Raw genomic sequence first — 207,084 nt, 5'->3', positions numbered from 1 at the left:
GATAAACAATTTTACCCCGTGTCAGATGTGCTCTAAATGCTTTGGTTTTTGAGTAATAAGCCAAAAACTGCATTTTACCCCTATGTTCTATTTTTAGCCATGGCGGCCATCTTGGTTGGTTGGCCTGGTCACCGGACACATTTTTTTAACTAGATACCCAATGACGATTGTGGCCAAGTTTGCTTTAATTTGGCCCAGTAGTTTCAGAGGAGAAAATTTTGTAAAAGTTAACGACGCCGGACGACAGATGTCGGACGACTGACGCCGGACGCAAAGTGATGGGAAAAGCTCACTTGGCCCTTCGGGCCAGGTGAGCTAAAAATCAAAAAGGTATGATTAAAAAAAAAAAAACTATCCAAATAGAGTCAACTAACAATTGTGGTCATGTTAATTGACATATTTGTAGATCTTGTCTTGCTGATCATTTTTGCTATAAAAAGTTTATTTCTATCAATTATAATTTTCAAAATAATACTAGGCAAAAATGCAAAAGGTTGGGTAAGATCTCATTTCAGGGCAATGACTTCAAAAAGGGATAAACTGACAATTTCAATCAGGTTGACTTATTTGTAGATCTTAACTTAACCAATGCACAAAAAAAAGGACATCAAGGTCAGATGAACTCTACAATACAAAATGGACACCAATTAAGCAATCATTCCATACTCAGAATATAGTTGACTTATTGATTGTAGGATTTGAAAAACAAACATATATTACCATGAATTTCAACATTGACTAATGAACCATGATAATGAGGTAGATGAATCCTATGAGACAGACATGTTCATATAGCAATCATTCCATACACCAAATATATTTGCACTATTGCTTATAGTATCTGGTAAACCAACAACATCATGAAAACTAAATGAAAATATGATCAAGGTCAGATGAAAGTTTCCAGTCTGACCTACAATCAATCCACACACCAAATATATTTGACACATTGCTGATAGTATCTGAGATACAGACTTGATAATGAAACTTCAACGTTGATCACTGATCCATAAATGAGGTCCAGGTCAGGTGTTAATAAGAAGTTGTCAAACAGTTTTGATGTAAATGCACTGTAGGTAGATCTCTACAAAAGAAAAAGTTTTGCATCAATATTTTCTTGTTCTATTATTGTTTTCAAGATAAAAGACAACATATGCATTTATCTCTATGTTCTGTTTTTAGCCATCTCAGCCGTGTTGTTTGACAGGCAGGGTCATTGAACCAATTTTTTAAAACTGACTTCAGACATAATGTGGTCAGATTAAACATGTTAAGGGGTGCCCAACCCTTCTCTATCGTGGGACAGAGGTGTAACAGTACAAAATAAGAGCAAAGTATAAAAATAAGTTGATAAAGGCTTAACTCATCAGATGGATACAAATAGAAATACATCTAAACAAAAACACAGAATAGACGTGGATGGTTACTTTTTCATCCCAACAACAAAAAGACATTAAGTACATATCTAAGAGTTCTTGCAGTTACCGAAAACTAGTTTAAAGCCAAAATCAAACAAATTAAAAAAAATCATGTATATAAGACTAAATCATCAAACAGTTCACATCCAACATCCAATGAATTTAGTGTTAAGACATCATATACAGTCAGTAAAAACATGACATTGTGCAATGCCCAGATACAAGATACAATATAAGATGTGATCTTGTTCCACCCCTTTTTGCAAAGTTGTAACAATATTGGGAAGATATATTATGCATCTTAATGAGTAATAAAGGTGAATCAGAATAATATAGAGTACTGCTGAACATGGACTTTCCAAGTTTATCTGCTTTGTTATAATCTTTAAAATAATCAAATGGTTATCTCATTACAGGTGTCTAAGCTTTGATTTAAAAAGAGGCATTTCTGTCTTGTTGTTCTGCTGGACTAAAATCTGCTGACAAGTTAAGTCAAATGCTGGCAACTGCATCCATTTGGATTTAGGCACATGTGTTTTATTTCCATAATTTCCTAGATATCCACATTTTTGCAAATCTTAAATCTTGGGTTGCTACTGTCAAATGGACTTCTGACCTACTAATCAAAAAATAAATAGTAGTCTCTCTTTCAGGGATCATTTAATAGCCAAGTTTGATGTTTTTAACATATTATATGAAAAATTTCATCTGGCATTAAAAAAATGTATTTAAAATGTGTATACATGTATATATAGCTAGATGAAACTATAATTTATTGTCAATTCACATTTCTACTGACAAAAGTAAAAATGTGTAAGGGTGGAACCAAGTGTCTCGCCTACTTTTGCTGTTAATTGCAGGCTCAACAAAAATGAGGAAAAAAAATTAATAAAAAAAAAATCCTCTTGATACTATCTTTTGATTGCAAGAAGCTTCTGTCCAAGTTTGGTAAAAATCCAGGATAGTTAATGAATCTTATAAATGTTTTGAAAACTTTTAACTGCAGACTGTATGTAATGTTCAATGAAAGAAAAACTAAGTCCATTTTAATAAGTAAAATACAGATACACAGGTACAAAATTTTAACAATTTCCTTCTAGAAACTAGCTTTTGATCATAAACAAACTTGTCCAAGTTTGGTGCAAATTCAAAATAGTAAAAGAAAGTTATTAAAATTTTAAAAACTTCAACTACAGAGAGAATGTTTTGTTTCCTGGCAGAAAATCTTAGTCCATTTAAACAAAAAATACAGAAAAAATGGATTTATTTTTTTACAAAATTTACTTCTGGATACTATCTTATGATCATAAACAAGCTTCTGTTTAAGTTTGGTACAAACCCAGGATAGTTTAAGAAAGTTATTAAAATTTTAAAAACTTTAACCACAGAGTAAATGTGTTCGTTTCCTGGCAGAAAATCTAAGTCCATTTAAAAGTAAAATACGGAAAAAATGGATTTATTTTTTTACAAAATTTACTTCTGGATACTATCTTAAGATCATAAACAAGCTTCTGTCCAAGTTTGGTACAAACCCAGGATAGTTTAAGAAAGTTATTAAAATTTTAAAAACTTTAACCACAGAGTGAATGTTATGTTTTCCAGCAGAAAAACTAAGTCCATTTATAAGTAAAATATGGAAAAAATGGAATTTTATTTTTACAAAATTTACTTCTGGATACTATTTGATGATCATAAACAACCTTCTGTCTAAGTTTGGGAGAAATTCGGGGTAGTTTAGGAAAGTTATTCAAATTTCAAAAACTTTAACCACAGAGTGAATATTTGGGGACGCTGCTGCCAGTTGAATGTAGGATCGCTATGTCTCGCTTTTTCGACAAAAATACTTCGACCAAGAAGAGATAACTCTGTGGAAAAGCTTCATTTGGTCCACAGTAAATAGACATTATATCAAATTATTCATATTCCTCTTTTCAGATATATTTTCAATCAAAGAAGCCTAAGATCTTTTGAAAATAATTTATTCACTATCACAGATATTGTATACAAAGATGAAACATATATATTAATTTACAAAACAAAAGAAAAATACTAGTTCAACATTTGCTCTTCATGTTAAGTCTAAATATATAGTAGCAAAATTTAAGAGATGAAACAAAAATTGCTTAATGTAAAGGAACATAATACAGTAAAATTACTATTATAGCACTTTCTTGTGTATGTGAAAATTTGGACACTGTAAATTCAGTAAATAATGTGTGATTTTTTCATTGCAATTTTTTGAGATTTATAATTTTGGTCTTCAGAAAAAACTGCATAGAGATCAATGTATCAGGTATAAGAATTCAAGTAAAATGAAAGCATACTAAGTCTAACATCCTTATCAGATCTAAATTCCTGATTGGTCATTTCATTTGTTTATTGTCATAATAGTAAAGTCATAAATGAAGGTACAGAATTTCTTTTAGAATCAAGTAACTGTGATCTCACATTAGTGTCAGCTGTAAAAGATTCAACTAATAAATGCAAACTTTGGGTTGCTGTCTCATTAACCAACATCACCATTGTTCATAAACATTTAATTCTGAAAATACAATAAAATCATAAACACTAGGCTTTAAATTTTGGATGCAAAATTTGTGTTTCGTCTACAAAGACTCACCAGTTACTCTCAAATAAAATAAAAAAATCTTTCATTCCAGAATGCACAAAATTATAACATTTTCACAATTTGGACTAAAACAAAGTTTACTTTCAAACCTTTACCTTCACCCAACTAAGGTGCAATTGAATGTAAATGTTAAAACCAGTTTTAATTGATTCTCTGTTATCTTTACCAATGAAACTAATATAACTAAAAAAAAAACTCTGAACAGAGCTAACAAATAGTTCCTTTATATCCCCATTTGTGTAGATATGGCATAGTCCAATGTTTTTTTGGGAAACCCTAAAAATCATTTAAAATTTCAAATCAACAATAATAACTTGGTGCACAATGCAATTAGGCACTAAAAATTTTCAGAAAGCATCCTAAAAATCTATAAAATCAGATATAGGAAGAATTGAAGATATTGAAGTGAAATAGACATACTACGTACAATTATGTACACACTGGCTTCAATAAGTGATGATAATATTTCAAAACAAGAATGTGTCCACAGTACACGGATGCCCCACTCACACTATCATTTTCTATGTTTAAAGGACTGTGAAATTGGAATAAATTCTCTAATTTGGCATTAAAATTAGAATGATCTTATCAAAGGGAACATGTATACTAAGTTTCAAGTTGATTGGACTTCTACTTTATCAAAAACTACCTTGACCAAAAACTTTAACCTGAAATTTGCACTATCATTTTCTATGTTCAGTGAACCATAAAATTGGGGTCAAAACTCTAATTTGGCATTTAAATTAGAAAGATCATATCATAGGGCACATGTATACTAAGTTTCAAGTTGATTGGACTTCAACTTCATCAAAAACTACCTTGACCAAAAACTTTAACCTGAAATTTGCACTATCATTTTCTATGTTCAGTGAACCGTAAAATTGGGGTCAAAACTCTAATTTGGCATTTAAATTAGAAAGATCATATCATAGGGCACATGTATACTAAGTTTCAAGTTGATTGGACTTCAACTTCATCAAAAACTACCTTGACCAAAAACTTTAACCTGAAATTTGCACTATCATTTTCTATGTTCAGTGAACCGTAAAATTGGGGTCAAAACTCTAATTTGGCATTTAAATTAGAAAGATCATATCATAGGGCACATGTATACTAAGTTTCAAGTTGATTGGACTTCAACTTCATCAAAAACTACCTTGACCAAAAACTTTAACCTGAAGCCAAAAACTTTAACCTGAAATTTGCACTATCATTTTCTATGTTCAGTGAACCGTAAAATTGGGGTCAAAACTCTAATTTGGCATTTAAATTAGAAAGATCATATCATAGGGCACATGTATACTAAGTTTCAAGTTGATTGGACTTCAACTTCATCAAAAACTACCTTGACCAAAAACTTTAACCTGAAGCCAAAAACTTTAACCTGAAATTTGCACTATCATTTTCTATGTTCAGTGAACCGTAAAATTGGGGTCAAAACTCTAATTTGGCATTTAAATTAGAAAGATCATATCATAGGGCACATGTATACTAAGTTTCAAGTTGATTGGACTTCAACTTCATCAAAAACTACCTTGACCAAAAACTTTAACCTGAAGCCAAAAACTTTAACCTGAAATTTGCACTATCATTTTCTATCAGTGAACCGTAAAATTGGGGTCAAAACTCTAATTTGGCATTTAAATTAGAAAGATCATATCATAAGGAACATGTGTACTAAGTTTCAAGTTGATTGGACTTCAACTTCATCAAAAACTACCTTGACCAAAAACTTTAACCTGAAGCGGGACAGACGGACGAACGAACAGACGAACGAACGAACGAACAGACGGACGAACGGACGCACAGACCAGAAAACATAATGCCCCTCTACTATCGTAGGTGGGGCATAAAAAAGTTCTTGTTGTAACAATCAATATATCCTAAAAGTTACAAATAAAAATAACAAAGAAAACAGCTTTTTTTTCAAATTATAACTTTAAACAAGAAATTCCTATTGAACAATTATTGTCAGCTGACTGGTCCTGATTCACACTGTAGTTGTTACATATCACAGGTCTCAGTATTCCCCCCACATGTCGCTCATGTACAACAAATAATATGTCTTTAATGTTTGAAATCTCCATGATACTTCATTGGTTCAACTTTCGATATGTAAACTACACTACAACTAATGATTCACTAACTGGCATACTTATTACACCTGTTATAATGGGTATACTCTTTCCTTCTTTTAAAACAAACACCTGTAATAATAGGTAAATAATGTACAAGTTATAGTAAAATTGGTGTTTGGTTAATTGATGAAATTAAAAGCAATAATTAATGCAGTTGTTTTCTAAAAACTTTAGATGAAAAATTTTATGCTTAAGGACATACAATACAGTTTTGATCCCACAATGATTTTTTATGACAATTTGCTCACGCTTTTTATCAACTTTGTCAAATCAAATGTTATAAAAAATATTATTTTTTATCGCACCGCAGGTAAATTATCACGTTGTGATTGGTTTAAAGCCGTCATGTGGTGACCCCCTATGAGACCGTAGGGGGTTTGTAAATTTCATAGGGGTTCATGACGCGTTAATGGTGACATCATCTATTAATGTTGTTGTGTTTCATTGTTTATTTTTCAACAAAACGCAGCAGAAAAAGTCTAGCGTACGATAAATTCGTTATACGGTTAACTACTGACCCACTACGGATCCATAGAGGGTGAATAAAATCCATTGGGGACTCGGACTCCTGCCTCATCCCCTATGGATTTCATTCACCCTCTATGGATCCGTAGGGGGTCAGTAGCGAACCATATAACTCATAATAAGGTGCTTTGAGAGATAAAAAGGACTGAAATTTAAACATTTGCCAACCAGATGCAGTGGTCCAACCCTGAACAGTTGGGGCAAGTGTGGACACAACATTCAAGCTTGATATAGCTCTGAAATTGGATTGTGATTAAGTAGTTGACACATCATTGGTTTCTGACACAGAATGAATGTGGTCTAATGAACTTAAAAAAAAAAAATTTTGCTATTGAGCAATACAAATGAATTTTAATCCCCTAAAAAAAAAATTTGTAAAAAAATTCTTTTTAATTTCTGAAATCTGAAATGAGAAAAATTTTACATACCTACACCTACCCACGTTGTGATTGGTTTAACGCCGTCACGTGGTGACCCCCTATAAAAGCTTATGGGGTTAGTAGATTTCATAGGGGGTTCATGACACGTTAATGGTGACGTCATCTATCGATGTTGTTGTGTTTTATTTTTCAACATAACGCAGCAGAAAAAGTCCAGCGTGCGATAAATTCGTTATTCGGTTAACTACTGACCCCCTACGGACCATAGAGGGTGAATAAAATCCATATGAATTTTACTAACCCTCTATGGATTCGTACGAGGTCAGTAGCGAACCATATAACTTATATATATATATATATATATATATATATATATATATATATATATATATATATATATATATATATATATATAACAGTGTTCTTTAAATTTGAATTGGATTACCTCCCCTTTACTGTTTTTAAATTTTCTAAATTGTCCTTTAACCAGAAAAACCCTTGTTTTCCCCCTTTTTTGTCCCTAATTGCTTGATGATTTGAACCATAACCCCTCCCCCACCAGAGAAAACCCATAACCATCCCTTTGTAGTATGGAAACTTGTGGTATAATTTCAGAGAGATTTATACACTTGAACACAAGTTATTGACTAAAAACTAAAAAAAACAAAGTTTATTTTGGCCCCTAATTCCTACACATTTTAGATAATAACCCCCAAAATCAATCCAAACCTTCTACCTGTGGTATTAAACATTGATGGTACAATTTCAGAGCAATTAAAATGCTTATACACAAGTTGATATCCTGAAAGTAGAAAAATGCTTGTTTTGGGCCCCTTTTGGGCCCCTAATTCCAAAACGGTAGGGACCATATGCCCAACCCCTACCTTTCTTTTGAGGTATTGAACCTTTTTATAAAATTTCATAGAGATCCATTTACTTAAACTAAAGTTATTGTTCGGACACTAAATGAGTCTTCGGACGATGATGCAGACATTGACGCAGACGACGACATCATACCATTTTACGAATGCAAAAAATACAAATTTCTTTCCTTTGGACAGGCATTTTTGTTTCAAAAGATAAGATCAGATAAACACAAATAGATTTTGTAAAACCATTTCCTTTCTCAAATCTATCAGTGATTTTTTTTCTGGAAATTGCTACAACTAATTTTTATACATAACAAAGCTATATATTATTTTAAAAAGTGGGGTCCATGTACTGGATTTCAGACAAATGATTAAAATCAGTTGAAGAACACATCTTTTCATGATATGTCACAGTTTGATTTCGTGAACAATAACATTTTACATTAGCAACATCACTATCTCACCTGTAACTGGTCCGAGAACACAGTTATTTCATAGTGCATTTGTTTTAGACAATAAATTCAAATTAAAAAAATCGCACCTGCTCTTTCTCAAAAAGATTTTTACAGTGCCGTGTACTACTAGTGGAACAAATAATATCAAAATTATAGAAACTTTTACCAGCTCTAACTCAAAATATTGACAATTTTGTGATAAGGGGGTTTAAAATTCTGTTTGACAGCTTCAGACGTACTAAAATTTGACCTTTTTTAACTGAATCAAATCACTACTTAACATAAAGATTCAGCACCCAATTTTTTTTAACATGCAATTTTATCCCACTACTTAATATTTTATGCATTAAATAAAAAGAAATTAATTGAGAAAGTGTATCAAAAAAAAAATTGCAAGTTATACACTGTTCACACTAGGGACTATATTCGTAGACAACGAAAACCAAAGGATGATAACTGTGTCCTTGGACCAACTGTATCATATGCCCATAAAAGTCAATTTAAACAATTTATGAGTCATGTACGACAGTTCCTGGGAAATACGTTTTCACCATTATATAGGGTTCTAGTTTATCACAATATCTAATATTGATAAATCAGTTAAAGTAATGGTTGTGTGAATAATGAATCGGTTAAAAATAGGAAACAAACCTTAACATTATCAGATATTCCTTTATCACTCTGACATTCAACAAATGTGTCGAAGGCATAGTTCAATCCTGGTACTAGCATAGGAACCTACAGATATAAATAAATCTATTATACTTACATAATAACTAGTAACTAAAACCACTCACATGAACATTCAAAAGCATAAATTCACTTATAAATTCTAAGTTTGAGAGCATACTTCTTATACACAGATATATACAGCCATGCAGCTAGAAATAAAGTCTTTTTAATATTATCAGCATGATTTTCTACAGATTCTGTCTTTGAATTAAATATTAGATTTATGCATCCCATTAAATAATGCTGTAATCTTGTAAAATAAATTGTATACAATCACATCTCTATCACATATATATTTTTTACTCAAGAAAATTGAAAGTACAGTTGAGCAGACTACTTCAATTTCTAGGAGAATGTCAAACTGCTTCATATGTGATGTACACATTTTTGGAAAATCATAGTGTCAAATTGGAATGAAATATTCTATGGATATGTATAATCCAAATCTTCTTTTATTCATATATCTTTAATGAAACTATTGTCATATTAAATTTTTCAATGCTTAACTTATATTAACTTATATCATTTATAGGAAACTATTTAGATTACCTGTAGATATGCTTTCTTGAACACATATAACTTTTCATCGTACTGGAATGTGATGATTAGGTTTGATGATGCTTGATTTAATGAAGTATTCTGTAAGTTTACTGTCAGCTTAAATGTTGGACCAATTCCTTGCACCTGAAAAAAATGTCAAAAAAGGATGAAATTAAGCCCTTAAAAAAATATTATTCTTGAGATTCATAATGAATACAAACACATGTATTTAATTTTCATTCTATCCATTACATGTTTATCATGTGTTTTATCTGCAATAAAAAAATCATACATGATTCTTTTCAAATATTTGAACCATGAAAATCAGTTTTAGATCATTACTGACAACTAATAGACAGACAATTCAGATCCTACATACATACAATGCATCTCCAGATGAGGCCATAGTTGTTTTTTTATTTGTTTTGTGTCCGCGTGCGGGTAGGTTTTCGGCCATATTGTGTCAAAAACAAACACAAACTTTTTTTGTTCGTCAGTAGAAAATCCGTATTTTCCGGGTTTTTCCAGCCGTGTTTTTGTGTATTCTTATATTCAAATCTATTTTGCGCTTTAAATAACAAGTACGCTCCTTATTTAAAGCGTTTAAGCGATCTTGACTTCGATACATGTGACAGCAGAAATGGCCAGTATAAATGTGCCGGCGAGCGAGATCGTTTGTGTTTCACTTTTCAAAGATAAAAGGATCGTTCTGGCTCCATATGCCTTTCCGCTCGCCGGCACAGAAACTTTTTCTCAGATCCTAGAGAGCCTTTACGTAGCCAGCATAAGAGACACGTTAAATACAAGATTCAATGAACCTATCACCATAGGGGATAAAACTCTGATAAAATGTTATGTTTCATCTAGCTCTAACGGGGAAAAAATTGAAATGAATACATCATTGTTTTCAATTAATAAAACATTTGAATGTATCAGAGCTTTTATTTAATATTAAGATTCACTAAATTTTATATTGAAAAGATCAACCAATTTCACTGTAAATGGTTCTTCCTTGGTACAGGTCTTACAGTAGGCGTTCCTTACTTGCTTGAAGCAAGAGTTACCTCCCATTTGCACAGTTATCTTATTTTATAATTGAAATAAATTTTTATACTTTTTTAAATGAAAAATAGTAGTTTTTGCAAATATTTCTAATAAATTTCTTTAAATGATATCTACTGTCTGATAAGATAGGATAAATTAGTATGTACATTTTTAATTCCACAAGATATTAAGATATAAAACATAATTTCATTAGTTTATTTTCTGAAAAAAAAAGTATGCAGAACAAAATATTAATATATTGCCAAAAAGTTTACATAAAGTATTCCAATTATAGGAAGATAACTCTGCAAATGGGAGATAATTCATGCTTAAAGCATTATTGATTTGATACAGGGAATTATTGATTATACATAGGTTTTAATACAACATGACACATCTCAGATCAAAACATGTCTCTTCTCAAAGGCTTCAGTATAAATGGGAAATGTTTGAAATACCAAGGCCATTTCTCAGAATATAGTCATATCAAGTTTGTACATTGCTATATTTCCTGTTTGTCATGTTTGCTCTTTCACTTAGATATGACAGTATTGATATAAAGTCACTGTTAATCAGTCCAGAACTTAAGCAGACTCTTGTGTTATTTTCTTTGTGTGTGTTTTTTTTCCTTGCTGTCTGGTAGGTTTTCTCAGAATCAGTTGACGCAAAACAAAGAAAAAAACAGACACGGCCTGAGGGAATGTCTGGCTGTGTTAAAGACCCATTGGTGGCCTTTGGCTGTTTTATGTTCTTTGGTCGGGTTGTTGTCTCTTTTGACACATTCCCCATTTCCATTCTCAATTTTAAATTAAGAATTGATTTATGTTGATCCATGCAATTTCCATTTCTTTCAAAATTCTAATATATATTGTTCAAAGAATAGAAAATCTTACTGTAAGCTATTGCTCACTTACATTAGCCCTGCTTTGATTATTCTGTAAACATGAAGCTATAAAATGTGTTTGATTAATTTATAAATTATCTGTAACAGAATTTTAATAAGCAATGAATTTGAAACGGCATCACATGATAAAGCATGATGACATGAAGTTTGATTACAATTTTCACAAAGCTATAATAAGTAGTTCCTATGTTTAATAACTTACTGTGGCATTTAGTTTAAGTGGCTCCATAGGGTCAGATGATATAGGGTTCATGCTATTTTCTAATGACTTGGCATATTCTCTAGCTGTATTCAATCTTAATAAGTATAAATCTCTCTGAAATGTTCTGTGCATTGCTGCAAATAAATAATCTATAAATTGACAAATGATCAATCAAACTTGAAATTGAAAAAATGATAAGAAAGATAAGAAGTCAAATTTTGCTGAATTAGTTAGTAGACTTTTTATAGGTGTGATTGCCCTTAAAACAATTAAATTTGTAAAGAAAAATGTAGAGCTAGTATAAAGGCTTTATAACTTTAATTCTAAAGTACAAAAAGCACTTACACACTGCATTTTCCCTCTCTCTCATTGTCTGATCTACAAATAGTTTAGTTTTCTTTGGAACATTTAGCTTTGTATTCTGTGCTGCTGGAGGTCCTGCTGATATATCTTTTTCTTCAAACGTTGCATTCCTCTTCAGGATCTTTATTAGTAAGCCTCCTCCTATAATGTAGAAAAAATCTTGTTAGCAAGCTATTAAGATCTCTGATTTTTCTTTGTAAAAAATATTTGTACACTTGTTTGTTAAATGATTTTATTTATAAGTTTAAAATTAATGTTTTTTTCTTGACTAAACCTTTCAAATCATGCATGTTTATTTCAATTGTGTTTTTGTATGGTTATCTCCATCTTTAAAGAAGGTAAGCTGATTCAAATAAATCTTCTATATTTAGTAAATGGATATATCTTTTTAAAGCCTGACGTCTGCTGCAGATGATTCTCTAAGTGTCACCTTTGTGGACACCAATTTATTTGGATTTAGGAAAAATTTATTTTCTTTGATACTTGAGTTTGTGATTTTGTCAAATTCTGCAAGCAAACGTTTAAGAAATTTGTATTTTGTTACTCTTTAAATAAGTGGTTAACCTTAGCTATACCCCTGAAATCCACAAAACTAGAGGCTCTAAAGAGCCTGTGTCGCTCACCTTGGTCTATGTGCATATTAAACAAAGGACACAAATGGATTCATGACAAAATTGTATTTTGGTGATGGTGATGTGTTTGAAGTTCTTACTTTACTGAACGTTCTTGCTTCTTACAATTATATCTATAATGAACTTTGCCCATTAGTAACAGAGAAAAATATTTGGTAAAAATTTACATAAATTTACCAAATTAATGAAAATTGTTAAAAATTGACTATAAAGGGCAATAACTCCTTAAGGGGTCAATTGACCATTTAGGTCATGTTGACTTATTTGTAGATCTTACTTTGATGAACATTATCGCTGTTTACAGTTTATCGCTATCTATAATAGTATTCAAGATAATAACCAAAAACAGCAAAATTTCTTTAAAATTACCAATTGGAGGGCAGCAACCCAACAACCGGTTGTCCAATTCATGTGAATATTTCAGGGCAGATATATATTGACTTGATTAACAATTTAACTCCGTGTCAGATTTCCTCTAAATGATTTGGTTTCAGAGTTATAAGCAAAAAACTACATTTTACCCCTGTTCTATTTTTAGCCGTGGTGGCCATCTTGGTTGGATGGCCAGGTCATCGGACACATTTTTCAAACAAAGTACCTGAAAGATGATTGTGGCCAAGTTTGAATTAATTTGGCCAAATAGTTTCAGAGGAGAAGATTTTTGTAAAAGATAACTAAGATTTACGAAAAATGGTTAAAAATTGACTATAAAGGGCAATAACTCCTAAAGGGGTCAACTGACCATTTCGGTCATGCTGACTTATTTGTAAATTTTACTTTGATGAACATTATTGCTGTTTACAGTTTATCTCTATCTATAATAATATTCAAGATAATAACCAAAAACAGCAATATTTCCTCAAAATTACCAATTCAGGGGCAGCAACCCAACTACGGGTTGACCGATTCATCTGAAAATTTCAGGGCAGATAGACCTTGACCTGATAAACATTTTTACTTCCTGTCAGATTTCCTCTAAATGTTTTAGTTTTTGAGTTAAAAGCCAAAAACTGCATTTTACCCCTATGTTCTTTTTTTAGCCGTGGCGGCCATCTTGGTTGGTTGACCGGGTCACGCCACACATTTTTTAAACTAGATACCCCAAAGATGATTGTGGCCAAGTTTGGATTAATTTGGCCCCGTAGTTTCAGAGGAGAAGATTTTTGTAAAAGATTACTTAGATTTATGAAAAATGGTTAAAAATTGACTATAAAGGGCAATAACTCCTAAAGGGGTCAACTGACCATTTCGGTCTTGTTGACTTATTTGTTAATCTAACTTTGCCGAACATTATTGCTGTTTACAGTTTATCTCTATCTATAATAATATTCAAGATAATAACCAAAAACAGCAAAATTTCCTTAAAATTACCAATTCAGGGGCAGCAACCCAACAACAGGTTGTCCGATTCATCTGAAAATTTTAGGGCAGATAGATCTTGACCTGATAAACATTTTTACCCCATGTTAGATTTCCTCTAAATGCTTTGGTTTTTGAGTTATAAGCCAAAAACTGCATTTTACCCCTATGTTCTATTTTTAGCCGTGGCGGCCATCTTGGTTGGTTGACCGGGTCACGTCACACATTTTTTAAACTAAATACCCCAATGATGATTGTGGCCAAGTTTGGTTCAATTTGGCCTAGTAGTTTCAGAGCAGAAGATTTTTGTAAAAGTAAACGACGACGGACGACGATGACGCCGGACGACGGACGCCGGACGCCAAGTGATGAGAAAAGCTCACCTGGCCCAAAGGGCCAGGTGAGCTAAAAAAGGAATGAAGCAATCTTTGAGTATTCAAAATGTTGTGTAGAAGATAACTGTATAAGAGTATGAAGGTAATTTTCACTAAACTTATTCCAGGACTATATTATTCACATAGTCTATTACAAAATGTATAGTAATCATTCGTCTTTTCTTCTCATATTCTACTAATGCATCCTTTCATAAAATCTACCAATGTAAAATTTGGAACTCAAATCTTTCAACTTTTGCATTATTTTTTGGTTATTTCGGAAGTATACTATATATTTTGAAATGAACAATATAAAACATTTGCTGCAATGTATATGAAATAAATGAGAAATAATGAATGTTTCATAGAGATAGGAAGCCACTTAATTCTTTACTCCATAATGACGCCTTTTCACGCCACCCCCTATACTCCATAATTATGCCTTTTGATGCCACCCCCTTTTACTCCATAATGAAGCCTTTTGACGCCACCCCTTTTTACTCAATAATGATGCCTTTTGAGGCCACCCCTTTACTCTTTAATGCACCTGTTGATGCCTCAGTTGAAAGATCTTGCCTACGAAAATCTGTATCAGACTTAATAAAATTTGTATCTAATATAAATAGTTGACACAACAAAAGTTTCTGACACAGAATGAATGTGGTCTAATGAACTTAAAAAAAACTTTCTTTGCTTTTGAGCAATACACTATGCTGTGGAATATAAATCCCTAAAAATAAATATTTGAAATCTGAAATGAGAACATCTTTGCTTAATAATTTGATCCATTACTCCCTTTAACCATCCATTTGTAGTATGGAAACTTGTTGTATAATTTCAGAGAGATTTATACACTTAAACATAAGTTATTGACTGGAAACTACAAAAATGCTAATTTGGGCCTCTTTTTTGCCCCTCACCAATTGAAACCCCCCTTGAAGAAAGAACCCCAAAACTCAATTCCAGCCTTTCCTTTGTAGTAAGAAACCATGTAGTATAATTTCAGAGAGATCCATACACTTAAACACAAGTTATTGTCTGTAAACTAGAAAAATGCTTCTTTTTGGCTCTTTTTTGGACCCTTATTATGTTCAGGGACATTAACCCCAAACTGACACCAAGCCTTTCCTTCATTATATTGAACCTTGTGGTACAATGTCAGAAAGATCCATACACTTAAACATAAGTTGTTGTCCTGAAACTTCAAAAATGCTTGTTTTTGACTCCTTTTTGGGCCCTTAATTTCTAAACTGTTTGCTCCATAACCCTTAAAATAAATCCCAACCTTCTACTTAATGATATGAACATTGTAGTACAATTTCAGAGTAATTGAAATACTTATACACAACTTATTGTCCTGAAACTAGATAAATGTATGTTATGGGCCCCTTTGGGCCCCTTATTCCTAAACCAATAGGACCATAACCCCCCAAAATCAATCCCAACCTTCCTTTTAAGGTTATAAACATTGTGTTAAAATTTATTGATTTCTATTTACTTATACCAAAGTTATTATCTGGAAACCATCTGTCTTAGGACAACACTGACGACGACAACGTGATACCAATATACAACCTTTGCGGTTGTATAAAGGATATTTATTCATGAGAATATCTGACTGGAATTTCATTGATGAAATATTTGTTTTGGCAATGCATTAATACTTTAAACCTAATAATTTTGTTTTATTGAAAAAATCCTATGCAAAGTATATGAAAAAAATCCATAAAGGAAGGGGTTAAGTTAAAGGCACTTAAAACAATCAACATCTAGAACCAGCATTAAATAAAGTCTAAATCAGCCTCTGAGTTCCTACCTCTTGTGGTCATTACTAATGTAGCGTCTTCTCTCCCAAATCTACCAAACTTCAGACCAGTAACAATGTCCTCTGTACTAATAACATTCACCAAATACTTCTCCTTGTACAGATGGACCTGACAGTTATTAAGAGCTAGGATGACACCTTTAAATCCTTTAGATGGATAATCCATTGTTTCCATTGTAGTAATACTAGCTGGTAACTTTACAGTCCAAACCTTCTTACCCTGTGCATAGACATACAGTTTCAATCTTAAAACAGCTTATTTTAAACAAATAATGCAAAAATATAAATAACATCTGTATAATCAAATTGCTTTTGATTTCACATTTATGGATTTAATAAACAACTGTCTAGCAAATATGTACTTAAAAGTTAGTAACTATGAAAGCACAAGAAAGTAGAATATATCTACTATCATTTGTTTAATTGTTTAAGCTTCAATGCCACTGAACCATTATATCAGTGGTTGTAGAATAAACAATTTTAACCATTCATGTGTTAACCTTTTTTGCTGGCAAGGAGCCAAATTCAGATACTCTTCATCTGAAGAAAATTTTAGAAGTTGAAATCAAAATTCTTTCATTGAAGCAGTACCTTTACCACAGGTCTACTTACATTTAAAATTTTCCAGTTTAACAAAAATATTAACTGTAAAATTAAACTGTGATGAAACTAACTTTGAAAAAATTCTTGATCAATGTGCAGATGTGTGACAACCTTCTTCAAAAAGAAAAACAGAAGACTTGTCAATGTTGTTTAATATTTATTTGCATTTGAACTTTTCTTTCTTAGTATAGAGTATTTAACTTAGCCACATGCTTGCTAAAAGTATGTCATTATGTGGTAATAGTAAGTATTTGATTTTTTTCAGTGAGAACGTGCTACATGCACTTTTTAAAAAAACGCACCCCTCTATTTTCAAATCCTAGATGAAACACTGAGTAATAACTTAAAAAGTATTGAAAAAGAAAAAGACAGCATCAATTATAATCAATCCTACCTTAGATGTGAAACAATGCATGGTTTCATCCATAGTTCCTACATATATTGTTTTGTTTATTCTCTCTAAGCCAACTGGCTGTGAGTTCAGCTCTATACAATGTTTTAGGTAGTCGGAACTTCCCCTACAAATACATCACATAAATACATATTATTCAAATTACCTGTTATTAATAAAAAGCATCAAAAAATTGTTCTGATAAAATACTGGACCATCATGACATTACTATATCAAGACTTCTCCAATTTTATAAAGGAAGATATTGTCACCAGTTTTTAACTAGATATTTTACACAACTGAAGATGAAACGAATTATAATGGAGAAGTTGTGAGAAAATGTGAGTAGCCTTTTATAGATGTACAGGAGAAAAAGATAAAAGTTTATTTAAATATATTTGTGTTATCCTTTATATTTTTTTTTATCATAATTAAGACATACATTATTCACAAATACTGTCTTCATAAAGGATCTGATGCAATAATGACCTTATTTGAAAGAAATTGAAACTTGGAAGTTTTTATTTAAGTTTTATATTTGTGTCATTTTAAAATTTGGAGTAAAAGAAAACAAACAAGAATGTGTCCATAGTACATGGATGTCCCACTTGCAATATCATTTTCTTTGTTCAATGGACCGTGAAATTGTGGTCAAAAGTCTAATTTTGCATTTAAACCAGAAAGATCATATCATAGGGAACATGTGTACTAAGTTTAAAGTTGATTGGACTTCAACATCATCAAAAACTACCTTGACCAAAAACTTTAACCTGAATATTGCACTATTATTTTCTATGTTCAGTGGACCGTAAATCTGGGTCATAAATCTAATTTCAACTTCAACTTCATCAAAAACTACTTTGACAAAAAACTTTATCCTGAAACAGGACAGACAGACAGAAAGACAAACGAACGCACAGACCAGAAAACATAATGCCCCTCTACTATCGTAAGTGGGGCATAAAAATATGTTGTTTACAATCCCTGTACAACACATTAAAATGTCTTTTCCATGTCATGGAAAAGTTCCTTTTACACACATTCATGAAAAAAATCATCTTTTTTTGGTCAATTTTTTAATAGTTTTTATACATGCAAGTAAAAGGCACATACAAGAACCAACTAAATAATTTACCACAATGTTTGTCAATAGGAACAACACTCCTCATATTATAATCTTACTATTGGATGGTGGAAATCATTAGAATTTATTGTATTTAGGTATATGGCAAATACTCGTGGATAATATAGTCTAATGTAGAACTATTTAAACTGTTTTGAACAGTGACTCTTATTCAATAGTATTAATGATTTTTTAAGAGATACTTTATGATATATATATAGGACTGAAAAATATATTAACCCAATGATAGAAAAATTTAAAACAAAAGTCTATTTCAATTTATATTATTAAAACATTTATTAAACTCAAAACTTGGATGCACACCAATACCTACTGAAATGGACAGGTATCAAAGATACATATGAATGCTCAATTTTAAACTCCAATTTGTCTGAACAGCATGTACAAAGTTGATTGAAATGCATTTCCTGATCCAACCTGAATGGATAATATCATGGTACTTAAAACTGTAGCTAAGATTTTTCAATGAAATATGATGGCTGTAAGCTAAGTGAGCTAAGAGGTTAATGAAGCATTGACATAATTTACATACTTAGTAGTTTGATGGTATGTACCAGCCTCTCATAATCTCATTGGTATATTTTGAGAGAAAAAAGATCATTTAAGTAAGAGAAGATTATACATATATGTAGTTTCTCAAGACACACAGTATAACTATAAAGAAATAGTATGACCAGTACAAACATAAGTAAATGTATAAAGTTGAGAGAAACACACAAAACAGAAGTTTTATCTTTTTTATAGAAAATTAATCAAAGAACATCAACTAATAAGTATTTTATGTAAGACAAATGATATACTCTACAAGGTTTTTGTTAACAGAAGTTAACAGTGTTAAATCAATGTACTTTGTATGAAATTTACCTCTTCAAATTATAATCGCTACAAATAAATATTTATCATCAAAGCAAGGTTAAAGGGTTACAAATTATCACAGAAAAAACAAGACATACCAAGCTTCTGTATATATGATGGCAATAATAAAATGCAATATCATATGTTTTCTATTTATTCATATCTGTCAGTAAACTATCAACTATCAAAGATTATTAGTTGTCAACTTTTGTCAACTTTTGATATTTTGCTTAATTAATTCAAAATCACATAACTAGTTGATGGAAGGTGTTGCAATGGAATGAAAAAGGAGTCTGTGTCAAAAGATATTATTTCTAAGGAAGGTATTATGTACAGTGCAATGTTGATATTGGCAGGAAATAAAATTAACTTTCAACACAAATATTATTTTATAAAAAAAAAATAAACATATGCTTTACTGATGTATTGATTCATTACATTACATTTTTTGTTTTGTTTTTTTCTTTTAAATATGCCTTATCTTCTGTCTATCATATTACTTCAATAGCCATAAACCAGAAAGGCAAATTATCTATTTTTCCATTATTTTCAAAACACTTTCCAGAAGCAATTTTATTCATTTTAACAGTAACTGTCAACAAAATGGCTAAAATAGAAGGTTGAGATATCTTTTTCAAGCAATGAGATATAAAACATTTGGCTTACCTTTTGAGGGTGTATATACAACCATTTCTACAAGCTACAACAATTCTGTATTCTACATCATATAAACCAGTCACACTAAGGAACACAGGTACACTGGGTAGATCAATCTGTATTTATATATAAGTACTAGTAAATGTGATAATTTATCCCTGCATTAAGATGTAGGACAAGAAATAATATATTTTTCTGTACATCCTCTGGTAGTTTTGATAGAATTAAACCTTTTGTTTGTGTTACAGGTGTGTAGTCTACACCAACAATACAATACTAGCACCTATATAAAACGTACATATTCATGATTTATTTACATTAAAATAGTTTTAAAGTTTAAAGTTTGAGGCTTGCCAAGCTTTTTTAATAATTAAAATTTAACTGCTGAGTCTTGAGAATGGAGAAATATTGTAATTCATGAATTATAGTGGTGGAATCTGTTCCTCTAATGATTTTAATCCTTCCTCATCAAAGATTTGTAGAAAGTTGCATTCTTTATATATAAGGTCATCAGACATGGTTGCCTTTTTAACATGACGTCACAACAGAAAATTCAGAAGAATTCAAGAAAATTTAACATTGTAATTGAGTTTCAACCAATCATATGCTGAGAACAGATATTTCTCTAGTGATGAGAATTTTTTTTTCAGACCACTCAAGAAATGTGAAAATAGCACAAAAATTTGAGATTTTGTTTACTGTCTCAATATTATTTAAGGCTTACTGTAGTAAGGACTGTGAAAGCTTCAGGATCCAGTACATATATTGATTTACTTTCGGTACCTATAACTAAACAACTAATGGCATCTTCATCTGCTAAAGATTTCTTCATTGTAGCTAAACATGTAATAACTGTCTGGAAAACAAATTACAATAGATTGTATTTATACATTTCAGTAAGATAATGTAGTCTTCAAGAGTTTAAAAATCTTTTTTTTTGAAAGAAGACAGTAAACTAGCTGAATAGTGTTTGTTTTAAAATTGTAATACATATTTGAGCTGATTTTCTTAAGTAATTGAGACTCTCCTACAAAATTCTGATTTTCCAAATAATGGGGATGTGAGATGTGTATCAATGAGATAACAACCCCAAAAAACAAATACCCTAAATGATAAATAAACAAACAAAAAATGGTAAAGCAGTTGCTGTTCTCATTACAGAAACTCTGAACATATAGCTTAAGGATGTACTTAGGTGAGGTAAGTGAAAATGAATAAATCAAGAATTTAAAATTGATACCTTTTCGAGGTATTTGAGATTTAAAATATGGCAGGAAAAAGCTGACTCGGACTTTTACCTTATGTTTGCATTGGTATTATTGGGGTCCCAAAACAACAGAAAGAAAATTAAGAATCTTCTAGAATTTTGGTAAATGACCTTTCATGAGCTGTTTAGTCTTATATGAAAAAATAAATGGGTGTTATGGGGCAAAATAATTTACCTTGTTTTGTATTGAAAAACACCAAGGAGTCTGAAAATTTGACATGAATTCCAAAACCTAACCTAAGTACATCCTTAATACAAACCGATAAATAACGGAAATCTAATGAAATTTCATATTTAAATTTGCAATCAGTAAAATCTTGACAATAAAACATTTACATATATTTAAAGATCTCAAGAGTTAACTTACTTTTTTTTTAAATGATGGTATGTTTATTATCTAACCTGTGGTAGTTTTTATCTTCATTTGTTTGCAATAAGAACATAATGAGCTTCACAAACTGTGTGTTGGAGAACTCTTTTTTGTGTGTTGGTTTGCCATGGCACTGACATTTACTCTAAATCATCACATTTATACCTATAAACACTCTGTTGTTGAATGAGCAAAGTAAAAAAAATTTTGATCACCAGATAGGATTGAATCTTTTGACTTGATTTCTGTTAATATACTCTGATAATGCACAAAGCAAGACCAATAAAACTTTCATCAGCATTTTCCAAAACAGATATCAGATCAGTCATCAGTTGTTCGAACTTGGAAAATTTTGTATTATAACATAGAAAAACTTGACAAGTGTGATACCTGTCTTCTAAGAGGTGTATGTTTATACATGTTGGAAAAAGCTTCACAATCAGGAACATCTTGTAGCTGGAGAAATCGTAAGGATCTTACAGTCAAAACAGCACCTTCAGCTCTACAAAAAATTATGTTTATTTGAAACATAAAAAAATAAATATTTAAAATATGTAAACAAGTTTTCTTTATGTATTCAATGACTTTTTGAAAATAGAAAAAAAACATACTGGTCATACCCCTTTCTGCACAATCTTTTACACACTTATTTCGAAAAACAATACAATAAATGAAATCCATTTTTATTGATTACTTATGTTGCAGTCAATATATGAGCACCATGAGCACAATATTAACTATCTGAGAACATAAATTACCTCCCCTTTCCATTTTAACCATTGATTCATTTACCTTGTTTAATCAAAGAGCTGAATAGCTCTGAGGGGAAAGACGGCCCTTGTTTCTATCTAATTAATTTTTTTTTGGAAAAGGGGGGGGGGGGGGTATCTTTTGATAGTCTTCATATAAAGAATGATAAAAGAGAACAGCTAGAACATGCAGAAAGGTTGACAATATTGAAATCAATTGTTGTTTATGTAATTTCATTTCCGTAGTTTAGGATTCAATTTGGACCAATGGAAGAGATCTGCATCTTCTAAATCTAAACATTTGATTAAAGTTGATAGTTAATTATCTAAAATTCAACTGAATTCTGTCATTTCAAAACAACTACAATATTTTTTGAAATCTTGATTGTTTACCACTGAACTGCAGGCTAGGGCCATTTTCCATTTTTTGTGACAGTACTCTTGGATTTTTAATTTTTTTCTTAAGAAAGTGTGGACTGAAAAATCTATTCAGTTTTAAATTTCCATTGATTAAGTTCCCAGTTACAACTCTCATCACAGGGAAACAGGTACTAATAAAAAACAATATGATTGATGTAAACTGTGTGAAGCTTGTTTCCAAATCCTAAATTTGAAATATTTGTAAATTTCATGAATAAATAGGTTGGAACTACAAAATGCAACATTTTTTTTTTTTTTTTTTACCATTACAATGATTATGTTGGTACACAAAATATTAGTTTTAATGGAAGACTACATACAAATCCAATGAAATGTCACATTTTAAGTGTTTAAATACATTAACTTTTATTTTAGTGGATAATTACTCATCAGTTGAGGTGTTCCTGAATTGGAGGAAGATTCTCAAAACAGAATTTTTACAGAAAAAAATCGTTTCTCTCCCCTATCTCATGTAACCCCACGATCTTTGTTTATTTTGAAAGTTGCTGACCTACAAATTAAAGTATTGCATGTTAATGTTTGAATCATCTACAGCAAACAATATTATGTTTAGATTTAGCAAAAACCAATTTGTAATTAGTGCACGATCTCTGGGAATGATTTAAATAACCAGTGAAGGATATCCCTGCTTCTGGTGGCATTCCAAGAAAGACGTCACTATAAAATACAATGTAGGTTGGATCAAGGATCCGGAAATTTTTTCACCTAATTTCGGTCATTTTCATACAACTTAAAAGTTGATGCCCCTTTTCAAAAAATGATTGTCAAAATCACATTACTGCATGAGACTCATTATGAGTATGCTCATACTCGATCGTCATGTTCGTAGCATCAACAAACTTGTTTCACTGTTGCATCGCATTTACTTCATGATTTGTCCTACCATTTTCCAAAAATCGTTCAAGAGCAATTAAGGGAAGGCAACAGTTTATAAATAAAATGATTTTAATGACTCAAAACGATAATATTCTCAGTTATTGCTTACGTTTCCTTTGATTCTGAAGTCAAAATTCAAACCGGATGTACTGCGACAATACTAAAACGAACAATTCCGGACTCATTTCCGGGATTAGTTTTGTTTATCCAAATCACAAGAAATCATCGGCTTTTTAATATTTTACCTTTAATAGTGTAAGAATATTAATTAAAATAGTTGCACTAGCTTTATTTAGGATGAAATTATTTTATATTTACAATTAATTGTCTAAATCTGTGGAAGAGAATTTCAAACATGCGTATTACATAGTAAACAAAGCACGTGTGTTAGAAGTAAAAAAATTTTTTTTTCTATGAAATTAAACCAAGTTTTAATTTAATTTTAAATCATAATTGACAGTTGTCTGACCTGTTGAGTAATTAAATAATGAAGCCAGTTGGTATGGAATTTTTATTTCTTTATAATAATAGTTTGGAGCTTGTGATTAATTGCCAGGTGTGAATTAAAAACACAGGTAAAGAGATTAGCAATCATTAGCCAATAGCTCCCCGAGGCATTAATATAGTTATTAGGAGGGCCCTCAGGATTATAACACTTTAATGAAGTGGCAGTTTAATTACAGGAAGTCGATAACAGAACAAAAATATGTTCAAAATGGCGATTTTGAAAGTCGATCTCAACGAAATGACCGAAATTATTACAGTTGAAAAATAAAATTTGACCTAAATCCCAATTAAAAGTTTAGGACATTATAGTTTCAGTTTAGGACATGACTGGCAAATATGACCGTTTCCGGACCCTTGGGTTGGATATATTTAGAATATCTCGTCATACTGATTTTTCTGAATTGTAAAAGAAACGTAAATAGTGTAAAGGAGAGCTCATGATACAATAATTTCGTTAGAAACAGAAGGGAAATGTGTAAAAAAGTGTTTAAAGTCAAACTATTCATTTCTGGGTCTCCTTCTCTTCAATCTAAGTAAGATTTGTTGGGGGTTTTTCCACAATATAAAAACAAAATGAATGATGTGAGGGAATGTCACTCTGGTCAACCCCATAGGGGATTGACGGCTTGAAGCCGTCTTTCCCCAAAAACAATACCCAATATCTATGTTTGATATAATAATTCTGAATATGTCATGTGAATATATCACTAAGGACCTTCGCATCTCAACTAGATGAGTCCAGCACTTATATTATTTTTCACTTAATTTAATATAGATTATTAAATTGTTACACTTATTTCAATGTATCAACAAACTATACATTACCTCATGCCTTCTAACATTTCTCTAAGAACAAAAATATTTATCTTTTCCTGAAATGAAAAATCATAGTTTATGTAAAATATATCATGTAAGTATTTGTTTCTTATTCAGACTCATTTTAGTATTAATGTTTACCAAAATATTTTGACACCAGAAATACAATTCTTGTTAGATTACTTCCTGGGCAAGCGTTGTTCTTTTTTTTCTTATCATGTTTGAGTCAATTAGTCCTGAATGAAATAAAGGAGTAAGTTCGGTAAGTGCCATATTTGGCCCCAATTATAAAGTTCATGGTTACAAGACAATAATTGTTTTAAGTTGCCTTAAAGACATGTGAAAACGTTAAACAGAGCTGTTTTTGTCAAAGTTTAATTCTTACACAACGATTTTTACATTCCAAAACGGTCAAGATAAGGGATTTTGGTGAAATTTGACAAAATCAGCGGGATTTCAACCAAATAAAGGACCAGGAAACATAGAGTGCAGGCGTCGACAAGCTTAATATTCAAATAAGACATGTTTAATATCTTCACAAACACTATTTTAAAAGATCTTTGTTGTCGACGTATGCGCTCTATGTTTCCTGTCAAATAATCTTTGGAAATTTACCCATTTTCATTGAATTTTTCGTGAAAAATCAATATGAGTACAACTTGTGACGTCATAATGAAACGCAGAAACGTAAAATTTTAAACAAAATGGCTTATATCCTATCTAGTCAATGTATTAGCTATAATTTATCGTGATATTGGTCAATAAATCCGAATTTGAAATTTACGCTAAAAAAGTGGGCCATTTTAGGACCTTATCGAACATACTCCTTTCATATACATGATTTAAAATTTTAACACTGTGATCCCAAAATATGCATATTATATTTATTACCTGATGTCAAGCACCCTTTGATCAATCATTAATTTTGCAAAATTGAAAAACAAATTGAAATACAACTGTGACGTTAAATTGTGGATTCTTTAAATAAAATTTCCTTGATGATGTTGGAAGTTTTTAAAGACCTTTACTGGCTATACAGCCCTTGCACGGTCAGTAATACTACTTAATTAATTTCTTTTTGAAAGATTTTGTGCTTTTTACCTCTTTCACTTGGTTCCAGAGGTCTAATTCTACAGGATTGACATCTAGAGTTGGCAAGGTAAACTTGAAATATGGATGTAGATTCTTGTAAATATAAATGTAGGGTCCTGAGGCTACTGCTACAGCTGTAATATATATCAAGGGTCTTAAGTATATAACACAATGACAAAGTATATCAAGTCTAAACACTTAACATCTTTATATGTAAGCAATATTGAAATATTAAATTTCATAATGCCTGTTCCCTAGTACTGGTATATCTTTTCGTTTTATTTTTTGTTGCAAAAAATAATATGTTTAAGAAGGTTGTGTAATACTGTGGTACATTTTGTACTTCTGAATGAAAGAGATTAAAAACTAAACATTTTTCAATCTATGTGAATTTATCCTTTATCAACAGAGAGGTGAAAGATACCAAAGGAATATTTAAGTTGAAAACCAACTGACGAACCATGGTAAAATTTAATAAACAGCTGCGCCATGAGCGCATGATACGCCCGACGTCTTATGTGGAAGTCTTATGCAATAATCATAACTAGTTTATGAGAAAGTTTTAAGCAATAACCATATATTGTTTTAGAGACACGGCGGGACATGTGAAACCCCCCACCCTGTTTTTTTTACAAAAGCTAAATATTACCAAAATAAAATTTTGAATCAAAACCAAAAAGTATACAGATCTTTAGATTAATATATCAAAGAAGTGTGTAAAGTTTTAAGCAATAATCATAACTTATTTTTGAGATACGGCGCGACATGTAAAAAAACCTCCCCTGTTTTACAAAATACTCAACAACTATATTAAGTTTCATGAAATTTGGATAAGTCGTTCTCAAGTTAATTACGGTGCGACATGTTTACGCCGGACAGACGGACGGACAGACAGACGGACGGACACCGGACATTTGTAAACCATGATACGTCCCGTCAAAATTTTGACGGGCGTATAAAAACAATCAACGGTGCACAATATACAATATAGAAAAATAAAGATTGGCTTATTTTACATGAATATCAGCAGTGTCATGAGGTATTTTAATCTTTCGATGGACAATCTGTATTGTATTATGTACCTGGAGTTCTTGGTTCATTCACATCCATATAAAATGTCACAACACCAGTGGGTAAATCTATAATCGCATTTTCACTCATCACATTTGTGCCTGTAAATAAAAAAATACCAACTTTTATACAAAGGAGGTTTTATTCAGGTCAGAGCACAAGCCATGCTGTAATAATTTCTATTGGGTTTTTCTATTGATTTGTTTTTATGAATATTTTCTCCATTTCTTTATCTTATTGTTTTTGCATACACATGTATATTAGTGTTTGACTTAGTATTTCACTTGCACCACAAGATCCTCTCTTCCTGTACAGTTCTATTTGTGACATCACTTTATGCCGTCTTTATTATTTCTTACTGATCATATCTGTTACCATACATGTATTACTTTTCTCAGCTCTAAGCCCCTTTATAAATTTGCAGTTCACAGCTTTGAGGTGTCAAGTACATTGATCAGGTGACGACATAATCTACATATTAAATAGAAATATATCATCCACATTGTTACAATAACATTTCATACTCTAAATTATCCTATTCAAAGAATGGAATTTTCAAGAAAATATGAAGAACCTGTTACCTTTATAAACTTTCAATTTCATGTCATATGATCCAGTTCCCAAATCAGCAATAACAAGTTTCCAATCCCCATCAGCTTGTATATCTGATAATGCAACACATTGTGTTAAGGTATATAGAGATGCCACTGGATCATAGTAAGCATTCAACCACTTCTCACTTCCCTGACTAAAAGGAAAATATGAATGTAATTATAAGGAAATTCAAGTTTATCATTTTTTAATTATTAGAGAAAAGAAAACACATATCAAAGTAATTCAAAACTCTATAATACATGTAACAGATCATCATCTAACCATTCATCTGCAATATTGGTTGGCAATAATTTTAAATGCAGACACAGTACTGTAACGAAATGGTGGTCCCTTAGAATGGAACTTGTTGTCCCTAAAATTGTGTGATGACAGTTGATGTTGTTAAAACCTTACCATTAATTGACTGTTCCTATTATATATTTCTTGCGTAACAATGTTTGTTAACTTTTTATTATTCTTGTCTATGTTTTTACAATCGGAACAGCTGTGAATTGTTTACTTTCAATGACGTACAACACAATGACGTCATAACCTATTTTTGTTATGATGTCGGCTCTGGATTTGGTAATTTAGGTAAATGGTAAGCCAAAATGGTAAATGGTAAACCTTATTGGTAAATGGTAAACCTTATCGGTAAATGGTAAACCTTGCACTTTCACATTTTGACTGAACAATTTGTTCAATATTCTGACCAGTTGAACAATTTGATTTTATAAAACAAATTGCAATTTGGTCAAAATTTTGAATGAGTTGCAATTGGTGGATAGCAACACTAACAGTCAAGTCACTGTATTGATAATTAGAGACAGCATGGTTGACACTAACCAAATTATCAGATGGTCTAATCTTTCTGTATATCGTCTCGAAAGGACTATACATAAATTCATGACAAAACTTATTCTGTGCATTTTTAAATTACGATAATGATATATTTTTTTCACTAAAATTTCATTACAAAAAGTGCTTCTATCTACATTTTAATATGGGGACGAAATTTTCATTGTACTAATGAACTCAAAATCGTTCAATTTTTTTGAATTCCCGCATCTGCATAGAAATCTACAATGTTCTTCCTTTTTCCGGTCTCGTTTGTATGAAACTTTGAGTAAAATATATATTTATCAGTCTAGTCATACCTGCCAACTTTCAAGATTTAGGTGTGTACTACACGATTTTGACCCTGTCCCGATTACCAGGGTTCTCACTAAGGTGAGTCCATGAGTCCTGGACTGGTCAAAATCTGTCTGGACTCACCATTTTCAAAACTGATGAGTCCACAGATGCATCAAGATTGAAATATTGAATATAAACTGAACACAGTTAAACACAAGTATCATCATTTTATAGCAAAAGTTTAAAAGTGATCTGAATTTCATGTCATTTCATTGCTCTATTAGGATATGGAGACTATAATATTACATTATATTGCAATAAATCATTTTCTTCTAGCTGTTGGACTCATCATGGCCAAAAATGACAAGTCCCTGGACTCGCCACCAAAAATCCTTAGCGAGAACCCTGATTACACGATCGTGAAAATAGCCAAAAAACATGATTTTAGTAAAATTTACACGAAAAATATTTTTGTTCCCGATTTTGAACTTTTGAAAGTTTTCCCAAGGGAGACAAATCGTGTCTGACAAATTTCATCCAATCAAAATTTAGTGATCATGCATTCACCAGTTGATTAATGTCGGCATAGTAAACAATCAAAGAATCGAAATTTTGAGTTTTTTTTTTTTTAGCTTGGGTGTTAAATTTATAAAAATTGGAATCATGATGGGCGAGTTATCACTTGGAAAATAGTTCTGTCACCGCCTAAGAAAAAAAAGCGTGTTGCTTTGTGCAAATACATAAAATGTACTTAGAGAAATGGGAGAATGATGTCAAGTACAGGGGCTGGTTGTCTAAATCAACGTTAGGATTGTCACATACCTTTTGTAAAGTTTGCAACAGAGACTTCAAAGTTGACCACGGTGGCCTTAATGATGTCTCCAAACATTCTAGTACTGCTTGTGATATTGATCTATATAATATATGAGGGTTTGGATGGGGTTAAATGATTAAAGAATATAATGCCCTTAAAAAATGAAGATAAGGGAATAACGGGCCAAAAAAAATGAAAATTGGAGAAATGTGTGGTCAAATTTTTTGAAGATTAGAGAAAAAAGAGGTTAATTTTTTGAGGATTAGAGGGAAAAGGGGTGAAAATTAAATGTTTACAGAACAACAGACCCCCCCCCCCCCCCCATTCCAGACCCTCATATATTGTTGTTTTTTTTGTTATTAAATTATTAAAATTATTACTTTTTTTTTATTTCTTGACAATGTATCAGACAAACATGAAGTCATCTTACTGGTGTTTATCTCATTGACTCAACAAAAAGAATACAACAACCAAACAATTTAAAAAAAGATAGGTTATAATAGCATTTTCAACTATCACCCCCCAAGAAAGAAGTATGTCAGACACTTTTAGGAGCCAAATCATCACACAAAAAAATGCCGCGAAAAATTCTACCCTCAAAAATGCTGCAGCGCACAAAAACCCCCATGGCCATTTTCAAAAGTTGGCAGGTATGTCTAGTATAAAATAGGAAGGAACGCGCAATACCAATTTCATTTTTAATAATTCCTTGATATGAAAAAACGCTACCTGATGATACATTGCATACGACGTCATAACTTAAATCCCTAACAACAGAACCAAAATCGGAAACGTTACGGTATTTCCGTTTAATTTTTTTAACAAATATTTAAGTTACAAAAAAATTATTCATACAGACTTTGTCCTCATTTACAGGTAATGCCTGCCTCATATTAAAACAAATTAATCGCTAACCGACATAGGCTCTTAAGGCAAACTTTGCATTATTTTATTGTATACATGTTTGTATGTCATTTTGTGAAGTACATGTATGCTTTTCACAGTCATGGGACTTACTGAAATAAGTGATTTATAAATCACTTAATTAAGTAGCAAATTTGAAATTTTGTCATAAATTGTGTTTTGTAGTTTTACTAAAATTTTAAACACATAGGTTTAGATAATATCTTTTCATTAGTAAAATTGAAAAAAATGAACTTTTTGCTTCTTTTAAGTAGCAAGGTTTATGCCTTTGATGCTATCATTTAGCTGTAAATTCTATTTTATTGGAAAAAATGCTATAATAATGGCTTAACTTAAAGAACTGATACTTTCTTAACAGATTTTTCCCAGCAGTGGGAGTATTTTTCCTGTAAAGTTCAATGTTTCATCTCTCAGATTATGTAATAAAATTCTACTGTTCGCGATAAAAATTTCACTGTTTCGGGGGTGTTGAAATTAGTGGGGGTTATTAGAATAATGATACTTAAAGAAGTGATTTTTGGAAGGAAATTGAGGTATGATACTTAAACAAGTGATTTTTATGTCATGATCCTAGATTCAGTACAAGGTCATCACCTGAAATGACCTGGTCATCCTAGACAACACAGATGTTGGTTCTGATAAGTTTAGAAACATAATTAGTCCCTGGATCATTAGTATTCTATATTTAAAACTACAATAAAATTAAATCACTTAGTCTAGTGATAAATTTGTACTACTTAAATAGGTGATTATTAAAGAAAGACAAATCTTACTTTCAACCTTTATGAACATAATGTTACTTAAATCAGTGATTTAGAAAATCACTCATTTAAGTAAGTCCCCTGACTGTTTCAGTTGTTTTAGTTGCATCGTGTCAAAAAGCGTAAAAACACCATTTACTATCATCATCATTAAAAAATGTATCACTTGTAAACATGGTAAATGATAGTCCAAATAATTATGACGTCTGGCCAGACGTCATAATTATTTGGACTAGGTAAATGCAATATTTTTTCTGCCGTGCGATGATTTCATATTTTTAAAAATTAATTCACAAAAATGTGTTAAACCTTATTTGGTCTACTGTAGGAGGGTCCTGCTTTTCGTCAACAGTTGACATTCTGTAAGGCTTTACAAAAAATCAAAGGCAAGTTGTTGTTGTGAATGTAAACATTCTTGTGATTCCGGAAGTAGATCTAAAAGACTAGACCGCATATAATTTCAATTGAAAAAAAAAAAATTCTACAGTAATTAAATTGATAATGTTAATAGGAACGAAAACTTCAAGGATTTTTTTTTGATATGGTGAAATTATTGAAAAAAAATATACTCAAAAGAATCATTTGCTGCATTTTGGCGCCATTTTCAAAGATTCGCAGCCTTCAAGACTCCCATCTTCCATAAATATAAATCATTTTTACGAATTCCCATGTCACAACTTGTGGTAGGATACTCTGACTTGCAGAAAAAGACTGTATAAATATCTAGAATTTTAAAGGTACACCAACTGCTTAGTTTAGTGAATAGTGTGCAGAGACACCACGTACTTCGATATTTTTAACAGGTTTTGAAATCTCGTATTCATCAACAGGGTTTGGGAATCTGAATTGGTACGTGTAGGATCCGGTTAAGGCGTTTATATACAGTAGAGAAGCTTAAATATAAAAAAGAAGATGTGGTATGATTGCCAATGAGACAACTGTCCACAAGAGACTAAATCAACACAGACATTAACAACTATAGCTAGGTCACCGTACGGCCTTCAACAATGAACAAAGCCCATACTGCATAGTCAGCTATAAAAGGCCCAGATATGACAATGTAAAACAATTCAAACGAGAAAACTAACAGCCTTATTTGTATTAAAAATTACATGAACAAAAAACAAATATGTAACACATAAACAAACGACAACAACTGAATTACAGACTCCTGACTTGGGACAGGCACATACATAAATAATGTGGCGGGGTTAAACAAGCATGCTTTGGGGTGAGACATGTTTGTGAGAACTCAACCCCGCCTTCCTGAGACAGTGGTGTAATAGCATAAGAGCCAACTATAGAAATCAGTTCAAAAGGGCTTTAACAAACAAACTAGTTTTGAAACATTCTGTATTTGTCTTTTCCAAGCCAGAATGCTGTAAAAAACCTGGTTTTCGTTTGTTGCTCTGTGTCATATTTGTTTTTCATTCATTCTTAAAACCAAGTATATATATATATACATGATATATGTGTATATTTACTATACAAATCCTTGTTAAAACATGATAATCTAGGCTGTTAGCTTTCTCATTGGAATTGTTTTTCATTTGTCATTACTGGATCTTTTAAGGCTGACTGTGTGGTATGGTTTTTATAAGCCCGTCAAAATTTTGACGGGACGTATTATGGTATACAAATGTCCAGTGTCCGTCCGTCTGTCCGGCGTAAACATGTCGCACCGTAACTTGAGAACGACTTATCCAAATTTCATGAAACTTAATATAGTTGTTTCTTATGATGGTCAAATGATCTGTATACTTTTTGGTGAAAATAAGCTTTAAACTTTTTGAGTTACAGCACTTTATGACTAAAACAGGGGTGTGTTTTTTTCACATGTCGCACTGTATCTCAAAAACGATTCTTGATTATGACTTAAAACTTTAAACACTTCTTAGTAGTATATTTATCTTAATATCTGTATATTTTTTGGTGATGATTCAAAATTTCATTTTTGAGTTATTGAGTATTTTGTAAAAAAGGGGGAGGTTTTTTTTACATGTCGCGCCATATCTCAAAAACTATTTATGATTATTTCTTAAAACTTTACACACGTCTTTTTTATATTAATCTCAATATCTGTATACTTTTTGGTGATGATTCAAAATTTCATTTTTGAGTTATTAGTATTTTTTAAAAAAGGGGAGGGTTTTTATACGTCCGTCAAAATTTTGACGGGACGTATTATGGTATACAAATGTCCGGTGTCCGTCCGTCCGTCTGTCTGTCTGTCCGTCCGTCTGTCTGTCCGGCGTAAACATGTCGCACCGTAACTTGAGAACGACTTATCCAAATTTCATGAAACTTAAATAGTTGTTTCTTATGATGGTCAAATGATCTGTATACTTTTTGGTGAAAATAAGATTAAAACTTTTTGAGTTACGGCACTTTGTAACTAAAACAGGGGTGTGTTTTTATACGCCCGTCAAAATTTTGACGGGACCTATTATAGTATACAAATGTCCGGTGTCCGTCCGTCTGTCCGGCGTAAACATGTCGCACCGTAAATTGAGAACAACTTATCCAAATTTCATGAAACTTAATATAGTTGTTTCTTATGATGGTCAAATGATCTGTATACTTTTTGGTGAAAATAAGATTTAAACTTTTTGAGTTACCGCACTTTATAACTAAAACAGGGGTGTATTTTTTTCACATGTCGCACTGTATCTCAAAAACGATTCTTGATTATGACTAATAACTTTAAAGTCATAAGAAACGAGTGACCGGTGAAAAATATTGTTCTTCCAATTCTTAAACCAAAGCATACAAACATCATAAACTTAGTCTTCTGTGCTCGAATTTATCATTTTTTTCGTGTAAATATCGTATAATCGTCAATTTTTTTTTCAATCGGTCAGTGTTGTTGTGAAAATATGGCAGGTAATTAAAGTTCGTGTTTTAAAGCCGAAGTTTAACGATTGTCACCTGTTTGTCAACAATTGACGAAAAATAAACAAAAAAGCATGGAAATTGAGCACGTGTTTAACATGTAAATTCAGATAATAGTTTATTTTAAGGACATCCATGCGTATTGTGGTCACCGGATTTTTACGAGATGGGTCACACTGAGGTCATCTTGCATACGGAAAATATATCGGGGGAATAGCTTGCTGGAAGGAAGCAATTCAAATAAAGTAAACTTCTTCTAAATATGAATAAATTAAAGAATTTTCTTCAGAAAAAAGTATATGTACATAAGTTTTACAATGAAAACTATCCATTGAGTTATAAAAAACATATGCAATATTTTTTTGGGAATTGAGGTTTCTTATGACTTTAAACACTTCTTAGTTATATTAATATCAATATCTGTATACTTTTTGGTGATGATTGAAAATTTCATTTTTGAGTTATTGAGTATTTTGTAAAAAAGGGGGAGGATTTTTTTACATGTCGCACCATATCTCAAAAACTATTTATGATTATTGCTTAAAACTTTACAAATGTCTTTGTTATATTAATCTCAATATCTGTATACTTTTTGGTGATGATTCAAAATTTCATTTTTGAGTTATTAGTATTTTGTAAAAAAAGGGGGAGTTTTTTTTTTACATGTGCAAAATCTCAAAAACGATTTATGATTATTGCTTAAAACTTTACACACTTCTTTGTTCTATTAATCTAAAGATCTGTATACTTTTTGTTGATTATTCAAAATTTTATTTTTGAGTTATTGAGTATTTTGTAAAACAGGGGAGGGTTTTTTACATGTCGCGCCGTGTCTCTAAAACAATATATGGTTATTGCTTAAAACTTTCTCATAAACTATGTATGATTATTGCATAAGACTTCCACATAAGACGTCGGGCGTATCATGCGCTCATGGCGCAGCTGTTTATTGTTCATTGTTGCAGTTGGACTGCAAACGCCTGAATCTGACAGATAAAGGTCAACTTGTCGACACAAAAAGGACCCGTATGTAAAATGTTTACGCCCTCAAACAGCGCCACCTATATTTTTTTCTACGGCATCTTTGAGAACGATGTCCCGTTCTGTAGTAAATTAAAACATTAAATTAACTAAAACATAGAAAAGTAAGTGTAAAAAACCAATTGAAAGATATATTTGCAGATGACTGGTTATGCATGATACGCTGGCAATGTGCGCAATGTCCTTTAATCCAAGATTGAAAATTAGTTTGTTTCCTACGCCAAAATAGCGGATTTCAATGTTTACATTTTTTCCTCTATTTATAATCTGACACAATTTCGTATCCAATCATTTATTAGCAATTTTATTATTGATCTTTGAAGATCATCCAATCACATTTACCGTTAGAAAGTGGCTACACGTTACCAGCCATCGTTACAAAGTAGCCATGTGTTTTGTGGGGATACCTTTGGAATCAGGGCTCACGCTACCAGGCGACTTGGGCGAAGAAGTCGCCTTCCCGAACGTCACTTCGCTTTCCCCGACCCCCAAAAGCGAAAACAAGTCGCCCTGTTCTAGACGACAGTCGCTTTCAGTCGCTTCCGTCATCGGACATTTTCAATTTTTACCAAGTTGATGAAACATCAAATTTTTATTGATAATTAAAGAAATTCAGACATAAACTATTCATTATCTTTTGAAAAGAGGATGAAGCATTGTTTTCGCAGTGTGTAGCAGGTTATTTGATAAAAATACAACTTTTTATCACTTCGTGCATTTCCACAAGTACCGGTGCTTGTTACTCGAAAACGTACATCAACCTCAATTTCGGCGACAAAATAAGTTTGTTACTTCATTTAAACGTGATAAAAGTTGCCTCCAGTAAATTTTAATCCATTTATTGCATTAAAAACGTCATGTTCCTTTCCAAATAACTTGTCAAACATCGTTTATTTTTGTAAATTTTCTTGCATTTGTCCGCCATTGACCGATTTCTAATCTCCGGATCTGAACCGGACCAGCTATGACCGAAATCCGAAATCAGCTGACAGAAGAATATTGATCCCAAAGGGAAAAATTACGCATTCCACACGCATTAAGAGACTTTTGGTTACATCTAATTGATTGGTGTATATAATTCCTTATATTTTTTATGGATTGTTTCAAACTATTGATTAAAGTTGCTTAACTCTGAGACTATTATACTAATATCAATATATTATGGCCCAGCTTAATAACTTTTATATTTTTTTATGAGAAACACTGAATGTCATACACAAGATAATTTTTAATTAAATTGTAATTGATATATTATAATTTCTTTATATTTTTTAAAATATTTTTTATTTTTTTAGTGCTAGATATTTAGTTGGTAGTTTCTCACAAGCTTAAACAACTTTTAATTTCAAATGTTACTTTAATTGTAATTTTTTTACTCAGATATGAATTGAACAGTATAAAAAGAACATTATTTACATATGGCCCTTTATACTATTGTAAAATCCAAACATTGTATCGCACCGTGCGATGGAGCACTTCTCTTTCAAATCTCACCACTTCTCCCTATCAGTTTCAAAAAGAGAAGTCACTTCTCCCTATAATTCTGAAGTAGTGTGAGCCCTGGGAATGTTGTGTATTCAAAAGTTACGGTAAAAATCAATGGTTTCTTCATTAAATTTACCTGCAATTCACAAGTCATAACAGCAAATCCATTCTTAACAGACCTCATAAGGTAAACAGACATATTTAACTGTCTGCTTTAGCAAAAAACCGTGTAAATAAGCCTGATGGGTCGTTTTGAATATAAGCACAGCAGACAAACACGTGGTAGATTGTTTATGTTTGATAGTGTGTTTACCTTAATCTGTTAATTGCACGTTGATGTTACTATATACTTACAACCTTTATCGTGTTATACTTTCAATTGTTATATAATACATCTTGCCTAAGAAACACGTCTAGCTAGGTGCAATGACTTCCTTTACTAGGACTTTAAATAATGAGGGTGTAATGATGTTTACAAATTACCATATTTACATTACAGCAAAATTTTTTTTTTTGCATTTGATATATTTCATATATACATTTTATGTACACAAAGAACAATAGAGTAAATGAACATACATGGGTTTAATTTCCACCCTAGATATAAATTTTGATACTCATTATAGGTTGGAACAAATAGAGCAGATTGCAATTGACAATAATGTAATGTCTAAAATGCTGATTGATGGGGCCAAGTCCTCAACATCATTTTTTCTAAGTATACAGCAGCTCCTATAAGGATTAGTAAGGGAATACTTTACAAATAGTCCAGTGGCTTAGTCCTGTCTTTTTTGTCTCTGATATTTCCTTATTTATATTATCATTTCTATTATTCATGTAGTAAGACAAAAGCTATTGTTACTCTTATATTCCTCATTTGCCTGAAAACAATGGAATTTATTCATTGTTGATGTATGTAAAGTGACTTGTAATTTAACTGTCACTGCTAACAGACACTTGGACTCTGGTGATAAGTTTCTAGACTGTTAATATCTCATTGGCAATTATACCATATATTTAAATGTCAGTTTCCCCTTTATAACTTTTTAAGAAAAGAATTTAATGATAATACAATAATAAGTTGTAAAAATTTTGAAAAGTTAAGCACAAGTGCCAAATTTAATTGGCTTTTTATTCAAGAAAACCTAGAGGTATTAAAAAGTGTTGCAATTTAAATAAATTTTTTGAGCTCAGAAAACTATCAATAAACATTGATAAAGTGCAGATATTGTTTTAATTAAGACTTTGAGAATATTTGCCTGTTAGTGTTAATACATGTAGAATATATAATTGTTATGCCTTTTTTTTCTAATATAAGTGTGGCTCTGATCTGGCTGTGGTTTAATATCTAAGAATGGATTTGGTTAAATTCATATTTATCTGATTTATATCAACATTATTGTGTCAATTATAAAAATCATTGCAATACATTACTTTGCTCTTCATGGGCCCTTTAATTGGAATAACATATCTTATCTTATACCACATCTCTTTATTTTAGTACTGACAGGTTAACTTTTAAAAGCATTTAAAGTAAGTGAGATGTTGACAAGCTTAGTCAATGATCATGATGATTGTAAATCCAGATAATATCATGAGATTTTTTTTTATAAAAGTAAATAATGTGATTAAATTGATTATCTCAATTCTAAGAACTGACATTCTGATTTGATACTATGAGATTATTTCTGATATCAGAATAATAAATATCTCATTGTTGTCCTTTTAAAAAAAAATTCTGAACATACTGTATTTAAGTCAGTTTTGTTTTTGTCTGAGACTACTATAACATGGGAAGTGACAAATCTCTATGTTATACATTGTAGTAGTCTCAGGTTTTTGTTTTTGTAGTTCAATTGACTATGCATTTTAGGGCAGGAAAATATAAATTTGGATTAAATTTGAAGTTGATTCAGTATATTTTATGACATAATACCACTATTTTATTTTAACAAAGCATTTTCAAACTTTATTTACTGGTCAGCTTAGCTTATTATTCAATCAATAATTTAATTGAAAGGACTCAACAGTTGGTTAATTGCAGGATTTTGAATTCAAATGTAAGAAGGAAAAAAAATAAAGCAAAACTTGAAATAATACAAATAATAGGAATTATGAGATCTGCATGATCTCAGATTGCAATACAGCTTTTTTTCAGTTATCTTTGTGTTGATTATTATGTATTAAATCCCTTTCTGGTTCTTTGGGTGTTCAGATTTTTTTCTCTTGATTAATGCAAGCTATAGAACTTGTACATCTTATATAGTTTCTTATCTCAGGGTGAATCCAGACAATTTTAAACATGGGTGGTGGTATTCTCAACCAAGGATAAAAAGGAGGGTTCCAACTATATGATCCCATTCAAATGCATTAATATTCCATAAAAAGAGGAGGTTCCAATCTCCAGACCCCTGGGATCCACCACTGTATCTTAAAGCAGGTATGATAAAACAAAAATTGTTCATATACCTCTGTCCACTGCAAATTGATTTTATTTTCATTCAATGGTAATGTTCACAATTTTGAAGACCATATTTCCTTTTTTCCATATTTTTGTTTTAATGTTATTAAAAGTTCAATTCTATTGTAACACAGGTTCTGCTGACAAATGACTGATAAACCCTTCTTGTATCCTTCTATCTACTAAAAGGTGTTTGAGAATATACAATAAGTCCAAGTTTCAGAGAAAAGTCAGTTAAATGTATAATTTTCTTCTTTGGAAGTGTTCAATAACCTGTAAGTACTTGAACAAAATGTCATATTCAACCTTTCCATGACTATTTTAATGTTACAACAGTAGAGGAACATGGAATATTGAAAAGTTATTCAAGAAGTCGTCGAAATATATCAGCAATCATTAATTTTACTCGAATTTACTGTTGTGAACTTGCAATATCCAACGATGCGCGTACCGAGTTATCTCCCTTTGATCTCCGCTTCACCACGAATAAGCTGACACAATTGCGTATCCGGGGTTTTTGTGATCTGAAAGAGTTAATGGAGAACCAAAAAATGGTTTTACTTCATATTTTATACCCCTCAACACGTTACCAAACCTATTTAAGGAATTATTAAGGATTTTCCGTGGACCTACGCAAATTTTCAGAAAAAAAGTTTCACTTCACTCGTGAATTTATAACATTTTAACAACACATTTTAATAATTATTATATAAAATAAGGAAGCTAATTCAATCTAGAATTGACCACTTTGGTTTTTATTAATGTACGTGTACAAATAAGTCAATACGAGTCCAAAAACCACGAGGCATGCACACTTACCAAAAAATCGTAAACTCCGACCTTTTATCACGTGACCAATGTCTTGACCTTAGAAGCCATTAAAACGTTTGCCGTCCAACTGTGAATGCTGTATGGTGACCTATATTTTTTTTCAATTTTGTGTCATTTGGTCTTTTGTGGAGGATTGTGTCATGGACAATCATACATGTACCACATCTTTTTTTATATTTTTATAACTCATCAGATCAATACAAAGCAGAAAAACATCAAACAAAAACACTGACCAGATGTGTTATTCATCCCCCATCCCTAACAACAACAAAAAAGACAAGTACTGAAGTAGTACAGATCTGAATCATTTAAGAGTTCTTATGCAATTACTGACAGCTAGTAGAAAGCCAACAACAACTAATATTAAAAAAAATCATGTATTCATGCCTGAAATGCATGTTTCATATTATATATGTTAGAAGACTGCAGAGAGGATGGATATCAACATGTGAGATAGCAGATAAGTTACTGATGCAATTCTAAAAGATATTTTTTTTTTATTTTAGTTTAAGAAGATGGAGAGACACCCATTGTATGGTAAAAGGAAAAAGACCAAACCTGTTTGTCCAAATCCTTTATTTGCCTATTGGTTACAAGAATGGAAAGATGATGCTGCAGAAAAAGGAATTAAGACACAGTTTGTTTATGCTAAGGTTATATATATAGTTGGCAGTATATATTTTCACTTTAAATTTTTTAGACCTTATACATCATGTTCATGTATTATAGAAATGATTTTCCCGTGTCTATTATGGAATTTGTATGAAATAATGATCGATCAACTGTTCATGTGATTGTTTGTTAGGTATTGAAGACCACATTCTGTAAATCTAAATCATACAATTTCATGTTCCATTTTTATGGTTGGAGGATATGGAAATTTTTCTAGGAATAACTACCCTTATGAGGCAACTAAATTCCTAACTGTAATATTAGTCCAGTCCAGTAAATGCAGTGAACCTTTTACAATTCACTTGGTAACTCAACATATACCCTCACGACACTTACCAAAGAGGAAATCCTGGATAATCATAGGTCTGTTCTATGTTCCTTTGGAATTTCAACCAAAGATGAAGAACTGGATCTTCCATCACTGTATTGGATACCTAAACTACATAAGTGTCCTTACAAACAACGGTATATTGCTGGGTCTTCCAAGTGCTCCACGAAACCTCTTTCTAAATTATTAACATCTATTTTATCAGCAATCAAAGACGGGCTTCAAAGTTATTGTGAAACTGCCTATTCTAGAGGTGGCGTGAATCAGATGTGGATACTTAAAAATTCAAAAGATCTTTTAGAGTACATACAATCTAACTCTCTTTCATCTTGTAACAGTATTAAAACATTTGACTTTTCTACCCTGTACACAAGTATTCCACATTCCAAACTAAAAGACAAATTGAAAGAGTTGATATTACTTTGCTTCATAAAAAAGAATGGCCAACGTAGATACAAGTATCTTGTCTTAGGGAGGGATAAATCCTACTTTGTAAAGAATCACTCTGATTCAAACAAAAAATTCTCTGAAACTGATATTATCAAGATGCTTGATTTCTTGATTGACAACATATTTGTTACGTTTGGAGGACGTGTTTTTCAACAGACTGTCGGCATTCCAATGGGAACAAACTGTGCCCCTCTACTCGCCGACTTGTTTCTTTATTATTATGAGGCTGACTTCATCCAGGAACTTCTTAGGAAGAAAGATAAGAAGTTAGCAATATCCTTTAACTCTACTTTCCGCTATATAGATGATGTTCTTTCACTAAACAATTCAAAATTTGGTGACTATGTGGAACGCATCTATCCAATCGAACTAGAGATAAAGGATACTACAGATACAGTTAAGTCGGCTTCATATCTTGACTTACATCTAGAAATTGACAATGAGGGTCGGTTGAAAACAAAACTTTACGACAAAAGAGATGATTTCAGCTTTCCAATTGTGAACTTTCCATTTCTAAGTAGCAACATTCCAGCAGCACCTGCATACGGGGTATATATCTCCCAATTGATACGATATTCCCGTGCTTGCATTTCCTATCATGATTTTCTTGATAGAGGTTTGCTGCTCACAAGGAAGCTATTAAACCAAGAGTTCCAAATGGTGAAGTTGAAATCATCCCTTCGTAAATTTTACGGACGCCATCACGAGTTGGTTGACCGTTATGGAATAACCGTTTCACAAATGATATCGGATATGTTCCTTACGTCGTAACTACAATCCCCTTCCCTTTCATGAATATGACCTACCGAATTAGACTATTTACCGGATTTGTAATCACTTAAGCAACACGACGGGTGCCACATGTGGAGCAGGATCTGCTTACCCTTCCGGAGCACCTGAGATCACCCCTAGTTTTTGGTGGGGTTCGTGTTGTTTATTCTTTAGTTTTCTATGTTGTGTCGTGTGTACTATTGTTTTTCTGTTTGTCTTTTTTATTTTTAGCCATGGCGTTGTCAGTTTGTTTTAGATTTATGAGTTTGACTGTCCCTTTGGTATCTTTCGTCCCTCTTTTAAATACATGAGCTTGAATATAGCGGTGATAGGCTGAAGTGAACATCACAGATTGATAATAGATTGGCTGCTGACTCCCATGGTGGTGCAGTTTATAAACAAATGTGTGCATATATTGTATTCTTTCATAATACATTTTTGTACATATGAAAGAAAAGAAGAATTACCCAAAATATTGAACAGTACAACATTCAAGAAAATGGACATACAAACATAACATGATCTAGATAGGCTGACATGGTCCAATTTGCTTCTGTCTAAAATTTGTTCAATTTGGCACTATTAACTTGCTTGCTTAACTTTGCTGAACTTGTACAATTACAACGTCGCTGGGCTTCTAAAATGTCGTATATGACTTTTTTGGCTAAAAATACTTTTTGATACCAATGGTCTGGGCGGGAGGAAATCTTTGTTATCACAAAATAGCATACAGTTAGACCAATCAAAATGTGTGAAATAAGGCATATTACAAAATTACCAATGTCAGTTGTTTGTAAAGTTTGCTTCCAAAATGTTGTATGAAAACTTGAAAATCGTTGTAGAATGGCTTTGGGAAAAAAATAATTGTACATTTCTTTATTTCTGTGAAAATAATTTAAGGTCCTCGATAATCTAGAAATGTCAACGTTTTTATTTCACTGCTATTTACAAAAATGTTCAAGTTCACATACGACATTTTGGAAGCATGCATTTTGCCAAAATTTTCAAAGCCTGTTTGTGAGACATTTTTTTCTTGAAAAATTTGTAATTTACAACATTTTAGAAGCCCAGCGACGACAAATTAATTGCCTTTCATGATGAAAATGATAATGGAACAACTTGAATAAGTAGTTTATAATGAAAGATTTTTATGAGAGTTTACTTTTAAGAATAGTAGTATATATATGTGTAATATTCCCAAGATGAACATTACATTTGTTTACAGGCATTGAAATCATTAAGGAATTATCCATTACCAATAGCATCAGGAAAGGATTGTAAAATGTTGGAATATTTTGGTTTGTATTATCATGATTATTCTACAACACTTTAAATGATATTATTTTTTGTAAATGGTCATATAGTTTACTCCAAATGTCTGAGGGACAGTACATTAATTCTCAAAGACATTCAATTATTATTGTGTAATTCTAACTGAAAGAATTATTTAAATTTGACTAGATTAAGCCAAAGAAATGTTTTTTAGGAGTATTCATTAAGAGATAATTAGTTTAAGTCTAGTTTTAAAATAAACTCATAATATTTGGGAAAAGTGTGTTATAATTAATGGTTTATTAAAACCATTGTAATTATTTTAGGTTAATATTTGTAAAAAAAAAAAACTTTTCCAGGAGACAAAATATGCAAGATGTTGGATGTTAAACTGGCAAAACACATTGCTGAATATGGTAAGTGAATTTGGATTTTGTTCTTTCACCTTCACTCTTTCATGTCTTGTGATATGTTTTTTTTTCTAATGATAAAGACTTTATATTCAAAATATGAATGCAAATGATTCAGGTGGATAATTACTAGGCAAAATTTTGTACCACTGATCTTTGAAATTGTGTTGCATCCACATATATAATATCAAATTGAAAAATATCTTATTTGTGAACTCTGACACAGATGTTTTGATAACCACTGAGGGTTTAGTTTCTGCTATTGTACAGTTATAATGCTGTTCATAGATAAGACAGTAAGAAGAAAAGATGGAATAGAAGCAATACCCAGACAGATTAACACTTTTATACATGAAAAAGATGTGAGATTAAAACAATGTATACAATGTGGACAGTTATAACAGTGGGAAGGGGCACTGAGTTGGACAAATTTCTAGCTTGTCCACTCTGCCCACCCATAGAAGTGGATATGCAATTTCTTTTGTTGAATCAAAAGACTTGCAAGTACAATCAATTAAAAGTAGCAGATAAGCATTTGTAATTAATGGAAAATTTTACAAAAAAAAGACTACACTGTGGGCAGGTGGAAAAAGCAAAATCCACAAGGGCTGCTCTGTACTTGTGTAGAAAACTATGAGTATCGACTTAGATAGATCATCTGAAAGTATACAAATATTTAACTACAGGTTCTGCTGAAAATGCACCATTTTTAATGACTGACGATGAAGCACCAAAACAGAAAAACACTCAAAAGAAACCAAATGGAAAGACCAAACAAGATCATAGATTTTTCTCTGCAGAATCTGATAATGAAGATAAAGACCAGGCACCTGTTCCCAGGGTATTTGTGGTTTTAACTTTTTACATTCATTTATAATGAATGTGAAAATAAAGCAAGACATACATTTATGAACATATTTTATATTTTAAAGTAACCTATGTTAACACAAACCATTCAGAGTCCCTTAGGATAAGAGAATTGAAACAGGGAATTTGTCAAATAGACAACAACCCTCCTAGTCTCTTAGAGGATTTCTTACAACTTTTAAAAATTTAAACAAACAAACCCTAAAAACTATCTGTATCAACAATTTTGAAAAAAAATGTATGAGTTTTGACTAAAAAACATTCAATCTTGAAAAAACCCAATTCCTTTGTATAAATGGAAATGGGGAGTTAAGACATTAATAAGTCAACATGCAGTCCTAAACAGACATTCCTCTCAATATCATCCTCTAAATCTCCTTAAAAAAAAAGAAATTGGAAGAGACTTATAAAGTTCTGTTATTGGCATTAAATTCCTAAATACATGATTAAGTTTGTTTATGATGAATAACCGGAGCATGCCAATTAATATTATGGAGTGCTTTAATCTCATAAATTTCTATGCTCTCTTTAGTTATAGTGATGGTAACTAAAACTAGAGGCTCTTAAGAGCCTGTGTCGCTCACCTTGGTATATGTGCATATTAAACAAAGGACACGGATTTATTCATGACAAAATTGTGTCTTGGTGATGGTGATGTGTTTGTAGATCTCACTTTGCTGAACATTCTTGCTGCTTACAACTTTCTCTATCTATAATGAACTTGGCCATTAAGTTACAGAGGAAAATATTTTGTAAAAATTAATGAAAATTGTTAAAAAATGACTATAAAGGGCAATAACTCCTGAAGGGATCAACTAACCATATTCATTATGTTAACTTATTGGTAGATCTTACTTTGCTGAACATTATTGCTGTTTACAGTTTATCTCTATCTATAATAGTATTCAAAATAATAACCAAAAACGGCAAAATTTCCTTAAAAATTACCAATTCAGGGGCAGCAACCTAACAACCAGTTATTCAATTTATCTGAAAATTTCAGGGCAGATAGATATTGACTTGATAGACAATTTAATCCCTTGTCAGATTTGCTCTAAATGCTTTGGTTTCAGAGTTATAATCCAAAATCTACATTTTACACCTATATTCTATTTTTAGCCATGGTGGCCATCTTGGTTGATTGGGTGGGTCACTGCACACATTTTCTAAACTAGATACCCTAGTGATGATTGTGGCTAATTTTGGTTAAATTTGGCTGAGTAGTTTCAGAGGAGAAGATTTTTGTAAAAGTTAACGATGATGACGGACGACGACAAAAGACGACGGAAACCAAGTGATGAGAAAATCTCACTTGGCCCTTTGGGCCAGGTGATCAAATAAGTTATACTCCACTTTATATGCAATTTTTAAATTGTTTTCTTTTGAAGCAGTTTTTAATGGCTTTAAATGCGTTTACAGGAGGGTAGTAATGCCCTTTATCATCAGGCGTCAAACGGTCTTTTTCAGTTACTGCTAGCTTCAAATTGGTTAAAATTTTACCGTGATTCGTCAAGATATCCTTATTGTGATTTGTCAGATGTCTCTTATAATTATCGTTACCGTCTTTTGGGGAAAAATTAAGCATGATTTGTTAAAATCAGTAGATTTTCTTATGGTCTTTTATCATCATGCACCAAAAATTACTGTTAACATCATTTTGGCAAGACTTTTTACTGTTATTCATCATAAAAGTATTCAAATTACCACCCTTTTACAGAGGAATGTCAACTCCTACAAATATGCTACTGAATGGAAATTTATCAATGACCTTGCTGTTTTAACGTTGATGCAAAGAAGGCAAAACATTTCTTTTGTCTCAACAGTTATATTGTATTGTATTGTACTATTATAACAGTTTTATTTATTACATTTTAAAACAAGTCCATACATTTGTAATAAACTTTGATAAATAGGCTATACTTTTGTTTGATATTAAAGATTTAAGTAAATAATTCTTACATTTCCCTTAGAAGAGACAAAAATCTGGGAACCAAGGTGGAGGAGGAAGAGAGTATGTACCAGCATACAGATCAGGACCTTATGCTCTGTTGTTAACCCTGTACAAACATTCACAGGTAAATCAATGTTAAAATGTCATATTCACTGGTCATACTTTTAAAATGTTCACATAGAATACAGTTTGTTATACATATATGTCCAAAATTAAAAATTGTTGGAAGTCTGCTTTAGGATTTTAATCATATTTACCAAGTAAGTAATGCTTTTTATAAAATAAGATAGCTTATCTCTTGCATCCCTGATAAATGTCAATGTTTTTTTTTTGGCAAAAAATGTTTTGGTGTAAAATCAGTATAACTAATTTGTTTGTTTTCACTTTGCTGGATTTTGTATGCTAACATTTTTAGACATTAGACATTTGAAATCATTTCAAGTTACAAAAAAATACATTTTGACGGTAAATCTAAAAAAAATTTGTTTGATTTTACATTTAAGATGCAAGAAGGTCTTAAAGTTAAAAATATCAACTAAAATTAACATATATTGACGAAGTCAGTGATATGGGTGTTGTTTTTATTTCATCTATCATAGGATCAAGATAAGAAGTAAAATATAATCTAAAAAAGTTATCAATTTTTTGAAATTTTATTTAACTTTTTTTTTTTTACTAGTCAGATGCTGATAGACCATACATGTCAAAGACAGACCTAATTAGACAAGCACAGATTTTAGCTGACAAGTCATTCTCCATTGTAAGTCATAAATTAGTTTGATGTCTGTTAAATTTATATGTATAACGTAATGCTTTTTTGTTAAGTAACATAGTATATTTCTTCAGCATTCTCTTTAAATGCTCATGGGGTTTTTTTTTGACAAATTTTTGGGTGTTTAAAGTTAGAATAGCTAATCAGCAGTGATCTGTTTGTTTGTTTTTTTTATTGACAAATTTGTTATGCTCACATGCCCATAAAAATCTAAGATATTTTGTTTCTATACCAAACGATGTATTCAGGATTAATATTCTATATAAACGGGTCATAATCACAGGGTTGACACTACTAAATTGTCAAATTGTTACCTATTGTAGTATTTTAATCCGTAAGACTTTCTAAGATAACAATACGAATACTAAAAATCTGGACTAAAAATAAGTTTCAATTTGTTAGCGGGCATGACGTAAAACAGCGAATCAAAGAATTCAACTTTATTTATAACTAATATAGGACAATGCTGTTGATTAAAAAATACTCCATTCCAGGACCTTTTGTTTTCCAAATATTTAATATTACCAATAATTGATAAGTTCCAGTTCGACGGGTTCAAACAGAAAGATTTGAAAGCAGAGAAAATTGTGTATCTTATAATCGGCATGACTTTATCAGATGACAGTACTAATACTAAGATAAGGCTTGCGCATAGTTATATACTTTAATTCAGTCACGGACCCGCGATATCACGGGTGTGTTCTAGTATAGATATAAGAAGATGAAGTATGAGTACCAATGAGACAACTCTCCATCCAAGTCACGATTTATAAAAGTAAACCATTATAGGTCAAAGTAAGGTCATCAACACGGAGCCTTTGATCACACCTAACAGCAAGCTATTAAGGGTCCCAAAATTTACTAGTGTAAAACCATTCAAACAGGAAAACCAATGGTCTAATCTATATAAAAAACAAGAAACAAGAAACCCTTATGAACCACATCAACAAACAACAACTACTGAACATCAGATTCCTGACTTAGGACAGGTGCAAACATTTCCAGCGGGTTTAAACATTTTAATGGCATAATATGTATGTTACACAAAAGTATTAAAGAAACAAGACTATTTTTTTTTACAATAAATGTTCTTTTCCCATACAGCCAGATCCAAGTTGTAGGTACACAGCATGGTCATCAATGGGAAGCCTCATCAACAAAGGGCTTGTTGTAAAAGAAAGTAATCCAGCTAAGTAAGAAATTTGAAAAAAAGAAATCAATGAAACCTTTATAGCATTTCAGCATTCATTATCATTACAAATATTGTGAGCAGTATGATCAGATATCATTTCATTCGTATTTTAAAATATCTTTAAACTTGTTCTGAAAGGTAATTCAAATATAAATCATAGTTATTAAGATAGATATATGATAAATATCCTGCAACCATATGCATTTACAAGTTACTGTGGTTCTTTCAAAAAAGAGCTTGGACTCTGTAAAATGTAATAAGAAATTCATAAAAGAAAAATAATGTTCTTATTCAAAACAGTAGTTTAAAAAAAATACCAACAGGGATAATTCACCCCTCATTGTTAAACAATTTTCCTTAGTCTTTTCAATGATTTGAAAAGTTTGCACTTATGAAAAAGCACTAATGTTTATAGCATTTGTAATGTGTATTAAAGGTATAGTTTGACAGAAGCTGGATGTGGTATTGCTCATAAATTAGAAGCTGTAAAGGATGGTGTTGTTCCTTCTCCTGGAAACACAAGGGCAATAAGAACTGGAACCACTGATACACCACCAACACATGTAGCTCAAACTGTAACATCTAGTGATAATAATATGTAAGTCTTAATTAACAAACACAAGGGCAATAAGAACTGGAACCACTGATACACCACCAACAAATGTGGCTCAAACTATAACATCTAGTGATAATAATATGTAAGTCTTAATTAACAAACACAAGGGCAATAAGAACTGGAACCACTGATACACCACCAACACATGTGACTCAAACTGTAACATCTAGTGATAATAATATGTAAATCTTAATTAACAAACACAAGGGCGATAAGAACTGGAACCACTGATACACCACCAACAAATGTGGCTCAAACTGTAACATCTAGTGATAATAATCTGTAAGTCTTAAAAAAGATAACTTCATATGTCATGTTGAAAGGTAATTTGTTAGAAAAGTTATTCAGCAACTTCATTTTATTCTCCTACTGATGCATTCATCTGCCTATCACCTATCTGTCTTTCATGTGAAGAAGATGAAATATCAATATGAAAATGTGTTTAGGGAATGCATCAAGGTTTTTTTTTATCCATACTTAATTTCTTTAGAAGAATATTTATCTTCTTATACTGTTATTAGATGTTTTGTTGTTTAGTTGCTCAGTAATTGTTTCATGTTTTAAGAAATGGTTATTGAGGTCAAAGTTGTTAATCTTTGAAATAATGATAACTTAATAGTTTTTCTTCTTCAGAAATATAAACTTTAAGTACATTAGAGAGGATAATTCAGAAGTATTCACAAAAGATCAGGCTGCCGTTTCAATTGATGGTCAGTATTTAAAAATAACTGCATTTTTTTTTTTAAATTTTGAATTCTATTAAACATGACTGTAGTAAGGGAGAGATGAATTCAAAGATCTTTTTTATTCCTGTGCTTAGTGAGGCAGTATTATACAATGATTTTTGTCTCTTATGTATCTTTTTGTTTATTCATCCATTTAACAATAAGTAGATGATGCTTCATTGCTAATGAGACAACTTCCACCAGAGACCAAATGAAAGGGTGAAAACAACAATAGGTTTCTTCACTGTTTTCAACAATGAGCGAACCCCATACGCTATTATAAGCTTTGTTCTGATGTTTATCATGTTTTCATATATCATTTCCAACTTGCCATGTTTTCACAAAAATCTTATACAACAGAATAGAACACACACAAAAATGTTGGGATTTTATGTAATTCCATCTTATGTATTGATGCTGTCTTTTGATTGGTTGAGAGACAGGACTTTTCACTAATTTTCTATTTAATATTGAGATTTTTTTTTATCTACCAGTGAATTTAACCCAAACAAAATAACCCAATGAATTATTTCTATTCTTAAACAGGTCGGGACCACTACCTTATATGGAAATGCATAAATTAGCATACTTATTTTCTCGCACATGTAATTGTTTATTTACATGTGACGCAATTTATTTTTACCTAGGTTTTTGACCAATCCACTCAATGAGTAACAATGCATGATGGACTACTACGTGTTTACAATCAACCGAGAACACATGTTATTTACTGAAATACAACACATTTTTTCATGCAATGTGGGATTCACAATTTCGCTTAGTTTTTCATTTTGTGTATCCTCATTTATAGTTCGTGATACAAAGTATTCCTTCCATGCTCAGATTAACGAAGAGTTGTTTCTATGCGAAGAAAAAAGGGTTTGAATTACCCGATATATAGCCGTTAATATGTTTGATGATGGCACGGAGATTTCATGTATTCGTTCACCAGACAGAAATGAAACAACAGCGAAAAACACAATTACCCATGAGAAGTGTAAAGTAAGCCGTCGATAACAGCAGGTGTTAATATTCACAAGTACAGCAATTTCCGTATAGATAATTAAAGGCAAATGTGTGATCCTTGAATTTTGTGTTCGTAAAAAAGGCGAAGAAATATTTACATACATGGCAGTGTTAAAAAAATCTATAAGTACAAAATGTATTTATTTTTGTCACATTTTAGTATATGAGACTTCCAAACTGTTCCCTTTGTTTTGAAGGTAGTGAAGTCAGCAACTGTAGTTTCATTTTGTTTTCGTTTTTTAACGGGATCAGACATTTGCCAAACTGAATAAAATCATTACAGCTGATTTCCTAATGCTTGCAAAGTAAAACTTTGGTTGGCTTGCTTGCTTTGTGTGTATAGTTGTTTATTCAAGCTTTGAAAATAAGATTGACATCTTTAAACAATATATATAGGCATAGTTTAACTTGTATATTTTATATTTGAATTTAATTGGTTGTTATCCTAATATGATTGTACAATATACACACAAAGCAAGCAAGCTAACCAAAGTTTTGCTCTACAAGCAGTAGGAAATAAGCTGTAATGATGTTATCCATATGTATGTGCGACAAGGTTGAAAATTTGATATGTTTTGTGAAAATTGCATCGTTGGATCTAATATAAAAAAGAAGATGTGGTAAAATTGCCAATGGGACAACTGTCCACAAGAGACCAAAATGACACAGAAATTAACATAGGTCTCCGTACGGCCTTCAACAATGAGCAAAGCCCATAGTGCATAGTCAGCTATAAAAGGCCCCGATATGGCAATGTAAAATAATTCAAACGAGGAAACTAAATCTGTGACTGCTTACTTTACTAGATTATGTCTTTTTTTGAAAGATGTCTCATTTGGCACTCATACCTCATATCTTCTTATTTCTACATACAAAGCACGTTTTAGAATAAAAAATAATAGGTAATATGGCACCTACTGTGATCCAGAGGCTATAAATATTTGAGATATTTCACATACGTCAACATGACAGCAGCCTAACGATAAAAAACCTCTGAGGTATATTTTATGATAAAATTAGCAGGAAACGGACTTTATCGATGGATGAAGCTATACAAAATGTATTAAGCTATATACCGTACCCGCTCAGTGGGGGATCCAAGGGGGTGTTCCGGGGGTTGGACCCCCTTTTTTTGAACGATCAATGCATTTGAAAGGGGACATGTAGTTGGAATATTATGATGTTCTTACTTTCAGTTCAGGTACTGATAAAAATTTTACACATCCAGTACAGAAAAAAGTGTTTCAATGAAAGTTTTCATGTTTTTCTTGGCAGAAATGAGTTTGGAATGACATTATACAGGTTTAAAAGAGCTAAAAAAATTTCATAGTGGACAGTGGTCATTTCATCTGAAATTTCAATGTTTCAGGTCGTAAACTTATTGCACAGGTACAATGCATAACAATGGAAATAAACCGTTAAACAAGAGGAAAAAGAAAGTCGAATAGTGAAGCCCGTAAACAATACTTTTTTAATCTGAGCATGCAAATTAAAGATTATGTTATATATTTAACAATAATCACATTCGCTGAACAAAAACATATATTTTGAGAATCCCAGACACTATATTAGTTGACAGTTCTTCCACTAATTCCACATGTTTTCCGGTTGTAGTAAACTCGTAGTAGCCCACAATGCATTGTAGCTCATTGAGTCGATTGGTCAGTTTTTCAAGGCCGTATTGACCTTGTGTTTGGGAAATTACTATGCAAATATATTCTGACGTAAAGAAATCTAGAGTTCTCGACCAGTTAAAGAACAAATTTATGGTTATATTTTATATACTGCAACTCCTTCAACTGTTTCAAGTGTAAAATACTTAGATAAAAATTTGGAGTGAATGACGTAAAAATTCTGCAAACCTGTACTTGAAGTCATAAATGAAACTCAATGAAAATGCAATGTCAAAGTAGTAAATATAGAGATTTATTTACCGTCAGTACATAAAAATTATCAGAAATGATTATATGGCCAATGCAATTTGACTGCGCAAATAGGACAGCTGCCATGTGAACAATATTATACAGTCAAGTAGAAACTTCTACAATAAAATTTCTGAGGTCAAGATGGATGCTTAGAAAATTCTGTGGAATTAAAAAATTATACCATGCTTACAAGGGATATTTGCAAAAATACCGGATTCGACAGCTTTGGAAAAGATTGGCCAAATCGTATGTTCCAGCTCATCAAGCTTCAGCATACATATACTGCCTATTGATTCAAAACACATGATAACAATTTATTAAAGTATAATATGTTACCAGTATATGAATTTTTTTAACATTGGTATATTATTTGTTTGGAATATACATCTGTTTTTTACAGACACTTTGTTTAATATGCTAGATGAATTTTTTTTTAGATGATATTGGATTTGGATTTTTGATCAAGTGTAATTATCAAAGATTGTTGTCATCAGGCTTACTCTATAAATTAGATACCAGCAGGTACTTAGTTTGCATATGTATATACTGGTATATAGATGTTTTAATTGAAACCAGTTCAACACCAATGACACAAAGCCTTACATGTTGCCATATAATTGTAACAGAATATTAGTTCATATTATTCAGGGTTCTCACAAAGGCGAGTCCATGAGTCCTGGGCTTATGAAAATATGTCTGGACTCACCATTTTCAAAACTGGTGAGTCCAAAGATGCATCAAAATTGAAATATTTTATATAACCTCAACACACATCATTTTATAGCAAAAGTTTAAAAGTAATCTGTATTTAATCTCATTTCATTGCTCTATTAGGTCATGGAGACTAACATGATAAATAATATTGCAATAAAATATCTTCTTATAAGTACTCACCATGGCCAAAAATAATGAGTCCCTGGACTTGCCTTCAAAAATCCTTAGTGAGAACCCTGATTATTGTGTTGCCTGACAACAAAGCTGCAGAAACACATAGAGATCACATTGACCCTCTTACATTATCAATGTAGGTGTCTGCCAGTTCATACTTGGTAATCAGCAACTTCTTGAAAATGGCTTGACAGAATTCACCCAAACTTCCATATATATTCAAACAGGAAATGAAGTTGAGTGCTTTTTATACGACCGCCAAATATTTTTTTGGATTGTATAATGGTATGTTGTCGTCTGTGTCGTTGTTGTCTGAAGACACATTGGTTTCTGGATAATAACTTTAGGTGAAGTTATTGGAGCAAAATGAAATAAATAAGAAGGTTCAATACTTCAAAAAGGAAGGTTGGGACTAATTTTGGGGATGCTGGTCCCAATCGTTTAGAAATTAGGGGCCCAAAAGGGGCCCAAAACAAGCATTTTTCTAGTTTCAGGATTATAATTTATGTATAAGTATTTCAATTGCTCTGAAATTGTACCACAATTTTAATACCATAAGTAGAAGGTTAAGATTCATTATATGGGGTTAACAGTTGAGGAATTAGGGGCCAAAACAAGCATTTTTCTAATTTCCAGATAATAACTTGTGTGTAAGTGTATGGATCTCTCTGACATTATACCACAAGGTTCCATATAACAAAGGGAAAGCTAGAATACAAAAAAAGGCTGGGATTGAGTTTTGAGGATATAAGGGGGGTTTCAAAAAGTTGGGATTGGGGTCCAATTTTTGAAAAGTTTCAAGAAGAAATCTTCAATTGCACAGTATTGCCCAATAGATTTGTAAGAACTTTGATCACACCTATTTTGTGTCAGAAACATATATTATGTCAAAAATTTAATCACAATAAAAATTTATCATGTTTATACAGTATCAATCTTGTATATTGTGTCCAAATTTGTCCCAACTGTTAAGGGTTCTCTGCGGTCGTATCAGGCTGCACTCTACAAAGCATTTTATTATTTTTATTTTAGATTTGAGTTCTTATACTTAAATATGGGCTTAATCATTTTTGCAAATATCATTTGGAGATGGAATGCAACACATTTCTTCCATTGAAAAGACACCCATTTAATAAGCTATGTTACATGGATATAGATTTAATTGTCTATATTACAGAAACATTTATCTATGAATAAAAGCAAATGTTCTGATCTCTCAATAATGTAGGACACTTACAGCACAATACATCCAAATAGACATCTAGAGTTAAACATAAAATACTAAGATATAATCAAATGAAATCTTGAGAAAATTACCACCTATGAATTTTATTATGCTTTTTAGCTCTCCTGGCCTAAAAGGGCCAAGTAAGCTTTTTTCATCACTTGGCGTCCATTGTCTGTCGTCCGTCATTACCTTTTACAAAAATCTTCTCCTCTGAAACTACTGGGCCAAATCATACAAAACTTGGCCACAATCATCATTGGGGTATCTAGTTTAAAAAATGTGTCTGGTGATCCGGCCAACCAACCAAGATGGCTGCCATGGCTAAAAATAGAACATAGGGGTAGCATGTAGATTTTGGCTTATATCTCTGAAACCAAAGCATTTAGAGCAAATCTGACATGGGGTAAATTGTTTATTAGGTCAAGATCTATCTGCCCTGAAATTTTCAGATGAATCGGAGAACCCGTTCGTGGGTTGCTGCCCTTAAAATGGTAATTTTAGGGAAATTTTGCTGTTTTTGGTTATTATCTTGAATATTTTTATAGATAGAGATAAACTGTCAACAGTTTTAAAAATGTTAAGCAAAGTAAGATCTACAAATAAGTCAACATGACCAAAATGGTCAGTTGACCTCTTAAGGAGTAATTGCCCTTTATAGTTAATTTTTAACAATATTTGGTAAATTTTTGTTATCTTTTACAAAAATCTTCTCCTCTGAAACTACTAAGACAAATTTAACCAAACTTGTCCACAATCATCATTAGGGTATCTAGTTTAAAAAAGGTGTCCAATGACCCCGCCCGTGAAACAAGATGGCCGACAAGGCTAAAAATAGTACATAGGGTAAAATGCAGTTTTTGGCTCATATCTCTGAAACCAAAGCATTTAGAGAAAATCTGTTCATTAGGTCAAGATCTGTCTGCCTTAAAATTTTCAGATCAATAGGGCACTTTTTGTTGGGCTGCTGCCCCTGAATTGGTAATTTTAAGAAAATTTTGCAGCTTTTGGTTATTATCTTGAATATTATTATAGATAGAGATAAACTGTAAATAGCAATAATGTACAGCAAAGTAAGAACTACAAATAAGTCAACTTGACCAAAGTGGTCAATTGACCCCTTTAGGAGTTATTGTCCTTTATAGTCAATTTTAACAATTTTCATAAATTTTGTAAATTTTTGTAAATTTTTACTTAATATTTTCCACTGTCACTTCTGGGTTCATTTCATTATAGATAGAGCTAATAGTAAGCAGCAAGATTGTTCAATAAAGTAAGATCTATAAACACATTACCAACACCAAAACACAATTTTGTCATGAATCTATCTGTGTCCTTTGTTTAATATGCACATAGACCAAGGTGAGCGACACAGACTCTTTAGAGCCTCTTGTTTCTCTTGCATTCATAAAATTAAATGATATTCAAACGTTTATAAACATAATTGCTAAAAATGTACTTCTACATTTGATTTCTCAAAATTAATGACATCAATGACAAAGGTGCTTTATGGTTATGCGAACAAACTTTTTTATTTATATCATTTACAAAAAAAGTTTGAATACATTTTTTATTGATGTTTTTATAATTATTAAAACAGACCAATGACAGACCATGTTTACGCCTACATCAGAGACAATGATGCACCAGATGTAGCACCAGGTGTTCCACCTTTACCAACTCTAAATAACACACCAGATAATGAAGTTCATCATCCGATACCAAACATCACTGATCATATACCAGGTAAATTGTTTTGAACATGCATAGCCATTGCAAGAATGAAGCTATGACTTGAAATATCAATATAATCTACATATAAAACATTATTTTAAATCAACAAACTTAAAATTTATGCTGCCATAGATTTTTTCAAATGTATATGTTCATATTGTCTTTAAAACTATTATTTAAACTAAAAAAGTAACTAAGTCCTTGTAAATAAAATTGAGAAATAATCTCAAAATCAAGTAATAAAGAAGCAATTTAATATGATTTTAAATTAGTTAATTTGATTTGTTGTAAAACTATGATTACATTAAAAAAAATATGCCTTATAATAAACTTAACATGGTATACTATTTCAAAAAGTTTTCTAATATTACAGTTTTTTTTAGTTTTTTTTTTAAAGTCTATGATGACACAATCAAAAAAATAAGATAGATGTATTCTCATTTAGTTAAAAGTTATTTTATATTTTAGTTCAAGAAGCACAAAAATCTGTTAAGGAGAAGAAACCTAGACAAAAAAAGCAGAGTGCTATGGCAAATCCATCTGCAGAACTAAAATTACTTCCCTTGTTGGATGAGTTACCTCCCATTCCTTCTTTTTCAAAGTTTCAAGAAACCATAGATTTAGATTCTCAGAGTTCCCAGAGCTCTATAAAGAGCATCAGTTCAGTATCATCAACATACAGTTTACCAAGACCAGATTTTTCACTAAGACCAGGGCAGTTTGAAATAGTTTTGTGCATTGATAATAGAGAATTTTATGGAGGAGGGTAGGTGTTTTTTTCAATATTTAAAGGAAAACCTGCTAGACTCTTCTTTACTGCATCCAGCAACATGATATGCAGATTGTTTCTAGCTCAAATTATAGTTGCTTGTACTAGTTGCACTTTGCATTATAATCAATCTTATTTTTAGATATCTGTATTTTAATAAACACGAAAGTTGAACAAAAAATGTCTAAAATGAAAAATGGAAAGCTGTGTTTTGGAGGGAAAAAAATGAACAAAATTGAACTCAATAATTGTATTATGCACAATTTCGATTAATAAATTTGTCGACAACTTGTTGTGTCTATTACTCAACATGGGTTACATTTGAGATGAATAACCAATAAATACAAGCTTTGTTTTTATTGAAAATCAAATGCTTCAATTAGGGAATTAGTTTTTTGAACTATTATTTCAAAATTTAATGACGTGATAAGACACACTGCATTTGACAAGTACATTTATTGTTTTAATATCAACAATTACATGTATATATAGACAATCTTCATTTATATATTGTTTTTCAATAACAAAACAGAAAGAAAGGCAGTAAGAATTTGCTACCAGATCTCATGAAGAATGGTATAAACTGTGATTTAAGAGAATTGCAAGTTGGAGACTTATTGTGGCTTGCTAGAGAAAAACCAGAATACTCACAAAGTAAAACTCTTTATTATATTTGCTTGAAAAAATAGTTATTATTTATGAAATATGTTTTACTAAAAGGTGCATGTATAACATAAGTTTTCAGATTCAATGTTCAAAAGAGTGTTATGGAGTTTTACTTCTGCCTGTCCATTAGTCTAGTTGATCACACATTTATTTGGCATTTTCTGCAGCAACTTCAAGTCAGAGACTGCTTCTATTTAGTATGGGGCTTCATATTAATAAGCAAACCATGTGATACATTTTCAAATGGAAGAGCTTTTACTCATCCTCATTTTGGATCTTGCATTAATTCTTGTACCATAATATTCCTAAGAGCATGGATATAAATTAATGAGTAACAGCTCAGAGTACATTTCTATCTCCAAAGCTTGATAGAAATTTTAAAAAACATGGTTCTGCCTCATATATTGTTGGTTCATGTATACCTTTTTCCAATGTTTTCCTGAAATCAACAATGTCTTCAGCCTTTAACATGCATTTTTGAACACATAGATCAATTTTATTTTACAAATTCTTACTCCTTTAGTTTTCCTTACTATGACACCATTATAAATGCAATGAATGAGTTTATGTAATGAAATGAGTTTATGTATTCCAGATTTTATGCCAGATCATAAACCAAAAGAACTTGTTTTAGACTATATTGTGGAGAGAAAAAGAATGGATGATTTAGTACACAGTTGTACAGATGGTAGACTGAAAGATCAAAAGGTGAATTGTGTAATCTGTTTACTTTGAAAATTTGACTTTACAACTTTACACTTTCATGCTGAGTTCAAGTTCATCAGATTGTTAAAAAAAAAAAAAAAATTTTTTTAGAATTGTTTTTATTATCTTACCCTAGAAATATAAAACCTGCACAATTCAATCAGATTGAACAATGCCTTTAAAACAGTAAAATTTAGTTATTCACTAAAGCAACTGTAAAAAATGTATGTAGTAAAAATAATAGTTGAGTATATTTTATGATAATTTATTTTATTAGTTCAGATTGAAACACTGCGGTTTAAGATGTCCTATATTTTTGGTAGAAGATCATGGATCCATGCAACACTTCAGTATCCCAGAAAGCACTATCAAACAAACAATGACCAATCTTACAGTAAGATCTCATTTACAAATTTACTTCAGTATCCCAGAGAGCACAATTAAACAAACAATGACCAATCTTACAGCAAGATCTGAATTACATGTTACTTCAGTATTCCAGGGAGAACTATCAAACAAACAATGACCAATCTTACAGTAAGATCTCAATTAAAAATTTACTTCAGTATCCCAGAAAACACTATCAAACAAACAATGACCAATCTTACAGTAAGATCTGAATTACAAATTTACTTCAGTATTCCAGGGAGAGCTATCAAACAAACAATGACCAATCTTACAGTAAGATCTGAATTACAAATTTACTTCAGTATTCCAGGGAGAGCTATCAAACAAACAATGACCAATCTTACAGTAAGATCTCAATTACAAACTTAGTAAGATATGAATTACAAATTTACTTCAGTATTCCAGGGAGCGCTATCAAACAAACAATGACCAATCTTACAGTAAGATCTCAATTACAAACTTAATGATCTTCAAATAAAATAATGGTTACAAAATTAAACAAATCTTTCAATAAGAATTCAAAACAAATCATTACTTATGTTATCGAAAAATCTAGTTCAACAATCTGAGTAATATTGTGGTAATGATTTATTAAATAACTTTTGCATGGTGCAAATAATAGTTTTTAGACTGAATATTCTGTATTTGATATATAAAGGAGATTCAATGATTTGTAGGTTATAGATGGATTTCAATTGAAAAGAACAAAAGGCAGTAAAGAAACAGTGGCATATCTAACAGTTATGACAAGACATCTTCAACGATTATATAGGGTTTGTTGAAAATACCCTAAGACTTCTGATATCTTTTACCATCCCCAAGTTGTACACCCATGTTTCCAAGTACAACAAAGGAGTAGGTTCAGTAAGACCCCTTTTTGGCCCCAAAATATAGCAGTTTTAGAAAATTGTGAAAATGTAATCTTTAAGCTTTATTTTGGAATGTAAAATACTTCTGCTACATAAATATGAGCTGTTTTTGACTATACAAAGCACAAATATCGTGCTCTAGCATCATTAAGTCATGCTAAATTACTGAAATCTTCAAAATTTTAGCATTTTGGTTAATTTTTAGACGGTTTCCGTCTAAAATGAAAGTGGCCGCATTCGTGTTCATTCATAATATTGTAACGTAAGTTGTATTTGATGATAATACAAAACATATATAAAGATTGAGGATGAACACGGATGCGGCCACTTTCATTTTTGACAAAAACCATCTGAAAAGTGACGTTTTTTGGCACATTTGATAAATTTTCCATATTTAAGCTTGAATCAGAGCGTTTTAAATGACTAAATCAGTTAAAATATTTCACATAAACTAATCGAATAAATTGAAATAGACACTTAAGTGTTTAAAAAGGGTCCAAAAATTTTCGTTAGATGAACCTGAAATTTGAGGCCAAAATCGGCCCTTACCGGACCTACTTCTTTCTGTTTAATGCCAGTCTTCTGAAATTATTTGATCAATTTGAACATGCACTTTTGCTTAAGGTCAAGAAACTTAATAAAATAATGTCACCAAATTTGACTTGCTATATTTTAAACCAAAAATTAAGAAAAAAATGCAGCTATCCATGTTTTTATCTTTTTAAGCAACATGTTATGTCCTTTCTCCATCCCTCTGTCTCTTGTCAACTATTTTAGCTAATATTTCTTAGACTATATCAGTTGGAGAAAATCTAACATTGTGAAAATGGACAACGCAACAACTTCCATCTACCATGAAAATTTATACATCTGTCCATTTATTTTAGAGTTATTTTCCCTGAAATGTTGATTTTTAACTTTTAGGGGCATTTTCTTGCCATTGTTTCAAAAACTAGAAGCTAACTTAAAAGTGTAAATTGCAAAAATTATCTGACAGCATGACAAGATGCATCAAGCCTGAATAGGAGTTATTGCCCTGTGATATTAATAATATTTAGAAATTTAAAGATTTTGATTTAATAGTGGAGTTACTTTAGTGATTATGTTATGCTGAATTATACTTAATTATACCCCCACTTTGAAAAAGGGGTATACTATTTTACCTCTGTCTGTCAGTCTGTCAGTCCCATGAATATTTTCGTCGCATTTTTCTCAGGAACTACAATGCCAGGATTTCTGAAATTTGGTATCAAGGTTTATATAAGTTAGCTATACCGTGTGATGTGTTTTCAGATTTATCACTCGACAACTTCCTGTTTACTGAACACTTGTATTATTTTACACATGATGGCCAAGTCGAATATTTTCGTTGCATTTTTCTCAGGAACTACAATGCCAGGATTTCTGAAATTTGGTTTCAGGGTTTATATAAGTCAGCTATACCGTGTGATGCGTTTTCAGATTCATCACTCGACAACTTCCTGTTTATCGAACACTTGCATATTTTTACACTATTAACATTATCCACTTGCGGCGGGGGTATCATCAGTGAGCAGTAGCTCACAGTTTACACTTGTTTCCCCATAGTTTCCAATGTAGTAAGAAAACACTTATTGTAATCCAAATTATTATTTATTTACTGAAAATATCTGATAAAAGCCTGTTTTTTAAAATAAAAATGAATATTTTTTTTAATATTATGTGATCAGTATAAAAAGGTGATGAGACAAGATTATTCTCTATTTAAGACAAAAGAAAAATGTTAAAGTTTGATTTCTATTCAGATATTTGTACAACCTTGTTTTTTATTTTCAGAACAAAACATTACATGCCTGTAGTGTTGATGAAATTCAAGAATATAACAAAATTTTTGATATCAACGACAGTGAACAAAAGCTTATCACATTTGAACATTTCAATGTAGGATCAGTAAAGTCAAAGGTAAATAGAAAAGAACATTTAAAAGTAAATAAAACACAGACTTTTGTCTTACCTGGGACTTTTCATTACATTTGTGAGACATAAATATGTTCATCTCTAAATTGCATTATCTTCTTTTAAAAACCTGAAAATTTAGAAGGTAGAACTTGACAAAGCATATTTTGTTTATAGATAGCTTATGGTTTGACATATGTCATATGTCCTTGATCTCACTTCCATTGTTTGAGATTGAAATATTCAGTTTTTAGCTCACCTGGCCCAAAGGGCCAAGTGATCTTTTCCCATCACTTGGCGTCCGTCGTCGTCGTTAACTTTTACAAAAATTTTCTCCTCTGAAACTACTGGGCCAAATTTAACCAAACTTGGCCACAATCATCATTGGGGTATTTAGTTTAAAAAATGTGTGGCGTGACCCGCCAACCAACCAAGATGGCTGCCATGGCTAAAAATAAAACATAGGGGTAAAATGCAGTTTTTGGTTTATAACTCAAAAACCAAAGCATTTAGAGCAAATCTGACATGGGGTATAATTGTTTATCAGGTGAAGATCTCTCTGCCCTGAAACTTTCAGATGAATCGGACAACCGGTTGTTGGGTTGCTGCCCCTGAATTGGTAATTTTAAGGAAATTTTGCTGTTTTTGGTTATTATCTTGAATATTATTATAGATAGAGATAAACTGTAAACAGCAATAATGTTCAGCAAAATAAGATCTACAAATAAGTCAACAAGACCAAAATTGTCAATTGACCCCTTAAGGAGTTATTGCTCTTTATAGTCAATTGTTAACAATTTTCATAAATTTTTGTTAATTTTTGTAAATTTTTAGGAAATATTTTCCACTGTAATTACTGGGCCAAGTTCATTATAGATAGAGATAATTGTAGCAACAAGAATATTCAGTAAAGTAAGATCTACAAACACATCACCATCACCAAAACTCAATTTTGTCATGAATTTATCTGTGTTTATTGTTAATATGCACATAGACCAAGGTGAGCGACACAGGCTCTTGAGAGCCTCACAAGAGCCTCTAGTTCTGAATGCTAGTTTGTATATATGCTATGAGTAAAGGACATGTATAATTTTGTCTATATAATCTGTTGTTGTGTGCATGTCTTCTCTTAAGTGTTACTTCATCTCAAGCTTCTTTCATTGTTTAAAGGTTATTTAGTTTTGGTGCTTTGGTCATTTCCTAATTCTTATTAATAATATGCTTTTGGTAACTCCAGTTAGGTTTGTAGAATTATTGTAGTTGGATATGTTTCCTTATCAGAATTCACTTGATCATCTCTTATTTTCATGGTTCAATTGTTAATTTTAAGTTTTGTGCCTCTTTAATTAATCCATTACTTGTTTATAAAATAGAAGTGATTCACTTGACCTTTACATCATCTTTTCTATTCATTGTTCAACATTAAAATTTTGCCCCTAATTCATGTAGTACTTTTCATTTTATGTTGACTATATTCTGAAATACAGAGACAGACATATTCTGTTAAGGTATTCATATTTTTACTAGTTTTAAATCATGCAATATATCAATAGTTGTGTAAAGAAATGTTAATATATATTCCAGTGTGAATTCAAATCAATTTGTGCATAAACAAGATGCAAATTTATTTTTTCATAATTGCTTAAAAAAAATTGATAGCTAAAAAGTCATCATTTTGTATGAAGAATAAAATTTTATAGGCAATTTAGCTAGATGGGGTAAACTTGTGTATTTATAGATATTGACAGTACAAGAAATGTTTGGTAAACAGCTGATACAACTATACGGAATGTCTGCAGAGAAAGCTAAAGCTATCAGTGATAAATATAATACTCTGAAACAGTAAGTATTTTGTTACCTACTTTTATCAATTTATAGATGATTTATTCATGCTAATGATGTAATTGGGGTATCATATTTCTTAATTTCAAGATTTTGAATTCTGATTGCATTTTATGAAATTGCATTCTTTAATTCTGCATTTTATCTGCTGTTTATCAATCCCATGAATAAATATACACAATGAGTTTTGAATTAACAGTTATGGAATCAAACAGTTGATTTCTAAAGAAAAAAATTAAGGTGTCAAATTACTGAACAATTGTTTTAATTGTTCAGTAATTTGACACCTTAATTTTTTTCTTAGTCAAAGTTAGGTCAAAGTTAAACAATCTTTTGTCTCCATTTTTATGCACATGGTTCATGATTCTGTGTTGATTGGTAATCAAGGTCATGATGGGTAAACTTCTGCACTTAAACCTGAATGTTAATTATCAACCAAAGTTTTTGATAAATAAAATCGGAAAGTTTTTTTTTTTTTTCCACTACAAGTTCTGGATTGGTAAAAAATGACCAAAGAGGACATTAGTTTGTATATATGCATCCATTGGCTCAAATATCTTGAACATTATAATCCCCAGAAACTTGTTTGATATGACTCTTAAATTTTTTCAATACAGGTTGTTGTATTCATATAATGAATGCAGAACAGAGAAGGATAAAGAATTAATGCTTAGTGGAATAAAATGTGGCAAGGCAATGAGGTATGTAGAAATTGTCCAAATGTTACCTTAAGTTAAATTAGATTTTTGACGAGCCTGCAACTTTTGTTGCAGAAAGCTCGACATATGGGTAGTGACCCCTTGAAAAAAAAGTTCAGATTTTTTGTAATGTTGAATTCTCCCTTACTATACGTAATAGGATAATTATATTTGGTATGTGCGTACCTTGTAAGGTCCTCATGACCGTCAGACAGTTTTCACTTGACCTCTACCTCATTTCATGGATCAGTGAACAAGGTTAAATTTTGGTGGTCAAGTCCATATCTCAGATACAATAAGCAATAGGTCTAGTATATTCGGTGTATTGAAGGACTGTAAGGTGTACATGTTGTTATGTTACCATCGTGAGAGGCCAATTGAGTTAATCCATATAATTAATACATGTTTATTATAAGACTACATGATATAGAACTGCACATGTTATAAAACCCCAGTGTGTTATATATAGATAAAGTCAATGAACTTTAAGCACGTGTAACTGTTATAATGTCAATCAAGATAAGATAGGCGGAGTCTCTATAAACGTAAACATTGACCAGATGATATAGCAATATCATTACAACCCCCCTCTTGAGACAAGCAATTAATTTAACACAGTTCATTAAGTCACATTGAAAGTCTAGCCAGTTTGCGTTGAATGTTGAATCTAATTAACTACGATAAATATTTACAGACAGCATGCAATTTAACGATCATACGAAATTACTTAAGAAAATCACATGTTGATCAATAAAGAAAATAGAGAAAATGTTTTCTCACATAAGTAGTAAACGTATACTAAATTAAATAATTTTGATGGACAAATTTGAAGAAATTGTGATTATCTATTTAAATAATTTCATACAAACGTAAGGTCAGGATAGACTCTCCTGCCTTTTCCTACTCGATAAATCTGAGCAAGGGCATTATTCTGTCCCTTACGGCACTACTCAGATTTCCTTTAGAATTTAACACTCCTCTATTAGTCGAGTAGGTTTTTTGACAGATCTTTCACTTCTTCTAACAGATGATGGTTCTGTAGATTGTTCATCGGTTATATTGTCATTGTGATTGTTTTCATTTGCTTCTTCTAAAGATGTTTGTTCAATTTTGTCTTCTTTTGTTTTCATTAGATGTTTTCGGTTTCTTTTGAAAATTTGTCCTTCTGGTGTTTCAATCACATACGAGTTCGGAGTGTTATTATATTTCACAACAGTTCCTTGGTCCCATTTTCCTTTCGGTTTGTGCTGGAATCGAATAGTATCATTTGGCTGTAATTCAGGTAATGGTTTTGAACTTTTATCGTAATATTGTTTTTGATTTATTTTTTGTTGTTTCATTTTGATTTGCGTGTTCTTCAAATTCCCGCATTTTGGTTTCAAACGGTTCTTTATTGTCGGAATAGTTGTCCTCAGTCTTCTATTCATTAATAGTTGAGCTGGTGAGTCAAGATTTTCCAACGGTGTATTTCTGTATTTTAACATAGCAATATACGGATCTTTTCCGTCCTCTTTAGATTTGCTTAGCATTTTCTTGACGCTTTGAACGAATCTCTCGGCTAATCCATTGGACTGTTGATAGTGTGGACTAGACACTGTGTGTGTGAAGCCCCATGATTCTGCAAATTGTCGAAATTCAGCTGATACGTATTGAGATCCTGAATCACTTCGGACTTTTGTCGGTATGCCGTGTCTCGCAAAAACGGATTTCATGTGTGTTATAACGCATGACGCACGTATGTTCTCTAATTTCGCAATTTCAAAATATCTTGAGTAGTAATCTACAATGATTAGGTAATTGTTATTGTTCCAATAAAAAATATCGGTACCAACTGTCATCCACGGTAGATCTGGACATTCACTTTCGGACATTGGCTCTTTTGAATTTGATCTTCTGCTTTCTAAACACACACTGCATTTCGAAATAAAATCAGTAATCTGTGCATTAATTCCTGGCCAAAAAATAGAGTCTCTTGCTAATTTTCGGGTTTTTTCTATTCCCAAATGTCCTTCGTGTAGTTTGTTGAGAATATTCTTTCTCATACTCGCTGGTATAATTATCTTTTCTCCTTTCAGAATAATTCCATTTACGTTTGATAATTCATCCCGGAAATTCCAATATTCAAAAACCTCCTTGGGAACCTCATTTTTCTCATCTGGCCAGCCGTCTATTATTAGCCTGGTCAGTGTTTGTAAAGTACCATCCTTTGAAGTTTCTTCTGTTATTTGTTCAAGATTTCTATCAGACATTGATGTATTTCTTATGACCATGTTCACGAAACACTCTATATCATTTTCCACTTCATTATTTGTGTTGATCTTTATCGGCGCTCGCGATAACATGTCTGGAACTATTAAATCCTTCCCTGGTATGTACTTCAGTGAGAAATCATATTTTTGTAACCTCAGTAACATCCTCTGTAGTCGTGGCGGAGCACACCCTAGAGATTTTCTCACGATCATCTCTAACGGTTTGTGGTCAGATTCAACATTTATGTGTTTACCATACGTGTAATCATTAAATCTTTCCAATCCAAATAGCACACCAAGTAATTATCTTTCTATGTTGGCATATCTGCTTTCGGCATCTGTCAATGACCTTGATGCATATGCAACAGGTTTATTGTCCTGTATCAACATTGCCCCTAGACCGCATTGGGATGCATCACAACTTACAGTAACTGGTTTTGACACATCGTAGAAACTTAATACTGGATTCCTAGTTATAATGTCTTTTAGTTTCTCAAATGCTTGTTGCTGTTCATGTGTCCAAATGAATTCATTTTCTTCTTTTAACAGCTTTCTGATAGGCTCTGTAACTGCTGACATATTCGGAACAAACTTTGCTAAATAATTAATTGTCCCTAGTAGTCTTTGTATTCCTTTTTTGTCTGTTGGAGCCGGCATTTCTTTGATAGCCCGTATCTTTTCCTGATCGGGTCTAACTCCATCTGCGCTTAGAGTATGTCCAATGTACGTCACCTCTTTTACTCGAAACTTGCATTTTTCGGCATTTAACGTAAGTCCAACCTCTTGACATCTGTTAAGAACTGAGCGAAGTCTATCATCGTGTTCCTTTCGCGTTGTTCCCCACACTAGAATATCGTCGATATCAGTTTCAACTCCTTTCAAGTTTTCAAACAATTGTGACACTCGTTTTTGAAATACTTCTTGTGCCGATTTAATTCCAAAAGGCATTCGTAAGAAGCAATACCTCCCGAATGGAGAGTTAAACGTAGTAAGGAGCTGGCTCTCTTTATCCATGCGTAACTGCCAATATCCACTATTGCAGTCTAGTTTACTTAGATATTTAGCACCTGTCAGTCGTGTGGTTATGTCCTCTATTGTTGGTAGCGCAAAATGTTCTCGTTTTATCGCTTTATTCAAATTTCTTGGATCTAAACAAATCCTCAACTTTCCTGTTTTCGGCTTTTCCACAACAACCAACGAATTCACCCAGTCTGTCGGTTCGTCGACCTTTCGGATTACTTCTTTGTCTTCCATTTCTTTTAATGTACCTTTGAGCTTTTCTCGAAGCGCGGCGGGTATCTTTCTCGGCGGGTTTATTACAGGATTGACGCTTGAGTCTATTTTGATATGGTAAGGTTTTTCTAGACATCCTAAGCCTGTAAAGACTTTCGGAAACGATTTGACAGGATCGTCAACGTCTGCTTGTACCGTCATAATAACATGAATAAGACCTAACTCATTTGACGCCTTGAATCCTAATAGCGGAGATTGATTTGTGTCCGTCACAAAGAATTCACAGTTTTTGTCTTTTAAATACAACGAACATTTTCCTTTAACTTTGAGTTTATCTCCTGAATAGCTAGTAAGAGAAGTGGAAGTTTTGCTTAATTTCACGTTTGACAATTTCTTGTAAATTGAAAGCGGTAAGATGTTGACTTGAGCACCAGTCACTGTGCTTAAACGGCTGTGGGTAACTTAAGTTACCCACAGCCCAAGATGGCGGACTCTAAACTCGTTGATATTTAATTCATACAAAATGTACCTTTTGCGACGTTTTTCATGCAGAATGTAAATATTTATAGGATTATTGAATAAAGAAATGACTAACAATTACCATAAATTTGTTAATATAGAGTTCACTAAAGCGCAAGGTCAACTTTAAAAAATGCATAAGGTGTCCGTAACTTTTTGATTGAAACTAAGCAGACTGTCCGTAACTTTATTTTTAGATGTGGGTAACTTTTGATTTAAAATTTTAAGAATTATAATTTCAACAATTAGAAGACAATTAACATCATATTTGTAACCTTCGCGGCCGTTTATACTACTCATTCACCACCAAATGTGATTTTATTAACGCATCATACTTACACCACAGAAGTTTTATGTGGGGTTTGTGGTACTCCATCCTGGTTATGGTTTGAACTTTTATTTACTGATGTGCGTCTTATCGACGTATTTCGCTTGTCAGACCAAGGCTTTTCCATACTCTTTAATGTTTTGAGTTTAATTATATGTTTGCGGTTTACCTTCACCTCTGTTTCTTTCTATTTGTATTTTGACGAATACTCTTTGACGCGGCTCGGTATTTATACATCCCACCAGTTAGTTATAGTGTTATGATTTTTTGAATATGTTTCCTAGTATGTTTTTTTTTCTCTCTTTGTATGTTATCAGGGGTTGTTAGACTATTAAATTACCCTGTTGTCCTACGTAGTTATTTATATTTTTATATACTATGTCGAATTGTTACACTATATTGACTGCTCTTTTCCTTTTATTGTCACTGACTTTTACCTATTGTGTCTTTTAGTTTTATTTAGGTTAATGAGATTTAATGCAACTTGCATACAAATGAAATATGCAGCTAGCTGTAAAACTAGGTTTATTCATTTATACAAAATGTCCTTTTTTAAAGTTTTCCCATTTACTGTAAATCTTGGCCAGGGTGCCACAATATCACCGCGCGCAACGTCCCAGTGTGTCCCGAGATTGACACCCCTTCTATTTTACTGTCAATGCTGATGAGATTTGTTTTTGTGGGGATGAGAGAAAAGTGTTTTTGGCTTTTCCAAAAAGACGGGAAATGTTTGTGCACTTAAGTCTCGTATAGTCTATCCACTGCATGCCTGGGCAATTTGGGTTCCCCTCCAAAATCCCGGATTCGTACTACCCTTGTCGTTGCTGGCAGAAAATTAGTAAGTGTATACATGCTACATGTATGTGTAAGAAATGCTTGTGTAGTCTACTTGTTCAAAAATAAAAACGAACAATGATGTTTCAACAGTTTATCTGCTATGATCGGAAACAACCCTCCGAACTAGGCGATTCGGGTACCCCGACGTTATACAAAATGAGACCCGAGTTTTGGGGATTTATCGTGATTTTTTTCATATTTTTCCCAATTTTGTCTTCAATCGATACAATGAATTATATCATACTAGACATCTACTTCGTTTTGTGAATATGTATTCGATGCAATCTCTATCATCAGTTTAAACATTACATCCGCGTATGTCGATTCTTTGAAAGTTACGGACATCTCTATTGGTATGATGAAAAAAGTTACGGACAAGTTGTTTTGAAGTTACGGACAGCCTAAGTGTTTTTTAAAATCGTGCTGTGATCGTTTATTTTGTAGAATTTAATCACCTCTCCAGTTTAGGGGTTTCCCTAAACGATTAATACAACTTTTAAATTCAGTTGTTTAATTGATGCATTCGTGGTATTGTTATTCTATAGAAGAAAAGTATCTAACCGACGCAAGGCGGCTCCATCTTGGGCTGTGGGTAACTTAAGTTACCCACAGCCGTTTAAGCACAGTGACCAGTATCGATTTTAAATTGTACTGTCTTACCTTGCAATTTGAATGATGTAAAGCAAGCATTTTCCTTGATTTCCGTTTTTCTGCTTACTGCTCCTACGAAGTAATTTTCACCGTCCGATTCGCATGAAGAATATTCATCTAATCCGTGAACACTCTTCGAAAACTTTGATTTACAGAACTTCTGATAGTGATTCGGTTTTTTGCATTTATGGCAATTTTTACCGTATGCAGGACAGTTTCTTTTCTCGTGAGTTGTTCCGCACTTTCCACAACTGAAACTCGAATTCGACCCTCGCTTCTCGTGATCTCGTCTGCTCGGACCTATCTTTGCGTAGCCTTCATTTCGGTTATTTCTTTGGTGTTGTGTTTTCCTCCTCAAAGCGTGTACTTGTTCTTCGTCATTTAACGTCTTCATCTGTTTTCGAGATTCTTCGTCGGCGCGACAAATACCAACAGCTTTGTCCAGTGTCAACTCATCCTCTCTAAGTAAACGTTCTTTTACTCTGGAAGAGTTCGTACCACAAACTATTCTATCACGAATGAGTCCATCTTTTAAGTGTTCAAATTCGCAGTTTTTTGCAATTAACTTCAGGTCTGTTAAATATTGATCAATACTTTCACTTGAATTTTGAACGCGTGTATTAAAACGATGTCTAATTACCGTTACATTCTTCTTCGGGATGCAATAGTCCTCGAATTTTTTCAACAGTACTTGAAGTTTGTCAGCCTCACCTTCACCGAAATTGAAAGTATTATAAATTTCTCGGCCGTCTAACCCGATAACATATAAAACAGCTCTGCACTGTTCTTTTTCTGTTTTTTCACTCATAGCTACTTCTAGGTATAAGCTCACTGTTTGTTTCCACCTTTTCCATTTTTCGGATAGGTTATCTTCATGGGAAAAATCCATTTCTGGTGGTTGCTTGAAATGACCATCCATTCTTTCTTTTATCTTTTCCCCACCAAACAATAACGATAGCATTTGCTATTAACTATTTTAAAGTCGTTTTCACATCTGACACCATGTTATGTTACCATCGTGAGAGGCCAATTGAGTTAATCCATATAATTAATACATGTTTATTATAAGACTACATGATATAGAACTGCACATGTTATAAAACCCCAGTGTGTTATATATAGATAAAGTCAATGAACTTTAAGCACGTGTAACTGTTATAATGTCAATCAAGATAAGATAGGCGGAGTCTCTATAAACGTAAACATTGACCAGATGATATAGCAATATCATTACACATGTCCAACTGGTAGGTGTGATCTGACCTTGACCTCATTTTCCTGGTTCAGTGGTTATAGTTAAGTTTTTGTGTTTTGGTCTGTTTTTCTCATACTTTATGCAATAGGTCTACTATATTTGTAGTATGGAATGATTGTAAGGTGTACATGTCTAGCCGGAAGATGTCATGTGACCTTGACCTCATTTTCATGGTTCAGTGGTCAAAGTTAAGTTTTTGAGTTTTGGTCTTTTTATCTAATACTATATGCCATAAGTCAACTATATTTGGTGTATGTAAATATTTTATGATCTATATGTCAGTCGTGCAGGTTTTATTTGACCTTGACCTGGTTTTCAATGTTCATTGCTCAGTGTTAAGTTTTTGTGTTTTAGTCTATTTTCTTAAACTATAAGCAATAAGTCAACTATATTTGTTGTATGGAAGCATTGTTAGCTGTATATGTCTGCCTGGCATAGTTCATCTGACCTTGACCTCACTTTCATGGTTCATTGATCAATTTTTAGTTTTCTTGATTAATGTTAAGCTTATGTGACAGTCTTAATAAAGTTTTATATTTAGGAGTATCAACATAATATCAATGATTAGTAAAGAAGGCGAGACATTTCAGTGTGTGCACTCTTGTTAAACATTTCACTTCTTACTTGATAATTGGACAGAGGTAGTGAACATAAGAACTATTATCAAGGAACAGAAAAATACAAAAAAGCACAGAATTCCTGTAATGAACCATGCACTAGATAAATCATTAATAGCAACTAAGAAATGGATGTAATGTGACAATATATTTCCCATCTAATTGATTTGGTACTGAGGGCCCTGGATATAGGTTTTTATACGCCTGTCAAAATTTTGACGGGACGTATTATGGGATACAAATGTCCTGTGTCCGTCCGTCTGTCCATCTGTCTCACCGTAACTTGAGAACAACTTATCCAAATTTCATGAAACTTTAAATAGTTGTTTCTTATGATGGTCAAATGATCTGTATACTTTTTGGTGAAAATAAAACTTTTTGAGTTGCGGCACTTTGTAACTAAAACAGGGGTGGTTTTTTTTCACGTCACACTTTATCTCAAAAACGATTTATGATTATTGCTTAAAACTTTACACACTTCTTTATTATATTAATCTTAAGATCTGTATACTTTTTGGTGATGATTCAAAATTTTATTTTGGAGTTATTGAGTACCGGTATTTTGTAAAAAAGGGAGAGGTTTTTTTTTTTACATGTCGCGCCGTATCTCAAAAATGATTTAAACAATTTATGATTATTGCTTAAAACTTTACACACTTCTTTGTTATATAAATCTAAAGATCTGTATACTTTTTGGTTTTGATTCAAAATTTTATTTAAGAGATATTTAGTTTTTTTTTTTTTTTTTTTTTAAAAGCAGGAGGGGTTTCACATGTCCTGCCGTATCTCAAAAACAATATATGGTTATTGCTTAAAACTTTCTCAGAAACCATTTATGATTTTGCATAAAACTTTTTATACCCCCGCTTTGAAAAAAGTGGGGGTATACTGTTTTACCTCTGTCTGTCCTTCCGTCAGTCCGTCCGTCCCATGAATATTTTTCTAAGGAACTACAATATAAGGATTTTTGAAATTTGGTTTCAGGTTTTATATAAGTCTGCTACACTGTTTGATGCCTTTTCAGATTCATCACTCGACAACTTCCTGTTTACCGAACACTTGTATTATTTTACACATGATAACCAAGTTGAAAATTTCCGTCACATTTTTCTCAGGAACTACAATACAAGGATTTCTGAAATTTTGTTTCAAGGTTTATATAAGTCTGCTATACCGTGTGATGCGTTTTCAGATTCATTACTCAACAACTTCCTGTTTACCGAACACTTGTACTATTTTACATATGATAACCAAGTTGAAAATTGGCTATTGGTACTTTACGGAACGGAACGGAACGGAACGGAACGGAACGGAACGGAATTTCATTTAAGGTATCCAAAGGGGGCATTTATCAAAATTTCGAAAAATCTTTAAAACAAAACAAACTTTAAAATTTCTGTGTTTTACGGTTTTCCATATACAAATAACACAAATGTATACTCAATCTCATCTTCAAAGGTGAAATGTGTAATAATGTATAACATCGGGAAATATTCTGTAGATGAATATGTCGGAGTATCCTGATAAATTATCATGAAATTAACGCATTTGCAAGTCATGCATTATGATATCTAGACTGACCTCACGTCGTCCTTGATTAGAGACAGTGATCAAGTTGAATCTGATTTAAACTTTTTAATTTATTTTTCCGTTCCGTTCCGTTCCGCAAAGTACCAATTGCTCTGAGGAATTGGTATTTAACGGAAAAAACGGAAACAGACATCTTTAATGTAATTAAAGCAGTATGATAAAAAATATTGTCTGTCACCTCTTTTTGCATGAGTGGTATGTGTTTTAGATAGCATTTTCGACATGATCAATAATAAAAAATTTAACACAAAGGCAGGTTACACAAAAAGTCTTTCTCCTTCCATCGGTAATTATATTTTAAAAAAAGAGGCCTTCAACAGCCCGTTCCGACGATGATTAGAGACAGTGATCAAGTTGAATCTGATTTAAACTTTTTAATTTATTTTTCCGTTCCGTTCCGTTCCGCAAAGTACCAATTGCTCTGAGGAATTGGTATTTAACGGAAAAAACGGAAACAGACATCTTTAATGTAATTAAAGCAGTATGATAAAAAAAATTGTCTGACACCTCTTTTTGCATGAGTGGTATGTGTTTTAGATAGCATTTTCGACTTGATCAATAATAAAAAATTTAACACAAAGGCAGGTTACACAAAAAGTATTTCTCCTTCCATAGGTAATTATATTTTAAAAAAGAGGCCTTCAACAGCCCGTTCCGACGATGATTAGAGACAGTGATCAAGTTGAATCTGATTTAAACTTTTTATTTATTTTTCCGTTCCGTTCCGTTCCGCAAAGTACCAATTGCTCTGAGGAATTGGTATTTAACGGAAAAAACGGAAACAGACATCTTTAATGTAATTAAAACAGTATGATAAAAAAAATTGTCTGACACCTCTTTTTGCATGAGTGGTATGTGTTTTAGATAGCATTTTCGACTTGATCAATAATAAAAAATTTAACACAAAGGCAGGTTACACAAAAAGTCTTTCTCCTTCCATCGGTAATTATATTTTAAAAAAGAGGGCGTCAACAGCCCGTTCCGACGATTATTAGAGACAGTGATCAAGTTGAATCTGATTTAAACTTTTTAATTTATTTTTCCGTTCCGTTCCGTTCCGCAAAGTACCAATTGCTCTGAGGAATTGGTATTTAACGGAAAAAACGGAAACAGCCATCTTTAATGTAATTAAAGCAGTATGATAAAAAAAATTGTCTGACACCTCTTTTTGCATGAGTGGTATGTGTTTTAGATAGCATTTTTGACTTGATCAATAATAAAAAATTTAACACAAAGGCAGGTTACACAAAAAGGCTTTCTCCTTCCATCAGTAATTATATTTTAAAAAAGAGGCCTTCAACAGCCCGTTCCGACGATTATTAGAGACAGTGATCAAGTTGAATCTGATTTAAACTTTTTATTTATTTTTCCGTTCCGTTCCGTTCCGCAAAGTACCAATTGCTCTGAGGAATTGGTATTTAACGGAAAAAACGGAAACAGACATCTTTAATGTAATTAAAGCAGTATGATAAAAAAAATGTCTGACACCTCTTTTTGCATGAGTGGTATGTGTTTTAGATAGCATTTTCGACTTGATCAATAATAAAAAATTTAACACAAATGCAGGTTACACAAAAAGTCTTTCTCCTTCCATCGGTTATTATATTTTAAAAAAGAGGCCTTCAACAGCCCGTTCCGACGATGATTAGAGACAGTGATCAAGTTGAATCTGATTTAAACTTTTTAATTTATTTTTCCGTTCCGTTCCGTTCCGCAAAGTACCAATTGCTCTGAGGAATTGGTATTTAACGGAAAAAACGGAAACAGATATCTTTAATGTAATTAAAGCAGTATGATAAAAAAAATGGTCTGACACCTCTTTTTGCATGAGTGGTATGTGTTTTAGATAGCATTTTTGACTTGATCAATAATAAAAAATTTAACACAAAGGCAGGTTACACAAAAAGGCTTTCTCCTTCCATCGGTAATTATATTTTAAAAAAGAGGCCTTCAACAGCCCGTTCCGACGATTATTAGAGACAGTGATCAAGTTGAATCTGATTTAAACTTTTTATTTATTTTTCCGTTCCGTTCCGTTCCGCAAAGTACCAATTGCTCTGAGGAATTGGTATTTAACAGAAAAAACGGAAACAGACATCTTTACTGTAATTAAAGCAGTATGATAAAAACAAGTCAGACCCTTCTTTTTTGAATGAGTGGTAAGTGTTTTAGATAGCATTTCGACTTGATCAATATTTAAATAAACAGCTGCGCCATGAGCGCATGATACGCCCATCGTCTTGTGAAAAAACATAAATCTTTTTTGAATAACACAGGGTTGTACAGGATGTCATGCTTAGTATATCCTGACTCATTCCTTATTCCCGCTCAATAGGAAGATTGTACAAGATGTATTTGGAAACCCGACGCAACATTAGCCTGTTAAGTTTTAAGCAATAGAGATACAGCGCAACATGTGAATAAAAACCTCTTTTTTTACAAAAAACTCAATAACTCGAAATTATAAAAATGAATCATCACCAAAAAGTATACAGATCTTAAGATTAATATAACAAAGAAGTGTGTAAAGTTTTAAGCAATAATCATAAATTGTTTTTGAGATATGGTGCGACATGTAAACCCCCCCCCCTTTTTTTTTTTACAAAATACTCAATAACTCAAAAATGAAATTTTGAATCATCACCAAAAAGTATACAGATATTAAGATTAATATAACTAAGAAGTATTTAAAGTTTTATGCCATAATCAAGAATCGTTTTTGAGATACGGTGCGACATGTGAAAAAAACACACCCCTGTTTTAGTTACAAAGTGCCGTAACTCAAAAAGTTGTAATCTTATTTTCACAAAAAAGTATACAGATCATTTGACCATCATAAGAAACAACTATGTTAAGTTTCATGAAATTTGGATAAGTCGTTCTCAAGTTACGGTGCGACATGTTTACACCGGACAGACGGACGGACGGACGGACGGACGGACGGACACTGGACATTTGTATACCATAATACGTCCCGTCAAAATTGACAGACGTATAAAAAATAACACAAAGACAGGTTAGACAAAAGGTCTTTCTACTTCCATTGGTAATTATAAATTAAAAAAGGCGCCTTCCGAAGATGATTAGAAACAGTGATCAAGTTGAATCTGATTTCCGTTCCGTTCCGCAAAATACCAATTGCTCTGAGGAATTGGTATTTAACGGAATCGAACGGAAACAGGCATCTGTAATGTAATAAAAGCAGTCTTGATAATATCAGTGCAAAGTTTTTAAAAATTACTTCTCATCTTATTTCAGTTCCCTTATGTCAAATTTTTAATTCAAGCATTAAAAAATCAGTTTATCCATCATTATTCAAACTAGCTAAAGTCATACCAGTTTTTGAAAATAAATGTTAAAAAATGATGTATTTAATTACAGACCAATTGCATTTTTACAATTAGTATCTAAAATACTTGAGAGACACGTAAAAACTTATTTAATGAACTATACGGACACATATAATCTGTTGTATGTCCTGCAATCAGGTTTTCGTTTGAACCATTCCTGTCAAACTGCCATGACAACTTTGTTAGATAAATGGTTAAAAGCAATTGATGATGGCGAATTAGTAGGAGCAGTATTTCTGGATCTTTGTAAAGCTTCTGATGTTCTTCATCATAAACTTCTCCTCCAGAAATTACAAAAATACAGATTTTCTTATTCTTCACTGCACTGGCTTACTTCATATCTAACTGATAGACAGCAGGTTGTATACATTTCAAATACTTTTTCAGGTGTATTAAAAGTAAAAACAGGTGTACCTCAAGGGTTCGTTTAAGGTCCCATATTATTCTTATTATTCATTAATTTTTTGCCTTTGTGTAATCCAAATCATAACAGTGATCTTTTGGCTGATGATAGTACTATTTCTGTTACTGGTAAAAACAAAAGTTGTATAGCCAGACACTAGATACTGTGTTAGAAAATATTTCTCATTGGTGTGATGAAAACAAAATGTTAATCAATGTATCCAAAACAAAGAAAATGTGTTTATGTTCAAAACACAAACTTTCTGTCATGTGTAATGAACCTTTTAATATCTTCATTAATAATCAATATATTAATGAAAGTCAGCGTGAACAAGTCCTTGGTATTTTTGTGGACGCAACTCTGTCTTGGTCTGATCATATCAAATATGTTATTAAAAACTTTAAGGTAAATTCTTCCTTTAGCTCTTCTAAAAAGGATCAAGAAATATTTAAATCATAATGCAAGAATTTTATTTTATAATGCATACATTCTTCCAAATTTTGACTACTGTTGTTCAATATGGGGCAACTGTAACACATTTTTAATCGACAGTTTGCTTAAATTACAAAAAAGGGAAGCTAGAATTATTTTGAATGAACACGATTTTCAAAAACCATCTGTTGGACTTTTTAAAGAATCTGGAATAATTCCAGTAAATACATGTAATAGAATATTATACCACAAGTCCTTATTAATGTATGAATAAAACAATGGATTGGTACCCCAATACTTGTCAAATCTTATTGTAACTACAAATAGCAAACAGTCATACAGTACTCGACTCTCATTTTCAGATAATTTTATTGTTCCAAAATCAAATACAGAATTATACAAACCAAGCTTTTCTTTTAGTGGTCAAAAGGTGTGGAATTCACTATCCAAAGAAATCAAAAAATCAAAAAAATGTATCGTCATTCAAGTATACTTACAAATCATTATATATTTTAACAATAAAACTCAAAACACTATCATGTAATCCGTTTTGTTCATGTATTTGTTTATGTAATTTAATATTTATACTATTATTCATCATTGTGTATTGCTAGATTGATTTGGTTTATATCAACCGTGCAAGGGCTTTAGTCAAGGTCGTTAAAAAAAAACCCGTAGTAGTAGATTATGTTTATTCATGTTGTTAATATTGTGTCTATAGAGAGCCTTGTTGAAAATTGATTTAATCCAAATGAGTTACTCTCTTTAAATAAGATTTATTTATTTATTCTTATTTAATTATTTATTTATTTATTTATACGAATGACCCCGAGGTTAATGCAAGTTAAAGTTGACATGGATCGTAATTCCAATAAGGCCAATTATAACATAAAATGCATCCAATCTGCAAGTTATCATTATACACTTATAATTTCACGTCAAAAATCTTTAGGCGTGCTCAAACAAGTTGGAATATGTACTGTCTTAATGCAATTTTAAAAGTAAAAACACTGTATTCAGGCGCGTATTTGGAGGAGTCCTGCACTCCGTAATTAAAACAGGTTGCTATCTTTTAAAAAAAGATAAGCAATACGAGAGCCTTATTGGGGGTTTGGTTTGAAAGAAAAATAAATTCATTATTTCATCTCATTTTCATAAGAAATTTGAAAACTGACATAAATTCAATATCCCGGGACATATTACCTTATTGCGAAGGCCGAAAAATCGAATGACTGACCTTTTCGTCAGTTTGAATACAATCGGACTAAACTAAGGGACGGACCAATTAACTTGCAATTGGGGGGGGGGGGGGGGGGGGCATGTTTAATACACACTTTTAAAATTTGAAAGCTTAAATTTTTATTAGCTGATGTAAAAACTACTAATTTGAAAGTCATAATGAATTGCTATCTGCAAATAACCTAAAAAAATTAAATACAATATATCAATTGATGTTTTTAGAGTTCTAGGGATTCCAATGTCTGACCGTACATGTTAAATAAAAACAAGGTTTCCCTCTAAATTGGCGCGTGTAAAGATTTTCGTTATAGAGCGGTAAATATACAAATGTGCCACTAGTGCATGATATGCCAATCCAAAATAGAGACTTGAAAAAATGCTACCGTGGTTGCCATGTATAATTAAGTATATTTAATGAACACATTTATCATTGTTTGTCATGTTCCTAACTTGATAAAGGATCAGAGTCTACATATTCTGTATATATTGTTTCCATTTCATCTTTTCTGAACAAGTGAACTTTAAATTAAGTTTGGATACAGTATTTCAGTTGGCACAATAAAGTTCTTGACAAAGTATTTTTTTGGACACATGACGGGTGCTCTTTTCAGTCGCCTTTAACTCCTTGTCTGCCGAAAACTATAAGAGCTAGGCCAATTCGAATTGAAATGGTAGACAGCATTTTTACAAGGAATGTGACGGAAAAAAAACATCAAAATCGGATTATTTTTGGTCCTTTTTCGCCCCCTTTTATCTTGGAAACATTAGAACTGTTGAAACTACAAGACATGTTTATTTCTGAGGAATACAGAAACCCCATCTGAATTGGACTAAAAATTTAAAAAGTTTCCAATATGGGCGTGGGCCATTTAACCCATTTTAGTTTGGAACCGCAAGAGCTAAGTCAAATCTGACTGGAAGCGCAGGCAGGGTATTTTACAAACACTCTTATGCAAAACAACATCAACATTTAAGTGCGTTGGTGTTGCCCCTATTTTGTTCTCCTTTTATCTCGGAGACGATAAGAACGGGCTTAGACTGTTGTTATATAAGGAATACATATTAAAACAAGGTTAAATTCAGCTGAAAGATCAATTTTCCATGTGAATATAAGCAAAAAACACAATTTTTGTTTTCCCTTTGGGTCGCTTGTTTTAAAAAACGATTTGGTGCAAAATCCCCATTTTGAGGCCCAGTCCTCCTTTTGTTCAGCAAGGATGTTTAAAAAAGATCTAACAACTTAAACAAATCCTAACAGTCCAGAAACCATTCTGTAAACGGACGCCGACCCCGACGTCGATGAAAATAACGCCATAACATTATACGTCCGAAAAAGTACACGATCGTATACATCTGATAGCATTTTACATGTACAAGTATTCTACTGACTCCCTAACACATTCAAAGTTCTTAATGATTTAAGGCAATTTTGTGCACCCTCTTATCATAAACTTACTCATTCGGGTAACTCAAACACATCTTATTTGTTATGTCCTTTAGTAAGAACTCTTAGCATTTACAGAAGCGTTTAAGAGCACACTCTATTGATACACTCTTAAAAGGACCCTTAATGCATTCTTTGTGTAATCGTAAACTATGACTTACGAAGACTTTAAGAGAAGTTTCTTGTTACCGCGGGCCCCTGTATCATGAAAACCTATCTTAAGTTTCATTTAAGAGAAAACGCTTTACAAGAAGATTACGATGGTGATAAGAGAGTATCTGCAATCCCCTCGTGGGTTATCTTAACAATTTAACGGCTATCTTAGTATACACTTACGATAACTAGTTAAGATAGCCCTATTATCGACTTCGAAGTAACCGTCTTTGATTTCTAAGAGAATATTAGTATTTGCGGCAAAATCGGTATAAAAACTAAAGTCGTCTACTGTATGTGTTTAAAAGAATGCTAAAAATATACTATGATTCGTTTTTTGTTGCAGACTCTACATCGACTGTCAAGTAAAGCCCTGTTTAATGCTCCTTTCTGGCATAGATAATAAACGAATATTCAAGTTAATAAATTCTATTCTTCAAAAACACATCTACATGGAATGGTAACAATAAATCAAGAGAACAAATCAACTAACATATCATACCAATACGGAATGCAATCCGCAATACGAAAAACACCATAACTGGTTAAGGCGAGATAACTCTCTTAAAAGGATGTTATCTTTACCAAACGTCTTGACCATACCAAACTGACATATAACACCTGTTCATTGATAATTTGTATTATTCTATGTATTTTTTGTGATTTTGTCCCATGTACATTTTACTTCATAACTCTTTATTAACATACTGTTTGTAGATTTTTTTTACTGATATGTAATAATACGTATCAGTATTACCACCGTAGGTATAGTGTCCGGTTGAGATCGTGTTTTTTCGAGTGATTTGATCGGGTTTTTTCGAGTGATTTGATCGGGTTTTTTTCGAGAGCGTCCAGGTTTTTTCGAGAGATTATGACTAAAAGTGTAAACAAACAGACATGTTTTCCTTTAACACGTAAAATAAATGCTTAAACTAAATTTACAAGATCAAACAAGTTAAATAAGTATTTGTGATGAAAGGATGTTGCCAACCATACATACTTTGCAGTTAAAAAAGTTTGATTTGGCCTAATAATGCTTTTATGCCAAAATATAGAAAAAAGCAATTTCTATACACATACCAATGCAAATTTCAAAGAGCATGCACACATGATGTCTTTATATCCTTACATTTACATATGCTATAACAAAAGTTTTAGTTATTGTAATTAAAAGGCAATTTTAAGGGTATATTCATTTCCATCTGTCCAAGTTTTTTCGAGAGCAGTTCGGGTTTTTTTCGAGAACAGTTCAGGTTTTTTCGAGAGATAAACCAATTTTTTACGGTTTAAAATGTCCTATTTAAGTACATTTGAGTTTAAAAACGAATGAAAAGTCATCGGTTCTTTCAAAGTTTATAACTAATGCATTACAGCAGTTTGATAATGTTGCATAAGCACATACATTTCATAAAAAAAAACATAATTTATTTCTATATATTGTTGTTTTGCATTATGAATTGCATGGACACCGGTATGCTTTATACCTATATTATTTGTATTAATCAAATCTACCTATGTCTATAGAAAAAAATGTTCACATCATGCATGATCACTGTATTCAAAGGACACTGGTTAACGTATGGTTAGATCAATCAAACATATTGCCATCCATGTTATTGAAATGCAGAACTAAGCTAGCATGCTGATGTCCAGATAAACATATTGCATAGATCCAAATATACGTATATCGATATGGAATTTATGTGATTTAAAAAATCTGCATTTTAGAGTGCCATGGATTTTAAGCTGAAACTATTCGTAATTTGAACAATCGTTTTGTGGGCACGGTCAAATTTGATTGATATTTAAGTACGCATTGCTTTTGCGCCAATTCTTAAAAGTTGTAGTTTTTCATTTGCGCCAAAAAATAAATATTGCTTCTGCGCCATTGTGCAGGTAAACTAATTAAAAAGTGAAAATATAGAAAATTTAAACAATATCTACGGACACACCAGCTGTCGTCAGGAGATAGGAGAAAAAAAACAGATTAAATACGGAATGCACCTCTAGAACCGAAATTTCCCGCTGATATTATAGTAAGACCTTTGCCTATAGGTTTTGTAACAGAACAGACTTTTAGTTTTTATAAATACTTTGATTAACAGCAGTTATTATTGTGGTTTTATGACTTTTAAGGAGTTACCATTTTTTATAGTGCTTTGATAAATCCGAAAATGTTTTAACAATTTGCAAACACTTTTTTATTATAGTGTAAACCAGTGTTTAGTGCTCATATTTTTATGAAGATATATTTTAAACATATGTTTTAATATTTATGAGACCTTGTTTCTAATATAAAATTGAGAATGGAAATGGGGATCACTGTTTCTAATCATCTTCGCTTTTTTAATTTATAATTGGCAGTGTCTGCGCGTACCCGCATGTGGGTACGAATAGTCAAATTGCCGTTCTAGGCTGCGCGTACCCACATCTGGTTTTAAAATAAAATGCCGTCGGATCGGGAATGAAACGTGAAATATATACGGAATTTGTTGCAATTAGTGAATAAATTGATTAAAACTACTCAGAATTTTCATAAATATACACATTATATATTTCATACAATTGTATATAAGAATTTATGAAGCCGCACAGAAAAGAAAGAAGAACCGGGAGCACAAAAATTAAAGAAGATTTAAAGTACAACAGAATAAATTTTTCCTGCATTCAAGGTGGGAAGCAATTCCAAACAAATTCGACAAGAAAAAGGCCTAATACAAGGTATTTGTTTTAAATTGTAGTTTTTAATCGAATTTGCCACGCGTTTCATTTAAGTTTTTTTATAATGTCGATTACTTATAGTTTTTGTATTGTAAATTGTTTGTGATATTAAGGATATGTCTAATTTCAGTACTTTCCAAATGGAATGTCCTTTCCACATTAAACTTGGCGTAACTAAAGATGGACAAAACCTTAATTAATTACATGAATCTTTTATAATTGGTTTAAATTGATATCATTACTTGCTTCTTTAATTTTTATAAACTCAAGCTTAAATTTTAGAATTTTTATATATTTTAAAATTTCAGTTTCTGTTTTACATTTTACTAAAAGATTATTTTAAAATATCATATGGGTATTTTTTTAAATTATTAAAATTTTATTCTTAAAATTTTCATTTAAATTTTATAATAGTATTAATTTCTATCATGTTTTCTTTTACAGGGAATGTACAGTTTCATTTTCCATCATTGTGCATTTAATTTTTGCAATGTTTATTATGTATCATTATTTAATAAATACAATTTGAAAATATTATTTTTCATACTCTTCACTCGTTCTACACGAAATCCCTATATTATCGATAATTTCCGTATATATTTCACGTTTCATTCCCGATCCGATGGCATTTTAATAGAAAATCGGATGTGGGTACGCGCAGCCAAGACTGGCAATATGACTATTCGTATCCGCATGCGGGTACGCGCAGACACTGCCTTTATAATTACCAATGGAAGTAGAAAGACCTTTTGTCTAACCTGTCTTTGTGTTATTTTTTATACGTCCGTCAATTTTGACGGGACGTATTATGGTATACAAATGTCCAGTGTCCGTCCGTCCGTCCGTCCGTCTGTCCGTCTGTCCGTCTGTCCGGTGTAAACATGTCGCACCGTAACTTGAGAACGACTTATCCAAATTTCATGAAACTTAACATAGTTGTTTCTTATGATGGTCAAATGATCTGTATACTTTTTTGTGAAAATAAGATTACAACTTTTTGAGTTACGGCACTTTATAACTAAAACAGGGGTGTGTTTTTTTCACATGTCGCACCGTATCTCAAAAACGATTCTTGATTAATAAATAAAAAGTTTAAATCAGATTCAACTTGATCACTGTCTCTAATCATCGTCGGAACGGGCTGTTGAAGGCCTCTTCTTTAAAATATAATTACCGATGGAAGGAGAAAGACTTTTTGTGTAACCTGCCTTTGTGTTAAATTTTTTATTATTGATCAAGTCGAAAATGCTATCTAAAACACATACCACTCATGCAAAAAGAGGTGCCAGACAATTTTTTTTATCATACTGCTTTAATTACATTAAAGATGTCTGTTTCCGTTTTTTCCGTTAAATACCAATTCCTCAGAGCAATTGGTACTTTGCGGAACGGAACGGAACGGAAAAATAAATTAAAAAGTTTAAATCAGATTCAACTTGATCACTGTCTCTAATCATCGTCGGAACGGGCTGTTGAAGGCCTCTTTTTTAAAATATAATTACCGATGGAAGGAATAAGACTTTTTGTGTAACCTGCCTTTGTGTTAAATTTTTTATTATTGATCAAGTCGAAAATGCTATCTAAAACACATACCACTAATGCAAAAAGAGGTGTCAGACAATTTTTTTTATCATACTGCTTCAATTACATTAAAGATGTCTGTTTCCGTTTTTTCCGTTAAATACCAATTCCTCAGAGCAATTGGTACTTTGCGGAACGGAACGGAACGGAAAAATAAATAAAAAGTTTAAATCAGATTCAACTTGATCACTGTCTCTAATCATCGCCGGAACGGGCTGTTGAAGGCCTCTTTTTAAAAATATAATTACCGATGGAAGGAGAAAGACTTTTTGTGTAACCTGCCTTTGTGTTAAATTTTTTATTATTGATCAAGTCGAAAATGCTATCTAAAACACATACCACTCATGCAAAAAGAGGTGTCAGACAATTTTTTTTATCATACTGCTTTAATTACATTAAAGATGTCTGTTTCCGTTTTTTCCGTTAAATACCAATTCCTCAGAGCAATTGGTACTTTGCGGAACGGAACGGAACGGAAAAATAAATTAAACAGTTTAAATCAGATTCAACTTGATCACTGTCTCTAATCATCGTCGGAACGGGCTGTTGAAGGCCTCTTTTTTAAAATATAATTACCGATGGAAGGAGAAAGCCTTTTTGTGTAACCTGCCTTTGTGTTAAATTTTTTATTATTGATCAAGTCGAAAATGCTATCTAAAACACATACCACTCATGCAAAAAGAGGTGTCAGACAATTTTTTTTTATCATACTGCTTTAATTACATTAAAGATGTCTGTTTCCGTTTTTTCCGTTAAATACCAATTCCTCAGAGCAATTGGTACTTTGCGGAACGGAACGGAACGGAAAAATAAATAAAAAGTTTAAATCAGATTCAACTTGATCACTGTCTCTAATCAAGGACGACGTGAGGTCAGTCTAGATATCATAATGCATGACTTGCAAATGCGTTAATTTCATGATAATTTATCAGGATAATCCGACATATTCATCTACAGAATATTTCCCGATGTTATACATTATTACACATCTCACCTGTGAAGATGAGATTGAGTATACAACCCCTAACGGGAGGGATTGTACCTGATATTCATATGATGAAGACATAATCTTTCAATCAGTTTAATTGAGGTCTGGAGCTGGCATGTCAGTTAACTGCTAGTAGTCTGTTGTTATTTATGTATTATTGTCATTTTATTTATTTTCTTTTGTTACATCTTTTGACATCAGACTCGGACTTCTCTTGAACTGAATTTTAATGTGCGTATTGTTATTCTTTTACTTTTCTATATTGGCTAGAGGTATAGGGGGAGGGTTGAGATCTCATAAACATGTTTAACCCCGCCGCAATTTTGCGCCTGTCCCAAGTCAGGAGCCTCTGGCCTTTGTTAGTCTTGTATGATTTTAAATTTTAGTTTCTTGTGTATAATTCGGAGTTTAGTATGACGTCCATTATCACTGTACTATTATGCATATTTTAGGGGCCAGTTGAAGGACACCTACGGGTGCGGGAATTCTCGCTACATTGAAGACCCATTGGTTACCTTCGGCTGTTGTTTGCTCTATGGTCGGGTGGTTGTCGCTTTGACATATTCACCATTTCCTTTCTCAATTTTATTTGTGTTATTTGTATATGGAAAACCGTAAAACACAGAAATTTTAAAGTTTGTTTTGTTTTAAAGATTTTTCGAAATTTTGATAAATGCCCCCTTTGGATACCTTAAATGAAATTCCGTTCCGTTCCGTTCCGTTCCGTTCCGTAAAGTACCAATAGCCTTGAAAATTTCCGTCACATTTTTCTCAAGAACTACAATACAAGGATTTCTGAAATTTGGTTTCAGGATTTATACAATAAGCTATACTGTGTGATGCGTTTTCAGATTCATCACTCAACAACTTCTTGTTTACAGAACACTTTCATATTTTTACACTATTAAAATTATCCACTTGCGGCGGGGGTATCATCAGTAAGTTCACTTGTTGTTTCAGTGTTGAAATTTCTTCCCAGAGATTTGATGTGTTTTCATCTCCTGAAATATCAGGAATATTTCAGCTATTCATTTAAGACAATTTTACTAAACTTTAATTATGTATATTTTGGCCTTGTTCCTGTTGATTTTGCATCATATAAGATGTGAGTTTTGTGACATAAATTTCTTTAGGATCTGTTTTTTCTGCAGTTATTTTTGTCCTGTCATTAGCATTTAATAAATATGTAGTATTCTTGTAATTTGAGTAATATTTGCATTGAAAAACATTTACTGTCAACAGTAACAGCCATTGCTTCTTGGATATGAAGCAAATAGGCTTGTGGAGAACTCATCCATTGTAATAACAACAGTGCTACATTATGATTCTTTCATTTTTAGATGACAATTGTAGCTGCAAAATTTTTCTTATTTACCAAGTAAAATAAGATGAATTACTTTGAAGAAATAAAACTTGTATTTACCAAGTAGAATAAAATGAATTACTTTGAATAATAAAACTGTTGTGCAAATACAATAATATTTCATGTACTATGAAGTTTAATTTCTTTTTTTAGGAACTTGGGAGCATCACAGAGTCGACAGATATATCAACTTTACTGTACCACTGGACCGTTAACTTAAAGAAATAAGTCATAAATGAAGATTCAATATATTCTAGTCAAGATTACTGAGTTTATTTTTTTGCCACACAAGTAACAAGTCGCAGAAAGCTGCATAGGGATTGTCCCCCCAAACTGAAACATATTGTTCCCTGTCTGTCTGTCCTTTTGGAGTATATACATGCATAATGGATGGATTAGGTTTCCAGATAACTCCTCCTAAAGTTTGAATGCCTGGAAGTTTTCACTTTGCTGGCTGTTTGTACATATATTGATTGTGTGCATGTGGTCAGGGTTTTGATTTCTATTAATTTTTGCTCTTTTAGGAGATAGTTGAACTTTGTCAGTTTTGGAGTATATACATTCAAAAGGGGGTGCATTGCATTTCTGGATAACTTCTCCTACAGTTTGAATCATTGGAAGTTTTCACTTTGCTAGCTGTGTGTACATATATTGAAGGTGTGCATGTGGTCAGGGTTTTGATTTCTATTAATTTTTGCTCTTTTAGGAGATAGTTGAACTTGCCATTTTTGGAGTATATACATTCAAAAGGGGGTGCATTGCTTTTCTGGATAACTCCTCCTACAGTTTGAATCATTGGAAGTTTTCACTTTGCTGGCTTTGTGTACATATATTGAAGGTGTGCATGTGTCAGGGTTTTTATTTTTATTAATTTTTGCTCTTATGGGAAATAGTTGAACTTTGTAATTTTTATACGACCGCAAATTTTGAAAAAATTTTCGTCGTATATTGCTATCACGTTGGCGTCTGCGTCGTCGTCGTCGTCGTCGTCGTCGTCGTCGTCGTCGTCGTCGTCGTCCGGCGTCCGAATACTTTTAGTTTTCGCACTCTAACTTTAGTAAAAGTGAATGGAAATCTATGAAATTTTAACACAAGGTTTATGACCACAAAAGGAAGGTTGGTATTGATTTTGGGAGTTTTGGTCCCAACATTTTAGGAATTAGGGGCCAAAAAGGGCCCAAATAAGCATTTTCTTGGTTTTCGCACTATAACTTTAGTTTAAGTTAATAGAAATCTATGAAATTTTGACACAAGGTTTATGACCACAAAAGAACGGTTGGGATTGATTTTGGGAGTTTTGGTCTCAACAGTTTAGGAATTAGGGGCCAAAAAAGGGCCCAAATAAGCATTATTCTTGGTTTTCGCACAATAACATTAGTTTAAGTAAATAGAAATCAATGAAATTTAAACACAATGTTAATGACTACAAAAGGAAGGTTGGTATTGATTTTGGGAGTTTAGGTCCCAACAGTTTAGGAATTAGGGGCCAAAAAGGGACCCAAATAAGCATTTTTCTTGGTTTTCGCACCATAACGTTAGTATAAGTAAATAGAAATCTATGAAATTTAAACACAAGGTTTATGACCATAAAAGAAAGGTTGGGTTTGATTTTGGGAGTTTTGGTCCCAACATAATAAGGGGCCCAAAGGGTCCAAAATTAAACTTTTGTTTGATTTCATCAAAATTGAATAATTGGGGTTCTTTGATATGCTGAATCTAACTGTCATGACTGTGTATGTAGATTCTTAACTTTTGGTCCCGTTTTCAAATTGGTCTACATTAAGGTCCAAAGGGTCCAAAATTAAACTTAGTTTGATTTTGACAAAAAATGAATCAGTTAGGTTCTTTGATATGCTGAATCTAAAAATGTACTTAGATTCTTGATTATTGGCCCAGTTTTCAAGTTGGTCCAAATCGGGGTCCAAAATTAAATTTTGTTTGATTTCATCAAAAATTGAATAAATGGGGTTCTTTGATATTCCAAATCTAACTGTGTATGTAGATTCTTCATTTTTGGTCCTGTTTTCAAATTGGTCTACACTTAAGTCCAAAGGGTCCAAAATTAAACTTAGTCTGATTTTAACAAAAATTGAAATCTTGAAGTTCTTTGATATGCTGAATCCAAAAATGTACTTAGATTTTTTATTATGGGCCCAGTTTTCAAGTTGGTCCAAATCAGGATCTAAAATTATTATATTAAGTATTGTGTAATAGCAAGTCTTTTCAATTGCACAGTATTGCGCAATGGCAAGAAATATCTAATTGCACAATATTGTGAAATATCAAATTTTTTTTTAATTAGAGTTATCTTTCTTTGTCCAGAATAGTAAGCAAGAAATATCTAATTGCAAAATATTGTGCAATAGCAAGATTTTTTTTTAATTGGAGTTATCTTTCTTTGTCCAGAATCAACTTAAATCTTTGTTATATACAATATACAATGTATATTCACTTTTTACTACCAACTGATAAATTAAAATAATCTTTACCATTCAGTGATAACAAGCAGTTTTTTTACATCTTAATATTTTATGATGTATTTAAATGAGTAGTTATTGTTGCAAACTCCATTAGAAATTTTAATTGAGATTAGTTTTGGAATAAGGGAAAGGGGGATGTGATTAAAAAAATTGGGTTCAATTTTTCTCATTTGAAATTTCATAAATAAAAAAGAAAATTTCTTCAAACATTTTTTTGAGAGGATTAATATTCAACAGCATAATGAATTGCTCTAAGAGAAACAAAAATTTTAAGTTCATTAGAACACATTCATTCTGTGTCAGAAACCTATGCTGTGTCAACTATTTAATCACAATCCAAATTTAGAGCTGAATCCAGCTTGAATGTTGTGTCCATACTTGCCCTAACCGTTCAGGGTTCAACCTCTGCGGTCGTATAAAGCTTCGCCCTGCGGAGCATCTGGTTTACTTGTATAAAAGGTCCTCCTACAGTGAACCATAAAACTTTAACCTTTATGCACCATGCTCAACTTTGTGTATTTTAAAATGAAACTTTGCATCTGCGGGGGCATCATTCGTCTCTCCCAAACACAACAATATCTCGAAGAAGTTTCACATTGACTTTTTTTTATAATACTAGTAGTTACTTCAGAGTGGGGCATCACTTTGTCTAGTTAACTTTTATCGCAGAAAGCGCAACATAGGTATAGTGATCTGACGGCAGCAGCGTTAACCAACTTCTTAAAAGCTTTATATTTTAGAAGATTGAAGACCTGGATGCTTCATACTTTGTATATAGATACCTTATGTTAAGAAGTTTTCGTCTGCCACATGTGACTAAATGAAAAAAAAGTTATAAAATTTTTTGAAATTTCAATTTCTCTCTAATTTTGAGCAATAGATAACTATTTATGGTATGTGCATACCTTGCAAGGTCTTCCTGCTGTCAGATAGTTTTCACTGAAAGTCTACCTCATTTCATGGATAAGTAAGCAAGGTTGAGATTTGATGGTCAGTCCATATCTCAGACACTATAAGACATAGGTCTTGTATATTTTGTGTATGGAAGGACTGTAAGGTGTACATGTCCAACTGACAGGTGTCATATTTTTTGTTATTAATTGAAATTGGTGTTGATGGAAGATCTTTGATAGTATATAAAATAGGGAGATGTGGTATGATTAAAGTAAAAGTTTGAATACCTTGTCCAGAAAGAGATGGCACTGTGGAAACTAAAATTGGGTTCGCAATAACATTTCTATAATCTGTGATACAACAAATTTGTTCAATGATGAAAACCATATGTATTTGGTTTATTTGTGATTTGGTTGCTATCTTATTGACACAACCCATTTCTAAAACCATTTATATAGGTGCCTTAGTAGACTGAAATTTTGACTGGAATATTTCATTTTTGCTGATATTCTCAAATTTTAATATGGCAGTGGACAAAAGGAAGGTAATCTAAAAGCTCTTTTGCATGATAGCAAAAACAATAGATTTCTAATTTCCCACAATGTAAGACCCTCATGGGTAGTCAAGGTCATTAAAAACCATCATTGGATTTCTAATTTGGTTTTCACCACCTCGGTTGCAGGATTTTTTCACTGCGTTGAAAACCCATTGTTGGCCTTTGGCTGTTTTCTGCTCTTTGGTTTGTTTGTTGTCTCTGACATTCCCCATTGCCATTCTTAATTTTATTTGAGACTGCTACACAGCAAAACAAAACTCTGAATTTGGAGGGGAAACAAAAAAACAAATGTTAATGTGAACAATTATCTGTTGTATTATTTTGAAATGGTTCAATGTAAAATTGTGTCCCATAGCAATGGCCTTCTTTGATTTCAGATTTGCACTAAAATGTAGGAAAAGAAGATAACATCCCGAGTTTATCTTTGGTCTTATCTGTACAGCACTTTGTATTTAGGAGCAGTTGATTTGTATTTCCTGGAAGTTTTTATTATAAAACTTGTGTTCTTTAAGAGCTCATAAAGCCCCACCTTAGTAGTAATATACCAACTTCACCTGCATATGGAATATACATTTCCCAACTTATTAGGTATTCAAGAGCTTGCAGCTCCTATTCAGACTTTGTAAAACGTCACCAGTGTCTGAGCAGAAAATTGATGAACCAGGGGTATGTCAAAGAACGTCTCGTCCTTTTTCTAAAAAAGTTCATCGGAAGATACCCAGAACTTGTTGATAAATATTCCGTATCAACTTCACAAATAATACAAGATGGTCTTGAAGTATAGATTTTGCGTACTGACGTTTGTTATCATCTTAATTACGTATTACAGTATTCTTTTATATGTCTTTTTTAGATATTCATTTGAAGTGACTCTGTGGTTACGTAAAACCACATACTTTGAACGGCAAAATTATTTCATTTATTGATATTACTTTTACTTAAGGATCTTGACATACTATGAATGACTAAACTATTTTATTCAATAAGACTACTTTTTCTGTTTAGTCTGTTTTTTATGATATACATTTGACGTGAAACTGTACTTATGTATCACTTCATACTTTGAACCACACCATTATTTTATTTATTATTATAACTTTTACTGTTAAATCTGGTTTTTGTTATATCTACTTTACGTGAGTCTGCATTTATGTATGCCGTCATACGACAAAATTATTTTTATGTTTACCTGTGCGAATTTCAAACGCGCAATTTTACACCAGTAATGAAAACCTTCTATCATTTATGGGTAGACTTTACATAGATAAATTCAGCCGTATTTGACGTTAAACTGTACTTATGTGTCCCGTCATACTTTGAACCACACCATTATTTTATTTATTATTTTTACTGTAAGTCTGTTTTTTGTTATATCTACTTTACGCGAGTCTGCATTTATGTATGCCGTCATACGACAAAATTATTTTTATGTCTACCTGTGCGAATTTCAAACGCGCAATTTTACACCAGTAATGAAAACCTTCTTTCATTTATAGGTAGACTTTACATAGATAAATTCAGCCGTATAAGAAAAGCAAAATGAGAATGTTAAATTTGATGTATGCCTTTTTGTGCTACTTTGTTACATTTGTTGTTTATGTAGTGATATTAAGATGATAACACAATATTGACTGTTGTACCCCTATTTTTGACATTTTTACTCTTTGAGTATGTTTGTTTTGTTCATGCATCGTTGACAATGTAATGGAATTTGATGCGGCTGTCATACAAGTGAGAGGTTTTATAGCTAGCTATAAAAACCAGGTTCAATCCACCATTTTCTACATTAGAAAATGCCTGTACCAAGTCAGGAATATGACAGTTGTTTCCATTCGTTTGATGTGTTTGGACTTTTGATTTTGCCTTTTGATTTTTGATTTTCCTTTTTGAATTTTCCTCGGAGTTCAGTATTTTTGTGTTTTTACTTTTTACACACACTCTTGAACATTGAGAATCCAGCAATTAATCTATCTTTGGCCCCAAAATCATACTTTTTATGATATATCCTTAATATCTGATGTTTAATTATTATGTATTGACAAATTTCTGGACAGCTACATGTATCAATAAATCAATCTATCTTGGGTACCAAAATCACAATTCAAGATTTGCCCTATCTTTTGTTGCGTAAATATCTTTGTTTTCTGTGAAGCAATCTCCAGTAAAATGTAGGTTACAAGGATTCCTAAACTAAACATTTTGAACTACTTGTAGTTGCTAAAACACAATAAAATATAAACAACTTTCATCTATAAAAGTGGAAAAAAAAAACTTTTTTAATATAAAACATTGTATATATAAAAGTGAACATGACAGTAAAAATTAATGAACACCACTTAACTATAATACTGTAGGTTTACCTTAAAATTATGCATATATTAAAGAGATTTAAGAAGCGGTTAAACATGTTTCTAAACCTGTTGTACATATAATGCATTTGTGATATTTGACCAAATATTCATATCATTTCCTTTTTCTATTTCAAGAGAACAAATGTACAAGTTAGATCAGAAATCAATATAAGGTACATTTGGTAATAAAACTGATATGTATATATTTAAATATGACTTAACTATAAAAATAAAATTCACTTTCACATTATAAAATAAGATATAACAAGCCCAGCCAACAAAAGCTTCCCAAAAATCCAAACACAAATAATACCAAATGCTTGTACAACAAACACAATGACAAAAGTGAAGAAAAAAATGTTCATATTAAAAAAAGTATATTTCGCTATAACATATGCTTGTTATTTTTGTTTGGACATATCTACAAAAATGCAAAACATATTATGAAAACAATTGACAAAAGCTTAAGATGTAGAAGTTCTGGTTTGAGAAACAAAACAAAAAACCAGTTTACATGTAGGATTTGATCTAATGTTGTCAAAATTGATAGTGATCTTTCTCCTTTTCCAAGTTGTTTCAAGCCAAAAGTCAGCAAATGAAATAAAACCAAACTTTGATAGTCATTGTTACTCTTAGCATTTAACCTTTTGATTCATAAAACAGAGTTAAATTATATATATGCAAAACAGCACAGAAACACCAAAGGATGATATACTTCAAACTATAAAAAAAAGTTTCTTTAAGTTTGGTAGAGGTAGGATACCTATGATTTAAAGATATACCATCTTTTATCCAGAGAGTCAACAATCCTCTTCTTTTCCCTAAAGACCAACATAAACCACATCCTTATCACTATCTGTGGCCAATACTGGCAATCACAGACATTCTAACAAAATGTTGACTTCAGAGAAAATGTCTTGATGCAGAAATGCAAAAGTGGTTGTTTTATGACTTCAACAACGGAAGCTGTTGGGACATAAGAAACAGAACATAAATTTATGACAATGCTCCATGATAAGTGATTTTCAGTCAAACATTTAATGATAAGTCACAAAAAACATTTAAAGATCACCTAACACACTGGAATTTGAACAAATACATCACAAAACAGATCTATCATTGGTCACCAGTCTCCACCTGACACAGAAAATCTGTTGTAGTCTTTTTGTACTAGTTCTCTTTCATTGGTAAAAACTGCTCTAGTTATTTGACTCATGGGACTGCCTACTTTGCTGACAAAATGTTTCCTGAAAACAACAGAATACTATACACATTTGTACTGCAATACATTAAAACTAGAAAACGGACTAATCGAAAAGGTTACAGCTTACAAACTATTGTGAGGGACACTAAAACAAGTATGTATTTAGACGGCCTTTTAAAAGATGCAGCTGATGGGTAATTTTGGGGGACACATAAATAAAGGATTGCATATGATATTGTTATTCAAATTCTCTTCAAATCTGAGCATAAAAATATGTTTCTCAGAATTTGGACTGACATTTGAACTACAAAACTCAGTTGATAAGGATTAAAAGAAAATATTCCTCTTCTATAACAAAACTTGTTTTTACCTGTAAATACATCATTACATAATATGTCTTTTGATCCTATTGCTTTGTTTGGTTGCTGTTTCATTGAGTATTACCAATATCTCTTTTTAATCTGATTAAAGGGGCACCAGCTGATAAATTCATTTTCAGGTGTAATAAATGTACCACCAATGACTTTCCCCTGTAAGTCTTTGTTAAATTTGCACTTTTCAAAAAATTGTTCAGAATTTATCTTTGTTTCAAATAAAGAAATACTTGGCAGGAGTAAAGTTTTATCCTGTCCAGTACTATAGAAAAACTTTTACATACTAGACATTCCATTGCATATAAGAAAATCACCATCACTGGAACCAATCAAATTTACCCCCTTATTTAACCTGTGTTAAATTTGCACTTTTCAAAAAATTGTGCACAATTTATCTTTATTTCAAATAAAGAAATACTTGGCATGAGTAAAAGTTTTATCCTGTCCTTTACTATAGAAAAAGTTTCACATAGACATTTCATTGCATATAAGAAAATCACCATCACTGGAACCACAAATGTCCCCCCTTATTTAACCTGTGTACAAGCTTTAGTAACCATGTAAGCTCAAGTTTCCTAAATATTCTATATATAGAAACCCCGGATAAAAAAATAATTGTGCTCTGAAATACCCAAGGCATATATGTTTATGACACAGAAAATGTTTTACTGCAATAAAATGTATTTATTCGAAGGTACAGAAAAAATGTATTCTGCACTTTTTTTCTACGCCGGAAGTAGTGTATTGACGTCAATGCGTAGTTTCCCCGTGTGTTAAGTTCAAACACAAATACCTAACGAACTAGTCACTACTAAATTATCTATTCTTCTTACCAGTACACTTGGTACAATCAAAAACCTGATAATAAATTGTTCAAATAAGGCCTGCCACCTTAGAAAATAGTGGAATTAATTACTTTTGGAGTGTCAAAAACTTGTTGGAAGTACTTGATAAATTGCATGCTTATATTGGTGAATTTGAATCTGTTCAAAGTTTTGATTTTTCTACCCTATATACCACATTGCCTCACATTCTCATTAAGAAAAAATTCACACACCTAATTAAATGGGCATTTAAAAAGTCAGAATCTGAATATATAATATGTTCAAACTCTTTTAGGTAATTTTTTAGTAGCAATAAACAAAAAAACTATGTCAATTGGACATGCTTTGATACTATATCTGTCCTTGAACTTTTACTAGATAACATTTTTGTTCGCTTTGGATAATTCGTCAGATTATCGGAATTCCAATGGGGACTAACTGTGCACCACTTATTGCGGATCTGTTTTTGTATTGCTATGAGTTACAATTTATGACAAAATCAGCAAAGACCCATCGAAACAACATCTGATACACAAATTTAATAATACTTTTAGATATTTGGATGATATTATAGCTCTCAATAATGACGACTTCAGTATGTATACTAAAGAAATTTATCCTGTTGAACTTACTTTAAATAAAGCTAATACTAACAATGACCACTGCCCTTTCCTCGATCTTGATATATATATATATCATTAACGGAAAGCTTAATGTATTACTAAAAAATTATTACACCAGGGTTTTCGATATCACAAACTAGTCAAAACATTTACTAAATTTTATCATCAGTATAAGGACATCATTCGTAAATACATTGTATAGCTCACCATGCAGACTTCTTATACATACAGGTATTTCACATCCAATATTTTATGGAAATATTCTTTATAAAGCACAAAAATGTCAGTATTCACCTCAGAAGCTAACAAAACCTTTAAATAGACTTATTAAGAAGGGATATAGTTAGGGAGCTACCATTTGATTTTTATGGGGGGGCTAGGATGAAAAATTTTGTCCTGCATTTTTTTTTTGTTGTAATTTCTGTCCTGCATTTTTATTTTTCACTCTATTCGGTCCTGCCTTTTTTTTATTAGTTTATCCTGACTTTTTTTACCTAAATTGTCATCCTGACTTTTTTTTTTGCAAAGTGTCTCATCCTGCCTTTTTTTTTACTCAAAACTCCTGTCCTGCCTATTTTTTTCAAATTTCATCCTAGCCCCCCCCCATAAAAATCAAATGGTAGCTCCCTTACGATACTGTTGTCAGGTCATTAAAGATTGCATAGTTTGGCGTTAATATTGATTCACTTATGGGTCTTTGCATCGGAACTAATCACATTTATTATTACTAAACCAGTTGTTGGCATGACACGGGTAATGTTCTAATCTCATATATGTTATGATGGTATGATACTAAACCATTGGCATTGAAGACCTGTTGGTGACCTTCTGCAGTTGTCTGCTCTATGGGCGGGCTGTTGTCTCTTTGGCACATTCCCCATTTCCATTCTCAATTTTATAGACTTTTATAGACGGTAGGATAGGATTAATTACCTACAACTGTCAAGGTACCGGAATACAAACTAAGTCAACAGTGGCTAACATTGACTTAGAATTGACAAGGTACCGGAATACAAACTAAGTCAACAGTGGCTACATTGAATTGGTATTAAAGGTACCGGAATACAAACTAAGTCAACAGTGGCTACATTGACTTGGTATTCAAGGTACCGGAATACAAACTAAGTCAACAGTGGCTACATTGACTTGGTATTCAAGGTACCGAAATACAAACTAAGTCAACAGTGGCTACATTGACTTGGTATTCAAGGTACCGCAATACAAACTAAGTCAACAGTGGCTACATTGACTTGTTATTCAAGGTACCGCAATACAAACTAAGTCAACAGTGGCTACATTGACTTGGTATTCAAGGTACCGCAATACAAACTAAGTCAACAGTGGCTACATTGACTTGGTATTCAAGGTACCGCAATACAAACTAAGTCAACAGTGGCTACATTGACTTGGTACTCAAGGTACCGGAATACAAACTAAGTCAACAGTGGCTACATTGACTTGGTATTCAAGGTAACGCAATACAAACTAAGTCAACAGTGGCTACATTGATTTGGTATTCAAGGTACTGCAATACAAACTAAGTCAACAGTGGCTACATTGACTTGGTATTCAAGGTACCGGAATACAAACTAAGTCAACAGTGGCTACATTGACTTGGTATTCAAGGTACCAAAATACAAACTAAGTCAACAGTGGCTACATTGACTTGGTATTCAAGGTACCGCAATACAAACTAAGTCAACAGTGGCTACATTGACTTGGTATTCAAGGTACCAGAATACAAACTAAGTCAACAGTGGCTACATTGACTTGGTATTCAAGGTACCACAATACAAACTAAGTCAACAGTGGCTACATTGACTTGTTATTCAAGGTACCGCAATACAAACTAAGTCAACAGTGGCTACAACTTGGTATTCAAGGTACCGCAATACAAACTAAGTCAACAGTGGCTACATTGACTTGTTATTCAAGGTACGGCAATGCAAACTTAGTCAACAGTGGCTACATTGACTTGGTATTCAAGGTACCGCAATACAAACTAAGTCAACAGTGGCTACATTGACTTGGTATTCAAGGTACCGAAATACAAACTAAGTCAACAGTGGCTACATTGACTTGGTATTCAAGGTACCGCAATACAAACTAAGTCAACAGTGGCTACATTGACTTGATATTCAAGGTACCGGAATACAAACTAAGTCAACAGTGGCTACATTGACTTGGTATTCAAGGTATCGGAATACAAACTAAGTCAACAGTGGCTACATTGACTTGGTATTCAAGGTACCTCAATACAAACTAAGTCAACAGTGGCTACATTGACTTGGTATTCAAGGTACCGGAATACAAACTAAGTCAACAGTGGCTACAACTTGGTATTCAAGGTACCGCAATACAAACTAAGTCAACAGTGGCTACATTGACTTGTTATTCAAGGTACGGCAATACAAACTAAGTCAACAGTGGCTACATTGACTTGGTATTCAAGGTACCGCAATACAAACTAAGTCAACAGTGGCTACATTGACTTGGTATTCAAGGTACCGAAATACAAACTAAGTCAACAGTGGCTACATTGACTTGGTATTCAAGGTACCGCAATACAAACTAAGTCAACAGTGGCTACATTGACTTGATATTCAAGGTACCGGAATACAAACTAAGTCAACAGTGGCTACATTGACTTGGTATTCAAGGTATCGGAATACAAACTAAGTCAACAGTGGCTACATTGACTTGGTATTCAAGGTACCTCAATACAAACTAAGTCAACAGTGGCTACATTGACTTGGTATTCAAGGTACCGGAATACAAACTAAGTCAACAGTGGCTACATTGACTTGGTATTCAAGGTACCGCAATACAAACTAAGATGAACCTCATAAAACAAGAAACAGGATTTCTGGAAACATTTATATAAGACAACAGATGGATTCCAAAAAATCACATGGACTTTGGTTAAATAATCTACTTTGAAAATGAAAGAAAATTGATTCACTATATGTTGTTCAAATACAATAGTTGTTACTATACATACATTTCATCAACTTGAGACTGGGTTCCTTGAAATGTTCCCTTTACAGTTCCTGCTTCTGTATTCATTACCCAGCCTACTACTCCTACTTCCTGTGCTTTATCTAATGTATACTAAAATATGAAAAGTGTTTTCTTGATATACTCGATCATTTAAAAAATAGCTTATATTATAAACTGTACAGATACAGATTACAATCCTTTGAAGATTTCAGACAAAATTTTCAAAATTGTTCATCAATCCTATTGAAATTTGTAGTTATTTGCTTTAAAAAAAAAAAAAACATACATTTAAAAGAGCTTTAATGTAAGCATTGCCCTTAATTGCAACTACTTAATTGATAATTGCAGATAAAATCAATCCAGAGAAGGTAGAGCAAATGATTATATATATGTATAATTATCTGTACATGTAATATTAAGTATGATTAAGTACAATCAGGCCATAAAGTGACTTTGTTTTGACTGTTTATAATGATCATATTCATGTGTCTGTCCAGAATTACAACATAATAATTCTTAAAATTTCTTGAACATAACTATGCTTCTAATAAATAGTTTTTGCTTAACATACAACATTGGCTAGAGGTATTGGGAGGGTTGAGATCTCAAAAAACAGGTTTAACACCGCCACAATTTTGATCCTGTTCTAAAACAGCAGCTTCTGGCCTTTGTTAGTCTTGTATGATTTTTAATTTTAGCTTCTTGTGTATAATTCATAGTTTAGTATGACGTCCATTATCACTGAACAAGTATACATATTTGTTTAGGGCCAGCTGAAGAACGCCTCCGGATGCCGGAATTTCTTGCTACATTGAAGACCCATTTGTGGCCTTCAGCTGTTGTCTGCTCTATGGTCAGGCTGTTGTCCCTTTGACACATTCCCCATTTCCATTCTCAATTTTAGCATCTTAACTTACCTGTCGAAAAAATACACCTGAAATTATAAAAGAAACATTTGTAATTACACACAAATCAAAGATAAACAGGAAAAATTTAAAGGTGTATGCTTGCCAATGTAACAACCATCCATTATAGAGACCAAATGACAAATATGTAAACTATATAGCTCAAAGCACGTACTGCCTTTAACAATTACAAAAATTCATTCAAACAAAATACAACTATATACCTTACAGTTTTTCTTCATTATAAAAAAATGTAAATTGCCAAAATTTAATTAGAACTTGCAAATTGGTTATCAAATTCTTAACCACTGGGAATCAATAGATCACAGGAAAATGTGTGAGTAACCCTAATGTGTGCATAACTGCTTGATTGATCTCTTTGATCTTTACAATTTTTCGCCAAATTTCACACATTTGCTTCATAACTTGACCGAACTTAATTGAGTTAGATGTATGTCATGTATGTATTTCTCATATAAATATATTATATACATGTCTATAAACCATGTTTTTTACAGTCTAATTGTATCATAATTGTGTATTGGTATTCTATATTATCTATGCTAATCAATATTCTTTACCCTTAATATACATGTATTCATATTTTGAGTGGTATATGATTTAGAAAGGTTTATATTTTAAAGATGTTGATTGTATTATCTGGTTCTGTCCTGGCCTTTTATAGTATTTTTAATAGTGTTAAACAGTTTTGTTTTCTAATGTCTCTTAATTATTAAATGTCTAATCTTATGTACTTGTATATAATGTGATGAGAGCTCTTTAAATTTATCTATAAGAAATAAAATTGTCTTATTCTTATTTTCTATATGCCCTGTCATGCCTGTGTGGGCTTTTAATTGGTAATAAAATATATCTTATCTTTATATTCATTTTTTGTTGAAATCAAACTAATCTGAATTTTTTACCCTGATTTGGACCTTCTAGAAAGACTAGAAAACTGGGCCCAAAATAATATATCTCATAAAAATAATTTTTAATATAGGCAATTTATACCTTGGACACTTCCGTGTATTTCATAATCCACCGATGAGAATCTTCCAGAATCTGACATTGCTGTCATGTGATATTTCAGAACAGGATGATTTGGTTATTTTGAGCTCTATAGTTTGTGTTTGGCAAAGTGAAAATGAAAGTGAAGGGGATTGTCGTTCCTGTTCACAGGTGATCTCTTTCTTAAACAATTTTTGATTGGATCAATCATTAGGGATTATCCAATTGTATTTCGTCTTTCTTAAATAACCCAAAATGGATCCAACTGTAGCAAGTCATCCTGAGTAGTATCAAATTTTCAGATTTTCTCCAAGTATGGACGAAAGAGAAAAGATTTTGGGGTTTCTCCCACAAAAGGAGAAAATTTATAACAAGTATTTACCATATGCAGACAATCTTGATGTTGAATCAAATGCTGTGTTTGCGGAAATCAAGGCCAACCTTGGAAAATCTGTTGCCTTGAGAGATATTAAAACTGGTGCTAACCATTGGAGTGGGCAATTAACTAGGTAATATATGACTTGATTAAGATCTATTTACTATCAACAAAGAAATCACAATTAGCATTACCTAACCAATAAATGTAAAAAAAAGATCTCATTCAGAGCTGTCATTGTCAAATCTTACACCATATTGCCATAACTATAATAAATAAGCTTTATTTAGAGTTGGCAAAGCATACGAACAGAGACAACAGAATCTCTATGTATAGATTCTGACCTTTTAGTATATTACATATAATACAATACTTTTCGCAATCCATTAAATGACAATGTTACTATTAAATCTGATGAAACTTCATATATGGCACTTTCATTATTTTTCAAATCAGTATTCTGTTGTGCACATTTGTATATAATAGCCTTATTTTATGAGTTTCCATGCTATTTAGAATGCATTATGACTTTGAAATTTCCATTGAAAAAGCATGCATAGTATGAATTCATATGACGTCAGGCGCGGATCCAGAGGGGGGGGTTCCGGGGGTTGGAACCCCCCATTTGTCCTGGGTTAGGAACCCCCCCCCCCTTTTTAAAATGGCTGGATCCGCCCCTGGACGTACTAAAATATATGATCTTACGATACAGTACAGTGTTCCAGCTAGGATTTCAAAGGGCAGGGTGCCAATCCTGAAAAAGGGCATTTAACTAACGCATGATATTGCAAGTAAAACTAAATATTTTACTTGTCCAGAAATTTTTTTACTTGCCCTGATGTTCCCAATAAATATTGAAGTATTTCTTGTTAGCTAACATATGATGTTACTTAGCACTGTTCCATCACAAACTAAAAAAATCCGTATAAAGATGTTTAATTTATGTAAAAGAATAAAATATGTGTAAAAAATAGGAAAGTAGGAAATGGGTGAACACCAATGGGACAGAAACCTAACAGCAAACCAACCAATGAAATGACATGTGAGGGACAATTTTGCAGCAGTTTTTGAATAAAAATTGTAGCCAGTAGGTACATATACTTAATTTGAGGACAGTGATTGAAGAAATGTAAAAAAATAATAGATAAACTATTGATTTTGTGGTGTTTTTCTCAACTGACACACTTGTTCTTTTCTTAATTATTTATTATTGTCTTGATGGACTTTAAAGCGTCCCTTCTATTCACCACTTTGACAACAAATAATGTTGACCTTTCATCTATAAATAAGACAAAAACTTTATTTTCCGAATTTCCATAGATAGCCAGGGGCAATCTGATATCCACGATGTCTGAAATTCTCGCTTCCTTTGTTTTTTTAAATACTCGGTGTCCTCCATTTGCATTTAAGGTTTTCTACACGACTCACAACTCTTTTTGTCTTGCCTGCCCAGCTTTTTATTAAGAATTTATCAATCTGAATATCGATACAAAATTTAAGGAAATGACACTTTCGGTAAATGATGGATAAAACCTAATCGACGATCCCGGGTCAATGGACAAAGCCAATTCAATGTTACGCGACTCAGGTTCGCATACTTATTTTTATTTATTTTGGTTATCGACCTATTTTCGGTATCAAGTAATATAATTGATAATTGGTCCTGTAATATTTATTATTTTGAACATTGATGTTTTCACATGCTGAACATTGGTTTCTTTTACATAAATTAAACATCTTCATACGTTTTGAAATTAATTTTATGTTTTTGTTGGATTTTGTATATTTTTTTACTTGTCCACGGGCAACCAAGACAAAAATAATTACTTGTCCGGTTGTCGGGCATATCATTTCCACACCCCTGTTTATTATATCAAAAAGTTAATGGCATGAACTTACTGGACGATCAAAATTAAGAATCAGCATGCCATTGTCCATGACATATGTCTTATCATTTATTGATTTACCAAAAAAATTGTAGAATTTTCCTGATAGGGTTTAAAGTTAATCAAAAGAAATTGACAAAAAAGTTCATTAAAAGACATGAAAGAAATTGACAAAAAAAGTTCATCAAAAGAAATTGACAAATAGGGACATGTTTACATTATAAAAAAAAATTTAACTTCTGAGTGCAGACAACTTTGGTATCTTTGACCTAGATATATTAAACGTTTTATGCATCTAATGTATTGAAATTTTTAAAACTCACCTGGAATTGATGTGCATATTTTTAAAGTTTGCCAAGAGATAGCTAAGTAAACTATCACTTGACTTGGTTACACAGTTTAAATCACATATTGTTGTGCAGTTTTCTGTTGTCCATGTCAATCAATACAGTCCACTATATTTATTTTAGGACTACAGGAACAATACAAAATCCATAGCACAATTTAGTTTATATTGTTCTTGAACTTAAAATTATTTTAATTTTATTTATATATTTTGATCCAGCTATATTTGCCAATAGATTATGGTGAATCTGAAAAGGTTCCGAAAACATATCTTGTAAGAAAAAAAACCCCATAAAAGTATTTAAAATCATCAAAATGAAAGAAAGAGAAAATTAATAAAATTATATATATATAAAAATTATAAATGTAATCATATATATATGGAATTTATTTTAATGCAAGTTTCAGTATTTTGTTTGCATGATCTTATTTCCATTTAATTTTTTTGTTTATTTGATTATTGTAGGTACATAAAGTTAAATGGAATGAAGTTTTGTAAAGAAGATCACCTAGCATTAATTAACTTGATGTATGAACTAGTTGTGATGCCTGAACTTGAGTTGTCGTTAGTACAGAAGTTTGCGGCGATGTTGATTAATCTGCTTAAGTAAGTATCGTCTGTTAAACTGTATCAAGTTGAAGTATTCAGTTATTGCATATACTGACAGTCACTCTGTCATAACCAGTGTTTTCCCTAGGCTATTCATGCATTGCAGTACCGCTACGCATCAAATTTCGGCCGCCATGTGTTTATCATAGCCACAATGCATCCCGCTATGTGTGAAATTTTTAATCTTAAAATTTGAAGAGACAAGTGACAAAACTCTACAGGTGTTTTAAACTTGCTGGACTTATAATTGATCATAATTAGATGCAACGCTCTGATTTAACAACCAAGTTGATTAGATAGAACAACATTCAAGACTTTGATTACATAATAGAAATCAGGAGTTCAAATTGATTTAATGATAAATGTTATAGCCTGACACAGCTTCCAAATATCCTTCAGTGAAAAATAAAAAGTAAACCTTTTGCAGTATTAATTTTACGTTTTGAAATCGTAAGTTTGACATGGTTAATTTATTTTGAAATGTTAATTTATTTTGAAATATTTATATCAAACACAGCTGATTAGTTGTAACAGAGAATACACATTATTGGGTTAAAACATGATGTAACTTTGACCTCTGTAGCAGAGTTCACAAAATTTAGGGATCACTGACTATTAACAGGTTGACACAATTGATAAGGACATCACATTCAGGGGCAGATCAAGCCATTTTTAACAGGGAATTCCCAACCAAGTAAGGGGGGGTTCCAACCATATGTCCCCATTGAAATGCATTGATCATCCCCAAAAAAAGGGGGAGTTTCCAAATCTCCAAAGGGGTAGATCAAGCCATTTTTAAAAGGGAATTCCCAACCAAGGATAAAGGAGGAGGGATCCAACCATATGTCCCCATTCAAATGCATTGATAGTCCCAAAGAAAGGGGGAGTTTCCAAACCCCTGAACCCACCCCACCCACCCCACCATCTGTCAGAGTTTGCAAATCTATTATACTGTGGAGGATTCATTCATTTTCATGGGTATCAATTTTTTGTGGATTGAGGAAAACTTACATTTTCATGGATATTTGTTTTCAAGGTTTTTCTAAAGTCCTTATTTGAGCCTCTATAAAATTTGTCATTTGTTGAACATTTGAATTCATGGTTCACCAAGAAAATGGTATCCCACGAATAATAATGAATCCACAGTAATAGGTTTTTTCCCCAAATCATCCCCCAGCATGCATTATAGATCTATGTCATGTATGTTTTGAGATCACAAATAACTAACATGTTTGTACACACATGTTAAAGGGGCCCTTTCCTTTAATTTTTGTCTTCTGAATGATCATTGTTGTTGTATAATTTATAGGAAAAGAGATCTTCTTAACAGAGATGATTTAGTTCTTCATTGGAGGCCGTTATATAAATTGGTTGAATATGTGGCTTATTCACCATATGAACACCATGGTTTGCAGCTGTTTCCAAGGTAATTGTTATTTCTTAAATTTGGTATGCACTACATTGTATTAGTAAAAAAGATACAGGTTTCATAACCAGTGAGACTTGGATATCATATTATAAAAACTCCAGTTATTTAATTTTAATGTGAAAATAAATGTGAGACTTGTATATAGGTGTTGCATTTCCCGCTGCATCTGCCTCCTAATTTTAGTAAGCCAAATATATAATTTTTCAGAGTGTTAAATTCAAAGGAGCTAGTTTTATTTAAATATACAATGAAGTCTGTTCCAAATGTACAATTTTAAAACTGTTTGAGTAAATGTTTATGTCAGAATTCAAACACTGAATTACAGAATATGGCCAGTGCACCTTAATTAACAAGAGTAAGAACTTGAATAAAAAAATGGATTTTTTTTATAATCAAACACCAATAGTCATGATAGTGGTAAATATGAACAGTAATAGTATGCCATATATATATATATATATATATATATATATATTTTACATTTCAGCAACATTGAGAATGTTATAAAAAGTCTAGTCAAGCAATGTAGAGTGTAAGTAGATCTCTTTTTCACATGTTTATTTATTTATTAAAGATTCTCAATAATAACTTTTTTGTATGAGTGAAGGAACTTGTTCATTTTTTTACCAGGGCCAGTCCATAGTCCTAGTCAGAGCTCCAGATAAGCTGCGTATTTGCGTGATCACGCAATACAAATAATAAAAAACCCAATGCAATTGCCCATTGCAGGGTTCAATAACCCAATTAATTCAAAGGAAAACCCAATTATATTCCAAAACCATGAGTTCTCAACCCTTTTATTGACTACCATTTGCGTTATTTACCCTTATCTGTTTACAGTCGTCGCGTAAACTATTTTTATAATATTTATATATGGAAATTTCCTTTCGTTCTGAAAATAGATCCCTGCATCAAGTAGCTGAAATGGGTCCCTGTTAGAGTTTTCCGTTGCTCGATAGGTAGACGTGTTTTTGAAAACATTTCGATCTTCTCTGCGTTTATCCAATTAGCGTGTGTCATGAAGTCATATTTTTTTCGCATTGCTCGGGATTTATCATAACATACATTGAATTAAAACAAAAGTGAATGTCCGGTAAAAATATTGAATAGAAGCATGTTTTCTGCTTCTTTTGAAAAGCTTAGGGAAAGTTATGATGATAACAAAACTCAGCCAGTGTTTTTAGGAAGCGTCCATCGAACAAACAGGCGTGTGTGCGTACCTTAACGAAAACATTGCTAATAAAAGCAGGGTTTCCTCAAAAACGAAATCAGTTGGAAAAAGGCCAAATCAATTATGACATGATAAAGCATCAGAAACCAAAAGTTCTAATAAAAGACACCTAAACCCAGATTTATGAAAATTAGAATAAAACAAAAACATTCAAGTATAATTAGAGTTTATATACTATTTTTTTCATTTTACGGTTAATTAATGAATACACACACAGGCACTGGTCTCAGAATTTATTATATAAAGGTATAAGACGAGTGCCTGTGAATACACATATATATCCGTTTTTTTACAGTTTATATGAGAAAATACAAAACTGGCAGAAGGTTTGAAACGGAACACAAATTAAACCTACAATTGCTTCTCAGTCAATAAACCAAATAAAACAGCTAACAAATTACTCTAACCCTAACCCTAAACCAAATAAAACAGCTAAACAAAGAAAGAAACATATTTAAGATGGAAAAAAAAATCTGGGGTTGATATTGTCTAAATATTCAATATTGTGTTGATGAAAAAACCCAATACATTAAGGAGCTTGGTGGTGAAAAACCCAATTTGATATTAACATGAGGGGTGAATTGGAATTGATAATGCAATCAATAAACTTTATCACCCAATTATATAAGAAAATGGTGGGTAAAAAACCCAATTTGTGAATTCTTATCTGGAGCTCTGCTAGTATACATCAATATACTCGAAAGCATGAACATAAATTGAAGTCTTCTGATCAAAACAATATGGGAATAAATTCTGCTTATTTCTATCCTACATTCCTATTGATTATAAAATAATTTCAGGACTCAGATCATTAAATCTTGATGCAGCTTGATATTCACTTGTTTTGGAAAAGTAGGTCCAGTCTAATTTTAATGTGTCAATGACTCATTGATATAGAATCCTGTTTAATAATCATGCTAGTTTATAAGAAAGCTGTTTTTATTAAACTATTATAAATGTATTCAATGAAATGTTAATGGTTCTTTTTGTATAAACTTAATGATAGAATATATAATGTGAATACTCTTATTTAATCAAATCTAGGTACTTCCCAATAGAAGCTACACAAGAGATGTTAGACGAATGGAGACCATTAATGTGTCCTTTTGATGTAACACATATTAAAGCCATGCATTGTTTCGAGTACTTTTTGCCTACAAATCTACCACCTTCAGAGCATGATCAGGGATTTAAGTAAGTATAATAAATGAATTAATAGGTTATTTTCAAGATAACCCACAATGCACAATATATAAGTCTTGTTGCAAATAAACGACAGAATATAATAAAGAAATAAGAATTGATAATTATTTACCTGATACATGAGCTTTGTTTGATATTTTATTTTACCCTACTCCTAAAAGTAAGGGCTATATTGTATTTATCTTGTCTGTTCTTTCCTCCTTCCATTCATTTAAACAAATATTCCTGTTATCATGGTTATACATTTCAAAGTACATATGTACCATTGAACAGAATGATTTAATATTTGGTCAGAAGCTTGATAGTTATATGTTGTAATGTATGATCACTTTTGAGATCTCTCACAGGGCCGTAACTACCTATGAGGCAGGGGAGGCAACTGCCTCCCCTGAATTTTCTACACCATTTTTTTTTTTTTTGACGTAATAAAATGAAATATGTACAATATGTACACGAAGAACTTGAATTTGTATTATTAACAACACACGTTTACAGTTTTTACAGTTTATCATGATACGTGATATATTTTTGTCATTTTCAGGATTTTTTTTATCGGAAGTGAACCATTTCAGTATTTGCTTTAGTTTTTTTTTTTCGTGTGGCCATCCATCTGTTATTCAGTATTTCCTATGTCGTACGAGAACCCATATGAAACTTTGCTTTCGGCAATTTTAATTAAAAGTTAACTAATCACATTTATTTACCATGTCTAGGGGCTCAATTAAGCAGCGGAAGTTCCCTTTGTATTGTCAAGATTCAAAGTTTTATTTAGAGTCGATATTCAATAAACTAAGTAAACACAAGTTCTAATGAGCTTTTCAAATCGACTTTTGTGAATCTTTTTTTGATATCGGAAATTCGTTACCGGCTGAATCAGCTTTTGGAAATATTTTTTTTAACGTGTCTAGTCAGACAGTTCGTCTCCCGATTGTACGAGAACATTATGGTCAATGCCTTAATTAGTAGTTAAACACTCTTATTCGTTGTAGTTCTATACATGTCTGTTCAGCTTTCAAACTATGATATTGAAATTCAAGGTCCTTGATAAAAAAAAATTCTTGCGTTATATTATCTTGCTTTATATGTTTTTTTTTTTAACTTACCAGTTTGATTTCTAACCAAAATATCTTTAAATACAGATAAAAATTGTTTGCAAAACAAATTGCTCCCAGGTTCAAACATTACTGATGAGTCGTAAAGTAAGGAAATCGAAGGAAAACGTTTTTTTTTTCGCCATTTTATTGAGAGAAAAAATTGGCGGTCACAATGTATTTAATGTTAATAATTATAGTTAAAAGTATGACCTTCAAGACGGAGCCTTGGCTCACCATGAACAGCAATCTCAGTTTGTTTTTGCTTAAAAATTGCGTCCAGGTTCAAGCAATACTAATGAGTCTTAAAGTAAGGAAATCGGCGGCCCCAAACCCCTGCCTCCCCTGTAATCGATCCCTAGTTACGGCCCCGTCTCAGACATCTACTCAATGTGTGCATTACCTTTCAGAAACGGTGTGGACTACTTTTAATGCAGCAATGTTTTTAATATAAATGCAAAAATGCACCAGTATCAGTTTTACAATATTAAAATCACACATTCATAAATTCAATAGTAATTTCCTTTAACAAAAATTATGACAAACACATTAGATATCTCACATTTTTACAAATAATCAAATGTACACATTGAGTTTGGAATTTACAGTATTTGCATTTCAAATTGCAACAAAACATGGAATATAGTTTTATTAAAATATGATGCATAAATGTATCTTTTGCATAAAAATAGTTCCAAAGTTTGATGAGGTATAAATGTATTGCAACGGGACATTTGTATAAGTAAATAGAAATCAATAAAATTTTAACACAATGTTAATATTAACCACAAAAGGAAGATTGGTATTGATTTGGGGGTTATGGTCCCAAAGGTTTAGGAATAAGGAATCCAAAACAAGCATTTATCTAGTTTCAGGACACTAACTTGTGTATAAGTATTTCAATTGCTCTGAAACTGTACTACAATGTTTAATACCATAAATAGAAGGTTGGATTTATTTTAAAGGTTATGGGGCAAACAGTCTAGGAATTAAGGGCCAAAAAGGGGCCAAAAACAAGCATTTTTCTAGTTTCCAGATACTAACGTGTTTGTAACTGTATTGATCTCTCTGACATTGTACCACAAGGTTCCATATAACAAAGGGGAGGCTGTGATTGAGTTTGGGGTAAATTTCCCCGAACATATAGGAATAAGGGGTAAAAAAAGGACCAAAAAGAAGTCAATTACTTGTTACTGGGGTACAATTTTTCTCATTTCAAATTTCCGAAATTAAAAAGAAAATTTCGTCATAATTTTTTTTTAAGGGGATTAATATTCAACGGCATAGTGAATTGCTCAAAAGCAAAAAAAGTATTTTTAGTTCATTAGACCACATTCATTCTGTGTCCGAAACCTATGCTATGTCAACTATTTAATCATAATCCAAATTCAGAGCTGCATCAAGCTTGAATGTTGTGTCCATACTTGCCCCAACTGTTCAGGGTTCAACCTCTGAGGTCGTATAAAACTGCGCCCTGAGGAGCATCTGGTTCTTCAATTGTACTTCAGTTTCTGAAATATTTTTCATTATTTTATTTTCAGACTGTGGTTTGAAGAATTTATAGATTTATGGGATTCGTGTCATAACACACCACCATGGGAAGCAGTAAGTTGTTTTAACTTCATATTTTTGTTGTTGGTGGGTGACTATTTTGGTACCAATATGCTATTGTATACTGTCAAAACTTCTGCATTTTGTTCAATTTCAGACACCTACAATCATTCAAATTGGTAAAGATGTGCAATCAGGCATGTCATCCTTCCATGTAGTCATTTGATTTTCATCTCACAAGCAGATTTTCTGTTCCTCAACTTGCATTCATGAAACCAAATCATTTCAGATTTTACTTAAAATTTTGAAATTGACATTCAGTCAGGAGTTGAAGTAATTTTCTTCTTTTGTAGTCAATATCTAATCCAATACTTGCTAATGTTTTTTCAGATGCTTAAAGTTTTCAAAGAATTATGCTAGTTTACATGTATATGATTTTTTTTCTTTTATTTCAGAGTTTGGTGAACTTATTTGCAAGATTGGCACATGATAATATTGGTTATATTGACTGGACACCTCACATATCTAAGGTAGATTAAACTGTCTGTGGTGCTATAATTTGTTATGTAACAATTTTTGAGTCAGTCCATCCTTGAAGATGATGAGTTGAAAATTAAATTTTCATAGTTATTATGTCATTTATAGAGTCAATGAGTCATGGTAAAAACACAATGTCATTATTTTATTTTTCTAATGACTGGCTTTACATAATCCATGCTGTAATGTACTCTTTTAATGAATCCATGATTGTGGTGTTGATATATTTGAAGGAATAAAGGAATTACTGAGGATCAAACAATGAAACAATTGAATTACTTTTCACCACCATATGTATGTTGCTTATAAATAAATGGCAATGAGACAACTCTTATCAATCAGATATCCATTGAAACGCACAAAGACATATTATCTTTTTACATTCCGCAGACCCAAAATAGTTATTTATAGAATATATATGAATAATCTTTTAAATGGTGTGATTTGTATTTCACTTAGATATTCAACAGATTCTTGAGAAGTTTTAACCTACCAGTTGGAACACAGGAAGTACAGATTGGAAGAACAAATAACACATATGATGTACACAGCACTGTCACATGGGTGGTTTCTCTAATGGTAAATTATGTTAATTTTTTGGGGGGCTTTTCTAGATTGTACCATTATTCTTAATAAAAAAAGATTTTAGGTATATGTCAATGAGACAATAACACAATAAAACAGTTATAGATATATCTGTATATATGTGTCTTCATTAGATAGTAATGATAAGAAGTAGTTATCAAGTCTATTTTCAAGGTTCTGTTTATATTATTATTTTTTGTTCTGTATAAAAAAAAATGAAAAGTAGGCACATTATTTTCGATTTAATTCCTGCAATAATTCATAAAAATTGTATGCATAAAAAGTTGAAGGATATTTTTGGGGAATAAGCAGGGATCTCCATGGATGAAAATTGAACGATTGAGGAACTTTCACCGTCACAAACTGTGTTTACGCCATACAGTGTAGCGTGCTCGAAAGTATTTAATTCCTTCATGTAAGGAATGTTGAACATGCTAATTCATTGCTTATTTAAGATTATATTTATTTGAATTTTCATTATAGAAGTATCAATATTTCCATTAATTGCCGTTTGTAACCATTCAATTACCAAGCCTTCATGGTCCCCCCTTAGTTGAGAATGACGAAAAGCTGTCATGAAGGTCCCCATGTAGTTTTCTTGCTACTTTTATGTTTCCACAACGAAGTTGTCGGTGCCATATAGTTTAACCCTTGTCCGAAATTCCGAAATTCTGATATTCCGTAATTCCGTCATTCCGTTTTTTTCTAAACGTCTTCAGATGTTGGGCTTATTTTTGGTATGTGAGACTACCATGATGTTTGTGTCCACATGTGTTATTCAAATTGCGGATTTTTAACTTTTTGGGACGGGGCCATTCGTGTCGCTTTGACACATCTAGTTGGTAATGGGGGTTAAAAATCATGTGGAGATTATTTTTCATGGACACTGTCAAATTCAGAATTCATGAACCCATTACCAGTATGGCTGATTTGCAGCAACAACAAAATGATTCGGGTAATGTAATAGGTTAAAGAGATTTGCAAAGCAAACGTTAACAAATGAAAAGGTTTTTAATGACTTTATCTAGTAAATAGATGATATGCAACAAGCATCTTTCTTGAGTCTGAATAAAACGGTAACGCAGATGTATCAATTTGATTGTAAACTACGAAATGAATTCGGAATTACGATACAGTATCCCTTCAGAGTGAATATTTTAGTTATTAGTTTTTAACTTTTAAAGTAATTCTGTATTATCGTTACAGCAGTACTTGAGTTACTTGCGATGCAATATTTTACATCTTATTTTGTACTTCGTAAAAAAGAGGAATGCTGATTACATAAGTTGAAATGAAAGCACGTGTTCGACTTGTTAAACTGTTTACTTTGTAACTGGATTATTAATTATTTATTTAATCTAAATTATCATAATTATTTTCTTAAACTTAGTTGAATAATTTGATAAATGAATCGTCTATCTTTAGATAGAATAATCCTGTCTGATTTGTTGATCTACCTGTACAAGCTCAGGTACAAGTGATTAGCGATCTTAATCCAGATATCCCTCAGGCGTTAGAACTGTATTAGATTATAATATAAAAAATGCCTAAAGGGTTATGTAATTACATGCATTTGATTATAATTGCTAAAAAATGGCGTCAGGCTATAAAAAACAATAACAGTTTTGAACGATGGCAGAAGACAATTTAACAATGGGGCAGGTCATTTGACGATGGCGCAAGATATTTGAACGATGGGGGGGGGGGGGGGGGGAGGGGGGGGGGGCGCCATCTTTAACCCTTTCACCGATTGCTGCCCAGACAGAAGCTACTCTGAGACGATGGCGTCCCTGGCTACTATTACTCAAGTTGGAAATATTCATAATAAATGTCAATAAAAACTTGTTTATAGTTATTTGTGTATTTATTTTATTCACTAAGACCATGTTCACAGTTTTGTTCATGTTTTGACAATTTTTTCTTCATAAAATATCAAAATTTTCAAATTTTCGTCATTATCAAGGTGAAATTCTCAAAATTCGACTCTTTCACCCCAAATCGTAATTTTTTAACCCAAAACGGCAAAATTTTGAAAAATTTTATGAGGCTGTACAAATTCCTCACACTGATCGATGTCCATTCCAACTGTTTTGTACATAAAACGACATTTTATGTCAAAAAAGTATACTAGTTTGGCTTCAATTCTTCCATATTCTTTCAAAAAAAATGTTCCCTCATTTCAAATTCTCGTAAATTCCGTAAATTTCCTCTGATTTTGACACGGTTTTCAACAAACGGAACCGGCATGTTTACACTTTCATCCGGGTTATCCATCAAAGAAAGATAACCCACGTTTGCACTGTTTGAGCGGGAAACATAAAAGAGGTATTCCGATCCCGGTAAAACGGGACTCATCGTCAGCTGTCTGAAGCGTGAATCCCGGTAAACCGGGACTCGTCGGCGAAAGGGTTAAACAGGCCATGGAGATCTCTGAATAAGATATTTAAAGTAGTGAAGATTCAAACTGGGTTAAAGACCATAGTCAAAGATAAGAAAAAATATTTATTTATTAAGTAATGAAGAACTTTTTTTGTTGTAGGGAAAAAATCAAGATGTACAGGAACATATCAACAAGTTGTTCAAGACTTTACAGACATTTTACCATCCTTCAAACCTTGGAAAATGGAATGTAAGTTCAACAGTAAATTTTTTTGACTAAAAGAATACTTTTTTTTATATTTAATAGACCATTTAATAATAAATTGTAAGTATGCCTAATAAGTGTCTTCAGAAGAGTTTCCTGTAAGATTTGAAAGAGCAATACTGTAAATATTGCATTTACTTACTACACTACAACATGTGCACCATCAAGTTTTTAAAATTCGAAAAAAAGTAAAATAAAATTAATAATTTTAAATTAAAAGTTTTGCATTATAGTACAGAACTATTGAACAACATATCATGGTGGAAATAGAACATATATTTTTTTTTAAACAAAGAGAATACTTATATATTTATTTGCTGTAAATGTTTATGATTTTGCAGATCAAGTTAAGTGGGTTACTGATGTGGTTTCCAAAATTACTTGTCAAGAGATTGCACAGGTAAAATATAGTTATAGACATAGCAAAGCAATTTTCTGACAGCAATGGTTTAAACAGTTTTATTATATGTTTTAATAAATATTAGTAAGAGTAACATGTCATTGGCCTTCTGCAGAAAATTCCAAGTCAATTATGATTTGAGTTCAGTGCCCCTACCACATGAGGGATTTGAACTCACAATCTTGTTGACATGCTAGTGATACAGCAGTTGGACTACTTAGACCACTCAGCCACCAATGTCTCTAATGATTTGTTGAAATGATTCAAGTATCTTAGTAGACTATACTTTTATTGTAACAACTCTTGATAAACTTCCTTCATATTGTTAATGCATTCTAAGATTACACTTTATTTAGGAAATGATAGCACAAAGTTGATGTTAATGATAGCAGTTACAATATGTAAGTATATGTGAGATTCAAAATATTTGAAGCTTTCTTTTTTTGTTGGGTCTGATCTAATTGAAATTCTGGAATATCCCAAATATAGAAGTGTGAACCATAAAACCAAAAACCGATAAAGGGAATGAAGTTTGTTGTTATTTCGTTTATCTTAATTACATCTGTCAAATGATGAAATTCGGTTCTTTTTTGTTTTGTATGTAGAGAGAGATATAAGAAATCCTCCTGGCATACACCAATACCAGAGAATGAGAAGCTCACAGAAGATGACATTACCAAGTTTGTTGAGAGTATGAGACCTGTAATCTGTGTATCTATGTTCAGTAAATATGGCAGTCAAGACTCAGCAATAGCTCTTAGACACTTGTCTAATCTTAGGCCAGAAATTGTTGTTCCTGATCTACTTGAAAGGTGATTGCGTTTATCTTAGTAACATAGATTTTGATGTGAAGATTTATCATTTTGTTGTCTTAGCCTCTTTAACATGTTTAATTGCAATGGTACAACGAAGATTCAGTTGAATTGAAATTCCCCAAAATCTTTCAATTTTTTTCTTAGTGAACTGTTGTGGTAGACAGTTAAGAAGATTGTCCATTTGTTTTGCTAAAATTGAAATACTAGATCCTTGGATACTTGTGCAGAGAAAAAACGCTAGAAAGTAATTTATAGCCAACATTAAGAAAACAAAAAATGCAACCTTCTTTAATATATTCTGTTCTCTCTGTCATCATCTCTATAAGTTTTAAGTATTATAACTATTAAAATGATATTTTGTAGAATGTATCCAGCAATGGAAAATTTGACAGAGCCACACAGATTGATTGCATGCATGATTTGTATTGTGGCAGTAGCACGTCCAATGTTACAGAGTCCAAAGTACTATCCTGAAGGAAAATCACATGTATTACCACTGCTGAATCTAGCTTTACCAGGAATAGATCCAAATGACTTCAAAAAGTGTTTGGTAATTAAGAATAAAAAACTTTAAAGTATTAATTATCAATCAATACAGGACCATATCTCTTGAACAGTTAAATGGAAAATTGGCTCCTGTTTTTCAGTAGACACAACATAATTAAATTTGTAAATTTTATGTTTATCCTTTCTAATTTATTGCACTGAATAAAGTGCTGTTTTCTAATCAGTTAAAGACTATTACATCTGCACTACACACTGCCTTCCATACTACACAATATCAATAATCAGATTTTCATATGGAAAAATATTTCTGGAAAACAGTGTTACATTTCATAAAACATATATGATTAAAACAGAATATTAACAGATTATGCATTAATTTGAAATCATCAAACCACCCCAAGTCCTCATAAGTGGTTAATCCAAATGAAACAACCAGACATCTGATAATCATTTACAAAAAACACAATGGATAAAATGAATTCTGTGTGTAATTTAGGTATTGAAAATAAATATTTTTTGGCACATTATTTAATTGTGTATACACTTATTTACTGTTGAGGACAACATGTGTAGCTGTAGATGTCTTGTAGCCTTTTTTTGTCCGTCTCATTGATGTAATCTCTACATCTCCTTTTTTATTCATATATGCTGATTACTTTTAACAGCATAAATGATAATTCTCTTTTTAATTATAACTTTTCTATTTGACAGGTAACATTCCAGATGATATCAACATTTGTAACATTAGTACCTATTGTAGACTGTTCTGAAGCTTTACATTTGAGGAATGATCTCACTGAGGTAAACATACTGAAACACAATATGATGGTAAACATATTTACACCAGCTCTGACAGTCAAGTTACATTGTGTCATGATCTGTATTCTAATCGTTTCTAAGTGGATGTATTCTTTTGGTCAGTAGCTTGAAAGTAACGAATCGTCAAGTGAGAGCACTTTATGCATCTGTGAGATATCTGTTTTTTTATACTTTGATTTACATAAGAGGTATGATTCACATGACTACATGCACCATCATGTTGAATATGACATATGAATATCTGGTAAATAAAGTTTTCAATGTGCCAAAATTATGTTAAATTAGAAGAATTAGATGTGAATTACATAAATTTGTTTGATATTTTCTGATACTTGGCTTTAATACGCCCGTCGTCAAAATTTTGACGGGACGTATTATGGTATACAAATGACCACCATCTGTCGGTCTGTCTTTCCAGCGTAAACATGTTGCACCGTAACTTGAGAACGACTCATCCAAATTTCATGAAACTTATTACAGTTGTTCCTTATGATGGTCAAAAGATCTGTATACTTTTTGGTGAAAATAAGATAAGAACTTTTTGAGTTACAGGACTTTGTAATTTGAACAGTGGGTTTTTTTTCACATTTCCCACCATATCTCAAAAACGATTTATGATAATTTTTTTAAACTTTACACACTTCTTAGTTATATTTGTCTTAAGATCTGTATAATATTTGGTGATGATTCAAAAATTACGTTTTTGAGTTTTTGTAAAAAAGGGGGATCAGGTTTTTACATGTCTCGCCATATCTAAAAATGATTTATGATTATTGCTTGAAAATTTACACACTTAATAGTTATATTAATCTAAAGATCTGTATACTTTTTGGTTTTGATTCAAAATTTCAGTTGAGAAATATTGAGTTTTTTTGTAAAAAAAAAAAGGGGGGCCGACTTTCACATGTCACGCTCTATCTCTAAAACGATTTATGATCATTGCTTAAGACTTTACACACTTCTTAGTTATATTTATCTTAAGATCTGTATACTTTTTGGTGATGATTCAAAATTTTATTTTAGAGTTATTATGGAGTTTTTTTTGTTAAAAAGGTGGGTTTCACATGTCACTCTGTATTTCAGAAACTATTTATGATTATTGCACACAACACAACGAGCGTATCATGTGCTCATGGGGCAGCTGTTTATTACTCTGACTAAATCAAATTTAAGATAACTTGATTATTATTCATAAAAATGAAATTTACCAATTTAAATCTTTTTAATCATTTAACAAATATAAGTATGAATTGATTACCTTGATTGCAAATTATTATTATGTTATTCAGACTATTATTTTGTTTTTATTGGTGTTTCAAGTGTAAAAATGCATTCACAGAATCAATTTTGTTCTCTTTCAGAATGAGAGAGAATTGTGTTCAGCTACTGCTCAATTTGAAGACTTTGTTCTTCAGTTCATGGATAGGTACATTTGTTTTGTCCAAATATTTACAGAGTTGATTAAATTTTCTGAAAAAGGTTACATAAAGTGCATTCGACACAAGATTCATAGACAGTGCATTTGAATGAATGGTTACAAAATTTATCTTCCGGCCTCATAGAATACCAAAATGAGAACTGGAATAGAGAAACACAAAAAATGACAAAAAGACAATCAACAGTCTACAAAACACTACATACAAACTAAATTATTAACAGCATGAAACCCACCAAAATCTAATGTGATATAAGGTGCTCTGAAAGGGTAAGCTGATCCTTTTTCAAATTTGTAATATACTAGGCCCGATTCTTTTACATCGTGCTGAATAAAAAACTTTTGTTTAAAGAGTAGGATCAATTGAACAATATAAAGCATCTGAGCATCTAAAATGACAGCAACCAAATTAAGGCAAAAAAGATAATAGTAACAAGAATTTAAAAAGGTTAAATTGGTTTTTTTTTTTCAGAAATAGACAATTGCACATATACATGTTTATAACAAACTCCAAAATCACTTGAACTTTAAATAAATTCTGCAGAGACTCCCAAACATGTTATTTTGTAGACGGTATGTAATTTAGCTATTTTGATGTATGTTTGATATTTAGTCTTTGTACATTTTTTTGTTGATTTGAACATTGCAGGGTGCTTGGTTTGATAGAAAATAGTGCTCAAGAGCATATCCATGGCGATATCAGTAAATTGAACCCTGAACAAAGGATGTTAGAAGTAGGATTGTCCTCTACATTTACCTCAGTTCTACAACAGTGTTCTTCAGCCATATTTAAGGTATTAATGGCATGGCTCATGCTACTTAATTTAGAATATGTAATGCAAGTTGTTATCTATCCTTTTATGATATTTATGTTATGTAAGGGTGATGTAGAAGGAATCAGAAAAAGTGGACACAAAGAAAGTAAAATTAGTTAAGGCGATTGTAATTTGTATGCCTAAAAAATTAATGAAATGTTAATGTGAAATAACTTTATGGGTGTATGATTGTGTTAAAAATAAATGGGACATAGAAGAGTAATTACTTTAAATTATAAAGCTATTTGGACAATGATCAACTTTGTGCATCATGAGAAATAATTTATTAGATTTTAGAGGGCTTTAGTTTATGTTAAGATATATTTATATATATTTCAGAGTGCCCTTAGACATCTCCATCACTTTGTGGCCAACAGCATTTATGAAACCAAGGTTGGAGGAAGATTTGCTGCCAACTTGTGCAGAGCTGCTGCCAAAGTAAGTTGGGTCACAAGGAAAAAAACACAAATTCTATAGTCCTGACTGAATTCTTTTTAATGGTGTGCACAAGGCTTTTAAAAGAATTGAGGTCTGCAGTGCTTTAGAAATGTACATAAAGAAGTCAGTGGTCATAAGTCCAGTGTAATTTTGCTTTTGAAGAAGATTGTAATGTTTCAATATGTAGATGTGGTGCAAATATCAATCAGAAATAATTACTTAGCGGTATAATTTTTCTCAAATTGGATAGCGTGAAGACATTTGGAGTACATGTATTTAATTATAAGAGTATAGTATGTAACAGCATGGAAAATGACAATTTTAATTATTTTGTTTAAAAAGGACAATGGTGCATGAATATGTATATAGTCTGTGAAAAGTGGTTCATTTTTATAATCAGTAAACTCTATAATATCAGGCAATTTGAATTAAAATTTACATTCTTTCAGGTGAATCCTGAAGCTACTTTGAAGCTTTTTTTACCTCATCTATTCAGAAATATAAAGGAACATATTGCATCACGTGAGTACAATTACAAATACCTTTTCTTATACAAAATGTAGAATACATAACTTCTATATGTAGGTACAGATGTACATAAAAGTGATATAATTCAGTTGATACATGTTGATCAATGATAACCCCTATAGGTTACAAGAGCGCAATTATTTGTTTACATTTTACCGGCAGGTTTTTTACCCCAAGATGGTACTCAGAATAGAATCCTATACGGCTTCTGATTGGTTGATACAGGATTGGAATTATATTTAATCGAAAGCTTATCCAAATAGGTTTAAAAATTGCCGAAAATCATATTCACATTTTACGAAGTATAGAAAATATCTTCAATTTCTGCACGTCGGAGCCATTAAAAATATGCCTTTTTCATTAAGCGAAAAAAGTAGACGATTTTTTTCAACTGCATTTTAAGTCAATTTGAGCCGCATGACCCTATATTTTTTTTTGGTTGTAATGCAACACTGGCATTTGTACTAACAGGAACTGCCACCCGTTTTCCCCTAGTTTGTGTAGTCTTCGAGAAAAAAAATACGGAACACTAGTGGTACCCTATGGAAAATGCATTACGAATAATTGCGCTCTTGTAACCTATAGAGAAATGACACTTTTTTTTATTAAGGCTTTGAAAAATATCAAAAATTGTGATTTTGCTCGGAAAAAATGTGAAATTGTGAGAAACGGGGTCAAATGGACTTTTCATCAACGGGAATTCATGCTATAGTCTGTTTCTTATTTGTATTTATTTCTATATCTGAATCTAGGGTGGGCTCGAATGTCGACAAAGTATGAAGAGAATACAACGTTTTTGTGATATCTACTGTTTCTATCGGAAAAAGCATGTAATTATCTTGAATTTGAAGGTAAATTCTGGTTTTTAACCTTAACGGCCGTGTCTCAGTTGCTGTTCTAGCAAAAAGTTCATTTCGTGAAAATTGGCCAAAAGGGTCCCTAAGCAAATACCAACGATTTAGTTAAATTGCAAAGTAGAAAAATTGATCTTGGCATTGAATATCGTAGTCCAAGAATAGTTTCTCTTGCCAAAGTAGAAATAGTATCATATTTTCAACATTTGGAAAAACTATAGTCTGTTTCAAAAACGTGTTTTTTCAAGAAATGGTTTCATATATAGCCATTCTTCAAAATTCGATGTAGCTTTTCCATATCAAAACGGGTTTGTCGACAATATGATCAGTGCTGGATGACCTTCGAAAAATTAGGCCAATAAATTACCATTATCTTCATGTCTCTTTGACCAGTACCGTATTTGGTGAAAAAATCAGTTCCAATTTTAGGCCTGATCGGCGGGCAAAAACTAATTCTCCAAATTCAGAGAGTGATCAGATAATGTTTTCAAGATGTGATATCATCTAGATAGACGCCAGCGCGACTTTTGGCGCGGGTGCTTAATTTTCGGAAATTTTTTTCCCTACCGTATAGGTTACAAGAGCGCAATTATTTGTTTACATTTTACCGGCAGGTTTTTTACCCCAAGATGGTACTCAGAATAGAATCCTATACGGCTTCTGATTGGTTGATACAGGATTGGAATTATATTTAATCGAAAGCTTATCCAAATAGGTTTAAAAATTGCCGAAAATCATATTCACATTTTACGAAGTATAGAAAATATCTTCAATTTCTGCACGTCGGAGCCATTAAAAATATGCCTTTTTCATTAAGCGAAAAAAGTAGACGATTTTTTTCAACTGCATTTTAAGTCAATTTGAGCCGCATGACCCTATATTTTTTTTTGGTTGTAATGCAACACTGGCATTTGTACTAACAGGAACTGCCACCCGTTTTCCCCTAGTTTGTGTAGTCTTCGAGAAAAAAAATACGGAACACTAGTGGTACCCTATGGAAAATGCATTACGAATAATTGCGCTCTTGTAACCTTAAGGTGGTTCAGGTGTCTGCCTCCATCTTGGATTTTGAAATAGCAGAAGATGTTGGTCTAGATCTTTGATGACATGTGCAATTTTGAGAGTAGTATGTTATTTATGTGTAAGACTTTTGTTGTAAATACAGAAAATTATATGTTTTATCATAACTACGGCTGTAATTTCTCAAAAACACCTTGAGTTTGATTAATTATTTTCAAATTTGTCAAATAAGGTGAGATAACTCAGATAAAGTAATTTTGATATTAATAGAAAGTGTTGTTAATTTACACATTTTAAATTTACTTATTTTAATCTGTAGCAAGAAAACATGTTCAGTGACCCCATTTTTTTCTTTTTCTTATCTGAAAGCATGTTATTAGAGCTATTTTCTCACATTATATCTTAAAATTCTATGATGTTGTTTTCTTTTTATCACACAAAATTTGATTTCCATGCATAATCTATACAAAATCTGACAATTTTGCACAACCTGTAGCGTGAAAAAAAGCTGGTGACCCATACTTTTTATTATATTTTTGAAAAATGCATGATAAAAACTTTATTTTGACAAATAATTCAAAAAATTCTATCAATTTTGATTAAGATGCCCCAGTCACCTTATGTTTTATTTGACAATAATAAAAATTTTACCCATTAATATTTGATATTCATGTATATATATATTTTCTCCTTATTTTAGATGAAGATTTTGCTGAAGAAGAAAGATTAGACAACAGCTTTCTCTGGAATCTACTGATGCTCTCCCAGGTACTGATAGACACTTTGATTGGTGTTTTAAACTCAATTATTGTCACAGTCATGTAAAATTGGACCCAGGTTTTTTATGCCCCATTTATGTGTATTATGTTTTTTGGTCTGTGCGTCCATTTGTTCTTCCATCTGTTCTGCTTCAGGTTAAAGTTTTTGATTAAAGAAGTTTTTGAAGAAGTTGAAGTCCAATCAACTTGATACTTAGTACACATGTTTCCTATAATATGATCTTCCTAATTTAATGCAAAATTAGTTTTGAACCCAATTTCATGGACTACTGAACATAGTCAGTGATAGTGCAAGTTGGGCATCCATGTACTATGGACACATTCTTGTTTTATTAAATATATAAATTGATACCAAATATCAGTCAAGTTCATTGGAGATTATTAATTTATCCAATGTTTATTCTTTGTTTTGGTAGATAGAGAGAATTTTTTTTAAAGCAAAACATATCATAAGGACAAGATCTACAAGTAGGTCAAGCATGACTGACATTATGATTTGTGTTTAAATAAGAGTTCTTAAAAGACCATTTCAATCAATTGTTTGTCCAAACAAATATATCAAGAAATATTAAATCTATGTAGCCAGAAAAACTGCATTTGCAATTTTCAAATTCTTAATTGACAGTATCAACTTAAACATTACTAGTACTTCTTAAATTTAAGTTATAGATTTTTTAATCATTAATGTATTCATATTTTTACAGCTTGTAAGATGCAATGGTGCAGAGTTAGTAAAATACAAAGACAATTTATTGGAAATAATTGAGTTAACAATACATTTAAAATGTGTAGAAGGCTATGAACTGACAGGACAGTTAATAAGATATACTTTGCGTGCTCTGACTTTACATTATCCATTGGATTATAAAAGTATAGCTGAATCTTTTGATAGACCTGTTACTGAATATCTTCCTATAAATGTAAGTAAAAAATAAATAATTGTATTACATATCTTTCTCCAACTATAGAAATATATATTATTTTTATAACCATGTGACCTTGTCTGTATGTTAATTATATGGTTGTTGCATTCTAGAACAGAATGATTGTTAGCTTGTGAAGTTTGATAAAGGAAGTATATGTTGCAGGGAAAAAGAAAAAATAAATATACGAAAAATACTGCTATATTCTTCTAATCTGGGATCCATTGATAAAATATTTTAATAAGCACAAGCTTCCAAAGTGCAAAAACCTTCCTGACAGCAATGATTACAACATTTTACTTATTTTAGATTCCAAAAGTACCAGTATTCATCAAATAAATTCTATAACTACTCTACAATTTCTTTCAAATGGAGGTAATGATAATTGAAATAAATTGTTGTTTGCTGATTTTTAATATAAAAAAAAAGGCAAGCAACACCAAATCTTGTAATTACATTGTACAACTGGGGAATTTTCATGTTGACCATATCTTAAAGTTAAAAGAAAAATATAATATAACTGTTATAAGTCATTGGTTAATGTTTAAAAATTACAGATTCATAGAACAGCACTTATCATATCTCATTTTAGGATTGGGCAGTTCCCGGTGATTCAAGTAAAATAGGAATGGTTTGGCATATACCTTCCACAGAAGAAGTTAACTTTGCTTCACAAATTATACATAGAATATTAGGAAAAGAATTAGAGGCTGTACAGTCTATATCTGATGATAAACCAATGAAAAGGTATGAAAAAGGTCCTTCTTTCTTCTTAATTGTTTTACATATGTATATATAGATTTATAAAAGTAGATGTTGGGTATACATCAATAAAGTAGCAAACTAATGACATAAATACCCAGTAAGACATCTAGAGATTGTGAACATAAGGTTTTCAACAACAAACAGTCTGTAGCTTTCTGATCTATGTGAGCCAAGGCTCTGTGTTGAAGTCCGTTCTTTGACCTTAAATTGTTAACTATTTATACATTGTGACTTGGATAGAGAGTTGTCTCATTGGCACTCATACCACACTTTCTTATTTATATAACGAAAGTGTCAAACATTGATGTCAAGCTCTTAACCACCCCAAGTCTAGAGAACTTAGTGAAAACATAACATAACTTATTTATAGTAACATAGCAACCAAACCACCCAAAGAATAAATTCTTTTTATGACATTTCCCAAGATTGTTGAAAAGTCACAGAAGTCATGATTTGGATTTTATACTACAAAATTGCTTTCAGACATGTAGTTAACAATATTTTGTATAATTTTATAATTTTAGAGAGGAACTTTTATGTCGACTGAATGTTGTATTAGAATGCTTACAAGGTGCTGGTGCTGTGATAAGTATGTGGGAGGATAAAAAGGTTGACCTGTAAGTAACGCCATCAATAGCTATTAGTAACACCACAAATAGTTACACCAAATTATTGAAATAATGACAAAATAAGTTGTAAAAAGCTTTAACAGACAGGCATTTCATTTAGTAATCATTTTACATTTTTTTCTATCAAATATGTTAATGTGAACATGTTTATGACAGCATAGTGACATACGAAGTGACCTGTCTGCATTAAAATGTCCAGATTATATTGACCTGCATTTATCAATAATTTTGAAATGTTAAATAATTTTACTAATTTTGTAAATTTTGTAAGATATATTTTGATATTTCTGATAATTTACTTGAAATTGAAACTATCAGTTCTAATGCATGCATGATAGAGTAATTTATATATATTTTTTTAGAATTGAAAGCCAAGTACCTCTGCTTAGATTTACATGTTCCTGTTCATTAGGAGACCTGGGTAAGATTTAAAAATCTATAAGTTTGTATTCTTCTATAGTAACAAGTGATTTTATACCTTCATAATGAAGGTACTTATGGAATAATTTAGTCCATTTTATGTATTATATCTTTAGTTTACCAAACAATATTTTAATTCAAAGGTCACAAAATACAAATGTACAATAGGAAAAAATAGGGATTTGGAAACAAGAACTTATATAAATCCGTCTCCCTATGATATCCTTGAATGCACTCAATCAATAAACTTTTTTCATATTACCGACTAAAACTCCAGTTTATATTATTTTTCGACAGGTTACCTACAACATCCAGGTACTTGGTCAATTAAGAGCGACGTAAAGAAGTAACACAAAACATTTAATCAGTACAATTCTTGGGGAAAATATACTGCTTCATATTTTCTTTACACGACAAGCTCATCGGAAAATAGTAAAATTTTCCCTCAAATCATACCAATTAAATGTTTGATGTTACTTGTTTACGTTGTAGTCAAAAGTTGGTAATATGAAAATAGTCTATTGGTTTTACTCACTTCAAAACTTTGTCATCACTTGGCAGATTTTGTACATCCACTTACAGATATCACATTAAGTTTTAGTTTATTTAGATTGAAATCAGCCAAAACACTATAGTTTAGTCAAAAGGTATTGGCTGTCTTGAAATGAAGTATTGCTTGACTTTTCAATGAGGTCTGATGAATTACACTTACTCGAACTCATTAATATAGATGCATGCTTCTATTTTAGCTGTAGAGATATTGCAATTAAGTTTGCACAAGGTTCCCCAAAAATACAAAGATTTTAGTAGCTTTCTGATGCTTTTATTTTCCCAAAATTTATTTGTAAATATATTCTATTTTAGAGATCAAATTAAATGGTACAAATATAAGAGAAGCTGTGGTTACTGCAATGAGAACCTTGATATGTAAGTAGACAAGAATCTAACAAAGTAACTTTGTAAATGGGAAAAGAAATGATAAGTTTGTTTACACAGTCGACAACAAGCCATGAAATAAAAAGACATAGCTTATATGCTATAGGAACAGTGTTGCTGTTCTCTAATTGGATAGTTGATTAGAGTTTCTTAGTTGCTAGATGAACTGTTGACACCTAGCAGCAATAGCAAGATGGCCTTTACTGTCAATAGAGGACTCTTTGTTATTAATTTATTACTAGAATTTTTACTAGAATTCATTTTAAAACAATGTCCCATTCTAAAGCTTGTATCAGTGAAGACTATTTTGTCAACAGTTTTTTATGTTTCAGTTGACATTGACTCCTGGAAGATATATTTAACAGAGGATGTGTTCAGATTAATTATTATCAGTAGTTTTTTAACAGAAATATCTTTTTCAATATTTTCAGCTCATATGACATTAACTTGTGAAGATGATACAAAAGGAATGCTTAAAATATTATCTGTAAGTTTTATTGTTAATAAATGTTATTACAAGTTTTATTGTTAATAAATGTTATTACAAGTTTTATTGTTAATAAATGTTATTACAAGTGAAAGTTTTCAAATATTTTGGTAAGAAATTACATCTATGTGTATTCTGAAGAAAAAAAAACCTTTTAATTTTATTTACTGCATGGCTTTATGAAAATAACTATACCTTCTTTTTCTTCTCCCACACAGTTCATCCCTCATATATCTAAGTATTGCCAAACTTTTTATATACACATACTGAAAATTCAACATCAAAGTTTCCTTGCAAAGCAGAAAGGAATAAAACAAAAGTAACATTTAAGTAAACACTCAAAGTCCTTGATATTTCTATTGGCTCAAATTAAATGGAATCTAAATATCTGCAAAAGAACTTTTTGTACAAATGAAAGGTTGATATGTGCAAACAAGAATGGCTGCATAAAATTACATCAAAGCAGAAGTGACTTGGAAATGGTATTGTATTTCATTTCTCTTGCAGATTTATGAAGCTGTGTTATTCTTTCATGGTGCTCAGAAGAATGATTTTGATTCACGGTGGAAAAGTTTTCACGCTGTAAAAATGGCTTTACAAGATGATGTAAGTATTCAGTAAAAACATCAAACAAATGAGGAACAAAAGAATATGTCTAAAAAATGCTTTACAAGATGGTGTAAGTGTTCAGTAAAAACATTGAAAATGTGGTACAACAATATTGTGATATGAAACCTTTCAAACATTTATATAAAGTCATGAAATAATACTTTTCATTAGGTCAATTGATTAATTAGTTTGTGTAGGTATAGGGTATGTTATGTTCTTAAGTGACCTTTAATTTCTTTTAACTTTTACAAAGGAAGATTTTCTGATTTAAAAGCATGTGTATTATTTCATAAATCTGAATTTTTATTCCAGCTGAGAAAAGGAAAGCGACATATTAGGGCTCTGCTGGTAGACAGAGTACAATTACAGCAAGAGGTTAGTATTCTTCTGTTTCTATGGTTATATTGGGTACATATTGATTTAATTATAAACTTGGTCAACCATTATGATGTATATATGGTTCATATCAGTTTGTAGGCAGCAGTTATTAGCTACTTTGGCACTTTATAATAGCTAGTTCATGTTTTGTTCCTACCATGCAAAGTATACATAAAAATGCTGACCAATGAATACATTTAATGTTTAAATAATTATTTTGTAAAAAAGAATGTTACATCTTTTACATAACAGTACTTACAATAGAAATATAAACTGAAATTTTCAAGTTTCTGTACACTTTTTTGGCAATTACTGGAATCTCCTATTGTAGTATCAATATATTTTAATCATTGCGAATGCATTTTATGATTGACTATTTACAGATGAGATTGTTGTACAGCTGTGAAAGGATTTTTACAGAAAGACACAGAGACATGATGAATGATCTATATAACCTGTCTGTCAGTAGATATAGAGAAGTAAGAAATTTTATACAGGCTTTGTACATTTCTTGGATATAGATTGGCTAATGACAACTAAAGCAATACGACCGTGCAAGGGCTGTATAGCCAGTCAAGGTTGTTAAAAACTTACATCATCATCTAATTAAAGTCATAATTTGTTTGATAGTTCAAAAGTTGCAATAATAAATTCACTTCATAATTCTGAAGTGAATAGATAAAGACTCTGTTTTATTAGACATAAACTTACATATTTCTTCTTTTTTCAGGTTAGAAAGAAATCCCAAGCAGTATTGTTTAGTAGTTTTAATAACATACCATATTCCTATAGATGTGTTCTTCCAGATGTTATAACCCATATCAAAAACTCTGAAACACCAGAATATCAATTCAAAGTAAGTCAAGTAAATGAAATATTCTTTGTCTCATATTAAAGCTATATCATATATAACACTGAACAATGAAATATTTTAAACGATACATATGATACTTTCCATAAGAATAGAAAAGAGTTAACCAGTAAATTGATTATTGCTTTAGATCCTTTTAACTGGGTTCTGTTCCCAGATAGTTTAAAGGTTGTTATTTCAATTAGTTGTACCAATTTAATGTTCTGTACTGTTCTATGTAAACAGGATTTTTCTTTGAAAGAAACTATTTCCTATCTATATTTTGAAAAAATTTCAACAGAGCAATCTTAGAATATTTTTATAAAGTGCTCTCTTATTTAGGGTGCTCTTTATGTGATACTTGGAAGTGGGAAGAGAAACATGGCCACAAAGAGAAGCTGGGAGATAATCAGTGGATTGTGGCCTGCCATTACACAGGCCCAACATTCAGAGAAACCATCAATATTGAAGGTTGTAGATGATATGATCAATAAAGTTGACAAGAACATGGAGAGCCCTGGTATTGTAACTAAGGTAATATTATCAATAGAAAAGTTATACAGGTTGACTTTTCCTTAGATAACCTGTTAGTGGAATAATCTTCATCTGACACTCATGGAGTTAGAAGTATACAGCAATTGCATTGTAAGTCAGTTTTTTACATCTCCATAACCTTTGTTACATATGATTTAGAGTCTGTATTAAGGAATGATTAAATATTTGGTTTTAAGTTGCTATATTTAAGTGATTTTGGGGTCTGCCAGGCTGGCATTTTATGTTGGATAATCTTTGTACCCATTGGCATTGTGCATAGAATTTTTTCTGTCTGGTACATATTTCTCAGCTGACTCATTAAGAAATGACTCATGTTTGGTCTGAAACCTATTAATGTTGAGTTGTACTGTGTAGGTGATTATAGTATCTGCTTGGCAGTTTCTTCAGTGTCTGATAAACAAGTAGTTGTACACTTTGAATGACAATGCTTGCAACAACTATTTACATTGGCTCACAGTTTTTGTTTTTAGCTGTTAATAATGAGCAAGTTTCTATTCACAATGAAAAATCAAGAATTATAAAACAATTTATTTTGGACAAAAAGTAAAAAGATAAAGAGTAATATTTACGCTTTATCTAAAAGTGAATTGTGTTCTTCGTGATAATCTGCGACTAAATAAGTCAATCAAATGATTAGAACAATATAATCTTGGTAGAGCATTCATAATGTATTCTTTGATGAATTTTTTCAGACAACAGAATCTGTTCTCAGCGCTGCACAGAAGCTGTTACAGCAGAGACAACCATATCAATCTGATGTCAAAGAATTAAATTCTCAGCAGTTGAAATCAGCTCAGCAATTTGAACAAAATCTAAATGACAGAAATCTTAGGTAATTTAGTTAGCTGACCACTTTAAATTTGTATTACAGTGGATTCCATTGAGTGTGTAGCGAAAGGTAATATCTCTGGTTAGCTTGTTTGTTAGCTGAACCGTGAAGTCATTATTAGGTCAGGCATACTACCTCCCTTCGAATTAGCACAGTCCAACAGATTAGTTTTCTGTCGGACTAGTCTATATTCTTAAAGTAGGGTAGTTTACCTAACCTAACAATGACTTCATGGTTCAGCTAACAAGCAAGCTAACCAAAGATATTACCTTTCGCTGCACACTCAATGGAATCCGCTGTAAGGTCTTTTTCTTGATTCTATAATCAATAGTCTTACAATATTCAGGTTTTGGTATAAAAATAATCAAGCAGGCGTGACATTTCAGTGCGTGCACTCTTGTTAAAATTATAAAAAGAAATTTATTATACCATCACTTAGAGTAGGGGTATACTGTTTTACCTCTGTCTGTCATTCCATCTGTCCTTCCATCTGTCCTTCTGTCTGTCTGTCTGTCTGTCTGCCTGTCTGTCTGTCAAATAAACAGTTTTCGTCCCATCATTCTCAGGAACTACATTACAGTGATTTCTGAAATTCGATTTTAGGGTTTATACAAGTCAGCTATACTGTGTAATCGTTTTCAGATTCATTACTCAACAACTTCATGTTTACTTTATACTTTTAGCGGATGGGGTATCATTAGTGAGCAGTAACTTACAGATTCACTTGTTTTGTTTGTCTCCTTTGCTATGTATTCAATTATGAGCCATCAAACACTTTTATGAAATGCTGCACTAACAAAGAACCAAATTATTGTATATTACCTCATTTAGTTAGGGAATAAAGCTGTTTTTATTTTATTATTAGACTTTACAACCAACTTGTAGAGGATTTGGTCAAGCTGGTAAATGCTGGAAATTTGTGAGTATTTATTAAGACTTAAAAGAGTTATACTTTATGGCCCATGAACAGAGTTATTTCGTAGTGCATTTTTTTTTAGACAATAAATTCAAATTTTAAAATCGCATCTGCTCTATCTCAAAAAGATTTTTACAGTGTAGTGTACTACTAGTGTGACAAATAATAATAAAATTATAGAAACTTCTACCAGCTCTAACTCAAAATATTGATAATTCTGTGTTAAGGGGGTCTAAAATTCATTTTGACAGCTTTTAAAATTTGACCTTTTTTAACTGGGACCAAATCACTAATTAACATAAAGATTTAGCACCCACATTTTTTTAACATGTAATTTCTTAATATTTCATGCATTAAATGTCAAGAAATAAATTGGGAATGTGTATCAAATAAAAAATGCAAGTTATACACTGTTTACAGTTGGCAGCAGTGTTCAGGTTTATTGAATATTTGACTTATTACATGTTGAACATCTGTGTTAGGATTTCTTTAATTCAGAACTGAAAGTTTGGTTAGATTGACATGTTATTCACCATTAATTTTCTCAACCTTGAAGTTGAGTTATACTGAGCTGATGTTTTTAAAAATATTATTATTTTCTTTCAAAACTAGCTTTAGAGAGTTTTATGGAATATTTATACTTATTATTACTTTATTTCAGAACCTGGAAGTTTAGTCATATTGGACTTGTGTTTTTATCTTTACTACTGAGACATGATACACCAGTTCCTGCAAGTCTTGTAACATTGAATATTAAAACAATGGTCCATGATTCACTGCATGCCAGAAAGGTAAATTACATGTAACATTTGCTGTCAGCTTCGAAAAAAATTCTACAAATAGATTAGATTAATGTGGTATGGGCTTTGCTCATTGTTGAAGACCATGTGGTGACCTACAGTTGTTAATTTCTGTGTCATTTGGTCTCTTGTGGAGAGTTGTCTCATTTGCAATTATACCACATCTTCTTTTTTATTGAATTTCTAATTTAGGATCAAATAAATCTAATTCACTTAGTTTTGTGCCAACTTTATCAACAAATGAAGGCCTTCAGGAATCTAATATCTGTTTTAAAAATATAAATGATGTTATTGTTAAAATCCCCTTTAAAAATTGGAGTTATCTTCCATTGTCTAGAATTGCAGTTAAATCAAATGCAACCAATGACTTTATTGACAATGCAATATTTAATTTTACTTACCACTGATAAATGAATGCAATCTTTACTTTTCAGTGCTTACAAGCACTTTGATTTTTGTTTTGTCAAATGCATGCATCTCTTTTTCAGAATTGTTTATTAACAATTTTCCATTGATTTTTTCATACTGATGACAGTATTTTAAAAAGTTCAGCCTAACATATTGTTGTTGTGTTGATAAAAATTATGTTTGTGAAATTGTGAGATATTTACAGTTCTCTCTTTATGGCATTGCATGAGAGACCATGCCTGTTAGCAATCAATGCTGGCAGAAGAGTGCCTCTGATATACATTTTTTTTTATATATATCTATTTGGGATGTCAAAAGATCGGAAATTTAATACTCGGATACTCCGTCATGATACTCCAGTACTCGCAAGTACTCAGATGAATTTTAAACGTCTATTGAAAAGTTAAGCCGGATTTTAGGTGGGATGCAGTGTTTATGTTATTACCATTTATAAACATATCAACGAAAGACAAACATACTGCAATTATAGCTTGATCATCTGTTTTTGTGTGTCAATCAATGAATTACGGACCGCTGTTTCAACAAATTACCTATCATAATAGCAATTATTGTTTGTGTACGTGTTCCTGAACCAAGTTTCAATAAAATCAAATATATTTGCGCAGAAAGTCCACCAAAGTAGACAATATATGTTTCATCTGTTCCTGAGGAGTTGGTATGTTTTAAAAATATGACTTGTTCATTAATTTGTCAACAACAATATTGGACTTCAAATTACTAGACCTTTTTCGTGTTGCTCAGTCTTACTTTTTCTGTGATTTGTTATTTTGCACTGTCGTTAACTTTGTCTGAATTTATCTTTTTTTAAGCCATGACGTTGTCAGTTTATTTTTGACTTTTGGGTCTGAATGTCGCTCTCGTAATTTCACCTATCTTTACATTGTAAATTAAACAATTATAGTTAATTTTCAAATACAGAGTAATTAAATTAATTTAAATGTCTTATTAACAAACAAAGGTAAGTTTTTACAACTTGTGATGAGATAATTATTAATCAATGATATTGTTGATTCGTTGTACAAACACCGTTTAAAATGTCTCTAGTCAGTGGCATGGGCTTCACCGCAGGTCACTTTGATTTTTTAGCTCACCTGGCCCGAAGGGCCAAGTGAGCTTTTCTCATCACTTGGCGTCCGGCGTCCGTCGTCCGTCGTCGTCCGTCGTCCGTCGTCCGTCGTCGTCGTCGTCGTCCGTCGTCGTTAACTTTTACAAAAATCTTCTCCTCTGAAACTACTGGGCCAAATCAAACCAAACTTGTCCACAATCATCATTGGGGTATCTAGTTTAAAAAATGTGTGGCGTGACCCGGTCAACCAACCAAGATGGCCGCCACGGCTAAAAATAGAACATAGGGGTAAAATGCAGTTTTTGGCTTATAACTCAAAAACCAAAGCATTTAGAGCAAATCTGACATGGGGTAAAAATGTTTATCAGGTCAAGATCTATCTGCCCTGAAATTTTGCAGATGAATCGGTCAATCGGTTGTTGGGTTGCTGCCCCTGAATTGGTAATTTTGAGGAAATTTTGCTGTTTTTGGTTATTATCTTGAATATTATTATAGATAGAGATAAACTGTAAACAGCAATAATGTTCAGCAAAGTAAGATCTACAAATAAGTCAACATGACCAAAATGGTCAGTTGACCCGTTTAGGAGTTATTGCCCTTTATAGTCAATTTTAACCATTTTTCATAAATCTAAGTAATCTTTTACAAAATCTCCACTGAAACTACTAGGCCACAATCATCTTTGGGGTATCTAGTTTGAAAATTGTGTCCGATGACCTGGCCATTCAACCAAGATGGCCGCCACGGCTAAAAATAGAACATAGGGGTAAAATGCAGTTTTTGGCTTATAACTATGAATTCAAAGCATCTAGAGCAAATCTAGAGTTAAATTGTTAATCAAGTCAATATCTATCTGCCCTGAATTTTTCAGATGAATTGGACAACTGGTTGTTGGGTTGCTGCCCTCCAATTGGTATTTTTTAAAGAAATTTTGCCGTTTTTGGTTATCTTGAATACTATTATAGATAGCGATAAACTGTAAACAGCAATAATGTTTAGCAAAGTAAGATCTACAAATAAGTCAACATGACCTTAATGGTCAATTGACCCCTTAAGGAGTTATTGCCCTTTATAGTCAATTTTTAACAATTTTCATTAATTTGGTAAATATATGTAAATTTTTACCAAATATAGTTCTCTGTTACTAATGGGCAAAGTTCATTATAGATATAATTGTAAGAAGCAAAATCATTCAGTAAAGTAAGAACTTCAAACACATCACCATCACCAAAATACAATTTTGTCATGAATCCATTTGTGTCCTTTGTTTAATATGCACATAGACCAAGGTGAGCGACACAGGCTCTTTAGAGCCTCTAGTTTTCTTTTTTAGAAATATGATCTGGTCAATAACTTCTGACAGACGAAAGACTGTTTGACTTTTTTATTTCTTGTTACAAGTAGTGCACATGAATACATTCCCTAAGAAGGAAGGGACGTTGCTGGTACTTATATAACAAGTAGTATCCACAGGATAAACATATTTATGTTGATAATTGATTTTATTCAGTATTTCGAAGGGGATATTTCAACGGAACTAAAGTGAGTGGGAATGTGAAGAGAAATATCTCAGGATGTATAACAAGCAAACGAGTATTCAAGTACTAATACTACTCAAGTACTCAGCCTTCCGACCAAGTACCCGAGTACTCGAGTACTTGTTGCCATCACTAATATCTAAACAATTATTTGTGATTTAAACATTTTCTGTTTTATTATTCTTTTGAATTATTCATTGTAGCTTACCACAGCAGCAGTATCTGCCCTTTTGAAACAGCAGAAAAGGAAACATAAAAAAGTGGTGATAGATCCTCATAAGATATCTGGTACAGAACGTCCTACAACAAAGTTCTGTCCAGGGGATAGGAAAGACAATAAATGGATATTGTATAATTCTGACGATTTACCAACAACTAAGGAGAAATATGACAAACTGATCTTTATAGAGAAGACACATTGGGGATATTATTCCTGGCCAAAGTAGGTCAAAATTAATACAACATACCTTTATAAGGTATTTACATTTTTACATAGTCCTAGTATTTTTATTATATTTATAAACTTACTTGAACAGATGAGTGATATTGTGTTTAATGCTTTTGTCAACACTGATTTGTCATATGATCATCTTTGTAAACTTTGCTTAATTTCAGTACACATAAAATAACAAGTTTAATTCACAGTAGATGTTTGGTGTTCTCTTTTGTTACATACATTTGGTACTTTCAGTGATGAACCCTAATTCACTTATAGTTTTCAATGTTTTCCTTCAAACCAATTTGCTGCATACTTTATGTTACCAGACTGGGAATGATCAGTGACTCCTGTCAAAGGTGAATCTCATCACTTAAGATAGAATGTCTTTTTTTACTATTGAACCTAGAGACATTTAACATGATATGAATCATTTACTACAAATGAGTTACTTGTATATCCTCCAAAAATCTAAACCAAGAAACCAACTGAATGAAATCATAGTTTTTAAATCTATGAAACAAACTTAATTGTTCTTTTTTGAAGAACTATGTTGTTTGCCATTATTATGATTTATCTGAGATCATTTTACACAAATAACAGACAAAAGGCAAAGTCACAAAAATCCATAATGGTTTATTACTGATTGCTACATAGTTAAATGTGTTTTACAGATATGAATTTTCATCTTATTTGTTTCTTCAGAGAAATGGAAGTATATGCCCCTTATGAAGATCAACCAAACATCAGAAGAAGCAGGGATGAATTACCAGATAATGAAAAACCAATTTATGATGCATTTATGGACCCGGAATTTGTTAAAAAATTTGTGTCTTTCTTGGCATTAGAAGAAAACAAAGGCAAAGACAAATTTAGGCATAAATATTTGACATTGTTTAAGGTAGGTCCAGACAGGGAAGTACTTTATATTATTATCTGATTCAAAACTTTAAATCTCTTAGATATCTGCCATTTCAGATCCTTACTTTTGTTATGGGGGTTAAAAATCAATGTGGAGCTTAGACACTGTCAAATTCAGAAGTCATGAACCCATTACTGGTATGGCTGATTTGCAGCAACAACAAAACGATTTGTACGGGTTATGTAAATGGTTAAAGAGATTTGTAAAGCAAACGTTGACAAATGAAAAGGTTTTAATAACTTTATCTAGCATTGATGCTATGCAACATGCATCTTTCGAGTCTGAATAGAAACAAATTTTAATAACAATTACTTTACGTCTTATTTTGTACTTCTTAAAAAAGGGGGATGCTGATTGCGTAAGTCAAAATAAAAGCATGTGTTCGACTTTGTTAAACTGTTTTCTTTGTAACTGGATTATTATTTATTTAATCTAAATTATCATAAGCATTTGCGGAAACTTAGTTTAATAATTCGACAAATGAATTGTCTATCTTCAGATAATATTCTCCTGTCTGGTTTGTTGATCTACCTGTACAAGCTCAGGTACAAGTGATTAGCGATCTTAATCCGGATATCCCTTAGGCGTTAGAATTGTATTGGATTATAATATAAAAAAAAAGCCTGAGGGTTATGCAATTACATGCATTTGATTATAATTGCTAAAAAAATGGCGTCTGGCTATAAAAACAATAACAGTTTTGAACGATGGAGGAAGACAATTTAACGATGGCGCAGGTCATTTGACGATGGCGCAAGACATTTAAGGTTTAAACAGGCCATGGAGATCCCTGTATATACATTTAAAAAGAGAGAAAAAACACATGAATTTTAATAACATTTTCCTTTTATTACAGGGGTTGTTCCGTAACTATGGTGATACATTCTTGGAGAGTTTCAAACCTCATATTGAAAAATTAACTGCCGATTCTAGTCATGATAAACACGATAGTCATCAGAGATGTGGAATGGAGATGCTGTCTGGAATTCTCAGGGGTGCTAAACATTGGCCTTATGATATGGTAAAAATTGTAACAGCAGTGCTGTCTTTTAGACATTTTTTTACTATTAAGAATATAATGTTTATTGTGTTGCCTAACACCAAAGCTGTTGTAGAGGCATGGGGATCAATTATTGCGCCATTGCATCATAATTCTTGTCACACTATCTGTAACTCATTAATTGAAATAACTTGACAGAATTTAACCAGACTTGCACAGATAATTATACAATTGCTGTTTAAATTTTTTATCATTGATTTTTTTTGGTTTTCCATACCAAATTATTCTATTTGAAGAGAACAGGTTGCACTGGTACTTTGAAGGCTCACACATTCTATTGACTACCTGTTATTGGTAAATTGATAAAAACTATGAGGGAGCAAGTGATCCTGCCAAAGCGCAGTTTCCTTTTGATCATATAAAAAATATTAGTTATCTGCATTGTGTTTCCTTCTTTTCAAAAAATCTTTTTTATATTTAGCTTTATAGAAATAAGTAGATGTAGTTGATTGTTTTAATGAGACAATTATCCACTTAAGTTCAAATGAAGTGGATGTAAGCTATTAGGCAACTGTGCAGCCTTTAACAATGAGAAAAATATAGTTGGCTATAAAAGCCCAAAACATAAAAATATGAAACCATTCATTTGAGAAAAGTAACGGCCTAATTTATAAGAAAACAATGTGATAAGTGATATTGTACATTATTGAATTTATTTCAGAGTGAAGCAATGTGGGAATGGGCACTTCCTGTGATTAGAAAGGCAATGAGTGTAATTACTGTGTCAACTATATCTGACTGGGGTAATTTCTTCTCATCAGTTTCTGTAAGTATTGTCATATATTGTTGTGTATTTATACTTTTATCTCTTTGGGAAATCACTAATTCATGGAGATGCAAACTAATTTCCTATTTTAAGTGTAGATATTTAAACTTGACTTGTACATCTGTTCATATCCATGTACATAGTAATTACATTTTTTTCTCTCTCTCAGTTTGCATCTATTTATATTTATTTTTCTAACAGGAAAGTAGAGATCCAAGGAAGATATATAAGTTTTTTGAGCTGTTGTTAGAGAACCCTCTGAATGGAGAAGGTGGATCATTTGGTGATACAAGGTAATGTTTGAGTTACTGAAACTGCAAGTCAAATGACCATAAAGGCATTCTCTGAACTGTTGAAATAAAGCTATTGTTAAAACCATTGTAGATGCATACCAGCCTTTATGAAAAATTAAGTGAACATGCTTACTTTTCATTATTTTGAAATTAAGGTGGCTCGCTGGTATAAATCTTTTTTTTTCTAACATAGGATTTCAATATTTTTTCATAAATGAACTTTATCATATATACTTAATAGAAAAATAAAATTAAAAAATGGGGTCACCATTCATTTAAGCTAACAATCTGCCTCCAAAAGAAACATATATTTTTGTTAATGTCATATTTTTCTGTTGAACTAATAGGAGAAATAGCGGTAATATCGAAATAAAAAAAGAACTAAATTACAGAAATCGCTTAAATTTTACAATTATTTAGTTTATGTACAGCTTATTCGAAAACAACAATAAAAATATAGGTCACTGATGAGTCAAAAGAGATATTTCAGTTTTAATGCCAAAAAATGGCATTTTTGCACAAAAGGGAGATAATTTGGAGGGTTTTTAATGATATAAACATTTTAAAAGTCATCTGGGGCCAAACTGAATCAATTTTTTTGGTTGATTTTTTGTACCATATCATAAAGTTATAACTAATAGTGTAATAAATAAAATTTGTAATGAAAAAGCAAATGTTTAATTTTTCGCTGAAATTTTTGTACCCGTGAGTCTCCTTAGGTCAATATAACTACTGTGAAATTTACAAACCTGACAAATAACAATGAATCCTTAGTAGTTGCAATTGCAACTTTACGTCAACATTTCCATTAGATTAAATATGTGTTAATATTTTTATTACAGTCGACTGTATGCCTTGCAGCAAGCTTTGATCCAACAAGAATGGAGAGTTCCTGACTTACTTCATAGAGTTCTTACATATGTACAGCCTCACTTATCTCATCCATATAAAATTGTCAGGGATAGGATTGGAAGGTAATATTGTCTACTTATTTCCCTATATTAGTCATACATAGGCTGAGATTTCAATAGCCTATCATATATCTTTGTTTAAAAGATTTCTGTGTTACTGTAAGTTGACTGTGGGTGTTGTCCTTTCCTAATGTTCAAACACATTGGGAAAATATGAATATGATTGGAACACAATTAAAAAGCTGGTTGTGATAGATTTAATGAATATGTGATTACTCATGCATTTAGAGTCTACCTTATAGCTGTCTTGACAGGTTAAATAATCAATTGTTATTTACTATCCTAGTGTAATATACATTTGTACCCTGCTATTTCAAAACTTTCTAAATGAGTATGCAGGCCTTAGTTTTTGTTTTTGGTTAGATTAGTTAACATGCACAAGTTTTAAATTGGTATGAGATTACTGAATCTGAAGTATTGGCATAAGACAGAAACTAATCCATTGCTCTATCATATTCAGAGACATACTGATTGTTTTTTAATTAACATCCCCCTCTTGTGTTTCACAGCAAGTGAGAAGATTAAAATAATGTAAGGAAAAAGAAGTTCTATTTACAGATTATTGCATGCAAATTGATGTATTCTTAGAAGCAAGTGATCATATTTTTCACCAAATTACAACAAAAAAGTTCTACATTTACTTGTCATTTAGAAGTGAAACAATACTTCAATTGGTCTTTCCAAATAGTTATTGCGAGTTTGTAACATATGAAACATAAATGTATATTTTCAGTATGATATCTGATCTGTTCTTGTTTGACTATAAAGTCAGTTCTTTCTGTGATACTTCTTCACCTAAGAAGAAACCATTCCTGGATATGGTAATACCTCAGCTAGATAGTCTTAAGTTTACTGTCATAGATGAATTGGATTCAAATCAAACAGGTATGTAATCAGCTGTTGCAGAATCAAATGAATTATGGGTAATATTTAAGACTATGCTATAGTGATTGGTCAAAAACTGACCTTGAAGTGAGATGTGAAGGCTACACCGTGATGAAGAATAACAATAAAGCACTGGATTTGCTTTTGGTTTTGACTAGAATGTGTATGAATTTAATGTCATGATGAATAATTACACCATATTCTATCGTTATAAACAATGAACTTTAAAAATCACTTTTCATAGGTAAGCTATTATTTAATGTGACTCTAGGCTAAATCAAGCTGGTAATCATGGGGGTTACTTCCCCTTTTGGATTCAACATGAAAAGCTGAAAATTTTATTTATTGAACAAATATTTCAATTTTTAAACGCCCATTTACGGGGTGTATTATAGTATACCAATGTTCGTCTGTCCATCCATTTATCCATCCGTCGTCAACATTTCAGCCATTAACTCAAAAACGCTTTATCCAATTTGCATAAAAATTTGTGGAATTGTTAAGGTCCATTGATGGGTGGGAGCTCCCATTAGTTTTTTATAAAATTTTAGATTTTACGTTTCAGAGTTATGGGGTTTTATTCATTAAGAAAATGGGGAATTTCCAGTTTTCAGACATTAACTTAAAAATGCTTTCAACTATTTGTAAGAAATTTTGATGAATTGTTTATATCTATTGATATGAGCTACTTTTCAATTTTTACAAATTTTAGATTCAACTATTCCAAGTAACTGAGTTTTATTCATTAAAAAATCGGGGCTTTTCCAATTTTTGGACAAGATCTCAAAAATGCTTGGTCTCATGAAACTTTGGTGAACAGTTTATATTTATTGATTTACGCTCCCTTTAGAATTTTATGAATTTCAGATTTTACGTTTTCGAGTTATGGGGTTTTATTCATTGAAAAAGGGGGGAATATCCAGCTGTCAACAATAACTGAAAAATGCTTTCATGTCTCGCTACATTGAAGACCTGTTAGTGACCTTCTGCTGTTGTTTTTTCTATGGTCGGGTTGTTGTCTCTTTGACACATTCCCCATTTCCATTCTCAATTTTATTTCAGCAGCTCTCATGAAACTTTAAGGAACTGTTTATATCTGTTGATGAAAGCTCCTTTTCGATTTTCATAAATTTCTGATATGACATTGAGACGTAATTGAACCGTTATTCTTTGAAAAATGCAACAGGCCTATCATGCGCTTATGGTGCAGCTGTTTATTTATACCTGAACACAAAATCAACAATTGTAGCAATATTTTTCTTTATCCTTTGAACATTGAAAGCTGACATTATATTATAATACTCTTGGAACTCTGTTTTAAAAAATGATACTGAAATTGTCAGAACTATATGAAATTGTTATAATTGTATGTTAAAAGCAACATAAGAGGTTATGATATTGTCATGATTGTTGACTTTTTAGTAGATATTAAGAATTTATTTGACACGTCTGGGGCAAAATCAAGCGGTACAGTATTATTTTTAATAAGTATTGATTCTTGTGATTTATAAAAAAAGTAAATTGAAAATAAGACAAACTCTTCATAAATATGTGCTCTCTGAAATTTCAATTGCCTGCTAAAAAAAGATCATTCCTTGTAGTCAATTTAAATACTTATTATTACCAGCACACACGTATGTTTCTATTTATAGATGATAAAGTAAACCATGTAGATGATACTAATGGTGAAGAGCCTATGAATGTTGATACCGAAGAAACAGATGAAAGGAAAATAGCCATAAGATTATGTAAAACTAGTAAGTATATTAGAAGCCTCTTAACCGTTTTTGCCTGAAATGTACTTTCTACCAAAATGCATTTTGGAATGATAAGCAAGAATGATAATTGATACAAATTGTTCTTCCTTTATTTACAGTAATGCACCTTGTGTTTCCTTTATTTACAGTAATTTACAATGTTTCCTTTATTTAAGATTAGGAACACTGTGTTTCCTTTATTTACAGTATATTATGTTCACTCTTATACAGTGATGTTTATTGTGTTTCCTTTATTTACAGTATATTATGTTCACTCTTATACAGTGATGTTTATTGTGTTCCTTTATTTACAGTAATGAAATGGTTAACTAACAGTTTAGGAAGAACATTAACTACAGCACCACCAGAAATATTTCCTATTCTTCCTATTGTAAGTACTGCCTACAAGTTAACTACAATGCAAATCATATCACTCATCATACTGACGAAAAGAAATAAGTCTTTGAAAACACTTTTTAACCTTGCTGGCTCAAACTCAAAGGCATAAAAGCAATTTGAGATATTGATAGTATGACATTTCCTTAAATTTTACTTCCTATAATGAAAAAGGTTTTGGCATTGATTAAACCTTACTTCCATATTGTAAGGAAACTTTTGTATTAATTTCTATCTATTGAATATGATATCATTTATCTGAATTTCCCATTTTAGATGAGAACTTAAAAAAAGTATAAAGGAATCCTAAAACTATAAAGTACAGGAAAGGTACTAACAAAAGTACCACTTCAACAAGAGCAGAATTAAATAATAGTGTTATCACATTAATGTGTCTTTAGGTTTTAAAGTATGTCAGTAACTGAAGACAAAATATATCACAATTTTACTTTTTCAGATGTGCACATTACAAAGTGAAAGTAAAGATGAAGAAATGAAGTCATCATGTACTTTGAGTCTTGCCTGCTTCTCACAAGCTCTTATTCAACCTGAAGTCATTCCTGTAGCTATTAGTACCATGCGAGAGGTGAGTCTATAGTTTCCCCATTTTTTTACTGGTTTTCATGTTTGTGTATAATCTCAAAATCCATAAAAGATAGGTAAAAACTGTAAGCTTAAAAAAAATTATTAGCAATAGAAGATACACTGAAATACCGGAACCAAAATGACCCTTATTGCCACAACTGATGATTTTTTTTAACTAATTTTCAATTTTGAAACTGTGAACAGCAATAATTATCAGCAATCAAGATCTACAAACAAAAAACAATCAGACAAAAGTCATTCTATGTATCCTTATAGGTCTTATTGCCCTTAAATGAAGATGTTTTACTAATTTAAATGTATATTTTTTTGCTATTTAGGTAAAGGAGTAGGGGCAATAAGGCCCTTATTTGGCCCAAAAAATACTGCAAATTTAAAAGTTATCATACATATTCTTCAATAACTGAATACTTGACTCAGGTATAAGGTATTAAGAAAAACAAAACAAATTTGACATCGAACAAGTTACCATGGCAACAAATCATGACTTAATTTGCATATTATGTCAAATTTCGTGATTTACCTTGTTTTTTCATCAAATTTTAAGTATATTTTAGATTGAAAAAGTATGTGCGCACCCAAGAAACAACTTTATATTTTGTGAGATTATTCCAATAGTTATAATAAAGCTTCTGTTAAATTATTTTGTTGTTTCTTGGCTGCGCAGGATGTTTCCTCAACGGAAATAAAGATAGAAAGCTGCATAAATTCTGTATTTTTTCATTGTTTTTCTGAAAACGGTACATATTATGACGTAATTGTGACGTCATCAGATAAAAATCTTTATGTTTTTCATTTATATTTCTTGACCTGATGCATTTCTAAACATTATGTGCCAATTTGAAATGGTTATCAAACATTTTATTTTCTTGGGCCAAAACTAGGCCTTAATGTCCCTACTCCTTTAATTTATGCTGTAGACTAATAGGGGGAAATGTAGAATACTTTTAAGTTACGGTTACTGACCAGAGATGTAAGTTGTTGGTAACTATTTGCTAATCTAGTCTTTGGCTACAAAAGTATTAAAAACAAAATGAATTAACTTTTGTTTGGCCACCTTTGTTCAAAACTAATGAAACTATCAAGCTTAAAAAATGTAAAGAATGATAATCAGCATTCTTTGATAATAATTGTTTTCTATTTTTCTCTCCAGATCATTGGTTTGAAGTCATGGCATGCAAGAGTAGCTTTACTAGGTTACCTACAGGTTATGACGTTTAACAACTTCTTCACAGTTCACCAACCATCCATCATAGAAGACATACAAGATATTGTCTTCCATCTTATATGTGATGAACAATTAGAGGTATAATGAGAAATCAATAAAATAAGGAATTGACTAAAAATGAAGCAAGCTTACTCAGTCTGTGAAACTGGATAACGAGGCCTAGATTTACATATAACAACGACCCATAATTTTAAAACATATTTATAAACTTATATAAAATATAAACTTAGTTCGTGGAGAGTTGTCTCATTGACTATCATACAAATTCTTATTTATATAACTATTAATGGGATAAGATGAAAAGAACAAACAAATCAGTGCAGTGCCCATATGAAATTTCTTATGTTTTAAGAAATCGTATAGTGTTTTGAGTTTCACATATATGTCATTACTACAAAATTATAATTCTTACTATATTTGGAAATAGATCATAAATATTTGCTAAAATTTTGTCAAATTTTTGACAGTCATTTATGAATGCCTATTATTTGACCTAACTTAACCTGTAAGTTGTAAACTCAATTCTCTTCAGAATCCTATTCTCAGACCTTACATTTTGTTTCTGATCATTGACAAGCAAAAATCTAATTTTATTTGTTGTTTTTTAAAGGTACGGGAGATGGCAGCAGTAACTCTTAGTGGATTATTACATTGTGGATATCTTCAGATGAATAAACATATGGTGGTATGTACAAGTTATGTCAGTTAAAATAATTAATAAATTTTGATTAAATCTTAGCCTCATTTCCCTCAAATGTAGGTTTCTAGTATTTCTTGATCTTATAAATTGTTTGTAAACCAAACTTTGTCAATTGTGTGTGTACACTTTTATACAACAATGATTAATTTAAAAAAAACTTATATTAAGCAAATTTTGTCGAGTTGGAAGTAGCAAAATAAAGTTAACACCCAGATAAAATTAAAATATTTTTATGAGAAGCCCTTGTGCAGAATGGTACTTTATACAGAATGATTTTAATTATTCAATCCCTAAGCCTGAAAATTATATTTTTTTCAAATGGATGTAAATATAATTTTAGGATCATTTTGAGAGACTGACTCGCATCAAGTTGAAGAAAAGAAGAGTTACAGAAAATATAACCTTGGATGCTTTGATAAAACGTCATGCTGGAGTGTTAGGACTTAGTGCTTTTGTACAAGCTTATCCATATGATGTTCCAGAATTCATGCCACAGATATTAATGGACCTTAGTAACCATGTAGATGACCCTCAGCCTATACAGGTAATTTCTTATATCATCTGACACCAGAGAATAACTGCAATATTTTACTGACCTGAAGACAATTATTTGTATAGAACCTCCTTGAACTCTGTCTGTGTGTGTCTGAAGGAAGGAAACCCCCTGTCATTTCAAAATATTATGACTGTAAAATCCTTTTCATGTTTTGTAAGTACTCAGTTGGATTTAGGCCATCTTGAAGCTTATTAAAGGGAGATTATCAAATGTTTGAAATATAGAAAGAATGGAGGATAATTTTAAAGTGATCTCAATTAAGTTATTTCAAGGTTTCTTTTATTTAATGGAAAACAATGGACAGTGTATGTAATTTTATAAATCAAAACCTTGTAAACACTAATGACAAAACCCAAACTAGTGTTGGTCATCTCACTGTGATTTACAATGGTCTAAGTTTCCCCAAAACTTTTGCTAGAAGGTAAAAACACTACACTAGTTTATTATTTAAGGCATTGAAGATATTGAACACTAAATTTGCATTTCTGATACAAAGTAACTTAAAGTAGTTATAAGCATATTTCAAACTGTCATAGCAAACGTCATGCTGTAACAAACAAGGAAACATTATTTCTTTATTAACAGCTGATTTTTTTTCTTTCAGATGACGGTAAAGAAGACATTATCCAATTTCCGACGTACCCACCATGATAACTGGCATGATCATAAACAGATGTTTACAGATGATCAGCTAGTTATACTGACAGATCTATTAGTTTCTCCTACGTATTATGCCTAGTGTATTGGTAAAACATTTTCTTTTAATATTATAGCTGTATTGGAAAAATTGGGAAATATAGGAATTTGGTTATTTTATTTTTTTTAACTCCAAAAATTATTAAGTTCTGTTTAGTATTATTACATTTGAAGATATTAAGGGGAACATAACATGCTGTAATTTAAATATTTTAAGAGGAAATATGTGCTGAGAAAGTTTAACAGTAGTTAAACCAAACTCGAGGAAATCTTTTGAATGTAGAACATAATTCCATAATACAGGTCAAGTTTGATTTTTCCAATTACCTTAGAATTTCCACCCATTTTTTCCTTAATTTTAATCCATCCCCCCTCCCCTTGTTGTTGATTAAAGTTCTATTTGATGTAATCTTTAGAGATTTTAAAACATGGCAGAGAACAAAAATACTGATCACATCCAATTAGAATTTTGGTTTTGGCGTTTACTGTTAAAGAGATTTTCTGTAATCTGTGATGACTCAATACTGAATTCTGTTACAATAAGCTTATAAATATGGAATCAAACATTTTCATACCCCAACCATAATATTCTGATTTGTATGTATGTACATTTATTCACCATTGACAAAGATTTTTTGGTTCATATTGATTAGTGCAGTATTACAATATCTTCCTGATCCAATTCTTAATGGAGTATAATATTGGAAATTTATCAAAATTAGTCTTTGGTTCTGATGGAGGCAATTACATGTATAGCATGTTCATTTAATGGTTTAGATTACTTCCCTATATGTAGATTATATTATATATCTTGTTGACGAGTGCTGTTTTACATGCTGCCTCAAGTCATTTGTCAAATAATAGGTGGATTAGTATTTCCAAATGTGATTTAAAATTACCTTTTAATTGCATATACAAGAATTTCAAGTATTTTCTTGGTAATGAATAGTACAATCTTATCAAGCAGAATATATTATATCAAGTTATTAGCTGAAATGGCAATGTGATTTGGGATAGAAAAAACTTTTTTACATGACTATAGTTTCAACATTTTTGAGATTTTCAATGTTGTATCTGAATATTTATCAGTAGATAAAAGTCATCTGTTGGGTTTTAAATTACATGACCAATAATATAGAAATATTGTTATCAGATTTTGTGCTGTTAATTTTTATTCAACACAAATTTAACATGATTTGTCCTTATAATTACAATCACAAAAGAACATTTGATCTTTTCTTCCATGCAGAATCTTATATTGTATTTATCCTTTGCATGATATTTTGTTAGCAAATGAGATAAACTTTTCAATATAAATTTAAAATTTGACAAATAAACAATTCATCTACTAACCTGTTTCCTTGTAATTGATCAATTAGAAATAGTTATATAACACGTTTTTTAAAAGCTTTTGTAACAATTAAGAAATTATTGATAAATTACAAGAAACTTTAGCAGAGATGAATGATCTCAGCTGTTATATGTATTTTTAAAAAAGTAAAAAGTACATTATGAATAACCATAAAAATATCCTGAATACATTACATTTCAATCTAGACCACAGGATTTGTGAAGTATAAAATGAGAGAAAACTCTTCAGTAGATCAGTGGATGATTAGATTTTCAACTTTTGTATCAAATCTTGCATTGTACATTTTGGAAACTTATCCTTCTAGATGGATGAACATCATATCACTTAAATGTGGTATTGTTGCAATATGTATATTTAGCTCTGGTCTCACATATTTTTTATTAAGGTTTGCATTTTAATATATTATTTTTATTTTTTCAAGGTTGATATACTAATGTCGGTGAAGATAGTTTGAAAGACAATGTTAATTTGAAGTTTTAACATGGTGTTGATGATAACATGCATCTGAAGACGTTTTAATAACTTGTATTGTGTTTATATAACATTTTCCAAATCTTTTCTATAGGTAGTCAGTTGATACTTCTCTTATAGATAAAAATAAATATTCAGAATTGATATTTGTTTCATTTTGCTTTTTTGAACCTAATCAGTGTTCAAATTTGAATCAAAACCAAAACCATACATGTGTTAACTGATGTTGTTTAGATGGTTAAATTGTATTTTAATTTGAATGAAAAGCTATTTTAAAAGATACCTAGTTTTTAAATTTGAAATTAGTCAGTTAAGACTGGGATAAAACTTCAATTCAAGTAAACTGCTTTCATTTTCATATTTATCAAATGTTTAATTACCTGCATATGAAAATTAAAACTGAATGCATTATATAATAATTTATTAACTTGTGTATGGTTTTGGTTGTATAAGTACCCTTTAGTCACTTATTTGTAACTGCAAGTGTTTTATTATTTGGTGATACATGTATTACATACTTTGCATTCATAACCTCATTTAAAAATAAACATATTGATAGAAGGGCATTATTTGCATTTAGCATTTGTATAACAAAGCAAAAGAAATCTACCACAGGTACATTATTCAAGTTTATTATCAAAAGCTAGGATATGAATTGTCACAGTATAATTGTTGATTCAATTGTTAACTGTCATTTGTGAAAATGTTTTTTTCCCGTCAATATGATTTTGAATAAATTTAGGTAGGTAAACTTGATGCAAAGATGGTGAGAGTAATTGTAAAGTGACCATACTTGCTTAATAAAATATCATTTATACATGAAAAACATAAGATATTTATTTTTTGTCTATACCACTTTTATTTCTGGGCTACAGTTAATTTTCCATCAACCACTTAGAGAAGTTTACAGATATTTATAATCTCTAAACATTACTGGGGTATGCAGTATTTTTTCATTATATTGGAAAACAATTGGTGCTGTTATATCTTACCTATAATTTGAAAATGTGCATACAGAAAACAAGAGGAAATAATCAATAACATACATTTTGTTTGATCTTATATTTTTGTTTTCTTCAGTTATAACAATTGAACTAGTCTTCATTGACAATCTTTCCTAAAGAGTCTGATTGGTGGTTCTCAAATTATATATATATATATTATAAATATATTATGAACTGTTTAGAACATAGGATTTGAATTAACAGGCTAACCTAGTATGTAAATAAGAATATAATTTTGGAGTTGGTGAAATGAAGCAATTTCTTATAAATATTTTATTGGTTATACGTCTACTTGATATATAAACATAATATGTGACCTTAAGGTTTTTAGATTTGTTAATGATTTTAAAGATTTTTTTAGATTGTTATGTGATAAAACTGTAAATAATTTCTTTTAATATAGGTACATGTGTATGGTATTAGTTAACATGTTTTTAAGACGGCTTTCTCCTTAGCTGTAAAGTAAAAATTTGAGTTAAGTGCAGTGAATTTATGAAAATGTAATTAGTTCATGTCCGAGTTGTGTATGAATGTTCAGACCATTTTGCCATAAAGATCTTGGAAATAAAATATTTATGTACATTTCTTTATCTTTTAATAATTGTAATTACAATATTACTATGTAATTTTATCACCTATGACTGAAAACAAATCCTCGAATTAAACTGAAAGTAACCAATGTTATTTAACACAATCCCAATTTCAGTCAATGATGAAACATGCTCCTTGTAATTGCAGTGGTTGGAAAGGAGGTATACTGTGGATTCATTTATTTTCATGGTCACTAATTTTGGGATTGAACAAAACTAACACTCTCTTGAATATTTTTTATTTATGTGGTTTTGCCAAAGTCTGCATACAAGCCTATGGAAACTTTGCAATTCATCGAACATTTAAATTCCTGGTTAACCTGTAGCTGTACCTATGAAATCTACGAAAATTGGTATTCAAGAAAAATAATGAATCCACAGTATACCAGTTTGTAATCACTAGATGAAGGAGTATTTGCTGTAAAAACATGTAATTATAAACTCAACAATAAAAACATTGAGACAACTTTCATTTGAAGTAATTTTGTAACATTTTCAACAAGAGCAAAAAGATGAAGATTTTGTCAATATCATGCCAACTTTCCAAACAATTTGATATTTTATGTCAAGTTTTCATAATTGCAGTTTTCCCCCTCATTATCTATTCTATTATTTTAATGAATTCAAACGTCATTTGTCTAACACTGCATGGGGATTAATAAGATTCTTCAGAAAACAGAAATAATATTTTTTTTCTAAAGTCTTGTTAGAAAATGGTCAAAATTTCCTTCAGTGGAAATCAATTCATCTTTTCAATGTGATTATATCAGTTGTCAAAAATCAGACAAATCATTAGTCATATCTTGCATCACAGTAGTCACCCCAGAAAAAGATTTACACAGTGCATGTTTTTTGGGGTTATTTATTCACTGGCACAAAATTATGTTGGACAGGGCTTTTGATTTTATTCCTCCAAGTTGTATCTGAAGTTAATCTACTTTTGACAAAAAAATCTTCATTTGTCAAATTGTCACATTTGTAAAACAAAAACTCGGTAAAATGCCAATATTTTTCATCTAAATAGAATCATAACTAGGTCACTATAGTCTTTCATAATGAAAAAAAAAACCTTACCATAAAATTAAAAAAAAGAAACAATATAACTACAAAAAACATAGAAAGGAAAAATACAACAGCAACCAATAACAACCACCACCTTGCAGGTTCCTCTGGTATCTTTCATCCCTCTTTCATGACATAAAAGAGGCACATTAAGGATGTTCTTATCCCAAGCAGAAAACCCTAGCCGTATTTGGCACAACCTTTTTGAACTTTTGATCCTCAGTGCTGTACAACTTTGAACTTGTTTTGACTTTCGAACTTTTATATCTGGGAGTCACTGGTAAGTCTTATGTGGATGAAGCGTGCTTTTGGCGTATTAATTTTAAACCTGGTGCCTTTTGTTAGCTATTATTCATGTGTTTCTTTGTCTAATATGTTCTCCAATTAATTTGTATTGTAGTCCTGTAAGGTTATGTTGTCATTTTAATGTTATATTTAACATTGCTATTAAAGCGGGAGGTTTGGCATGCCACAAAACCAGGTTCAACCCACCATTTTTTTCTTTAAAAAATGTCCTGTACCAAGTCAGGAATATGGCCATTGTTGTATTATAGCTCGTTTCTGTGTGTGTTACATTTTAACGTTGTGTCGTTTGTTTTCTCTTATATTTGAGTGTGAATTCACATTACTATAAGACGTGTCACAATACTTTTCTATCTCAAATTCATGTATTTGGTTTTGATGTTATATTTGTTATTCTCATCGGATTTTTCTAATGCTAAGTCCGTTTCTGTGTGTGTTGCATTTTAATGTTATGTCGTTGTTCTCCTCTTATATTTAATGCGTTTCCCTCAGTTTTAGTTTGTTACCCCGATTTTGTTTTTTGTCCATCGATTTACGAGTTTTGAACAGCGGTATACTACTGTTGCCTTTATTTACATTTACACCATAACCTTTGATTTTTCTACGCTTTATTTACTATGCCCATGCTCAATTGAAATGTGGACTATCTCATGTCATTAGACAGAGCCTTTTCTATAAAAATAGGAAACGTAGATAAACATTCCCATTTCCAGTCATGAAAAATCTTACTTTGTGAAGAATCATAATTGATTCCCACAACAAATACATCGAAGTCGAAATAACCGAAATGCTGGACTTTTTGGTCGACAACTTATTGCCGAGTTTAGTGGAACGATCTCAATATGGACGACGGACTTCAAGTATAAACCATCTGTGCTACTTCCCCATTCGAATGATAATCCGACTGACAACGTTATTTCGAAAATGTATTATCCAAAAGTACGAAATATCATGAAATATCCATTGTTTGGCAACACAACTTCGAAATACTGATGGATTTAGTGAGGATTATACCAGGCAGTAGGTTTAACCCAAGAACAAGACGTTGATACTCTTTCCCAATTGATTCAGGCTGTGAGGTCGATGTTACAAATCCAAATTAAGAAAATAAACGGGTCTATCAATACCCATACTACATCAATCTTTAAAGACCCAAATGTTGCGAATCACTTGTCCTACCTCCATGAAAAATATGCTGTGTCCCCGCAGATAAAGCCACAAAAAGCATCGTTTTTATGTGTAAATCACATTACATAAACTGCTTGATAAATGAATTAGGTTTTGACAACTCACTTTGAAACTCAACATATATTCTCACAGCACTAACCAAAGAGAAAATCCTGGATAATCATAAGTCTGTTCTATGTTCCTTTGGAATTTCAACCAAAGATAAAGAACTGGATCTTCCATCACTTTATTGGATACATATACTACATAATTGTCTTTAAACAACGGTATATTACTGGGTCTTCCAAACTCTCCACAAAAATTCTTTCCAAATTACTAACATTTTTATCAGCAATCAAAGCCGGGCTTAAAAGTTATTGTGTGAAACTGCCTGGTCTAGAGGTGGCGTGGATATGATGTGAATACTAAAAAAATTCAAAGATCTTTTGAATTACATACAATTCCTGATTCTTGCAATAGTATTAAAACATTTGACTGTTCTACACTTTATACAAGTAATCCCCATTCCAAACTAAAAGACAAATTGAAAGAGTTTGTATAGCTTTGTTTTATAAAAAAAAGAATGGCCAACGTGGATAATAGTATCTTGCCTTATGGAGGGATAAATCATACTTTGTAAAAAAAATCACTCTGATTCAAACGATAAATGCTCTAAAATTTAGATTATCAGCATGCTTGATTTCTTGATTGATAACATATTTGTTACGTTTGGAGGACTTTATTTCAACAAATAATCATCATCTCCAAAGGAACCAACTGTGCTCCTATATTCTTTCCGACTTATTCCTTTATTCTTATGAGACTTTATGCATGCAGGAACTTCTCAGGAAGGAAGAAAGAAAATATGTTAGCAGTATCCTTACTAAACCTTATCAGCATGCTTGATTTCTTGATTGATAACATATTTGTTACGTTTGGAGGACTTTATTTCAACAAATAATCATCATCTCCAAAGGAACCAACTGTGCTCCTATATTCTTTCCGACTTATTCCTTTATTCTTATGAGACTTTATTCATGCAGGAACTTCTCAGGAAGGAAGAAAGAAAATATGTTAGCAGTATCCTTACTAAACCTTCCGATATATAGATGATGTTCCTAACTATCATGAATTCCTCAATAGAGGGATGCTGCTCACAAGGAAGATGTTAGATTGTTTTGAAATTTTCGTAAATAAGAGCTAAATCTAGATAATTCAAAATTCAATCTTACCAAAACAGATTCCGTACTAATCTTTAAAATAAATTGAATTAAACATATTATTTGGAAGGAATAATTTAGAAATGCAGTCAATCTTTCGTACTAAACATAATAATCTGCTTACCCTTCCAGAGCACCTGAGATCACCCCAGTTTTGGTTGGGTTCTCATAGCTCAGTCTTTAGTTTTCTATGTTGTGATTTGTGAACTATTGTTTGTCTGATTGTTTTATTATTTTTTAATTTTTAGCTATGACATTGTCAGTTGATTTTCGATTTATTAGTTTGAAGTCCCCCTGGTACCTTTCGCCCCTCCTTAATAAACAAGAGCATTTTTTTTTTTTATGTTTATAGCTTTATAGTTGCCTGATGGATAAATTTAACATTATAATTCTTATATTATCTAACCAGTGATTTATAATTTTATAAGTACAGTTATAATAAGTCTTTAAAAATAATAAATATTGTTTTTTTTTTGTGAGTTTGCGTTTGTCAGTGTTACCGGCCGACCTTTGTGTTTAAGCAATCAACGCGCTGCATTTAGAATCATATTCAAAACAGTGTGGCTGTGGCCATTGATTGACGACCTAAATTATCCTATTGACTGGGACAGATTAGGTGAACGTTTGTCTGTAACGACCACTGATCACTATGTACTTGTTAAAGACACTTAAACTGTGGTGTCACCAAAGGTTCTCAACGCCTGAATAAAGTAATTCGAAAAACTATTCAGGATTAACACGATGTTTTGATTTATATCAATAATATGAATCAAAACATAAAGGTTATTCCTGATTAATTTTTCGAATTATTTTAATATTAAAAGCTTTAAGAACCTTTGGTGACCCCACATTTTAAATTCTATAATAAGTAAGGTGTGAGCAGTGGTTTTTACAGACACAAGTTCACCTAATCTGTCCCAGTCAATGGGATGATTTAGGTCGTCAATCAATGGCCACAGCCACACTGTTTTGAATATGATTCTACACTCCATCAGGCTTCAGCTTGTTGTAAAGTCATTTTTTAAGAAGAAAAAATAATGTCATAACAATATCACAATGTACTCGAATACGAAACGTTCATTTGGATATTTGCATATTTTCTTTGGAAAAGATGAAGTGCTTTATAATTTGAACCCAACCCCCTTTAGTATTGTCCATTATTTTCGGTTGTGTTCATGTACGTTTTATTTTTTTGTTCAATCTTAATTATTTATAAGAGGTACCACCGTCTGAAAGTACACATGTCAATTGGCGCAAAATGTCAAGGAAAGTTCAAGATCATTCTGTCTGATCATAAAGTGTAAAATTATTATATAAAATGACACTGTGACCAATGACCAGAAGTCTTCCTGATATAGAGATTTGCATAATAACTTGTTACAATATTATTTGAGGTCTGAAATGTACACCATCTGATGACATCATTAAACTAGCTATATATATAAAGATCGCTGTCCTAATATCCACAATTATTTGGAACTATCTAACCAAATCGTAAGTACGAAAAACACACATATATACTAGTATATTTCAAAGAAAAGCATATAATTCAAAGAATATTGAATGAAATAACTATTTATGAATACGAATAAAAAAAAATAAAAAAGAGGGAGAATATCGGACACTTCCAAAGTAGGGACAATGAAAAATAAGGCAATGTCTCTGAGGTCTTTTCACTTTTAAAAAGCAAACAGTGCAAGCCAAGTTTACATCAATGAAACAACCAGGAAATTATTCAGTAGATAAGCACAGCAAAATTATTATCATTGTCATTTTTTTTTTTATGATTAGTATTCTTTTGTTAATACTCAGTATCTATTTATGATTAATAAAATTTCCTTTTTGTCCAGAAAATGAGATTCATCCTTGCTGTTGCCGTAACTGTTGCCCTAGCCGCTGTTGTATCAGCAGGAGGGTACGGACACGGAGGAGGAGGATATGGACATGGAGGAGGAGGATACGGACACGGAGGTAAAGTTAGGGTTCTAAATATTTCATCGATTTGTCATCTGTATCATATCTATAATTATCTGACACAAAAGAAATACATTCAAAGATCATTTCATACACATTCTGTTATTCCTATGTTCATGATAGTTATAAATGAATATTCGTGAACCTTGCAAATTTGAATTAAACGAGTAACAATGATTTTTAACAGCGTGTATTTAAATTAAATGAAATAGATGCAAGATAAATATATATAGTACCCTTTAGATATTAAAAAAAACTTCTTGAGTTTCTTTGAGAGGTTGGTTAGTATTTATCTACCGGGCAATTGTTATCACTTTAGGAAAGCTCAATGCCATAGGAGGGGGGGTGCCGATTTTGGACATACATATATATTTGCACATGTTCTAGGAACGTGATCTTAATATTTGTTGTTGAAGAAAATATCTGATGACCCACTTGAATTAATTATTTAACAGGACTAGCATTGAACAACCTTGTAAACTTCGCTGATTTAAATATGCATGAAGTTCGAAACGAAAAGCTACTCATTTGTGATGGTTGGTTTCAAATTATTAAGTGATTTTGAATTATTAATGTAATAAGAACTTATATATTTTTTTTCAGGATATGGCGGTAAAGGATATGGAAAGGGATACGGTGGCGGATATGGCGGTGGATATGGTGGTGGAAAGGGGTACGGTGGTGGATATGGAGGATTCTCCGGAGGATACGGTGGAGGCATGGGAGGTGGATATTACGGTGGAATGAGTGGATCTTATGGAGGATTAGGTGGATCCTATGGTGGATCTTATGGTGGATCATATGGCGGATTAGGTGGATCTTATGGTGGTATGAGTGGATCATATGGTGGATTAGGTGGATCTTATGGTGGATTAGGTGGATCCTATGGTGGATTAGGTGGATCTTATGGTGGATTAGGTGGATCTTATGGTGGTATGAGTGGATCTTATGGAGGTTTAGGTGGAGCTTACGGTGGTTTGAGTGGATCTTATGGTGGATTAGGTGGATCTTACCCATCAGCTGGTGGATCTTATTACCAAGGCCAATCCTCATATCCAGGATCATCCATGCCAATTTATTAAATGACATCAAATCAGAACAATAGAAATTATCGTCACAAATGAGGATCAAGAAGTGGAATGCATATGGCGTTTTCATAACTTGTTGATACTAACCTTTGGGATAAGGAAAAAACATTAGACAAAATTTAACTTTCAGAATATGAAAGTATGGATGGGAATAAAAAATAAATAACCTTTTAAAAAAGAAAGAGAAAAAGATGAATTAACTTGAAAATTACCTCTTTTCAGCATTCAATATAAATAAAAGATTCACTCGAATGAAGAGCAAATTAGCTTTTAGTAGCATATTTAGAAAGAAAATATGTTGCTTTTTAATTCGATGCCTACATTGATGGATATGCAAGTTGAATAAACATAAGGGCTTATTCTAAATAACGTATATTGATAGTTTATAAATTAAACTTACCATCGTTAATACACCATATTAAACTGTACTATAGAAGACTTCGGAAATTTGTTAAGAATCGGATGAAAAACTATGATCTTTTTAATACCAAACAAAAAAATCAAGCATTATATTTTTAGCATATCTTATTATAAATGTTCATTTCAAAATACTTTGAATACTGAATCTTTTATAAAGTAATTTTATAAGCCTTGATTAACTTCCATTAAAAAGGTAAAAAAAAACACCAATATGGTTTTAATTCTAACCTTTAACATGCTTTCTAACATGTAAATCTTATAAAGAGAACGTAAAATTTGTCGAAATAGAAAAGAATTATATTTGAATTCGGTTGTACTTATAACAATATTTATTTACTCCTCCTAGATCTTAATAAATGATTTGCTCATTTACAACTGAAAAAGACGCATATGGCTCAATACCTAGATTATTCTTTGTTTAATACTCAGTATCTATTTATGATTAATAACATTTATTGTATGCATTGTATTTAGTCATGTACATACAATGTATATTGCTATTATTGGTTTTAACATCGTTTATGAAGAATATTTGGAGAAATGAATCAATTAAAAATTTTGAAAGAGTAATACATGTTAGTTGTATTTGTGTGCCGAAATGCGGAGCATTAAAACAGTCTTTTAAAGCCGACCACACGAGATATGTTTTACTCATTGTTGAAGGCCGTACGGTTGGCTATAATTGCTTACACATCCACTTCATTTGTATTTTGGTCTCATTTGCAATCATACCACATCTCCTTATTTTTAATTATATTGTTGGAAATTATTAAATATCAGTCCAAAAAAATATAGTGAACTTTGTTACTTCTCTGTGGTGGTCTTTCGTGGTCAGTTGTGATAATAACATTCTCTGATGTTGAATTATAACATTGCTAAATAAAAAGTCACATCGAGAGTAGTAAAAACAACTTTGTTTAAAAAGCTTAAAAACACATGAACTGAGAATTACAAATATTAAACACGGAGAATATAAAATATATAGTTATTGTGTTGTAAAATGTTCGAAAATGAACATCGAAAACTGTAAATTACACAATAATTATACAAATTTACAGAATAAGAAAACAAATTTACAGAATACGAATTTAAATTACACACACTCTAAACAGATGAAAAGTACATATTGATATATAGGTATTGAAAATTACAGACTGAAATTTGTAATTTCATGCGCACTTACTCATTAGTATACATAGGATTAGTTCAGAATGTGTTTTGGGGTTGCCAATACAATTTTGTCAATATAACTGAACTATAAACATGCAATTGTTATCCTTCATTTCGGACTCTAAATGCTTTTAACAAGGGTAAGGAATGAGATGGATTTAATTGTTTTCCCTTGATAAGGCGAGCATTTGGTATGATATATTATGGCAAGCCGTTCTCGTCAAAACTATGTTTAAACCATTTTTCGAAAAATTTACACACTGAGAATTACAACAAAGCACACTGAGAATTAAAAACTTCAAAACACACACTGAGAATTGAAAAAAACACACTGAGAATTGAAAATTACACACTGAGAATTAAAAATTTACACACTGAGATTTCATAAAGACGCACTGAGATTACAAAAATGAAAAACGCACACTGAGAATTGAAAATTACACACTGAGATTTCAAAAAGACACACTGAGAATAAATAAACTGAAAACACACACTGAGAATTTAAAATTACACACTGAGAATTCAAAATTACACACTGAGAATTTAGAATTACACACTGAGAATTTAAAATTACACACTGAGATTTGTGCGCACTTTTTATACGCACATATCTAATTAGCATACTGAATCTATTACAAGCTTAAAACAACAAGGGGACATAACTCGTTAGTCTTTCGATTTGGTTCCAAATTATTAATAAAAAAAACTTTAGAAATACAAGAACAAGAAAAATACCCACTTACTCTTATTACAAAATATAACCAAATGATGAAAAACTTTATTAAAATTATAAGAAAACATTGGAACAATCTGCAAAAGAATACAGCGAAATTTTTACTCTCTCCTCTCGTCCAAGGAAAGTGTCTATTATAGCATATAAACGTAACAAAAATATAAAAGATTAACTAGCGAAATCAGGAAAACAGTTGGAAGACTTTTGAAAAGGGACCCATGTTTAATTACTGGTAGTAATGATCTGAATTATAGGCAACAAACTAGCTTATGAATATAAGCGATGTTAAGTCTTGAAATTTATTACGAATGTTGGTTGAAGGAATCGCATTTCATTATAATCACAAGAGTTCTTGAGATCAAGATATTAATCTGTTGAATTATTCATCTCATGAATATTCATTAGTAATTTGCATATTAATCTCAGTGTGTATTTTTGAAATCTCAGTGTGTATTTTTGAAATCTCGGTGTGTAATTAACAATTCTCAGTGTGTGTTTTTCAATTTATTTCATCTCAGTGTGTCTTTTTAAAATCTCAGTGTGTAATTTTGAATTCTCAGTTTGTGTTTTTTATTTTTTTAAATCTCAGTGTGTAATTTCGATTTCTCAGTGTGTTATTTTAGGTTTTTAAATTAAATTTTTTTCGAAAAAAGGGTTTAAACATAGTTTTGACGAGAACGGCTTGCCATAATATATTACCAGATAGAGATAGGGTTATATTTTGTAGCTTTAGAACTGGTTATCATAGATTACCATTCGAAACTGGCCTTTTATAGCTGACTGCGGTATGGGCTTTGCACATTGTTGAAGGGGCCGTCCGGTGACCTATATCTGTTAATTTCTGTGTAATTTGGTTTCTTGTGAAGAGTTGTCTCATTGGCAAATCATATCACATCTTTTTTTATATATAAAGGTGCAATTTGACTGAATTATCATAATTTTTCTTTTCAAATTCAGTGTATCAAAAAAAAAAAACGGCCTTAAATCATACACTGTCCTTTACTAAAAAGACTCTATTTTGTTAGATGATTAAAAGTTGCGTGTTTTTTTAGTTATCATATTGAAACTTATCATTTTTTACCTGGGAGGGGTGGGCTGGTCATTTTGAAATCAAACATATAAAATTTCTTGATCCCCCCCATATTTCACAATTTTTATTTGATCCCCCCAGTAAAAACATTTAAAAAAATTGATCCCCCCTCTATTTACATACGAACATTTTAACATCTAAAACACTTGTAATTTCACGAAAATATTGAAAATGACAACATATTTGAGGAAAAATTGTCTTGAAATAGGGCTCTTCCATAAGGGATTTTCCATGAATATAAGTAGGAAGAACAAACCAGTGCTTTTAGTAGTTTTTTCTGACTTTTTTTTCTAATTTCCTATATTGTGCTATAAAAAAAACTTGATCCTAAGTAACTCAAAAAATTACTTTTTGAAACAATAACAACACATTATTTATTAAGAGGAATCTATTATATGAACGCTGCTTAACCTTAAGCTTTACGTAAAAAGTAAAATCACAAAAATACTGAACTCAGAGGAGAATCCAATCGGAAAGTCCATAATCGCATGGCAAAATTAAATGACAAAACACATCAAAAACGAATATATTTTGATTTGACTGTTGTAATGTTCTTCTAGACATTTTGTCTCTTGAAGTATGCAAAATACTTATTTTCATGTGTAATTATCCCCCTACTTTGAATTTATAAAAACAATTGAACCCCCCTTTTCCACATACAGTAAAAAACTTGACCACCCCTGTATTTTGACCAGCCCCCCTCCCAGATAAAAAATGATAGGTCCCTTAAAATTAACAACTCGAGTTAATTGAATTACGACAAGCATAATGTAAAGTCTGGCTCATATTATTATGTACATATTTTTTACGCCACTTTCAGCGGTAATGTTTTATATCGTGGAGGTAAGATTTTATTGGCTGAGGAAGCCGGGATGACCGGAGAAACCACCGATCTTCGGTAGAAAAACTGACAATCCTTGTCATTCAATATTGAAGTCGAACATACCTGCAAGAAGACATGCATGTTAAAGCTATACGGTCACCGTACGGCCTTCAACAATAAATACAACCTATACAATGAAGGTCCAGTCATGACATAATGTGTAACAATTCTAACGGGGAAATCTTAGACTTGGTGTTATTTAAAATATTGTTATACAGTTATATCTGAAAGTAGTAAAACATACTAATACGACAGACAACAGACAACATCCCCCCAAAAAACCAACAACAAACAACTGAGTTACAGGCTTTAGACTTTGGACAGAGACATGAAGCATACGACGGGGTAAAACATTGATCACGAATACTCCTTATACTGATCTGGTTTTGGACAGTTTTGTAATAGCCCAACATCTTAAGAACAACTGTGAATTTCAATTTGGTAAGGCTTTACTAATCAGATTGGTGCAAAGCATAAACAAAAATCTATGATCTTGCACAGATACTGAAAGCTAGTACAAAGCCTATCAGTACTAATCAATGAATTATTGCAGTCATTATGCTCTTCAAATTTTATTTGAAATCAAATCTCAACTCGCTCATTTTTAATTCTTTGTCGCGTCGTTTCTTTCAGACTAATATATCAATCAGTACACATCCAACAGATTTTGCATGCATAAACGTCATAAACAGTATAAGGATAGCATGAAATTATGCATTGTCAAAATATAAACCTCGACAAAATTTAGGACAAGAATTGTTTATGGCTGTACAACAATGCACATTTAGTTATGTTTTATTTGTTAAAAACAAGTGCGGACACAGATCAGTGTGGATAGTTGTAGTTTTGTTTGAGTTATAGTACTTTGTGACATATATATTGATATACTGTTCCCACAAGGCCGTAACTACCCTTGAGGCAAGTGAGGCAATTGCCTCACTAAAATTTCGACACTGATTATTTTTTTTATACATATATATAAATATAATAGTCATTTGTTGTTCTGTCTCAACCTTAATTTCTATAACTTGTTATCATTCCTTTTTAACTATTCTTCCTGGATATAACTCAGCATCTCCACGGGTGATGTTTCTCGATTACATTAATCTATAGTAACGATAATCATCATGGATCTCTGGTTAAAACAGGCTCTTGCAGAAAAAGGAAAAGCGACACTGAAGGTAAAGAAGGAATAAACTATTTTTTTTGTGAACAGAGTCTGAGTATTGCATATAAATTCTTCATTATAACAATCCAAAAACGATAAATAGACTGACAAATCAAGTACTGGGCTTCGCAAGGGGGCAGTCCTGTCTGCGTATTCATTTCTCCGTTTCACCAACTTTTGACAAATCAAGTACTGGGCATCGCAAGGAGGCAGTCTCTGTCTGCGTATTCATTTCTCCGTTTCACGAACTTTAATCTTTCTCTTTACAGATAAATAAAATATAAATAATATGAAACATGCATGGATTAGTTTTTATCCATGTTTCTTTAACCTTAAAAATTGAAAGAATATCCCATATTCCAATTTGATATTATTGAGGAATGGTAGAACCTTTAACGCAGGATTTTGTCTTTATTTATTCGGGACTACGGAATTTCGTTTTCTTATATTCGGGGTTTCGGAATCGGACACCCCCAACCCCTAACCTCTAAATTTATAGATTCTGGAACTAAAATACCACCGACTATTTCCAGAAATAATTTGAAATTACGGACCTACATGTAAACGTCAAAAACTCAATTCAAATTCCCCTGTACCCATATCATATATACTTACTCTATAGATAGAATCATATACATGTATCTTACCTCATTCTATCCCTAGTTTGTCTACTCTATGTCAGCATAAAAGCGAGTTTAATATTTTGTAAATGCGACTGTATGATGGTGCTTACAGGAAAGCTTAATTACCTTTTGCAAACAAAACTGTTACTACCGATGCTGCTACCAAATTGCTGATGGAGAAGGAATTGGAAGAAGACATTGATCATTGTGTTGATGATAATGACTGTGCTACGTTTAGAAACACAGAATTCCCTGAAACGACTGAAAACTTGGAAAAGAGCATGCATGAGTGGCGAGAGATTGTGCGGTCTTGCCATGCTCCATGTTCATCACGATAAGGATATCAGCAAACCAAATTATGATTCTGAAACGATTTTACTGAACCGACCATAGAAAAAAATGGAAAACTCTGCTGAATCGATGTTTGTTTTATGTTCTGGCAGCAGACTCAAATTGATATTTGGATGATTATCTTACATGTATAAATATTTAAGGTGGTATACCTAACACTACAGGGAGATAACTCTGTAAAATCAGCTAAACGTTTTAATTACGTTGTGCTGTTAAGGGAATATTAAGCTTCTCAATGATCAAAATAAGTGTTTCTCAAACTGCTATATAACCAGTGTAAATTTTCTGATAAAACGGTTGGTTCAAATTTTTTGAAATTTTTAAATATATTTTTGTTAGAGGGTCAAAGTAAATACTTTGTTAAAATTTTATGAAAATTAAACGAGCCAAATTTATTTTAGTTAAGGTGTTGGGTACCACCTTAAATAAAGTTGTTAAAAATTTGATGTTAGTAAAAGTCTTAAAATATGAAAAATTTATATAAAAAGTGTCCATTTCAAAACATTATCAAACTCTCTAAAATTCCTAGAAATGCAGGATTTATCACCATTCATTTCATACCCTCCAAAAAAAATTTCGCCTCGCTTCGCTCGGCTCAATTATTTTGCCTCCGCACTAAAATAAGAGGCCTAGTTACGGCCTTGTCCCAGCTTTCATTCTAAGATACAATTACATTGCAAGATACCGATAATAAAATTATGAGGGTATCACTACATGTACTATATTTGTTATTTTTTTTAACAGAAATAACAGGTAGTTCTACTTGAATTTGTGGGCCTATACTACAATATATATAGGAAGATGTGGTATGAGTGCCAATGAGACCACTCTCCATCCAAGTCACAATTCATAAAATTAAACCATTATAGGTCAAGGTACGGTCTTCAACACGAAGTCTAGGCTCACACCAAACAGCAAGCTATAAAGGTCCCCAAAAATTACTAGTGTAAAACCGTTCAAACGGGAAAACCAACGGTCTAATCTATATAAAAAATAAATGTTTCAGTTATTCAAGTTTTAGTTATATGTTTGAGACAGTTTCAAAGTAGAGGCTATGGTATGTGTTTGCATTACTAATATGTTTCTTAGTGGACTTATGATCCCCATCTTTGATTTTATTTTATAAGCATCAAAAAAGTCAAATCTTGTGTAATTTCAGTGAACATCTTAATTTTTTTTCTGGCTAGACCCACAAGGCTTGGTAGACAATATGTAAAAGAAAACAGTACCAATTTTAAATTATAAAAAATTTAAAAAAAAACCAACAACATACATCATAAATGCGTTGCAATTGTCAAGTAAAAAAAAAAGATAAATTGTGTTGAGTAAAAGAAGTATATTTTAATTGAATTTGGAACGAAAACTTAGTGAATAATTTTGTTGTTGAAGTAAAAAGAATAACAACGATCTTACCAAAAAATCAACATTTATTCTTCTATTTTCATCCTTATTTTCATGGAAGAGGTTGTTTATCTATTCATGATAAAACTATTTTACTAAAAATGTTTATGTTCAGCAAGGTAAGGTAAATTTCATAGCATGTTAAACCTTGCGAGTTTCGCCCCTTTACATATAAATGAAAGGACGGCCAATTGTACTTTGGACTGTCCAGTTATCAAGTAACAGATAGTTTATACAAGGCCAAACACATAGAAATATAGTTAATTTAATAGCAGCTTTCTTTATTAATTTATGGATCCAGCATTTTTCTTTTTAGTTAAAGAAAGGGTTTTTCAATCATTCACTGTCCATCACATTTTTCCCTGTTTGTATAGCAATCACGAACACTAAAGATAAAACACATACAAACGTCGAAATTTAATTTATTTAAAAAAAAATGTAAACCCTGAACTCAAAACGACAAAGTCTAAAAAACAACACATCTGAGACCGACAGAAATAAGATGAACACTATGTATAAATTTCCAGAATACCGGTATCTCATTGACGGATTAGTCTCAATTTTCTCCTATTTTATTTATTTCTTTATTTTCCTAGTTGTCCAACGATTTTTTTTAGATCCTATCTCTTTTGTATTGTGGAGAACTACGTTAGAAATGTAGAATTAGGAAACATTAACAACTGTGTAGGGTAATTCTCAATTTCATGTTAACATAATGTATCTATAAAAGAATAATCTTTGGTTGCTTTTTCTAACATCGTTTTAGATAAAACTGTCACTCTCTTTTAAAGCAAAATTATTTACAAAATATTGCAGTTCATTTGACTCACTTTTCAAGTATCCTAATTAGCAAATTTACCTGACGATATCTGGATATGGGTATTTAGCCGGGATCTTAACACGTACTTGTGATTTGTTTAAAACCGGTTTTAACGAAGAAATGTCGAAATGTTCAGAACTTAATTTAATCTGTTTTTGAGTAAGATGGTGCAAGCATACGATTTTTATTGCGTCTTACACTTTGAGAAGCGAATAATCTTTAGCTACTTTATTTAAACATTGTGTAAAAACGTTAATTATGAGCTATGAAAGTCAAGTGGCTCAAGCATTTTACTGAGGAAGTTTTAAAAAAATGCAAATAAATATTTCAAGGCCGTAGCTAGGGTCTTTTAAATAGTGAGGCGAGATCCATTCGCCGAGCGGAGCGAGGCGAAAAAAATTTGGCAGGGGGTCTTGGGGCCTTAAAAGGCCCCCAAGAAGCTCTGGGGTAAATTGTGCAAAATCCTGCTATCTGGGCGTTTCCTGGGCCTATATTAGTGATATCGATCATATGGGTTTCATGTGCCATAAAAGTGATAAAACATTTTCTTTTAAGGGGGGGGGGGGGGGTATGGTTACTTATGTGTAAAATGAATAAATTGGAACCTCTTTATCTGGTAAATTATAAATGTGGTACTGTTTACAAATGCGCAATTATGTGCATTTTTATGTCATATGTAGATATTATCGGCGATTATGGCAAATAGAAAAACTGTCAGAGAAAAAAGATAAATAAAATAAAAACAAGACTTGTGGTCATTAAACTGTTTCTTCCAAAAATCAAAATTTCACACATTTATAAGGGCCTATATTTCATTTAAGTGAAATCTTCTAGTCAAATGTCAGCTTTCCAATCCGTCTGTGTCCAGTTCTATCGAATCTTAGTAGAATATCCTCCCGTGAAACATCCTTGTCCCAGTGAGTGTGAAGCATTGCCAGTCCACAAAGGCGTTCCTCACCCATTGTGGATCTTTCCCAAGTCTTCAGTCTACGAAGTCCTGAAAAGGACCTTTCACAACAAACGCTGGTGACACGCATTGTCAACAGTAGCACAAATATCCGTCTGATATTTGGATAAAAGTCTTGATGTGCCTGTTTCAAAGAAGATTTGAGTGGACCTGGTAATTTGGCCTTAGGGATGTCAGAAAATTTAACCTTCCACCTTGTCACTTCTTGTTCCCATGTACAAATGTATTTACATCTGGCAGATCCGGAGAATAAACTTGAAGCAATTCGTCTTGTATGGTATCATTAAGATTTGCCAATTTTGATGGAACCAAGTCTTAGTACGGACCTGTTAGGGCCAAAGTAACAACTAGAAACTGCGTCTATGAGACAAAGGATGACCCTCCCGTACTGCATATTTGACATTATATGGACCTAAACCAAGAACTTAACCAAAGTGTGACGGAAAGACGTACGGACGGACAAGGGTACCTCTATATGTCCCGTCGACATATGAAGTCGGGTCAGAAAAATTAATGGAATATTAAGTGATACCCCGCCACATTATATCTTTTTTATTTTATTGATTTCAATGGCAGATCCAGAATTTCCGAGAAATAACGGGAGTTGCAGTTATTAGGTTTGGACCCTGCGGCCATGCCTAGTCATTGAGTCCTTACATAATCACTCATATTTTATTAAAACTAATACCTGCACTGCTTCTTTTTCTACATGATCCTGTTTTAAGCCACAGATCCATGTTTAACGTTCATTGATCACGTTCGATTTCATGACCTATTGATAATTATTGATTCTGAAACTGACACTGATAAATTCCTGACACGATTAGAATTTTCGGGATATTCAGAATCTATTAATTTACCGGGCTATATACGATGATTGTAATCAAATAACGTACCCGTCGTCTTTTAGGATTAGTTTTGGTCATCGCTCATTATTTGGATATATAAATGATTTTTTTTTAAACATCAATACCATACTTGGTCATTTTTTTAGTGAGGCATTTGCCTCACTTGCCTCAATGGATGCTACGGCCTTGTATTTTAACAGTGGGTTAGATTTCATTAGTCTTTACTATCTATAGATTAACAACTTTTGGTTATATTTATAATTTAGAATCATCATTGAAGGTGGAGCGCGATTGCACAGTTAATTAATTATATTGATGTGCCATTTGTATGCAAGAGTGACATTCCGTTGTATTATGTGCCAATTCGAAAAAGTTATGCGAGTATTGTCTCCCTTTAACAGGTTCATTATTTCATAATTAAGTTTAGGTTTCTGATATAAATTTGAATAGTTACAAAATGTATCAATTCAATATATTTCAGTTTTTGTTATTGGTGTATCAAAAACATTGATGTACGAATATAATTTCATAAATTTGAAACGTTTAAAATGATTACATACCAATATAAAGAACCGTTCATCATTTTTTAAAAAGACTATGATTGACATCCGTATTATTTCAAAACACAGTCACGTCTCAGTCATTACAGCTGAACGGACGTGCTGGGCCAGCTCTCCTTTACCCGCTATCTTTATGAGGGTTTACAGTTAGATATCAACGACTTACTACTTAAGATGACAGAAACCGATCCATGCCGTACAGATAGACGTAGCGGTTGGCGTACCCGCGTTAACATGCACTTCAAAACCATTGTATTATGGGGAGTGTTATGCCGATTAACGTCCGAGGGCTGTATCCTAGGCTGTTGGGTGATACGACCTTCATTTCACTGCCTCACGGCTTTGGTCCTGATAATGCTTCCTGTCATCTTTCGAACTACGTCCGAGATCATCTACCAGTACTCCATCATCGAGGCTAACGGGCTGCCAAGCTGACCAAACTGGCCCTGAAAGCAGCCGTTAGTGAAGAATAAACAACAAAATAGTCAAAAACCAAAAACAACTCACCAAAACCAAGATGGCGGCCTCCATATTGCGACCTCCACTACTTGTTCCTGACCCATGGCTCCAGAATATTTAAAGCTCACCAAACGCCTTCGGGCACGAGCCGACCGTGCGAGGGCTGAAAGGCCAGTCAAGGTCGTTAAACACCACCACATATATATATATCGTATTATTTATCTTACATCCCAGCTCCTTTGTTCTAACAGGGGTGATCTGAGCCGGATCACACCTACCAGATCACCCCAGTTTAAGTTTCTTTGTTATGCATGCTTTCCTTTGTTCTGTAACATTTTGGCGGGAATGTCAAATCCAGTATAAAACTTATAATTAATTATACGGAGAAGACTATCTATCAAAATTCACGCAGAAAAAATCAAGTGTATATGCTGGGATTCGAACTCAAGACCTTTAGCATATCAAGCCACGACACATACCACTTCACCAAGACGACTGGATACGAACTTTCAGAAATTTAACATACTTAAAGGAAGCAAGATATTTTTATAACTGGGGCGAGTTGGCAGACCTTTACTCAGTGGGGTTAAACCCTTTTCGTTTAATTAATGAGTTGTCAGACTGATTGTTCAATTTGATTTTACACTTTTTTAAAGTTGGGCGAGTCGGTTACAAGAGTGGGCGATTTTTTCATAAAGTGGCGATATAGTGTGGGCCGATTGGCCAGTGGGGCGAGTTGACATTGTTTGATATCTACTCATCGTGTTAGGGGGTCATAAAGGGTATACATCATATAGTAATATATAAAGTATATAATAATGGTTGTGTGGCGTTCTAAACTAGATTTTATGAATTGTAAATGGTTTTTCGTCTAATCTAAAACAGCTGGGATGTAAAATAGTTATCCCATTCGGACTTGGTGTGTCAGTGTAAGATCACCCTCTGGCCTCCGGCCATCGGGATGATCTTACACTGACACACCGCGTCCTTATGGGATAACTATTAATTCCCTTCATGATAGATTGATTGGGAAATGAACCGGAGTTATCTAAAGGTAATCACAGAGAGGGACTAGCAAGCAATTTTTAATTGTAGCATATTTAACGTTAAAACAACTTTCCACTGTAAACAAATGTTACTTTATACAAATATAAGGACCTTGTTAGCTAAATCTACAAATTTTATTAGATATTATGAATTTTTATTACAATAGATTAATATGCTATCCTAATTAGAAGATTAATTCAATGAAACCCCCGATGTGCTCTAAATGACTAACTTTATTTACAGCTTTTGAAATATCGTGGTCTTATAAAAACAAGGATTGTTTTGTTTGGTCCTAAAAGCGAAAATCCTTAATACAACCCCAATCAGTGTATAGATTACCTATTTGTCATTGATTTCGAAAAATGCATATAGGTTGAGCAATTAACCTTTGTTATTTCGTATTTCAATATGTAAAGCATCCATTCCTCTCTATCTGGAATTTTGACACCTAAATAAATAAGTTTCTGCTCTAAAAAAATCAAATATATCTTGGATCTCGTATTTATAATTAAATATTTTTGGTAATGCATTTCTCTCTATTTTTAAGCGCACCTGAATAAATAAGTTTTGAACTACAGAGAATTTAGATCTTTTTGAGAAATCTGAGGATAAGGTAGCTCTATGGTGATGGTAATTGTTCTGAAAAAAATCAATGATATCTTGGACTCATCTAGTATAATTCTTTTTTTTTATTTCAATTTTTTTTTTTACCGTAAACTTATATATAATTTCACTAAAATAATGGTAGATGTAAAATATATGCTATATTTGTTATTAGGTCTTATCTCATGATATTACATTATTACATAAAATGACACAGTGACGGCTGACCAGAAGTCGTCCTTAATGAAATAATTTGCATAATAACGTGTTACAATATTATTTGGGTCTAATATATTATACCTGATAGGATGACATAATAAACCACCTATATATATAAAACACCTATCACATTATCTTCACCAATTAAGAAAAAACTAACCACAAAGTAAGTACAAAAAATATGATTATTCCAATTTCAATGTTAATAACCTGTAATAAATATGAACTATGATAGTACGTTCTTAAAAATCATTTCTAGTTAATTTTATTTTATTGAGTTTTAATTATTTTTTATTTGTTGATTTTGTTAAAAAATGAGAGAAGTAAAAATCGGGCAAACTATTTAGAAAATTGCATCTAATGAATAAAATATGTTATTTTTTTTGTTTAGAAAATGAGATTCATCCTTGCTGTCGTCGCTACTGTTGTCCTAGCCGCTGTTGTATCAGCAGGAGGATATGGTAAAGGACATGGAGGTAAGGATATGACTATTAAAATTTCACCTTAAAATGCAATTGTTACGCTTTTTGTACTTTCTATTCGAATTTATTTGTTTGTATGGTATTACACAATCGGTTTGTTATAGTTTAGATGAATGTACATACTGATTGCTGATATGACGGTTGCTTTATAAATACTTCAATGTTATCTGAGTTTTATCTATAAAGCTTTTGACTAGACAAAAATGACACAGAAATTAACAACCATAGGTCACCGTACGGCCTTCAACAATGAGCAAAGCCCATACCGCATAGTCAGCTATAAAAAGCCCCGAAATGACAGTGTAAAACAATTCAAACGAGAAAACTAACGGCCTTATTTATGTTCAAAATATGAACCAAAAACAAATATGTAACACGTAAACAAACCTTTAATTACAGGCTCCTGACTTGCATGTTCATAATATACTAAATATATGTTCACATTGTAATTAATAGAAAACAAAAAAAATGGGAATTTTTTAAATAAAGAAGAAGGGATAAAAAAAGATATTTTCCTGTCCCCAAGTACCTATTCTTGAAATTCTCAAGTCATTAAATCTTCCTACAACATTTTACATACTTTCAACCACGCTCTGAATGACCCCGATTTCGCGGGTGTGTTCTAGTGACTATTGAAGATTCATGACTGAAAACGTTTTTGTACGTGCATTACCGACGTTATTTCAGCTACTATTTTTTTTATATTATGTAAATCTTAATTTATTGAACAGAGCTTTGATTGAACAGCCTTGTCCAGCGAAAACCTTTGCATTTTTATTATGTTTCATCATCTACTTAGAATAAAGTGAATTTCAGTTAGTTTTCAAAACCATTTTTTTTTTGTCTTTTTAGGATACAACGGATATGGCGGAAAAGGATACGGTGGACATGGTGGTGGATACGGAGGATATGAAAAGGGATACGGTGGTGGATATGGAGGACACTCTCTAGGTCATAGTGGTGGATATAGTGGAGGATATGGGGGAAGTATGGGAGGATATGGTGGCAGTATCGGAGGATATGGTGGTGGATATGGTGGAAGTATGGGAGGATATGATGGAAGTATGGGAGGATATGGTGGAAGTATGGGAGGATACGGAGGAAGCATTGGAGGTTATCATGGTGGATCAGGAAGTGGATCTTATGGAGTATTAGGTGGATCTTATGGTGGTATGAGTGGATCTTATGGTGGATTAGGTGGATCTTATGGTGGTATGAGTGGATCTTATGGTGGATTAGGTGGATCTTATGGTCAAGCTAGTGGTTCATACTACCCATCTGGTGGAATATCCAAGTCAATTTATTAAGTGACTTTAAATAAAAACTGTAGAAATCATATTATCAAACAAAGTGAGATGTCCACCCTTTATTTCATAGGGATAAAATCATATTAAACAAAAAAGTCGCCACAAACAAATATGTGTAATTTATAAAACATAAACAATTGAAATAGAATTGAAGTTTACCTAATAGGAACAACATGAATTTTTAATAATCATTAACGTGTTTTTAATCTTTTGAAGAGCGACGTAAAAATAAATTGAAACGGAATTAAATTTATATTTAAATACAGTGCGCTTTAAAAAAAAAATATTCATGTTCTTTTTAGATTTTGATTGTTGTTTCACTTACTGACAATTGATACCGAAAACAAAGTGACTCAAATTCCGTAAACTTAAAGTCAGAATTGTGTATTTATTGAATAATGTATTCATTTTTACTGTTGCATTACTTATGAAAAATATTCAAATAGAATAAAGGAAGATGTATCAAAGATTCGATGAAGAGCACATATATGTTGTTTTTGTTTGTCATTTAGTTCGGGAATTTTATAAATGCATGGCTCTTGAATGTCTTGTAGTGCAGCGATATAGTAGTGTGAAACAATTGTTGTTGTTCATTTAACGAAAATCATTCTGAATAACCTAAGAGTTGCCCTTACATGATGTATACTTAGTTAACAGAACTTTTATAAAGTATTGGATGAAAATTTGGTTAAACCAAGGAAAATTGAATATTCAGAGTGTCAAACAGGTGGGCGGTTGGTTGGGCAACAAGCTTTCTAAAAGCAGTAAAATCCCATGAGAGATAACTGAAGAGAAATATTGGACAACTTAATGCATATCTATACCGAGCTAAGACCTTAACGAATCGTCTGACCAATCTTACATTCCGGTAGCTGCAGTAGATCTCACGACACACTGATGATATTGTACTGTAAATGTTGTACTTGACATATACCTATTGTTCAACAAAGATTATAAAATTGATATAACCATTGGAAAATTTAAATTGACCAGTAAGTAATGTAAGAATTTATGAATTGCTAATCACTCATGCATTTTTAAACTTCTACGTCATTTGGTATCTGCAGGGGGTTGTTTTATTGGCAATCATATCACATCTTCTTATTCGTACTAGTATGTTTAGAGTCTACCTTGCTGCTGTCCAATCACATAACCTGTTCAAATACCACTGCTGTAGTGTGACTGAGATAGCTTTTTCGGGGTTAATTAATATCAATTGTAAATGAGAGACGAAGTATCCCAGCAGGCACAAAACGTTGTATCAACGTTGATCCAAAGTCAGTCTTCAACGTTGTTACAACGTTGAAACTTGGGTTAGTTTTGAAAGTTGTAATGACGTCGAAATTCTGACGTTGAATCAACGTTGCAGTTTCAACGTTGTATTGACGTTGATAACATGTTGAAATCGGGTCCAGTGACGTTGAAATCAGGTCGGGTTTAGGTTGAAATCAGGTTGAGTTAGGTTGAAATCAGGTCTGGTTTAGGTTGAAATCAGGTCGAGTTATGTTGTAGTTGGGACATTTGTAGGTTGGTTGAAGTGATGGTTTTGGGGTGTACATTAATCCTTATTGGCACGTGTTCAAATACAATAACAAGATAACTGAATTATGAAATGAAAAAGCCCCTTTCAAGTTTTATTTCAAGTTAGTGTCCATCAACAGTTCCTTTCTCAACAACGGACTCCAAAAGAGAATAGTAGACAATAACAATCAGAAACAAAGAGAAGAGACAGTTACAATATCAACATTTTATTTGAAATCAAATATATCAATATTAACAAAGCTTACTTTTCTAGCACATCAATTTCTCAAAGCAAAGGAAAAAAGAAAAACTTACTACAGCACACTGGTTTGATTCTGGTTGATCAAGTTTTCCAACTTATACAAAATTATGTAAATGCAGCAAATTTGACACAGTGACACAAAATGCCTCCTTTGTTTTATGTGAATACATAGCAGGACCATAAAAAAAGATGTTCTCATTTTAAGTTTTTGTAAGCCGATATTTCTTTTTTATTGTCTTTTTTTTCATTTTTATTGATACTTGTTGATCTGAAATTGGACTTTTGAGTGTATACCGTATGTTTTTTTTTATTCATCTTGAAGGCATTTGGAACAAACCATACCATCACCAAGCTGTTTACTCATTCAATCATTATCCATACACCCGATACAATTGAGTAAACCGGAGAAAAAAAAGATGCACCAAATAACTTATTTCTAAATTTCACTGCCTTTTTTTACTGGCACTTAATTGACTATAGAAATAAAAAAAAAAAGAGGTTTTTAAAATGAAAAATTTATTTTGTTTTAATGATTTATTCTTCTGGCCTAGAAACTCCTTCTGCTCTCTGTGGGGCACACTTCAAATGTCCTGATCACTGCGCGGATATTTTGGATTCTGGTGTCTCTTTGTGGCAGACTAGAACAGCATCTGAAAGCATGGAAAAGAAATAACATAAATTTGAATTACATAAATAAAGTTGTGTACTTTTACAAGCCGGAAATGTTATCAAATTTTACCAATTATTAAACAATTATTTTAAATCATAGAAAACAACATGTTCATTTGAAACAATTGTACCAGCTTGCATCAATAACAAGACAAAGCATGAATCCTTTAAACCAGATCTGTGTTTGCCAATATCCATAATGTTCATAAACAGATAAAACTATCAAAGATGAGAGGTATTTAACAAAAAAATCTAAAAGACCAAAATAGTGTTTAAGAGCAGACCATTTCTATGTGTGTCAGCAGAGACATATAATACAATATGTATTATATGTCTCTGGTGTCACACACCATATCGAGTTGTATTGGAACGAATGGCTAGTTTTCGATGACACCCCTCCCCCTTTTTCTGATATTACTGACTCTGTGCATGGCTAGATATGTTTTATGTTAGTTTGCTAATTAGAGGATATATGCAATCATGTTTTGAAATGAAACTGAATTAGATTCAGTAAGATAAGACCTTCTCATAATTTCTATGAAGGTAAACATGCAGATAATCTGATAAATAATTTGAATGTGTTTGTTTATATTATGATTCTTCGTTAATTTAACTGTAAAATAGACTTACGCTTATATCAAGAGGTTTATACAGAAAAGTCTTCTATCTTCTTTATATTCCTTAGACGCAGTTGTTCACTATTTGTTCATCAGTCTGGTGCGATAATTTTTCGAGGATGATTTTCAAATTTTTCTAAACGGATGTTAAAAAGAGGTGCGCGTGCTTGCGTGCGCATCCAAATGTAAATATTCGGAACTCCAGTTGAAAAACCGCGAAAATTTAAAAACTTCTCAATTATTATGTCTATTATGATTACATTGTACATCGATGATATTTTAAGTTTATATATTAAATATCAATCGGTAAAAATAATTAAATAAATATACCGAATAATTTCACCTTTTTATTTAATTGAATGAAAGCAATTAAAAAAAATCGATTTGATTTAAAAAATATAAACTAAGAATATATCATATCTATATACAGATATACATATAATTAAAATAGCATGAACAGGTTTTTGAGATCTCCCAAAATATAGATAATTAATAAACCAAAATTAGATCTTCTTAATAATTGGTTAGAATTGATTTTTTTTAAAGATACTTAAAAAAATAAACACAAAACAAAATTAATTTGAAAAAGCCGATTTGTTATTGTGATGTCTCCTGACCACTTGTTCTTGTCCAAAACTCCTTTCCATGCATAAACAATGCAATTCAAGTCTACCCCCTTCTTTTGTGGGAAAAAATGATTGATTATTTAGGGATCATGGAAGCATGACAGGAGGAAACCCCTCACGCTTATCATATGGCAGTCAGTGGACCCCCTTATAAGTATTATAAATTCTAGATTAGACACTTATTATCCAATCGTTTATAATACTGCAGCACTGCTCCTTGTTCGATCTGCTCATCCAATATATCTGTACCCTTCAATTTTGACAATAAGATTTTTCTGTCTCGATTGACTGACGTTAACCCAACGTTGAATTAACGTTGTTGTTTAAACGTTGATTTTAACGACGTAAATTCAACGTTGAAACAACGTTGTGAATTCAACGTTGAATACCATGACGTTAGATCAACGTTGAATTTAGGTCGATCAACGTCACGACCATATTTCAACCAAATTTCAACGTTGTCACAACGTTGAGTGCCCACTGGGATACAAAAGGGACATTCAAACTCATAAGTCGAAAATAAAATGACAATGTCACGGGTAAAAAATACCCCAAAAAATTCAGAAAAACAACAGCACAATCAATACAACATAGAAAAATAAAGACTGGGCAACACGTACGTCATCACAAACTGGTAGTGATATTAGTTGCTCTGAAAGGGTAAGTAGATCCTGCTTCTCAAATTAGTACAAACCAGGTCTAATTCGATAGGTCACACTCGAGGAATTTAGTTAAGACAATTGGAAGGTAGATTTCCCTGTTTCATTTAAGAATCATAAAACAAATTTACAGTGTTTTTGTATGAAAAAGAAATATTCCTCGAAGCAAGTGGCCAAATAAGCACTATATTTAGACTTAAATTTTGATATTACTCCAATTTCATATTTTTAGGAATGAGCAATTCAGAAAAAAAAATAAAGGTTTTTCTTCTTGGTATTTAATTCTTCAACTTATTTGGTATTTCTTTTCGGTTTGTTTTGTTTCTTTATTGCTTTTATATAATCTTAATATTTGATATCATTTGCAAATATTGATAAACTTGTAAATTTCCAGAACAAATAAATGTTTAAACATAACAGAACACACGTATACATTACTTCAATAAAAGTTGCTCATTACATATTTGCATGATCATTATCCAGAGGGATTTTATTGTTGTCAAATCTCAAAATAATAATTATGAATGAATAATTATTTATTTTTTATTTGCACTTTAATTTGATATCCATTCTGAATTTCCAGTGCACTAATCGATATATTAAAAACTATTATCCAAATTCAATGAATTCTATGAATTAATTGAAATATTTTATTTATATATTCCATTACATAAACTTTTTTTTTTAATATATCCACGGAATTCCAATTTTTATTTCACTGTGTAACATGCAAAATATGTTTCTATATCTAAACAGATGCAACTCTTTAATAGATCTAGAATTTTGTAATAACTGTATTCAAAAATATATTACTCATTTTTAGATTTTTTGGGTAATATTTTAAATGAGTTTTCCGTTTGTCACCAGATTTAACAATATCTCCAGTATACACTATTTATTCTATTTTCCCGTAATTTATTGATTATAATAAGTATAGCACAATACACCATTTTATTAAAATTTCATTTGAGTTGTTTTTGTTTTAAGAAACAAACTGTTATATGGGAAATCAAAATATAAATGTACAAGATTCAAACAGATAAAATTGTACAACAGTTAATTTTGCTGATGTTTTCATGATGATTCTAATATCATTTTATTTAGTAAATTTTATAAATGTTTGAAGTTGATTTCTTTTATTACATTAAATATTTTTTTTCAAAATACTAAATTATCATATTTTTAGTTTATATAAAACACCAATTTTCTTTGTATGCAGTTACAATTAGATAAAACTAGAACACACCCGCGAAATCGCGGGCATATAGAGCTTGGTTGAAAGTATGTAAGATGTTGTAGGGAGATATTTTGTAAAAGATTTCATATCTGGAGAATTTCAGAAAAGGTATCAAAATGCATATGTACTTGGAAACAGTTTAAGCCATCTCCCTTGTTTCCAAAGTCCGTTATTTATTCTCCGTTAAATTCTATTATTTTCGCGTTTCTGTATACTAGATGCATGAACATACGTATACTATAAATAAAGTGTATTTGCTATTAACTATCAAATTCTTCTCCTAGGCGATCACCGCTATATTATATGGAGAGTCTTTATCAACGCAATAATTTTTGTTTTAGGATGTTCGCTACTCTGTTTCAAAATAACAAGCTTTTTAAAAGACTGTTATAAATTGATAGTATGTAAATAAAGGAACTAAAAAAGCAGAAAAAAATGAAGGGTCCGTGGGCTTGTTTTTGAGATATAAACCATCGAAAATTTGGCGGGAAATACTTCTCTCTAGACTGTTCTTACATTTAACATTGGAACCCTTTTTCTTTAAAAAAGAATGAAAAAAATAATAAGGATTTTATTAGATTATCAAATATGGCTGTTTAAACTATAAGTAATAAAATTATGAAAAGAAAAATAGAGGTTAGCGGGGAATTTTTTTTTAATGGCACTACATTGATAAAACCAGAGGATTCCGAATATCTGGCAAAAATTCAAAAACAAGAGGAGCGAACATCCTTAATAGCGAAATCGGGGGCCATTTAAGTCATATAGATACATGGAGACAGGACAGTAATTTTAAGCCTTCTCTTTTTTTCAAAGTCCGTTATTATTTTGTTTTCTGTTATATTCCATTATTTTCGCGTTTCTGTATACTAAGCACATACGTATCTATATTAAAAATATTAAAGTGTATTTAATTTTCTATTAATTGTATAAAGTGTCTTCTCCATGGCGATCACTGCTATATCATATAGAGTCTTTATTCATTATAGTAGTATATTAATCATAGTATATACATGCAGATAAACGCGAAAATATTTGTCCTGTCACCGTCCGAGTACTTATGAAAATTATGTGTAAGTTAAAACCGAGGTATAGTTGTAGTGGTTCTTGCGATCTAAAAACCATGATATGGTCAACGCCCTGATTAGCTTATTTATTTATCATTTGTTTTGTTATCTATCATACGATTGGTTCTCAATGTTAAAACCGGTAGTCATGTCTGACATAACAGTCGGTTTGGTGACGGAATCAATATTGGGACGCCTTTATTTTCGTTTTTCTCCCATTCAAGAAAATAGTTTATTACCTTCATGTACGTGTCGCTTAGAACACGGCCATATACCAAATGGTCAATATTAATCTTCCATGTAATTTGCTCTATCGGATATTCGAGAATTTCAACGGAGGCAATTTCTTGGCATGGTTAAGTTTTATATTTAGTTAGGAAAGTTTTTATTTTATTTCAGGTCCCGCGCGCGACTTTTGTCTCGCGCTAAAAGTCGCGCTAGGTTGTGGCGTCACGCGACGAGGCTTTATAATAGCGAAAACTTAGTATATTTTTTTTCTTTTTAGGTGGAGACGTTAGATAGACAACAACATGTATATAACGAGGGAATACACACGATGCATATTTCTTTTGTCATTGTAGGAAATTGACGTTTCGATCACAGTTCACGAGCAGTGCATGCTTTGGACTTAATTTATCCTGTGTAACTTTAAAACACGATCATTGATTATTTTCTTACAATGTACATTTCTCAATAGCAGCTTGTAACACAAATTTTAATATAATATAGGAGCAGACATTTTATTGTAGGATTTCATTGAGATTAACGGACCCAGAGAGCGATTTTTACGGCATTGCAGTTTCTTTTCTCTACGGAAATTCTTGGGAGGTATCTGCACCACGTTGTTTTGTGAAGTTTTAATACATGTATGCCCTGCTGACTGCAAATTTTTAGGTCGATTGGACTTGTAGTTTCAGAGTATATCAGATAACTTGCAAGCATGTGGATTTTTTTCCAGAAGAGATCTATGTAAATACAATATTAAAGAGAAAAAAAAACGGAGTTGTCGTTCTTCTCCGTTGAAAGGATAGATAGCACCCAGCTTCATTCAACAGTTGTAATTTGAGGATAAATACAAATAAGGGGGAAAAAGGGGGGGAGGGGGCAAAAGGAGGTCCCATGGGACATTTTTTAAAATAAAAACGGTACATTCAAATGGTTAAAAACACCGTTTTACAATATGAATCAATTGCTTAAAAAAAAGCAATTGTAAGCGATTCCCCCTACCTTTAAGAAACATGATTGATTGCTTAATGTGTGTGTGTATGTTTGCTTGTTTGTTTGTTTCTTTCTTTCTTTCTGCAAGGGGTTCATATTATTGTTACCTATGCCAAGAAATCCTCGCTAAAAATTCCGGTCGACCTCCTACGGCAGTCATTAGTAGCTAAAGATTTGATTTCATTCAAGAAAATAATTTATTACCTTCATGTACGTGTCGCTTAGAACACGGTCATATACCAAATGGTCAATATTAATCATCCATGTAATTTGCTCTATGGGATATTTGCAGAATTTCAACGGAGGCAATTTCTTGGCATGGTCATAAGAATGGATGACAAATGCGACTATGCATAGTACCTATAGGAAACAGAAGCATGATGATTAATTTATTGTGGAATGAAGAGAAGCGACACACAAAATGAGGTCTTCTCGTTTAATAGTATAGATGTGCAATATGAATCCTCCAGACTGATCACCTGATTACTTTATGTACACAATCAAAACTTCCCTTTGTAGTGTTAAAATAAAAAAAAAAATTGTTGTATGTACTAAAGGAATATAAACCAAATAAAAAAATAAAATGTAATGTGGAATTTAATGTCTCAGATCATTCACAGTTCATGTTTATCCAGGTGGACGGAGTTTTGACCACATATGAAGCAACTGATTTTGAGCAAGGTCAAATGCGATATTACTTCTCCCGCAAGATATGAATTTTGATGCACATCATGTGCATTTTCTGTATATTTTTAGAATTGCTGAGATGGAATCTTTTTTACTGGTCAAAACCAAATTGATTAATGAGTAAATTCTCAAGTATCCATTGTACATGTGTGAACAATATTGAAGTAAATGAGGTTAAAGTAGGAAAATCCTTATTTATTCAATTGTGACACACGTAGTTTTAAATGTAATAAGCTGCCAGATGGATGCCCCAATATGTCTGATTTTGGTAGGTATGTGTTGTTCTTTGAATACTCAGAGTTCCAATAAATTCAATAGAGCAAATTTTATACCAAATTAGATTTGGAGATTTCTTTAGAAATAAGCTTGCATACCCAATTGAAGGTCTACAGTAAATCATATACAACGGTAAACATATGAGACACCCTTTGGAGGTCAAACGGTGTTACACTACAATCTTTTAAATATGTTTGGATGCTATGAATGACAGTTAATTTCATTCAAATGTGTACATCACAATATAGCAACACATAACATAATGATTGATTATGTAATAATTATGCATTAATGAAACTATAAGTTATAACCATATGGATGATACATAAAGGCAACAGTAGTATACCGCTGTTCAAAACTCATAAATCCATGGACAAAAAACAAAATCGGGGTAACAAACCAAAATATTTTTTCTTTCATTGGTTCCTCATTTATGAGTTTTAAAGTTCATTAATGGGCTTGAAAACAATCTTTGTATTGTGCTGCCTTAAACAGATACATACTTTATATTAGATCCAGAATTTTGTAATATCAATCAACATTATTATCCTTATTTTCGGATTGCTTTGTGAGTTTTACAGAGATATAGGATTACGAAAAAGCAAATTTTTTTCTTTCCTACCAATATTATAAGATACAGAAAAAGTTCCAACAATTAAGTAGCAGGATACCAATTTGCATATGGGATATACATTTCCTATCTCATTCGGAATTTCGAGCTTACAACTGCTACTCAGTCTTTGTAAAACGTCACTAGTATCCGAAAGTTAATGAACCAGGATAATGTCAAAGAACGTCTCGTCCTTTTTCTTAAAAACAAGTTCATTGGATGTTATCAAAACCTTGTTGATAAATATTCAGAATCCAATAACACATGCTGGTCTTGAAGTATTGATTCTAGGTACTGGCTTTGTGTGTCATCTTATTTGTTCCAGTGTTCTTTTATTTGTCTTTACTCTTTAGATCATTTTTTTTTATTAATATCCTTTTGGCGTAACTCGGTATTTTGTACATCCCGCCATTGTGTTTTTCTGTTATGGTAATTTTTTTGGTATTCTTGACTTTCATTTTTGTTTATGTGCTTTGTCTTAATGACATTTTGTTTTTAATTGTTGACAAATTAGTTTGGTTTTTATAGCGATTATAATACAAAGTTTACTGCTATACCCCTTTTTGACATTTTTATCTATTATGTACGTTTGATTTGTTTACACATTGTTGTCAAATATAATAGTATATTCTTATGCCACTGCCATACAAGTGAGAGGTTCAGAAAGCTAAAAAAAAAACATGTTGAATCCACCATTTTCTATATAGGGGAATGTCTGAACCAAGTCAGGAATATGACAATTGTTTTCCATTGGTTTGATATGTTTCAGATTTGATTTTTTCATTTAATAATGGACATTCCGTTTTCTGGGAATTTGATATTTTTGTGATTTTCTTGTCACATTTTGCTAGAATTTACTCTATACAGATTCGTTAGTATAGTCAAATAAGTCAAATGTCAAACTATATACATTAAATGTTGATATAACTGTCAAGTTATGAAATGTATCTGCAGTTGTCTTATATCTATTTAATTTTGTAAATCAACCAATATATATTCTGCACTTTCATTTATCAAACATGTTACAGATTTGACTTTAGTTTCCAATGCAAATATATATCATAAACATGTTACAGATAACATGACTTAAATTTTAAACGCCGGACTCTTGTTTTGTTAATTTTCTCAATTTTATTTGTTAATAGTGTCTTTAAAAAACTTATCAGTGACGAACAATAAAGAACACCAAAATAAAGTACAAAGTTGAATGCAGTACAAAGTTGAAGAGCTTTGAGTTTCGAAAAAAGAGGTTTTGCCATATTCAGCTAAGGTAATCTATTCCCAGGGTAAAAAATCCTTAGTAGTTAGAAAAGTTCGATGTTTTGTAAACAGTTAATTTATAGTTATGACCATATAAATGATAATTTATGCAAAGACTGACTACTAGGGTGGTGATATCCATCTTTGAAAATCCTTCATTAGCAGTGGCATCATTATTAAAACAGGTTTACCCTGTATAACTTGGACTTGACACTCATACCACATCTTCTTATATCAGCTTACATTAAAAGTGTAAAATTAGGAACTGTAAGATACTTTTAACATTTAGTGCCTTTACTATGTTTAGGTTACTTTACTGACACCTACGGATGTACTAAGGTCAGGTTTAAGAATTTGGTTCAGATTTTTTTTTTCTACGATACAGTGTTAATATTGTGCCCCAGAACACCCATATTTGCTTTCATATAATACTTGAATAGCTCATAAAAGGCCAAAGTTTAAGCAGATTCTAGATTTTTTTCTTTCGATTTGAGACCCACATAAAACCACTGCAAATATAAGGTACTAGACCGAGTCTAACTTTTCCTACCATTTAAAAAAAGAATACTAGTATCACAAAAAGGAGTTCCATAATCTATCAATATTTAAAACTTATTTTGTTCCTTAACTTATGATCTTTCGACTTATTGCATCAATTTAAAATTCTAGATGTTTTTAATTTCACCTACTTAAGGAATAATCATTGATAACGTTTCTAGTCAGGAAAATGACCATTGTTATATTATAGTTCGTTTCTGTGTGTGTTGCATTTTAGTGTTGTGTTTCTGTTGTGTCGTTGTATTTGCTGTGCTTCCCTCAGTTTTAGTTTGTAACCCGGATTTTTTTATCTTCTCAATCGATTTATGAATTTCGAACAGCGGTATACTACTGTTGCCTTTATTTCTAACTGTTCATTGAATTTTTTACACTCCTTTTTACATCCAAGAGATAAACCAAGACTTTTTATGCAAAAAAAATCTAAAAATTTATACTCTCTATCATGTTAAGATACTACACTCCGTAAAAAATAATCTTGGATGACTTTCTAACTGCGCTTGAACAGTACTTTTTCGGACAATACGTTTTGCATCTTAAATATATACTAACACTGTTTATATGCCAATAAACCCAAATAATTACTTAACAGTTGGATTCAGAATGCTCTGAATTTGCAAGCTAATTACAGTTTAGTTTTATGTATGCTTATCATAAAAGCAAAAATCTCAACCGCAACATCATTAAGCTAAAATATGTTAGTGTAAGGAACTTTTGCCATTTCCATCGATTTATTCTGATTGATTGTGAAATCCGGCCATCTTTAATTAGCTAACTTTAAATATTACAATATAAAATTTAAATTCATTTGAATATGAAATTCTAAAATCTTAAATTCATGTAAAGTCAAAAATATAGAGATATAGAAATAAAAGATTCCCACTAAAAATAATAAGCTCTGAAAAATAAACTTTTGTTATTTTTAATTTCTCTACAAAATCAATAGTAACTTTAAAGTATCTATTATTAATTTATATACCCTTATTTTTAACAAATTAATATCCTGGAACAGAATTTTATAATTTGTAATACCAATGATGTAGGCACTAGTTGTGTATCAACATTGAGAATTAAAGGTCTATAGTTATCTAGACGGAGGGTATTTTATGTTCAGTTAGTAGGTGTCACATCATGTAAAACGAATCTAATATGGCAATTAGATAAATCTGTATTTTCGAATACTTAGAATTATTACATTAAATGACGTAGTATCTGGTTAAAAAAGAACGTCCTTATTGATATAATTTACATAACAAAGTGTTACAATATTTTTAGGTCTGATATATACATCTTCCGATGACATAATCCAACTAGCTATATATATTAAACAGCAATCGCATTATTATCATTAATTCAAAGCTAACCAAAAAGTAAGTACAGAAAATAATACTCGTCCAAGTTATATGTTTAATAACCAATTATAATTCTGATGAACGAAGTAAAACATTTATTTTTGTAAAATTATTTCTACTTATTTCTATTGCTTTTTTTGGGTGGTTACACTTTTTGCGTTTTAAAAGAACTCAGAAAGTTGTAAAAAATAGGGTCAAAATATTAATAATAACAACCAAAAACGTGAATTTAACTGAAATGAATTTTTCATACGGGCTACAAAAAATGTATTTATCATAAATACAAAATGATAAGTACTAATATGATGATTGTCGCTGTTGTGGTTGGTATTATATTTCGGATTATCCTTCCTTTTTTTCATTTACTATAGTATTAATGAATGGGTGTTTTTATAATGGCCCTGTTATATGTCCAAGGTTTGTAATAATGGTCGAGGAAGTCTGTAAATGGCCCGAGGCAACGCCGAGGGCTATTACAGACATCCGAGGACATATAACAGGGCCATTATAAAAACAACCATTTCTTAATACATTTATTAACCAACTGACCAAAAGTGTATGTGTTGCTGCTAACTTGATGTACGGTCTTACTCTTTTAATGACAGTTTAGTTCGAACAAAATAATTTGTACTTCACCATTATAAAGCTTTAAATATACCAAATATCCAAGATATTAAGTTGAAAGAGATATGTGTTAAAAAACAGGATGAACAGTGATCCCTTTATATGGTTCTTTAATGTTGGTTGCTGGTTACTAAATTAAATAAAATACAAAAAGGTATTATACTCTTTACAACTTAGTTGTATTAACTTTATTAAAAACCCTAATAAGGCTTAATACAGACAAAATGGGCATTAATACAGGGCCATTACAGAAAAACAGGGCCATTACAGAAAAAACAGGGCCATTACAGAAAAACAGGGCTATTACAGAAAAAACAGGGCCATTACAGAAAAACAGGGCCATTACAGAAAAAAACAGGGCCATTACAGAAAAACAGGGCCATTACAGAAAATATGTAATTTTTAATAAACAGTCACTTTTGGCAATAATGCACTTAGTTGGTTAATAAAAGGTTGTTAAGCTCATGTTATAATACTTTTGTATGCAAGTTTGGTTATAATTAATGCTAATTTGTTCTCCCGATGTTCAAATACGTTATTGCGATCATATAAGAGATAATCTAAGTTTGCATTATTCGCGACTATTTACATTTGCGTTATTTTTGTTTCCGTAAAATTCGTGAAAATAAGTGAGTTTGTGTATTGAACTAATAACATTTATTTTGTTCAGAAAATGAGATTCATCCTTGCTGTTGTCGCTACTGTTGTCCTAGCCGCTGTTGTATCAGCAGGAGGATATGGTAAAGGACATGGAGGTAAGGTTTTGGTTATTAAAATTTCATCTTTAAATCCAATTGTTAGCTTCTCATAATTTTTATTTTATCTTATTCTTTGTAACTTATGATATACACTTTATTAGAATAGATCAGTTTTAGATAAACGTACATTTTAATGATAGTTTAATACGTAACACTCATATATTTTTGTTTAAAAGCATTTTTTTTTTAAATTTTTGTAAATCTCTTTCAAATGGTATCGGTATACTATTTGAATGATGATTCATGAAACTTTGTACTTAATATTTTCTAAGTTTTATCGTTAAAAACTTCGTTAAAAGCTTTTGACTATAGTAGATGACAGATTATTTGGCACTGAAAACATGCTTATATGTTCATAAGGAACATTGTGTTATGTACAATTATCTGTATTATTTATATCTTTATTTATCAACTTACCTTGTTGAACGTTGCGTTATATCACAAAAACTGATAGTTTGCATTTGGAATAATTTTTTCATCTAAATGGTTAGAGAAATTGAACTTAACGGTTAGTTATGATATTGGTTTGACACGTTTGCCTCTTCTTAGGATACAACGGATATGGTGGAAAAGGATACGGTGGACATGGTGGTGGATACGGTGGTTATGGAAAGGGACATGGAGGTGGATACGGAGGACACTCTATAGGTTATGGTGGTGGATATGGTGGAAGTATGGGAGGATATGGTGGTAAATATGGAGGAAGTATGGGAGGATATGGTGGAAGTATCGGAGGATATGGTGGAAGTATGGGAGGATATGGTGGCAGTATCGGAGGATATGGTGGCAGTATGGGAGGATATGGTGGTGGATATGGAGGAAGTATGGGAGGATATTCTGGAGGATATGGTGGAAGTATGGGAGGATATTCTGGAGGATTAGGTGGATCTTATGGTGGATTAAGTGGATCTTACGGTCAATCAAGTGGCTCATACTACCCATCTAAGTCTATTTATTAAATGTGAAATGACTACCAATAAGAAGTGTAGAACAAACAGAGCGGTGAGATGTTCACCCCTATTTCCTAAGGATCAATGTATTTATAAACAAAAAAGATAATTGTAAAGAAAGAAATTTTATTTTGAAAACTGTATTCTTTATGAAAAATAGTTTATGTCCATCTTATTTTTAAAAAAAATTGATAGTTGTTTGGCTCACTTACAAATGAAAACTGAAGAAACCGACTATGTTTTTTATGTTTAGTCAGTAGTATGTATCGATTGCATAACTGTATTGTGTTCATTATTGCATTACTGATGAATAATATTTAAATATAAAAGGGAAAAAGCAATAAAAGATTTGATGAAGATATATATGTTGTATGTGTCTGCCTTTTGGTTCACGAATTTCATAAACGCTGGTCCCTGAAATGTTTAAAGGGTACAGATAGAGTAGAGTTAAAAATTTGATGTTAGTCATTAAACGAAAATACGTTCGAATAAAATCAGAGTTGCTCTTTAATGTTAATGTATTTTGAATACTGAACTTTAAAGGTCGTTTGTAAGGAATATAACAATTGTTATACATTCGTTTGATGTGTTTGGACTTTTGATTTTGCCATTTGATTAGGGACTTTCCTTTTTGAATTTTCCTCGGATTTTTTGTGATTTTATTTTGTACTGAAACCCGATAGTAACTTTGCAGTGCGGACTGATATCGATCAAGTAGTTTTCCATTAAAATACAATTGTTGTTTACACTGATTCCATTGCTGACATAGATAATAGTAAAATATTTAGATTTTATTTAATGAGTATGACCCTGCTACGTATATGTGTGGGCTTTCTTACTTTGTCGACATTTCTTCACATGCTTTTACCCCTGTGCATTTGCTTAAAAAAACAATGAGATATTGACCACTTGTAAGCCACATGAAAGTCAATAAATATGTTGAAGCCTTTCAAAAATCATTATCTTATACTTTGCATGATACACAAATATTACAAATAATAAAAGTTTGGACCGTTAAAGATCTAAAACGATGAAGAGATATATGACTAAAAAGGACGCACTTGAAAGGAAGAAAAGTCACACAATTACGAGCAACAAGTCATGAGAGGTATACATCACTGAGACAACAACCCGACAGCGCAAGACAGAAAAGAAATCAAAAAGAGTTTTTTTATTCAGACCTATATCTGTATTTGGAAGAAAAATCAAAATCTACAACTGATAATTTCTCAAAAGAAAAAAATGAAATGTTCATGGCCGGTGTCAAGGTACTCGTTACCTGGTTGTTAATAACACAAAATATTGTAACGTCCTTGATAAATCTTTATATCGATCAGGTATCCTTCATTATTTATTCGTTGTTATATCTTTGAAATACAGTTAAGTTTTATAATTGAAAATGTTGAGCATTCCTACCTTTTTTCTTTCTTGAAAAAACGTATGTCAACCTTTCTAATTCACCTGTAAGTGTCACTGGATTAGGACCCATATCTAATACCCAAAATCAAATTCTCTTATACTCATATTTAATATGAAAAAACACATTAACTTCCTTACATTATCTTTTTTATAAAGATTAAACTGCACTTCAAGATAAGGATCTGTATATAGTGACACAATTGCTGTTTTAAAATACAAAATAAGCCATTTTCATAGTTGCGTATTCCTTTGGAATAAATCTAATTTTCTTTGTGATGTCAATCAGTATGATTAAGCATTGTGGTGATGAAAGCATATACCATATGTTTTGCTTTAGTTTTAACAAAGAACAATAATATATCACTCACTGTAAAATACAGTCGGAAACCAGGTTGAAATAGAACAAAAGAATCGAAGCTCTTTGATAGAGAAGGCGATAAATGTTTACTGTAATGTTTACTATTTTAGTATAGTGACAAAAATTTAAAAAGTTAATAGAAACAAACAAAATTACAATTTTCTTCTCAAATACGAAGTGTTTTATTTTAAAAACACCATTTGCATAAGTTTTCAATTTATTTAGTTCATAGTTAGCAGAACAATTAGAAATCAAGTCGACGACATGGGTATTTTTCAAGTTGGATGTAGAAAATGGATAGCCTCCGATTTTTTTTTTTTTTTTACCACGGACGGAAACCATATCAATCTATTAGTTCAGTTATTTTCGTGTCTGCCCTTCCATCATGTGACTCAAGAAAAAATTCCAAAAAATGGGTAACAATTGAATCGAAAAGAGAAAATCGAGTGCACCCTTTTATGTTAGGGCATGTTTGAGTTAAATATTTTGTCTTGATATCGTACAAAGCAAGAATATTTCATACATCGTCTCGCTTCAGATTCTATCATTTTTATATATTAAAGCTACAGGTTGACTTTATAACATAAAAAAATCACAGTACTAAAATATGAAATATATGAGACAAGTGAAATACCTATCTAATGAATCACAAAAACAGAGTAGGTGTGTTCGAATAGCTATTTTTTTACTGAAAGTACTTGATGACGGTCTTTCAAGTTGGATGATGAAAATGCATATCTTCGAAAAATTATATTTTTTTTTGTGTGTGATAACTAGGTTTTATAGGCTTCAACCACTAAAAAAATCTAGTCTGCCCTTCCACGAAATATTTAATTAGAATCTTTTTTAAATGTTTAAGAATTTTCAAAAATTCCACCTGACAACCGATCAGGCAATAGTTTTAAGTTGAATCAATGCAGACAAGATCATTAACTAATGCTCATTAGCTAGTTGATACATTTGTCTTTTAAAATACAATTGACATATAAGGATCGTAATGGTGCAATGTGGATAAATTTATCGGTTTCCAAGAGCAAAATTGGTAGCGCGTCATCCCTACGATGGCTTCCATTTCTACGATTGTGAAAATAAACTGGCGTAATGGAGAGATGATTTTGACGAAGTAGAATCCTGACTGAATATAACATCAAGAATATAGCACTCGGCGTAAAATAGAATATCAAGATAATATCACTCGCTGAAAAATATTACTTCCCTTGTTCAGCTTTATCAGTATAGATCCATAATACTTGATACAAAAATTTCAGGGAATATATATAAAATTTAGTCCTGGTATCTATGATGAGTTTATCTAAGTAGATAACTTACATGTTGTTAGTGTATTGTTATCGGTTTTCAATGCTAATCATAGTCGTTAAAAATTTTGCTTTCCATATTTTGTTGTTTGACGACACAGATGAGTCATATGCAGACGATACGTTTCTTGCGAAGTTAACAAAAAAATCATAACCACTAATGATTTTCTTTTCAAAATATTAGCACAGCAATATTTCAAGAAGGATTCCGGAACTCGATATCTTACCGAAAATGGGCTTCTGATTTGTAAATCAAATCTATTATATTCTATCAGATTTTTTTTTCAATGGATTTGGTAAAACTGTATGTTTTGGGTATCATCATCTCAATAGTCTAAGCCACAGGGCTCACAATATTTATAACAAACAAGTCTAAAAAATACAAGTTTACAATTTAAAAGCTTCTGACGTGACCACGTATTTCTTTTCCTAAAGGAGAGGTGAAAGATATTAAAAGACATTCAAATGCATAAGTCTAAAATAAACAGACAACGACTTGACAAAAAGGAAAAAAAGACCAAAAGACAAACAGTCCACAAAACACAACACGAAGAACCAAAATCTGAGCAACACTTTACCCATCAAAAACCGGGGTTGGCTTTGAATGTTAATGTATGAACACCCCTGATGAAGGTATATCTAGAAAAGCATTTCGGACACACGTAATGTTTTAAGAACTATTTTCAATGAACATGTTGAAAATAAAATGAATACTTCTTTGGCAAATATCATTTTTCTGGGTTTAGTTTTGATATTTCAAAATGTGTTAATATTGCAAATGTCTATATAAAATATGAATATAATGTATTTATTTTAAATAGTCTAGAGATAATATATCAAACTCATAAAAATATGGTCAGGCTCAAACGTTACTATATATTTGCATAGTAATTTCCCAAAGAGAATAACACATAGCCTTGAAAAACTGACAAATACAGCCAATAAACTACAATGCATCTAGGCCTCGACGCGTTTACTCCTACTTACAAAGTAAAATCACAAAAATACTGAACTCCGAGGAAAATTCAAAACGGAAGTCCCTAATCAAATGGTTAAATAATGATAAAGCACATCAAACGAATGGACAGCGACTGTCATACTTCTGTCTTGTTACACACGTGGAATATTGGAAAAACTATCAATTTTATATACTATCTTGAACTCTTATAATACATGTTTTTGTTCAGCAAATGTGTTAATTGTAAAATATATAACATTATCTTCAATTTACATGCTCAGACTGAAAAATAAATACAACTCTAGTATACTAGTCATTACTCGATTGAGAGAAAACAAATTCCAGTTATAAACTAAAACCGAGGAAAACAGAAAGAAATACTGATGTGCAACAAAAACAAACCCCAACATTCCTAGAAATGAGCTATTTGATAACAACTGCAAATATTGTAAACTGGCTTCAAGATTTGACTTTGTTTTTCACCTTGTAAAAAGTAGTTGAACAGAATTTGTCCGTTGTGTGTTATGAACTGTCCCTGTGTTATAATTTCACGTGAAACTGTGAAATTTCGAATGAAGTGACCACTGTCCGACAATCTTGAAATTTGGACAGAGAATAGTTATGGAATATATGAAGCAACCGAAACAAATACAGGAATTAAAGTCCGAAATTAATATGAACCTGCTTAGAGTTATATCAAGAAAAACAAAAAGCTTGAATACAATCAAAGATATGGTTTAGATCCAACGCTACAATGTTTTCACAAAATTTATCAAAGTTCACGTCTTTGTCGCATGAAACATGGTTAGCATCATAAATGATTTTATTATGAGAGGCAAATATCCGACATATATAGTTGAAAATATTAAAAATATCTACGATAGGAGAAAATTAACTTCGGAGAGAGGAAAACAACACAGCTTCTTGCAATGATTGAAGAACCTTTTGCTTCATTGCCTGCAAAATAAAGGGAACAGTTTGAGACTGAAAAAATATAAAATAAATTGAATATAAAAAACAAATCAATTCTTATAGGTTTTGTCATCTTTTTCAGACAATATTTAAGTAGTGTCTTGAACAGTATTGATGACTCATAAAAGTGTATTTAGATTTTAAAAATGTACTGTACCTGTCAAATTATAAATATATAAATATTACACAAAATTCTATATTTATATCTCTTTTCAAGATAATGGAAAACCTAACTTTCTGAAAGGTGTTTCGAAGAGACAAAATAATACACGCCATCCTCGATTCAAATGACCTTTTAATCATAAAATTAGGAACAATATCATTTTATCAATTATGTGAAAAGCTGGGACATTTTATTTACCCAAACAGATAATTGACACACGCTAAGTTTTCTTCTTATTACGAATAGAACACAGTCAAAATTTTAGGATCCTTTTTCAAACTAACTGAATGGGTAATTGTGGTTTACACTGTTGTTTCGTTTTTGTCTTATGGACAAATATCTTAAATATTCGTGTAATTATAAATAAAATAATGGCTATTTTTCGGGTAATTCAAACAATCATTTCTTCGCATAGAAATAAAAATTCGTTAATCTGAGCATGGAAAGAATACTTTATCATGGACTATAAATGTAGACACAAAAGATGAAAAACTTAGCGAAACTTTTTATTCCACATGAAAATATGTGTTGTATTGCAGTAAATAACACGTGTTCTCGGTTGATTAAAAACACGTGTTATTTCACCATGTACGGCTACTCATGTGTGGATTAGTCCAAAGCCCAGGTGAAAAAACTGTTTCATTCGTATTTAAACATTTATGTTTGCGAGGAAATTAGTATCCTAATTTATGTGGAGCAGGATCTTCTTACGTTTGATGTGTTTGAACTATTGATTTTGCCATTTGATTTGGGACTTTCCTTTTTGAATTTTCCTCGGAGTTCAGTATTTTTGTGTTTTTATTTTTTACCCGTCCGGAGCACCTGAAATCACCCCCAGTTTTTGATAGGGTTCGTGTTGGTTTATCTTGAGTTTTCTATGTTGTGACTTGTGTACTATTATTCGTCTGTATGTCTTTTTTTTCCATGGCATAGTCAGTTAATTTTTTTAATCTATGAGTTTGAATGTCCCTCTGGTATCTTTCGCCCATTTTTCATGCATATCTATATAAGGTTCCCGAACTGTTAAAAAAAATTTAGTTATACATTTGAACCAATGTGATTTTTTTTTCTTCAAAAGCTTTAGTCTTGTTAATTTTTTTAAAAATAGTCCATTTGCACAATAATATAATAAATATTTATCGCATAGCTATCTTTGCAGAATTTACTGTGGCTTGACCATAAGTGTTGTCCATTACCAGTATCTATTTTTCAACGAGATGGTAAAATTAACAAGACAATTGGAACACTTATAATTGACCAGTTGGTTTTGTAAGAGTTTATGAATAGGTGATCACTGATGCATTTAACGTCTACTTCATTATGTCTCTGGTGTAAAATTGTCTTATTGGTAATCTTATCACATCTTCTTATTTCTATATATCGAGCCTACCTTGATGTCCGATCACATAACCTGTTCAAATGTCACTGCTGTAGTGTGACTGAGATAGATGTTTTAAACTTACCAAGTGGTACACAAGCTTAACTGTCATCTAATTTAAATAACATAACATGCAAACAGATTAAATTTGTATGGTATGGTAAGAGAAAAAATATTGCTAAACGATGCAAACTTGTTACTTACCCGATATGTTTCTTGTTCAAATATTTTTTGAAAAACAATTATTATAAAAAAAATTCCCCCCGAATTTAATGTTTGAAACATTTATAGTGTTTTTGCATTGAAATACATAAATTCATCGAAGCAAGTGGCCTTGCAATTTGACAAAGTAACACTGCATTAAGACGCAAATATCGACATTACTGTACTTTCATATTTTAAAAGAATGAGCCATTAGCAGAAAAATGTATTACTGTTTTTTCTAAAAGGGTATTTAATTCTTTGTCGTATACACTGTATCTCTTTCTGTTTCTTTACTGTTTCATTGCAAAATAGACTTCTTTTGCATTGTTGAAAAACTTTTTTCGTTCGCTCATTTAGATATATTAGTTTTTCATAAGTTTACAGAATAAATAAATGTTGATTCATACCAGAACAAACGCATATAAATTTACTCATTTAACATTTTGTTCATACTATATTTGCATGAGTTTTGTACAGAGTGCTTTCCTACTCGTGAAATATCAAAATAATAATTATAAATAAACTGTTTTATTTACTTATTTACCTACGCTTTGATTTGATATTTATTCCATTACCCAAGTTTCACTAATTGAAAAATAAAAAAAGCATTATCCAAATTTCATGAATTATTTCAAATATTTTGCTAATATATTCCATTATATCACTAGATTTAAATATATATGCACAGACTTTTTTTTTTAATTTAATTTTACATGATATATATTTATCCTTATTTAAGGCGAAGTGTACGTAATATAACTAATCAGCAGAATTTTTTAAAATTTTACATGTGGATTCTGCTTGTAAAAATACATCAGAATATAAAATAAAAGAAGGGGGTACCGTTTTCGTTTTCCAGATACAAGCAGTTGAAACTAACAGCATGATACGCCAGCAATACAAAGGATATATATAGCGAAAATCGTAAAAAACGGCAGTTATTTTTACTTCATAGTGATTTTCTAATTCGTTGGTCAACAGATTTTTTTTTAAATTCAAAATTCGATTAAAAAATAAACGACGAATCCATTGGTGCAAAGACAGTCCTTAGCAAACGTGTTGGTTTTCAAGCTATATTCTCTTGAAGTTTGATTTTTTAGCGGAGAATTATAAAATATTCGGCGACGTTATTGATGTCTACGGTAACGTCACCACAAATTCAATTATGACATGCTTCTTTCGCTTTGTAAACAACACCGTTCTAAAATTTTCGATATGTCTATACTTAACGCAGACTCAGAGATACATAATAATGGCCGTTACAATATACTTCCCACGTGTATCCACGTGTATTAGAATCTATTTGCAAATCCATTTGCCGATTTTATTGTTTTAAAAATTGCAATTAATAACACAAAATAACTTTTATTCTTATTCGGATGCATACTAAGAAGAAGCTATGCACAAGAGCTCGGAGAAATCAACAAAATAAAAATAAAATAAAAATCCGCGAAAGTTTATTAATGATTTTGGCGCATTTAAGTCATTTCAAAACATGACGTCATACAAATGAAAACGTTGAATGTTGAACGTTTTTTGTTACGTGAACCATGGAAATTCGTATAATATTTTGAGTTAGGGTTTGCTTTATTTTCTATTCTATTGCATTATTCGCATATTTACTGTTTTCAGCAAGTCAACATGGCGGCTCCTTAGTTACGAAATGTAAACTTTGGATTTGACGGTAGCTTTCGAAAAAAACATGTAAATCAAAAATGGCAAATGTTGGGTTAAAGAATTAAAAGAATTAAACAGATTTTTTTCAAGCAGTTATTTACGAAATAATCCATGTAAACTACAGATTTATTAGAATGTTTAAGCGTTATCTAACAGGGAGTAAAAAAGCACAGCCACACGCACAGCATACCCATCCTCGCTTCAGATTTTAGATGACCGTATTTGTCCAATTAGAATCGAAATAATTCATGGAAGCCATAGATTGTCGAACGCTCAGGATAAAATTCGAATATCACGGCCCAGGCCATGTGTAAATTTCAAACAATCTATGGCTTCAATGAATTATTTCTTAATTCTACTCTATAACGCTATTATACCCATTGTACCGTACAGCATTGTTGACATGGTTGATAATGATACAAACTGAAAAATGTTGAAGAATATTTATGATGCCAAAATAATGCAAATTGGTAAATATATATACTGCAAGTGAAAGAAAGTTACTGTATAGACTTTAACTCCATCTTTTCTTGATTAGACAGGGTTCCACATCTTTTTTGAAATATTTGTATTGTTCTAATAATTTTAAATCAAATGTAGAGTTGTCCAGATTAGTACAGAATGATTCTATACATATTTGAAAAATTCGGTTATAATAATGGGATCGCTTCTTTTCATTCTCACCGTTTCCGTATTCGAGGTATTGCGTACACAACCCATTCTATTTGTCAGGTTCACACACGTGCATGTGATTCTACGATTTTACTTAAGAGATAACTGTATTGTATTTGAAGCTTTAAGGACGTCCATCGGTAGTTTTAATGTCGCAAATTTAGTTTACCTGGCGACGCGGAGCGGAGACAGGTAAACGGGTATTTGCGACAGTAAAACTACCGATGGACGTCCTTAAAGCTTCAAATACAATACAGATATCTCTAGTCTAATGCAAATCGAGTTCATAATTGAATTTCAATCATTATTTCAGTCTTAAACGTTCATTAAAGAAAATTCCGCGAAAAGATGTTATCTTCTCTAGTCCCTACACTAGGTGACGTCATAGGTATGCTTCCGGCGTCAAACATAAACACCGGGCGTTTTCTGGATTCTGTGCCGCTTCAGAATGTAATAAAATTTGATAAAAAGAAGATTTTTAGGTGCAACATGTGAGTTTTTTGGCTTATTATTGTAGAAACTACATGTCAATACATTCAGCAATTCAAAATGTCGGCTTCCTTAGTTACAGACAAGGAGATAGAGAATTTTACGCTTACTGTCATCCAATCAGAACCATGGATACAAAATAATTGCATTAGAATTTAAAATTTCCTCTCTCGATAGCTTTCCCTTTTCTTTAACGTATCATGGTATCAATGTTTGCTGGAGATTCATTAACAAAGGAAATAATTTCTTGTAACATTATTTCTTAAATCTCCACATGTACGACTCATTAAGAAAAATGAAATCTGCAAATGCATATCATCTTGAGAATGGCTATAATAAGGTCAAAAGAAGAACCCGTACATAAATTTCAGAAAAATAAAACAGATCGGATTTTTTTTTATATAACATTCCGTTGCATAGATCACTGCCTGTGTTATGCCTTAGCATTGTGTATATGCGTATTGTTGTAACTGTAATTCTAAAGCTTTGTGCAATTACTGTTATAGTAAAATGCTGTAAATGTGCTGGTGTCATGATATAAATGAACTGGTGTCATGATATAAATGTTCTGGTGTCATTTAATAAATGTACGTACTATGTAATGCTATACGAATGTACGTATACATGTAATGGTATACTGCTATACGATTGTACCAAGAGCGATGTAATAAGAATATATTCATCCAGTATGATGCTAAAAATGTTTCTAGTGTAAATTCATTTGAATGTATCCATGGACCAGTATAATGTAGAGACCACTTCTAAGCAAGGATCGTATCTCATAAACTCGGCAATACAATCAGAAAGTTCGGAAAGGCGACAAACTTACTTCGGAAGTTGGCAAGGAGGCTGTTCATAATGTAATGATAAACGAGTTTATTTTGCGTATTGTGTCTGTAACTAATGCAAATGAATTGGTTTTGTTTATGTAATATAAAAAAAAAGGAGATGTGGTATCATTGTAAATTGGACAACTATTTTCCACAGTTTAAGGTAGATCTATCGGGTGTATTTTTTTCTGAGCGTCCTTTCTGGTCATGTTGCAAAAATACTATTTTTTTTACAAATAGTTTCCCAAGTATCATTCAATATATAACAAAATACCTACAACTTGAAATTTAAAGATTGAACTATCAATATATTTTTTTTCAGGAAAATTAGGCCCGTGACGCTCTATTTTTATATATATATATATTTCACATGTTTCAGAAGTATTAATTGACGAAATTAGCCCGTCGAATTTTAGACAGTTCTATCGTTTAATGTTTCTTCAATAAGAAAAACTTTAGTTTCCTATATTTACACAAAATGAAATACCCTAAATGTGGTTAATTTCAATGTATTGTTACGAAAAAACAAAGTCCGCGATCCCCAGTTTTTATATTGAAATTTGAAATTACTTTGAACTAAAAAGTCTTTTACAGAAGCTTACGAGACATTTATCGCCGAAAATTTTGACACCCCAGCTGCCTTGTCGAATGAAGTGGATACAAGCAATTATAATAGGCAACCTTGAGAAAAATCCCTAACGTTTCGCCGGTTATAAAAGGCCCCGACATAGAAACATTATTTTCTTCACTCTCTCTCTTCTTCCCTATACCTTAATCTTCAATATTGAGACTTGAGAAGAAAAAAATACTTCAAAACTGTATTCTCTACTTCTGAATGATACACAAAAGAACAACACAAGAATGTCCCTTTCGCTATCCTTTAGAAATTGGAATTTGATCAAGAAAAAACTGCATGTTCTATTTTTATCATACATGTGTAGTTTCAGTTTCAACTATGGTTCTAAATTTAGATTTTAATTTCCCAAAAAATTGCGGACGGAATAGAAGACACCTGTTTATTTTCTGCTTCGTGAAAACTAAGATTTGGATGAGATAGATGATTTACTTATTCTAAGATAACTGTCACAGTTCTAAATTCTGAGTTTTTGTGTATTGTTTTGTAGACGGAATCAGATTATTTTGTTCCGTTTTTTTTTTCTCTGTAAGCTTTGTCCACTTATACATGTTAAAATTGTTTCACTTGATGCCAATTACCCTTTACTATCGTTTATACTTTCCACACAAATATAAATTATCATAAAATTTTCAATTGCATAAAAAACGGGACATGCCCACGCCTTTCTAGTTCAGCACACATATTTACGGTTATTTTTCGTTACCTTCAAGATACAAGATTTCATTCAAATAATATACTGTGGGGTCAATTCTGGTTTGATTTTAACGATACGATACTACTAGAGGCAGAATTGTCACTAGTTTATTTGTTTATTCTTAATTTCTGTTGAAATAAATACAAGCGATATCAGTATGTATCCGGCCGCTCCTGCATGAGGCTAAAACAAAAACAGTTGCAGACTAACACACAATAGGCCCGTGATACTAAAATTTATGATTAGAGTCTGATAATGTCATTGAAATTTTAATATAGCACAGGAGTACTTGTTTGGGTTCATGATAGACCGCACAAAGTCAATGAAATGATGATTTCTCCCCGGATTTCTCTTTCATGTGCCTATTTCCCGTTCTTGGAGTAAGGGAGATAACTTGCGTAACTAACGACGCACGTTTTGTATGCCGATTTCCGCTAGAGGCGTGCAATTACGTTTAAACAAATGCAGCTTCTCTAACTTAGGTTTATAATTTTGTAATAACATATATTCAAAACTGAAAAGATTTTTTCCAAAATATTTTTACAGATTTTTCTGTTGATCACTGAGTTTTACTTTCTCCACAGTATACACTATGTTTCATTTTCCATGTTAAAACATATGCATACTACTTAGAAGATCCAGAACTTTGTAATATCGCAGTCAATATTATCATCCTCGTATCTGATTATTTTTGAATATTTTACTTATTTTTATCCCCTTATCCATATGTTTATCCACTGTATTTACTTTTTATTTGATTTTCCATGGTATATATTCCATTTAACCAGATGCAATATCCTTATATTAGATCTATAATTGTATAATGATTATTTACAATTTATTTATTTATTTTGTATTAAAAATCCTCAATGAACACAGTATTTCTATGCAAAGAAACCACAAAAGCTGTCAAAATAAAAACTAAGGTATTACACTTCAAAATTATCATTAGAATATTACATGCACATGTAAAAGCCTCATAAACTTTTGATGGTTTATTTCCTCCCATGTACATTCCATTCTTGAACAAAAATCCCATTCGGAGATTTACTTTAGCCTTATTTGGCAGAACCTTTTGGAATTTTGGGTCCTTAATGCTCTTCAACTTTGTAATTGTTTTGGCTATCTAACTGTTTCGATCTGGGCGTTAATGATGAGTCTTATGTAGACGAAACGCGCGGCTGACGTATTAATTATAAGCCTGGTATCTATGATAAGTAATTCCAATTAAGAAGTGCAATAAAATAAAATAAAATCAAATATATTATATGTACATTGATTTCTATAGTATTCCAAATTTAATAAGTTGCATTGATATATTTTCAAAATGTATAACATTCAACTGCTTTGTAAAAAAAAATAGAAACTAAAAAACTCCATCGTTCGTGAATTATGCTGCAAACATTTTATTTCAATACATGTCAATATGCAGTTATTACAATCTTTCATTAACGTAGATGTTTGCAGTGATATTAACACATTAGAGAAACCAGACTTGAAGGCGATTCGCCTATAAAAAGAAGCACGTGACATTCGAATCAAACAAATTACAAAAACAAATTAAAAAAACGCAGTTTATGTCCCAAAGTTCCGCAATGTTTTGTAAAAAACAGTTAAGATAAACTACTCTTGGGTCGGGAAGTCCTTATAATTCGAAGAATCAAAACACTTAGTTCATAAATTACTAAACGGCTCAATTTCGATTTCTACATTGTATTGTCAGTTGTACAATCTGGTTTCACAACAGGTACAGGTAAAGTCTTAACTTGTAGTAGACAACAAATCAAGTCTAAAATCATTTACAACAAAAAGGTCAGACCAAAGTTGAATATTATAAACTGATTTCTAAAGTATTAGTTTGAAGTTACAAGATATACAGTTTTCATATTTTAATTGTTATTCATGTTTTATTCATATTTCAATTAAATCTCCATATCTATTCAAGGTTTTAAGGCCTACATCTATATAGACAGTATGTAGATGGTATTTTTTTGGTAATTTTTTAATTGAATTTTAAGCGCAAACTGCTAAAGCTCTTATAACAAATATCGCAACATGAAAAAATAATCTAATGATTTTTAATGATTTCGTGAATCTGTTATTTTATCACTGACTATAAGAGTATTACATTAAATGACGCAGTGTCTGGTTAAAAAAGACGTCCTTATTGATAGAATTCACATAACAACGTGTTACAATATTTTAGGTCTGATATATACATGTTTGGATGACATAATTCAACTAGCTATATATATTAATAGCGGTCACAGTATTTACACTGAATTAAAGCTAACTATTTACAAAGTAAGTAAAGAAAATATCAGTATTCCAAGTTCTATGTAAATTACCAATTATGAATATGACTTACAAATTGATTATTTAAGTTAAATTATTTCTACTTATTTCATTGGGTTTTTTAAATTTCTTTTTCAATTGATGCTTTTTTTGTAAATCAGAAAACAAAAACAAAAATGGGAACAAAATATAAAGAATAAAGAATAAAAAAATGTGCATTTAACTGAACTGTATTTATCTTTTGCAGTTCACTTTTTTTAATTCAAAATTATAATATTCCTTTATGTGTATTTCGTTCAAACATTCTTAGTTCAAAAATGATTAGTATTAGTTTAATGTTTGTCGTTGTTGTAGTTTGTATTGTATTTCAGATTTTCCTTTTTCAATATTTTTAATGAACTATATAAGAGATTCGCGATAATAAGTGTGTTTAACTAGTGTATGAATACTTTTATTTTTTTGTTTAGAAAATGAGATTCATCCTTGCTGTTGTCGCTACTGTTGTTCTAGCCGCTGTTGTATCAGCAGGAGGATATGGTAAAGGACATGGAGGTAAGGCTTTGGTTATTAAAATTTAATCTTAAATGCAATTGTTAGCTTGTCACAATTTCTATTTTATCTTATTTTTTCTGTATCTAATGATATACACGTTTTTAGTATAGATCAGTATCAGATACAAATACATTTTAATGATAGTTTGGGAGACCTAACACTCATATATTTTTGTTTAAAAGTATTTTTTAAAATTTTTACAAATCTCTGTCAAATGATATCGGTATACTCATTAATTTTAAAAAACTTTGTAGTTAATATTTTTCTAAGTTTTATCGTTAAAAGCTGATGACTATAGGAGATGATAGATTATTTGGCACTGAAAACATGTTTGTATGTGCATAAGGAACATTGTATTAAGTACAATTTTCTGTATTATTTATATCTTTATTTATCAAATAGTACTTACCTTGTTGAACGTTGCGTTATAACACGAAAACTTAAGTGTCAAATAATTTGCATTTGGAATGATTTTTTCATCTAACTGGTAGGAGAAAGTGAACTTAACGGCTAGTTATAATATTTGTTTGACATATTTTTCTCTTCTAAGAATACCACGGATTTGGCGGAAAAGGATACGGTGGACATGGTGGTGGATACGGAGGACACTCTCTAGGTTATGGTGGTGGATATGGTGGAAGTATTGGAGGATACGGTGGAGGATACGGAGGAAGTATGGGAGGATACGGTGGTGGATATGGAGGAAGTATGGGAGGATACGGTGGTGGATATGGAGGAAGTATGGGAGGATATGGTGGTGGATATGGAGGAAGTATTGGAGGATATGGTGGAAGTATGGGAGGATATTCTGGTGGATATGGCGGAAGTATGGGAGGATATTCTGGAGGATTAAGTGGATCTTATGGAGGAATAGGTGGATCATATGGTGGTATGAGTGGATCTTATGGTGGATTAGGTGGATCTTATGGAGGTTTAGGTGGATCTTATGGTCAATCAAGTGGTTCATACTACCCATCTAAGTCAATTTATTAAATGTAAAATTAATATGAATAAGAAGTGTAGAACAAACAAAGCGGTGAGATGTTCACCCCCTATTTCATAAGGATTAATGTATCTATAAATAAAAAAGTCTTACTTTTTTTTAAATTTTGATAGTTGTTTGGCTCACTTACAAATGAAAAAAAGAAACCGACTATAAGTCCTTTTATGTTCAGTCAGTAGTATATATCCATTGAATAACTGTATTTTGTTCATTATTGCATTACTGAAGAAGAATATTAAAATATAAGAGAGAAAAAGCAATAAAAGATTTGATGAAGATATATATATATATATATATACATGTTGTATGTGTCTGCCTTTTGATTTGTGAACCTGATAAACGCTTGTCCCTAAAATGTTTATAGGGTAGAGATAAAGCGAAAATACGTTCGCATAATATTGGAGTTGCCCTTTAATGTTAATGTATTTTTAATACTGACTTGTAAAGGTCGTTTGTAAGGAATATTACAGTTGTTATCCATTCGTTTGATGAGTTTTAGCATTTGATTTTGCCATTTAATTAGGGAATTTCCTTTATAAATTTTCCTCTGAGTTTTTGTGATTTTACTTTGTACTGAAAACCGATAGTAGCTTTGCAGTGCGGACTGATATCAATCCAGTAGTTTTCCATTAAAACAAAATTATTAAGTAGGTGTCAATTTGTAAGGATGTACTTAGGCGAAAAGGCTGACTCAGACTATTACCTTACATTTGCATTGGTATTATTTGGGCCTCAAATCGAAAGAAGAAATAAAAATCAAGAATCTGCTTAAATTTTGGAAAATGACCTTTTATGAGCTATTGAAGTCTTTTAAGAAAAAATGGGTTTCATTGGTCAAATATTTTATGCTGTATCTTAGGAAAAAAACAAAGGTCCGAAAATCTGGCACAAATTCCCAAAACCGCATCCTATATACAGGAAAAACTGGGAACCGACTAGCATTCACTTTGCATGTTACATACGGTATCCTTAAGAAATGGTCAGATTGAACTTGTTTTACGTTCTAAACCTAAATATTTCTTATTACTTTGTATTTCCATATTAAGGAACCAGTAATATAAAAACACTGCATAACTAGAGTAAAACATAAAGGGAATCAACTAGTAAAACTGACCATAAAAAAACGAGAATAAGCTACTTTTTACCATATGAAATTTCAATAAACAATGTATCTGTAATCGTCTACCTTATCCAAATTAATCCCGCACTAAAACAAATTAATGTTTGTTCTGTGATTGAAATGATATTCAAACCAGTAATGTATTGTAGTGTTGTTAACAAGGAAAAAAACATTTGCAAGTTGTCTCTTTGAATTTTCTATTTGGCGTAAGAACTTATTACCAAAGGTAAAACAACCCCAAAAAACCCAACTTATTACCAAAGGTTATGACACTCATACTATCCTTCATAAATCTTTATATCGATCGTGTATCCCGCATTAATATTTTCGTTGTTATGTCTTTGAAATATAATCAAGTTTTATAATTGAAAATGTTGGGCTGTCTTTTGTTGTGAACCTTTATAAGTCACCTTTTGGTGTCATTGGAATAGAGCCTTATAAACTGATCACCTATTACTCATTTTCAATAATACAAAAAAATATTTCCTTACATTACCTTTTTTCCTTCTAAAGTTTTAACTGCACGTGAAGAAAAGGAATTGTATTTTTGATGTCCAACTGTACAATGCAGAACTGTTGTGGTGTAAGCATTTACCATATGTTTGTCTTTGTTTCAATAAAGAACAAGAATATATCACTCGTTTTAAAAAAATACTTTCCATGTTCACGTGTAACATTTAGGGTCCCTGGTACTTGATACAAAAGGTTCAGGGAATATTAAGGTAGATAAATTGCATGTTGTTAGTGTATTGTTATCGGTTTTGCAATGCTCTTCATAGTTGTTAAAGATTTTGCTTTCCATTTATTTTTGAAGACACTGATGAGCCATATGTAGGCAAAACGTTTCTTGCATAGTTAACAATAAAAATGCTACCTTTAATGATATTTGTTTTTTAAATATAATCACAGCAATACTTCAAGATGGTTTCCGAAATTCGATATCTTACCGAAAATAAGCTTGTGGTAAATCAAATCATTATATTCCGTCTGAAATTTTTTTTTCAATTACATTGGTAAAACTGATGTTTTGGGTATCATCATCTCAGTAGTCAATTGGTTAGGTACGGACAATATTTATATCAAACAAGTCTAGAAATACCCGTTTACAATTAAAAAAGCTTTTTACATGACCAAATATCTATACATCTAAAGGAGAGGTGAAAGGTACCAAAAGACAATCAAACTCATAAGTCTGAAATAAAAGACAACAACACTGCAAAGAGAAAAAAATACCAAAAACACAAACAGTACACAAAACACAACAACAAAAACCAAAAACTTACCCCACCAACAAAAATATCATTTTTTCTTGGCTGATATATGATATTTTAATATCTTTATATATTACAAATGTCTTTGTCAAATATTACGTTAATGAATTCATTTTAAAATACGTTGTTTTTTTTCCGAACAGTCTAGGGCTAATATATTTAACTCATCATAAAACAGGTCGTTATCAGACGTCAGTATATATTTGCATAGTCATTTCCAAAATAGAAGGCAAACATAGGCTTGAGAAACTGACCAATTGAGTCAATGAACTACAATGCAATGTGGGCTACAACAAGTTTACTTCCACTTAAATATACATGGAACTAGTGGGAAAACTGTCAATTTATATGGCATCTGGGACATAATACCTATTTGTGTTCAGAAAATGTGTTAATTTTAAAAATATATAACATAATCTTCAATTTACATGATCAGACTTAAAAAATAAAGGCATCAGTAGTATACCGCTGTTAAGAAAAAAGAAGGAACAACAGGAACACCGAATTGCAACAAACAACATGCAAAAAACCGAACTGTTTGATTACAGCTGCAAATACTATTTACTGTTATGCGTTGTACCTGTGATCCAATTTCACGTGTAAAAGCGAAATTTCAAATCAAATTTCCACTGTCCCATAATCTTTAAATTTAAATGCACGGGTGTCATTCGGTTTATCGAGAGAAATGGTCGTGAAAGAATATCTAACGGCGGTCAAGTATTGAGAGACGATCGTGAAAGTTCTGGTAACGGATCGTGAAAGACATTTAATCGAGAGGACATATGAAAGATCAGTAAATATTCTAATTTAATTAATTACACAGACAAATTTACGACAAAATAAAACTGTCTGTCAAAATGGTTTAACATTATGATCAGTATGTGAGAATATCCACTTTCAAAAGTACATAGTTTTTACAAAACAACAAAAGGCAGATTGCTTCTCGACATTTCAATGACATAAAAAATGTAAACAAACACGATTTTTTTCACAAATTCGACTAGATAAACTACTTTTATCCGAGTAAGGGCATTCTATTTGAATTAATCAAATGGTTCTCATAGTTATCTTGTATAAATATAATCTGAAACTTGGTAAATAAAGAACTGTTTACACAAAATTGATTTTTCGGATCGTGAAAGATGACGCACCGCATTTTTGAAGATCGTGAAAAGGATCGTGAAAGATCTGATGCTACGAAGACGTTCAAATTATTCTTCAATTATATGATAGTTAATATTTGTTATTGGTATTGAGAAAAGCTAGATAGGTCAACATCCTCAATAGGTTTAAGCATTTCAAAGTATTAATATTTTCAGAAAATGAAAAGAAAAAGAAATAGTATCGAATTCATAACAGTGTGGCTATGGACA

The 207,084-nt window shown here is 31.7% G+C and overlaps 8 protein-coding genes and 1 long non-coding RNA gene across 12 annotated transcripts; 6 read left to right on the top strand and 3 right to left on the bottom strand.

Annotated features, from left to right (window-relative positions):
- Nucleotides 1-5,905: 5,905 nt before the first annotated feature.
- Nucleotides 5,906-31,888, bottom strand: LOC143069283 (BBSome complex member BBS1-like). Of its 2 annotated transcripts, XM_076243838.1 has the most exons (16): nt 31,765-31,888; nt 27,810-27,976; nt 27,240-27,329; nt 26,167-26,291; nt 25,075-25,121; nt 22,067-22,178; nt 20,764-20,895; nt 20,049-20,155; nt 19,392-19,409; nt 17,387-17,510; nt 16,381-16,609; nt 12,182-12,340; nt 11,837-11,970; nt 9,696-9,830; nt 9,066-9,152; nt 5,906-6,254 (listed from the first exon to the last, which is right to left on the bottom strand). In XM_076243838.1, the coding sequence occupies exons 1-16, from the start codon at nt 31,812-31,814 to the stop codon at nt 6,168-6,170; spliced, it is 1,803 nt and encodes a 600-aa protein (XP_076099953.1). In that variant the 5' UTR covers nt 31,815-31,888; the 3' UTR covers nt 5,906-6,167. The 2 variants fall into 2 exon arrangements, with proteins under 2 accessions (XP_076099953.1, XP_076099954.1); XM_076243839.1 differs by lacking the exon at nt 19,392-19,409.
- Nucleotides 31,889-40,643: 8,755 nt separating this feature from the next.
- Nucleotides 40,644-88,097, top strand: LOC143069282 (structure-specific endonuclease subunit MUS81-like). 2 transcript variants are annotated; one of them, XM_076243837.1, is made up of 20 exons: nt 40,644-40,818; nt 43,612-43,684; nt 44,018-44,074; nt 44,755-44,909; nt 46,909-47,010; nt 47,566-47,646; nt 48,763-48,851; nt 49,287-49,448; nt 50,100-50,176; nt 53,580-53,664; nt 56,856-57,001; nt 57,458-57,755; nt 58,291-58,412; nt 59,020-59,132; nt 59,407-59,523; nt 60,215-60,310; nt 62,222-62,347; nt 64,080-64,183; nt 64,801-64,884; nt 87,988-88,097. In XM_076243837.1, the coding sequence occupies exons 1-20, from the start codon at nt 40,681-40,683 to the stop codon at nt 88,052-88,054; spliced, it is 2,292 nt and encodes a 763-aa protein (XP_076099952.1). In that variant the 5' UTR covers nt 40,644-40,680; the 3' UTR covers nt 88,055-88,097. The 2 variants fall into 2 exon arrangements, with proteins under 2 accessions (XP_076099952.1, XP_076099950.1); XM_076243835.1 differs by having other exon boundaries at nt 46,906-47,010.
- Nucleotides 88,098-95,129: 7,032 nt separating this feature from the next.
- Nucleotides 95,130-102,228, bottom strand: LOC143069281 (acylphosphatase-2-like). Its single transcript, XM_076243834.1, has 4 exons — nt 102,060-102,228; nt 101,058-101,074; nt 100,142-100,251; nt 95,130-95,362 (listed from the first exon to the last, which is right to left on the bottom strand). Exons 1-4 carry the CDS (start codon nt 102,124-102,126, stop codon nt 95,239-95,241), a joined length of 318 nt encoding a protein of 105 aa, XP_076099949.1. The 5' UTR covers nt 102,127-102,228; the 3' UTR covers nt 95,130-95,238.
- A 19-nt stretch (nt 102,229-102,247) lies between these two features.
- Nucleotides 102,248-150,785, top strand: LOC143066847 (proteasome activator complex subunit 4B-like). The gene is made up of 47 exons (XM_076239659.1): nt 102,248-102,565; nt 105,130-105,270; nt 106,583-106,699; nt 107,190-107,234; nt 108,978-109,127; nt 111,769-111,832; nt 112,234-112,308; nt 112,775-112,894; nt 115,440-115,529; nt 115,886-115,944; nt 116,550-116,756; nt 117,123-117,309; nt 117,978-118,067; nt 119,447-119,511; nt 120,170-120,314; nt 120,675-120,773; nt 121,223-121,295; nt 123,876-123,943; nt 124,659-124,874; nt 125,470-125,624; nt 126,167-126,259; nt 126,610-126,692; nt 127,556-127,618; nt 128,059-128,114; nt 128,622-128,720; nt 129,036-129,098; nt 129,485-129,580; nt 129,832-129,957; nt 130,294-130,485; nt 131,199-131,338; nt 132,201-132,254; nt 132,913-133,042; nt 136,288-136,526; nt 137,226-137,421; nt 138,299-138,463; nt 139,164-139,268; nt 139,470-139,561; nt 140,404-140,535; nt 141,266-141,417; nt 143,070-143,174; nt 143,489-143,565; nt 144,028-144,156; nt 145,327-145,479; nt 146,012-146,086; nt 146,442-146,645; nt 147,262-147,403; nt 149,147-150,785. The coding sequence occupies exons 1-46, from the start codon at nt 102,372-102,374 to the stop codon at nt 147,394-147,396; spliced, it is 5,514 nt and encodes a 1,837-aa protein (XP_076095774.1). The 5' UTR covers nt 102,248-102,371; the 3' UTR covers nt 147,397-147,403; nt 149,147-150,785.
- Nucleotides 150,786-155,934: 5,149 nt separating this feature from the next.
- LOC143069280 (uncharacterized) lies at nt 155,935-158,594 on the top strand. Of its 2 annotated transcripts, none has more exons than XM_076243832.1 (3): nt 155,935-156,036; nt 156,393-156,513; nt 157,120-158,594. In XM_076243832.1, the coding sequence occupies exons 2-3, from the start codon at nt 156,396-156,398 to the stop codon at nt 157,596-157,598; spliced, it is 597 nt and encodes a 198-aa protein (XP_076099947.1). In that variant the 5' UTR covers nt 155,935-156,036; nt 156,393-156,395; the 3' UTR covers nt 157,599-158,594. The 2 variants fall into 2 exon arrangements, with proteins under 2 accessions (XP_076099947.1, XP_076099948.1); XM_076243833.1 differs by having other exon boundaries at nt 156,023-156,040.
- Nucleotides 158,595-171,053: 12,459 nt separating this feature from the next.
- On the top strand, nt 171,054-173,238 carry LOC143069279 (uncharacterized). The gene is made up of 3 exons (XM_076243831.1): nt 171,054-171,132; nt 171,358-171,442; nt 172,301-173,238. Exons 2-3 carry the CDS (start codon nt 171,361-171,363, stop codon nt 172,753-172,755), a joined length of 537 nt encoding a protein of 178 aa, XP_076099946.1. The 5' UTR covers nt 171,054-171,132; nt 171,358-171,360; the 3' UTR covers nt 172,756-173,238.
- A 1,799-nt stretch (nt 173,239-175,037) lies between these two features.
- Nucleotides 175,038-176,049, bottom strand: LOC143066620 (uncharacterized). Its single transcript, XR_012975700.1, has 2 exons — nt 175,838-176,049; nt 175,038-175,188 (listed from the first exon to the last, which is right to left on the bottom strand). It is a non-coding gene; the product is annotated as an uncharacterized LOC143066620 (long non-coding RNA).
- A 10,155-nt stretch (nt 176,050-186,204) lies between these two features.
- LOC143069277 (uncharacterized) lies at nt 186,205-188,064 on the top strand. Its single transcript, XM_076243829.1, has 3 exons — nt 186,205-186,390; nt 186,666-186,750; nt 187,303-188,064. The coding sequence occupies exons 1-3, from the start codon at nt 186,220-186,222 to the stop codon at nt 187,710-187,712; spliced, it is 666 nt and encodes a 221-aa protein (XP_076099944.1). The 5' UTR covers nt 186,205-186,219; the 3' UTR covers nt 187,713-188,064.
- Nucleotides 188,065-201,675: 13,611 nt separating this feature from the next.
- LOC143069278 (uncharacterized) lies at nt 201,676-205,074 on the top strand. The gene is made up of 3 exons (XM_076243830.1): nt 201,676-201,774; nt 202,233-202,317; nt 202,868-205,074. The coding sequence occupies exons 2-3, from the start codon at nt 202,236-202,238 to the stop codon at nt 203,308-203,310; spliced, it is 525 nt and encodes a 174-aa protein (XP_076099945.1). The 5' UTR covers nt 201,676-201,774; nt 202,233-202,235; the 3' UTR covers nt 203,311-205,074.
- Nucleotides 205,075-207,084: the final 2,010 nt, after the last annotated feature.

Source organism: Mytilus galloprovincialis, chromosome 3, assembly GCF_965363235.1.
Source record: "Mytilus galloprovincialis chromosome 3, xbMytGall1.hap1.1, whole genome shotgun sequence".
Classification (NCBI taxonomy): domain Eukaryota; kingdom Metazoa; phylum Mollusca; class Bivalvia; order Mytilida; family Mytilidae; genus Mytilus; species Mytilus galloprovincialis.
Note: the sequence above shows the minus strand (reverse complement) of the source record. Positions and strands in the feature narration are given on the sequence as shown.

Coding starts and splice junctions, on each gene's coding strand:
- LOC143069283 (XM_076243838.1), bottom strand. CDS start 31,814: ATGTCAACTGTTGACGAAAAGCAGGACCCTCCTACAGTAGACCAAATA. Junction 25,122..26,166: donor TCTGGAACCAAGTGAAAGAG/GTAAAAAGCACA, acceptor TTTTCATTTCAG/GAAAAGATAAATATTTTTGT. Junction 11,971..12,181: donor AGAGAGGGAAAATGCAGTGT/GTAAGTGCTTTT, acceptor ATTTATTTGCAG/CAATGCACAGAACATTTCAG.
- LOC143069282 (XM_076243835.1), top strand. CDS start 40,681: ATGGAGAGACACCCATTGTATGGTAAAAGGAAAAAGACCAAACCTGTT. Junction 49,449..50,099: donor ACATCTAGTGATAATAATAT/GTAAGTCTTAAT, acceptor TTTCTTCTTCAG/AAATATAAACTTTAAGTACA. Junction 64,885..87,987: donor AAATGTGGCAAGGCAATGAG/GTATGTAGAAAT, acceptor TTCTTTTTTTAG/GAACTTGGGAGCATCACAGA.
- LOC143069281 (XM_076243834.1), bottom strand. CDS start 102,126: ATGACAGCAATGTCAGATTCTGGAAGATTCTCATCGGTGGATTATGAA. Junction 95,363..100,141: donor CAGTCTCAAGTTGATGAAAT/GTATGTATAGTA, acceptor TGTTGTTTTCAG/GAAACATTTTGTCAGCAAAG.
- LOC143066847 (XM_076239659.1), top strand. CDS start 102,372: ATGGACGAAAGAGAAAAGATTTTGGGGTTTCTCCCACAAAAGGAGAAA. Junction 133,043..136,287: donor ATTCACTGCATGCCAGAAAG/GTAAATTACATG, acceptor TATTCATTGTAG/CTTACCACAGCAGCAGTATC. Junction 138,464..139,163: donor AACATTGGCCTTATGATATG/GTAAAAATTGTA, acceptor AATTTATTTCAG/AGTGAAGCAATGTGGGAATG.
- LOC143069280 (XM_076243832.1), top strand. CDS start 156,396: ATGAGATTCATCCTTGCTGTTGCCGTAACTGTTGCCCTAGCCGCTGTT. Junction 156,514..157,119: donor AGGAGGATACGGACACGGAG/GTAAAGTTAGGG, acceptor ATTTTTTTTCAG/GATATGGCGGTAAAGGATAT.
- LOC143069279 (XM_076243831.1), top strand. CDS start 171,361: ATGAGATTCATCCTTGCTGTCGTCGCTACTGTTGTCCTAGCCGCTGTT. Junction 171,443..172,300: donor ATATGGTAAAGGACATGGAG/GTAAGGATATGA, acceptor TTGTCTTTTTAG/GATACAACGGATATGGCGGA.
- LOC143069277 (XM_076243829.1), top strand. CDS start 186,220: ATGGGCATTAATACAGGGCCATTACAGAAAAACAGGGCCATTACAGAA. Junction 186,391..186,665: donor AGGGCCATTACAGAAAATAT/GTAATTTTTAAT, acceptor TATTTTGTTCAG/AAAATGAGATTCATCCTTGC. Junction 186,751..187,302: donor ATATGGTAAAGGACATGGAG/GTAAGGTTTTGG, acceptor GCCTCTTCTTAG/GATACAACGGATATGGTGGA.
- LOC143069278 (XM_076243830.1), top strand. CDS start 202,236: ATGAGATTCATCCTTGCTGTTGTCGCTACTGTTGTTCTAGCCGCTGTT. Junction 202,318..202,867: donor ATATGGTAAAGGACATGGAG/GTAAGGCTTTGG, acceptor TTCTCTTCTAAG/AATACCACGGATTTGGCGGA.